This window comes from Biomphalaria glabrata, chromosome 1, assembly GCF_947242115.1.
Source record: "Biomphalaria glabrata chromosome 1, xgBioGlab47.1, whole genome shotgun sequence".
In the NCBI taxonomy this organism is placed as follows: domain Eukaryota; kingdom Metazoa; phylum Mollusca; class Gastropoda; family Planorbidae; genus Biomphalaria; species Biomphalaria glabrata.
Window position 1 is genome coordinate 46,785,974 of NC_074711.1, and position 246,512 is coordinate 47,032,485.

Genomic DNA, 246,512 nt, shown 5'->3' on the forward strand with positions numbered 1-246,512 from the left:
TTCGTTGACTTTCACTACTTCCACTGGGATACCATAACTCCCAGGAGATTTTCTATTTTTTTATGCAGTTCATTGCATCACTAAGGCTCGGAAGCTCATCTAGGCATTCTAGTAGTGGAAGATCTGGTAGAGAAGCCAGGCGACATCGTCTACTGTATTCTGTGTGGCATAGACTTCGAGGTAGTGTTCTGTCCATTGTTCTAGCTGCTTGGTTTGATCTGTAATTTTTTCTCCTGATTTGGATAGAAGGGGGGCAGGCTTAGACACTGTTGGACCCAGGGCCGCTTTAATGACATCAAATAGAGCTTTGCTATTTCCTGAGTGGAGACTGTCTTGGATTCTGTTGCAGGTATCCCTCCAAAAGTTGTTAGCACATTTTCTAGCCATTTGTTTCGCCTCTTTATTAGCACTTTTGAAGGCCTCCAAAGATTTTTATAAGTACCTACTTGTATAGCTCAGTGGCTAGCATGTTGGCTTTCTGCCATAACTCGAGACCTTAAGTTCGAATTTAGACTTTTTTTTTATTGTACTTAAAAAGGAGGCATAGAAGCCATCTTTCAGACACCATTTTCTCTCCCCCCCCCTCCCAAAAAGTGACTAGACCATAGTGTATTGAGTATGCTAAAAGCATGAAAATTGCGCTGAGCAAAAACAGTAAAGATATTTCCAATCAAACAAAGATAATATTGTTGGTCTAGATCTATTAAAAATTATTTACATGAATAGTTAATACAATGTCACTTAATATAAATTTGTATTTAAAAAAGTATTTTTGTTATTTTTGACATGTTTTGTGTTTTGTTCTCACCACATCAAGCTGAAATGATGGGTTAAAAAAAAAAGGTGAATTTTAAATAGTTTTCCCATTTTGTAATGAATTGTTTTTTTTACATTAAAATAGTATTATAATATAATGTTTTCACAGGAATACAAAAATTAATTATCAGTACTATTTAAGTCTGATATCATGGTTAATTTGAATCAAGTCAAAGTGTGATATCATGGTTACTTTGAATTAAGTCAAAGTGTGATATCATGGTTACTTTGAATTAAGTCAAAGTGTGATATGTTTTTGTGGTGAATTGAATTGTTCACAAAGACACTTCAGAATGTCTTAATGTGTCTTGTAAATGCAATGATGTAGAAATGCCACATTGTTTCTGGATTTTGTTTAATGGCATGTCTTAGAGGAATTGTTCCATTTAAAACTAGTAGGTATGTTGTATTCAGCTTTTTATTAGCTTCAAGAAGTATGGATTTTTTTATATAAATAACTTACTAGTAGGTCTGCACTTAATGTACCTTTATGACACACAAGAAATGAAGATAATACAACAAACCTTTTTTAGAGTTTTAGTGAATACAAAACAATAGAAACTACGACTAGAATAATAACAGCATAAAATTCTAGACCAGGTTGAAAATTGAACAAGACTATGGAAATAATTGTTGCCACTGGGATAGCCGAAGTAATGACAAATAGTCTAACTATATTACTGCTGTACTTCATAACAGCAGACATAATTAGTCCACTAGCTGCCTGAAAGAAAACATGTCAAAAACTATTACTGATAGGTCAAGTTTGAAACAAGGCTCATAATTAACATAATGAAAGAAAACATGTCAAAAACTATTACTGATAGGTCAAGTTTGAAACAAGGCTCATAATTAACATAAAACTAATAGAGATACAAAGAGTATGAGATAATGATTGGACACACCTGAGTTAGAAGAACCAGCCATGTATACAGCGTAAAACCTTGGAACAAACTTTCATCTTCAGCTGGAACAAATAATATATATTCATTGGAATAATTCTCTGGTATTCAGAGTTGAGTTGACGCAATCTTTAATATAATTGCTAATTAAAATTCACTGATTTACAGGATCATGCAGAGACATGATGATCTAAAGCTGTTCATTATTAACTTAATGTAAGAAAGTAGTACACTTTTTTTTTCTTTCTTTTCAGGGGGCCATCATCACTAATGTGAATACTATTAGTGCAACATAAAACATATTCTTACCAGTTTGTGTATACCAGAAAGTGAAGTTGAACAGAATTCCAAATATGTATAGATAACAATTTTGAAGTGAAAGTAATGTCTGTAAATAAATGACAAAAAATAAAAAAATAATTAAAAAATTACAATAAGGATAAAATGCAAAGTATCATATAATTATTACTATTTTTTTACCGAAAATGTATAAAATCATTATTTAATATTTATAAACCTTGTCTGAGTCTACAGATAAAAGAGGCAAGCAGTAGTTCATGGCTATGCAGTCCTAGACGTATTCTACATATTTTTCCCATATTCAGTGCAGACAAATGTCTACCAGTGATTGATTTGAATTTTCTTTTTGACATTTACGCCTGTCACATTCTTACACATTCTTCCTTTAAGCTTTTCTTTGGCATATGATTGTCCCACATATCTAATAGCGGACACATTTTCAGCTTTATTTGATTCACACAATTGTATATCTATGACCATTGTCTCCTTTATACTCTCATCAGGAGTTTCTCATTTGAAAGATCTATTCCAACATGTCAACTAATAGTCCCCCTTTTAGACCTTGCGATGTATTGGGCAGATGATGTTAAGGTCATCTGTTTCTTTGTCCAAAAGTTAACAAGCAGGGTGTCACGTATACAGCACAACAACCAACCAACTTTACTTTCCCCAACTAAAGTCAGGTACCCATTAGAGTTGGGTGGACTCCAGGGTGACGTAAAAATCCCAGCATTCAAAATCCCAGTCTTCATCAAGACCCAGGACCCTATGTTCGGAAGCCAACCTCTTAACCACTCAGCCCCCCCCCCCCCCCCCAACTCTTAATGTGAAGCGGAAAATTGTTGAATACACCTTCTTTGACCCTTACATTAGTTGGGGAAAAAAAGCTAAAACACATTAAATATTCTAATTAGTAGTATGTTTTTTCATAAACAGTTCCATTGAATTGAATTATAAATCTATAGCTTTAACCTGTAACAACCAATCATTTAAACAACTTTAAAAAGAAAACATTAGCGAAATGAAAACTTTATAAATCTGCTACATAACTTACCATTGGCTCTTTTTTGAGAATATACTCTGTGTAGACTCCAGCTAGACCTGATAGGAAGCAGTAGACTAGAGTTAATGACAATCCAACTGGTGTCAGGTAGACGTCATTCAAACTCTGGGGTTTATCTTTCATTCCGATATAACTGGATGGAGAATAAATATTACTAACATTTTGTTTAGTCACAGAATGACTTGAACACATTTTTGCTACAATCTAAATTGGATAAGAAAGAAAATCCTTGAACTTTACTGTATAACGAGTCTTTTAGTTTCATAAAATATCTATCGCCATCTAGTTTATTATGATTATTTACTCAATGTTATTAAATAGTAATTTGACTTGTGTGTATGTTTTCAATAATAAGCCTAAATGGAATTGGAAGCTTTAGTGCTGAAACAAATGATGAATAAACATCACATTAACATAGAATAGCAGTAGGTACCAAGCAAACATCTGACATGACCATCCAGGTCCACATTAGTTTAATTCCTACAGGTACCACTTTTGAAACTATCCTTCTTTTTGCTGTTGAGCTGTTCGCTCTTTTGCAGTCTGTACCTAGGAAAAATAGCATGCTGTTCTCTTCAGTTGTTCAGCACTGCCAATACAGACTGTTGGTTTTGTTGGGCTGTAGTGGTAGTAGGGTCTGGATTAAAATGGGACATTTAAAGCGGATATGATTCACAGTTTCATAAGGAGGATATGTGAGTGGGATTTAGTTTGTTATGGTGATCATTTAAAGGTGTGTGCCCTGTTCTTAGCTGGAATATTGTAGATTGTGCGTTGCTGGGGAGCAAATTGATACTATCCAGTTTGTTTGGAGTGGTCATTTCATTGTACTTAGCTCTACCTGTGCTTCCTAATGGCCATTGGTTGAGCCACTCCTATTTATGGTTACTGGCATTTCCCATGATGCCTATGTGCCCAGGATCCATTATAATGTGACTGTTATATTAAATTTTGATATTGTAAGATGGATTATCATGATTAGTGTTGTCAACCCTCTTAGATTAGGTGAGGTGTTGCTAGTGATTGCTTGAAGAGTGGGTTATCAATCTGTCAAGAGAACAATAACTGCTAGTGCTTGGGTTCTGTCATAGAGCTTGTTTTCGGCAGTCTGCAATGCTATAGTGATCACTTAAATTTTGGCCAGGAAGTATGAGCAGTAATTGCTACTTAGTGCACTTATCTCAAGGTGTTTATTTTCAGGAGAACTTGGTGTGGTTTGGTTTTGGTTTTAGGCACATCGGCACAATTTAGGCCATGTCGTGCCTGCAGTCCCTTAAGGACTACTCTCTCTCTAAACAACAAGGTCCAAATTCTATACAGTCATATCATTAAAATCAAGGTCTATTCACAGTTAAAATAGTAAAGGTAGTAAAAATTTAATTATTTGGTAAAAATCTAATGTAAATAGTACATGTTCACAAATTCATAAATCAGATCTTCGTAGACAACCCCACTTCCCGGATAAAGCCCAGTACCTTCCTAGGGTCGACATTATCAAATAGTGTTTTTAAGTTAGTGGCTCTAAAATATTTCTCCCTGACATCCTGGTATCTAGGGCAATCAAGGAGGATATGTTCCACGGTGAGGCGAGAGTCACAGTACTCACAAAGTCTCTCTTCAGCACAAAAGAGTGCGTGATGTAGGTGTGGCCAATCCTAAGTCTGGACATGGTCGTGCTACCACGCCTTGTCAGACCCTTAGATGTGGGCTGCCACCTGATATCCGCCACAATCTGCCTGAGTTTATTGTGAGTCTCAGCCTCCCATCGGTTCTGCCACTCTCGATAGGTGGCAGAGGCAATACTTTGTCTCAGGTCCGAGCAGTGAATTTGGGTTCCTGACACCGCATGATTTAGGGCTCTCTTTGCTTCTCTGTCTGCGGCTTCGTTTCCCTCAATGCCAACATGGGAGGGGACCCAGATGAAAGTGACATCCCTATGGTCGGCTGTTATCTGGTCCAACAGCTTCAGGCTCTTATGTACCAATGGGATGTCAGTCTTCATCCGCCCCAAAGCTTGCAATGCAGATTTGGAGTCGGAGCAGATTATAAATTTCCTCCTTTCTGATGCTTTAACGGCCATAATTGCAAGTGATATTGCATGCAGTTCGGCCATAAAGATGGAGCAGCCATTGGGGAGTCTACGGGAGATTGTTTTGTTCCGAAAGGAGCAGGCACACACGACCTTTCCATCCATTTTGGATCCGTCTATGTAGATGGTGCCACAATCTCCGTAGCTCTCCTGCAATTCCCTAAAGTGGACTTGTAGTATGCTTGGGTCTGTATTTTCTTTTTTGAAATTAAGGAGGGATAAATTTAATTTGGGTTTATTCATTAGCCAAGGAGGATTCTGAGGGGTTTCTATTTTAGAGATTTGGTCAATGGGTGTTAAATTTTGGATGGGTTCTCTCATTCGAAGGCCCAACAGCTGTATGACGTTAGGCCTTGGATTGTATAATTTTACCTCTGTGGGGTTAAATATGGAGTCGAAAGCAGGGTTCGTGGGGTTGGATTTTAGCTTGACTATATACTGCATTGCAAGCTTTTTCATTCTTATATCCATAGGGAGTTCTCCAGCCTCCACATGGAGACTTGATATAGGTGATGTACGAAACGCGCCGAGACAGAGACACAGGGCAGCATTTTGTATTGGTTCCAGTATTTTTAGATACGACTTCCTTGCTACTCCATATATTAAGGATCCGTAGTCTAGCTTTGATCGAATTAGACTCCGATATAGCAGCAGCAAGATATCTCTGTCAGCTCCCCAGTCCATATGGCTGAGTACTCTAAGTATGTTTAATGACTTTTGGCCTTTCTTAAGTTCCTTAATGTGGGGGAGAACATTAAATTTGGAATCTAAGGTGAGGCCTAAAAATTTTTAGTTTTCACGACAGGGATCTTCTTTTTGTGTCCCCTTAAATTACAAAAATGCATACTAACTGTTTTGTTTTAAAACCATTATCGTTTGCCCAATTTTGAATTTTGTTTAAACATAGCTGTAATTTTCTTTCTAAGGTGTTCATATTTTTCCCATAAGTAAAAATGACAAAGTCATCAACATACAAAGAGCACTCTATGCCAGGGTGACTGACAGAATGCTGCCCTGGGGTACACCCATTTCCTGGTCATGAGTGTCAGAAGCGGAGTTGCCCACTCGAACCTGAAATTTTCGGTCTTTCAGGAATTCCCCCACAAAACGGGGGAGGTGTCCCTTAAGCCCCATAAGCTCCAGATCACGTAGAATGCCATGTTTCCAGGTTGTATCATAGGCCTTTTCTATATCGAAGAATACAGCTACACGATGTTCTCTTCTGAGTAATGCATTTCTAATATAAGCTTCCAGCCTTACCAGGTGGTCAGTTGTCCGCCCCTGTCGGAATCCGCACTGGTAGTTTGAGATCACTTTATTCCTCTCCAGGTACCAGACCAGCCTACTGTTAATCATTCTTTCCATGGTTTTGCAGATGCAGCTTGTTAGTGCTATTGGTCGATAGTTAGCTGGGACAGAGCCGTCTCTTCCCGGTTTAGGTATCGGTATAACTGTGGCTTTCCTCCAGCTGTTTGGGAAAGCGCCTGTTTGCCACACACAGTTATAGACCCCTAGCAGGACTGCCAATGAGGGTTCAGGAAGGTGCTTGAGGAACTGGTAATGGATTTCATCTTCTCCAGTCGCTGTGTCATGTGACTTGTCCAGCGATTCCCTCAGTTCATCAAGCGAGAACAGTTTGTTGTAGTCTTCATTGTTCTCTGACCTGAAATCAATGGGGTGTCTTTCCTCCCTGGTTTTAACTTTAACCTCGGAGCATCTTTTTTGGAATTGTTCCCAATCGGCCTTATTCAGTTTCCACCGCTGAGGTCGTCCCAATGAGGGGAGATTGTTAGTAATGATGATTGGGAAGTGATCACTTCCCCGTAGATCATTGCTAACTGACCATTTAAAGTCGTCCAGAAGTCTAGGGATGCATACAGTGAGGTCAATGCATGTGAGAGATCCAGTTCCTGGGTGCAAGTAGGTGGGTGATGCATCATTAAGTATGCATAAATCATGTTGGAGGAAGATATCCTCCAGCATACGACCTCTTGTGTCTGTATTGTTGGATCCCCACATGGTGTTATGGGCATTGAAATCCCCAAGGACTATATAAGGCCTGGGGAGTTGTTTCAATAGGTTCTCCATGTCTGTTGGGTTTAATGGAGCGCCTGGTGGTAGATACAGGCTGCAGCAAGTGATAACCTTGTGAAAGGTTATCCTAGCTGCTACGGCCTGTAGAGTGGTCTGTAGTTCTACCCTCTCATGGGGGATGCTGTCCTTCACAAGGATACAGACTCCACCTGATGCTCTCTCTGCATCCTCAACATTCTTGCTGTAAGCACTGTAGCTTCGGAAACTGATGCTATCTTTCAGAAATATTTCCTGTAAGCAGACAGCTACAGGAGTCTCAGAGTCCATCAGTAGCTGCATTTCCTCATAATTGGCCTTGAGGCCTCTACAACTCCACTGTACAATTCTGGAATCCATGGCTTATTCTAAATGACCTACTAGGAGCTATTTGGCCTTGGGAGGCCCCCGGAGGGGTTTCCCTTTATTCCAGTGACCTTGGTATTTTTATTCTTGAGTTTGGATGGAGAGGAGGACAACCCCCTTTTGGGGAAAGCCTTTCTCTCTGGAGAGGGGAGATCCCTCTGGTTAGAGCGGAGGTTATTTCCTCCTCTCTCACCTCGGGCATCCTTTCCGCTTTGATTTCTCCCCTTAGGGAGTTGGTCAACCTCTAATTCGGTAGAGGTTGGGGTGTCTGGCTGGGTTCTCTGAGGAGAACCTGTGTCAGACATGATGTCTCCGGGTTCTCCCGGAGTGTTGGTTTTGACATGCTGTTCAGTCTCCATGCTCTCATCAGCGAGCACAGAGAACCTGTTCTTTAGCATGACAACAGGGCTTTCTTATTTCTTCGGAGGTGTGTTCTTTGGTGGTGTTTTCTTCTGAGTTGGAGGAGGAGGAGGGGGGGGGTGGGGTCAATGTGTCCATCTGTGTGGCTATGGATCTTCCTATCTTAGCAACAGCCTGGGCGTAGGTCTTTGTCAAGCCAAATTGGCCCTTGGGTAGGGCCAATACAGCCGATTTCGCCTTGCTAAAGGTACATCCATTTCTTGCCTTGTACTCCTGCATGGCAACTTCCTGTTTCCACACAGGGCAGTCCTTGGAGAAGGCTGAGTGGCCAGTGTGACAGTTTAAACATTTGAACTGGGCTGTGCAGCCTGTCCTCATGACCCTCTCCAGCACATCTGGCACACACAGTGTTCCTCTTGCAGACTGCTGCGCCATGTCCATAACCCTGGCACTTGAAGCACCTCATGGGGTTAGGTATGTAGGGCCTCACTGGAACTCGTAGGTATCCTGCCTTCACATACTCTGACGGTGTCCTAGTTCCGAATGTGAGGATAATAGTGGCAGTTTTGACCTCCTCACCATCCCTGCGCCTGGTAATGCGCCGGGCATGGGTGACTGCTTCAATGCCCTCCACTATTTCCTTCTCGGAACATTCCAGTAGGTCCCTAGAGCTGATTACACCTCTGCTGATGTTCAGACTCTTGTGTGGCATGACTTCCACTTGGAGATCACAGAGTCTTCTGCATCTTAAAAGCCCATCAGAGTGTGTCTTGCTATCTACTTCTACAAGAAGTTCCATTGACTTGTGTAGCTTAGACACACTCTTGGGCTCTCCCACTACTGACTTGAGTCCCTTATAGATAAGGAAAGGGCTAAGCTTTGTCAGGCTTTTCCCCTCCTCTGTGCACCTGACCACCAAAAATGATGGCCAGGTAGTACAGCTTTTTGTGGCCTCCTCCTTTTTTGCCTCAATATGGCGTCTCTTGCCCAGACTTAAATCTGGGGAAAGTAGTTTATTGGGGTTTTTTTTGTCCATATATATCCTTGTTAGTTCGGCACCTGTGCTCCCCACCCGCCATCGAGTCCAACAAGGGGACGGGCCATTCAGAACTCCAGAATGAGCCCGCCAGTGCTACACAGGTGCTATACTCAGTCAGCTGCTGCATGGGACATGTGTCCGATACAGCAGCTCCCTGATTGACCCTCCAGCCACCGCCCTCCAGCATAGGTCTTCACCTATGCTGGTAGCTCGGCAAGGCCAGCCGGTTGACCCAGAGCAGGCCATCTGGGCCTCAGGTCTAGGGGAACTTGGAGCCAAAGTATTGTGTTGTGGTGGTTTATCCTCAGATAGCCACCACTCAAACACCAGGATCTCTTTATCCCCCCTTACCCGTCGCAGTTCACGGCAAACGGACTGCTCTAGGACGTAGTGAGATTTTAGAGATAAGGAGACAGAGTGATGATCAATGAAGGCATACTGAGGAAAAGAGGAGGCAGACACAATGATAGAAAAGAAGTAGGGCACTTTTGAGCTCCAAAAGTGCTAAGGGAAGAGGAGCGCAGTTTAACGTCATGTCTCTGGACACTTCAGGAGAACACCAAGACCAACATATATTATGGTGGCTTTGAAGGCTGATCCATTAGTGTATATATGGATAACTATTTTTGGATAGTTATCTTTTGTTTCTATTGTACCTACTTTGAGCTCTAATGGATTTTATTCTTTTGTTAGGCTATTGTTTATTCTGTAACTATTAATAAATATGCTAAACTGTTAGAGAGAGATGCAATTTTAATTAGGGTCTATGTCTTTGGAATAGGTCTTAGTCTACAATTTAATATGTGGAAACTCTAAATCTAGAATTATTTGACAACTGGACCAGTTGGAAAGATAAGGTGGTGGGAGGGGGAAGATATAAAAGGATATCTGGATGAATTCTAGCGTAATCGCTTTTTAAAAACATATATAAAAACAAAGAAAAACAGGGAACGACCTGAATTTGAACTCATGCCTCAAAGCTTACATGCTAGTATAGCTACTCTGCCAGTGAGGTGCATATGAAAAATAAAATAGTTTAGTCATCTGTTTGTTTCAAAGGGGGATAATCCAGCATATACCACCACTTCAGTCAAGAACAATTTCTTTCCCTTGTTTGAGATACCCAAACAAAATAATTAATTTCCAATGATTAATTAATTGGTTCTTTTTTTTTTGTTGTTGATTCTTGTGTTGTAAGGTAAAAGAAATAATTGTGCAAAATTTCAGTTTAATCTGAGATAAGGTGTCAGAAAAATAACAAGTAAAAACGTTTACCAGACAGAGTGAGTTGATATAAGCTTCGTAAAAGTACAATTACCAATCTTAATTAACATTTACCTATTCAGCATACCAGCTAATGTCAGTAGTGTCAAAGACAGCCATTGTACAAATTTCAACTTTCTGTAGAGAAAAATTATTTCATAATACAATGTGACAACCATGATATTAGTTTATCATTTTATAGCTTTACGATGGAATAAATCCAAGAACTAGAAGTAATTAAGGAAAAGAGGTTAATGGTTACTGATTTCTTTAACATGCCTTTACTATCATGTTTTTTCATTATAAAAAACACTATCAAAGTACCTGTTCATAATCAATCTGTATAAAACAGCTGTAGATACTATTTTTAAATTACAAAGAACCTGCAGTCGAAAAAAAAATTTGTGTTGATTAACAGGGAAGTTATCCAATAAATTAGGGAAGTTACCCAATAGAACACTGAGTTTCTCTTAAATAATTTCAAAAAGCTTGAAATAAAATGAATAAACATTTATGTCATTCTAGATTTCAAATCTAATCAAAAGCTTTCTCTAACCAAATCTTGTTTTGTTTTAACAAGACTTTTACTTTCACACTGATTTGTGGTCCATCATTAATTTTCTTAGATTTAACTAATGTCCGACTGACAAAAATTTAGAGTTAACTTTAGTTTATTAGCATTAATCAACCTGTGACTGCAGTTGTGTCTCAAGGATTGGCCTCTTTAGTCACACCAGAAGTGGCAAGGGAAAAGGTTATCTCATGAGAGGTACAATGCATAGGAGATTGGTATTAAATATTACTTAAACAATACCTTTAAGAATAACCAGCTAATGAGCACACAGATAAGGCATACAAATAAAAAGCTAACAACCCTCACTTCCCTCCTTATTTCTTTACTAGTAGAGGCAGAAAAATAAAACGTAAGTAACCTGAAAAGTTGAAGGGTCCATATGATCTTGCATGTAGACAGCTAAATTGTTGTTGATTCCATAGCATAACGCAGGCAAACTAAATGAAATGACAGATCTGAACTTGATTTGCTTGTAGTTAAGTTTGTTCTTTTCAGACCACAAGATCATAAAACTTATTGTAAACTAAAATATGAAAAAAAAAGTATATATTTATGCTATTTCTAGTGGTGTAGTTAAGTCAAAAATGTTTTTAAAAAATTCCTAGATTAATCCATACCAATTCAAGGGCAAAATTATTTTTTTTTCAGAGCTGTGTAAAACAAAAATTGCAAATTTATCATACTATCATGTATACAATGCAAATAAAGAAGAAGAATTCATACAAAATTGAAGATACATTCAAATCACACTGCTTTTACATTTAAAAAATTAGTTTTAATATTAAAAACTAGTTGACCAGCGGCATAGCATACGCCGCTATTTTGCAGGACCGGCCTTAGGCCACTGCAACCTATGCGACCGCAGTGGACCCCACACTTTCAGAGAACCCGCACTTTCACAGGACCTGTGCTAATTCTAGGTGTATAAATTATTAAATTAAACCATTTTATAACTTAAAACAGATTTTCCGTGCCCTCCTGTCAATTTACCAGTAGATCCTGGAAATCTCCAGAAATTTCAAAATATATGAAAAGTCCTTAAAATATACAGAAATATATATACACAAAAATTGTCATTTTGGGGTGTCATTCAATAGGGAAAACGCCAATCCTACACGCGATAAATAAAAACGCCATTATGCATTAGCCGTAATTGTGTAATCTGGTGAAAGAAGCTTCTTACACCTCAAACTAATGAAGAATTACATGAGATCAACAATTCTGGTAGATAGATTGAAACATTTGGTAATTCTTGCTATTGAACATGATCTATATAGGAAATAGAATTTTTATCATATACTGTATGACTTCGCTACATGCAAGGCTCGTAAACTAATTCTGTAAGTAGTAAAGAATGAATAAAATGCATACACGATTTTTTTTTTCTAATACAAACTCTTAAATTTCACTTATTATCCGCTTCCCAACCCAAACTTGGCCCCACCAAATCCGTTTCGCATAAAGCCCCACAATGGTTAAGTCCGGCGCTGCTATTTAGTGTTTGTAAAATGTTTTAAACGTTTTGGATGTTCCTTCAGATAGTTTACTTCCTAGTCCAAACCTCCCGCAGGATGAAGGGCGATGAGAGCGGGCAGGGTTTGATATATCCAAACGACAGTCCAGCGCCCAAGCCGCATGACCAGGCAGCCATCCGTAGTGACGGGTGAATTCTACTTGTTCTCCCCCCCCCCTCTTGTTTTTTCATGGGATAACTCTATCCGCAGAAATAAAAGAGTGATCTTTCCTTTACTTCTTCTTCTTCTCGTCCAAACTCTTGAGCCATGAAGAGATTTATATATATAGATGTTTATTGCCATTCACATTATAAAGACCTTTGAAACAAAACCTCATAGTCTTTGATGTACATGTTTCTAAAATATTTTATATGTGAGTGTTTATGCATTTACTCTCTAGATAGAAATACACAAATATAGGCATCAACTAAAAAAACAGGAATAAAGGGTTAAAACTCATAGCCAGATATATATGCACAAGTGATTAATAAAATATTAAGAACCTGTAACATTTACAGCCAATAAGTTACAACACAAAATGCTTGTTTGCAACTATTTGGCTGGTAGCTTTGATTTAAATAAGAATCAATTTAAAGTCATTGAAAGAATGTCCTTGGCCTTAGAAACAAAATATCTTCTGTTGACCTATTAAAAACTTCACCCAATGCTTTGTTTATTATATCGTACAATGTTACAAATTTATATTCAACTAATTCAATGACCAAATTATCAATCTTATCTATAAAAATAAATTTGTCAAGGTTGTTTGCTCTTGCATCTTTGAACCAATCTCTATGATATGACTTGGCATGTATAATACTTTAGTCTAAATGAAAGTCCTAGCCCTAACTCAGTCCTGTAAAAACCTCAAACCCTATACTTGGTGCCCTAAAAAACATCCTTAAAAAATCTGAACTTATGGACACATTCCCATTCACATGTCCCATTTTTTGGTTGGCTACCCACCTAGCTCTAATGGGTACCTGACACTATTTGAGGAAAAGTAAAGGCAGTTAGTTGTGCTGATCACATGAAATTCTTGTTAACCGTAGGCCCAGAAACAGATGACCTTTACATCATCTGCCCTATAGACCACAAGGTCTGAAAGGGGAACTTTACCTTAACTTACTACCCACCTAGAAGGAAAACTCATAATTCAAACCTCTGCTACCTGAGGAAAAATCAGAAGCTGGTGACCCTAAGGCATTTTGCAGAACGCAGTGCTACACCATGATAGAATCTGCAAAGCCACTGATCCCAAATTGTATAGGCACTGGCTGTTCCTTTGGATACATAGCTCCATGGAGGGGGGGGGAGGCTGCTGTGTGGGTGACATCATTACGACCATAGCTAAGGCTCTGGCATTCATCTAACTTCTCTGAGATATGATCTATAGTAGCTTTTATGACAGAAGAAAGCCATAGTACTAGTAACATTAACAATTTAATTCATGAAATAAACCTAAGCTGGGACTGGTCATACAAAATAATGAAAATTCATTTCAAAAAATCAAAATTTCTTTCTAACTTGACCAGAAAGTAAAATGATTATATTAAACAAGTTTGGGTCCACCTTTGAGTTGTGTATATTTTCTTTTAGAATTATTCCAAACAACACTGAATATTTCAGCTAGCCCCAAAAAATTATATCCAAAATAGAAAAATAATTGAATTTGGTACTATAATCCTATGACTAAGTATTTCAACTAATCAAAACACTTACTTTGATTATTTCTAAAAGTAAGACCAAAGAAGAAGATTTATACATTATAATTCCATTTACACGACTCAAATTGATAAATACACCATAAGAACTGTAAGCTAGTACTCTGAAAAAGAACATAGTAAAATAAGGTAATATTAATATAATAAATATTAATAAAAGAAGTTTGGTGAGACTTTCTTTTCATACTTGATAAATTGGATGATTAGTTTTAGTACCCGTACTATAAAGCACTAAACATAATAGTAAAGTTTACCAACTGGTAGAAGGGCTGCTTTGATTTCAGCGAGAATGTAAAAACATTATTGCCAGTATTTTCAACTGATAAATGGACCCTATTATTAAAATTACTGTGATATGTTTGGAGTACCAGATGACAACAATGTGTTGGTTGATGTTACAATGAGATTGTTTTGATCAGCAAATGTGTTTCTGATGTTCTAATTTTGTACAGCTCACTCTTTTAAACTATTACTGAACATGCAAACAATATCATGATGCCAGAGATATAAATGCAAAGTATAAACTTAAAACTGAGATCCTTCAACAATAAATACAAAGCTTTTATTCTGGAACTAGAAATCTCTTTAATACTATACACATGGTACAATACAATTTAATTCAACACATTTACTGTCGTCGTTCAAGCCCACCAACTATGGATGCTTCCCTTTAAATACTTTTTACCATCTCCGTCCTCCCTGCTTTTGGAAACAACCAATTTCCTTTTGAGTGTGTTGAATTTCTCCACCACTCCTTTTATAATTTGGAATTTCAGTCATGAACATGACCTTGTGATGCAAACATTCAACCAATGAAAGAAATAATAATTTTCTGTTCCGTCACAATACATAAACTTTTAACATATCTATTTTAGATTTAGGTTAATGTTTAAGGTTGTCAATAAGTAGGCCTACTATATAAATGTATTTAGATATGTTGGCTGAGTGGTATAGTGCTTGGCTTCTGAACTGGGGGTACCATGTTCAAATCCTGGTGAAGACTGGGATTTTTAATTTCTGTATCGTTAGGGCACCTTTGAGTCCACCCAGCTCTTATAGGTACCTGAATAGTTGGGAAAAGGGGGGGTTGGTCATTGTGCTGGCCACATGACACCCTTGTTAACCATGGGCCACAGAAACTAATAACCTTTATATCTTTTACCCTATAGACTGCATATTCTGAAAGGGGAACTACCTACTAACCAGATATAAAAAAAAATCTTAATCATTTCAATTTTTCATTAAACTAATTATTTTGTAATTTTTGACGCACATAAACAGTAAATCTTAAAATAACTTTAAAAATTACCAATGTTTAAATGAAGTTGAAACTAAACATACTCAATTAATAGAATTCCATAGAAAGAAAGTGGATTTTGAAATGCTGATTTCATGAATTTTGCCATGTCTTTCAACCTGAATGAGAAAACATTAAAAATCAAGTTGTACTAGTTAATAACAATAACAATAATTTGTTTACTTTGCCCACTTAAAAATGTTGGTGTCATTGGCTTTATTTCACTTAGTAAATTTAATGTGATAATGATTTTAAAATGGCACTTTGTTACAGTTACAGTAGATGAAGAGAAGGGCTTTTTCTTTTAATAATTTAAGAACATTTTTTAATTATTTCCAATTTAAGATCTAGATTTTAGTAGATCTTTATATATATATATACACACACTTTTTTTTCTAGAGATTGTGAAATAAAATTTAGTCTCTTAATTGTCTAGAAATCTAGAGCTAGAGATCAAATCTATCATTCCTAGGAAATTTCCCAACTCTTGAATGAGAATATTTGCAGTGACTACAAAATGAAAGGTTCTTGCTTGCTTGCTTGATGTAACTGTAACTTTTTCACATGATCTACCTTCTATCAGTAAACAGACAGCATTGGCTTTTGCTAACACTCAGATAGTAACATATTAGTTTTGGGGTGCAGGCCTACCACAATCAACTGCTGTCAGTTTTCATGTTGTAGAACTCTACCTAATAAATAATGACAGAATGATGTAGTCCTAAATCTGCTCAAACTTCAAGCTTTGAGGATCTTTTGAGAAATACAAAGTAGTTCATTAGGACTGCAACATATTTTCCTTGAAGTAATTCAGATCTAGAGCTAATTTAGTGGTAAATGAAGAAAGTCAGGCAGCATCAATTTGTAAATGTGTATAGCATCTAGATTCCAAACGACGGCACTGGCAAATTGTTCACTAACAACTGCTAGATCTTGAGTCATTATAAGAGCAGAAATAGTTCATAGTAGTTCATCATTCATGCACACATTTTCCTCATATCATACTAAGAAAAAATTCCTTTCATTCTTTGCCTCAATCAGCTAAAACTTTTGAATGTTCGCATAAATATGTCAGCATACACAAGAAAAAAATCACAGATCTTGAGAGCTCTGAGCATGGAAACCTGTTCCTGGAGAAAAATGTCAAAAACTTAAAATCTGTGTCGCTATTTATGAGTGAATTTGCTTTTTAAAAACATGGGTGTAGCAAGGATTTATTTCTGGGAGAGTTTGGGGGAGGGGGGCACATTTTTCCCTTTTTGTTTCTTTGCATATACACACCTTGTATTTTTATATATGTATATAGGCTATACACTATACATTGACGCAATGAATGTTATTACAGCCAGTTTGTGCCTAAGTACCCTCGAATATGTTTTTTCTGCAGGTAGTGAAATAACAATACCGGGTGCATACCCTTCTTCTGCCAGCTGGGGGAGTGCTGGGAGCCAAGCATTATTTTTGTATTCAGAACTTAAAAATTGCATTTTCTGAGGTATCTACTGCTATCTTCTTTAAAAAAAAATATTTAATTATCAAATTTGCTAATCAATGCACTTTATTAATGGACTGGTACAAAAACAGATCAGTGTGTGCTTTTTTTCTTTTTTTTTTGGAACGAGGGGGAGACAAGAACCTCAAATGACTAGTTTGCTTCAATTTGGTAAAGTCTGTGACTTGAATTCTCATATATTAGTTTTATTAATTAATTCCAGCAACTGTTAGGAAGATAGATTAAAGTGTATGAGAGGAAGGGGTGGGTGAAGGGATTGAATATCAAAATCCCCCATAGTTACACTTATGTGGTAACTCTAGTTTTGTTTTAGTTTTTTTTTGGGGGGTGTTGAAGCTTGAACATCAACTCCCTCCTGGAATTTGGGGACAGTATTTTGCTTTGGGTTTTCTCAGACTGTTGCTTGAATTTCTCGAAGATTTAACATACCAGTATTAATGTATATAGCCTAGAGACTTTATTGGGAAGAGGTTGAGCCTCACCCCACCCACTCTACCCCCCATGCAATGATCATGAAATTGGGTAACTGTAGTTTTGCTTAAGTTCATATCTGGTGGAAGGAGTGAAACTTTAAAAAAAAAACCTGGCTACAATCATGGAATTTTGCAATTTGTTTTTGGCTTAAGTTTTTTTTTTTTTTAAATTGGAGGTGGGGTTTAACCTTACCCTCCCCCCTTTTTGAGTTGCAAAAGGAATTCAGTCACCGAAGTTCTGCTTTACTTTTTATTTACACCCTCCCCTTTTTTTTTCTAAACTGAGGGAATTGGTTGGGGGGGGGGGGGTTAATCCTCAAAACCCTTAAAAAAAAACAAAGAACCCCTCTAGGTTTTTTCTTTTTATTATTGGAATCGGGTTTTAACTTCAAAACCTCTCTTGACTACACTAATGGAAATTGGTGGCTGTAGTTTTCTATATTTTTATTTCTTGTAAGGGGTTTGAACCTCAAAACCCTACTTGGATATGCATATTGAAAATGGTCACCATAGTAATGCTTTAGTGTTTTATTAGAGGACTCAAAACCCCCCTGAGCTATGCCTGAGGAAAAGGGGGGTTTAACCTCAACACCCTTTAAAAAAAACAACTAAAACACCCTTATAGTTTTTATTTTTTTTATTGGAGGGAGGTTTTAACTTTAAAATCTAATTATACTAGACTTATGGTGTTGTTATCGGTCATTGACTTGAAGCACTAAACTGCTGGTAGACAATTAAACTAATGTAAGCATTTTAAAACTTAACTTATAAAACTTGAAATAACATGATTAACTTCCTTGTGAACAAGATTAAATATCACTTTTAGTATAATATAGACAAAGTCAGCTTGAAATGAGATAAAACTAGTAGACTTTAGAAATAATATAAAAAGGTATTTTAAACAACATCAAACTCATAATAAAAACATGTCCTTTTTACTCTGGCATTCAGGAGTTGTACTCAAGACAGCTTACAAGTGCTGATTGTCTTGCATCATTCATACTGCATACCCACAAACCAATCTCTAAGTCTTCTCACCATCACCATAGACACACACACACAAGGATTTGGTGACTAGTTTTTCTTTATATCTATTGTTTTTTTTGTAAGTGACTCGAACTGAAAACCCCCATTGGATACGGGATAACCACTACGCAGATGGAATTTGGTCAATGTAGTACTGCTTTAGTTGTTTTTTTAATTAGGGAGGGGTTTTTAAGCTCAAAACACCCTATTGCTATGCTTATGCAAAGGGGTTTTAATTTCAAAGCCCTAAAAACTAAGATTTTTTTTTTATTGGAGTGGGGGTTGGACTTGGCTGCAATTTGCTGACTAGTTTTTATTAAAAATTAACTGAATTTTATTTCAAGGGGAGGGGGGATTGAATCCCTAAAACCCCCCATGGCTATGTCCATGGATTGAATTTAATTGCTGGATAATATGGAATAGCAGTTTAAAACAAAAAGAGTTAAAACCAAAACCTGATATTTTTAAACTTTTGGGCGATTACCTACCTATGACCCTCCTTTTTACTGATGTTTTGAACCTCTGACAAATGGTTCACCCAACAATTTGTTCAGCAGACAAATGTTTCACAATGGTGTCATAAGAGTCTTTGTTTGATGTCATTTGGAACAACGTCATTGATAAAATAATGTAAGTGGTCTCTGTTAGAACATTTTCTTGACCAATGCAAGACCTAATGGCGAAGAAGTAAAAGCAAAACACAGGAGTAAGAGTGAGCAATCTTATACAATCTTATAATGAGCTTAGAATAAAGTTAGCCAGTTAAAATTCTTCTCATGAGCAAGAATATGATTTTAAATAATCATGCATATGACTTTTCAGTCATTTGACATTCATACAACTCCCTTTTTAAACATTTCTTTAATAAGTAAATTTCCATTTGTTCAATATCACTTGAACATCTTCATTATTGTGATTGTAATAAATTTTTTTCTTCAAAAAAACAAAACAAAAACAAGCAACAAGAAAAACAACAAAAAAAAAACTTTTTTTAAAAAAAAAAAAAAGCTTATATTAAGTGTAAATGTATCAATTAGTTTGGATTAGTCATGTGATGAAATTTGTAATAAATCTAAATCTGTGTGATTAGAAATATTTTTACCAATCATTTTTGTTTAACGCAATTTCATGCTTTTAGCTTTCTCAATGCATTATGATCCTATAACTCGTCTGAACCAAGTAGGAAAGGAAAGGGGGGGGGGGGAGAAGGAGGTATATGTGTGAATGTTACCATGATTGCTTTTTAAATTCTTAAAAAAAAACAAAAAAAAAAAAACATTTTTCTCAAGGGGACAAAGTCAACTTATACGACCACATCTGTCAAGTACGATTTCTTTCCCTAGTTCAATACCAAACAAAATAACTAATTACCAATAGTTAATTAACTAATTAGTTGTTTTTATTTTAAATTGAATCTTCTTTTGTCAGGTACAAGAAATAATTATGCAGAATTTCAAGATCAAAGATTGGATGTGGGAGACATAACGCATACAAACTTTTTACCAGACAGAATGAGTTGAGGAGACAATTCTGGATGGAAGAAAGCCCTAACAAATATGTCACTATCCAAACACAGTTCCTCAAAGGACCATTTGTATGGAGAACACCTGCATGACTGATGTGTGTGACAAGTCAAAAGCTTGCTGTCAGAGTCACTCAAATTTATCACAGCATTAATTATTATTATTATTATTTATTTATTTATTTTATTTTAATGATTTTCCCATCATATCCCCAATTTCTTCACCCGCCCCACCGTTTCCTCTCCAGGCTTGACTGAATCCACCACCTTGGCGGCCTTTTCACTTATCTTCTCTTGACCAGGGTAAAGATAAACACAGTCTCTTTTATCTTACCCGCCGGATGTCTGACAGCTGCAGTGGACACCACCTTGGGTGGAATGCGAGTCAATCTTTCTCCCCTCCCCCGACTCCCGCGTCTCTCTTTGATCTAGGAGATCACTCGGACCAACACATCTATTGACCTTTCCAAGGTGCGACTCCCACCTCGAGTCAAATTCACCCACATGTAAGATAATTCTTAGCCTAGGAGATTTCCTGTTTCCGCCCACGTTTTCCAGGCCTGTATATGAGGTAAATTAAATCAAGCCAGACCCTCTCATTTTTTTCTGCATATTCTTAGAATATAAGAGAAGCCTGATTTAGCGTTTCTAGTCTCGTAAACTAATACCCAATTCTTTTCTTTACAATTTTAAATTTACAATCAATAACAACAAAAAAAATATTTGTTGTTATACCAAGAGCCAAGACTGAAGACATTTAATAATCATTTATTTCAAATATTTGCTCTAGTCACTCTAGTAGTCTCTAGGTTCTCTAGATTAGTCTAGATTCTAGTCTAAAACGTACGTTATTTTACTCTTTAAAAACAAAAAAAAACTCAAAATCTAAGTGAAAATCCTCTTTTCTTTACAATTTACAATCAATGACAACAAAAAAAAATATTTGTTGTTATACCAAGAGCCAAGACATTTATTTGCTCTAGTCACTCTAGGTTCTCTAGATTTAGTCTAAAACGTACGTTATTTTACTCTTTAAAAACAAAAAAACAAAAAAAAACTTAAAATCTAAGTGAAAACCCAAGCTTAAAAATCATAGTCAAAACAATAACAAAAATAAATGGTCCAGCCATGCTGTCATTCAGACTTGCCCTAGAATTACTAAATCTAGATTCAAATCCAGAATCTAGATCAAGATTTAGCCTGTTGTTGACATGGTAAAGTTATATTTAAGATAGCACAGATACTAGATCTAATACATGGGAAAAACACAGATTTGCTTTGTTTTGCACATTGTCCCTCTTTCTACAATTTCAGAATTTGTGTTTTTTAATCTAATGGAGATGACGAGATCTAACCTAGTTCTAGGTCTAAACCTAGGTCTTCATCTAGGTGTATCTCAGGCAAGACTGCCCAAGTAGAGATAGTCTACCTTTACCAATACTTTCTCTTAGAGCTATCATATCCACGTTGTCTCAGGTGACTATGTAAATATTTAGAATCTAGATCTTGAGTGTGGACAATAACCGTCACAATTCCATTAGACTTAGATCTAGATCTACTACTCTTACTAGGCCTAGGACTTTGTTTTACTCAGGTTCACGTGGATTACTCTGGTTCACGTGGATTTCGACTCTAGAACTAAGAAAAAAATAGAATACTCTACAGTAACTTACGTTTATCGAACAAGTTAACTTCCGAGTAGTTAAGCTCATTCGCCGACATTTTTTATGTTTGAATTTGTGTATCTCCGTAAAAATTAGACCTACAGTAACTTACGCTTATCGAACAAGTTAAGCTCATTCGCCGACATTTTTTATGTTTGAATTTGTGTATCTCCGTAAAAATTAGACCTAGAAAAAAACTGATTGTATCTGTGAACTCCTCATCCATTTTTCTTAAAAAGTAGACGTGTTTTATTCTATTACTACTCATAGTTAAACTTATATTTGGTGTTAAAATGGGTCAGGTTGATGATTTCAAAAGCTTAAATTATCGAACACTTTTTTAGCTTTATCTTATCTTATCGAACATATTAAGAACTTATCGAACACACGAGAAGTATGGTGTTTTAAAAGTGTTATAATCTTAAAATTTTGTGAAAAGTATGGTGTTTCAAAAGTGTTATAATCTATCTTTTTTTTTATTTATATCATTTTCTTTTTACGCCATGTCAAGAAAGACAGATTTTTAGTCATTTTCAAATGGTTCACATCGAAGGAATCTATCACTGATCAGCTCTGCTTAGAAACTGACGGTGCTAAGCCCAGTAACGCATTACCGTAGTACTTATTTAGGTCTAAGCTATTTTGAGACATAAGGCCATTAATAAATTAAATCCAGATATTATTTATTTGAGGGAGAGCCTAATAAGCTTTGGTAGCCAATAGATAATCCCGCCCTCCCCAAGTCATTGCAGGACACAACAGTTTAATTGGTTGACCTAAAAACGAAACATACGGTACGCGGCCCTAACTAGCCGCCGATCTAGCACGCTCAGTGTATGTGACAGTTCAAAAGTCAGTGCTAGATATTTTTCGATCTGGGCGGGGAGGGGGGGGGGTGTTGAAAAGCTATGGTAGCTTGCAAGCTGTGTTACCTATAGATGTAGATAAATCCGCCCTCCCTAAACCACCTGGTTAACCAAAAAAAAAACAACGTATTTTAGAGCACGCTTAGTATTTGTCACACACACACACAAACAACATATCTATATATACTACGTATCTATCATGCCTAGTGTTTGTGACCTAATTAGCGGCTTGACCGTAGGTACTCGACTGATGGCTCCTCCCCCTTTCCCCTCAACATTGTTCTTACTACAACTTGAACAATGTTTTGGGGCTGTGTTGATGGCCTGGTTTACACCTGTGTGTTACACTATCACTGACCTTTTTTTTTTTTTGTTGTGTGTTAGTCTGGTGGCTGCGTTTGGATTGAGTCTTGAAATTTACGTTGTTACTTTGCACTGAAAAAGTGTGAATGTGGAGAGTGGAAGCGCGGGTAAGGGGGTGTAGGCAGAATAGGAGAGTGGTTAAATGCGTTATTGTTATTATTTTGTGTATTTGTGATGTTTCAAAGGAGTGTCTTTGTAGTGCATTATGAGCTTTATCATACTTTATGGCAAATATTTTATAGACTCGGCGCCACACGTCTAGATCGAGAAGCACAACTGACTCTATGTATTTGAGGCTGACGTCACATTCTAATGGTCGATCAATTATTGATGATCTCTGGATACAGTGTCTTGACTGTTTCTCTCCCCCACCCCCCGACCTTTTTTTACCTGCCCAAGACATTTTTATTTCAAAATACCATATCTGCATTCTATACCTCCCCCTTTGCCCTTTCGTTTTATTAATATCTCTTCACATCAAGCACATGCGCTAGGTATTGGTATTTACAACACATAATTCAGAAGTTAATAGAATGGGGCAAATTCAGAAGTTAATAGAATGGGGCATCTGAAAAAGAAACAACAACTGAATACATTACACAACTGAATACATTCCACTGTTTCTCTCTGTGGCAAGTCATAGATGCCATTAGCATCAAGCTATAATATATGTGTCATAAAATCAAGCTTTTAAAATGGGTACAATTAGTGCATATCGATGTAAATCTATTTACTTAAAAAAATATAGCACATTTACGGTAAACCACAAATAGCTGATACAAATTGTAACATATGATTAATTTATATCTTTACTTTGCATTACATTATTTAAAAAAATAACAATTAAAAAATATATAATTTAAATATTTTGTCTTCTTTGGGTTATATCCCTTTGATGTTTATTTTTAACATTAAAATGGCGTTCGATATCTTACGAAGCTGAGATTGCTTATATAAAAACTGCTATTATCGAACACCCCCTTTTTAAACCTCAATTTTCATGTTTAGGTAACAAAGGACACTTTCAAATAAATAGTTGTAAATATTTCTCAGCCTAATTAGAAGCGTATTATATAGTTTTTTTGAGCTGAAGCGTCATTAGCATTAAAAAATACCCTTAACCCGAGACTCACTCCACTCTTCCCAAGAGTTCAAAAAATGTGAAATTTTTATACCAATATTACCAATGCACTTTGAATATAAGTAAAAAAATGATCCTCGGGTGAAAATGAAACTAATTATAACTTAACTATCAAGAAATGGACGATGCACAATAAGAATGGACTAGTTTCTTTATAATCATCGAAATAAAGGAGAATTTTAAAAAATACAATGGGGTGTTCGATAAGTACCTTAAAACGAAGGTGTTCGATAGATGTAAGTTACTCTAGAAAAAAACTGATTGTATCTGTGAACTCCTCATCCATTTTTCTTAAAAAGTAGACATGTTTTATTCTATTACTACTCATAGTTAAACTTATATTTGATGTTAAAATGGGTCAGGTTGATGATTTCAAAAGCTTAAATTATCGAACACTTTTTTAGCTTTATCTTATCTTATCGAACATATTAAGAACTTATCGAACACACGAGAAGTATGGTGTTTTAAAAGTGTTATAATCTTAAAATTTTGTGAAAAGTATGGTGTTTCAAAAGTGTTATAATCTATATTTTTTTTATTTATATCACTTTCTTTTTACGCCATGTCAAGAAAGACATTTTTAGTCATTTTCAAATGGTCCACATCGAAGGAATCTATCACTGATCAGCTCTGCTTAGAAACTGACGGTGCTAAGCCCAGTAACGCATTACCGTAGTACTTATTTAGGTCTAAGCTATTTTGAGACATAAGGCCATTAATAAATTAAATCCAGATATTATTTATTTGAGGGAGAGCCTAATAAGCTTTGGTAGCCAATAGCAATAGATAATCCCGCCCTCCCCAAGTCATTGCAGGACACAACAGTTTAATTGGTTGACCTAAAAACGAAACATACGGTACGCGGCCCTACGTAACTAGCCGCCGATCTAGCACGCTCAGTGTATGTAACAGCCCAAAAGTCAGTGCTAGATATTTTTCGATCTGGGCGGGGAGGGGGGTGTGCTGAAAAGCTATGGTAGCTTGCAAGCTGTGTTACCTATAGATGTAGATAAATCCGCCTTCCCTAAACCACCTGGTTAACCAAAAAAAAACAAAAAAAAAAAACGTATTTTAGAGCACGCTTAGTATTTGTCACACACACACACAAACAACATATCTATATATACTACGTATCTATCATGCCTAGTGTTTGTGACCTAATTAGCGGCTTGACCGTAGTTACTCGAATGATGGCTCCTCCCCCTTTCCCCTCAACATTGTTATTACTACAACTTGAACAATGTTTTGGGGCTGTGTTGGTGGCCTGGTTTACACCTGTGTGTTGGGCTATCACTGACCTTTTTTTTTTGTTGTGTGTTAGTCTGGTGGCTGCGTTTGGTTTGAGTCTTGAAATTTACGTTGTTACTTTGCACTGAAAAAGTGTGAATGTTGGAGAATGGAATTGTGTAAGAAAAAAGCGCGGGTAAGGGGGTGTAGGCAGATTAAGAGAGTGGTTAAATGTGTTATTGTTATTATTTTGTGTATTTGTGATGTTTCAAAGGAGTGTCTTTGTAGCGCATTATGAGCTTTATCATACTTTATGGCAATAATTAATATATATATATATATAATTTAAAGACCCTGCACCGCCACACGTCTAGATCGAGAAGCACAACTGACTATGTATTTGAGGCTGACGTCACATTTTAATGGTCAATCAATTATTGATGATCTCTTGATACAGTGTCTTGACTGCTTCTCTCTTCCCCCCCCCCCCCTTTTTTTTTTAACCTACCAAAGACATTTTTATTTCAAAATACCATATCTATATTCTATACCTCCCCCTTAGCCCTTTCGTTTTATTAATATCTCTTCACATCAAGCACATGCGCTAGGTATTTGTTTATAACACATAATTCAGAGGTTAATAGAATGGGGCATCTGAAAAAAAAAAACGTAACTGGATATATTCTGCATTTATTGTTGTAGCACCATCACAATAATGATAATAGCATCAAACTATATGTGTCATAAAATCAAGCTTTTAAAATGGGTACAATAAGTGCATATCGATGTAAATCTATTTACTTAGAAAAATATAGCACATTTACGGTAAACCATAAATAGCTGATAGAAATTGTAACACATGAGTAATTTATATATGTACTTTGCATTACATTATTAAAAAAAATAACAATTAAAAAAAATATAATTTAAATATTTTGTCTTCTTTGGGTTATATCCCTTTGATGTTTATTTTTAACATTAAAATGGTGTTCTATCTTACGAAGCTGAGATTGCTTATATAACAGCTACTATCGAACACCCCCTATTTAAACCTCAATTTTCATGTTTGGGTAGCAAAGGACACTTTAAACAAATAGTTGCTAATTATTTCTCAGCCTAATTAGAAGCATATTATATAGGTTTTGTTTAGCTGAAGCATCATTGGCATTAAAAAATACCATTAACCTGAGACTCACATCACTTTTCCCAAGAGGTCAAAAAAAGTGAAATTTTTATACCAATATTACCAATGCACTTTGAATATAAGTAAAAAAAATTATCCTCCGGTGAAAATGAAACTAAATATAACTTAACTATAAAGAAATGGCTATGCACAGTATGAATGGACTAGTTTCTTCATAATCATCGAAATAAAGGAGAATTTAAAAAAATACTATGGGGTGTTCTATAAGTACCTTAAAACGGAGGTGTTCGATAGATGTAAGTTACTCTAGACTATTATCACTATACTTATAATTTATTACTACAAAACTATAGTCTATACTTATTCATTATTCACTATTAGTAGGTACTTTGATTTTCCGGAATAGGTCGATTTTTTTTGGTTACCGGAAACTAGTGTTTCCCTGCGGCAGTATATAAGGCTGAGACAATGTGTGGTCTAGTATAATGTGGTTTTGTTCTCAAAATCATCCTTAATCGGATTAATTGTGCCCATTCCTTTCACATGGATAGTATATCAGTTAATTATTTAGATCGACATAAGCGTGGTTCTATTGTTTTCATGGACATTTCTCGTACGGCAGATAGCGGTAAGTTGACTTCGAAATTTTTATATTTTTTATCGCGTGTCGTCATTGAAACTAATTACTGCGTGTAGATTAACATTAGACCTAACTATTTTCATTAGTTTTATCTCAATAAGTTGTTGCCTTGATGGCCAGTCGTAAGCTCTAAGGACGGGGTATCGTTTTCGAGAACGAAGCGATCGCGACCATTTTACCGGAAATGATGGAAACAATGATAACAATGGCCGTATCGTATTTTTCTTACATTCCTTTTATTTCTAAATCCATCAACAGCGATCAATTCTTTGATCATCTATTAATTTAAAACTTTAGAAATATTATTTTGATGATAATACTTAACTTTTATGATGTTATTTTCTTTATTTATCTCGCAAGAAGCCTGATATTCAATCGCGATCAAGGCCGTTAATTAAGAAATAATTTTAAAGCTAGATCTAGTCGCGAGATCATAACTCCGTTATAATTAAGCCTATTTAAAAATCTTTGCTATTTAATTTAAATAGTAGATCTATACATATATTTATAAATTTAGCAGTGGAATTAGATTTTAAATAGATCTAGGTCCAAAAAGACTGGATTCCTAAAAATCATTAAATATAATTAAGATTAGATAGGATTAGCAAGGACCCATCTTCTAAAGACATAATTTTTTTATTTTTTTTTTAAATTTTAGAATACTAGGTCTATTTAAAAGAATATTATTACACATACTATGCTAGATCAGTAGCTAAGAAAATATTTTAAAATAACTTTTCTAAAATAAATCAAAATCTAATAAATTGTGTTAAATTATGAATATGAATATATGATAATTAATTGAAAATCAAATTAAAGACAATTATTCAATTATAAATATTTTTTTTATTTTCACAGAAAACTTCATCATGTACATAACTGGCAGTGGTGTGCCACTAGGTGGTGAGTGTGGTGACATGAAAGTCAGATGGATGGCTGCCTGGTTGTGCGGTCTGCGCACTGGATTGTCATTTGGATTTATCGATGGTCCCGGGTTCAAACCCTACCCGCTCCCTCCTCGTCAAACCGGAGGTTTGGACTAGGAAGTAACTATCTTCAACTCTGAAGGAACATCCGGAACATGTAAAACAAACAAAACATACACTGATGATGCAGAGGCAGGGAGCAGTAGTGGTGTAGTTAAGTTGTATTGGATGATACACTAACTTTGACACCTGGCAGCATCGCAGAGCTCAAGAAGGAGATGTGGCTGCGGTTTGACATGATTGTCATACACACTAATGTGGCAGCAACAGACAGGGATGTAATTTAATACTTTAACAGATTCTGCCACTATCATTGAGGGCAAGCAAAAAAGTTCATATTGGAAAATTATTTTCGACCTGGTGACTTATTACATCTACTTACTGTCGCCACAGTGCTATAACCAAAAAAAGTTTTGTGCTAACTTCAATCTCAGGTTTCAAAATAATGAAAAGAACAACACAATTAAATTTGTGCAGAAAATTTTATTCATATATCTCTGAAAATTAAAAAATTACAGCCTTTTTAACAGAAAAAAAGCACTTTTCTGTCTTTTTTTTTTGACACGTGGTGCCTCGTCATGAAGTGTAAAATATTTTCTTGGACTTCTATGTATAATTTAAAGGTAAAATAAGTAGTAACAGGTAATCAAGCATCTCTGTTTAAAATTGTATTCAATTATCTCTTACGGTTCAAAAGTTACGGTCTTTGAAATGTGAAAAAGTACTTCTTCGTCGATCGTTTCTTTTTTACACGTAACCTCACTTTAAAAATTAATAAGAAAATTTCGTCAAAGTCTATCCGTTGTTTGAAAGTAAAATAAATATCAGGACATAATCATGCATTTCTTGTGAAATTTTCATGCAAATAACTCTAATAGTTTATAAGTTACAGCATTTTTATTGCAAAATTTCCCTTTTTCGGTCACGAAATATTTTTAAAAATATAGGCAAAATTTTCGCCACTAAAATTGCTATAACTTCTGTTCTAATTATCTTATAAACATAAATTAGGTATCAATAAATTCAGTTTAAAGAGCTCTATCTAACTATTTCAGTTTCATTACAATATATTGAGTTTGAAATTTTTATCAAAGTACCTACTATTAGTATAGTATTAGTCTAGATAAAAATAAATCTATAATCTCGAGTCATGATTTATCATTTAGTGATTTACGTCTATCGAACACAAGATAAGCTCATTCGCCGACATTTTTTATGTTTGAATTTGTGTATCTCCGTAAGAATTAGACCTAGAAAAAAACTGATTGTATCTATGAACTCATCCATTTTTCTTAAAAAGTAGACATGTTTTTATTCTATTACTACTCATAGTTAAAAATATATTTCTGATGTTAAAGAGGGTCAGGTCGATGCTTTCAAAAGCTTAAAGTTTCGAACATCGATTTACCGCTACCTTCAAGAATCAAACGAAACTATTAAACACACGAGAAGTATGGTGTTTTAAAAGTGTTATAATCTTAGGTGTATAAATTATTAAATTAAACCATTTTATAACTTAACAGATTTCCCACAGTCTCCTGTCGATTTACCAGGAGCACCTGGAAATCTCCTGAAATTGCAAAATATACGAAAAAGTCCTGGAAATATCTGGAAATTATTAAAATGTTTTAAAAACTCGTACAAATATCTGGAAATATATAAGACAAAAATTGTCATTTTGGGGTGCCATTCATTATGGAAAACGCCAATCCTACGTGCAATAAATAAAAACGGCATTGTGCATTACCCGTAATTGTGTAATCTGGGGGAAAATGTAAATTTTTATGACATACTGTATACTGACTTATCTACATGCAAGGCTTATAAAGTAGGTATGTGTGTAGTAAAGAATGAATGAAATTCAAAGACAAATTTATTTTCTAATACAAATTCCTTAGAAATTATTATTCACGACCAAATCCTTACCCAAACTTGGCCCTGCAAAATCCATTTCACATAGGGCCCCACAATGGTTGAGTGGCCCTGCTATTTAGTGACGGGTGAATACAGAAAAGATTACTTGTTCACTTTGCTCCCTTTTTTTTTTGCCGCTAAAACTACGTGGGGTAGAAATAAAAAAAAGAGTGATCTTTCCATGACTTCTTGGTCACAACGGTTAAGTCTGGCCCTGCTATTTGATGACGGGTGAATACTACTTGTTCCCCCACCCCCCTCCGATTTCCCGCGCCCTCCTGATGATTTGTCATTTTGGGGTGTCATTAAAAATGGAAAATGCCAATCCTTCGCGTGATAAATTAAAACGGCATTATGCATTAGCCGTAATTGCGTAATCTGGTGAAAGAAGCTTCTCATGCCTCAAACTAATGAAAAATTATTTGAGGTCAACAATTCTCAAATATAGATTGAAACATTTAGTAATTCTTGCTATTGAGCGTGATCTATGTAGGAAACAGAATTATTAATTATTATGATATACTTTATGACTTTGCTACACATAAGGCTCGTAAAGTAATTCTGTACGTTGTAAAGAATGAATAAAATGCATAGACAAATTAATTTTTTTCTAATACAAACTCTTAAATTTCACTTATTATCCGCTTCCCTACCCAAACTTGGACCCCTCGAAATCCGTTTCGCATGATAGGGCCTCACAATGCTTAAGTCCAGCCCTGCTAAATAGTGACTATTGAATATACATAGCCCCCCCCTCTTGTTTTTTCGTGGGATAACTCTATCCGCAGAAATAAAAGAGTGTTCTCTTCTCATCCAATCTCTTGAGCCTTGAAGAGAATTATATATATAGATAGATAGATACAATAATGATTAAAGATATACTTAGCACTAAAATCTCCAGAGCAGGACACACTTCTCCTGAGTACCCCAAGATACACAACCAATAACTAACATACAAAATATTTACAGTTCGCAACACAGGTCCAGTGGTCAAGCTTGTAACTCAGGAGCAAGTGGCAACTAAATGCACTTTATATATATATATGCCCTTTTATAACCTTCTTTAAAAGGGAATCACTCCTATCTTTACAATAACTCAAAAATAGTTATCTCCCCAGTATGTCACACTGGGTTCGAATCTCAGTGAAGACTTGGTTTTTAAATATAGGCCCCCTGAGTCCACCCAACTCTAATGTGTGCCTAACTTTAGTTGGGGGAAAATAAAGGCGGTTAGTCATTGTACTGGCCACATAACCTTAACATCATCTGCCCTATAGATCGCAAGGTCTGAAAGAGGAACTTTACTTACTTTCTATTATTATTATTACTAGTAAGAACAAAAAAGTACAGGTCTATTGCAAAATAAACAATATTTAGCCTGATAACAAATCATAACTGTTAGTATGCTAGTATAGCATACTTTTATATTTGATAAGTTGGTAAATGGCACACTGATTGTTACAATTTATAGAACCTAGCAAATGATTTCATGATTTTTTATGTGACTGTTGTAACGGATCTTTGTTGGTTTTTTTTTTATCAGGTTATGGCAGACAATGTTGATGAGATGGAACAAAATTTATTTGGTTCTCCTGGTGTGTAATTAGTAATTAAGATTTTTTTTTTTTTTTTTTCTGTTTTTAGTGTGTGTGTGTGTGTGTATTTATATATATATATATATATATATATATATATATATATATATATATATATATATATATATATATATATATATATATATATAGCCAGCAGATATGAGCTACTGCCTGTTGGCCTTAGTTTAGGTAAAACTGATCTAGTTGATTAGATAAAGACATATTTCACACATGTTTATATTCCCGTTTGTTACGAAAATAAAAGTAGAGTGTGAAAATAGATTGACCCATATAGCTGACATATTCATAACTAATAGAATACTGTGAAAGCAGGTTTACCCAATTTGTTAAAATTGAAAAATTTAGTTTTTTTTATGTTTAGGGCCCTTCGGTTGTGGGAGGGATATTGAACATACACTACAGTCTCTGCCATGATCAAAGGAACATTTATGCCAAGTTTTATCAAGATAGGTCATAAATGTTCTTATTATCATACATACATATACCTTACATTCAATATATATATATATCTAATATATAAAGCAGAAAGTAAGGCGTATGTATGTATGTATGTCCCCGCATAGAAATCAAAACCGTTTCACCAATCTTGATAAAACTTGGCAGAAATGTGCCTTGGGTACTAACTTAGACCGTAGTGTATGTGTTGTAGCCCTAAAACAAACTTAAGACCCTCAAAATTAAGTCTATTCATTTCAAATTTTTATCAAATATATGTAGGCCTACAAGCAAATGTTTTTATTTGAAAAAATGGATTTAAGTTGATTAGCTATTTTGATAGCACCATTCATACTATTTTTACATTTAGGCATTCGCTTTACTTATAACATTATTATTTCGTTTAATTGTTCACAAACCAAAGTAACTTTTTTTTTATACAGGAATTGAAGCAAGTGATCTTGTGAGTTTACTGTGCAGGTTTGAAGAAGGTGAGAGCTGAAATAATAGACCAAAATATTATAATTATTAATACCAGTTAGAAATGGACATTTTCTGAATTTTAAAAAATTTTGTCTGATCCATTTTATGAGACAAAAAAATCTAAATTTTTTCCCCAGCATTTCTGTATTAAAAAAAGAACATTAAAAAAATTTTAAGGAAAAAGATGATTTTACTATTTTTCAGTTTTCAGAAGAAAACAAATTAAGACCATCTGATATTGGTCTACGTAGTTTTAATTTAATATTATTAAGTACATAGTCAATTATGAGAATCTTAGTAGTTTTTCCAATATTTTTACTTTTTGTCTCAGCACACTATTCATTTAGTTCCTACAATTTGTCATATCTTTCCTTTCCATCCAGTACTTCTCATTTTACTTGAATCACACAATTGATCCACTTCCCTAACATATCTCTTTCATCATCTTGTACATGAGATTTAAACCTCTCCACTTTTATTCTGAGTTTGTTGATGTATATAATGCTAGTCCAACTCTAAGCTATATCCTCGTTGATTGCCCCAGATACCAGGATGTCAGGGCGAAATATTTTAGAGTCACTAATTTAAATACACTATTTGATAATGTCGACCCTGGGAAGGTACTGGGCTTTATCCGGGAAGTGGGGCTATCTACGAAGATCTGATTTCTGAATTTGTGAACATGCACTATTTACATTAGATTTTTACCAAATATTTAAATTTTTACTACCTTTACTATTTTAACTGTGAATAGACCTTGATTTTAATGATATGACTGTATAGAATCTGGCCCTGTTGTTTAGAGAGAGAGTAGTCCTTAAGGGACTGCAGGCACGACATGGCCTAAATTGTGCAGATGTGCCTCAAATCAAACAATCAATCAACCAACTCTAAGCTTGGAATGTTTTCTCTGTTTGCATATTTCCAAAAACTAACCCATCCTCAAAGTTGGAGTTTTGGTGATTTAGACTCACCTGAACATTTTTATTATTAGCTCTTATGTGCTATCAATGTTTTGTTGTTGTTTTCCTCCTAATAATTTAATTTTTGGTTCAAATCATTTGTTTTCACTAATGTTGAAAGCAAAAAAAAAAAACATTTTTAATAAGCAGATCTTTAAAGGGTTGTATTTGTTCTTGTTTTTATTTTCCATACCTAGATCTATAAATGAATTAAAGTAATAATATTTTTTTGTTCATTTGTTTCAGCTACAAAACCTGTCCCAGAATTAATCACACCTGTGTTAACTATTGGGTAAATATTTTTGTAAAGATATGTATACTAACATTAAAAGTTAACTTTAAATCTCAGTATTCCAATGATTAACTAATTTTATTTTAATTTTACCCAGTAGGTCAGAGACTAATACAAGGAAAAATGGTGAGCATTTACTTTTAAATGTATCATTCAAAGTAATAATTTGAAAATCTTATGCATATATATTGATTATTTGTATGGGCTTCATCTGAGGTTCATATTTTCAAATTTATCTTTTTTTTTTCAGACCTTAACTCTACTTTGAATTCAACATTGTGTGTAAACCAGAAAGAAAACTCTAATACATTGCAAACATCTGAATGTGAAACAACCTATCTCATAAATTCTAATACAAATAAATCATCAACAATTGTCAACAATAAAAGTATTTCCAAGTTTCCCATGTTGTGTGTGCAGAAGGATTTGCTGTTAGGTAATCAGCCTTCTGAAGGTCCACAATATTTGTTGGCCTATAATAGTAATCGGCTTGTTGCTCAATCTGTTCATCAAACACACATTGGAATGAAAAGTAAAATTGATTCTAGGATAAATAGTGGCTTAGAGGAGAAAACATTTGCAAATAGTAATTGTTTTCCTTCAGAGAAATGTCACCAGTTCCTTGACAAAGGTTCTGTAGATCATAATTACTGTTTTGCAGAACTTCTTAGTCGAGAAAATAAAGCTGTGGTGCCAAAGCCTGTCAGCCTACAAAGTCCAACAGAGTCTTTTTCTCTTGTATCCAACACATCTATTGAAAACACTGAAACAACTGTTGAAGAGGGTCAAGTATTCATAGATAACAATGGTAATGATCTTCAATTGGAATCAACTCAACCTTCAGGTCATTTAGAAACTGCAGATGTTTATAAACAAAAGCAGCATGTAAAGAGGAAAAGAATTAATGGAAACAGCAAAAGACTGAAACTTGATCCTAGCCATAGTTGTGATCAGGAAGATGATAGTATGTATTTTGACAAAATTCCTTCCTTCTTGACTGCTTTGTCAATACCAACCAAGTCAATAAAAACAAGTGTATTTGAAAGTGCTTCTACTTCCATTGGACTAGCTGATCATATTGATTTTGTTGAAAAAGAGGAGCCTCTTGATGAGCATCATTTCACTAAGGTGCCTGCTCATCGAACTTGTTTTACAAACACAGTCAAGGAAGTAAATATACAGGAGAGTGGGAATTGTTCTAATGAAAATAATTCTTGTCCAAATGAAGAGAATATCTTAAGATATTTAAATCACTCTCCTTCACCATTAGAGTCAGTTGAGAGGTGTTTGCTGTCACCAGCTAGATTATCTAGGTCACATACAAGAGGTTCTTTCCGTTCAAACTCCTTATCTTCTGATTGTTCTTCCTGTTCAACCTGCAGCAGCAGGTCTTATTGCTCAACTTGCGACAACTCAAGGTCAAGATCCAGATCATTTAGCTCTTGCAGCAGTGACAGTAGATCAAGGTATTTATTTCTATCTTTAAAGTCATGCTTTCATTCAAATTTCCTTTCAAAAATGTTATTTAGTTTGTGCTATATTGAAAAATGAGGATTATATTAGTGATTATTTTTAACAGGTCTAGATCTCCATCATCAAGGAACTCTAGAAAGCGTCAACTATCAAGATGTAGATACTCTCCCTTCCATGACAAACATGGCAGAAGTAGAAGCTCTGTTAGAAAAGAAAGGTTAAGGTATGTATCCCAATAGGCTTGGTTAAAATAATTTCAAATAGGAATTGCATGGAAGGAAAATGAAGTAATGCTATACTCCTAAGTTTGTGTATTTTAAACATAAATTGAAAGTGAGTTTTAGGTCCAAAGCTGTTTGTACAATAGAAAAGTCAAAGATTAGGAAAAAAAATATTTCTTACCCATCTCATTTGTTTCACTTAATTTCTAAAACTAAGTCTTTCTTTAAATAATTGCCACAAATTCATGCTAGAGAATAAAAATTATAGAATCTGAAGAATTAAATAAAAATTGGCGCAATATTTGACTAATCTGTTTTTAAAAGTCGTATTTTCTTCACAAAAAGGTCCTCTCGCCATTTTATATATCTATTACTAATGATTGCATTTGAAATGACCTGGGGGAAGGGGCTCAATAAAAGAAGTTTATATAACATAAAACTTACATTAGTAACAGTTTTTATAGCAAACATCAAAGATTAGTCGACAAGGATATCCAGTATTTTATTATTAAAATTTATTGTAAGATTACAAGTGATGATTTTAAAGACAAGCTAGGGGTGCTACTTTTCCGGAATAACCCTGTAATCCGGGTTTTGAGGGGTCCGATTTTTCCCCCCTCCGGGTTTGTTTCTACAATTTTGTTTTTAGTTGATTTAGATTTTTTCGAAATTTCTTATCATTTTCCCCGTTAATTTTAGTTTGTTAGTTCCGATCACGCGAGCCGCCATTTTTAAACAAAATCAACTAGTCTCATCCTCGTGATTCGCGAGACTTTCACTTTGCATGCGCACTAAGCTTTATTTACCGGTACAGTATTTTTTTCCCAAGTGTAAACATTCTATAGATCTAGAATTTCTAGATTTACGGAACGCACCTTGAATCGGCTCGATTTAGAGTCTAGATCTATTTCTATGGTCAATCTAGATCTGATCAAGACTGTAAAGTCTTGTATTTAGTATAGATATAGTCTAGAATCTAGATTAAGGCGAGGTCTAGTCTAGATCTACTCGCGTACCTAGTAGTCCTAGATCTAGATCGAGAAAAAAAATTCAGGAGTGTGAAATTAGATTTTTTTTTCTTTCAGTGTTTTATATTTTAATATTTGTATAGGTTCCATATAGAGCCTTATCCTATGTCTAGAGCTATATTGGTCTAGAGTATTATAGAGGTAGGATCTAGATTTAGGATGGACTAGATAACCATATTTACATCTTTTTTAAATCAGAACTAGAATCAATGATTGAAGAATTAAATTAATAAGTTTGCATTCGCCTGAAGGTCAAGAGGCAACAAAAAATAGACAGATTGGTCAATAGATCTATACAAATTATAATTATGTACAAGCAGTCCAGCACATTCTAGCCATCTAGGTCTACATTTAAATATTAGAAACTAAATCTAACATTTTGGAGGCGATCTGGACTAAATCTGAAATCAATTTCATCTTGTTGCAATAGATTTACTGGTCCATGCATGTACATTGATGGAATCAGTTTTATCAATGTTGATTAAAGTATATATAAACTACTACTGCCTGTGATGAAAAAGAGAAAGCTTATTCATTAATATAAAAAACACTTTAAGAAAAAAAAAGTGGTACCTGCAAAGATGGGGCTCCAAGTATACATGCAAGTATGATGTATCAAAAGTCATTGGAGCTTCCTGTATGATTCATCGACAAATATTAGCTGCTTTAAAGTTTGTACAGACTCTTGCAACAATATTGCAGTATTTGCACTGATTACCATCCTTGCTCTGTCATGCTTTTTATACAGAATATAAGTATGCAATTCGTAAATAAATTTATAAGTACACACATATGTTAGATGAAATAAAAAAAAAAATTTTTCATGAATAAACATAAAGCTTTGGCATTACCTATCCAATATTTTTTTTAAGATTACGATTTTGTTACATCAAAAGAAGTAATTGAATATGGATTGGGGTTGCTGCATAGTGGGGAGTTGTAAAAGGGGGTCATTTAGCCAAAAAGTTAGAAAACTGCTGTTTTAGATCAATGTGACAAAATATATATATCTTAAAAATTTATATATATTATATTATATATATAAATTTATAATCATTTTTCATTATTGGTTATCATTTATTGTATGTATTCCTTGACATCGACATCTTACATTTTTAAGTATTTGTATTTTTCAAAATATTTTGCATAATTCTCATCTCTACCTGGTCCCATCTGGGGCACAGGCCACCAGTCAGCTTTTTCCATACATCTCGGTTCTGTTCAAGTTTCTCCAACTGTCCCAATGTCTTTTCCGTCTGCTAGTCCTCTGCTTCCAATTGCGACGTTATGTATTTCTAGGCTGTCCCCTCTTGCTTTTTCCTTGGGGATTTGCATAATTCATCTGTCCCTTTAAATTTAGTCCTAGAGCTGATGTGACAGCTCGCATAACCACTTGCATAATTATAGAAACATATTATCCAAATATCTGTTGCTAACAAGTGCTAAGCATTGTGCTTACCAAAAAATTACTTAAGAAATAAATTCATTGGTCAGCAAATAAAAAATATTTGCTCAATGAGCTTCAGTCAAAACATGCTTTTTTTTCCTTCTTCATTTTTGTTTTTATTTATATTGCATTTAGTCATTAGAAAAATGGGTTGCCTTAAAAAAAAATTTCTGTTTGGAGTAAAAAGTGTAAAAAAAAAATATTTTTCATAAATTTCTTTTAAGTCTTGAGTGTTTGTCATAGAAAAGAATTTCTGTACAAGTTATAAGTTAACAGCTTTCTTTATTTTTTAGAAGACTGCAGCTACCAGATAAAACTAAAAAGAAATATAAAAAGAAATCAAAAGGATTATTGACTCCCCAAAAAACTTCCCACTTAAATTTTGTATTGTGTTGACTGTAGAATGTTTATAGTATAGTTGCAATGGCATGATTCTAAATCTTGATAATCTATCTAGGTCCCATTCACCCAATCAAGCTACAATAGAGAGGAGAAAAGAAAAAGAAAGGGAAAGAGAGAAAGCCATGGTAAGTTTAACAATAAAGCTGAACTGAAATAGAAAAATACAATTTATAATATAAACATTCAAGCAGCCCATTTTTTCAGCCTAAAAATAAATCTGTACATTATTCCCAATATTTCTCCTGACTAAAAAAAAATGAAAATTTTTCATTAAAAAAAAATTGATTATATTATTTTTCATTTATGGAAAGATAAGAACTAAGGCTATATTTACTATATTTACACATGCACACATAATCTAATCTTGGTCTATTTAAAAAACTCAGTTCACAAACCCCAGTGTTGAAAATTTCCTGATATTTGTCTGTTCTCATTACTGAAGTACTCAAATACTTCAATGAAATATATTAAAAAGGAGCAAGGAAAACATTAAAAAAAAAATACTTTTTTAAAAAAGAGAATACTTACACATCTTATAGAGTGATGCTTTTGTTCCTAAAAACTATTTTCTTTAATATATAGAACATTACTTCCCAAGAAAAAATCTCAGAATGTTCAAACAAGTCAAAAATGTATTCTCTGATAATAGCATTTTTTTTTTGTTAATCTTGCAAAAAACAAAAAGCAGCTTAGCTCTCTTGGCAGGGAACTGATTAATTATATAACTATTTTTGACAACATAACATTCTGGATCTGTTTAAAAGGAAGCTATACAGTTGACATTTAATGTCAAAATTATCACACAAAAAAAGCATGCATGGTACCGATTCCACAACAATTTGTCCCTGACCTTTCGTTCACCGACAAATCATTCATGACTTGACACGGCTATTCGTTCACCTGAGATATGATCCCTCACCGACAACTGGCTAACAGGCAACTTGTTCACGGACAGTTCATGACAAATCATTCACTAGAAACAAATTAAACACACAACGAGAATATATATAGTATTAACAATATGTTATTATCCATTAAACAATTTGTCAGTGAATGATTTGTCGTGAATCAACTGTCTGTGAACAAGTTGTCTGTGAGCCAGTTATTGGTGAGCGATATGTCAGGTGAACGAAATGCTGTGTCCCCTACAAAACATTTTGTGTTCAGCTCGATATTAAAGTGGAGATAAAATAGATGTACTTGCTTTATTGTAAATACTTTAAATGTGCTTATATAATCCATGTCACAGGCTTCATTGACAAAAATTGAAGGCATCTTCTTAAAGACTAAATTGTCATAAAATCTTTCCTATTCCACTTCAAAAAAATATATTATAAATGTTCTTTAAATCTACACTAAAGTCCTTAATATGGCTTCTACAATAGTGTTAATCTATGCAGCATTAAAAAAAATACTTTTTTTCAGGAGGAACGCCGTGTTGTGTATGTTGGCAAAATACCCAATGATTATACTAAACGGCAGTTGCATCAGAGATTTCAGTGTTTTGGTGAAATAAAAGAAGTCAAGTTAAATTTTCGGGAGCATGGGTACTTAAAGTTTCATACTTTTTTTTGATAGAGTAATGTACTGGTTAAACTTTGATGTCATTTATATAGCAAATGTTATTTTTTTAATACCATCAACGCTAGTCTGTATTTTATAAATAAATGTCAAAAATTTCCTTTAAGATATCAGGTTATTTTTAATTATGAAAATTATTTGTCCACAGAGATAACTATGGCTTTGTGACATTTGCATATGCATGTGATGCTATAGCTGCAAAAGAAAGTAAGTATAAAGTAATAAGTCTTAAGATTTGTTATAAGGGATCAGGCAGACATAGTTAACACTCACATCTTTGTACTTTTTGTTTCCTGTCAGAATATATATGTATTTATATATTATGTATGTGTGTGTGTGTATATATATATATATATATATATAGATATAGTTTGTCCATTGTGGTTCAATGGTGACTACTTTCGTCATCCAGGGGACTGAGGGCTTTGAGTTGGGGTTTTGTGCCTCCTCATGTGGCTGATGAGACCTACTTGATCCAAGAATGTTCAGCTGCTGATTATTCAAGCTGGAGCTAGTTTCATTGCCCATACTATTTTTGCTGACACATTTTTTGTTTGGTTGTATCCAAGTGTTAAGTTCTCTAATGATAAGGTGGTGGTATGTTCCACATTCTGCACCACAGCAAGATATGTTGACAGGTATGGTAAATTTTTATGGTAATGGCATAGTCTTATTAGGTGCCAATGTCTTGAGCGGGGATGAATCCAGGAAGTTCACTTTGTGAATCTGAATATTGTATTTGATATGAGCAGCTTGTGTTCAGAACAGGTCTGGTGAGTAGTAATAGTCCATTGCTGTTGCACTGACCTATCCCGTATTAGCTTAAGACTCTTTTCCAGATATGATGGTCAGAGCCGATTTTGTTATATCACGTATGGTGGAGTTTAATTCTTTATTGAACTTTGCTATGACTTCATCCGGTCATAGCGTTACAGCTACCAATGAAAATGTGTTTCTTTCTTGTAATGGCAGCTTTAGGGTCATGAGCCTGTCACTGATTTCTTTAGGAGGCCAGACTAATTTAGTTATTAATAATGTTTTATGGCAAAGCCGACTGCAGCTTCATGTCATACTTCAGTGCTTCTGCCGCTCCAGAAGAAAATATATCCAAATCCTCTTTCAGAGAGTTAGTCTTCATCTACAAACTAGTCTCATTCAGTGCTGCCATGTCTGTTTTATCAGTGGAGCTCCCTGGCTACTAGTGCAGTCTGTCTTTATGGTCTTTCAGATGCATCATTGTCAAGTGAAGTGCGCATATCCCATGCACCAATGGTAATAGGGACTATCTTGTCTTTTTCTTTGAGTTTCGACAGCTAGCGTAGGGTTCCCACTAACTGCGTTAGGCTGGCTAGGGTAGTTTGGAGCAGGCAATTTTTGGGCTCCTTTTCTAGTCCTGCTCTACTGCTGCTGTGTGTCAGTACTTAATTACAATATGGCCTGTGCTGTAGCTATGGCTTCCGATGTGCTCACACCTACCGCTTGAATAAAAACAAAGTTTTGTTACTTTGTCATATCTTTTTTTCTGTTTCAGGAGGCAATAGCACTGCAGATCCTCTTAAGTTTGACTTATGTTTTGGAGGCAGGAGACGTTTCTGTGCTGATCAGTATGCTGATTTAGGTAATGTATTTATCATTTGTAAATACCACTACAGACTTTCCTTGCTATGTTATCATTAGCATTTAATTTGAAGACTAGCATGTCATTGGACAGATTTAGATTTGTCTCTGAAAAATATTTGTTTGCTGCGTTGCAGAGTAATATTAAATGTTAGGTAGCCAAATGAGAAATAAAATATTGATAGAATTTTCTTGCTGAGCTGAGCCCTATCTCCACAAATGTAGTTGCACACTGTTATGAACATAAAGATAAGAGAGTCAAAAACCATGTCTGTATAGTATGGCTTTAATACACTGAATGACTACACAACACACATTTCGTGGACACATTCTCACGGACAAGTTAGAAGCACAAGTAAACATAAGAACGATAACCGATACAGAATACAATTTTCATAACATTCACCCCCAGTTCAAATAGAGATTCAAGTACACAAACAATGTAGAATAGCATAAAATTATGTAACATGTTGATATAACATGGTAAATCAAATAGCTTATTAAAATATATCATGATAGATCAAATATCACATTAAAGTCAGCAAAGCCGAATGAAAGTAGTAGAATAAACAAAATAATAGTTCTAGTAAGCTGATGAGCTTTTACACTTTGTAGTTGGGCCTAGTTCTCCTTACTCTAAGATTGTATGTATGTGTGGTTTCATATGCTTGAGTTTCGGACGGTCTGGCTATGTCTTCAGTGGTGCTGGTGGTTTCTTCAGGCATGATAGAATCAGTCGGTTGATTCCTGGGAGGTGAGCTTTGCACGGGGCAGCCAATATCAAGCTCTGTTCTGCTCTTATTCTCATTTTCTATAACTTTTTGTTCCTCCCTAGGGGCTAACATTCGTAATGAGAGTTTCCTCTATACCGTTAGGTGTTTGGATAACAGCGTACTGAGGGTTGCATGTTACCAAATCAACTTCCTCTGTGATGGGATCATATTTAGATGATCTAACATTCTTCTTCAGCAGGACAGGACCAGGACTGGTCAACCATGTTGGCAAGGATGTCCCGGAACCACTTCTTCGGTTGAACCCAAGAAGTTGTTCATGTGGTGTCCTGTTAGTTGCAGTGCATAGTAATGACCGGATGGATTGCAGAGCATCATTTAGTACTAGTTCCCATTTGGCTATGTCCAATTCCTTAGAATGTAGAGCCAAGGTGATGGCTTTCCATAAAGTCCTGTTAAGTTTCTCTATTTGTCCGTTCCCTCTCGGGCTGTAAGGGGTCGTTCTACTGGTTGCAATTCCTCTCTTGTGGAGGAAATGCTGCCCCTCTGTAGACATAAACGAAGTTCCCCTGTCAGTGTGGACGTATGCTGGAAATCCAAATAGGGCGAATAGTTCATTGAGACATTTAACGACCGTAGAGGAAGACATATCGGGACATGCAAATGGAAATCTAGAGAATTCATCTATAATGGTAGGTAGATAGCTATTTCTTGAAACAATAGGGAGAGGTCCCTTGAAATCCATACTAATTCTCTATAAAGGTTGAGTTGCTTTAATCAGTTTTCCGGTCGGCTGTCGAAAAAACGGGGCTTTAGTTCTGCACAAGTTTGACATTGTTCTATCACAGTTCTGATGTCATCACAGGAAAATGGAAGATTTTTACTCCTTACGTAGTGCAATAGTCGAGTAACGCCCGGGTGGCAAAGACTAGTACGCAGCAATTTAAGGTCATTGCGAGTGATAGCAAATAGATAGTTTCTGGTAAATGTATCAGCTACAGTGTTCTGCATGCCATGGCGATAGATGACTTCATAGTGGAAACACGAGAGTTCTAGTTTCCACCTCTGGATTTTTTCATTTTTAATTTTTCCTTTGTTTGACCTGTTATACATGAAAGAGACAGATCGCTGATCCGTAACAAGTGTGAACGCTTTACCAACTAAGAAATGTTTCCATTTCCTCAACGACTCAACAATTGCATATGCTTCTTTCTCAACTGAAGAATGTTTTCTTTCTCTTTTTGTTAATGAGCAGGAGAAGAAAGCAACGGGCCAATCATCTTGGTTGAGGGTAGCTGCAATGGCTATATCAGAAGCATCCGTCTCAACGGTTAAAGGGCTATTCGGATCAATAGTATATATGGCGGCTTTTTCAAGCTCATGTTTCAAACTTTCAAATGTTCTTTTGACTTCTTCGGAGACAGGAAATTGTTGATTTCTTGTGAACAGGCTAATTTTTGTTGAAAAGTTAGGTATCTACTGTGAGTAGTAAGCCAGAAGACCCACTACTCGTTTCTGTTCACGCATGTTCACTGGTACGGGTAATTCCCTTAGAGCTCGAAATCTCTCAGGATCCGGCTTAAGTTGTCCTCTGGAAATCTCGTATCCTAACAGTCTCACTTTAGCAGTGCTAATTTCACTTTTTGTTTCATTAAAAGTGATTCCATACTTTTGAGCACTATCAAGAAATCGCTGTAGGTTTCGGCCGTGTGATTCAGAGTCCATACCGCAGATGGTCACATTGTCCACATAAGCAAAAGTGTCAGTGAGTCGTTCGTCTTCGATGATTTTGTCAATCGTGCGCTGAAAACAGGCGACTCCATTCGTAACGCCAAACGGAATTGATACAGTTTCCCACATGTTTCGAAGGCTGTGAACGGCCTTTCCTCTTCTTTTATAGGAATCTGATGGTATGCACTTTTCAGGTCTAAAGTGCTATATACAGAGTACTGGGAAATCTTTTCTGCTAGTTCATCAATTCTGGGCATATGGTAGGCGTCTAGTTGAGTGAACCGGTTTATGGTTTGGCTGTAGTCTATAACCATTCTTTTCTTATGTCTGTCATTTGTTGTGACTAGGACTTGTGCACGCCAGGGAGATTTAGATGGTTCAATAATCTCATCCTTTATTAGTTGTTGAATTTCCTTCTCTATAAACTTTCTATCTGGAATTGAGTATCTGCGAGACCTTGTAACCACTGGGGTACAGTTTGGTGATAGATTACTAAATAGGCTAGGAGCTTCTGCCTTCGCTGGCTGGAGAGTATTCAGGTACAATGATGGTTTCTGACCATCGAAAGGAATAAACAGGTTTTGGTGCAAATTTATAAAGTCAAGTCCAAGAATTACGTCAGAGCATAAATTGTCTAGTAGAGAAAGTCTAACTCCCTCGTATCGTTCATTTTTGAGACGTATGTTAGCGTAGATATGTCCTTGAGTGATTCGAGATAGATGGGTGGAAGCCATAAAGATTCTGTTGCCTGAGGAACATGTCTGCCATTTGTGCTTCTTAGCCATGCGCGTCGAAATACAGCTCCCAGTGTCTACTAGGGCCTTCAATTGCACATTGTTGATGCAAATAGGTATTGTAGATTTGTTTAGGTTCATAGGCTGTACAGTAGCGATAGCTGAAACTGTTGAAGCCCTAGATTTGCAAACTTTCTGAAAATGGCAGTTTTTGGAGCATTGGTTGCATGTGGCTACCCTTGCAGGGTATTGAGAGCGGGGATGTTTAATCCTACCGCAAAAGTAGCACTTGCTAGCTAATGCATTTTGAGGAATCATTACATTTGGCAAGGTGGAGGCCGAAGAATTGGTGGGAGTAGTTGCCGTGCTATTCGTTTCCGGCTGTGATGATTCATACTGTAAAGAGTGCTGATAAGCATGTTCTAGTAAGCAAGCCTCCTCGAAGGCGTCCTTTAAACTCAAAACAGTCTTTTCAAGTAGACGTTTTCTAATGCTGTTGAACACTAGTCCATTGATAAACGAATCTCTAATAGCCTCTTCTCTGTGTTGTTCAGCAGTCACCGCCCTGAAGTTGCAATCTTTGGATAGAATTCTTAATTTCTGCATGTAGGCGTCTATAGTTTGACCTTGCTCTTGTTTGCAAGTAGCTAACCTGTGCCTAGCAAACACCTCATTCTTTGGTTGAATGTAGATGCCATTTAGAGTCTGGATTGCTTCATTGCATAATGTTTTGCGCAATTCATGGGAATTTGGCAAAATATTTAATATATTGGTAAAATATTGAAGTCTATATCGTTTGACTGATTCATTGTAACATTTCTTTCATCTTTGCTAACCCTTCTTTTACATTCAACATCTGAAATTACATCATCATCTTCACAAATCTCAATAGACACTTTTTACTTTCCAATTCTACAAAATTTACATAAATTGCATGTGAGATTTCAATGCCTGAAGAAAGTTGTCATTTGTTAAACAGTGACTTTTGGTTGGCATTCTGATATTACAATGCTAGCTACTATTTCAGTAGATTCGATTAAAACATTGTTGAAAATCAAAGCGGTCTTTATATACATGCAACTAAAATACAGCTGAAAGTAAATTTTCACATCTGCTTTTGATATAAAGTATAACATAATGTTTGGGACATTATTTTGAATTAAAATATGTTTAGCCAAAATATTTTTTAAAATGTATATCAATTGTGAATAATATGTTCCAATATTTAGCCACTATTTTTTTTTTCAATGTCAGTTTTTCCCAAAAGTGCATTTTTTCACTTGGGTGTCCCCCCACCCTGGGCATACAGACACCCAAACGGGTGTCACCCGGTGCGGACCGCACCCCCCTAGTGACGCCACTGGATGCTTTAATTATCTTATTTTATAAAAGACAGCCGTCTCTTTAAAAAAGATGATTAGAGTGCTTTGAGAATCTTACTTTTAAAAGAAACAAGATGATTACAGTGCTTTGAGAATCTTGCTCTTAAAAGAAACCTTATAATTTAAGAATAATTTGTTTGTAAATAAAAATGACAAAATTAATTCCAGTGACAGCTATCTTTGTTCTCTGATATAATAATATTTATTTGTATTTGATCTTGAGTTTTTTTTTTCTGATCACATTTAGCATTCAATTGTGTTTATACAAGATGTTTTCTTCTGATCATGTAGTATTCCATTTTATTTAAACTTGATCATTTATTCTAATTGGTAGATGGCAACCAAGAAATAGAAGAAGAGTATGCTCCAATGCCCAAGAAAAAAAATGGTGAGCTTGATTATGGTGACTTACTTCGTCTGCATTCTAGCAGACAACTAAAGAAATATTCTTAATGCAAGCCTTGGTATTAGAGTTCATGTTTGATCAATTCTTGTTTCTTCTAAGAAGTGTTTCTGTTAATGTCAAATTGCTCAGCTTACTAAGAGTTTTTTTTTTCTTTTCTAAGACCAGTATTTTTTATACATTGTAGAATTTCAATTAATTTATGTATCATACTTTTGTATTAGTTTTTTTAATTGTTTTTAAATTGCTTAATAAAGAATTCAATTGACAAAAGAGCTTCAATTTTCATTTAAATAATAGTATCACTTTCATCGGCACAAGTACCATATATAGATTCTCCAACACTCAAACAATGGTCTTTAAAGAATCTGAATTTGAAAACTAATTACAACATTTCTGACACACTGTTCATCACAAGCAGAAGCTTAAATGTAGAGAATGTGAATGTAGTTGAAGTTTTGGGGGAAAGAAAAAAAAATAAAAATTTTCTTTTATAAAAGACTTATATAAACTTTTATTTAAAACAATGAGAAAACTGCCAAGCAATCTTTACTAAAACTTTTATTTATTTTTTTTTAAATCACAAAACACAAAGTAAACATGACTAAAACCTTCATTGATAAGTAACATTAAATGTGAACATAAGGTAATGTTTTTTACATTGAGATGTGTTTGTATTAGAAGTCAGTGATTCCCAGGGTGTTCAGTATAGACCCCCAGGGGTCTACGATGACTTCAAATGGGTCTATGAGAGTTAAAAAATGAATTGGGGGGTCTACGATGGTGAATCTAATTTCAGGGGTTGAGACTTTTAATTTTATTTCCCATTAATGGAGTGAACATTTACACATATGAATTGTGCCATAGTTAATCATTGGATTTAATCCTCTTATTCAAATGAAATTTTACAATGCTGACATCTTAATCAAATCTCCTTAGTTTGTCCAATGGCCCAATTCAAAAAGATATGTAGACAGTAGTCAACAATGTTAGTTACCAGTACTTTAAATTTGGCTTCATTCCTCCCTTCATTGCCTATGTGCTCTTTATGCAACTAAGTTTTAAGTAATGACGCCATGAAACCATCTAAGCTGGAGGATCATTAGAGAGGACGACACCCTGATCAAATAACTAAAGATTAAAAATGCTTTTGAACACTCAAGTTTAGACAAGACCCACAGTGGACAAAATGTTCTCTTCAGCATCACAAAGACAAGAGGCTCGAGCTTCTTACAATATATCTACTTAAGCAAAATCCGTTTAAAAAAAAACAGCACACTATTGGCGAACAATTGATTTGATTGGTTGAAGGAAATGATTTCATTGGTTAAGCCAAGTGTCAATTAGAGGTCAAAAGGTCGTCTTGGAGAAAAGTCAGTCTGGAATGTAAATCTTGTAGAGATAAGACGTGTCTTAGTTTTGAGTTAAAATGTGTAGAGATCAGTCTTGTATTTGTATTAAATCCAGTAGTAAATTTGAATATTTTATTTTTATACATTTTACTATTGTAAATAATGTACATTGCAGTGATTCCTAGTTTTGAATTAAAGTTCTGTATTTGATTTAAAAGGATCTTCACTAACGTACTCAATCTCTAAGATAGTATTTAGATATACATCTATAGACTCCTCGGCATCACGGTTACAAGATATCAGCGCCCCTGACAATTCGGCAAAGATCAACAGGGAATGCAACTAGTAAGAAAGAAACTTACAAACAGTGACAGTCAAGCTCTTTACTGTAAAACCTTTATCCGTGATATTTACATATAACTGCATCTGATATCATAAAAAGAGCTCCTGTAAGTAACAATACAGTTCGAAGTGATGGTGAAATAAGTTAGGACATTGAACGCTCAGACAACTTTCTCTAAAAATCTGGACGAGTTCATTCTGCCTGGTAATGAAGCATTATTGGCATATGTTCATTTTGTTATGAAAGAAGAGACCCATGAAAACAGGCGAGATCAATGCCTCCTTCACACTCGATGGTTGTGGAAAGTTGTGTTCTCATTGCTTAGCAATGTTTCAGAAGTCTTAGAGTCCAATTTGAAAACCAAGTAGCCATCAAGAGGAAATCAAGTTTTGATTGAACAGACTTGCAGCTACATTTAATGACATGAACTTGCAGCTACATTTAATGACATGAACTTGCTTCTACATTTAATGACATGAACTTGCTTCTACATTTAATGACATGAACTTGCAGCTACATTGAATGACATGAACTTGCAGCTACATTTAATGATATGAACATGCTTCTACATTTAATGACATGAACTTGCAGCTACATTTAATGACATGAACTTGCAGCTACATTTAATGACATGAACATGCAGCTACATTTAATGACATGAACATGCTGCTACATTTAATGACATGAACATGCAGCTACATTTAATGACATGAACTTGCAGCTACATTTAATGAAATGAACTTGCAGCTACATTTAATGATATGAACATGCTTCTACATTTAATGACATGAACTTGCAGCTACATTTAATGACATGAACTTGCAGCTACATTTAATGACATGAACTTGCAGCTACATTTAATGACATGAACTTGCAGCTACATTTAATGACATGAACTTGCAGCTACATTTAATGACATGAACTTGCTTCTACATTTAATGACATGAACATGCTTCTACATTTAATGACATGAACTTGCTGCTACATTTAATGACATGAACTTGCAGCTACATTTAATGACATGAACATGCTGCTACATTTAATGACATGAACATGCAGCTACATTTAATGACATGAACTTGCAGCTATATTTAATGACATGAACTTGCAGCTACATTTAATGACATGAACTTGCAGCTACATTTAATGACATGAACTTGCTTCTACATTTAATGACATGAACATGCTTCTACATTTAATGACATGAACTTGCTGCTACATTTAATGACATGAACTTGCAGCTACATTTAATGACATGAACTTGCAGCTACATTTAATGACATGAACTTGCAGCTACATCTAATGACATGAACTTGCAGCTACATTTAATGACATGAACATGCAGCTACATTTAATGACATGAACTTGCTGCTACATTTAATGACATGAACATGCAGCTACATTTAATGCCATGAACTTGCTGCTACATTTAATGACATGAACTTGCAGCTACATTTAATGACAGGAACTTGCAGCTACATCTAATGACATGAACTTGCAGCTACATTTAATGACATGAACTTGCTGCTACATTTAATGACATGAACATGCTGCTACATTTAATGCCATGAACTTGCAGCTACATGGGGATAACTTAAATTTGATAAATTATATCACCATTTCTTGTGAGAATTTAATTAATAAAGCAGAAATTGATTGGGGCGAATTTTCCCAATTTCCAAATTTAGATACCGGTATACGCATTTAATTTAAAAAAGGATGAATTTTCAAAAAAGCATTATAGGCCAAGCAATAGGTCTACCGAGATGTGGAAAACGTGGCATGGGGTATACAAGACAAAAAAGTTTGGGAACCACTGAGCAAAGTGAACCTACAACACAAGATGAACATGTAGATAAGTGATGACCAAAATAAGCCTGCAGGCCACATCCAACCCTTGCACCGCCCCATTGAAATCTCAGCCCACTGAAACCATAAAATATCCCCCACTGAAGTCCATAATGACATGAACTGCAAATCGACTTAGAATTTTATTGGACTCCATAACTTAGATTTGACAGTATCCCAAAATCAGGTTTTTAAGTATGCATTAATTAATAGCAGTTCAGCTTGAACATCAGCAATATTTAGGCATAGTCTTTGTTAATTATTCAGCATTTAAAACTATAAAAACCTGCCAGTTTGCGGCCTCGGAGCCACATACATTTGTGTGTGATACATCAAAATAAACAAAATCGAATCCAGTCCAATGGACTGAGAGGCTTGATGTGACTCCAGTTGTTATATGAGCATCACTGAGATATTGTAATGTCTACTTGAGTGGCATAAACATGTTTTCAATCTACGAATTTCTAGTTCCAGTAGAATATCACATAAACACTGCATTAAAATAAATCAACATAGGTCATTAAACTGAAGTGTTACGAGCAAGCCATTGATAAAATCCTGCTTGGTGGTAGGCCTATAAATGCTCTCTTGTCCAAGCGATGAACCCGGTTACGCAAAATAAATGGTATACTGGTTTTAATATACATGATTTTTTTAACATGTAAGGATCGAGAATCATCGAATGATGGAATTATTGGATAGACAAGTCAATATCTTTCACTGTGGTGCAAAGAGATGAGCTAAATCAAAGAAGAAGACAAAATACACAGTTAAACAAACAAACTGAATTCACGACATTTATTAGGTGACTGTGATAGTTAAAAAAAAATAAAAATAAATACTGTATATAATATTTCAGTCCAGAAAGAATTTGACTTTACTCCATGCACAATGTTCTAGTGCTCATTAAGCCAATGAAGAGGAAGCTGGTATTGTTGAATGAAAAGTGTTTGGGAAGAATAACCATGACGTCATAGCACAATGAACGAAATCTACTAGCGTAGATCAGAAGTTAATTGGATGGTTATGTCCTTCAAATAAAAAAAAAATGGAGACAACTGGGGTGTTTTCAACTCAAGAGCCCCCCCCACCTTTTTTTTTCAATCCTAAAAAAATAACTTGAGAGAAGAGAGAATAAAAAAAGATGCTGTGTAATAAAAGTTCACTAGCTTGTATAATGTTCAACTAAATCCATTCAATCTACACAGAACATGGTTCATAGTGTTATTTACTTCATCTTTTATTTGTGTGTGTGTGTGTACAATCATCAATGTAGAACGTGTATAGGCCTACTTTTCGACAGGGTCGGTCCTACAAGATGGTTAGTAGCCTGGGACGTGCCGGGCCCCCGCTTCATAACATATTCGAATTTATAGATTACCGGTAGGCCCATTAATGAACAACCAATGACAGAGTTATAGCGCAGCATGTACGCCAAGGGCCCCGCACCCTAACAGGACCGGCCCTGTACGATGTCATCTAGTAGGTCTTTGATTTTCGAATATATACATCATTAATACATTGAATAACACAGCTGAGGAGATCTTTCATAAATGTCACGTCAATAGCACAACAGACATGAGTGTAGACTTGTTTCTGCTGGGGTTTACTTTGAAGAAATTGTTCTCTCACGTGTTGGATGCACGTCTCAAGTGTCTGCGGACCTGTGGATGAAAACTTGAATCAATATCTACACGTCGTTCTACGCTCTTTATAGATAGTCAGAAACATTGTCATTCAGTGGAAAGTTCAAGTGAAAATCATTATTAGGCTTTAATCACTGATCAAGTTAGTTTTTTTTTCTTTTAAAAAAAAGGTAGACCCTTTGTTTGTTTTACATATTTAGGATGTTCCTTCAGAATTGAAGTTTATTATATCCTAACCCAGCGAGGCCCAAACTACGGCCCGCGGGCCAGATCCGGCCCGCGACGTGATCCTATCCGGCCCGCCAAAGCATTGTAACAAAATGTAAAAAAAAATGTAAAAAATTAGAATGTTGAAAAAATATTCTCTTTAAGTTTGGATTCTCACTCATTCTTTGACGAAATGTTTTCTATTGCTTCTGACGAGTCCACTGACATAACGGATACTGCGCAACTCTTGGTATTTATTCACGGTACAAACAGCAATTCTGATATAACAGAAGAGTTAGCAGCTATGAGGAGCATGCATACAACTGGAGAAGACCTGTTCAAAGAAGAGTCAGCCATCATAGAGGACCTTGTTCTTCCTTGGAATAAATTAGTTAGAGGGACTACTGATGGCGCTAGAAATATGGTTGGATGTCACAGCGGATTGAAAAAAAAAAGTTGTTTAGTCAAATGGAACTGAACACCTGCGGCTTCACTGCATCATTCACCAACAAAATCTCTGTGGAAAGGTTTTGAATCTGGACCATGTGATGATGAGATTATGCTCAACACTGTAAATTTCATCAAATCACAAGTGTTGAATCACAGAACTTTCAAAGATTTTCTGACAGAAATAGAGTCCGAATATGAAGACGTTCTATTTCACATTGAAGTGCGCTGATTAAGCCGAGGAAAGGTGTTAAAACGTTTTTTTTATTTGAGACACGAAATTGAAATATTTATGACCGATAAATCAAAACAAGTGCCATAACAGAACGACCCCTCATGGTTGTGGGATTTGGCTATTTTAAGCGATATCACATCTAAATGAACTCAACACCAAACTACAAGGGAAAGACAAATTGATTTTGCATGTGTATGCAGACATATGTGCTTTCCAAACAAAATTGCAACTCTTCATTCAACAGGCGGAAAAGGTGCATCTTGTCCACTTTCCAACCTGTACCACTCTACAAAATGATAAGCAGCTAAATATGTCTTTCCTAAAGAAAGAATTATCCAACTTCTGAGGCTCTTGTTGAATAATTTCAGTGAAAGATTTGTGGATTTTCAGAATTTAAAAAATGAAATCCTTCTTTTTGAAAATCCGATTGCTGCCGATGTGTCAAGTGCTCCGACAGATCTGCAACTGGAACTGATTGACTTACAAAGCCAGACATCCCTGCTTGACAAATTTCAAGTGATGCAGACTGTTGACTTCTACTCCATGTTACCTTCAGAAGCGTTTCCAAATCTTCGAAAACAAGCGTTAAGGATGATCACAAGTTTTTCAAGCACTCATCTGTGTGAACAAACTTTTTCAATGATGAAACGGGCGAAAACCATGTTACGTAATCGCCTCACGGATAAACATCTAGATTCAGTGCTCCGAGTTGGTGTTTCATCTATACAGCCAGATATTCAGAAGATGGTTGTAGATAAACTTCATGCATCACATTAATTTATGTAAGCGGGTCCACTAATAAAACTATTAAAAATAGGCTTATTGTATATTTAATTTTGTTTTCTTTTTGGTGATATGGCCCGCGACAGGAATGCCGAAAATAAAAATGGCCCGCAGACCAAATAAGGTTGGGCATCACTGTCCTAACCAAACCTCCCGACGGACAGGGTTCGAAAGCCCAGAGCGCATACCACACGACCCTCTTGGGGTTCGAAGTGAAAATCCTTATTAGTCTTTAATCACTGATTACGTTAGGTGATTACCTTTGTTTGCCAAGGGTCGCCTAAAAGCAGGGGTTCTCAACCTGTGAATCGCGACCCCTTGGGGGTCAATTGACGATTTGCCAGGGGTCGCCCATGACCATCGCAAAGATTCTTTTGTCTATTCCATTGCAATTTACTTTTTATAAAATTATTTTTCAAGTATAGATATGAAGAATTTCAAACATGTTTAATTGTCATATAAATATTTTAAACAGTTTTAATTAATGTAACTTACTGCATAACAAAACGTTACGCATTTTCAGAATCAAAGATATTTTTTCAATGGTAATGTCGTGACCATAGACTTATATATACTATATCTAGACTGGACATAGAGATTTTTTAACACTACAAAAAATGTCGTGAAATTTTTTTAGAAAGTTGGATCAAGGCGTTGTTTTGTAAAGTAGTTAAAAGAACTAAAGTTGTTTTTTTTTCAACCTAACCTATGTAAGATATAATTTATTTTTTTAGATCTAGAGCTAGTAATTGAACATCAAAAATAAGAGTACTCTCGTCTCTTAATTATTTTTTTGCAATTTTTAGATACATAATCTAGAAAGATCTAGGTAATCAATCTATTTAAATGTACATAAGATGATTTAAATCAACATGAATTATTTCCATCTAGGATTTTTGAAACAAACAGGAAATGGCTTTGTTTCATATATTTGCGTGAATATCCGAGAAATGATTTTGCATTATTTCTAAACTTTGAAAACTAAAGATCATTACTTTTCTAAGACAGAAAAGATTGATTGGGGCGACTCCCCTTAGAGCCTGAAAAAAGAGTTTATGTACATAAAAGACTATATATGTATAGGTCTGTGAATCGATCAATCGAGGATAAGAATTTATTTCCGGTTTCCAGTCTAGATATAATATAGATATATAAGTCTATGGTCGTGACGTAATTATAAAGAATTTCGTTTATAATTAATTATACGCCATCGTTTTATAGTCCAATTTATTGAAGGTAATATTTAAGTATGGAACAACCATAGACATAAATAAATATAGACTGGAAAAAGGAAGTAACTTCATGTAACTTGAAAACATGTATATCTATTGTATTCGGATTTCCGAATTAAGAAAAATTGCATGATCTTCACGCTGAGAGATTTTAAAAAATCACTAGTGAAAATATTGTAATACTTATATAGGTTACGGCTGAAATAGATCTGAATACTTAACTTTTATACTGCTCATAAATGCTGTATAATAAAGTACACAAAATTGCAATTCACAAATTTTCGTTTCATAAAACTCTTTAATCGGCCAGTCTATATTTATTTATGTCTATGGGAACAACCTATGAAAGATGGATCTCGAACAAAAGAACGTTAAGAAAAGAACAATTTCTTTTGAATGACGAAAGTTACACTACAGTTTAACATCAGGAGTTCCAAGCAGGAATTGAACACTTGAACAAACCCAATGCGTCATTTGTAACAAAGCCGAATATATGAAGCCGAAATAATTGTCTATAATATTGTATAATTACAATATAAATGCAAATAAAGTGGACTAATGCAAGTCTTTTCAATTAGATGTGCGGTATTTGTAATTTCATTAAAACGAGAAATATATATAAATCAAAATATAATAACATAGTGTTTCGTGATTTAACATAAAACTTTGGCAATGAATATTAGGCCTAAATATTTACATTATAATTACGATCTTATAACATTATCACTTACTTATGGTTATAAACGAAAATAATTGTACGGTTAGGGGTCGCCACATAGTGGATAATTATAAAAGGGGTCGCCGACCTAAAAAGGTTGAGAACCGCTGCCTAAGAGCATGGTAGTTACAATTTTGCTATAATTGTCATTCTATGATAGATATTTCAGACAGCTGAATCAAATTGATTTTAAACAATTTAATATTTTTAAAATGCTGTCCATCAAACAGTTTAATCATCGATATTATTTCTAAAGTGAAGATTTACACACATCTTGACGTAGGCTAATTGTAAAGCACATCTGTTTATAATCAGTAACAAGTCATCGTTATTGAAAATATAATGACGATTTTTTTCACAGTAGGGTTTTACTTCAATAGTTAAAGTAGGAATTGAGAAACCCCAATGTGTCATTTTTAATTAAGTTCTATTACTCGAATCTATGAAGCCCAGAAAACTAAAACGTGATTTTAGCAGTAGGCTAAGCATTAGAGCATCGCCGACATGAACTGCCAATATATCAGTTGTAAATCGGAGTCAAAAATGGAACAGATCATAAGAAAACATAGTAGCCGTTGAAGATTTTTATTCGAAAGCTTCCAGAATTAACACAATTATAAACCCAATGCAGAGGAGTTACTGTAACTGTAGCAAACGAGTCAGTGACCAAGTACATTGTTCGAATCTGTTTTTAAATTTATTGCTATTTCTTTTTCTTTATCTGTCACTGTTCAAAGGAGAATAGCTGACATGTCTGCTGATATTATTTATCAAGTAATCCTGGAAATGACAGGCTATGTCCTTCGCTCCCAATGTTTAACATTCAGCTTTATGAATCCACAGACTTAGCAGCTTGCTCAAGGACTTGTAGCTAGAGAAATGGTTGGAAGACGAGTTTCTCCTTAGCAAACATTTTAAATCGACTACTACAGTAAATGGTCTATTTGACAAAGTTGGTTCCCTTCTGCGGACCTGTTGATGGAAACGTTAATCAATATCTACACGTCGTTCTACGGTCTTTATAGGCTGTCAGAAACATTGTCATTCAGTGGAAAGTTTAAGTGAAAATCATTATTAGGCTTGAATCACTGATCAAGTTAGGTGATTATCATTTTGTTTTAGTTCTATGTCTAAGAAAGGGAGATGTTGGACTGCTAAGATAAAGTGAAACACAAAATCAAAAGTATAAAATCTCTTGGAAAAATATTTGTGGTGTCTGCACAGAAGGTTCTCTTACAAAGATTTCCCCGAGAATTCTGATATGGTCAAACAGAAAAAAAAAGCTCGATCGTGGCTTACACAAACTGACGAAGCAGTTATGTATCAATGTTGTTTACTGTTGCCGTGACATGTAGGCCTATTAATTACTTGCCATGCTTTTCACGTAAGTATGCAACATAAATTTTAAAAAGTAAGTAGATCTAAATACAAGTCAGAAAAATAAAACTTCATTTGGTTGTAATTTAATTATAAGCCTATTCAGAAATATATGACACAAAATAGAATAGATATTGTTTCGTGATTAAAAATAAAGTTTCGGCATCGTTTAATATCCAAATTATACATAGGCCTACACCATACATATGAGATATTTACAATATGATTACGGTTTGTTACATTATCAAAAGCACGTTTACTAAGGTTTATGAACGGTTGGGAATCACCTAATAATGGAGAATTTTTTTAAAGTCGTAGAACTATAAGATTGAGAACAGCTGTTCTACGAGACATTTCACTTTGTCTTATTCTTATTTTATCTTAATTTAACAATAAAAATCTGAAAGAAGTATCGGTTTGACTCACCTTTAAAATTAGAAAAGCATTGAGACAGCGATGATGTTTTAATCTTGCTGGCGAACAAATCTTTTTTGTTGAAAAACAAAATAAAATCTGTTTTGTCCAAGAAGTGACTGTGGACAATCTCAATGAAAGCTTGAAGGCTGTCATATAAACTGTTCTGTCAATAGACAAGTGTTAGGTTAGATATCATATAAACTGTTCTGTCCATAGACAAGTGTTTGATTAGATATCATATAAACTGTTCTGTCCATAGACAAGTGTTTGATTAGATATCATATAAACTGTTCTGTCAATAGACAAGTGTTAGATTAGATATCATATAAACTGTTCTGTCAATAGACAAGTGTTAGATTAGATATTTTATAAACAGTTCTGTTAAATACATTGTCAGATTATATACACCTATCCCACAAACCGTTAAAATCATAAGCTGTTCTGATAAAAGATTAGACTTCAAACAGAAGTTACTTACAATGCTTGATAGCTGTTGAGAACTAGGAGAGCAATACCAGGGCATTTTTTTATAGACATACATCAATACTGAGAATAATATTTTGGCCTGCAAATCATAAGACAAACATCCAACAGCTGCATATAGAGTCTATAGTCTTGACGAGACAAAATATTTTCTAGATGAAGGCCTAATGAAAATATAAGCCCATAACAAACACAATGCAGAGTTGAATGCACCATATTTCGATGCTATGCTGTACGTACTTTATAGAAACAAATAAGAAAGATTGAACATTTCAAGTAGTTTAGACATTGTACAAGACTTGTAATGCTACTGATATATGCATCTACATTGAATAGTGCACGAAATACCGTGGCTTCTTTTTGTCGCATTGATCTACGTACTTGAAACACTGAAGTTTGACTACCAGAAGAAAAGATCACTTCTCATGTGATCAAATAATACAATCTTCACTTTGCATGAAATGTTTTGACCAAGACAAGCCATTGATTCTGAATAGATTGATTGAATGGTAAGTGCCTATAAATGCTGTTTACAGTTAATAAGGCGTGCAGAAAGTCAAGCCAACAATAATCCGCTAAGCGTCTCTTCAACAACCTATCAAGCGTCTTGTTAGGGCTGCACAAACATTACAATTTGCATTAACAGTTGATTCTAATTGCAAACTATTGAATAACACGAACAATTTGGTGTAAAAAAAAAAAAAAGCAAAAAAATGTATATGCCTAGATCATGGGCGTAGCCAGGATTTTTTTTTTGGGGAGGGGGATTTTTTTTCAAGAACTTTGTCACTATATTATTATTATATCTGAGATAAAGCCAAAATCCAGATATTGTACATTTTGCTCCAATACAAGAAAAAAAAAATTAAATATGGCTTCCGGTTCTAGAACACAACGACTCCTTGAATTGATGGAATTAGCAAAAGAGAAGCAAATTCCTAAGCCAGACATGTGGGCAGAACGCCAAGAAGAGAAAGAATATCAAGAGCAAGAATCTGAAAAACGCATGCAATTAGAAGAAAAAAAAATTACAAGACGCCGAAAAACAAAGGCAAGAAGCTGAAAAACAAAGGCAAGACGCCGAGAAACAAAGGCAACATGAAAAAGAAAAAATGGAATTCGAAAAACAAAATAAACAAAATAAAGAAAATAAAGAAAGCATTCCAACTCAAGGTCACTCAAATATGTTTGACAAATACAGATTAATGAACAAAATATCGGCTTTCAACGAAAACATTGACAATATGGACTCGTATCTCATAAGATTTGAAGAAATAGCTACAACATCCGGTCTACCTGAAGCACATTGGTCGAGCTCACTCCTCACCCTCTTGACTGGCAAAGCTGTCAACATTTGCTCACAACTGTCCATCAATGAACGCAGCACTTACTCTGATATCAAGGAAGCTCTACTGCGCCAATACGGAGCAACTTCAGCCAACTATAGAAAGAAATTCTATAATGAAAGGCCACAGCAAAATGATGATCCTCAAATTTTTGTAGCTAATATGTCAATGTGGTTTGATAGATGGGTATCCATGGCCAAAATAGAAGAAAGTTACCAAGCTCTTCGTCAACATATTATTATCGACAACATCACCTATGCTCACTCAGAAGATATTCAATCCTACATTATAGAGAGAAATCCTACTGATATCCAGACATTAACCAAGATCATCAGACAATATAAAGCAGCCTATCCAAACAAGTCAGTCAAACCATCTGTTGAAGAAAATTTTGTCTGCTTTGCTCAAGACAAAAATGCAAGATATAAGTCAGATGACAAAATCAAATGCAACCAATGTCATAAACTAGGGCATTTTACGTCTCAATGCCGCAGCAGAACCACAGAATGTTCATATTGCCATAAAAAGGGTCACCAAACTCATGAATGTTGGAAAAAACAGGCAGTTTCCAAAAATCAAAATTTTGATAGACCCACATCACCAACTCAAAGATACAGCAATAGAGAGCAATACAATCTCAACAAAGCACCTGGAAATAATAAGCCAGATAACAAACCTCGCTACAGAAGTCACTCACAGGACTCCAGACAACAATATATGCCAAACAGAAGCTCATATAACAGAAGCTATTACAATGAGCATTCAACTATGACAGTCATTGCAAAGTCCAATGGTCTCAAATTTTATCCAGGCTTTGTGGGAGACAAGAAGGTAGAAGTTCTTCGTGACACCGGAAGCACGTCCACATTAGTACATGAACGCTTCGTACACGCAAACCGTTTCACAGGCAACCACGTCCAAGCCACTGCCTTCAACGGAACTGTCAGCAAGTTACCTGAAGCCATCATTTATGTTACTACACCATTCTTCAGTGGTCAAACAAAAGCATTAGTAACACCCAATCTACCAGTGGACCTAATCATTGGAAACATAGATGGAGTTAAAGAATGCACTCCTCAAGAACTTACTGAATGGACAAATGCCATAGAGCAAGGTCAAAAATGTTTGGCAGTAATGACAAGATCCATGTCCAGACAACAAGAACATTTGGCACCTGAACAAGTTAGCCAAAATAATCACATGGCTACCTCAGTTACTCAAGTTATGCAGAATGCAGCAGAACCAGTTACTAGTCCAGTAGCCAGCAACAATCAAGAACATTCAACATGGACACCCCCAGTTACATCAAGCCCATCCCTACCGGTCATAAGTCCACCTCCAATTCCCGAATGTCCATTGTTGAACTTTGAAGAACAAGACTACATGCCCAGAGTCTCTAACAATGATACAAGAACTCTAACTGGTCAAACTGAAGTCCATCAAGACAAGTCATATTTCACACATGATGACTTCAAAGAAGAACAGAAACGAGATCCAACATTGCAAATACTTTATCAGAAGGCTCAAGCAAACAAACAGCTGAATCTACCAAATAAACCATATTTTCAAGATGGCCTCCTGGTGAAGAATGACATGCATAAAGACAATACCATTCAGCAAATCATAGTGCCACAGAAATACAGGAAAGAAATACTGGCAACAGGACATAACATTCCACACGCCAGCCATATGGGTGTAGTCAAAACTAAAGCCAGAATCCTCAAAGAATTTTATTGGCCAAGTATCATTAAAGACGTCAAGAAATACGTGAAGTCATGTCATATTTGCCAAGTCAAAGGACCTAAGAACAACAAATCACAGGCACCAATTCAAGATATGGAATTGACAGACAAGCCATTCCAAAAGTCTCAGTTGATTTGATTGGTCCTATGCCAGTAGCTTCAGCAAGAAACCATCGATATGTCCTGACATTGATTGACACATGTACAAGATGGACAGAAGCAGTAACTCTAGTCAACATTACAGCGCTGGGCATCACCAGAGCTTTGTCAGAGATATTTTCCAGAATTGGTTTCCCAGAAGTTATCCTCTCTGACAGAGGCACACAGTTCACAGCTGACATTACCAAAGACTTCATGAACATGTACCACATCAAGATGAAGTTCACAACGCCCTACCATCCCCAAAGCAACGGGCTTTGCGAACGATTCAACGGTACTTTGAAGAGGTGCATTTCAAAAATAGCACACGACAATCCGCAGAATTGGGACTTATTGCTACCAGCAGCTCTGTTTGCATACAGAGAAAGTCCTCAAGAAACCACAGGATTCTCACCTTTCGAGATGGTTTATGGCGCCAACCCACGAGGACCGATGGCAATCCTCAAAAAAGCTATTATTCGCCAAAACTCAATCTCATCAGAAACCAAGACAGCGTTTCAACATGTGCAAGATACCAGAAACATAGTCATATCTGCATGTGAAAAAGCTAATGAAGCCACAGCCATAGCAAACTCCAATACCAGAATGAGAGTCAATAGAAACAGAACACTGAAACAATTTGAACCAGGAGATCAGGTATGTCTGTTACTACCAGACAAAAGCAACAGACTATTCATCAAATGGCAAGGTCCATTCTCCATACTCAGAAAGATAACAGATGTTGACTATGAGATAGACATACACAACAAAAAGAAAATCTATCACGTCAACATGTTACAAAAATATAACACAATAACAGAAGGTACCACAAGCCCAGAACAAAATGAAAGAGCCATATCATGTCTTGCAGTCATACCAGAAGAAGATGAAAATGACACGTCTGAATTTGACGACATCAATATGCCACAAACAACTACCAAACAAACTGAATTTTGGCAAGACATCAAACTCAATTCAATGACACCGCAAAAGTAGAAAGAACTGACTACCATTCTCAAAGAAAATTCAGACATATTTACAGATGTTCCAGGCAAAACGTCAATTACGGAACACAATATAATACTTACTGATTCCAAGCCTACAAAAGCAAGACCTTATCCATTACCAGTACACTACAGAGACTTTCTTAAACAAGAAATTAACCAACTATTAGAGCAAGGAATCATTGAACATTCCAACTCTCCATATGCCGCACCAATAGTTCTTGTCAAACGGAAGCAAACGACAATTCCAAGAATGTGTGTCGACTTCAGACAGTTGAATAAAATAACCCAACTCGACTCATATCCTATGCCAAATCCTGAAGATCTTATGACCAAATTTTCAGAGGCAAAGTTCTTCACCAAAATAGACCTGTCCAGAGGTTATTACCAAATACCAGTCAGACAAGAATGCAAACAGTTTACGGCATTCACCACAGCTTATGGATTATTCCATTTCAATTTCATGCCATTTGGTCTAGTCAACGCCAGCAGCACCTTTAATAGAGCCATTTTCAGCATACTAGGCAATCGCTCTGACACAGTGTCATAGATGACATTTGCGTATTCCATAAGACATGGAACGAACATATCAAAGGACTACAAGAAGTTTTCAGCATACTGAAACAACATGGTTTTACCATAAAGCCTAGTAAGGTAGAACTAGCCATGTCAGAAATATCCTTCCTGGGTTATAGAGTCAGCTACAATTTGCTGAGACCACAAGAGAACATTATTCGACGCATACTAGACATCAAAGTCCACACCAGTAAAAAGCAAGTGAGAAGTATTTTGGGTCTGTGTAATTTCTACAGACATTTCATACCAGGTTACACAGCACTCATAGCTCCATTGATTGAACTCACTAAGAAAGGACAGCCAACGAAGATTCCATGGTCTACAAAGTTACATACCACTATTGAGAACATTAAAGCTGAATTCTCAAGAGACACTATTCTCAAACTTCCGAATCCAGAGAAGCAATTTTACCTCGCCACAGATGCTTCATCTTCAGCTATAGGTGCATGCCTAATGCAGAAATACCAAGACACTTCACAGAAATGCCAAGAGACTTTGCACCCAGTATTTTTCATCAGCAGGAAGTTGTCACCAGCTGAAACCAGATACTCAACCATCGAACGTGAATGTCTAGCCATTGTATGGGCCATAGCCAAGTTCTCCAGATATCTACTAGGTGCTCATTTCACACTCCTAACTGATCATGCACCACTAGCATTTCTAAACTCAAAGAAGTTAGCGAACAGTCGTTTAACTCGTTGGAGTCTACAGCTCACAGACTACCAATTTGAGGTCAAGACAATTCCTGGACGTGAGAATGTTTTCGCTGACACACTTTCCAGATGTATTTAATTCTTTACATAATTGTGTATATATTCTTCTTCCACAGGTGTAGTATATCAGTTTTGTATTGTCATATTTTAATTTTATCATGAAGCACCATGAAGAGAAGTAACTCATTCAATTCAAGATTTAATTTATTCAAGCATTATGCTTTGTACAACTTTTGATATTGTCTCATTTTCATAACCACTTGAATAGTGAAACAGGTGTTCTATGTCATCAATAATTTTGTTCTCATATACCTGACACTGCATTTACATTTTTTTTTTATGTTATCTCCAAGTTGACTTTATTTTTCAGAGCATTGTCATATGTTACCTCAACCATTTTTCTATAATTTCATGTATGGTATCTTGTGTATATTTAAATATTTTTTAATACATATGAGCATTTTTATTACCATACAAATGCTAAATGGAGGGGGGGGGTAATATGTCACAGATGCCATTATAGATTTATTTGTATATTTCACATTTAAAAGCTTGTGTGTAAATAGAAATATAAACCCTTGACTGAGCCTCAGGAATTACCCCACAAATCTAGATCCTTGACAGCGCCTCAGGTTTTACCCGAGACGTAATTACGATGTTGCAAATCTATTGGTTGATTTGAAAATAAATAAAGACATTTTTTTAAAAAGAGTTAGCGCCAGAGAATTGACGAGAGAGAAAGAACGCCAGTCGATGAAAGAATTTCCTAGTAGACAGTCGCGTTTTCTAAGAGCTCTGATTTAAAGCCTTTGTAATATTACTTGTGCTTGTTGATCTGTAACTTGTACATAAGCTGTACTTACGTTTTATATTTAAATAAAGTTCCAGAGTTGTGTTTTAACAAAGAATCTTTAATTGTGAATCCTAGATCGTCATTTATTCAACTATTTTAATTCAAGTGAAATCCCCGGCACCACAACATACGTTGTGACAACCGGTATATGTACACATATATTTATATATATACATATAGTTGATGTTTGTTTTGCTATGCACATACTGTACTGTTAACATGCACCCTTAGGCCCGAGGATCAGTCTCGCGTGCATACCCTATTATTTTCGGCCTGCATTGGCTATTTTACCTATTCTACCCCCCCCCCTTTTTCTCGTTACGGTCAACTGGTCACGAGCGACCGTGGACTCGTTTACCTGTCGGTCAGTAAGGTCAAAGAGGTTACAAGCCTGTAATATGGTCCTCCCCTGTTTCCCTTCTTATTTATGCCCCTGCAATGTACATTTATATATGTATATGTGTAATGCTCCCATGGAGCAGTTATCATCAGATTTAGTAGAATGTTACTAGCATGTATCTTAGATAGTCTCTGGGAGACGCTCCTATCAAGGATGCGCCCCTTGCCAACCAGCCTGTATGGTTTAATAATTCAGGCTCCTTTCACATCTCATCTCATAGCCTCCTACACCAGGGCTGGCGTGTTTTGTTGCCCGAAGGGAGATCACACCAGCTCTTCCCGTTGAGGGTGAGTTACTAATCACTCTCGACCAGAACTGAAGGCATTCCAGGCCGAGGTCCTAGGACCAGCCTGTAAAGGAGTAAGCCCACCGCGTGGCATCCTCATCACACTAGACCCGCAGGACATCAACTGACTGACTACTAGCCAAGTGGAGCCCCAACTCACTCCACCCTGAAGGTGAACCTTGGAGGACAAAGAGATAAGTGAGAGACAGCCGAATAAACAAACCACATATGAGCACTTGAGTACCATCCCAGTGATGATATTGTTCCATAAATTATCCTGAATCTATATGTACATCCCCCCCCACACACACACACACACTTATCGATTGTATATCTTTTAATCATTTCCTATTAAATATTTTCTTTTCACAAAATCAATAAGTTTTGGTTCTTGCTTATGCCTGTCCACGTGCCTATACAATATCAACATAATATTTATCGCGTTGTGGCCCTAAGACTTTTCCATCATCCCCATCGGGAAGTGCAAACTGACAGATCGGCGGACATATTCCACCACACCTCCATATCATTGCAACTCTTGGTACGCGTAATTCATTTTGACGTAGAACATGTCCCGCAAACCTCATGCGACGCTCTGTCACAGCCTCACTAAGTGTTCGACTCCCAGTTCGGCATAGGATTTCCTTGTTTGAGACCCGATCTGTATAACTGACTCCCAAAATCCATCTCAGCCATTTTTGTTGAGCCACATTTAGTCTTTTCTCAATTTTGACAGATGACTTCCATGGCTCACATGCATATGTTGCAGTTGGAATGACGATTGTGTTGAGAAGGTGTATTTTTGTCTCGAGTCCAATGGCTTGGCTTGTCCAAATAGGCTGCAGCTTTTGGAAAATGCCCCCTGAAGTCCGTCATTCGGTTTTGTTCACGCCATGGAATACCAAAGGCAGTCTGGTTCATTGCTCTCCTTATTATGTAGTCGATGGCTAGGAGGAAAAGGAAGGGAGATAAGATGCACCCCTGTCTCGATGCTAAAAAAACTCTGTTGTTCCTTCTTCTGTTTTAATGCAGTAACTAGACTGACTGTAAAGGTGTCGTAGGATCTGGACGAATTTTTCTGGGATGCCGTATTTTCTATTTTCCATAGCGATTCTCGGTGGACACTATCAAACGCTTTCTTAAAGTCTACGAAACTGATCGTTAGCCGTCGTTGGTACTAGAGACTTTGTTCTATGATATTTCGTAGAAAGAAGATCTGCTGTGCACATGACCTGCCTCTTTGGAAGCTTGTTCACCGCTCAGTCACGTTTAGCTTCTTTTCATTGTTCCACATCGCAAAGGACGTGGTCTCAGGCTCATTGGTTGGTTTGTTCAGATAGGCCGTAGGGCTCCTGCTTGACCTTATCCGACATGCAGCTTCGTGTTATGCATCTCAAAGGCTTGAGATAATGCTGTCTAAATAATTGAAATTTTCTTTGTGTATTAGATCTATGTGACCAATGTTGCAGCCAATACGCATACATTTGACTACGTTTCTATCGAAGCTATCCGTCATTTTTTTGTATTTAATTGTATTATGTAATTAATTGTATTATGTAATTAATTGTATTATGTAATTAATTGTATTATGTATTTAATTGTAGTATGTAATTAAATTATTCTGTATTTAATTGTATTATGTAATTAATTGTATTATGTAATTAATTGTATTATGTAATTAATTGTATTATGTATTTAATTGTATTATCCTAATTAATTGTATTATGTATTTAATTGTATTATCTAATTAATTGTATTATGTATTTAATTGTATTATCTAATTAATTGAATTATCAAGTAATGCTATATCTATTCCAAAATCAAGGTGATTTGGTTCATGGGATATTGAATGCAGACGGATTCTTTTTTTTGTTTTGAATGATCTGTTGATGGCTGACAGAAAGAGAAATGATCTGAAGATGCACTCGTCTCACACTTGTTTCCACGCTGAAGAGCTCCGTTACTCTATCGTCTGTTATGATTCCACAGCTGTAGGAATTTTGCAGAATCTGCTCTAATTGTTGCTGGATTCCATGTTCTCTTACAATTTCCCACAGAGTGTTTCTGGACGGACGCTATTTAAAAAACCTAATCATCAGCCTTTGGTTGGCCAGGCTTTGCTCGACGCTGTTTTGAAGGGCCAAAATCTGTTCAGTGCATGATTTGCCTCTTTGGAAGCAGTTGAGAAACACTTGTACCAGTATAATATAAACCGTTTCGGTAATGAATTCTTTAATAACTTCTAGTACAGAAGACATGTTTGATTCAACGTTTCTGATTTAAAAAATAATAATGTTTAATCTACGTAATAACTATTGATCAAATGTCCTAAGCAATGAATTTTAAAAAAGAATTAACATTATCTAGTGTAATAATCGCTTCATTAGCTTATAATAGTGTGGGTCATCAAAAATAAAAATAAACTAACAATATTTTTTTTTTGTTAATATTTATAAATGGAATTTTATTCCCGGGGGGAGGTGACACCCTGAGCCAGGGGCGGACTGGGGGCTCATAATCGGCCCGGGCATTACCATACGATTCGGCCCTCAGTTTGGTTTGATTGCATATGATAGAAAATGCTATGCCAACGTGGTTTCTATAACTTGCTGTATACAAATAGACTTAGATTCGGAAATCTCAATTTGCAAAAAAAAAAAAAAAAAAATCTGCAGCGCAGTCGTAATCTTAAAAAGTTATTTTGAAACATTATTTTGGTATAACTTAAAGAATAAAGCATAACACTAGATGGCTGCCTGTTAATGTGTCATGCGCTCTGGAGTGTCGTCTCAATGGTCTCAGGTTCGAACTCTGCCTGCCACCCACTCCCCGCTCCCTTTTCAGGCTGTTTCGTGAGATATTTAGAGGCTACTTTGATGTAACAATTGAATCGTGTCAAAATAAAACAACCAGAACATTTGAAACAGAAGTCACGTGACACGTTCTGCATGAAATCTTGGGTTTTTGTTTTTAGCCTTTTCTTGACATGCAGAAATGGGGAGACAACTTATTTCACAAATCACTTACGTATATTAAAGCGTTAGCACTAGTTGATGATTTCAGAAAAGTTATACTCTCAATTCATTAATAGCTATTGGGACAGTTATTACAAGACAACATTCTTTGCTATCCTGTCCACAAAACCATCTCCACAATAGACATCGTTCTTAAATTCCAAGCGTCATATTTCAATTGATCAATTCGTTACCTCAATTTTTCATGCTTCTCTGATAAGTCAACGTCCAATGACATGATATATATAGAGACATTGAATTATTAAAAGACATTCAAAGTTGAAGGCGCACATGTATATCCATGAATCAGAGCGTTTAAGTCTGCCATGCATCTCTGTGGCAATGAGTTATTGTTTCTATATCGTCTTACGTGACACGATCTCAAGGAGTCAATGAAGCTGTGAATGTTCCTTCGGGAAAGTTCTCATGAGATTCAGAAAAGTTCCTGAAGTGTTTGTGCCAAACTGGTGAGGGAATCAGTTATTTGACTGCATCTCTTGGCAGAGGATTCCAGCAATCTTTTTGCTTTTTTTTTTTTTTATCTCTCAATTGTTTTCTTTACCTTTTCCCTTCGATTTCTATTTGGTTCCTTGTTTGAGTGTTGAAATAATAATTTTAGTTTGTCAATGACTTCGTAGCTGGGAACTCCTGTGATCTTGCGACCAACCGACCAATCCAATTATATAATATACATTAGAGAGCATAATAAATTTTCGAGTCAATTTTAGTAACAGTGGGTCTACAGACTGCTGTAAACATAACTACTTCATAACATGAGGGAATACTTTAGTTTTAGATTCACACGAGTATGTTAACACTAGTTCGACTTCTATAGAACTATAAAAAAAAATACAGGTCTTAAGAGTTGTTTGTTAATCTCTTAGTGTGTAAAGAGGATTATTACAGAAGCACGGTACACTGCTATCTATAAGCGAATCCATTATTTCGGATTGTGCGGCTTTAATACACTGTTAAGTATGTAAAGATCTTTATGAAAGATAAGGCGAGATCAATCAAGTTTACGGGACTTACTGACATTTAATGTGGCACATTCAGCAGCCCCACCGGACCATTTAGGCACCGGCCCACCGGGCATTTGCCCAGTTGACAATCTAGCCAGTTCACCCCTGCCCTGAACTTTCCGCATTGGGTGACACCGGCTCTATTGCGCCAGTGTGCTTGAACTTACAGACAAAGGGGGGGGGGAGTTTAATGTTTTGGAAAAGACAAATATTTATCAAAAACAAAAAGTCTAATATGATAAGCGTATGTTCGTGACAGAGACAAGTGTATCATGGGATGTCCATGTGACAGAGACAAGTGTATCATGGGATGTCCATGTGACAAAGACAAGTGTATCATGGGATGTCCATGTGACAAAGACAAGTGTATCATGGGATGTCCATGTGACAAAGACAAGTGTATCCTGGGATGTCCATGAGACAAAGACAAGTGTATCATGGGGTGACCATGTGACAAAGACTAGTGTATCATGGGATACATATAACATATAACATAGGTGCTTAAAAAAACACAACAGTGACTGAAACATAGCCACGAAAAATACACCTTTTGCATGCTTAGATATGGGCAAGAGACATTTGTCTGAGTGTATTATTAATGTGTGTCAGATGTGCGTGAAGCTAGCGAGTGAAGTGAGTAGATACACAGAGACTACAAATTGTTCCAGGCTTCATTTCTTACCACTGTTGGATCCTCCTCGCTGTACTCGTCGAACGCCGCCAAATTGACAAAAAATGTCACCACAGTGACTTCATCAAAAAAATGAATCCATTTTTTCCTTAGACTTCTTTGCCCGGCTACATCAATCATTCTGCCAATGATAGTTTAGTTGCATTCAATGATAATTTAGTTGCATTAAATGATAGTTTAGTTGCATTAAATGATAGTTTAGTTGCATTCAATGATAGTTTAGGTGCATTCAATGATAGTTTAGGTGCATTCAATGATAGTTTAGTTGCATTCAATGATAGTTTAGTTGCATTCAATGATAGTTTAGTTGCATTCAATGATAGTTTAGTTGCATTCAATGATAGTTTAGTTGCATTCAATGATAGTTTAGTTGCATTCAATGATAATTTAGGTGCATTAAATGATAATTTAGTTGCATTCAATGATAATTTAGGTGCATTAAATGATAGTTTAGTTGCATTCAATGATAGTTAAGTTGCATTCAATGATAGTTAAGTTGCATTAAATGATAATTTAGTTGCATTCAATGATAATTTAGTTGCATTAAATGATAGTTTAGTTGCATTAAATGATAGTTTAGTTGCATTCAATGATAGTTTAGTTGCATTAAATGATAGTTTAGTTGCATTAAATGATAGTTTAGTTGCATTCAATGATAGTTTAGTTGCATTCAATGATAGTTTAGTTGCATTCAATGATAGTTTAGTTACATTCAATGACAGTTTAGTTGCATTCAATGACAGTTTAGTTGCATTCAATGATAGTTTAGTTGCATTCAATGATAGTTTAGTTGCATTCAATGATAGTTTAGTTGCATTCAATGATAGTTTAGTTGCATTCAATGATAGTTTAGTTGCATTCAATGACAGTTTAGTTGCATTCAATGATAATTTAGGTGCATTCAATGATAATTTAGTTGCATTAAATGATAGTTTAGTTGCATTAAATGATAGTTTAGTTGCATTAAATGATAGTTTAGTTGCATTAAATGATAGTTTAGTTGCATTAAATGATAGTTTAGTTGCATTAAATGATAGTTTAGGTGCATTAAATGATAGTTTAGTTGCATTAAATGATAGTTTAGGTGCATTCAATGATAATTTAGTTGCATTAAATGATAATTTAGTTGCATTAAATGATAATTTAGTTGCATTAAATGATAGTTTAGTTGCATTAAATGATAGTTTAGTTGCATTAAATGATAGTTTAGTTGCATTAAATGACAGTTTAGTTGCATTAAATGATAGTTTAGTTGCATTAAATGATAGTTTAGTTGCATTAAATGATAGTTTAGTTGCATTAAATGATAGTTTAGGTGCATTCAATGATAGTTTAGTTGCATTCAATGACAGTTTAGTTGCATTCAATGATAATTTAGGTGCATTCAATGATAATTTAGTTGCATTAAATGATAGTTTAGTTGCATTAAATGATAGTTTAGTTGCATTAAATGATAGTTTAGTTGCATTAAATGATAAATTAGGTGCATTCAATGATAGTTTAGTTGCATTAAATGATAGTTTAGTTGCATTAAATGATAGTTTAGTTGCATTAAATGATAGTTTAGTTGCATTAAATGATAAATTAGGTGCATTCAATGATAGTTTAGTTGCATTAAATGATAGTTTAGGTGCATTCAATGATAATTTAGTTGCATTAAATGATAGTTTAGTTGCATTAAATGATAATTTAGTTGCTTTTAATGATAGTTTAGGTGCATTCAATGATAGTTTAGTTGCATTAAATGATAGTTTAGTTGCATTAAATGATAGTTTAGTTGCATTAAATGATAGTTTAGTTGCATTAAATGATAGTTTAGTTGCATTAAATGATAATTTAGTTGCATTCAATGACAGTTTAGTTGCATTAAATGATAGTTTAGTTGCATTAAATGATAGTTTAGTTGCATTCAATGATAGTTTAGTTGCATTACGAATCGTCCAGATAATAATTTAAAAAAAAACTTAATATTTTCATTCAAGAGAAGAAGCTGATGTTGTCAACATAATAAATATTAGCACAAATTTGAGAAATAAATGTAAACTACTTTAAAGAAACGAATGGACGACGAAAACTAACATAGGCTGTTTTTCAGACAACTTTACTTTAGTGAAATTTGAATTCTGAGTTTTCCTAGCCATGTAACCTATTATACTGTACTACACAGTACTATACTGTATGTAATAAAACACTGGTAATAAACATTAATTACTGCTTATTTTTATAAAATATATTTCAACCATTGGCGTAGCCGGGGGGGGGGAAGTTTAGTGACTGATCTTTTGCTTCAATTTTGTTTGTTTTTTTAGGTAAAATTTTAATACTAAACCATCACTTGCCCTATCACAGCCAAGGGGATTTTAAGTTTAAACCCCCCCCCCCCACCCCCACCAGGGGGTTTTGAGTTGAAAACCCCCAACCAGGGGGTTTAGAGGGGTTTTGAGTTTGAAGCCCCTACCAAGGGGTATTGAGTTTGAAACCACATACCAGGGGGTTTTGCATCTAAATCCCTCTCTTCTATAAAACAAAAAACATGCAAACGACTATCCCAAAATTCCAAAAGCACATCTAAGGAAGATTTTGATTTTAAACCCATCTCCAAAATTTACGATAAACCCCTCTTCAATAAACAAAAGCAAATTACACACTCCAAATTGTATGAGCGTAGCCAAAGGGGTTTTGAGTTTAAACACCTGTTTAGCTGGGTTTGAAGCTAAAAATACCTCTTCAATATAAAAAAAAGAAAATTTCGCAATCAAAATGCTATGAGCGAAGCCAATCGTATTGGGTGTTTTGAGTTTAAATTTCCCTTCAGAGGGGTTTGATGCTAAAAAATATCTCTTCAATATAAAAAAAAAGCAAATTACACACTAAAATTCTTTGAGCGTAGCCAAGCCAATGGGGGGTTTTGAGTTTCAACCCCTCTCCTCCAGATGTCTTTTTAAAAAGTTTAAAACCCCTCAAGATAGTTTTGAGTTTAAAATCCCCCTACAGAGCGTTTTAAGGTTGAAAGCCTCTCTCTTCAATATTATTTCTAAAGCAAACTACAGTCACCAAATTCTATGACCGTAGCTAAATGTGGTTTTGAATTAAAAAAAACAAACAACTCCAGATATATTTTAGTTTAAAACCCCCCAACAGATGATTTTGACGATAAAACTTCTCTTTTCGATATAAGATCTAAAGCAAAATAATCACCTAGTTACACATGTCTACCAGTGGCTAGGCTCCATTAATAAAGTGCAATGAATTTGAAAAGCACTAAATGTTGCTCAACAAAGATGGCTAAGACAGATGTTACGAGTCAGTTATAGAGATCGGGTCTAACTCAATGAAATCCTATGCCGAAATGGGAGTCGACCCCTTAGTAAGGTTGTGACAGAGCGTCGCATGAGGTGTGCGGGACATGTTCTCCGACAAAATGAATTACACATAATAAGAGTTGTGATGACATCCTAGTACAACTTGGTGCCACACTTTCATGGAGGTCCTCAGAGCAGATGGGAAGAGGCTTCGGACATTGCCAGTGACAGATTTTTGTGGAAACAGCTTGCCAGCAAATGCGCCGAACGGCGCGGAAGGGTCTAAGTCAGTAAGAATAGGGCATTAGGTTTTTGAAATAAAACTTTTAATAGCAAAATAATGCACTGTAGGTACCTTAGAATATGCATTTAGTTGGCTTTCAATACCAAAAATAGTTTTGGCGGCGGGGCTCCGCCCCGCGCTGGGGGAGCTCTCGGCGCTCCCCCAGACCCATTGCTATCAAGAGCGAGTAGTCTACCTTTTTTTTTAAACTCCAGGAAGAACCTATTCTTGGGCACAATAAACGTCTTCCAAAAGAATGAAGGGGTCAGAATGTAATAGAGATTAATTAAGTAAACACACACAAACACACACATCCATCCATACAAACATATTTTTTTTCGGTGAGCGGGCGGGGGGGAGGGGGAGAGAAAATAACCCCCCCCCCCCCCGTAGAATAAAAATCCTGACTACGCCCATGATTTCAATTACATAAGTAAATAAACTACAATCATTATTTTTAGAGGAAACAAAATGTATTCCATAAATTGTTCATCGCCCTACTACCAGATAAGTTTGAAATAGAAATATGTTTAGAACATTATACTGGGAATAAAACCGTTTTCAGAAATATTTTAGAACAATATCTATGATCTAGTCACCTTTTTGCTTTTACAATTTATAATAAATAGTTGTAAAAAAAAACGACTTACATTTAATTAATATATATATATATATATATATATATATATATATATATATATATATATATATATATATATATATATATATATATATATATATATATATATATATATATATATATATATATGATGGCCTATAGAACAAAATAAAATAGCCCGCATGAATATCAGAACTTTGCAAAATATCAAATTTTAAGATCTTTTCTAGTCTTTGAGATTTAAATGTGAAAACTAATAAAACTAACAAAACTAATAAAGTTTTTTTTTTATCCATTTCGAGGGCCTCTAAATCTATGTATAAAACAAACTCCATTTTTCACCTTCCTTGAAATCTCTGAAATATGTGAATTCTTTGGGAAGCAATTTCTTTTTAAAGATTCACTTTCGGATGATCAAAAGTATTGGTTACACCTATCAGATTTTCACTAAACTTTTATTAATAAGAGCTTTATGTGTTCCGTTAGTTTATTAAGGTGAAAAAATGTATCATAAAATATTGTATGTATGACATAACTGACCTATATAGAAAGTTATCAATGATAAACTGATGTTCCTGAACGCCGAGACTTGGCCAGCGGATGAGTAGAATGTCTTGAACACTTGCCAGGTAGTTTGGATGACAAATTCTGCCAATGTGGTTTAGGAAACTAAAAACAAAAGGTAAGACAGTATCACGCATTGAAGATAATAGCGTCACATTTCAAAGTAGGCCATTCATAAATGTCTATCTAACACGTCACATTTCAAAGTAGGCCATTAATAAATGTCTATCTAACAATGAGTACACTTAGATGTACGTACTATTCTGAACTGAAGGTTAATTTATCCGTTTCAAATGTATGTCTCTTCTCAAAGCCAATCTGCATGGCAGTGTCCGCCCACAAGGTGTGCATGTCATCAATGTTGGGCACTTCTGGTTGATAAACATCTAGGGAAGATAGTCTTTTGGTAAGCTCCGCTCTAGTGGTGACTTCAGACAAAAATGAAGTACATTATTAGCAACGAATTCTAATCAAATACCGAGCAAAAATACCAGTAGGTCTATATGCAAAATTTTACAAGCAAAGTGAATCTAGTTAATTTTGTAAACATATTTTTGTTTGAAAAATGTATACCAGTCAAACTAGAGTTTTTTTTTTTAGTATGGTCAATGAGTGAGTGATTCTGTTCCCAAACGATATACATCCACTGTTCAATCTCTAGGAAAACCGTGTCATCATGTAGTGTTCGAGACTGCCGCCCACCCAGCCAGCTAGAAAGTTCCACTCAGAAAGTGTGACTAGAATAAAGGTCTTGTAATGACCTATAGATTGACATATGACCCGCCAAAAATTGTGAATATTATTCTGCAAAATATTTTTTTAACTTTAAACTTAATCCAAAACTAATATTGAAAAACTGATTTAAAAAACACACACACTTAGATACCTGGACACATAACCTCTGCCTTTTCATTTTCTTCTTTAAATTTCTTTGTAAGTTTTGTAAGAGAAATTCTCGGATGTTTTTTGCGAAAATCTTCGGCAAGTTTCTGTGATTAAGAAATAAAAAATAATATAAATCCATTAAAAAGTGTGAAACATATTCATTCGGAACTGAAGATAATTACATCCTAGTTCTAATCTTTCACAGGAGGGCGAGATATCGAGGCGGGCAGGGTTCGTACCAGGGAACATCGAACGACATAATAGACAACCAGGCAGCCAGTGGGGCTGGTCATTGTGAAAAAGATTATTCAGGCCAAAAATTTGAATGTAGACAACTGTTTGAACATTTCAATGTAGATTACTGGTTGAAGATTTCAATTTACCTACTGGTTGAACCTTTCAATATAGACTACTGGTTGAAGATTTCAATCTACCTACTGGTTGAACCTTTCAATATAGACTACTGGTTGAAGATTTCAATTTACCTACTGGTTGAACCTTTAAATATAGACTACTGGTTGAAGATTTCAATTTACCTACTGGTTGAAGATTTCAATTTACCTACTGGTTGAAGATTTCAATTTACCTACTGGTTGAAGGTTTCAATTTACCTACTGTTTGAACATTTCAATGTAGACTACTGGTTGAAGATTTCAATTTACCTACTGGTAGAACATTTCAATATAGACTACTGGTTGAAGATTTCAATGTAGACTACTGGTTGAAGATTTCAATTTACCTACTGGTTGAAGATTTCAATCTACCTACTGGTTGAAGATTTCAATTTACCTACTGGTTGAAGATTTCAATTTACCTACTTGTTGAAGATTTCAATTTACCTACTGTTTGAACATTTCAATATAGACTACTAGTTGAAGATTTCAATTTACCTACTGGTTGAAGATTTCAATTTACCTACTGTTTGAACATTTCAATATAGACTACTGGTTGAAGATTTCAATTTACCTACTGGTTGAAGATTTCAATTTACCTACTGGTTAAAGATTTCAATGTAGACTACTGGTTGAAGATTTCAATTCACCTACTGTTTGAACATTTCAATATAGACTACTGGTTGAAGATTTCAATTTACCTACTAGTTGAACATTTCAATATAGACTACTGGTTGAAGATTTCAATTTACCTACTGGTTGAACATTTCAATATAGACTACTGGTTGAAGATTTCAATTTACCTACTGGTTGAACATTTCAATATAGACTACTGGTTGAAGATTTCAATTTACCTACTGGTTGAACATTTCAATATAGACTACTGGTTGAAGATTTCAATTTACCTACTGGTTGAAGATTTCAATTTACCTACTGGTTGAAGATTTCAATTTACCTACTGGTTGAAGATTTCAATATAGACTACTGGTTGAAGATTTCAATTTACCTACTGTTTGAACATTTCAATATAGACTACTGGTTGAAAATTTCAATTTACCTACTGGTTGAACATTTCAATATAGACTACTGGTTGAAGATTTCAATTTACCTACTGGTTGAACATTTCAATATAGACTACTGGTTGAAGATTTCAATTTACCTACTGGTTGAACATTTCAATATAGACTACTGGTTGAAGATTTCAATTTACCTACTGGTTGAAGATTTCAATTTACCTACTGGTTGAAGATTTCAATTTACCTACTGGTTGAAGATTTCAATGTAGACTACTGGTTGAAGATTTCAATATAGACTACTGGTTAAAGATTTCAATTTACCTAGTGTTTGAACATTTCAATATAGACTACTGGTTGAAGATTTCAATTTACCTACTGGTTGAACATTTCAATATAGACTACTGGTTGAAGATTTCAATTTACCTACTGGTTGAACCTTTCAATATAGACTACTGGTTGAAGATTTCAATTTACCTACTGGTTGAGCATTTCAATATAGACTACTGGTTGAAGATTTCAATTTACCTACTGGTTGAACATTTCAATATAGACTACTGGTTGAAGATTTCAATCTACCTACTGGTTGAACATTTCAATATAGACTACTGGTTGAAGATTTCAATTTACCTACTGGTTGAACATTTCAATATAGACTACTGGTTGAAGATTTCAATTTACCTACTGGTTGAACATTTCAATATAGACTACTGGTTGAAGATTTCAATCTACCTACTTGTTGAACCTTTCAATATAGACTACTGGTTGAAGATTTCAATTTATCTACTGGTTGAACATTTCAATTTATCTACTGGTTGAACATTTCAACATAGACTACTGGTTGAAGATTTCAATTTACCTACTGGTTGAACATTTCAATATAGACTACTGGTTAAAGGTTTCAATTTATCTACTGGTTGAACATTTCAATATAGACTACTGGTTGACGATTTCAATTTACCTACTGTTGGAACATTTCAATATAGACTACTGGTTGAAGATTTCAATATAGACTACTGGTTGAAGATTTCAATTTACCTACTGGTTGAAGATTTCAATTTACCTACTGGTTGAACATTTCAATATAGACTACTGGTTGAAGATTTCAATGTAGACTACTGGTTAAAGATTTCAATATAGACTACTGGTTGAAGATTTCAATATAGACTACTGGTTGAAGATTTCAATATAGACTACTGGTTGAAGATTTCAGTTTACCTACTGGTTGAAGATTTCAATATAGACTACTGGTTGAAGATTTCAATATAGACTACTGGTTAAAGATTTCAATGTAGACTACTGGTTGAAGATTTCAGTTTACCTACTGGTTGAAGATTTCAATGTACTGCTTGAACGGGAGATGAGAGATAATTGAGGTGACTGAGTACATTTTGAAGTCTACGGACAATTCGACCAGTTCACTTTGTTTGCTTCTTTGTATAAGGCGTGAGTATTGTCCATCTATGACATCACCAGAATCCCTTAGTCTAATATACAAGGTAGGCCGTTTTCTTTGATTGCGAATATTAAGGATGAGTGCAGTATTTGATGTCAACATGCTAACCCAATAACAACCTGCATATGTTGCCAAATCTACTGCTGATATTTTGCCTGCGCAAGCCAATCAACACTTTGAAAATAGCGCAGGCAGTATTTTATGCAACTAACCTACAAAATGTCTAACAGGAACAGGATTAATCTGACATAAGATGTTTCCAAATCAAGTGATGTGATTTTGAGAAGAGCTAATTAAAGAATTCAATTATGTGGAAGTTTATCAATAAAATGCTAGGACAGACAAAGTTGAGTATTTAAAGGTTGTGGACAGACAAAGTTGAGTATTAAAAGGAGGTGGACAGACAAAGTTGAGTATTAAAAGGTTGTGGACAGACAAAGTTTAGTATTAAAAGGTTGTGGACAGACAAAGTTTAGTATTAAAAGGAGGTGGACAGACAAAGTTTAGTATTAAAAGGTTGAGGACAGACAAAATTGAGTATTAAAAGGAGGTGGACAGACAAAGTTGAGTATTAAAAGGAGGTGGACAGACAAAGTTAAGTATTAAAAGGAGGTGGACAGACAAAGTTAAGTATTAAAAGGAGGTGGACAGACAAAGTTGAGTATTAAAAGGGTGGAGGTACAAGATGGTGCAAATGTATACTTTGGATACTGGGTAGCCAAGTTCTATTTAATTTTTCACCCTCAAATCAATGAACTTCTAAGTAGCAACTGAACAAGTAGTGCTTCCCCTGAAGTACAGTTGTAAAGATAAGGTAGTATTGTAGTAGACTAGCCTAGTCTTCTTAAAATCTCATGGCCGACCATGTACATGCACCCTTATAAATTCCGAGTAGCCAAATTTTAGCCGATTCTTTACACCTAAAAATCAATTAACCCCTTCTAAGTAGCAATTAACAAGTAGTGCTTCCACTGATGAGCCATTATTGTAATAAACTCGTATAGGCTACTATGGAGTTGATGTCCAACCATGTACGCTTTATTTTAGGATTGCAATTCTTGTCACTATAAAGTATGTGAAATATTCTAAAAGCACGTTAGTCGTGACGTTTTGTTTTCATTTGTAGATAGTTATAGTTATTATATTTAGTTGGAACCTACAATATGATAAATGTTGTTTGATTTTTTTTCTTGGAGGAGAAATCCTTGCCAGCTGTCTTTCGATGTGATAAATCTGAAAGTTTCTTTCAACAAGAGTCTTGCTAAGTTGCGGTCATTGGTAGCGCTCTATAAAATAGCAGATTAAACACGACCACCAACATACGATGGTAGAGGATATTAGAGAGTCCGAGTCAAAACATAGATTTGTATCAATGGCAGCTGCAAGCAGCAGCATCATGAATTAACTGCATTTGATGGGTATTTTGTTGATGAAACTGTAGACATCTCAGGCACTGAGATGAACTGAATGATGTTTCAGATGTACGTGATGTGGCTGATGTCATAAAGAAGGCGATCTATTTCTTACGTACAGTCCCAAGCGAGATCGTTGGTAGTGAATTAATCTCTTTTGTGTGAGACACAATGGACTGAGAAATAGGCCTACGTCTTTGACTTTGATCTTTGACTGTTTGGCAGATCTTAAAATACTGGCTGAAGCCAGACGAACTGCCCATGTACACAGTGCCTGCTTCTCATGTTTCTGATTTGTCGTAAATTATTCACCTGTTCTTTAATTTCCACGATGTTGCAATCTGTCCAACTTAACATAGTGGTCGCTTTACATCAGCAGAGTCTCATTGGCATGATAAAAAAAAACAACTTTGCCATGCTGAGGACACTTCAGGGATGGAGACTGCTGAGTAAGATGAGACTGCTGACAGTGGCAGACAAACATGGTATTAAGTTCGTGCTGCGGAGAATTAGCAGTCGACAGAGTCGGTCAGACACACCAAGCAAAACAACAAATTTGGATTTTTGGAGTTTTTACAGAATACGGCTTAACATTACGTATTTTGATGGTTTTCTTTTTTCATTTGCATCTTGCTTTTCCAGCAATAATAATGCACTGTTCAACTTGTTTTGTCTTCATCCAAAAATGATGCAAGAGCTGCAACGTTAAGAAGATTCAGCACTGTACAAGATAAGCTTTCATCGCCAGTTTTTTCCATCGCGACGAGAAGCTATTTATTAGTTAAGTTACTGACAGTTTTACGCAGCCACAGGCTGTCAACGTTTGCAGTTTTGTTTGATCGACCGAAGAGATAAACCTAACAACGTGGACAGTTTTGTTTGATCGACCGAAGAGATAAACCTAACAACGTGTACAGTTTGTTCACATGTACAGGTATTTACAGTGTAAGCTACTTGATATCGCATAGGGACCAGCTCTTTTCTCTAATATTCTCCGTAACAAGAAAGTTGAAGCTACGACTTTGAGTCATAGGCGGCAACTTGTACCCCCTACAAAATATCCTGCGGGCGCCACTTGCTGTGACAGACAAAGCTTAGCAATAAAAAGCTGCGACAGATCTGCAAATCTTTGGGGGAGGGGTAAACTTAAAATACAAGAAGCAAGTCTAAAATAATATGTTAAGCACATTTCTACATTTTTATTGTCCTTTTATTTTGTATTATTGTAATATTACTCTTGGCTGTTCATAAATGTTTTTTTATCCTAACATTATGTAATCTGTAAAACTTGTTCAAAGCCATTGTAACAGTTGTAACAAAATGTAGACATAGTCACCTGAACAGATGGCCCATGAAACTTGAGTCCCAGACGCTCCATATGATCCATCAAATGGACCAAAGAAAATGCAACATTTTGATGGATCTGGTCGTGGAAAGTCCGCCGTTCACTCTGAGGAAATCTATCGCCATAGTGAAGTCTGAACTGTTTGATGAAGGTACTTTTACCTGTTGCAGGGGCCCCTATGAAAGAGAAGGATTCTGTGACTAAGAAGTGTATTTCACTTATGAAAGTGAATGTTTCTGTGACGTAGAAGTGTATATCACCTATGATGTGAATGTTTCTGTGACTTAGACGTGTATATCACCTATGATGTGAATGTTTCTGTGTATATCACCTATGAAAGTGAATGTTTCTGTGACTTAGAAGTGTATATCACCTATGATGTGAATGTTTCTGTGACTTAGAAGTGTATATCACCTATGAAAGTGAATGTTTCTGTGACTTAGAAGTGTATATCACCTATGATGTGAATGTTTCTGTGTATATCACCTATGAAAGTGAATGTTTCTGTGAAGTAGAAGTGTATATCACCTATGAAAGTGAATGTTTCTGTGAAGTAGAAGATTATATCACCAATGAAAGTGAATGTTTCTGTGACTTAGAAGTGTATATCACCTATGATGTGAATGTTTCTGTGACTTAGAAGTGTATATCACCTATGAAAGTGAATGTTTCTGTGAAGTAGACGTGTATATCACCTATGAAAGTGAATGTTTCTGTGACGTAGAAGTGTATATCACCTATGATGGGAATGTTTCTGTGACTTAGAAGTGTATATCACCTATGAAAGTGAATGTTTCTGTGACGTAGAAGTGTATATCACCTATGAAAGTGAATGTTTCTGTGAGAAGTGTATATCACCTATGAAAGTGAATGTTTCTGTGACTTAGAAGTGTATATCACCTATGAAAGTGAATGTTTCTGTGACGTAGAAGAGTATATCACCTATGAAAGTGAATGTTTCTGTGACGTAGAAGTGTATATCACTAAATAAACTAAACAACACAAATAACTAAATTTTAACTGACCTAATATTAGAATTTGGATTTCTCGTTCTCTTTTCTCTCGGTCTTCGTCCAGTAGTTGGTCAATACTTTTACTGCGAGCTATTGCTGACCGTCCACTTTTATTCATATTGGAAGTTTGAATGTTAATGTAATTACTGAAAGATAGTTTGTTTGAAAACATAAACAGAATCGGCCCCCGAAGTTATCCACTCAGGCAGGTAAAAAGGCAGGATTCAATACTTTCAGCATAAATATCAGACGCTATGAACTACAAACTATCGACTCCACTACAACTCTTTCTCCGCCTTTATTTGTGCCGAAAGTGAAACCAATATTATTGAATTCTAGGCCAACATATGACATGATACCACATAGTACGGAGATATATTAATTAATTAATAGTATTATTATTATTACATTGTTAACACTTAAGGTATCAAAGAAGAAGCCTTTCCCTTTGTAATGATACTGTATGTTCCCTCTATATTATAAGATTGCACTCCACTTATATAGTATTGATATTTTAAAATGTTGATTGAAAATAGATTTTACTTATATAGGCCTAGGCACTAAATGCATTCTTTCTCTTTTAAAACTAAAATAGACATTGTCTTTAAAAAATATTAGTAACTTGTATGAAAACATGTAATTTAGTAATACAAATATTTTATAACATTATTTTAGAAACGAGAAGAAAAAAAAACTTTAGCATCAATGTTTTAAAAATATACAAAATATACACAAATATACAAAGTAATCCCCTCCCTAATGAGTATAGTCTTCCCTGTGTTTAGAAACTAGAGTGAATACATTGACATACAGGGACGGATTGGGTGTCAAAATCGGCCCAGACATTTCCATATGATGTGGCCCATAACTTAAAACTGAACGCATGTATGTAAAGATGGGTTTCAAGTGCATATTGTATTTCTACATATAAATAGACTATAAGGCCAAAAAAACTCACAATTTGTAAAAAAAAAAAATATACACTGCAGTCGCAATAGTAATTAGTTGATTCCATTTTTTTGATCTAACTAAAAGAGTAAAGCCTAACACTTGATGGCTGCCTATTCGTGTGTCATGCGCTCTAGAGTGTCGTTTCGATGGTCCCCACCTCCCGTTCCGTGGGTAGCAGCTAACAACCCAAGCAGGTCAAACAAAGCAAACATTGGTAAGAAACATGAACCATTCTGGCAACAGATACAGATATCCACTGCAGTCGCAATAGTAACAAACTACTCGCTGACTTATCGTTAATGCTTGTGTCCATAACAATTTCTTTTTGAATGTTTTTATCACCAACATGAATCCTGCAAATGTTCTTGTGGCATGATGGTCTTCAGCCTTTTCTTGACAAGCAGAAATCTTAGTTCACAAGTTACTTACAAATATTACAGTGTTCGAAGTAACTCAAAAGCCTAGTTGATTAGTTCAAATTGCCCTCCCATTAATAAATTGTACCTTCAATTCATTAATACCAACTGGGAAATTTATTCCAAGACAACAATCTTTGCTATCATCTCCATAAAACCATTTCCCCATAGCCATCGTCCTTATATTCCTATAGTGTCCTATTTCTATTCCATTGGTTACGTCAATTGTTACTCGGGTAATTCAACATCACATATTGTTACAAGACACTACTGTTTGGTGATCGCATTTAGAGACATTAATTTGTTCAAAGACACCCGAAGTTTAAGGCGCACATATATAGACCCCTATCCAGGAATTTAAGTTAACATCTTTGTGGCTATGAGTTAGTGTTTCTATGTCGTCTAACGTGGCATGATCTACAGGAGTCAATGAAGCTGTGAATTTCCTTCGGGAAAGTTCTCATGAGATTCAGAAACGTTCCTGAAGTGTTTGTGCCAAACTGGTGAGGGAATCAGTTATTTGACTGCATCTTTTGGCAGAGGATTCCAGCAATTTTTTTGCTTTCATCTCTTTTTTTCTCTTTACCTTTAACTGTTTAAATAATAATTGTGATTTGTCAATGACTTCGTAGCTGAGAACTCCTGGGATCTTGCGGTGAACTGACCAGCCCAATTATATAATGCACATTAGACAGGACAATCCATCTTTGAGAGAATTTTGGTAACAGTGGATCTACAGACTGCTGTAAACATAACAACATCATAACATCAAGAAACACTTCCTAATGTTTAAGTCCACTTACATTTAGAGTGGCCCATTTGGCATCCCCGCTGACACATTAAGGCACTGACCCACCTGGCTTTAGCCAGGTTGCTAGTATAGCCAGTTCGCCTCTGTACACAGACACACATATATAAAATTGGTGTATTTTAATGGAAAATCTTTTCTATTTTCTATAGGCTAGTGCCAGAATTAGCATTTCTACTTCCGCCTATAGTTGTATGGGTTATTGGCGGGCAGTAGATCTAGATCAGGGATGGGGCAACCTTTTTCTATCGAGGGCCGCATTAAAAGATTTTTAGGAATGGGGGCTGCATACAAATAGGCCTATAATATGTATTTACAACTTAGAAAATATACATGTATACTGTACATTTGCATCTTTTTTTACACTACCAATTGAAGAATTACAACAAGATTTAGCGATTTCTGAAACTAATTTTACGAATTTTTTTTTTTAATTTTGTTATTGCCCTTTTACATCACAACAATTTATCACAACAATTCGGTTGTGCTGTTGTACATAATGTAAAATATTTAATTTTACACTCGTGCATAATGTTCTGGAAGTGTGGTAGAACTAGCTAACTAGTTGTTATCCTTGTGACTGCTGTCAAATTACAGTCTGCCAGCATCGAGTTAGTCTTACACTTATTTTTTTTTTCAAACACAAAGGCTTGTTCACGATTTATGTGGGACCAACAAATAATGTAAACATTTAGCATCAAGTTTTTTTTTTAAGTGTGGAAATACAGCTTCTGGCACCATAAAACGCCCATGGAAGGTTTTAATTTGCTTGAAGGTATTTCGTCTGGAGCTGAATAAGCTTCTGCACTAAATGGTGAAGTGAGGATAGTGAAAACTGGTTTCAAGATCTTGATGTCTTAAAATTTGCATTGCAAATTCAACAAGTCTTGTACTTTTCAACCATTTTACTAGAAACTTTTCAGCAAAGGAAAATGATTAAACCGTTTTCATTTGCTTGCCTGGAGAAATGGAAAAAGTTCTGTTTGGAAAGATATACATACATTTCATTAGTAATCAACCCATTGATATGATTACAATGAAAAACATGAAGTCCGTCTTCCACTACTCATTAGAAATATTAGTAACAAAGTTACAGTCGATGTTCCTCAAAGAACATAATAATTTCTTTCTTGAGATCCCATAATCTTCTCAATACCTTGCCCATGCTGACCCAGGGGACACTACTATGGTACCGAACATCTGAATGTTTTGTTTTCACACCTTCAAGTAGTCTACTTTGTCATTCAATGCAGTTTTGTGCAAACTTTCTTATGTAGAGTTAATAGTTGGGATATTGTTCTTTAATTTATTAAAAAAAAAACGCTTTACTCATTCAAAGCACGGGCTCCATTAGTTGTTACACTTGCCATCTTGTTCCAAGCCAACCCAACACTTTCAACCCAGTTCTTCATAGCATTGAATAAATACTGACTTGAGTTAATGTCTTTGACTAAATGGTTTGAAATTTGCAAACAAGCATAATCTTCATTTATTTTAAACTTTTTAGAATGAATGCAGAGACAATGTTTTTTAGGCTCTTCGTCAAAAGAGATAAGAAGATGTTTTTTTCCCTTTATTATATGTATGTTTAATCTGTGGGCACACCTGAATTCTGTAGGTGTTCGCGGGCCGCATAAAACACTCTGGCGGGCCGCATGTGGCCCGCACGCCGTAATTTGCCCACCCCTGATCTAGATCTATAGATCCCATGTTGTTTCTAAAACAGTTGAAGTGTACAGTCAGTACAGTATTTCTGTCTGTGTGACAGTTGACGATCTTGGTGATCTGGGTGCAATTATTTTTAAATATTTCTGTACCTGGGACGGCCTGTAAGTTATAGAAATATTTTATTTTTTCATTCAACTGTATAAATGTTTTATATTTAGATGTAGATCTAGTAGGAATATTCAATATATGATGTTATTTTAGTTTTTGCATTTATAGTTTTTGTATATTTATATGTTGCAGGCTATTGTTACTGCTTTAACTGCTGCTGCAACTGCTGCCTTAGCTCTTAGTGAATAGTAAAGCGTGTTTTAGTATTTTGGTATTACAGTGTTTTAGTATTTTGGTATTACAGTGTTTTAGTATTTTGGTATTACAGTGTTTTAGTATTTTGGTATTACGGTTTCATTTGGGCGTAGATCTAGACGAGTTATTGTTGGTAGGTTTAGAGTAGCAAGTCGATGTAATTTAGATAGTTGGTTTGTTAGTGTCGATTATGGTAGTAGCATAGATCTAGAGAGTTTTTGATTAGTTGATTGGGTTTAGTCAAGTAGTGTAGCCTACATCTATTTTAATTAATTTATTTTTGGTTTCATGTAAATAAAGTATCTTTGCACAATTGGTTGGGCAGTGAAGGCCGAACTCAGGTGTCACCCTCAGACGACAAGGGCATGTCCGGAAGCAATGGTACAGGTTCTACGCTCCATTTATGGAGAGAGAGGCGGAGCATCAACTGCCTCATTGGGCAGCTGGTCAAGAATAAGCCAGCACCAGGGTGCGCACTTGCTCACACTGTTTCCTTCAGGTATTTGGAGCGCTCACTGACAGACAGAGAGCTCTATCTGTAACTTCCTTCATCGAGACACTCCTTAGGGACCAATTTCTGGAAAACCTCTGTGACAGGGCCCTAAGGAGAGACCTGTTGGAAAGGCTGCTTGAACGGCCAGAATCTACATTTCTGTTGATAAGAGACAAGGTGGGCACAGGACGAAGATGTCGCACCGCAAGTCAACTTCACATGCAGTGAGATCAAGATTGAAGGCCAGCTAGATGCGCTTTCTAAACAAGTGGAGGAGCTTGCAGCCCAGATTATGCGTCTACACATATTTTTATTTAAAAATTATGTTTTTCCTTTTAGAAAGGAAACAAAAAATTAGCCGTTGCACCAGAACTAAGATATAAAATGTCATGATATTGGTTCTTCTATGACTTTTCTAGTATTTCGCGATCCAAACAGTCCGGAGGCTCCACAGACCAACCAGATAAAGCAATAGCGCAATTCCCCTAATTTTACAACACTAGGGTGACATAAGTACATAGGCCTTCCTATACATACGCACAATAATCAAAGAAGATTTAGAACATAATTAAGACAGCTCTAGATTCAAAGAAAAGTTAACTAAATTTACATTTGAAATAATGTTGAATTGAAATATTAAAAGCTTATTTATCTCGACACACGAGCAGGACACAAAAGAAGCAACAAGCAAGAGTAAATAAGACAAAAGTCTGAACTGCTTATAATATCTGTCTGTACAGACAAAACTGTATAGAATTTAGCCCTTGGTATGTAGAGAGAGAGAGAGCAGTCCTTAAGGGAATGCAGGCACGACATGGCCTAAAACCAAACCAAAACATGAAACAAGCAAGAGTTAGTAAGAGAATATCTAAAAGTAAATAAGAGTAAGAGAATATCTAAAAGTAAATAAGAGAAAGTCTATCTCCTTACAATATCTGTACTTACCTCTCTATTTCTTTTGTCTAGTCAAATAAATGACTTGCGGCACACGTTTTATAGAGTAAGTAGGGGCAGCGTGAGAGAGCGGTCACCTAACCAAGTGTTGACAGGAGCCATGTTCACATCAAGTGGGGCCTCGCGAAACAGATACATTTCATTGGATGATCCCTACCGGGGAAAATGAAATGTCATCAACAAGTGAGAGTTTCCTTACCATAAAGTGAAGACTTCACACAAGTTAATAGTCATATAACTAAGTCATTAGATTCAAATGTTGTAGCAATATAATCAACATGTAAGTCAAACTAACAAAAACAACAAAACTATAGTACAAACGAGGTTATGTTTTCACACAAACTCAGAGGCAGTCCACGAAGGGTCTACCCATGCGTCATCTGGTCAGTGGCGTAGCTAAGGGGGGGGGGGATGGGAGGAGAATTTGAAGATCCCCCCGGGCCTCCACTTTAGGGGGGCCCCATTTGGGTGTCCGAAATTAGTTTGTAAATACATAAATTAATATATTTGATTGACAAATAGTGTCAACGGGAGTCTACTTTTTCAACATTTATGGATTCAATTGATCCCAAAGACTCTAGGTCCAGGTCTATCAGTACGTTGACTCCCACAGAGATCAAAGTTGGGTTTTTTTAAAGTTAGTTTTACATTTTAAAACGCAAATCTTTAATAGATTTGTTACCGATTTATTTTCCTTTTAAAAGAGATCAAACATGTGCTTGCAGCAAGAACTAAGAATATTTCTCTCTTTGTTGCCACGAATAAAACTGTATGATATACTGCGAATTCCAGGTATCTTGTTACGCTAATTAACCTTCAAGTAAAATCGGGTATAACAGATCCAATAGTTATTTTTAATAATGCTAGAATAGTCCATTATTCTGGTTTGGCTTCTATAATTTCAGAATTAAACTTCACACTCGAGTTATTACCCCTCTATTCATCTTTCCTCAATCCAATGGACACATGATTTTCTAAATTTAAAAAAAAAAGTTTTTATAGAGTGATAAAAGAGTGAATTGCAAAGGTGGGAAAATGAATTAAAAAACCTAAATGTCTTTTCGTCAGAGGAAATTTCACAATCATGGCATATGTTTTATTTGTGAAATTAAAAAAATGATATTCTTCTTATGGGAACTTCCCCCATGCCGAGTTGACCAGAGTGGGGCTACAAAACAGCGTGCCGCAGAGGTTAAACCTATGATAACGCAGCCACAATGAGTGGCCGCAGGGGCGGACTGGGTGTCAAAATCGGCCCGGGCATGTCTCTGCAATCCAGCCCCCCCGAATTACAACCCATATCCTCAAAATCATTCTGCAAAGTTTCATAATGTGACGAAAACTGAGCTTACGTAACATAATGCATTTCTCATAGTAGGTAGCCTGCATGGTTAGCAGCTATACGAACAACTTATGTTATGATTTTTTAAAAACTATTTAGTATTACTAAATGACACTTGAAATTGGATCTTTTAAAGTGGCTTGCGTCATGATTCTTATCTGCCTATTCTTTACACATCTTTAACATGCAGTGACTTTAATATGCAGTGACTTTAATATGCGGTGACTTCGTTTATAAGCTCTTAGGCTTGCGTACAAGACAGAATAATTAGGCCTACAAGATAAACCCATGTCAACTCTTCATCCTCAATTCTTTAGTCCACAAAGCTTACAAGACCATCTGCTGCTTTCTTAATAGCTTGTATCTACATCTTGGAGTTGGCTACCCACACACACACACTGTTACCTGCTCTCAGAGCATCACGTTCATTTGTTTCAAGGGAATCTAATATCCTTGTGGGAAAACAAATACTTTAGCAGTCTCTTGGTATTTCGGTTTAAGTCTAAATCTTCATTATTTTAACATTAGTGTTTCTTCGTTGGATAGCGTGGCTTGATCTCCAGGAATAAATGACGTTATGTTTTGTTCATTCATAGACGCTTAACATTTAACAACTGTTGTTGATTAGCCATATTTATAATTTCACTTTTTTTCAAAGGATTCCAGTAATATTTGCTTTCTAAACTTTTTTATGCTTGTGCTTCTTTTTGTATATTGACTCTAAATAATTTTTGGCCACTTTGTTACACTGCTCAAGATAATAATGTGTAGGCCTAATTGTGAAGGACATCTCTAGATCATGTGATAATTCAACCATAACAATAACAATTCGTATGTGACTGAAGATTCCATCTATAAGACTGGGAGCGATCTGATTGGTCCCTTTATAGGCTCATCCGAATATAGTCACACCAACGTGAACTTTATAGGAAATATCGGCCTCATGTTGCTTGCAAATCCCTTAGTGTGTAGGCCCCTATAAGGGATGAAGTCTATAAGAAGCACTGTGTACGCGCGCGGTTGTGGGCTTTTACATTATTTCGGAAAATGTGTTAGATTAGTAGCCCTAATATGTATACACTGTAGAGTCGGTAAATCACGACGCTTTGAGTGCTTCCTTTATAGAATAATACTATAAAATCGTTTGACTATTTAATACAAGTTTTTAGTGACATCCGTCCGTTTCGTTCACTGGCCCTACCGGACCAATTTGGTACCGGCCCACCGGGCATTTGCCCGAATGCCCATATAGCCAGTCCGCCCCTGAGTGGCCGTCTGTCTAGCGTGCGGATACGTCTGTTAGGCATAAATCCAAAAGCTACATTTCTATCCTGTGATAATCACTCTCTCAATCTGGCAACTTTTCATTCTGCTGAGATAGATCCAACAATTGTCACTTTTTTTGGAACTGTACATAAATTGTTCAACTGTTTTTTCCAAATTAACTCCAGAGATGGGCCAAACTGAAAGAAGATGAAGCTGGAATAAAAAAAAAAGAGTAATACAAGAGAAGAAGCTACGTCGGCAGTTTCCTTGCATCTCGACAAAATAATCATACTGTTGGAGAACCTTTTTGAATCAACAACTGAAAGAATGGACACTAGAAGGAGTGCACAGAATATGTTCTGTTGTCACAGAAAGATATTAACATTAACATACTGTAGACATAAATTACTAATAATGATTATTATAACGGAGACTGTGATTATCAAAGTAGACATAGAAGACTCTCTTTTTATTTCCGTCAAATCCTTTTGCTTTTGCACAAAACATAAACAACAAACAATGACGCAATATCGTATAATATTAGCACATCCTTCCTTTTAAAGTTATTATCACATCCTTCCTTTTAAAGTTTTTAAGACTGATATCTACTAGGAACTTTAATAATTCGACCACTTCTGGTTGTCTTGACCGGCACAACAAGTTCTCTAGACGTTGGTCTGTCTGTTTCGTTTGTTCCAACAGTTTGTTGTCCATTGTCTTCATCGGTATCATAGTACCCAGAGATAACTTTATCGAAACTCTTATTCAAAAAGCGTTGATTTCTTCTGTATGTTTTTCCATCGTTTGTCTTTATGATGTAAGATCTGGGTGATGAATGTTTTTTTTATGACAACTGCTTTCTGCCATGTTTGACGGACGAACTCTCCTCCGACAGAATAATCTTTAGGTAGTCTTGCTTTTGCATCGTATTTCACTTTGCTTTTTCATCTGTCGTTCATTGAGTAATGTCTCTGCATTTTCAGCCACCCATGGTTTCAATAATTTCGGATCAGTTGGAATGATGTCCCTGAGTCTTCTACTCATCAGCAGTTGTGATGGTGAATACGTCAGTCCGCTTATCGGAGTATTTATATAGGCCTACTCAAGCATAGCGAGATATGGATCTTTCCCACGTTTGTATGCTTTGAATCCTTTTGCCTTCGCACAAAACATAAACAACCAACAATGACGTAATATCATATAATATTAGCACAGATTTAGGGTTAGTGGAAAATTAAGAATTTTTTGCCTATCTGGAATTATGGTCAAAGCTCCTGCGCCCAATTAATATAGTTCAGAAGAAACTACAAAAGTCTGGACTGCACTTACGGGAAGCTGCTGAAGAATGAGTATCTTTTCATGCTTTCTGCAAAATGATGAGAAACTGACAAAACCCAATGTATGGAAAATGTAACATAATAGTATTATATGTACATTTGCACACTAGCGCGTCAGTTCAACACCGCTTGTGTTCACGTAATAAATGGAGTTCCTAATATGTCTATGGTCTTCCCTCTTAAACACTAGTTTGTTATTTGTGTAATACAAATATTCTACATGGTGTCAGAGTAAAACTTAAAAGCTGTCCAGACAAAGGTTTTTATTAATCTAATAATGGCTTCTTTTTATTTTGAGCAACCAATCTTGAATTGGAATGCTATAGATCTGTATCAAGAGTTTTTAAGATTTCAACAGCAGGTGAGCTTTTGTTTCAAAGGACCGTTAGCTGGTGCCGATAGTAAACAAAAAGCCGGATGGCTGGGAATGTGGATAGGTCAACAAGGCCGTGAAGTTTACAAAACTCTAAATATTACTGATAGTGAAGAGGGAGATCCGCAATAGCTATTAAAGAAAATAGAAGACTACATAAGGCCAAGACAAAATAAAAGAGTGTCTAGATTTAGAGCACATCAGAGAAAGCAGGTAGAAGGAGAAAGTTTTGATAACTTTGTTAAAGACCTAAAGCTTCTCATTATGGACTGTGAGTATGACAACCCAGACAATATGCTTATTGATTTGATTATTAGTGGAGTCATACACGTACAGTTAAGACTACTTGATCAGGGACAGAAGTTGACCCTTAGCAAGGCTTTAGAAATTGGACAACACTATGAGATGTCGCAAAGCCAAGTGAAAATGTTTAGGGGCCAAGAAGTTCTAGCTATCAAGAGACAGTCACACAATGTACTCAAGGAGAAGTCTATAGACAACTCAGATAAATTAAGTAGTAAATGTGGCAAGAACCATGAAAAGGGAAAACGTCCAGCAATAGGAAAGACATGCAATTTTTGCAAGAAGAAAAACCACTGGTTTCAAATGTGCAGAAAAAGACGCAACGTTAATCTGGTAGAAGATGACAGCCACAGGGATGAAAATATTGAGCAACGCAGCATTAATAGATTAATGCAATTCATAAATACATATATAGGACATGTTTATGTTCTCTACTTACGCCAGTGAGAAATACACAATGCACTAATTAAATATAAATGAACTAAGCAAAATACACATGATAATATCCAATGGAAATAGCACAAAAGTAATTAAGATGGAACTTGTGATTAAGTTCGGCTTACCACCAGGTATTCCTCTAGGAGTAAGAATAAATGAAGTAGTCCAGACTCGATTGCTCAGCGATAGAGAAATAAGAGGGTCTGATTTGATTTGGATCTACTTTATATAGGCCTGGAAATTGTGGGCGGAAACAGGAAATGTCCTAGGCTTAGAATTATCTTACACGTGGGTGAATTAGACTTGAGATGGGAGTCGCACATTGGTACGTCGAAAGGCGCTTTGACTCGAGAAATCTCCTAGATCAAAGAGAGACGTAGGAGAAAAGAAGGGGGGGGGAGGAGTGACTTGCATTCCACACAAGGTGGTGTCCACTGCGGCTGTCAGACATCCTGCCGATAAGATCAAAGAGTCTGTGTGTATCTTTGCCCCGGTCAAGGGAAGATAAATCGAAAGACGTGGCCTAGCTATCTCCAATGTGGTCAACTAAGTCTAGCCTGGAGGGGAAAAGGTGGTGCGGGTGAAGAATTTGGGGGTAGGATGGGGAAATAATTAAAATAAAATAAATAAATAATGAATAATAATAATTAATGCTGTGATAAATTTGAGTGACTCTGACAGCGAGTTTTTGACTTGTCACAGACGCCGACCCAGAAATGTGTTACCTTCGAGCGAGGAAATACTCACACCTAAGACACCAGATCTCAAGGTGGTGAAGAAACACTTTGACTCCGAAAAACAGTCTCAGAAACATTATTATGATAAGAGGAAAGGAGTTAAGAGTCATAATCCACTACAAGACCGAACGGCAGTCAGAATGCAACTTAATTCTAAGTGGAAACCAGGAACAGTAGTTTCGAAGCATTCTAAGCCTAGATCATATGATGTCAAGAGTGGAAATAAGGTATACAGAAGAAACAGAAAACATATCAGAAAGTCTTCTGAGAAAGCAAACAGATTTGACAATAATTATGACTTTCCAGATGACATCTCAGAACAACCAGAACCACAAAATCTAGAGAGTCAAAGATTACAAACTACGCTAGATTTTGAGCCGCCACTACACACTGCTTCTTCTAACACATCTAGACCACATGAACCTTGTGTAACACGCTCAGGCAGAATAGTTAACAAACCCAAGAGACTTGATTTGTGATGAACTGAATTGACTTTTTAGTTGACTAGTTTGTTAGTTATTCTTTTAAACAGATTTTCTGAATTAAAGAAGAGAGATGTAACATAATAGTATTATATGTACATTTGCACACTAGCGTGTCAGTGCAACACCGCTGGTGTTTACGTAATAAATGGAGTTCCTAATATGTCTTTCCTCTTAAACACGAGTTTGTTATTTATGTAACACAAATATTCTACAAGTATCTTTTCATGCTTTCTGCAAAATGATGAGAAACTGACAAAACCCAATGTATCGAAAAAGCAAAAGAAGGTAGTGAATACTATGGATTCCCTGTAATCAAAACAACCAGAAGAAAGAAAAGACTTGATGGGAAGTTGAGTTCAAATGTAGGACTATCAGTTGAACTGCAATTTAAACGTGTTGCAACAGAAGTGCTGGACAGATTTCATATGGAGATGAAGGGCAGATTCCAAAGGCTGGAAAGAAAATGGATACCTTTGGGTTTCTTCTTGAACCAAGACACCTGTTGGATGATGACACGCTTATGACAAACTGTGTTACTTCAATGATATCATTGATGCACGAGCACTTTTCATCAACAAACTAGTAATACTATCACCAATAGACATATTGTGGAAACAGGCTTCATATGGTAATTACGTGTGCTCAAACCTTGCAACCTCCTCCAAATACCGCTAACTCAGGCCACTTCCATTGCATCATTCTCAAAGCTCAAGTTCATCAAAAACTATCTGAGGAGCACATTGACGCAAGAAAGGCTTATCATGGCTTTAATGTCAGTGAAGTCTTAAATACTAGAAAGTATCGATGTAGATGATGTTATAGATTTCATTGCTGCACAGAAAGCACGACGTGAAGCGATATGAATTGAGATTTGTCACTTGTGCATTATTTAGCTAATAAACAACGGTATTATTCATTAAAAGAGTCTTAATGATTATTTTTTGTTAAGTTTGCTGATATACTGAACCAATTTGATATTGGGCTTATATATTATCTCATGTCATATGTTGAATGTCAAAATGCAAGGGGCCCCCAGAGAGGTCAATCCTCCCCTCCCCGGCCCCCCCAAAATCCCTAGCTACGCCCCTGCATCTGGTAGCAATGCAGATTCAAATATAGTTGTAGATATTTTCTGCCCGAATATCAGAAGCTTTCTCTCAACAACCCAAAACTGTCCTCCCTCCATAAAAGATAGACGTGTAGGGGCGATGTGATTTTTTTTTTTTTTTCTGTTTTTGGCCGACGGACATTGTTACAAAGCTTATAACTGTCAGTCTAGTAAAAAGTTGGTACATGTTATTTCTCCAACACGCAGTCTCGGATCAAGCTGAAATTTTACACATTTATTTCTTTTACCTGACAACACAATAATCAATAAAAAAATTAATTGATTATTGGTAATTTTGTTTGGTATCTCGAACAAGGGAAAAAATGGGTTTGACTGAAGTGGTGGTATAAGCTTAATTAGTCCCCTTTGTAGGTCGCCGCTCTAAATTAAAAGAAACAATATATAGCTATACAATATTCTCTAGTCATAAGTACCTCATTAGCAGAGTGATTAGTTCAAATTCAGGTCGTCCCCCCCCCTTTTTTTTTATTCTGTAAATGTTTTTAAAAATCAATTACGGTTAAATCCCCCCAGACATCCCTTTCTCCCCTGCCCCCGCCCCATTTTCCCATCTGGTCCAAGTGATAGGATCATAATGTATTGAGGAAGGTAAAAGCATGAAATAGCGCTAAACAAAAACAATTGGTAAAAATATTATAAATCGTACAGATTTATTGTAGTTGGTCTAGATACAAATTTAATAGGGTTTGTTGGACTAGTCCGTTTCGTTTCTTTGATTAAAAGGTATTGGCCGGAAGTCGCTTTTTTCCCTATATATCTTTGTATTTTTCAGTTCTCTCTTTAAATTAAACTGACATTATTATGCTATAATTTTAAGTGTACCTGATAGAGAAAAAAATTCTGCACAAAAATACGGGTAGTTGGGATATAACCCGATAGAGGCTATAAAAAGAAAAGACCTGAAACTAGCGCGTGAAACTACACATTTACAGTACTTTATTTGATGAGTATTTTACCCAAGATCTGTGTTGTTTTTTAGGACTAGCTTATTTTATGTACCGGCATTTTCCGATACACAATTTCATACACAAAATAATTGTTGAAAACAAATGTAGTGATTTTAAACTTTAAATGATTACTTAAAAAGGTACGTGTTACTCTAATCAATTTTGAATATTATTTTGTTATGAATGTCACTGTTTTTTTGTGTCTGTTCTAGTTTCTTAAATTTTTCTTGAGTAAAGGGGTCGTTTTTCTCCTAATGGGTATACCTAATTTCTCCAAGCAGCTTTTGTAAAATATTGGTCCTAAATAATTCTATGTTTATAAACGAAAAATCGCATGGCTGCATTATGATGAATGTACATGTTAGTTCAATATATTTTATATTACTAGGTAACTATAAATAACCGCATAAATAGACGTAAGTTGTTTTTTTTTCTGTTAGATAAAGTCATATGGCAAATTTTTGTTTTCTAAAAAGGAATAATAATAGAAATTATACAGTAAAAATAATCACTAAGTTTTTCTTTTAAAAGTTTTGAATGTCTAACTGATAAGATTACAAAGAGAGTTTGTGTTTTTGCAGATGTACACAAGCTACACTATGAGTCAGTCCATCTCTTCTAATTGTTTAGAAATGAGTGTAAAAATGTAGGCTTCGATATTTTTAGCCTGAATTTAAGAAGTTACAAACTACAAACAACTAATATATTGCCTCTTCCATAAAACTTTGTAGGCCTACTTAAAAAATAAATTTATCCAATGCTCGAAATCCTGCTTGTATACTTAGGCCCTATTTAAATCGATCCGGTATCAATGTATTAAGTAGCAATAACCCCGCAAAAAAAATTAAATGAAAGAAGATCATATATTTTTGTGACGGTACGCATCGGTACGGGGTACCGGCACCTTTTTTCAATGTCTCGAAAAATGATTACTTTTCTTGTAATTCAACGTTAATTGTTAATTTATTATTAGTTGAAAGTTAGGCAATCTATCACTGAGTAGGCCCTACCGAAACCTCTTTTTTATTTTTACACAAAAAAAAGCACTTTATATACTTTCAGCCGACATGCCGTATTATTAAAAACACCTCTATATGAACTTCTCAATCATCTAGATTCTAGAGTCTTAGACAGTCATTATTTTAGACTAGATTTAAGTAGAGTCTAGACCTAGATTTAGTAGGCCTATTATTATAAGTTTAAAAAAAAATCAGTCATTATAGACATCATTCGCAATTTTATTATTAGGTCTAGGCATTGAAAAGTAAATCTATTAATAAACTATAATAGATCTAAGTCTAAGTACTAACTTATTAAATAAGTCATTATAAGTAGAAGTATTATAATGAATATTGTATAGATCTAGATTGACTAGATTATAGATAGATCTATAGATAGATCTCTAGTTTAGTAGATTAAGTATAGAGTATAGTAAACGTATTACAGTATTATTAGATCTATGTCTTATGTCTATATCGAATAATCTAATAATCAAAAAAACTTTAGTCTTTATTAATATCTAGACTTTTTTCTAATAAAAACTGACTATAAGCATAGCATAGGCTAGACTCGGCAATCTAGTCTCAAGATAGAATCTATACTATTACTATCTAGATCTATTCGATTTTATATATAGATCTAGACTAGAATTAGATTATAGATCTAAATATACTAATGGAGAGATGATATAAGGTGTTAGCTAATAGTGTTGACAAGAAACAAACCTGGGTTTTTCTAAACTCTAATACTTGGTATGTAATAGTAAAACAGCACCTACCTAAATAAATCGTAACTAGCAATCAAAAACCTATATTTATTGTAGTATATATAGGTCTGTGGTTGTATTTTATATAGCCTTCGTAACTTCTTCTATAGAGAAATGACTTTTGTAATTTCTTTTACTGAAAATTGGGCTATTCGCGTCTGACACATATATAATTTTTATGTTCAGCAACAAACCCTATTACATGACTCCCGATTTTATTAATTGTTATAGTAACAAGGTGAAATATGCCTACCGATGTGATGAATTGAAATCTAATACATGACCTACGGATATCTTTTGAAATTTCAATTATAAAATAGACAAATCTGTGATTAAGAAAAAAATTGGAAAAAAAAGGGACTAGGAAAATAGTAGGATTTGGATTCAAAACATTTGTTCCACTTCTGCTTATAAACTTTTTATGAATTCTAAATTTTTCAGTCTTGTGATTAAGTTTATTATAGATCTAGAGTATTCTAGACTAACAACAATAAATCTGTGCTGTAGAATATTCGTGTTACACAAATAACAAACTAGTGTTTAAGAGGGAAGACATATTAGGAACTCCATTTATTACGTAAACACAAGCGGTGTTGCACTGACACGCTAGTGTGCAAATGTACATATAATACTATTATGTTACATCTCTCTTCTTTAATTCAGAAAATCTATTTATCAGAATAATTAACAAACTAGTTAACTAGAAAGTCAATTCACAAATCAAGTCTCTTGGGTTTGTTAACTATTCTTCCTGATCGTGTTACACAAGGTTCATGTGGTCTAGAGGTGTTAGAAGAAGCAGTGTGTAGTGGCGACTCAAAATCTAGTGTAGTTTGTAATCTTTGACTCTCTAGATCTAGTGGTTCTGGTTGTTCTGAGATGTCATCTGGAAAGTCATAATTATTGTCAAATCTGTTTGCTTTCTCAGAAGACTTTCTGATATGTTTTCTGTTTCTTCTGTTCCTGGTTTCCACTTAGAATTAAGTTGCATTCTGACTGCCGCTCCGTCTTGTAGTGGATTATGACTCTTAACTCCTTTCCTCTTATCATAATAATGTTTCTGAGACTGTTTTTCGGAGTCAAAGTGTTTCTTCACCACCTTGAGATCAGATGTCTTGGTAGGTATTAGCGGTTCTGACACATTTTGATTCTGATGTTCAGCACACCTGCTACAATCCCTAACTGTCACTTCAATGTCTGCATTCATGCCTGGCCAATACATAACTTCTCTGGCTCTCTGCTTACACTTGACTACTCCTAAGTGAGATTTGTGAATCAGATTTAGCATGTATTTACGAAACTTGGTGGCATGACTATTCTCAGACCTTTGTATATAATACCATCCGAAGTTGATAACTGGTCTCTTGAATCCCAATATGGCCTGACTTCAATTGGAGTCTCGCTTCTTGTGTCTGGCCAACCAGTCATAATTACTTCCAGAAGCATTGAAAGTTCTTTGTTTGTACAGTCTTTAATTTCACTGTATTTCGAATCACTTACAGAGATCATATGCACTGAATCATCTGTAAATTCATATGTCTGTGTATCAGTATTTGGTAGATGTGCACTAGAAAGTGTATCGGAGATAAACATTTCCTTGCCTTTTCTGTAACAGACTTTTAGATCATACCACTGTAGTCTTATTAGCATCTTCTGTATTCTCATTGGTGCTGATAATAGAGGTTTCTTGAAGATTTGCTCCAGAGGTTTGTGATCATTATAAACTGTTACTTCTTTACCAAATATGTAGCAGTGAAATTTGCTTGTACTATACACAATTGAGAGAAATTCCTTCTTAATTTGTGCATATCTTGTTTCTGCATCTGTGAGAGCTCTTGATGCGTATGCAATTATACGACCTTCCTGGAGTAATACTGCTCCCAGTCCATCTTTACTTGCATCACATTCTATCTCTACGTTCTTGTTGACATCATAATATGCCAAAACTGGAGGGTTTGTACAAAGATGTTTCAATTCTACAAAACTCTTGTTTTGTTCATGATTCCATTGAAATTTTACATCATCTTTTCGAAGCTTTCTTATTGGAGCATCTGCTTGACTTAGATTAGGAATAAATTTTGCTAGGTACTGAATTAAACCTAGAAATCTTCTGATTCCATCTTTGTCATGAGGAGCTGGCATGTCAATAATTGCCTTTATCTTTGCTGGATCTGGTTCTATACCTTTCTCTGACAAGATATGGCCCATACAAGGTACACTGTTTTGGCTTATCTTGCACTTGTCATAGTTCAGCTTAAGATTGAACTCCGTTGCTCTTTGCATGACTTGTTTCAATATATGATCATGATGCTCAACATCTCTACCAGCTACTATAATATCGTCTATGATGACATATGCTCCTTCAATTTCTTGAAGCATTTCATCCATAATTCTTTGGTAAATTTCTGGCGCTGATTTGATATCAAAAGGTAATCGTAACCATCTATATCTTCCCAAAGGTGTGTTGAAAGTTGTGAGAAATGAAGATTCTCTTTCAAGCTTTATTTGCATAAACCCTGACTTGGCATCGAGAACTGAGAATATCTTCAAATCTGGAATATTAGTGATCACATCTTCAATAGGGTGATTTACCCGTCTGATTGCTTTATGGAGATCTATTAGATCAATACATATTCTCACTTTGTCATTCCTGAACGAAACAACCATGGAGCTAACCCATTCAGTAGGTTCATGTACTGGAGTAATAAATCCATCAGCGTGCATTTCTTTAAGTTTTTCTTCCACTTTCTTGCGTAGCGATGCTGCTAAGCGACGTGGTGGATGGATAACTCCTTTAGCATTTTCCTGTAACTGAATCTTGTATTCTCCTGGCAGTGTTCCAGTTGTTTTCAGCATTTTAGGAAACTCTCTTTGTAACTCGTCTTCTGCCTTGGAGTCTATGCTGTCTATCCGTTGTAGTAGTCCTAAACATTCTGCTGTGTCACCACTCAAAATGTTGTCTTGGCTAATGTCTACTACCTCAAACCTTGCTTTCACCTCTTGGATATTATTTTTCAAAGGTAGCACCACTGCTCCTAAAGTCTTAATAACATGATGAGAGTATGACGTGAGCTACTTTGCTGAATAAGCAAGTTTTACTTTGAGCTTTTCAAACTCTGACTTGACAAGAATGTTACATCTTGCACCAGTGTCGATTCGAAAAATTAATGTCTTGCCATGCACGACTAGTTTTACAGTCCACTTGTTATCAACGACATTGATTTTCTCATATTTACCCTTTTTATACTGGCTACTTGCAGTACTAATAGGTATAATATTTTCATCACTGTGGCTGTCATCTTCTACCAGATTAACGTTGCGTCTTTTTCTGCACATTTGAAACCAGTGGTTTTTCTTCTTGCAGAAATTGCATGTAGTTCCTATTGCTGGACATTTTCCCTTTTCATGGTTCTTGCCACATTTACTACTTAATTTATCTGAGTTGTCTATAGACTTCTCCTTGAGTACATTGTGTGACGGTCTCTTGATAGCTAGAACTTCTTGGCCCCTAAACATTTTCACTTGGCTTTGCGACATCTCATAGTGTTGTCCAATTTCTAAAGCCTTGCTAAGGGTCAACTTCTGTCCCTGATCAAGTAGTCTTAACTGTACGTGTATGACTCCACTAATAATCAAATCAATAAGCATATTGTCTGGTTTGTCATACTCACAGTCCATAATGAGAAGCTTTAAATCTTTAACAAAGTTATCAAAACTTTCTTTTTCTACCTGCTTTCTCTGATGTGCTCTAAATCTAGACACTCTTTTATTTTGTCTTGGCCTTATGTAGTCTTCTATTTTCTTTAATAGCTATTGCGGATCTCCCTCTTCACTATCAGTAATATTTAGAGTTTTGTAAACTTCACGGCCTTGTTGACCTATCCACATTCCCAGCCATCCGGCTTTTTGTTTACTATCGGCACCAGCTAACGGTCCTTTGAAATAAAAGCTCGCCTGCTGTTGAAATCTTAAAAACTCTTGATATAGATCTTTAGCATTCTAATTCAAGATTGGTTGCTCAAAATAAAAAGAAGCCATTATTAGATTAATAAAAACCTTTGTCTGGACAGCTTTTAAGTTTTACTCTGACACCATGTAGAATATTCGTATTACACAAATAACAAACTAGTGTTTAAGAGGGAAGACATATTAGGAACTCCATTTATTACGTGAACACAAGCGGTGTTGCACTGACGCGCTAGTGTGCAAATGTACATATAATATTTTTACCAATTGATTTTGTTTAGCTTTTCATGCTTTCATGCTATTAGCTTTCTCAATCCGATAAGATCCTATCACTTGTTGGACCCGGTGGGGGAGAAAGAAGAGGATATCAGTGTGAATGTTACCGTGATCGCTTTTTAATGCATTTTTTAAAAGTTGGAACGACCTGAATTCAAACTCGAGGTCTTAAGCCTATCTAAGCCCCCTGAAGCCAACATACTAACTAGTGTGTCAGGGAAGTGTTTATGAAAATAGAAGGGTAGTTTCAAGCGGCCATCTATTTCTACAAAGTTTAAAGGGGACCAATTCAGCTTGTACCACCACATCAGTCATGTGCAGTGGCGCAGCTAGGGATTTGGGGGCCCGGGAGGGATTTTTAGTTGGCCCTTATATTCACTGTAACAATTTATTCTAAAGTTTACAATAGAGAACTACCTGTAGATCAGTTTCTAGTTGATCTAAAATTGTACTACACTAGGCCTAAGGCAAGTAATAACAGGTCAAATTTTCTTATTTTTTCGTCCACGGCAAGTGGGAGAAATAGTGATATGTCAGTCAATCGATGAGCTTATAATATTGATTTCATTCCTTAATATTAGTCTTGACCATAAACATAAAATTATTGACTATCTGGCCATGATGGGTGCAAAAACTAAACCACAATCGGGGCGGGTTTCCAATTCTTTCTGTATTAATTTCACCTGTCTTCTGCACTGACGCATGTAAAAATAATATGTTCATGAGTCTGTGGCATTTTACGTCTCGAGAGACGATCTTTTCCCTTTGCAACTTCTTGTGTGATTAAAGAGGCCAATCCTTGATACACAGCTGCGATCGCAGGTTGGGCACATGTGATCACCAGGCGCCGTTGCATTATCACCCTTCTTTCTGCTTCTGTAGTGTATGGCATCTGCAATTCAAGACCCTTCCTTTATGCTCTCTCTCCATGTAGATCCATCCAGTACTACTTTTTCCCAGCTGCTAGTGTCGATTTTGAAGAGCTTCATGTCGTGTTTGCATACATCCGTATAACGTAAGAGTGGGCGACCAGCGTCTCTCCTGCCTTCTGTTAGATCGGTCATGAGTAACCGATTAGATAAACAGATGTCAACATTAAACACATTTAAGAAAACCCTAGTCACTGCTGGATTTACTAATAGGCAACATGAGCGATAGATTTTATGCCCCTATGCCTCAAAAATATTTAAAATAATTTTGAAGGAAGAACAAAGTTATTATATGTTACAATGGGTCCCGTGTCTCAAATAGGTTCGGTCCTGACTATAGTGAATGTTTGTTTGTCTACTGCCTGCAACTAAAATAGACTTTGGTCTGGCTAGACAAATATTGGCCATTCAATTTCCTCTCTATTTACCTATCATACAATTATTTTTTTTTTAAATAATAGTAATATTTGTAACGCTATCTATGATGGAAAGAATATCAGTAACAAAAACTCTTTGTATCCTAATTTCAATTGCTGTAAAAGGTTGTTGACATTTTGAATAAGACGAAAGCTTCCTGATGAACTGTCTGCTAGAGAAGAAAGTCAACAATATATTTCTCTTCTCTTTCGTCAGTTGTCATCAAGAATGTAATCAGGAACAACTTGGTCACAAAGCTTTTGTCCACACCTACTCAGCAAGAAATCAAATCGCTGCTTTAGTCCAATCTTGTCCTCTTCGTGAAAGCGTATTGTTAGTGTGTTGTGGAGAGAAGTCTATAGGATATTAGTTGGCCAGGAGATGAATTAGTTTACATTTTAAACGTAGACCTTTTATGAATAAATAAATGAAAATGTTTATGAAATCTTTAATAATTAAATGTAAATTAAAAAGACAAACCTAAGATGTAGGTCTGAATAACGTCAGAGGTTATCTACCTACGAGTCACGTTAATAGATAAAATCACACAGAGTTGGCCGTAAGGTCACTAGTGCATTAGAAAAACGCAAATACTAAACTAGTGCGTGACATTTCTTAATGAATTAAAAAAAACTAAATTAAAACAATGTGTTTTAGTTTTGTTAAAATAATGTGTGATAGTTAAAATAATGTGTGATAGTTAAAATAATGTGTGATAGTTCAAATAATTTGCAATAGTTCAAACAATGTGCGATAGTCAAGCTCTAGCCTATTAATCAGTTTCTTGTTGTGTTTTTGTCTAGTCATATATATGTGTGTGTGTGTGTGTAAGCACGAGGCCAATCGTTAGAGTAGGCCTCAACACTGACCTGCCACGTCGCAAACTGTAGGCAGTGGAGACCGATAGCTCGTTACCACGTCCTATAAGCTATGGCGATTGGTAAGTGGGTAAAAATATTTCTAATTGCACAGATTTTGTGCTAATATTAGAAGATATTACGTCATTGTTTGTTGTTTATGTTTTATGCGAAAGCAAAGAATCGGACGGAAATAAAAGTTAGTTATATATGTCTACCTTGATAAAGACAGTCTCGTTATTATCATTATTAAATAGTAACGTCTACAGTAATTCTGTAGTCACAGATTAATAATAAATTACTGTAGACGTTACTATTTAATAATGATAATAACGAGACTGAACAAATATATAATGAGAGAACATTTCACTATACCAACATTTGATCAAATCAATAGTTCACTGGGAGCAGCAAAAGTGTTTAGTATACTTGATCAAAAGGATGCATATTGGCAAGTTGAGTTGGATGAACCAAGCTCTTATTTATGTACATTCAATACTCCGTTTGGAAGATACAGATTCTTGAGAATGCCTTTTGGTATATCCTCAGCTAGTGAAGTATTACAGAAACGTGCTTATCAAGTATTCGGAGACATACCAGGTGTACATATTATGTCAGATGACATGCTGATTGCAGCAAAAGATGAAAAAGAACATGATCAAATTTTTGAAAAGGTTCTGGAGAGAGCTAGAAAGAACAATGTAAAGTTCAACAAGAACAAGATACAATATAAACTTTCTGGTGTTAATTATCTCGGAAGACAAATTGGAGCAGATGGTATTCGTCCAGATCCAGCTAAAATCAAAGCAATAATGGAGATGCCAGCACCAACAGATCGAACAGGAATTCAAAGACTGCTAGGGATGTTGAGCTTTCTGTCAAGTTTCATTCCAAACATGTCAACAATTACCAGTCCATTGCGTGAATTGCTAAAGAAGGGTGTATTGTGGCAGTGGAATGCAGAGCAAGAAAATGCTTTCCAACTAATAAAGAAAACACTTAGTGAAGCTCCAGTTCTGCAATTGTTTAACCCTGAAAAGCCAGTTACTATTCAGTGTGACGCTTCTTCTAAAGGGTTGGGAGCATGTTTAATGCAAGAAGACACACCAGTTGCGTATACGTCAAGATCATTGACAGAAACAGAGTGCAGATATGCACAAATAGAAAAGGAAATGTTAGCTATAGTGTTTGCAGCTGAACATTTTCACCATTATATTTTTGGAAGAACTGTGACTATACAATCAGATCACAAACCTTTGCAAACTATTGTGACTAAGCCTTTACACAAGATTTCACCAAGACTTCAGTTGATGATGGTAAGACTGTTGAGATATCAATTAACAGTAACTTACACTCCAGGTTCAAAAATGCAAATAGCTGATACGTTATCGCGTGCGTACATCAATGGTCAAGAACAATCAAATTCAAATGATGACATGGTTATGAGAATTCATAGCGCAACAGCACAGTTTCCGGGAAGTGATCAGAAGATTATTGAAATTAGAAGGAAAACTGAATCTGATGCTAAATTAAAACTTGTAATGAATTATGTCAGAGAAGGTTGGCCAAAGATAAAAACTCAAGTTCATGAAACAGTGAAAGTGTATTGGTCATTTAAAGACAGTATTCATGAAGAGAATGGAATATTGTTTTATGAGAACTGAATTATAATTCCTTCAAGTACGAGAAATGAAATTCTCGACAAGTTGCACATAGGTCATTTTGGTCTTGAGAAAACCAGATCGAAGGCAAAACAGAGTGTGTTTTGGCCAGGATTGTCTAAAGATATTTTTTCGACAATAATGAAATGCGCAACATGTGCAACGTTCAAAAGAAATAATGTGAAGGAAAAATTGCTACCTCATGCTGTACCAGACAGACCATGGAAAAAGGTTGCGACAGATTTATTTGAATGGCGAAACAATGACTATTTGCTAGTTGTGGACTATTTCTCCAAATATCCTGAAATAAAACGACTAGAGAACAAAACAGAAGAATGTGTTATCAGGGCAATGAAAGGTATTTTTGCTAGACATGGCATACCAGAAGAAATAGTGAGCGACAATATGCCATTCAATAGCTATCAATATAGAGAGTTTGCTTCTGAATGGGGTTTCAAGATAACAACATCAAGTCCCAGGTACTCTCAATCAAATGGACAAAGTGAGGTGTATGTTGGTATCGTAAAGCAGATATTCAACAAAGCATACAAAAGTGGGAAAGATCCATATCTCGCTATGCTCGAGTATAGAAATACTCCGATAAGCGGACTGCTTTATTCGCCATCACAACTGCTGATGAGTAGAAGACTCAGGGACAACATTCCAACTGATCCCAAACTATTGAAACCATCGGTAGCTGAAAATGCAGAGACATTACTCAACGAACGACAGAGGAAAAGCAAAGTGAGGTACGATGCAAAAGCAAGGTTACCTAAAGACTACTCTGTCGGGGAGAAGGTGAGAGTTCGTCTAGGACAAACATGGCAGAAAGCAGTCGTCATTAAGAAACATCCATCGCCCAGATCTTACATCATAAAGACAAATGATGGGAAAACATACAGACGAAATCAACGGTTTTTAAACAAGAGCTACGAAGAAGACATCTCTGGGTACTATGACACCGACGAAGACAATGACCAGCAAACTGTTAGAACAAAAGAAACAGACAATTATGAACCAACATCTAGAGAACTTGCTGTGCCGGTCAAGACAACCAGAAGTGGTCGAGTTGTCAAAATTCCTTGTAAATATAAGTATTAAGAACTTTAAAAGGAAGGATGTGATAATAGCTTCAAAAGGAAGGATGTGCTAATATTAGAAGATATTACGTCATTGTTTGTTGTCTATGTTTTATGCGAAAGCAAAGAATCGGACGGAAATAAAAGTTAGTTATATATGACTACCTTGATCAAGACAGTCTCGTTATTATCATTATTAATTAGTAACGTCTACAGTAATTTATTATTAATCTGTGACAATAGAACATGTGCTAATATTAGAGATATTACGTCATTGTTTGTTGTTTATTACAGAACATGGTGTCAGATTTGTTTTCAGATCTTGTGTCAGATCTGGTGTTAGATTAGGTGTCAAATCTAGTGTCACATTGCTTTAAAGTGCTGGTAACAGGTAGATTTAGATCTAGTGGTTTCTAAATTGCTAAAAGTACATTTTATTTGTGGTTTCGTTAGTTCATGTTGTTAGATCTAGATCTAGACATAGAATCTAGAATCTGTACGAATAATGGAATTATTCGATCCTCCTAAACCGTTGTCACTGGACGGTAATCTATCTGAAAGATGGAAAAAATGGAGACAAAGTTTTGAACTGTTTATGGTCGCCACTGAAAAAAATACGAAGCCCGAGCCAGTGAAGAAAGCTTTATTGTTACACCTGATCGGTGAACCCGCTCGAGACATCTACAATACTTTTCAAGTATGTGAAGATGAGACTGTAGACAAAGTAATTGAAAGGTTTCAGAATCATTTTTTGCCTAAGTCCATCACTGTGTATGACAGATTTAAATTCTTTTCAAGAAAGCAGAAAGACGGAGAAACGTTTGAACAGTATTATACTGAGTTAAAGAATTTGGCAAAAGAATGCAAGTTTGACAACCTTCGAGATGAACTCATCAGAGATCGATTGGTATGTGGCATACAGTCGGATCGAGTGAGAGAGAGACTTCTGAGAGATGTAGACTTAACTTGAGAGAAGGCAGCAAGCATAATTCGTGCTGACGAGCATACCCAGAACCAAATGATAGATATGAAAGGACTACATGTGGATGCTGCTAATAAATTAAAGAAGACCGAAGATAGAAAGCCAGTCAGAATCTCACAGGGAAAAATGGCAAAGAATCATGTAACAAGTTTCATTAGAGATTGCAGATCTTGTGGTGGATCTCATGGAAAATACAATTGCCCAGCATTTGGACAGACATGCCGAAAATGTAAAAAGAGAAATCATTTCGCTGTAAAATGTCGTTCGAAACACTTCAAAGCTGTGAAGGAAAAATTGCTACCTCATGCTGTACCAGAAAGACCATGGAAAAAGGTTGCGACAGATTTGTTTGAATGGCGAAACAATGACTATTTGCTTGTTGTGGACTATTTCTCCAAATATCCTGAAATAAAACGACTGGAGAACAAAACAGCAGAATGTGTTATCAGGGCAATGAAAGGTATTTTTGCTAGACATGGCATACCAGAAGAAATAGTGAGCCACAATATGCCATTCAATAGCTACCAATATAGAGAGTTTGCTTCTGAATGGGGTTTCAAGATAACAACATCAAGTCGCAGATACCCTCAATCAAATGGACAAAGCGAGGTGTATGTTGATATCGTAAAGCAGATATTCAACAAAGCATACAAAAGTGGGAAAGATCCATATCTCGCTATGCTCGAGTATAGAAATACTCCGATAAGCGGACTGCTTTATTCGCCATCACAACTGCTGACGAGTAGAAGACTCAGGGACATCATTCCAACTGATCCCAAACTATTGAAACCATCGGTAGCTGAAAATGCAGAGACATTACTCAACGAACGACAGAGGAAAAGCAAAGTGAGGTACGATGCAAAAGCAAGGTTACCTAAAGACTACTCTGTCGGGGAGAAGGTGAGAGTTCGTCTAGGACAAACATGGCAGAAAGCAGTCGTCATTAAGAAACATCCATCACCCAGATCTTACATCATAAAGACAAATGATGGGAAAACATACAGACGAAATCAACGGTTTTTAAACAAGAGCTACGAAGAAGACATCTCTGGGTACTATGACACCGACGAAGTCAATGAACAGCAAACTGTTAGAACAAAAGAAACAGACAATTATAAACCAACATCTAGAGAACTTGCTGTGCCGGTCAAGACAACCAGAAGTGGTCGAGTTGTCAAAATTCCTTGTAAATATAAGTATTAAGAACTTTAAAAGGAAGGATGTGATTATAGCTTCAAAAGGAAGGATGTGCTAATATTAGAAGATATTACGTCATTGTTTGTTGTTTATGTTTTATGCGAAAGCAAAGAATCGGACGGAAATAAAAGTTAGTTATATATGTCTACCTTGATAAAGACAGTCTCGTTATTATCATTATTAAATAGTAACGTCTACAGTAATTTATTATTAATCTGTGACTACAGAACAGATTTATTATGTCTTAGTCAGTCGTAAGTGTAAGTACATGGCAGATCCAAAATAATTGATACAATTACACTTAATAAAAAAAAAATGTTTTTCTTGTTATCAGCCCGCCAAGCCACGAGCCCTCCAAGCCACGAGCCCCTCAAGTGAGCCTCTCCTGTGCTATTGCTCAAACAGGTGATATCAGCGATGAAGTATCGACACGATTAAAAAACAATATATCTCAGTAGTAGAGAACTTGCAATAGATCCTACAATGTGCCCCGTGAGAGTCGGACACTCTAAGATTTCATCGGGGGGTGTAATTTAAACTTGCCAACTTATGTTCAGAATGCGCCTTAGACATCGATGGTGTTGAGTTTGTGCCAAGTTTCAGCTCAGAGTGCATGCAGCTTTACAAACATACGTTGAAGCCACTTTGTTTATTGTAACTCTGACTTGCCGTTTCACTAGAGATCTAGTATCAGACTTATAAAGTAGACAGTACGTGTACATTTGAACGTGAATACACTACGTGTACATTTGAACGTGAATACTATTTTACGTCAAGTTCAGATCATAATGAAGGAAATTTAAGCATGAGAAGAAGGGTTTACTCACAGAGCTGCTATTTCCAGATATAGAGGCTTCTTGTCATAAGGTAGGGATTAAAGTTCTAAAAATATCCCAGGACTAATTGATCTACTTGAAGCACTAAATCCTATTGCTGATTTACTGAAATAGAGTGTAGGCTACTTCTAAACTGGGAACTCCAATGTTATCATTTAATGAGCTGCAACAGTCCAACATTCTGTACAACTTGCCGACTAACTCTAGTAATGCATCTATTAGGGTAACCTGCAGTTGATCAAAGCGTCTGGTACGCATCACTGATAAGACCAGCCTGTGCTGAAGATGTCAATAGTGACTCCACACAAGATTTGCACGATGTTTTATTTATAGCCAGAATTTGCTCCGACATCATCAATTTTTTTTTCTCTCAGAACAATCGTAAACTATTTCCCAATATTTTGAGCAGAATGTTGGCAGTCTATCTGTATAGGTCAAACCATTTAGATCAGTCGTCTCAGATCAGACATACACTGAAACATTTACACTATATCTATCTATCAGAGAGAGAGAGAGAGTGCTAATGTAAATCTTAAGTTAAATTAGCTGGCGCTCTTGTATGCCCGTCCCTCTTTTTGTTACTCGTTCTTTTTGTTAACAAAAAGAAACACTTGCACTTTGGTTTTGTCAAATTAATTTTTTTAATATTCATTATGATTGATCCGCTGCCCCCCCCCTCTTTTCCTTTACGTCTGTATTCAAATTATTGAACGCCAATGTACTCAGAACACGACATCGTGTAGACTCGAACTTAATGTCAAAGGTCAAAGGTCGTTTTTAGCTTTCCTCCTTTCTCAATAAACATTTGAATCTCATGCTTTCTCAGTTATATTTTTTATGTCATTGTGTGTGTGTGTGTGTGTGTGTGAGAGAGAGAGAGAGAGAGAGAGAGAGAGAGAGAGAGAGAGAGTTATTGTATGTGCACAGAGAGAGATTCAATAAGGTTCATTGGATTTGATTCTTAATGCTAACAAAATATGAACTTTTCAGAATTTGATAAGATTCAGAACTGTGTTGTCTGTTGATTGATAAGATTCAGGACTGGTGTGTATGTTGACTGATAAGATTCAGGACTGGTGTGTCTGTTGATTGATAAGATTCAGAACTGGTGTGTCTGTTGATTGATAAGATTCAGGACTGGTGTGTATGTTGCTTGATAAGATTCAGAACTGGTGTGTATGTTGACTGATAAGATTCAGAACTGGTGTGTCTGTTGATTGATAAGATTCAGGACTGGTGTGTCTGTTGATTGATAAGATTCAGAACTGTGTTGTCTGTTGATTGATAAGATTCAGGACTGGTGTGTCTGTTGATTGATAAGATTCAGAACTGTGTTGTCTGTTGATTGATAAGATTCAGGACTGGTGTGTCTGTTGATTGATAAGATTCAGGACTGGTGTGTCTGTTGACTGATAAGATTCAGGACTGGTGTGTCTGTTGATTGATAAGATTCAGGACTGGTGTGTATGTTGATTGATAAGATTCAGGACTGGTGTGTATGTTGACTGATAAGATTCAGGACTGGTGTGTATGTTGATTGATAAGATTCAGGACTGTTGTGTCTGTTGATTGATAAGATTCAGGACTGGTGTGTCTGTTGATTGATAAGATTCAGGACTGGTGTGTCTGTTGATTGATAAGATTCAGGACTGGTGTGTATGTTGACTGATAAGATTCAGGACTGGAGTGTCTGTTGATTGATAAGATTCAGGACTGGTGTGTATGTTGACTGATAAGATTCAGGACTGGTGTGTCTGTTGATTGATAGATTCAGGACTGGTGTGTCTGTGGTTCTAAGACGTTTTCTACCCGGGGACCCCTTTATATATTCAAAACCTACCCTTGGACCCGTAAGTGAAAAACTTACTTGAATGGTTAGCATATAAGTTACAAATGTAAAACAAAACACAACTTTCGGTTGAGAGAGTGTCTATTGTTGAGAGTGTTGAGAGAGTGTCTATTGTTGAGAGAGTGTCTATTGCTGAGAGAGTGTCTATTGTTGAGAGTGTTGAGAGAGTGTCTATTGTTGAGAGAGTGTCTATTGCTGAGAGAGTGTCTATTGTTGAGAGTGTTGAGAGAGTGTCTATTGTTGAGAGAGTGTCTATTGTTGAGAGTGTTGAGAGAGTGTCTATTGTTGAGAGTGTTGAGAGAGTGTCTATTGTTGAGAGAGTGTCTATTGTTGAGAGAGTGTCTATTGTTGAGAGTGTTGAGAGAGTGTCTATTGCTGAGAGAGTGTCTATTGTTGAGAGAGTGTCTATTGTTGAGAGAGTGTCTATTGTTGAGAGAGTGTCTATTGTTTCAAATAAAGTTGCAAAAATGAATGACATGGATGAGGTTGATGAGATGTCTGTAACAACTGCAAATGTCAACGACCAAAATTAATAGTCGCTTTCTTTTTATTTGTGATGAGGCTCAATCTGGACAATGAATCCATGTTGTAGTAATAAGAAGACGGGAAAACAGTCGACAATTTCTTGACCTAATCCGTAACGCAGGATATAAAATTGGGATATGTAACCAGAATTTGTGGTATCCTTGTTAAAACTTTGTTTAAAGTTCCTCGTTTGTAGATGTCAATAAGCTGCTACTCTATTATTATGGACTATGTTTTGCATCTGAGTTTGTCCGCGCGCAAATGTGTTCAATATCCAGTTGGGATATCCAAGTGAAAAATAGTTTCAAATCTTTGGCTTAAGTCGTCGTAGAATAGACATATTAAACAGTAGTGAGGGGCGAGATAATTATTATAAACATTATCTGATCAGATAAAGTGGTTTTCAGCGAAAAAGCCATTTTAATTGTATACAATGTTCATCTTTCTGCTGACCCTGTGATCCTCGGACTGATAAGATTTATAACTCTTGTGTCTATTGACTGATAGATTCAGAACTAATGTTTTTTTTTTAAAGAATGCTAAGTAATAGTTTTCAAGGATAGTTTGTTTTCGTGGCTAATGCAGACAACCCATTCCATCCTCTAATGGCACCAGGGAAGAAGGAGCACTTGTACGAATGTGCCTCTATCTTTGGGTCTTTCTGAGTATTTCATTAGGTTTTGTTTTTCTATTTGTAAACTATGGTTGTCTTTTATGTATTATATCTACTTTACTTTTTTTTTTCTTATGTCCTGAAGTGTCTCTAAGTGTATAAGTAAGAACAACGCAGTAAATACAGACCCCCAAAATCCAAAAGTATAGGTAAGAACTATGAAATCATCTATTAATACTTGAAGGAAATAAAACATGCAATATGAATTGAAAAGTATGAACTGTCACATCCTTGTAGAGACAGTTCAAGACCATCGTACATGTAAGACAGTATACACGGATTATACATATCACGATTATACATATCACGCCACATAAAAAGAGAGAAAACAAAAACCTTGATACAAAATTAGTTCAAGGTTATAGCAACAAATGCACTAAACTAGAAGTTTGGGGTCTGTATTTATTGCCTATTATTAGGGATGTTGTTGTGTTAATTTCACAAAATGTTGATTCAGTATTTTTGTTGGTAAATTAAATTCTCCTACTATTAGTGTGTGTTTGTGTTTTTATTGCTAACAAAACTCCTCCATGATTATCTGCCCTATTATTTCTGAAAATTTCACAATTACTATTGAAAATGACTGAGTTATTCTTCTTCTTCTTCTTCATCGTTCTCATTGTTATGTTGGAGTGAGTTATAAATTTTAGGATTTAGCCAAGTTTATTATATTAATTAATGGAAATAATGCTAAATTAAGTTTTATTTATAATTTTAGTTATTATGTTCTTATTCAATTTTTTAAAAAGAAATTAGTTTTGATTTTAATCCAAAATTATGAAATTTAACTTATCACAAGTCATTAAATAAAAACAGCAGCCCTATTGATTCAAGGGTGTGTAATGTTTTATTGCTAAGACTAGATTCCATATTCATCAATGTCTTCACTCTTAGTTGGCAGCTTACTATGTTTAGAACTCAACAAAAACTAGTCACACAGTAACAACGTTTCTACAAAGAATATTGATTAAGTTATTTAAAAAACAAATTCTGCCTTCCAATCACAAAATTAATGTTTATAACCAAGACAAATGCTTGTGTTTAAATACATCAACAAGTTATTTGCAAACATGTTTGTTTTGATGTACATTTAATTTAATGTTCAACTTTGAAATGCAACTACTACACAGACTGAAGTCTAGAATTTATCAAAACACATTTGAAATATACAGACAAAAAGCAAACAACAAAATAAAATATCACAGTAACTTTGATCCAGTGCTATTATATAATCCTAATTCAAGAGATAGACTTGAATCAAAATAAAATCCTATTAGTCCATGAGGTAGGCCTACAATTGTCCTAGAAAACTAGTTAAATTGAGACTCATATATGTTATTTGTACATTGTATGTCATTGTAAATTTAGCAGTTAAGCTTTTTTCAAAATTGTGTTTAGACTTTTAAGAACAAGCTCTAGGACATTTTTGTGATCCACCATCTGAAACAAAACAAAAAAAAAGAAATAATAATAATTGTTTTGTATCTTATTTTATAGACAAAACTGGCACCTGAGACTTTTCGTTCAAACATTTTCTTTTGAAAGAAACCATCTCTTTCTCTTCCATCAATAAACTTACTTCTGACAATGAGAAATAATTATAATATTTTTAAACCAAGATCACTCTTTGACCTTTGTGGTGATACATACAAGTAGAATACTGTAAGACAGTGTTTCCCAAACTGGGTTCTGCAAAACCTTTGAATAAGTGTTCCAAGAACTATTGTAACAATTAACTCGTGAGAGCAGATGAAGTATTTATATGTATACAGAAAAGAAAAATTGATTTTATTACTTCTTCATGGTTAGAAAAAAAAAATGTCTACAAATTTTGAACAGACCTAGATTATGTCTTTAATTTGACACAAAAAATACAAAGATTAACCTTTAAATTGTTTCTGGTTGATTTTGTCTTAAGACTACCTTAATATTTCAAACATAAGCTTATATTAAGTTGCTTATGTTTCTTACAATCCTTTTGTGAGAAGCATGACTTTTCTAGTTGAAACAATGTGACCTGGAAACAGTGGGCTTGATGCCCCCACCAGACAGATGGACACCAGATATTAGAATTAAGCTAATCGATATCTTAGGGCCTAACTGATATTAAGAATTTAAGCGCTTCAAGAACACAATACTATCAAAGTTATTAAGCCTTCATTTTTCTGATGTTTATTGTATTATAGTTTTCTTCTTGAAAATATTTTTGTAAAAATAAATTTAAAATATGGTTTAATTATTGTGATTTTTTAAAATAAATGGTAAATAATCTGACGTATAAAACAATCAAAGGGTTTTAAAGAATTGTAAGAAAATGGGAAGTATTTCATTTGAGAACAAGTTTGGGAAACACTGCTGTAAGATATTAATATACCTAGGACAATGATTCAATAGCAGTTTGAGCAAAGAATCGAGCTGCTCTCTCCTTGGAATTCTCAAGTTCTTGCCATCTTCTGTTGCTCAGAGATTTCTGTAGAGATATTTTGTTTTTATTAGTCATCTGCAAAATAAAACTCTGTGTGTCAAATGTTCTATAAAAAAAACTAATAAAATAAATAGACTTTAAAGATATTAGGAAAGTATTGCTGGTTGCCTTCCCTTTTTACAAATCTTATATCAACTCACTCTGTCTATCTGTCTGGTACACATTTGGAGCATATTATTTCTCCCAATTCCCAATCTCAGATCAAGTTGAAACTTTGCACAATTTTTTTTTGTTTCTAACAAAACCTTAAATTAAATAAATTAACCAATTAGTTAATTAAATAGTTGCAATGAATTAATTTTAATTGATATTGAAAAAGGGAAGAAAAAAAATTGGTATTGAGATATGTAACTGTAAATATGGAGTTGTTCCCACTAGATAATCTTTGGGTTTTTTTATTAAGTTTTTATTTATTTATTTATATTTTTAATTAAAATATTAGATGAAAATTTATTTCTCAATTTTCAATTTAAATAGCTATATAAATTAAGACAAAATAAATGTCACATGTTAAACTAAATGATCATGTCACACCAGACATATCTGTAATAGCACATGATCATGTCACACCAAACATATCTGTAATAGCACATGATCATGTCACACCATCCCTTCATATTACATCAGCCATCCATATGACTATATATTTACACCACCAAAGCCTTTAATGTTGTATTAAGCATAACACCAACCTCCCTAGCATGTCAACTTTCCATCATGACATAATAAATCATAAAGTATCCATGATTAATATCAAGATAAAGCCTCAGGCAACTAACTATCAAAGCAGTACAATGTTTATAAAACATCTAATAATATAAGTAATAGGCTGAGGGTTCTGTTCTTAATGTTAACATGAATTCAAGGTACCTTCCTGATGTAACTCTGTTCAATGTACCTATCTAATGTAACAAGAATTTGTTCAATGATGAAGCATGAATTAGTTAAAAGTGGTATGACCTTCTTGATGAAACATGAACAAATTCATGATACCTTTCTGATAAAACATGAATTAGTTTAAGGTACGTTCCTAAGGAGAGATGAATTTGTTTAAGTTGTCAACCTTCCTGATGAACCATGAATTAATTCAAAGTACCTTCCTTATACAAAATGAATTAGTTTAAGGTCCTCTTAACTTCCAGATGCAACATGAATTAGTTCAAGGTCCTCTTAACTTCCTGATGCAACATGAATTAATTCAAGGTCCTCTTAACTTCCTGATGCAACATGAATTAGTTCAAGGTCCTCTTAACTTCCTGATGCAACATGAATTAATTCAAGGTCCTCTTAACTTCCTGATGCAAAAAGAATTAGTTTAAGGTCCTCTTAACTTCCTGATGCAACATGAATTAATTCAAGGTCCTTTTAACTTCCTGATGCAAAAAGAATTAGTTTAAGGTCCTCTTAACTTCCTGATGCAACATGAATTAATTCAAGGTCCTTTTAACTTCCTGATGCAACAAGAATTAGTTCAGGATCCTCTTAACTTCCTGATACAACCTGTTTTAGTTTAAGGTCCTCTTAACTTTCTGATGAAACATGTTTTAGTTCAAGGTCCTTTTAACTTCCTGATGCAACATAAATTAGTTCAAGAGCCTCTTAACTTCCTGATGCAACAAGAATTAGTTCAAGGTCCTCTTAACTTCCTGATGCAACATAAATTAGTTCACGGCCCTCTTAACTTCCTGATGAAACATGTTTTAGTTCAAGGTCCTCTTTACTTTCTGATAAAACATGTTTTAGTTCAAAGTCCTCTTAACTTCCTGATGAAACATGAATTAGTTCAAGGTCCTTTTAACTTCCTGATGCAACATGTTTTAGTTCAAGAGCCTCTTAACTTCCTGATGAAACATGAATTAGTTCAAGGTCCTCTTAACTTCCTGATGCAACATGAATTAGTTCAAGGTCCTCTTAACTTCCTGATGCAACATGAATTAGTTCAAGGTCCTCTTAACTTCCTGATGCAACAAGAATTAGTTCGGGATCCTCTTAACTTCCTGATGCAACATGTTTTAGTTCAAGGTCCTCTTAACTTTCTGATGAAACATGTTTTAGTTCAAGGTCCTTTTAACTTCCTGATGCAACATGAATTAGTTCAAGGTCCTCTTAACTTCCTGATGCAACATGAATTAGTTCAAGGTCCTCTTAACTTCCTGATGCAACATGAATTAGTTCAAGGTCCTCTTAACTTCCTGATGCAACATGAATTAGTTCAAGGTCCTCTTAACTTCCTGATGCAACATGAATTAATTCAAGGTCCTCTTAACTTCCTGATGCAAAAAGAATTAGTTTAAGGTCCTCTTAACTTCCTGATGTAACATGAATTAGTTCAAGGTCCTCTTAACTTCATGATGCAACAAGAATTAGTTCAAAATCCTCTTAACTTCCTGATACAACATGTTTTAGTTCAAGGTCCTCTTAACTTTCTGATGAAACATGTTTTAGTTCAAGGTCCTTTTAACTTCCTGATGCAACATAAATTAGTTCAAGAGCCTCTTAACTTCCTGATGCAACAAGAATTAGTTCAAGGTACTCTTAACTTCCTGATGAATCATGAATTAGTTCAAGGTCCTCTTAACTTCCTGATGCAACAAGAATTAGTTCGAGGTCCTCTTAACTTCCTGATGAAACATGAATTAGTTCAAGGTCCTCTTAACTTCCTTCATGCAACAAGAATTAGTTCAAGATCCTCTTAACTTCCTGATGCAACATAAATTAGTTCAAGAGCCTCTTAACTTCCTGATGAAACATGTTTTAGTTCAAAGTCCTCTTAACTTCCTGATGCAACATGAATTAGTTCATGGTCCTCTTAACTTCCTGATGAAACATAAATTAGTTCAAGAGCCTCTTAACTTCCTGATGCAACATGAATTAGTTCAAGGTCCTCTTAACTTCCTGATGCAACATGAATTAGTTCAAGGTCCTCTTAACTTCCTGATGCAACATGAATAAATTCAAGGTCCTCTTAACTTCCTGATGCAACATGAATTAGTTAAAGGTCCTCTTAACTTCCTGATGCAACATGAATTAGTTCAAGGTCCTCTTAACTTCCTGATGCAACATGAATAAATTCAAGGTCCTCTTAACTTCCTGATGCAACATGAATTAGTTCACGGTCCTCTTAACTTCCTGATGAAACATGTTTTAGTTCAAGGTCCTCTTAACTTTCTGATGAAACATGAATTAGTTCAAGGTTCTCTTAACTTTCTGATGCAACATGAATTAGTTCAAGGTCCTTTTAACTTCCTGATGCAACATGAATTAGTTTGTCCTCTTAACTTTCTGATGAAACATGAATTAGTTTAGGTTCTCTTAACTTCCTGATGAAACATGAATTAGTTCTAGGTCCTCTTAACTTTCTGATGAAACATGAATTAGTTCAAGGTCCTCTTAACTTCCTGATGAAACATGAATTAGTTCAAGGTCCTCTTAACTTCCTGATGAAACATGTTTTAGTTCAAGGTCCTCTTAACTTTCTGATGAAACATGTTTTAGTTCAAGGTCCTCTTAACTTCCTGATGAAACATGAATTAGTTCAAGGTTCTTTTAGCTTCCTGATGAAACATGAATTAGTTCAAGGTCCTTTTAACTTCCTGATGCAACAAGAATTAGTTCGAGGTCCTCTTAACTTCCTGATGAAACATGAATTAGTTCAAGGTCCTCTTAACTTTATGATCAAACATGTTTTAGTTCATGGTCCTCTTAACTTCCTGATGAAACATGTTTTAGTTCAAGGTCCTCTTAACTTCCTGATGAAACATGAATTAGTTCAAGGTCATCTTAACTTTATGATGAAACATGAATTAGTTCAAGGTCCACTTAACTTTCTGATGCAACTTGAATTACCACCTGACCCTGGTAACACATCTACAACTTTGTCTATGAAGCATCACAAGAGCACTTCAGCTGTATAATATACATCTATAACATAAATGTATAACACATATATAATATACATCTATAACATACATCTATAACATACATCACTTGCCATCACATCACAGGCTTGCAATCAAATCTTTAAGGAACCAATAAGATTTCACCAAGCCCCAAAGATCAAATGCAGGAAAGACAAAGCTCATCAAGGCATGTAGCAAACAAAGAAATAAAAAAAATGGACAAAAAGTGAATCCTACATAAAGCAATCAAAAAGAGACACTAAGTCAAACAGCAAACAACTTGTATAAAGAACAGCCATAAAGAGCACATGTCATGAAATACCTGACTAGAAATGTCACAGTACCAGTACTGCTACTACAAACTCCTGCTCTATTCAGCTCATGAATCACAATAATGTCTGTTTTTAATCATTTAAAATTGAAAATTCAAGGCATTTCTTTAAATTGACATGTACACATACAATTAAACCTTCACCATAAATTCACAGTCAAAAACCTTACAAATGTGAATTATTATTTTTTTTTTTGTAACAAAACAATTTTTTGTTGACATTCCTTTCAACCAATCAAATAAATCTACAAGTAAAAAAAGGAAAGATAACTCTAAATGCTAAACACTTAACTACAGGTATAAAAATATTTAATCACTTAAATTTTTTTTAATCAATTAAGGTTGAAAAAAAGAAAATTAATTCAAAAACTAGAAGAAAGAAAGTAACATATTGAACAATTTAAGTTGAAAGAAGTTAATCCTATATGAACACTAAATATTAAGATAATCAATTGAACAATTTAAGTTGAAAGAGAGAAATTACATTTAGAAAAAAATTGCATTTAAACACCAACATACACATATTAAGCATTTGAACAATTGAAATTGAAAATATGTTCTTTATTTATTTCAACACTAAAATAAGATAGTAACCAAATGAATAATTGTCGTTGAAAGAAACGAAATATATTGATAAGAATTAAAAGAAATTCTTTGGTTTAAACAGATTTAATGTCAACTGCTGATAAGAAAAAAAAGTAGAGTTACTTGTTACATTTAAAATACTAACTCTTGAAGGTTTGAGATTCATTGCAATTATACAAAGTGTTCCAAACCTTTGCTGACAATGATGTTAGATTGGTTTTGTCAGAGACACTCTCAGCTGATCTGTGGTAGCGTTGCTTTTCCAGTTTTCTCTGTTCACGTTTCTCATCAAGTTTTCTCTCAAGCTCTGTCAGTGTTGCACTTTTGAGTGGTACAGATATTAACTTCACATTCTTGGAGTTATCAGCTCTACAAATAAAAAGAATGTTATAAGCTTTTGAATATTATTTTGAAAAACAGAAAAAACTAATTTTGAGGTCCTACTTCTGCATTTTTATGCAAAAACATTTCTTCTTTAAAATACACATGTAGAAAAAAAAGTAAAAAAATGAATGCTAGTTGATTTGTAACAATTTCAATACTCATAATGTGTTTGTCATTCAGCTGCTGATTCTACAAACATCAAAGCTGAAGGAAACATTCAGGGTGTAGAGATATATCAATGACATTGATGTTATCAACAAGACTATACTATTTATGATGTGACTTATTTCTCTTACTTTAAGGCAGCCATTTTTGTTTGTTCTGATCTGTGTTTAGCAATCTTATCTAATGTTTCACATAAAGACTCAGCTTTGGCCTGGAAATAATAAACAAAAAAGAAAGAAGCGGCATTTTTTTAAAAGATTTTATAACAAACCAAAACATTTTTTGTTTTGAATATTTTATCACAAAACTTAAACATTTTTTTTAAGTACAATTAAAGTTGAAAAAAAAAGAGTAAACAAGCTAATCTACATCGGTAAAAGCATGTGTCAAAGAGTATTCATTGAAGCACATTAATAAGATAAGTCACTTTAATTACCTGTTTATCATACAATATATTATCTCGTTTTATTTCTTCATCTTCTTTTCTTTGTGCTTTCATTAATGACAACCTTTCCCGGAGCTGAGAAACCATGAAATAACATTATTGTCATCAGAAGTAATACTTTTGTAAAATTTTAAAATGATTTCTAGGTAATGCCCAGAAATAGAAACTTCAAGGCTACTTTACCTCAGCAATGCTCATTTCTCCTAGAAGTCCAGCCCCAGAAGTAGCTGTCAAATCTAATGGCTTGAATCGGTTGACAGGAGTAGATTCTATTGCTCGTATTTGTTGAATTAACTCAATTTTACATCTCATCTCAAGCTCAGCCTAAAATATTAGCATAATAATCTTTGACTCAGTAGAACACAACTAAACCAAAGTAGAACACAACTAAACCAAAGTGACATGACAAAATTTCTTAGTATATCATGATTATTAATTTAACATATATTTATATTGAGTCCTATACTTGTAATAATTAAACCTGCTGACATATACATGTTGTGCTAAGTCCTAGGCAAGTGTTGAACTCCTACACTAACCTCTTCTAAAGCTTGTTTCATCAACTCTCTACTTTCCTCTTGAACTTCTTGCACTGTATGGGGAGAATGTAGAGAAAAGAATAAACTATATTCCTACAGAACTGACTGCAAAAAATAAAACTTATGTTTTAGAGTAGATAGCTTTCAGATATCTTGTGAAATTAATATAAAAATATTCTTTTGTATTTTCAAAAGTAATTAAGCAATTCTTTAAACAACAAAATACTCAAAATACAGTTATTAAATTCTTTTATCTACAAAGGTATAGATTTTAATACATTTTTTTCACTGTTGTAAAAATTCGATGCAATAGTTCAGTCTTTTAATTACCTATTTTATGTTTCAATTCCTGTAATTTCTGTTTAGCGTTTTGAGCATTTTTGTGTCCAGCCATTGTACTTTCAACAAGTTCCCTGTGACACACAAAAAATACACTTTATTAGATTTTTATTTCAATATTTATAAAACTTAGATCACTTTAGATTTTCACACATATTTAACAATGAAATTAATTGCTAACTAAGCTTGAAATAATTCTTTTTTTTTTTTCAAACAGTAACATACAAAAAAATTTTTATAAATAAATAATTTTACTATGGATAAACTAAATGCTTTTAACAATTTAATGCAACATGAATAATCACCTCATTTCTTTTTCTTGTCTAAATTTATTTTCTAAATATTCTTTCATCATAGCTGCGGTCTGTTTAGTGAATGAAAAAGAGAAATAACTCGTTTCATCTGAGATAATGTTACAACAATATAGACTTCATTATAATCTTACATGATTATTTTAAGACTGATGTATCCTATCTAGTTTAAGCTATAGAAAGAAACTATTAAAAATAACCTCTTTCTTCATATTTTGTACAAGCTGTTGGTTGGCAGCTAAAACATTGGTTCTGGCTAAGAAAGCTTCTTCATGACTTATTTTCCCCATCAATCTTCTTTCTTCTATAGCCAATAATTGGGCCTCAAGGTCTTTCTGTTTCATCTCTGACTGCCATTTATGAAAATTACTTGCATCAAAAGCTCCAGCCTCAAGTTTTTGCAGCCTGTTTACAAATGTTGATGAATAACATTCTAAAACGTTTTTAAAGTAAATAGTTAATGACTGCCTTCTTAACCATTGGCAGATATACATATATTTTTTTAAGCAATAATAATAATAATAATCACAAGAATGGCAAGTACAGATAAACAAAAAGGTGATTCAGTGTGACATCAGCACATATTGGCTGATATCATGCCAGTCCAGCAGCCTCAAAAATGACAAACGTCTTCTTCTGAAGAATAAAGCAACTGCTACATTTTATTTCAAATTTTAAAGCTATTATGAGACTAATGCAAAACAATATTAAAGTGTAATGTTTTGGCATAATTCTAATAAAATGCCTCAATAGAAATTGTAAATAAAAGTTTTAGACATTGAAAAGAAAACCAATCTTTAAAGAATGATAATACCAAGAAAAAAATACCTCTCCATTACTTCCTTTTCTTTTTTCTGGTACAGTAAGCCTTCTCTTAGTATAGTCGCTGCTGTCATTTTGACTGGGGCTGGTGATTTTTTCTTTAAACAAAAACAAAAATTGTACAGAACAGAAGAAATCTTTTCTTTTTAGTTTTCTTAAAGTTTTTGTTTTTGATTTTTACTATTTACTGTACAAAATAATACCAGGTCCACAAAAAGTTTTAATCTTATTTTAATTAAATGAACAGTTTATTGACAGATGTGAGTCCCAATGGTGTTGGACACACATATATGCATAGAAGCAGTCATTGCCCCAACACCACCAATCACTCAGCATCTTGACAAGCTCCCACTTCAAGAAAACTGATATTTCCACCAACTGACCTAACAAATCTATGGCACTGATCGCTATCCACTCTATCTCATGTCACCTCCAAGGACGGACTAGGTATCAAAATTGGCCCGGGCATTACCATAAAAAAGCGGCCCACAAATAGCATGTTATATGTAGTAGCCAGGATTTTTTCGGTGACGAGGGATGTGTGTATGTAATTAATTTTATTACATTCTAACCTTTCATTCTTTCTGACATTTTTTTTGTACCATAGAATGAACTTTTCCTTTAGTTAGTGGAAAGACAGTGCACACCACCACAGCTAGGGAGTCTGGTGGAGTGCTGCAAGCTATCCCAGTGGGAAATCCCAATGGTATTTTAAGCTTAAAAAATGCATATTCTGAGGTATCTACAGTGCATTAGCCTGCTACTCTTCTGCAAAAAAAATAATTCAAAAACCAAATCTGCTTTTCACTGCTTTTAATTAATGGAGGCCAGTGACTGGTAGAAAATGATAACTATAGTTTTGCTTTAGTTTTGTATTGGAGGGGGAGGGTAACCACAAAACCACTTTTGGCTACGCTCATGAAATGTGGTGACTGTAGTTTGCTTAATTTTTTTTATTTATTGAAGAGGGGGATTTTAGCCTTAAAATCTCCAGGGGGGAAGATTTTAAGCTCAACCCCTCCTCCTTGGCTGCACTGGGGCAGTAAGTTATTAAGTTTCCATTTCAGACAGAGAGGTCTATTTATATCTATATTGAGATGTGAATAAGTAGTGTGGTTTGCAATTTCACCGTTGTGTGTGTTAAAGTTAATTTCTATAGAGTATTGTTACAGAGGTAATTGTCGCCCCTATTTGTAAATATTTTTTTTTACTGCGTTACATCAATGTTTGCTAGCTTAACCTTTCTCATCCCTTGTTTTCGGTAACATTGTCAACGGAATCATCAAAAGACGAAGGAGGGAAAGAGCACACACACACAAAATGGGAGTGCCATCAAATGTCCTTGCCAACCAGCAAAATTATTAGGCCAAACACAACTGCAAAGACATCAAAGCAGTGTTGAAGTCCATGCCACTCGTACACAGCAAAAAGTACTGTCTAACATTTTGCAAATGATAATACGTAGAGTGGATAGTGTACATTTTTTGATATAATTCTTGAATTTCAAACAAAATTAATTGTAAAAAATTAATTAATTAATTAATTTAATTTAATAAAAATTTAATGTGTCTTGCTGCTGTCACTTTTTTTTTAAGTTGTCCGCATTGAAAAAAAATGTCTTGTGGTCGCGAGTAGACCGGCCCATTTGGTGCCGGCCCACTGGGCATTAGCCTGTTTGTCCATATAGCCAGTCCATCCCTGGTCACCTCCTACTAAGTTCAGGTCAACACTTCACCAGCATGCAGGAGCTGTACCATAGGTAAAATCCACAAGCTTAACTGGATAAGTGCTCTTCACTCTCTCTACCAACAGATATTAATCCACAAGACCAACTGGATAAGTGCCCTTGACTCTAATAACAGATATTACTTCACAAGCCCAACTGGATTAGTGCCCTTCACTTTACCAACAGATCTGAGATATTAATACACAAGCCTAACTGAATAAATGCCCTTCACTTTACCAGCAGATATTACTTCACAAGCCCAACTGGATAGGTGCCCTTCACTCTACCAACAGATATTACTTCACAAGCCCAACTGGATAAGTGCCCTTCACTCCTTACGTCACATCTGCTAAAGTCATCCAGTTATTCTATGAAAGATTTCTGAAATATTGAAACTCTTTAGCTCAAATTGTATACTTACAAAATCAGGTAAAGGCTTGGCTTTTATCACAGTTGGTTCAACTTTAGAATTCTCCTCAAAAACAATGTTTTGGATTATTTGTTTTGTTTTTTCTGATTTTTCAGGATTAGCACAAGCAAACTGTATTCTAGAGGCTTCCATCAGACGTTCCTAATCTCAGATTAGTAGAGATGAAACATTTAAAACTACTCAATAGTTTATTATCAAGTATCAATTTTAAAAGGTCTCCTAGAAGCTCAATAACTTACTTCTGCTTGTCTTCTGTTTTCTTCTTTTTGTTTTTCAAGAATTCTTTGTTCTGTTGGTTGATTATAAACAGTAGCTGGGATGGGTTTAACTCTTTGAAGCTGTGGAATCTAAAAGAGAAATTTAATACACATTTACTCTTTCAGTTTTGATATTCATTAATCCAACATTAAACATGCCAATTGAGAACAAGTCAATTAAAATATATGATGCCATATGATCAAATTAGTTTGATGCTATATGACTAATTTGATCAAAACTAAATACACGTGATGTTAAACTGAGCAGAAATGTAGAAACCAATACATGTGAAGCTAAACTGAGCAGAAATGTAGAAACCAATTCATGTGAAGCTAAACTGAGCAGAAATGTAGAAACCAATTCATGTGAAGCTAAACTGAGCAGAAATGTAGAAACCAATTCATGTGAAGCTAAACTGAGCAGAAATGTAGAAACCAATACATGTGATACAATATGACCAAAGTGAGAAGAACTCATTATACTTTCTCTAGATAAACTGATTACTTGGTGAAATAGTTTTAAGAAAACAACTCAAAAAATCTCAACTTATTAAAATAACTATCAAAACTCTGCGACTAATTTAATTTAATTTTTTAAAAATGTATTACATTCTGTAAAAATGGCAAAACATAATTACTTCAAACCTTCACACACTGACAGCTTGACACTGCCACATATAAAGTAAGTAATGGCATGTTTTTAAAAAATGTGTCAATATTTATAATAAATCTTACTTTCTCTGGCAAAGGAATACTTCGAGCTCTTGGCTGGGTCAGGTTAAATGGCTTAGCATCTATAGCAAAGAAATAAATATTGCTGTAACATAAATTTATTTTGTAGTCAAAGAACAATCTTGAAACAACTTAGAAAGGTTGCTAGGACTTTAATGTTGATTTTTCAATACCCTCACATACACACCAACACCAGTCTGTCTTCTAATCCTCCCACACATACCAACACAAGTCTGTCTTCTAATCCTCTAACACACACAAACACAAGTGTGTCTTTTAATCCTCCCACACACACCAACACCAGTCTGTCTTCTAATCCTCCAACACACATCAAGACAAGTCTGTCTTGTAATCCTCCCACACACACCAACACAAGTCTGTCTTCTAATCCTCCAACACACACACCAACACAAGTCTGTCTTCTAATCCTCCAACACACATCAAGACAAGTCTGTCTTGTAATCCTCCCACACACACCAACACAAGTCTGTCTTGTAATCCTCCAACACACACACCAACACAAGTCTGTCTTCTAATCCTCCCACACAAACCAACACAAGTCTATCTTCTAATCCTCCCAAACAGACCAACACAAGTCTGTCTTCTAATCCTCCAACACACACCAACACAAGTCTGTCTTCTAATCCTCCCACACACACCAACACAAGTCTGTCTTCTAATCCTCCAACACACAGACCAACACAAGTCTGTCTTCTAATCTTCCAACACACACCAACACAAGTCTGTCTTCTAATCCTCCAACACACATCAACACAAGTCTGTCTTCTAATCCTCCAACACACACCAACACAAGTCTGTCTTCTAATCCTCCAACACACATCAACACAAGTCTGTCTTCTAATCCTCCAACACACATCAACACAAGTCTGTCTTCTAATCCTCCAAGACACACCAACACAAGTCTGTCTTCTAATCCTCCAACACACACCAACACAAGTCTGTCTTCTAATCCTCCAACACACACCAACACAAGTCTGTCTCCTCCCTGGATGGAGTTGTAATTTACTAAAACACTAATTTGTTAAATCTTTAAAAAAAAATAATTGTTTTGTTTTTGTGATGGCATGGCACAAAAAAGCAACTATTTACAATTTTGGACAAAGCAAAAAATAAATGTTGACTAGAAGTCTTCTTGAACCTGTTGCTTTAACTGCTATCTTCTTGGGCTTGAATTGGTTGTTTATTCTTTTTTTCATGAGCAGAACCAAGTCCTTCAACTCTGGTAACCATCTAAACAAAAAAGAATCAAATCGAAACAAAATAGAAGCTCCTTTGTTCCACTATTTACATCAAATAAACAAATTTAAATCAATCAACAATTAAACTGACAAAATATAAAGAACAAAGTCAGCACAAGGATACACTAACTTAACTATAAAAACAACAACTTGTAAGTGAGGTATTCATAAGAATGACTTAGGACAAATTGTTTACATTTATTGATTATTATATTTTAAATTTCTTAACCAACACCCAAGGTAGATTTTGTAGTTCATTTGTCTCAACTAATCAAATATTACCTTAACAATGGAGATAGCAGATTGGTTTCAACATAGGACCATTCATATAGAGTTGACCAACCATCTTTCATCCATGTTAGTAAATTTTTTTCATCAAATAGGAAACTAAGAAACTTTAAGACAAAAAATACACACAGAGATTATGGCATAGTCATAAAATGAGATAATCTTAACACTAAAGTGTATATTGATACAACTAATATAACTCTTACTTTTTAATACTTAAAAAAAGCACTTTATATTGCTAAAATTTGAAGGATATTTTTTTTTATTTACAAGCAATGTAAAGCCTTAATATTAAACCTATAAATGACAAAAAAGATCCCTAAAGACTTAAGTCAAGTCATTTGTTTTTATAATAAACCAAATGAAGTAATATTTCAAAATATTTTTTTACATTTATAAACATTATTGTTAATAATTAGAGAAACAAAAGTGATCAATTTTGTTTTCTGTTAAACTTACTTTATAGGTTGCATTGAGTTCCATGGCATCAACAAACTTTCGAAAGTGAGCCACTCCGAGTTCATCAAGTCGATACAAAGCTAAATAAGCCAAAACTGAAAATAGATAAGTTACATTATCAGCAGGTCAGAAATTCAACCAAAGAAAAGTCCTTTTTTTCAACCTTACAGAAAAAAAGAAATAAAAAACTGACCAATAAATGAGTTTTGATGAGATAGTAGGATATTTTTCCCATCACGTACATAGAAGCCATCAACAACTAGTTTCATCACTGGTCTATGCTGAACACATCCAGAAAACACTTCAGTTATAAAAGTTTCATCATCAACATCCTGAATCTGGAAAAACAAAAAGATTGACAAAATAAATTTGTTGACTTTTTATCCTTTATTTAACATTTTAAAAAATATGATGTTGATTTTTTATTTGTTTACAAAAAGAGAAGGTGTTAGATGTCTTGATTTTAAGAAAATATTTGTTAATATTGAGAATAAATTAGAGTAGTTTTGACTTAACTATGTAAACAGATTTTTTAGTCTATATTTCAATAAACTATAATTGTTTTCAAGATTAACAAAGTAAATAAACAATTATTCATATTGCTCTTTTGATAGTAATTCAAAAGAATCAAGCCTAAGATAAATGAAATGTGCACCCTGGATGAGCGTATATATTCCTTCAAATGATCTTCCAAGTCTGTGGACTTTTCTTGGAAAGTATCTAACAGCTGAGCACAATGGACAAAGAGCTGCTGATGTTTGGCATCCATAGTGATCAATACATAAGGTGACAACAAAACTGAAACTTAGGAAATAGTAACAAAACAAAATTTAAATTAGTGAAGTGAATACTAAATAATAAAATATAGACACTAGCAGACCTAAAAAAGGTTAAAATATACAAAAGTGACCCAAGTCTAATATTTAACAAAAGGAGTATGGGTTGAGCATGCATTTTTTAAAAATACTTCTTAGTATCCCACCATTTAAAAAAAAATTTAAACACAAAGAAGTTCTAGAAGGGTCTATATATTTGATAAATGAGCTTTTCAACTAATTGAATCCACAACTAAAAAAGTGAGGTCTACTCCTGAATATTATTTCATATATTAGTAAAAAAAATAATAATAATAATTTCCCAAAGAGACTTAGAGCCTATGAATTAAAGTTTATTTCTTACAGTAGACAATATCATGTGCCTAGCATAATAACTGCCTTTTTTAAAATTCCACAATAAAAATGATTAAGTTCTTATATTTTAAGCTGGGTGAAGTAATGGACTACCTAAAATCCTGAATTAAAAAGCCCCAGCTTTTAGAGGGATATGAACTGGTCTGGACATAGGCATAGACAAACTAGACAGCTGCTTAGGGCTTCCAATTGGTGGGGGCCTCGCACAGGAGTCAAAGACATTTTTTTAGGAGAAAAAAATTGTGAAACATGGATCAGAACTCTATGTCTCTATGGGAAGTCTATCTGTTAGTCTCTAATCTGATTCAGGGTTTATTTAGGGATGTTTAGATTTACTTGAGAAGACCATTGTTTCTTCTTTTTGGTGAAATGTTGCAACATTTCTAGTCTAGTGATCATGAATTCATCCATGAAGCACATTAAGGCTGTCAGTTCTATATGAATTTAACTTATTTGTTGATTTTAATATGGATACAGGATGATTTATGATTCATTGCATATTTTTACTCCAATTACCTAAGGCTGGCCCTGATATGAAATCAAGCTGCCAGATTCAGATACCAGATTTTCAACCACTTTACCAGCATGCTCATTATCGTAAATAATGGAGAATTAAAATAACACATACATATGCCTTAAATTTATATTTAAAAAATATTAATCAAAGAGTTATACTATGCTGATACTCCAAATATTAACTTAATTTATCTTCTTATCTTATCTTATATAATACAGACGTTACTTCAAAAAAGAAGATGATTACGTCCTACGCGTCATGCATCTAGTCATGCATATTAACCAATGACTTAAATTCTGCCAAGTCACTGGTTTTCCTGGCTAGCTCAGGCAACCCATTCCATGCTCTAATAGCACTAGGGAAGAAGGAGTATTTGTACAAATTTGTCCTAGCATATGGGACGAGGAATGTGCCTTTATCTTTGTGTCTTTCAGAGTATTTTATTAAATTTTGTTTTTGTATTTGAGGATTATGGTTCAGTGTTTTATGTATGATTGCTACTTTACTTTTGAGCCTTCTGTCCTGAAGGCTTTCTAAATTTAGTGATTTTACTAAAGGTGTTACTCTAGTCATATGTGAATATTCGTTTGTTATGAATCGCACTGCTCTATTTTGTGTCTGTTCTAGTTTCTTAATGTTTTCTTGAGTTGAGGGGTCCCAAACAGAAGATGCATATTCTATTATTGGCCTAACCAAGGTTAAATAACATTTTAGTTTTATGTTCTTATTTGATTTATAGAAATTTCTTTTAATAAATCTTAATGCTTTGTTTGATTTTTTTGTAGTTTCATCAATATGTGGATTCCATGACAGTTTTTCATTTATTATAACACCTAGGTATTTTGCGTTTTTAGTCTGTGTTACTGGTTTGCCATGAATAAGATAAGTGGAATTAATTTGTTTTAGTTTTTTTGTTACTCTTAACAACTGACATTTTTCTGGGTGGAAAGACATGCTCCAATTTGATTCCCATTTCTGTAATTCATCTAATTCTCTTTGTAAAATATCTGTGTCTTGTGTTGTTTTTATTGTTCTATATATTATGCAATCGTCTGCAAATTTCCTATAATGAACATGATTTAAAAGCTATTTTGGATGACTTGGATATAGGCCTATAAAGTATATATATATATATATAGATCACTAATCTGTGACAATAAGCTATTTCTAGTAAACTTTGAGTGAATATAGTTTGTAATTGAACTATTTTGAATGACTATATTTTGAAGATTATTCTAAGTGACAAGACTACATGAGTGACAAGCTTATTAAATAAAAAAGACATTCAAAACACATAGATATACATCTATATCTAGAACTCAATATCTAGAACAGTACTGGGCAAACTTTTTGAGAAGCAGGCCAAAAAAGTTATAGGAAAACTACATATGTTCTAATGATATCACAATTTAACTAATCTGATGTATGAAGCTACAAGAGTTTTGATAATAGTTTTTCATAATTTGGTTCAGTTTGGGTTAACTAAATGATGAAACGTGACCAAGTCTTAAACTTAAGTCTGATCTATAAAACAGATATCTTATAAATTACAGACTTACTTTAAAAGAGAAGATAATTATGTCATATATATGTATTTCATGTTAATTAGTGACTTGGGGGACTGTGCCCGCCGACCTCCTCGTGGTGTCCCCTGGTAACTGGAGTAAGTCCACCCTTTGCTCTCAGGGTGGTCTGAAAAAGGCTAACGTTGCGGGAGCCCCAACTTTTCTAGCAGGCTCTCATGCTCTCCTGGTGCAGAGTTCTGCTGGTGATGTCTGGGTAATGCTAAGCTCTGATCGACATAACCCCTGCACGCTCGTCTGGTGTAGGGATTTGTGTCTGTCTGGGCTTTAGCTAATACTGAACTGACCAGCCGCCGCCCTGGAGACTAGTGGAGGGTCAAGCCATCAAAATTTGCGGGCCCTAAACTGGAGGCTTTAAAAAAAAGGTCTCCTGCCTCACTCCACTTTCGTGGATTAAACCCTGCCCATACGAGCGAGTGGTTGAATTAACTGATCTTTCGATCGATTCATAGTTCAATGTTCATGTCTGGACTGTTTTTCACTGCTCGCTCTAAGGGGCAACCCAAATCTCCTCCCCCTGGAGGAACCCATACCAATGTCGAGTAAAATTACAAAGAAAAGCGGGTCTGAGCAGACCCTAACAGGCTCCGCTGGCCAGGTAAAGGGCATTAGGCCTGGCATTGAAAAATGTGTTACTAATCGCCTCGCAACGTTGGTACATAGGGAGAACGGGCCACGTTGTGAAAAAAGAGCTACCGTTCTTCCCAACACACAAACCCTGATAACATCCTTTTTCCCCCAAACAAACACTACAATTAAAAAACCAAAAGTCTCAGAAAAAATTAACCCAACACCAACACTTCAAACTGGGAAAGTAAGTATCCCCCACACTAATTTAGGTGGAAAGATAAAGCAACATGATCCCCAAATTTCCAAATCTGATGCTAAATGCTGATGATATTGTCCTTTGGAAATCCGGAAGGAGCGCAACCTCTATACAAAAAGTGTTACAAGAAGATCTCCATACGCTCTACTCATACACACAAAAATGGAGGCTAGAAATAAACACCTCCAAGAAGGTCTATTCTCTGTTCACGCTCGGGACTGGCATTCTCGGGCAAACTTTCCAGCTCTCCCTCAACGGAGTGGCTCTCAGCATGGAAAAGCTACCCAAGTACCTTGGTGTAACTTTAGATCGCAAACTAAAAATGTGTGAGCACATCCAGGATGTTGTAAGAAAGGCCTCAGGGAAACTTTGCATTGTGCGGAAGCTGGCATCCACGAAGTGGGGAGCCCGAGCAGACATGCTCCGATCCCTGTATTTAGGAGCAGTCCGATCACAGATAGACTACAGCCTACCTGTGCAAATCTATGGCTCTAGGACTGCTCTTGAACAACTTGATATAATACAGTCCCAAGCACTAAGATTTGTCTGTGGAACCTTTAGAACAAGTCCAGTAAATGCGGCTGAAATAATGGCTAATATAGGTCCACTAACCCTTAGGAGGGAAAGGTCAATACTGACCTGCTATGAGCGGTATAAAAGGCTAGATGAATACCTCCCAGCTAGAAAACTAGTGGATGGTTGGAGATGCAGAAGACGTATCCAGATGCAGTCTTTTATGCATCATGCCACTAGACTATCTGATGAAGCTGGCCTCTCCACCAACCGACAAAACATTCAACGCTTTCATCCCCTTCCCCCTTGGTGTCGCCCAACGACCCCAGACATACGTTTGAAATTAGTAGACCCTAATGCCACTAAGCAAAGCCGTTTATCTAACGACCTTCAAATCCTAGCTCTGGAGACCATTAATACCTTCAAGCCCAGTGCTATTTTTGCATACATTGATGGGTCGGCATCAATAGATTCTGGAAGAGCAGGCTATGGAGCCTACATCGACTTTCTTGACTCTTACACAGTCAAAATCTTTGGACTATGTGGTTGTGTTTGCAGTTTTGATGCGGAGACCATGGCAGTCTGTGAAGCCTTAAAAGTCATTGACTCTCAACTCGGCGAGGGACATTTGAGGGCAACACATATTGTTGTGGTCACTGACTCAAAATCTGTACTACAGGCTTTGCAAAGCCCCGGACCATGCCCCCCCCCCAATATCAACACTGTCATCATGGCTTCACATAACATTAAACAACGCTATGGCACCCCTGTAATAATGCAGTGGGTACCGAGTCACATAGGCGTGACTGGCAACACAATTGCAGAGTCTTTGGCCCACCAGGGAGGGCAAATTCCACCCACTGATCAGGCTGTAAGCTTTCATCAAGCCCTGGCTATAATACAAAAAACAAAAATGGAAAAGTGGTTTGAGTGCTGGGACAAGTCCCAAAAAGCCCGTGGAGTCTGGGAGCGCATGAGGCCGCACTTCCTCGTGGTGGAGGCTGTCCAGGCCTGAGCAAGCTATTATAGCACAGTGCAGGACAGGCCACAGTCCTGTTGGCTCATATTTCTCGTGGCTATGGCCAAATTTTGATTCACGGTGCCCTCGCTGCGGGGAAGAAGAGGAAACCGTGACTCATATTCTGTTTGACTGCCCCAGACTTGCTGATCTCCGTCTCAACAGGTCTGGGAAACCCAAAATTCTCGACCTGTATGGCGACATTTATGCACTACGCAAGACAGCAGGGTTTCTGTCCAGGGCTTTTGCAAGAGAGGATTTGAGCCTCTCAAGCCCTCACTCTAATGGAGTTTGATGATGATGATGAATTAGTGACTTAAACCCTGTTAATTTAAGTCATTGGTTTTCTTTGCTGTTTCAGAGAACTCATTCCATTCTCTAATGGCACTAGGGATAAAGGAACACTTGTACAAATCTGTCCTAGCCTAGCATATATATTGAATAAGATATGTGAATCTATCTTGTGTCTTTCTGATTATTGTGTATCAGGTTTTGTTATTGCATTTGTAAAATAGGGTTCAGCGTTTATTGCTTTACTTTTTATTATTTTGTCCTGAATTAATTTTAAGTGTCTCTAAATTTAGTGGTTATGGTGTTACTCTAATCAAATGTCATTATTCCTTTGTTAAAATTTCACATTACAGCAATAGTTCTAGTTTCTTTATGTTCAGTTGAGTTGGTCAGGGTACTAAACGGAACATGTATTTATATTCTCATATTGGCCTAAGTAAGGTTAAGCAGCATTTTAATTTTCATGTTATGTCATAACAGTTTATTCTCTCCCTAATGGGCCGGTCCTAGCTATTGTGGGGCCCTATGCGAAACGGATTGTGCGGGGCCTAGTCTAGGTAGGGATAAGCATAATATCAAAATAAAGAATTTTTAAATTAGAAAATACTTTTTGTCATAGCAATAAATTTTTATTACATGAAAGCTCACAATGCCATTTTTATTTATTAGCATCCCAAACTGACAATTTTGTCTATTTTTCAGGAGATTTTAATAATTTCAGAAGATTCTCAGGATTTTTTCGTATATTTTGCCTTTTCAGACGATTTCCTGGAGGTCCTGGAAAATCAGGAGGTCGTGGAAACCCTGTTATTATAGAAAAAGTTATAATGGTTTAATTTAATAATTTACACTTAGAATTAGCGCGGGGCCTATGAAAGCGCGGGGCCCAATGCGACCGCATAGGTTGCAGTGGCCTAAGGCCGGCCCTGTCTCCCTAACAGGAAATCCTGAATGAATCCATTGCCATTGACTAAGACACATATAAACTGCCTCGTCATGAAGTGTAAAAAAGATATTTGGACTTCTATCTATGATTTAACTCTTTCATTCCGTAATTATTTCTCTTTGTTTCGACGGAACTCTTCATTTTGCTAATTACTATTTCACACCCTTGTTATGTTTAAGCTTCAAAAGCTTTGTCATTTGTTATCAGAAAATGTGGTCTACCGAAAATGTTTTATTTAGTATAGCATTAAAGGGGAATGCATGCTCTTTTTACATAACACAAAATAAAGTTTATAAAATTGAACATTAATTTAATTTAATAAGTTCAAATCAATGATGGTATTGTCAATTAAGAGAGAAAGAGTTAAAAGTAAAATAAATACCTCTGTTAAAATTGTATTCAGTTATCTCATAAGGTTTAAAAGTTATAAGTCTTTAAAATTGTAAAAAAGTAGGCCTACTTCTTTGTCGATCATTTCTTTTTTACATGTAACCCAACATCACAAACAAAAAAAGAAAATTTTGTTACAATTTATCATTTGTTTGAAATTACAACAAATATCAGGACATAATCATACATTTCTGGCGAACATATCATACAAATATCAATAATAGTTAAAATGTTATAGCATTTTTATTGTGAAATTTTCATTTTTGGTCACACATTATTTTTAAATGTAGGCTAAATTTTTGACACTAAAATTGCTATAAATTCTTTTCTAATTAACTTCAAAACAAATAAGGTATAAAAAAAACCTCAGTTCATAAAGCTCTATCTATCTAAATTTTTTATCAAAGAGTCTAATATTAATATAATTATTATAATGTCTGATTTATTAGTAATGAATCAGTAAGTATAATTCCAAAAATTTTAATATAGTCTATATTATTCTTTTGACACATTTTTAGATGTAACACTAATGACAAAGTAGATTGATAGACTAATACATAAAATCTACTTAACTTTTCTAGTGACTATAGATCTAGTACTAGATCTAAACTAATCGTCTAATCTAGGTCTAGACTCTAGACTAGATCTATCATCTACTAATCTAGTAGATCATTGATCATAATTCATATGAATAATATGATCATGTATAAATTAATCATGATATACTTAATACTATGATACAGACATAGAAAATAGCCAGCATAGAGTGTCTAAGTGTCTCAATATCTTAATTCAGACTAAATTTAAAATTGAATATAAAATTGCAATTGAAATTGGTCTAATTATAAATTATATAGTAAATAATATAGTGAATTATAGTAAATTATACTAATTTAACTAGATCTAATTATAATAAAGAATAAAGTCTAGATCAGTAACACTCAGACTCTCAGTTAGTAAGTTACAGTTACTGTAAGAGTTACAATTGGAGATCTAATTTTTTAATTTAGTAATTACAGTTTTTACATGTGACTAATTGAAGTATTTTAATTACAATCGACAATACAAACTAATTTACAGCATACGTTTTGACGTAAAATTATAATAGATGCATGTGCTTCGGTTACCTTATTACCTTATAAATTTATAAAATACTAATTCATATCGCTAAGGACGCCATTTTCTGTTAGTAGACTCTATATCTATTAGTTACCTTTCTATTCGCCGTCTCACGAGATGTTGCGAACATACTTGAGCTATATATACGGAGAGAGAGAGAAATTAGACAGAAATATATATAGGTCTGTGATCTAGAACTATTGATCTCTAAACCAGCGGTTCTCATCATGTGAAACGACATTATTCACTTTTTTCCTTAACAGTTACTTTTTTTTTAAATTAATTGTTATTCAAGAATTGTTGCTGTACAAAGATTTCAAAACTTTGAGTTTGAAGCGTTCAACAATTCTCTAATATTTCACACTGAAGTGTGGAGAAGCAATATACAAGTTCTAAAACGTTTTGTTTTTTATCTTCGTGATGAACTAACAAAAAATTTCTAATTAGAAAGCCAAACCCCAATTGAAAATTCTTAATATCAATTAAAGTGACTAAAGGGAATTAATAGCTTATTTGGTTGACATCTTTGCTATCTTGAATGAGTTAAATTTATCACTGTAAGGATCAAATACAACATATCTCGATTTGTCTGAAAAGATCCAAATCTTCCAAATAGAATTTCAACTTTGGCAAAGAAAATTAGGCCGAAAAAAAATTTGAGGAAAATGGCATTAAGCCTGATAAACGGTATATACAAAGATAATTTCTGTCAAAGAACATTTGCGCATGTTTTCAGGTGAAATGTCATCCTATATTTCATCATTTGCTTCCCCTGCATACTCTTCTGGCAAGATAAAGTATAAGCCTTCATCATGGCATTTAAAATCCATCAAAATATATTCAATGATTTTATCACATTATCATCAAAGTTGAAAACCAAGAGACAGACAGAGCTCATATTCAGTCTTCGCTTGCTTGGAGGGAACTTCAAATTCGTCTGCGTATTAAGAACAGTATTTACAGAAATTCTCAAGATTTATCTAAACAAAAAGGAAAAAAGCGAAAGACTACAGAAAGAGAATCTTGGACATCATTTTTTTTTTTTCAGATCAGAATCTAGCAGTCATGAGCATCACGATCAATTTGAAGAAGAATAAGGAGGACAAAATTGATGGCTTTTTTCTTGAAGTTAATGAAGTTTCAAAGTTGGAGCACAAGTTCGTGAGTCTTTTATTGACTTCATCGACACTAAGAACAAGCTGCTGGAATCGATGCAAACGATTTTAGAAAAACTACGTTCGTTTTGGCTTAGAAATAATAGACTGTAGCTGAGGCTGAAGTCGAGTCACTGAACCGTTTACTACTCTTTTTCAACGTCGGCACAAATTGGGCTGTCTTTGCACTAGCGGATCCAGAACTTTGGAGTGGGGGGGGGGCGATTTTTTTCCAAACCCTTACCATAACGCCCACTAAACCCTAACCATATGCATAAACGTGCGTACCGTGTTTCTAAGTGTGAGCTTGCGCTCCCAGAGCTATTTTTATATGTATTTTTGTTGTATAGGTTAGAGCTATTTTTATATATTTTATTTTTATAGGTTAGTGTCAGATTTTATAATTGTACTTCCGCATATTTTTATATGGGTTAGGGCGGGTAGTATAAATAGTTAAACCCATGCTACATCCTGTACAGTTGACCAGCGGTCAGTAAAGTATATCACTGTCTGTGTGACAGTTGATGATCTTAGTGATCTGGCGTATGCTTATTTAATTATTTTAGTATTTTTATTCCTGTACCTGGGACGGCCTGTAAGTTTAGAAATATTTATATTTTCTTTTACTAGATCTATGTTACACTATGTGTAAATATACTAGATATATCTTAATTTAGTTTTTTGGAATATTTTTCAAAAGAGTTGACAGTTGTTCCCAACATGCTGTATTAAAAATGCCGGCGCCCAGCTTAGCCTGATATGAATATGTTGTTCATGCTCTAGATCTAATAGAATATATGATTTTGTATTTATAGTTTTGCATTTATATATTGCTGGCTATTATTACTGCTGAATATAACTGTTGTGTTATTGCTGCTTTAAGCTGCTATTACTCTGCTGCATTTATTACTGCTATTGTTATTGCTTTTGTAGATCTAGGGAATCTCAATCTAGTGTTATTTTGATTTTGTTTTTGTAGTGTTGCCTTAGTCGGATTAGATCTAGTGGCTTAGTCTGTTCTTAGTGAATAGTAAGGTACTAAGGTGTTCTTGTTTTAGTGTTAGTGTAGATCTAGGTCTAGTGTAGTAGTTGTAGTGATTTAGTAAGATAGTTGGTTTGGTTAGTTTGTAGTAGCGTAGATTTAGAGGGTTTTAGTTAGTGGCTGGGTTCAGTTGTAGTGGTTAGTGTGTATATATATATTATATTTTATTATTGATTTATTTTGTTTGTATTGTTATGACTCTACAATGCACGTTGTCATTAGGTGTGAGACTGCGCACCAGGAGACACAGGACAGAGACAGGAAGTGTGGAAGTCAAAGATGGCTGTAAACAAGTGTTGTTATTATTCGAATGCGTAATTGTTATCCGACTATTATTCTATTATTAAATTGCTGTTTTTATCTCTCACTTTCGTTGAAGTTTTTTGGGCTCGCTGTAGGCAGAGTTACAGCAATTGGTGTCAGAAGTGGGATTCTCAACGAAAGTGGGAACAAGGTCTTTGTACACGACCGTTACAACATTTTCTTTTCGGATAACCCAACGTAAGTTTTGGTAGGCCAACGTAAGAAAGATACGGGATGGCGTCAACGAAAACACTTGGTCAGCTTTCATTAATAGAACTTAGACGAGAACTCAGATGCAGAGAGCTGAAGGTAAGCGGCAACAAAGAGGCGCCCATGGAACGTCTGAAGCAAAGCATCATAGATGATGAACGGGATCCGGACAAATATTTATTCGAAATAGAACCCGATACGGGGGAGATTGGGAAATCGATGAAAGGTGAATTAGGTAATGAACTTAGCTCTATAGAATCCGTTGTGTTTGGATTGAAAAAGGATATGGACGATTACAAACAACAATTAAGAGATGAGGAAACTGATCTCAGGTCGCGGATGGTAGAGGATGTCGATTCGCAAATTCAAGTATTACGAAATGAAATGAAGGCGGAGCTAAAAAGAAAAAACAAGATGCGGGGGCCTCAGTGACTGAAATGACGGGGAAGACTAAACCGCCGGTGTTTGACGGCTCTGTTTCTTGGTCGATGTACCGATTGCAGTTTGAAGCGGCGGCCAAAGTCAACAGTTGGAACACTAAGGCAGAGAAAGCAACTGGTCTGGTGTTGGCACTCAGAGGCAAGGCAGCCGAATTGTTACAGACAATGAAGGACCAGACGGGCTTTGATGCTATGGTCAAAACAATGGAACTGCGATACGGCGACGAACACTCACAGGAAGTGTTTAGAATACAATTAAAAAGCCGACTGCAGAAATTTGGAGAGACACTACAGGAATTAGCGGCAGACATTGAGCGTCTTGCCCGTCTGGCTTACCCATTGGCAACACCAGAATTTTTGGATGTTATTGATACAGATGCCTTCATAGATGGAGTGCGAGATGCAGAACTTTAAAAAGCCATCCGAATCAGCGGAAAACGGAAAGTAAGCGAAGCCCTTATCTATGCTCTGTTCTATGAGGCGGCCAGAGATTCAGCGAGGGCCACGCAGTACAGCCGGACGATAGATGCTCGGAAGGAGGATCCTACAGAGCTGGTACGAAGACTGGTAGGGGAGGCTATAGACGAAAGACGACCCCAGGAGGAGGATCTTGCACGGCTGGTCAGAAGGATGGTGGACGAGACTAGAGACGAACGGCGACCCTATTTCAGACAAAATAGAACACTTCTTTGCTGCTGGCACTGCAACAACCCTGGTCATGTGCAAAGGGATTGTACCAGAGTGTTTCGGGGTCGTGGACGCCAATCACAAGAAAGGCATAGCGGCAACCGGGAAAACTAATGTCTGCCGGTTTCACGGAGCGGAGACAGGCAGCACGGTATACGGAGGCTCCAAAAATAGTTATTTCTGTCACGGTGTTGCGCGGCGTTCCAGTACCACCTCATCGTGGTCGCCGCGTGAACACTCCGCTCTCTGGGAGTGGCCAAGGGTACTGGTTGCTTGCCGCCGATGAATGAACAGCCGGCAAGTGTAAAAGGAACTCAAAGGGGTTATGTCCAGCCCCCCCCCCCCTGTGGGGCCCCGGGGCAACGGTGAGTAAGAGACCTAACGGGATCTCCGAAAAGCGGATAACGCTGGACTCGGCTGATTCGCGGGTCTCCCATTGGGCAAAGACTGGACTGACTGGCGCGGCCTTAGCGGGCTGCGTCGGGCGGACTGGTCGGCGTCCACGAGCTAGGCTCTATCTAGCCCGTCCCCTGTGAGGTAGTAGAGGAACGCGCTTCCCAATAAGCAGTTTCGATACTGGGGATATCGAAAAATCCTTACACAACCTCCTGTAGGTGAGCTCTTGCCATACGGAGGTGGTGACCAGTGGTGCGAACTTCCCCCCACCCAAAGACCTCGGACCCTCTTGCAGGCCCTGTGTACACTACTTTCTAATCGGCAATAACTAAGGCCGCCAACGGTCTTCGACTTCTATACAAACATGAATAATACACATCAAACCAGAAAACCCGGGTACGAGCAGACCCAAACAGGCTCCGTCTCGCGGGTAGCGGGCGGCAGGCCCGACAACGAAAAATCCTCTACTACTCGCCCCGTGGTTCCGATCCGGCGGAACCTGTCGAACCACGAAAAATCAGCGCACTATTGCAGGAGACTCTTGTAGGCAAGAAACGAAGTAGCCACATTAGTGGCTATACGGCTTATAAATGTAAATGCGATGAGTGCCGTGGAGTTATCACATATGTAATGAACGGCATGACAGTTTCTCAAAATCCTGGCGAACCGACGCCATCTCGCTTGATATTTTCAAAGCTGGTAGAAAACTCACGGTAATTAACTGCTATAATCCGCCTAAACATGAACTTGCCATTAACCTCGGCAATAAGAACATCTTAACTAAAACTCTATTAGCTGGGGACTTAAATGCGAAATCTCCTGCATGGGGCTATGACGCAACCGACTCCTCGGGCCAAAAAGTCCATGAAATCCTAAACACTACAAACCTATTCAGCATGCAGAATAAACACAGCCCGCCAACCCTCCTTGTGACAAGTCAAAAACTCTCTGTCAGATTCACTCAAATTTATCACAGCATTAATTATTATTTTTCATCATTTATCTATTTTATTTTAATTATTTCCCCATCCTACCTCCAATTTCTTCACCCGCCCCACCTTTCCTCTCTACCAGGCTAGACTTAGTCCACCACCTTGGAGAAAGTTAAGGCGCGTCCTTTCATTTATCTTCCCTTGACCGGGGCAAAGATACACATAGACTCTTTGATCTTATCACCGGATGTCTGAAGGGCGGTCGCGGTTTACACCACCTTGGTTTGAATGCAAGCTAATCCCCCCCCTCCCTTGGGTGGAATGCAGGTCACTCTCCCCCCCCCCCACGTCTCTCTTTGATCTAAGAGATTACGCGGGTCAATACACCGCGTGGTACTCCAAGGTGTGACTCTTGTCGGACTTCACCCACATGTAAGCTAATTCTTAGCCTAGGACATTTCCGGTGTCCGCCCACACTTTTCAGGCATATATATATAGTAAACCAACTCAAATCACCCTCTCTTTCTCATTCGAGCTGAGCTATCGAGTCTGGACTATATCACTTATTCTTTCTCCTAGAGGAATACCTGGTGGTAAGCCGAACTTAATCACAAGTTCCATCTTAATTACTCTGTGTATATTTCAATTGGATTTTTATCATGTGTATTTTGCTTAGTTCATTTATATTTAATTAGTGCATTGTGTATTTCTCACTGGCGTAAGTAGAAAACATAAACATGTGCTATGTATGTATTTTAGTATTGCATTAATCTATTAATGCTACGTTGCTCAATTGATCGTTGATGCAACCATGTATATATTTGTACATCTTAGTCTATTTCCTTTATCTCGGTTGACCGCCTTGATAATTTTACTAGCGCACTGATACTGCGTTTAGAGAAGATATAGGAATTATCTCCCCTTTACTCATTTTACTCTAATGAGAGTTGCGCCGCTTGAAGGGACATTCAAGCCCGCTCCATTGTTCTCGACCCACGGTCATATGCAAACAAAGCGTCTCGGTCACTGACCACCGCCCAACTCACCACCCCCCCCTTTTCTTTCTCTATCCACCTGCGTTGTTTATTTGAGATTATTATTTCCCCTTCTATGTATATTTTTATATTATTACGTTCCCTTTTATGTACATTTCTATATTGCTACTATCTGCCATCTATTCTCCAAATCCCATTTGTCATCTCCCCTTGTGCTCTAAAGCAATTTTACCAATCTGACGAATGCACCTCAGTCGAGGGCATCGATGAGATGCATGAGAGACATGTCCTAACTTGTCTTTATTTATCCGCAGCCTCCCTCAGGTGTCTGCCTATTGTGTGTTGAGTGCTATTCAGCACTGCACTTTCCTACTGAGATTTACCTGCCTATTTAGTTGCCATCGAGAATCACCTATTGCCTATTTAGGTGCTTAGTGCTATTCAGCACTGTATTTGCTATCAAGAATCACCTATTGCCTACTTGCCTACTGGCCTATCTATGTGCTTAGTGCTAATCAGCGCTGCACTTGCCCAGTTGCTATCAAGGATCACCTGTTGCCTATTTATTGGATCAACGATCTATTTACCTGCAGTTGTGCTTAGTGCTATTCAGCGCTGCACCTGCCTATTTACCTGCCTATTTAATTGGCAACGAGAATCACCTATGTTTGTGCTTAGTGCTATCCAGCACTGCACTTTCCTATTGAGTATCGTCTACCGCCTACGTGGATCTACTCAACTCCACTACTTGGCGCTATCGGCATTGCCCGCCTATTCGACAGCCCACCTGTCAAGCTATTAGGTGCGACGTCCCTATAGACCAGATCTGTGTGAGACGTCATAGCTACGCCAACCCTCTGCAACTCATTGGACATATCCTGTCAACCACGCTGCCCACGGCAGATCAGCTCTGCCCGCAGAAACCTTGTGCCCACGGTATCCGGCCACCCGCCATACTGTGCCCACTACAGATACTAGAACTTGGGACTGAGACTCCACAAGAACTATATCGCCGGCGTCCCTCTATCCGCTAGAGCGCCACCTCCAGCTGCAGAACCTCAAGCCAGGACACAGCCAGCTGCGACATCAACAGGACAACCAGCTAAGTCAGAGGACAAAGTGACATACTCTCTTATTATGTGCAAGAGTGATGATTAAACATAGAATATACTAGAGATAGATGCAAACCCTCCCCCTTTTTATTATTATATGTATATTTATGTAAATAAATATCCTTTATTTTAACTTTTGTATCTATCTTTCATTGCTTTGTCTCGTTGCGTGCCTGCTCCCGATTCATATGCTGATAAGTGGGGGTGTGATAGCTTTAAAAATAATCATCCCCTAGACATAAAACGTGCCAAACACACGTCACATTTCCCCACCTGTCACATTTTGGCGAGCCCGTCCGTGGATTTAACCCATTAGTACAGCAGGCACGAACAAGCAGCAATAACTAAATTTCCTATCAATAATTTTTCAAAAATTTTTATAAGTATCATCACTTCGCATTATCAAGAGTGTCACTTCTGTCATAATTTTCATTTATGATTATTTATGTATTTTATTTGTAATATTTCATTGCAGGAATTTGTGATTAACTTAGGCAGACACCGCATTCCTTCTGCACTTTTTCCTGTAACTTAGGAGCAATTGCTCTCCGGTGGCCCTTTCCTCTATTCCATTTCATACTTTTTCTAATCCGTCCTCTATTATCATGGACTCAACAGAATTAGATTCTGAAGTTGAGGAGATTATGATACTCCTTGGATATAAAGACCCCAAGGTGGAAGACATCATACGCCGGTTGATTGTCAATGAAAGAAAATTCAAGCAAGAAATGGAAGAATTGGACAAAGCCCATGCACAGGAAGCACCAGAAATCAGACAGAGCTATAGGCCGCAGAGTTTGGAGCTGAACACCACACCGGCAAGACAAGACCAGGAAGCAGAGGAGAGTAAAACCACGACTCACATCCAAAGCGGGTACACTGCCCAAACGGACACAGAAGTTGCTGCTAAGGATGAAACTTTCATACCTGATATCCCTCCTCTCGATCAATCCACATTGTCTACCCAGCCCAACTCTCCTGCTCAGTCTAATAGTCCTCCACATCTCAATGCCTCAATCCAGCCCATGCCCTCAAGCAAACCCCAACCTAGAAAGGCACCAATCCAACAACCAGCCTTGCACAAAAACTGCAACTACCCAGCACCTAAGCCTCGTCATAACCAGAACAATCAAGCCCACCGTGACTGCAACAACAGCACGCGTGGCAACAAAACTAACCGTGCCTACCGTGACTGCAACGACAGCATGCGTAGCCACAAACCCAACCTCCAAAAGCAGCAGGCCTCACAGCGCATTTCAGTAAAGACCGCGGTCCCCAAACCCTCTGTGTCTAATCAGCAACCACGTACTGATAGAACAGCGGGCGACCCATACGTCATATCAACACTGACTGTGGCCCCTGAACACACTGCCCTCGGCCCTACGAAAACGGAAGTCCTACCGGCACTTCCTCACCCTGTCTCTTCTTCCCCCGGGATAGAGACCATTCTGGTTAACGGGCGGTACGTCCGGTCCTTATTTGACACAGGCTGTGCGGTAAGTTCAGTTATCTGCAAAGCACTGGTTGACCCGGCTGATCTCAGATAGAACTGTGACGATTCAGTCCATTGACCGTGAGATTCCTCCAAAGGTTCTTCCTATTGCTAGGGTCCACGTAGAATGCAAGTACGTACGTGGCACCATTGACGCAGCCGTCATGGACACGCCAGTATATGACTTCATTCTAGGCTCCAAATATGTCCCTCTTGGAGTAGTCCATAAACCATACTTCTCTCTGCCCGTCGGTAGAGCGACGAAGCAGAGAAGTGAGCGCAACCAGCAGGTTGGAAGCCCTGGTCGCCTCGCTAACACGCCTAGTCCCAACTCATCAGCGAAGCTCAAACCGCTTTGCCCTGGCGTTGACTCTGCTAGGAAGTCACGAGTTAAGTCGTTTACCCGCGCTCGTGAGGGTCTACTTGACCCAGGCTACTCAGCCAAAATCATGCAACATTCCTCTGACATTGACAGTGTCAGAATGCCCCGAGGTAAGATGAACCCTTGCTCTCGTGGACTCACTCCTCTTCATGGCTCCTCAGCCACCATTCCGAATCAACCTCCCCCTGGCATTGATAGTGTCAGGAAGTCACGAGGTAAGCCGAACCCTCGCGCTCGTGAAGGCTCTTCTCACCCTGGCTCCTCAGCCACCATTCAATATCAACCTTTCCCTGGCATTAACCGTGTCAGGAAGCCACGATGTAAGCCAAGTTATCGCAATCGTGGGGACGTTCTCCGGCAGAACTCCACATTCTTTGTCAGGCCACTCTTCCCTGACATTGATCGTGTCAGACGATACCGAGGTAAGCTGACTACTTACTCTCGTGAAGAAGCGCCTCACAGCGGCCCCGGAGGTAAGCCCCAACGTGCACACGTGTCTTGGGCACCCCGCCTAAGCCCCAATCACCCTCCCCAATCCGCCCCAGGAAGGAATGATTACTCACCCAATCGCCCAATCTACTCTCCCAAGCCACCCCACATGTTTCACCCAGGTGACTACGTACTCGGGGACAGGAAGTAGACAACGGACAGACTTGGACAGACTCTCCTCCTGGCATGTCTACCCCTTTATTTTCTCCGATTTTTTTTCTAATGCTGTGATAACAACTGATCTTAAAGTTAGAGTGACATCAGTCTGCTCGCACTTTATGGATCTTTCTGCGATAGATCCATCTTGGCGGCGGCGTATGTGACAAGTCAAAAACTCGCTGTCAGATTCACTCAAATTTATCACAGCATTAATTATTATTTTTCATCATTTATCTATTTTATTTTAATTATTTCCCCATCCTACCTCCAATTTCTTCACCCGCCCCACCTTTCCTCTCTACCAGGCTAGACTTAGTCCACCACCTTGGAGAAAGTTAAGGCGCGTCCTTTCATTTATCTTCCCTTGACCGGGGCAAAGATACACATAGACTCTTTGATCTTATTGCCGGATGTCTGAAGGGCGGTCGCGGTTTACACCACCTTGGTTTGAATGCAAGCTAATCCCCCCCTCCCTTGGGTGGAATGCAGGTCACTCTCCCCCCCCCCACGTCTCTCTTTGATCTAAGAGATTACGCGGGTCAATACACCGCGTGGTACTCCAAGGTGTGACTCTTGTCGGACTTCACCCACGTGTAAGCTAATTCTTAGCCTAGGACATTTCCGGTGTCCGCCCACACTTTTCAGGCATATATATATATAGTAAACCAACTCAAATCACCCTCTCTTTCTCATTCGAGCTGAGCTATCGAGTCTGGACTATATCACGTATTCTTTCTCCTAGAGGAATACCTGGTGGTAAGCCGAACTTAATCACAAGTTCCATCTTAATTACTCTGTGTATATTTCAATTGGATTTTTATCATGTGTATTTTGCTTAGTTCATTTATATTTAATTAGTGCATTGTGTATTTCTCACTGGCGTAAGTAGAAAACATAAACATGTGCTATGTATGTATTTTAGTATTGCATTAATCTATTAATGCTACGTTGCTCAATTGATCGTTGATGCAACCATGTATATATTTGTACATCTTAGTCTATTTCCTTTATCTCGGTTGACCGCCTTGATAATTTTACTAGCGCACTGATACTGCGTTTAGAGAAGATATAGGAATTATCTCCCCTTTACTCATTTTACTCTAATGAGAGTTGCGCCGCTTGAAGGGACATTCAAGCCCGCTCCATTGTTCTCGACCCACGGTCATATGCAAACAAAGCGTCTCGGTCACTGACCACCGCCCAACTCACCCCCCCCCCTTTTTCTTTCTCTATCCACCTGCGTTGTTTATTTGAGATTATTATTTCCCCTTCTATGTATATTTTTATATTATTACGTTCCCTTTTATGTACATTTCTATATTGCTACTATCTGCCATCTATTCTCCAAATCCTATTTGTCATCTCCCCTTGTGCTCTAAAGCAATTTTACCAATCTGACGAATGCACCTCAGTCGAGGGCATCGATGAGATGCATGAGAGACATGTCCTAACTTGTCTTTATTTATCCGCAGCCTCCCTCAGGTGTCTGCCTATTGTGTGTTGAGTGCTATTCAGCACTGCACTTTCCTACTGAGATTTACCTGCCTATTTAGTTGCCATCGAGAATCACCTATTGCCTATTTAGGTGCTTAGTGCTATTCAGCACTGTATTTGCTATCAAGAATCACCTATTGCCTACTTGCCTACTGGCCTATCTATGTGCTTAGTGCTAATCAGCGCTGCACTTGCCCAGTTGCTATCAAGGATCACCTGTTGCCTATTTATTGGATCAACGATCTATTTACCTGCAGTTGTGCTTAGTGCTATTCAGCGCTGCACCTGCCTATTTACCTGCCTATTTAATTGGCAACGAGAATCACCTATGTTTGTGCTTAGTGCTATCCAGCACTGCACTTTCCTATTGAGTATCGTCTACCGCCTACGTGGATCTACTCAACTCCACTACTTGGCGCTATCGGCATTGCCCGCCTATTCGACAGCCCACCTGTCAAGCTATTAGGTGCGACGTCCCTATAGACCAGATCTGTGTGAGACGTCATAGCTACGCCAACCCTCTGCAACTCATTGGACATATCCTGTCAACCACGCTGCCCACGGCAGATCAGCTCTGCCCGCAGAAACCTTGTGCCCACGGTATCCGGCCACCCGCCATACTGTGCCCACTACAGATACTAGAACTTGGGACTGAGACTCCACAAGAACTATATCGCCGGCGTCCCTCTATCCGCTAGAGCGCCACCTCCAGCTGCAGAACCTCAAGCCAGGACACAGCCAGCTGCGACATCAACAGGACAACCAGCTAAGTCAGAGGACAAAGTGACATACTCTCTTATTATGTGCAAGAGTGATGATTAAACATAGAATATACTAGAGATAGATGCAAACCCTCCCTCTTTTTATTATTATATGTATATTTATGTAAATAAATATCCTTTATTTTAACTTTTGTATCTATCTTTCATTGCTTTGTCTCGTTGCGTGCCTGCTCCCGATTCATATGCTGATAAGTGGGGGTGTGATAGCTTTAAAAATAATCATCCCCTAGACATAAAACGTGCCAAACACACGTCACATTTCCCCACCTGTCACACTCCTACACACTGGCATCGGGTCTCTATCGAGACCTGATTTAACACTAATCTCCGCTGACCTAGAGGGGAAAACCACAATTAAAGTGCTTGAGGATGTTGGAAGCGATCATAAACCCATAGAAATTACTATTGCTCTCCCAGAGGCCAGGGGTGTAGCCACTAAACGGCCCAAGAAATGGAGCTACACTAAGGCAGACTGGCCAGTATACGGGGCGGCTGTCGACTCCGCCCTGTCGAGTATCGCGATGGAGGAAGGGACAGTCGACACAAAATACGGCGAAATCACTGCAGCGATTTTGGGTGCGGCTAGGAAGCATAGCCCGCGGACCTATCCCGGCATAAGACATAGACCCGCCTGGTCCCGAGAATTAGACCGAATAGTCAGGGCCAGGAAACGGGCGAGACGCAGAGCACAAAAAAAGGGGACTCCTGAATGCCGCAGGGAGTTTAACGCATTATGCCGGAAGGCCAGCGAGGTGGCCCAACGTGTATGGGCGGACCACTGGAGGAATGCCTGTGCCGGGCTGGATCTTCGGGATACTTCCAAAGCCTGGCGTCTTCTTCGCAATCCTGAGGCCAAAGATTCGGCGCGTACAGCCACCCCATTATTGTCACCCAGTGGAGATCGAGTGGCAAAAGATCAAAAAATGGCCGACTTGCTTAACAAATATTTCGCTTCGATAAGCAAGTCCGAAAAGAAGTCTGCCACGTCTATAGCCCTCAACAAGGAGCGTAAGAGACTCGAGAGGGAGTCGGATGGGTTGGAAGACCTGGACACGTGCCCTTCTGCCGTACTGAGCTGGACAGAGCGATAGCTAAGTGTAAAAACAGAAAGGCTCCGGGGCCAGACAAGGTTACTCCTTAGATGGTAAAACATCTCGGGTGTATTGCGAAAGACAAATTCCTCGAGTTTGCGAATCGGACCTGGGTAGAGTCCAGACCCAGGGCCTGGCGCTGTGCTACCATTGTTCCAATATTAAAAAAGGGCAAAGACGCGACTAACGTGGAGTCTTACAGACCCATATCCCTGACATCCACTATCGGCAAGATAGTAGAACGGATGGTCAGCGAGCGACTCGTGTGGAGCTTTGAGAGTGCCGGTATCCTAGCGCCAGAGCAGGCTGGCTTTAGGGCAGGCTTGAGCCCGATCGACCAGGTCACGGTATTCATGCAGGAGGTGGCCGACGGGTTCCAGAGGTCCGAGAGCACATACGCAGTTTTTATTGACCTAAAACAGGCTTATGACCGGGTGTGGAAGCAAGGCCTCTATCTTAAGCTTAGAGCCATGGGCGTACGCGGGCGGACCTACAACTGGATAAAACAGTTCCTAACGGAGAGGAAAACACGAACACAGTTCCAGTACTCTCTAAGTGGGGAAAACACCCCAATAAGAGGGTTACCCCAGGGATCCGCCCTCTCATGTATCCTTTGCCCAGCTCACTCCGGTGTCGCAAACTGCTATATGCTGACGATATTGTCCTCTGGTCAACCGGGAAGAAAGCTGACCAACTTCAGGCAGCATTACAAGCCGACCTCCAAACCATCTCCTCGTATTGTTCAAAATGGCAGATTCAGATAAACGTTGCCAAAACGACCTGGAGCCTGTTCAGCCTGGGAATCGACATTCTTGGGGCCCCATTCGAGCTCCAACTCGGTGGGCTGCGACTCCAACGTGAAAACACGCCAAAATATCTAGGAGTTACCCTAGATAGGAAGCTCTCAATGCACTTGCACATCCAGGATGTTGAACGAAAGGCCTCGGAGAAGTTGGGGTTACTCAGAAAGCTAGCCAGTACCAAGTGGGGCGCCCGAGCTGACACGCTCCGCACACTGTACACAGGGGCTGTCAGGTCCCAAATTGAGTACAGCCTGCCCGTGCAGGTGTACGCAAGCAAGACGGCCCTCGAATCACTCGATCGTGTACAGGCCCAGGCTCTCCGATTCATTTGCGGCACCTATAGAACGAGCCCAACTTCCGCTGCAGAAATTATGTCCAACGTGGCTCCTCTCAGCCTGAGGAGAGAGCGCGCCGTGCTAACTGCCCTGGAACGCTACAAAAGGGGCGAACCAGGGCTCCCGACCCATACTTTAGTCAGTCATTGGAGAGAAAAACATAGGATAAAACGGACATCATTTATGCACTGCGCTACAAATTTGAGTGCACAAGCTGGCCTCTCCACTGACCGGGTCCCAATTAGACGGATAAGCACGTGCCCGCCCTGGAGGAGACAGCCCATCCCTCCCATAAATTTCACTATACATGGGTTGGAGGGGGCCACAAAAAGACACACACACCCGGACCTACTAAGGAAAATGGCATTGGAAACACTAAAGACCTACCCGGCCGATGTCATATACTGTTACACAGACGGGTCGGTCATGAAGGACCCCGTAAGAGCTGGGTATGGGGCCTATATCTGTTACCCAGACCTGGACCCAGAAAAGCTGTCAGGCACATGCGGCCTCGCCGCATGTAGCTTTGATGCAGAATTAACGGCGATTACGAATACCCTAAATCACGTGCTCCAAAAAACTGCGCGAAAAGATAACCGTTGCGACTACCGTTGTAATGGTTACCGATTCCCAGTCCTGCCTCCAAGCCATGGCTGGCTTAAGGGGAAAGTCCAAATTGGTGGAAGAGGCATTAGGCGCCGCAAATAACATCCGCCTGCTTATTGGAGCTGTCATCGTTATGCAGTGGGTGCCCTCGCACTGCGGCGTGAGGGGCAATGCCGTGGCTGATGCTCTAGCACGAGAAGGAGCGCTGGCCGTGCCCGCTTTCGAATCGCCAAGTACGTTTCAACAGGCTACGACAGTAATACGAGAGTGGGTACATGAAAAGTGGTTGAAATCCTGGGATGACTCCAACACTGCCAGGGGAGTCTGGCAGCACATGCGCCGCCCAAATCGAGAGGACCCGTGGTGGAGGCTAAAAAGGTCGGAACAAACAACAATAACGAAGTGGCGTACGGGACACTGCCCCATAGGTGCGTACTTCGCCCGGTTCCGGCCAAATTTTGATGCCCGTTGCCGACACTGCGGGGAATCAGAAGAGACGATGGCGCACGTCTTGCAAGAGTGTCCGCAGCTCCGCGAGCTGCGGGAGGACGTATCTAGTGGTTCACTAAGTTTGTATGGAAGCTACGAGGCACTACGCCAAACAGCAGAGTTCCTTACCAGGGCACTACGGAAGACCTAGGTCTCCCTGCCTTGTCACCAATTGGAGTTCATCATCTCAGGTCACGGTGTTGGGAAGAAACTGAAGTTTAAAGATACAAGAAAAGATCGGCCGCGGGTGTTGTGCTTTTCTTTTGGACACCGGGCATCTCGGTCGATAATTAGACCCGATTATATTGGAGATCAGGAAATAACAGAAGCAAACTGTTATACACTGAAAACAGCAAGTGGCGAACTAATACCAGTGTTGGGACAGGTCAGACTTAACTTTGAAATTCAAACCCAACCATTCAGTCATGAGTTTCTGATCGCAAACGTGACTGACGAGTGTATCCTCGGCTTGGATTTTATGCAAGCATTCGGGCTGTCTTTAAACATGGCTAATGGCACTGTACAATATGCTAACATGGAGATTCCACTACTTGAGGAGGATATGGGAGACGGTCAAGCGAGAAGAATTTTGTTGGTAGAAGATACGACCATACCAGCACAATCGGAATGTATAATATGGGAAAGGTTTAAGGACATTGCAAAACCATTAGTACAAAACTCGTAGAAACAGCGAGAGGAACAGAAAATAGTCTGGCTGTAGGAAAGACGTTGGTGGTCAGTTTGTGATAGAAAGGTCCCAGTGAGAGTCATGAATCTTTACTCGCAGGAAAATAAATTACGAGCGGGCAGTGTCATAGCGGACTGTTACTCCGTGGAATTGATCACACAATGTCTGGACGCAGAGGGATCGACAAACACGTTAGCGAAGGAGAGTGCACAGATACACACATTTCTTACCAAGATGAAAGAAAATCTTTCGATGGAAGAATATAACAAAGGTGAGAAATTAATTTTGGAATTTATGGACATTATGCCCTGTGACGAGGATGATTGCGGGAGGACAAACCTTGTACAACACCGTGTTGATACGGGAAATGCCAGACCCATTCGACAACCACCGCGTCGTCTACCGTTGGCAAAACAGCAAGAAGCCCTCGATATGCTGGAACGCATGAAACAACAAGGGATCATCGAGCCATCCAACAGCCCGTGGTGTTCACCGGTTGTATTGGTTAAAAAGAAAGATGGGACTTTGCGGTTTTGTGTTGATTACCGGGCATTGAATAATGTCACGCAGAAAGATAGTTATCCTCTTCCCCGCATTGATGGACACATTGGACACACTCGCTGGATCACGAATCTTCTCTACTCTAGACCTCAAGAGCGGATATTGGCAGATAGAGATGCATCCCATTGATAAAGAAAAAACGTCCTTTTCAGCTGGAAGTGGCCTGTGGCAATTTAAGGTGATGCCATTTGGCCTATGCAATGCACCAGCTACTTTTGAGAGATTGATGGATCAAGTTTTAAAAGGTCTTAACTGGAATACTTGCCTAGTGTCACGTACGCTTTGTCTATATTTAGTTCTAGGCTTGTCGGCAAGATTTCAGCTAGCTCGGGGAATCCCAAGCATGCAGCAACCTTCTGTTTTGGATTAAATGTGATTGGTTAGAAATATTAATTATTGTACGTTAACCTGTATTTTATTGGTCAATTGATTAACCAAGCGACAGGAAGAGATTAGTCACGTGGTAACGCCCAAAGGTCTGAAAAGATTATAGATATTACCGCCAGTCTCGTATTGGAACTCAAAGAAAGATGACATGGTCATATTATTGTGTAGATCATTTCATTTAGTAGAAATATATTTTACATGTTTTATTCAATCACAGTATATCATTGTAATTATTGTGAATAGCTTTTCCAAGTTTTGAATTAAAGTATTTGTATTTGACGACGAGAAGTTTCTTCATTGAATATAATAATAATATACTTAGATCGTCTTATCGACTAGCAACTTCTAGATGATCCTATATTAACTGGCAAATTCTAGATGATCATCTTATCAACTAGCAACTTCTAATGATCATCTTATCAAGCTGCCAATTTCCTAGACTCTCGACATATTACATCAATTATAATCGTGACATCTGGCACCTCCGACATTCGATAAAGATCATCAAAAGATCATCAAATTTTTTTTTCAAGATCTAAGTAAAATTTTTCAAAACTTCGTCAATTACATAACTTCGATTTTTTTCAACTTGAGAATAGTTCTACTGTGTTCAAAGGTCAGTTTGGTTATCGATATCTTATCTTATTATAGATATAGATCTACGATCGAGTTTTCAATTTAACTCTCGAGATCTAATATTATCATTTTATATTGGCAGAGTCAATAAGACCAATATCATTTAGCTGGCACGATACATAAGCCCAGTAATATTTAACTGGCATAACAGATAAACCCAGTATTATTAAACTGACACAGTAGATAAGCCCAGTAAAATTTAACTGGCATTATTATAGATAAGCCCAGTAGCAATTACCTGGCACTATAATTTATTAAGTAGACATTTTCTACTATTACATATCAAGTCTATCGTACAAAACGACCACGTTACTACAATTTCTACTAGATCTACAATTTCAAGTGAGAAAAAGTTCATAGCCTAGTATGGCTCAGCAATATTTCATTAACCTGATACGGTTCAATAAATCTACACTTCCCTCGACGACTCCAGTAGTAGATCTAATCCTACTGTTCAAGATTACTAGCCAGTTACTGCATAACTAAAATTGTTATATTCAAAACAGTACTACAGTTGTATATTCAAGTTCATATATTTATAAACATAATAGAACTATACACTGGATTCAAGTTCTAAACCTAAACCTAGAACACAAAGATGATTAGAATTAATTGACAAAGCAAAATCATTTAAATTACCGCTACATGAACAACAAGCCTGGGCACAAGAGCGAATAGATAAAGAAGACGAAGCTGAAGAAAAATGAAGTCAGGAAGCAGAAAAACAAAGAGAATATGAAACAAAGAAACGTCAAGAAGATAAAGAAGAAGCAGAAAGACAAAGAGAACATGAAAGAGCGAAAATGGAATTTGAAAAACAGAAAATGCAATTTGAAGAAAATAAACTCAAAACAGATCCAAAATCAACAGAAGCCAACACTACTCAAGCAAGTTCCAATGTCTTTGATCGATATAAACTCATGTCAAAGATATATTCATTCAATGAGTCTACAGACAACATGGACTCATACCTTATTAGATTCGAGGTATTAGCAACAACGTCTGGCTTACCAGAAGACCAGTGGTCAAGTTCGCTCCTCAGTTTACTGACAGGAAAAGCAGTTGACATGTTCGCAGTTGTCAGTCAACGAGCGAAGTGACTATCATGATATCAAGGAAGCATTATTACGCCAGTACAGAGCAGCCTCAGACAACTACAGAAAGAAATTCTATAGCGCAAGACCAAGGCAAGATGACGATCCTCAAATTTTCGTGTCCAACATGACCATGTTGTTCGACAGATGGATATCTCTTGTCAAAGTGGAAAACAATTATCAAGCTATCAGACAACATATCATAATTGATAACATCATTCATGCTCATTCAGAAGACATCCAATCTTATATTATTGAAAGAAGTCCTTCAGATATTCCAACTTTAACCAAAATCATAAGACAATATAAAGCTGCTTATCCAAACAAGCCAGTCAAACCAGCAGCAGACGAAAACTTTGTCTGTTTTTCACAAGACAAAAGAAATTCACAGAATACAAAGTATTACAAAATAATTTGCAACAGATGCAACAATATGGGACATTTTGCTTCTCAATGCCGCACCAAGATTATAGAATTTATGCTGTAGTAACCAGATCAATGACCAAACCAAAAGAACATTTCGAATCCGAACGAGCAAGCCAAATGAATCAATACCTAAGACACAAGTACAGACCATTCAGAATGGAACAGAACCAGTAATCAGTGCATTACCTGACAATGACAATGTACTGCCACAATTCCAACATGATGAATTCAAATATGAACAGAAGATCGATTCATCATTGCAAAGACTTTACAAAAAGGCGCAAGCAAACAAACAATCAAAATTCACAGATGAACCATATTTTCAAAATAGTCTTCTCATGAAGAACAGTCACAATAAAAATGAAACAATACAACAAGTAATAGTACCTCAGAAATACAGAAAAGAAATATTGGCAACAGGGCATAATCTTCCACACGCAGGTCATATGGGTGTAACCAGAACGAAGAGAAGAATCCTTCAAGAATTTTATTGGCCAAGCATAACCAAAGATGTCAAGAAGTATGTAAGCTCTTGCCATGTTTGCCAAATGAAACGTCTTAAAGGCAATGCAATACAATCAAGTCAAGCCACGAAGTTGATAAGCAAGCCAACATGGACATCCCTACTCACTGAATGCCCATCCCTACCTATCACAAGTCCATCCCCATCTCCCACATGTCCATCCTTAACCATTGGCAACAAAGACTCTATATCTCAAGTCTTATACAAGAATCCAAGAACACTACCCTTTAGTGACGCACTATACAGAGACAATTTATACTACAAACAACATCGACAATTTAACAATGCAAATATCAAAGAATCCATAATACAACCAGCTTCAAACTCATCAGAGACAAAAACAGCATGTCAGCACGTCTCAAATAACAAGAACTTTGTCATATCAGCATGTGAACAAGCTAAAGAAGCCACAGATAAAGCAAACAGAAATACAGAAACTAGAGTCAACAAAACCAGAAAACTCAGACAATTTGAACCAGGAGACAAAGTATGTTTATTGTTACCAGACAAGAACAACAAGCTATTTATCAAATGGCAAGGTCCATTCTCAGTGCTCAGAAAAATCACAGATGTTGATTATGAAATTGACATTCATAACAAGAAGAAAATATAACATATCAACATGCTACAAAAATACAATACTGAAACAGATGATGATACAAGTACAGAACAGAGTTATGTCATGTTTAGCAGTCATACCTGAAGAAGAAGAAAATGATATGGCTGATTGCAATGATTTCATAATGCCAGAATCAAACTGAATTTTGGCAAGATATCAAAATTGATAAATTATCACATCAAAGACAAAAAGAATTGACAAACATTCTCAAAGAACATTCAGAAATATTCACAGATGTTCCGGGAAAAACTTCCATGAACATTCATTCCTAATTACACAGCACTCACATCAACATTGACCAACCTCACAAAGAAAGGTCAACCCATCAAGATTCCATGGTCTACGGAACAACATGACACAATTGAAAATATCAAAGCAACTTTTTCCAGAGACAGTATACTCAAACTCCGGAACCGAGAAAAGCCTTTTCATCTCGCCACTGACGCATCTTCATCAGCCATAGGAGCATGTTTAATGCAGGATAACCAAGGAACTTTACATCCTGTATTTTTAATCAGTAGTAGGAAACTCTCACCAGCCGAAACTAGATACTCCACTATTGAACGTGAATGTCTGGCCATTGTCTGGGCCATTTCCACATTCACCAAATATTTATTGGGTGCATACTTCACAATACTTACAGACCATGCACCACTAGCTTTCCTGAACTCGAAGAAAATGTCGAACGGACGATTAACACGTTGGAGTCTACAACTCATGGACTACCACTTTGATGTCAATACAATACGAGGTCACTTAAAAGTATTCGCTGACACACTATCCAGATGTATATAGTTAATTACTTAGTTTCGTCATTACATTTTCTCTTCACAGATATTTTATTATCAGATTGTTAAATTTGTAATATGTTTATTACAGATCCAAAGTACCTTCTAAGAAAGGACACTCATCTTCATCATGACTTACTGACTTAATCCTGTGTACTCCCAGGGGAGCATAGGGCCGCAACCACACCTCGCCACCGAACTCGGTTCTGAGCAGCTTTCTTTATCTGCACCCATGTCATTCCAGTACCCTCAGCTTCACTGATGACTGGCCTCTTCCAGGTTGGCTTGGGTCTGCCCACTTTCCTCTTTCCTTGTGGGTTCCAGTCAAGTGCCTGCCTTGCAACATCGGTAGCTGGTTTTAGCAGGGTGTGTCCTATCCAGCTCCATTTTCGATTTGTGATGTTTTGGGCTATGGGTTTTTGTCTAGTTCTCTCCCACAAATCGATAGTAGTTATCTTTTCTAGCCACCTAATTCCTAATATCCGGCGTAGGCATCTGTTAACAAAGGTCTGGAGCTTTTCCATATTTGTTTTAGTGACTCTCCAAGTTTCTGAACCGTATAGAAGGACAGACTTAACGTTTGTATTATAGATTCGTATCTTGTTGTGTAGAGATAATGCCTTAGAGCGCCAGATAGTTTGAAGAGTTGAAAAGGCAAACCTAGCTTTATTGATCCGAATTAGTATATCATCATCAGCTCCGCCGTCTTTACCAACTCTACTTCCCAGATATGTGAAGTGGTCCGTATCAAGGATATTCTCTCCCTGTAGCATGATTGGGTTCTCTTGTCTGTTGTTGATCCTCATAACTCCAGTTTTCTTTTTGTTGATTAGAAGTCCAGTCTTTTTCGCTATTTCTGAGAGTCTGGTCAGTTTGGTCTGAGCATTTTGTTGTGTATGGGAGAAGAGGCAGATGTCATCGGCGAAATCCAGGTCCTCTAAATGTTGTGTTAGTGTCCATTGTATGCCGCTTTTATTATCTAAGACTGTCTGTCTCATGACTCAATCGATCACCAGCAAAAATATCAAGGGCGAAAGCATACATCCCTGTCTTACTTCTGTTTTTACTTGAAAAGGGTTGGTCAGCTTACCATTGTGTATTACTTGGCATGATGAGTCATCATATAACTGTTTAATGATATTGGTGAATTTTGTTGGAATTCCGTAGTGATTCATCAGTCTCCAGATTACGTCTCTGTCAATACTGTCGAAAGCTTTCTCAAAATCAACAAAGGTCATGTACAGAGGTGATTGCCACTCGATAGATTGTTATATGATAATACGTAGTGTAGCAATGTGGTCAGTGCATGATTTCTCTTTACGGAATCCAGCCTGTTCTGGTCTTAGTCTTTTGTCTAGGGCATCTTTTAGGCGTTCCAATATTATCCTAGTTAAGACCTTGCTGAGGGTTGACAGTAACATGATTCCTCGCCAGTTGTTGCATTGAGTGAGGTCACCTTTTTTGGGTAATTTAATTAGGTAGCCCAGTTTCCAGATTATAGGGACCTTTTCTTGCTCCCAAATTTTGCATAGACTAAGACTAAGACTGCTTTATTGATCCTTACGGAAATTTGTTGTGATTACAACGACTCGTTTCTCATATAAAGACAACACAAAAGAAAAATACACATAAATACAACAGACAACATAAAGAGTTCATTCAGCGACTACACACAGGTATCTTGGTGCATTTCATGTTCCCTGATCAATGAGTGGCGGTGATAGAGTCTGACCGAGTGAGGTACGAACGAGTTTTTGTACTGCTCCGTTCTTGTTTTGATTGACAGCAGTCGCCCACTTCGCGACGACCTGGCGTAGTTCTGATGGAGCGGGTGGCCGTTGTCTTCCAAGATTTTTTCGATTTTTCTTAGGCACGTTTGTTCAAAAAGTTCCTTTAAATGTGGTAATGTTGTGAGTGTAATTTTTGATGCTTTTTAGCGGCCCCCGTAAGGGGAAAAAGCCGCTATTAGGTTTGTGCAAAATGTCCGTCTGTCCGTCTGTCACACTCAGATCTCGAAAACTAGAAGAGATATGAAAAATATTATTTCATCATTAAATCCGGCTTGAAAAGTTTAGGTGCAACGGCTACTTTTGGTTTTCTAAAAGCAAACCGTTTAATTTATAAAATTAATTATGCAAGCGATTTTTTCATAAAAATACACCAATTCTAAAACAATTACGTAAATGTAAGGGAGGCAATGTTACAATATGCTAACAAAGATGGAAAATTTTTGTGTATTTTCAGTATCACTAAGTCAAATATATTTTAAAAATGTACAGGAAATGTTTACAACAAATATAAATAATAGTTAAAGACGTTTTTTCTGGTCAACTAGCTGCTAAAATTAAAAGAAAACATTTCTGTTTGTTTATAAAGGCTAATAATGCACTTTGTATGTAAATATCACGCACATTTTTTTAAATGGACTTTTTATGCAGCGATTTTCGTGCAGTAGCGTAACGTCGCAACATGATCAGGTGCTAAACCAATTCCTTAAACTTTTTTTAGAAAATCAGATTTTATTTATTTTTTGTTTAGTGCCCCCATCCGAATTAAAGAAGCTTATTTTTGTGCGTTTTGTCTGTTGGTCGGTCTGTCCGTCACGATTAGATTTAAAAAACTAGAACTCTAAAAGCTATTGAAAATCTGATTTACCCTTTAATGTTCCTCCCATAACATCTCAATAGTTTTAAGTATCTAAAATTGATTGTTCCGGATTTTTTTTGTGCAAAACTAATCAACGCCAACAAATGTTTGTTTGCTCTTCTAACTTATATTACATTCAATTTCCATGCTTAAACGTTGCAAAAACACATTATCAATAATATGTTGTTCCGTTTTTTATGTAAATAGCATATTAATGCTAAATCAAAATCTCTATACTGACTTATATTTCATTAAGTGTAAAAATGTTCCGGATATTGTTTTATAAAACATGAATTATGCCTAATGATTGTTTGAAATCGCATAAGGCTTTTTAAAAAAGTAATTTACTAGAATTGATTACTGAAAATTACTTTTTAGACATTTAATTTTCTTGTAAAACATAACATAGAAGTTTTGTAATCGATAAAGAAAGTTCCGGATTTTGTTTCTTACAAATCGTCGCCAGAAATTTCCGAATTTATTTAAAAATCTACTAACGCCAAATAATTGTTTGAACTCCCTCTTCTAATTAATAAACAAATAATGTTCTCATTTACGAAATAATGTTTTTACGGATTTTTATGAAAAATATTTTAACTCACTAATCTCTTACAGTACATTTAACTTTCTACCTAAAACATTAAAAAATCTAATTATCGTTAATATTATGTTTCGATTTTTAAGGAAAACAGAATCCAAACACCAAAGTAAGGTATGAAAATCTCTCCACGTGGCTGTAGTACATCTAATTTTTATACGAGACCATCCAAAAAATTTAATTAACGGTATTACATTTTCTGAAATTCTCTTTTTCGTTTACTATTTATACAAACATCCGGAACAATCTATTATATAAACTTTTCAATTGTGTTCATACCTAAAAATTATTGCGATGTTTTGAAACGTAAAATAAAGGTTAATCAATTTTTAATAACTTTTAGTTGTTTTTTTTTTATATCAAGATGACGGACTGACTGACAGACAAAACGCAAAAACAATGCGGCTTTATCCTTTTTAAATAAATTCTATTAGAACTCAGTGCACCAATGTCTATGAACCCTCGTTAAATATCTCGTGTAAATAAAGACATTTTTTTTTTATGGTACCGGTACTAGCCTATTGTGAGGTAATGGAATTTTTTTTCTTTGACGTCATATGAATGGACTCTTTAAATGTAATGTTAAAAGAACGCACTCGGTGCACCAATGTCTATTAACCCTCGAAAAAATTGCTTGTATTAATGAAAACATATTTTAGTCTAACTAAGCCGTGTGACGTAGTGTTTTTTTTTTCCTTTGACGTCACATGGAATGAATTCTTTAAATGAAATGCTAAAAGAACGCACTCGGTGCACCAATGTCTATGAACACTCGAGAAATGGCTCGTGTTGATGAAGGTGATTTTTAGTCTAGCTAGGCCTTGTGACGTAGTGTTTTTTTTTCCTTTGACGTCATATGGAATGAATTCTTTAAAAGAAATGCTAAAAGAACGCACTCGGTGCACCAATGTCTATGAACACTCGATAAAAGGCTCGTAATGATGAAGGCGATTTTTATTCTAGCTAGGCCGTGTGACGTAGTGTTTTTTTTCCTTTGACGTCATATGGAATGAATTCTTTAAATGAAATGCTTAAAGAACGCACTCGGTGCACCAAAGTCTATGATCACTCGATAAATGGCTCGTAATGATGAAGGCGATTTTCAGTCTAGCTAGGCCGTGTGACGTAGTGTTTTTTTTTTTTTCCCTCTGACGTTATATGGAATAAATTCTTCAAACGAAATGAAAAAAGAACTCGGCATAGTAATGTTTATTAAGCCTCGTTTTGTGACTCGCGTTTAAAAAAGGAATGATATCTTGATTTAGATCTAATCTAGATTTTTTAAACTAGATCTAGATTTTTATTACAGTATATCTAGATCTGGATTTATATTCTAATTAAAATTATTTTAGAGTCTAGATCTAGAATTTCTAGATCTAGTTTAGACTAAAATAGACTAGATTAAGATGTAGAATTTCAATTTCTAAACTTAAAGTGTAAAAAAAAGTGTAGATTTTCATTTCCAAACGTTTTGATCAATATTGTAATGTTTTAATATACTAAATATAATCTACTATTTTTTATTAAATTTATATTTACGGCAAATGAATCTTTGAAACATTATTACTTTTGACCATCGGATGGCTGCCTGGTCGTGCGGTTTGCGCGCTGGACTGTCGTTCAGATTTATGGATGGCCCAGGGTTCAAACTCTGCCCGCTCCCATCCCCCGTCGTCCTGCGGGAGGTTTGGACTAGGAAGTAATTATCTTCAACTCTGAAGGAACATCCGAAACGTGAAAAACATTTTACATCAAAATTAAATCACCTCTTGAATATTATTTGCGAATATGCAGATCCGACAGGGATCCGACTTCGACGGGGGCCGCCTCTGAGTTTGTGTAACACAAACTCTCTTTGTAATCTTGTTTTCTAGACGTTGCAACAGTTTAGATGAGGCGTTGCCTTGCCAACAACTTATTCCGTATGTTAGCAGATTTTGTACAGTCGCGCCGTAAAATGTCTCAAGGATCTTCTTGTTTAATTTAAAACTGTTGAGTTTGTATAGAAAAAAGAGTCGCTGGGCTGTTTTCTTTGTCAGAGTTCCAAGGTGGTCTTCCCATGAAAGCTTGTTGTTGATGATAACGCCTAGATATTTATATGCCTTTACTTGTTCTATAGATGTAGTGTTTATTTGCAGTTCACGTATAGTTTGTTTTTTCTTTCTAAAATCTATTATAAGTTCTTTAGTTTTTGTTACATTCAGTTCTAGAAAGTTGTCGGTGCACCAGTTTGTAAACTCTTCTATCGAGCTTCGATACTGAGTTTCGTCTCCTGAAATAAGACCGACTATGGCAGTATCATCAGCGAATTTAATGAGTTTAACTGAGTCATAGATGCTTCTTATGTCATTAGTGTAAAGAGTGTATAGTACAGGAGAAAGTACACAACCTTGTGGAGCACCCGTACATAGTACTCGAGTTAACGATTTGGTGTTGTTGACTTTAACATACTGGGGCCGTTGGGTTAAAAAGTTTAGAACCCATGCTTGCAAGTAAGGGCTTACATTTAAGTTACTCAGTTTGTTTATCATTAGATGTGGCTGTATGGTATTGAAAGCCGAGGAGAAATCTACGAAGAGGACTCGTGCATATGTTTTGGGTATATCGAGATGCTTATAAAGCTGGTCCAAAAGCAATAGAATGGCATCCTCAGTTCCTCTAGCTGCTTTGTATGCAAATTGGTGAGGGACCCCTCAACTCAAGAAAACATTAAGAAACTAGAACAGACACAAAATAGAGCAGTGCGATTCATAACAAACGAATATTCACATTTGACTAGAGTAACACCTTTAGTAAAATCACTAAATTTAGAAAGCCTTCAGGACAGAAGGCTCAAAAGTAAAGTAGCAATCATACATAAAACACTGAACCATAATCTTCAAATACAAAAACAGAATTTAATAAAATACTCTGAAAGACACAAAGATAAAGGCACATTCCTCGTCCCATATGCTAGGACAAATTTGTACAAATACTCGTTCTTCCCTAGTGCTATTAGAGCATGGAATGGGTTGCCTGAGCTAGCCAGGAAAACCAGTGACTTGGCAGAATTTAAGTCATTGGTTAATATGCATGACTAAATGCATGACGCGTAGGACGTAATCATCTTCTTTTTTGAAGTAACGTCTGTATTATATAAGATAAGATAAGATAAGGGTCTAGGCTGTTATTGACTTTTGCTACAAGTTGTTTAAGGATATATTTTTCAAAACATTTCATAACAATAGGTGTTATTGCTACTGGGCGGAAATCATTTAAGCAATCTATTTTTGGTTTCTTAGGCACTGGTATGATTTCTGAAGTTTTCCAGATGTTTGGAATTACGCACATTTGCAATGACTGGTTAAAGATATGACAGAAGATAGAAGAAATTTGCTCCGCACATAGCTTGATCAGCTTGCCACTAATTTTGTCTGGTCCACAAGCTTTTGTTACGTCTACTCTTTTAAATAACAAGGTCACTTCATCCTCCGTTACAAAATTGACGTAGGGCTCTTGTTTTCCTTTGGACAGAGTGTTGAAAAGTTCTTTGTGTAGATCAACAAAATCTTCTTTGTCAAAACGAGAATAAAAATAATTTAGTTCGTTGGCGAATTTCTCATCATCAGCCACTAAAATTTGTTCTCGTTTTGAGGCGCAGCCCGTTATTTTCTTTAATCCCTCCCAGCATTGTTTTGAGTTGTTCTTGGCAAAGAAATTCTCAATTTTTTCTTTGTATGTTTTTTTCCCTTCAATTATTGCTTTTCTCAGTTTATTCTTAGCATTTATAAACTCTTCGTTGCTAGCCTTATACTTTGTTTTCTTTTCAGTGATAAGGTGTTTGATTTTTTTGGTCATCCAGGGCTTATTGCTTCCATAGCAGTGGATGCAGCATTTCAGCTGATATTTTGGGGTCTGCTTTTAAAGCCTCTACTGGTATACCATCTGGGCCTGGCGCTTTTCCCTTTTTTGCATTCTTGATGGCCTTGATGATCTCCCCTTTAGTAGGAGGACCTGTGTTAAAATCTATTTCTTCTGTTGTTGGGGGAATGTCCGGAATCGATTCAGGAGGATGTCGGTTCAAAATTTCCTGAAAGTGTTCGGCCCATCTATCCTTCTGTCCAACATCACTGGTGATAATTTTTCCTTGTTTGTCTTTCACTGGCTTGCTGGTGTTGGTATTTCTTCCTGCTAAGGTTCTTGTTATGTCGTACAACCTTTTCATGTCTCTTTGTTCTGCTGCCTTTTCTGCATCGACTGTCATTTCATGAAGGAAGCGTTTTTTGGTCATCTCTTGCATTCTTTCTTAAAGACTTGTTTACTGCACCATACTGGGTTCTAAGATTAGCTTTTTGTTCTTCATTCTGGCATTGGTTTATCTTTTCTTTTAGCTCCTTCCGTTCCTGGATTTTGGCCCATGTCTCCGCAGACAGCCATTGCTTGTGTTGTTTCGTTTTCCTGCCTAGGACGTCTGTACATGTGCTTTTCCATATCTCTTGGAGAGTGAGGCAGTGTTGCTCAAGGGTTTCGTCTGTTACTAGTCCAGCTAGTACTTCAAATTTATTGTTAACCTCACAATTAAAGAGAACTTTTTTTTCTTCGCTCTACTGAGTGTTGAATTTGTAGTGTGGTCTGTCTGAAAAATACTTAAAGGATTTAAGTTTGATCTTCACTGTTGCTATTAGCAGATGATGATCAGATGCTACATCTGCTCCTCGTTTCACCCTAACATCAAGGAGACTTCTCCTCCATTTCCGAGATATTGCAAAATGGTCAATTTGGTTTTCCGTTTAACCATCTGGGGAAGTCCATGTTGTCTTGTGTATAGGTTTGTGTGGAAAGATAGTTCCTCCTATGATTAGATCATTGAATGCGCAAAAGTCAGCAAATACGTCCCCATTTTCATTGCTTGTGCCTGCACTATGTTTACCCATGTAGAGCTCCTTTCCAGCATTGTTTGTACCTACTTTTGCGTTCATGTCACCCATAATAAGCTCGATATCATTTTTAGTGTTTTTTCTAGTACTGATTGTAGAGCGTTATAAAATTCTTCTTTCTCTTCTTCTGGTGCTGCATTTGTTGGTGCATAGCACTGGATGATGGTTGTTTTCCTTCCCTTTGCATTAAATCTAGCTGACATTAGTCTTGAGGAAACTGGCTCCCATCCCAACAAAGCCTTTGATGCCTCTCTTGACAGTAGAAGTGCTACTCCCTGTGTGTGATCGTGGTCTAGATCTTCATGTCCAGAATATATAATGCTCTCCCCAGTTGTCAGATTGCTTAGACCACTTCCATTCCATCGTGTTTCACTGTGGCCTAGAACCTTGATTTTGTACTTTCTCATTTCGTTTGCCACTTCGTTTATTCTGCCGCTATCATACAGGGTTCTGATGTTCCAGGTCCCTATCCTGGTTGAGGGCTTGGTCGTCAGAAGGTTTGTCGGTGTGCTAGCTTCCAGAGGGCTTTTACTTGTACACGTCATAGACTCTTCCACAGAGGAACCTTCCTGACCAAGTTTTAGTTGGTTTTTTGAATTTCCGGTTTCTGTAGCAATAGTTTAGTGATGTGAGGTTGCTAGCCTTACGATCACCCCTCCTCCTTTACCCGGGCTTGGGACCGGCAAGATACCCCTATAAGGTGTACCTAGGCGGAGTTCATCTTCATCATATTTCTTTATAATTTTATTTCATTTCGAAAGTTACATCAACTGTACTTGTGGTGATTATGTTTTGTATATAATATTGTAAACGGTACGTCATAGAACCTTGGTTGTAAGACTTAAAGAATTCTATGTTTATTTATTATTTCACTATTTATTTCATTGGTCCATTGGTTGGGACAGAGTGACAGCGCTTGAAGTTTTGTTATTGTTGACAGGGGACCGGAGTTTTGTGATAGCATAGTAGAAGCCATTATAAGGAAGTTCTGATAGTTAATGTATATTTAGGAATTCAGCTTTTGTTGGCGTTATCTACAGTTATAATTTATTCCTATTTCTTTATTGGTAATAGGCGATATTATGCCGCCCACGCCTGATCCGGTTCTTTCTGTGGTCCTACCGTAGACCATAGGCTTATAAACCTACACTCCAAAGCTGTACCATCGCAAATTAAAAGTGGTGTAGCATGTTGTCTGTCTGAGATCAATGGGGAGTGAGTTCCAAACCTTTGGTCCGTGCACTGAAAAGCCCGCAGACCGTAGCTTTTGAGGCAGAAACGTGGCACCACTAAAAGCGTTGAGTCCATTGAGCACAGGGCTCTCTGTGGGACTTATGGAGTGATCAGTTCGCTAAGGTACAAGGGCATTTCATGGTTGTAGATACACTGATGACAAAGTGTGGCGACCTTGTAATCGATTCTCGCTTTCAAGGGAAGCCAATGGAGCGTGCGCAAGAGCGTAGTAGCAGAATCTCGTCTTGTTTTTTTAAGGACTAATCGAGCGGCGTTGTTCTGTATTCGTTGCAGCTTGGCTATTTTGCCATCAGGTATACCTGCTAGCACGGCGTTGCAGTAGTCAAGGCGGGAGAGTATGAATGTCACAGCTAGCGTTTTTGTTGACTCCGTTGTTAAATATGGTCGGATCTGGCCTAATCTGCGCAGCTGCAGATAAAGACCCTTGCAGAGCTGACTTAAGTGTGGGTCGAAAGATAGGGTAGCGATATAATACAAAAATTATATTTTAATTCAACAAACTCTGTTCACAAACAATGATTTCCCCATAGAAGTAGGACCGCCCCCCCCCCCCAATCGGCCAACAGGAGAACGACATAATATAAAGATCGGTTAAAACACCAATAACACGTTTTAATCATATTTAATTGATTCTGTTAGCAAGCTGTGATTTCTACAAAAGTTAATGGGAGGGGGGCGAGATTGATGCCATCGCCCCCTCCCGACCTCTTCAAATCGGGCAACATTCTAGCGAAATAACCTAAAAATAGGTTGAAATATAAATAAGTAGTGTATATTATTAACATAAGTAATAAATTCGTATACAAAATTGTTTCAATTCTATACTTAAATTCGTCCGCCCCCTCCCCCTTCGGGAGGAGTGTCGGCCGAGTGGAGGGGGGGGATCGCCCCTACCGCCCCCCCCCCCCCTGTATCGGCCAGTGTGTCCTTGTCATGCGCATATGGAGTTGGTTCTTAGGTGTGTTTCTTTTATGCAACAAAATAGTTTGTGCGCTGTTTCTAAATAATAATAATTTAAAAAAAAACGAAAACGGCTCTAACGATTTTATGTAAAATTTCAAGGTGTTAGGGTCTGGAAAAACAGTTAATGGAAAAAAAGTTAATGTCCCCTCCCCCAAACTCAAAATTTCTGGATACGCTAGTGTGTCGGACGGAGGACATGATCTATGAAAGGACTGAGGACCTGCAATGTTCCATCCATCCATCCATCCATCAATCCCAGTGGCGCTACAGCCCATGGAGGGCTCTGGCCTCCATCAGCACATCCTTCCATTCAGATCTCTCCTGGGCCTTTCGTCTCCACGCCCTAACCCCAAGCTGTATCAGATCTGCTTCCACAACCTGCAATGTTCACCTTGACGTAATTGAAGGCAGCCCTACCTACCTCTTGTGACCCGATCGAGGAAACATACCTCCACCCCCACCCCTCCTCTTTACAGGCTACAGCGTTGTCTAGTGTAGTCTGCTGTGAGAAAAAACAGTATCGAATCTAAAATTTGATAATATGAGCATTGAATGATTATATATGGAAATTATTGAATGGTTTGCAATGGTTTGAGCATTGAAATTGTAAAATTTGGTTGTACTTTGAAAACCTAGATTTAGATAGTGTTATAACCCCGCCATGCGCACAGCCATTCAAGATAGTGCAGAAGGTGCGCACTGCTAGAAACAAGAGATGACAACCCTGACCTCCACTAACTCTCCCTGTGTCAGCTGGCTGGCATCAGCGACTATCTTCATAAGGTCGAAGCAGCGACCACGACATCGTCTCATGCGTAGACTGGCCAACTGGAAGAAGAGGAAGCGACCGCCGCGGAAAACTGTGCAGATAGCTTCGTGGGCAACAGGCACCCTACGTCTGTGGTTCTCATTACCGATCGACCTCCACCTGAACTGTCAAACCTCCACTGCACTGTTTCTTTTCAGGACGAAAAGCGTTAAGAAGGGGGCAATGTTATAACCCCGCCATGCGCACCGCCATTCAAGATAGTGCAGAAGGTGCGTGCTGCTAGAAACCAGACAGATAAGGATGTTGACATTAGGAAAAAAAGAACGATTTCCGCCCAAGTAGAGAGCCAATATGAAGAGGCTGTGCTAAGAGAAGATGTTGTTTTGTGTAACTGTGATGTCCTGTAAATAAACATCTGTGTCTCCTTGAGTTGCCTCCCTTAAGTTATTACAATATTATACATGCAATCTAGAGTCTAGATCTTTTTTTTCCTCTCTGTTTGTTTTAATTCCATTGACGCAAGTAATCGAGCATTTCTTTAAAAGTTTAATTGTATCATTTAAAGATTGCATTAAACAAAAACATAATTTAATATTACCCTTTTATAAATAATCAATTTCTAAGTATTAACTTTTAACACGCGTTAATTTATAGATCTAGTCAGTTTTGTGCGTAATATAAAGAATAAAGAGATACGCAATAATTTTATTTTAGGAGATCGTGATACTGTAAAAATCTGGCCAATAAATTAAACGTGCAATGTTAAACAACATTAGCATGATAAATAATAGATCTAGATCAGGGAGTTCGCACTTTACTTCTCAGTGGATTAATTAGATTTTCTCACTGCTGCATAAATAAACATGAGTCAAGCGCCTTTAGAGGTAATATCTTTTATTTATAAATATAATGATAGATCAATTTGGCCATATATCTAAATGACACTTTTAGATAGATCTCATCTTAGACGACTTAGACATCTAGAAATACTAGAATATTTCTAGATTGAGAGAGTATTATTATTATTATATAAATATAGTCTACTAGCTCTATAAATTATAATGAAATATAGGATCTACTCAATTATTATTATATAGTTATAGATCTATTATTATACTAATCTCTATAGAAGTATAGTTAGTAGTTTATTTAATTTTTGTGGTCATTAAATAATTATTTTAATATTTATTATAAAACTAGCGCGCTGTATAATAATGTGCTTGTCCATTTTCCAATAATTCTGACCCAATTGCCTTCCATTTAGAATCTAGATCTAGCTGTCTTTTTATAATGTAAGAAAAACGAATTTCAAATTTGCTACTCAGGTTGTTGTTTTTTCCTATTCCTATGTTACCCGGATGACTTTACCTCTTCCTAGAGTTAAGACTATATTTTTTGATTGGCTGTCTATACTAATGAATATATGATCCTGGCAATATTTATTCTGTTTTTGGAGCTGATTTATTTGATTCTGCCAAGTTGTCTAATTCCATACAAAAAAAATTAATAGGGTGTCCAAATTAAATTACGATTTTCTTACCAAAATTTATTCCGGACAGCCAGTTTTGGACATCAATAAAAATGATCTTATATTATATTTGTTCTGTTGTTGTTGTGTTTTTAATAGAGAATAAATGGGCAAATGTTTGGAGTGAGCTTGGTACATTGAATGAAGTTAAATGCTTAGATCTAGACCTGGATGGCTGCATGGTCATGCTGTTTGCGCGCTGGACTGTCGTTCGGATTTATCGACGGTCGAGGGTTCAAACCCTGCCCACTCCCATCCCCCATCGACCTGCGGGAGGTTTGGACTATGAAGTATATATTATATTCTAGCCTTGAAATGGCAGTACTTAATAAAGTAGCTGTCTAATCTTGCACAATAAGTTTGCAGTCTATGACTTGTAAAAAAAATTAAGTTCATTTTTTATTTTTGAAATGTTCTATTTAGATGTTATTTGAAAGATGATAGATCTAGAGAATAAATTTACATTTTATATGGTTCTCAGTTTTTGTTCAAACATCATTATTTGTTTTCCTGCTGATGAAGAGATGGGATTATGTAGATATACAACTTATGAATAATAATTTACAATGGAAGAGTAAATTAGCATTCATGTTATTTTCATTGGTTTCATTCTTGTAAACATTAGTTTTTACTGCTAATAATGACACTGAAGATCTTGTATAAATAAATTAAAATGTGGCCTTGAAGAAAAAAAAAGGTAATTTCTTTTTGCCATTTTATTTCAACTGAAACAGATAAATCTTGACCTTGAGTTTTATCAGATTGTAAACATAATTTTTGGCTTGAAGCCAAATCAAATTTTTAAACGAAAGTTGGCCAGATGAAGAAAAAAAAAAGATCATAAAATGACATATAAAAAATATATTTATTGCATTTTTAGTGGCCTCCAAAAGGGGAAAAGACGCTATTAGTTTTGTGTGAAATGTCTGTCCGCTCATCCCTAGAAAGGATTCTAAAAGCGAAAAATCTAATTTTTAAATCACTTATGCAAGCAGTTTTTTCATAAAATTACACCACCTTTACAGCTATTCACTATTAATTAATAGTAACAAACACTGGAGGCTGTTTAGTAGGGGAGATGACTATTTACCATTTATTTTTAACACATTTATGCAAACGTTTTTTTGTCAAAATTTTTATATATTTTTTTTTACATTTGTATTGCTAAGTTAAATAAGTTCTGTCATTCTAATTACTACATATACATGAAAAAAAAAATGTTTACTTTTTTTAAAGAGAAAAAACTATTTAGCGTTCATATAAGTTGGACAAAATTTTAAACAACAATTAATAAGTAATATTTCATATTAGCGTGTGAACTGCAATATATCCACCATGACAGTACACTTAACTAAAGGAAAAATTTTTTTTTTCATAATTTTTTTTACGAAATGTTTTTTGTTTGAGGAATTAGAGATTGACCATTTACAAAGCAATTAGATATATACATTATAAGACATCAGTTAGGCCAGGTTCACATTTAACTTCACATTCACTTATCCTTTGGTTTGCTGGACCGCTGGGGCACGACACAAGATCTGTCAACCTTCTTTCTCCAATCTTCTCTGTCATTTTTCTTTGATTGAATTTAATTCTGTTGTTCTTTCTGAAAATATTGTTACCTGCCTAGGTGGACCATTTCGGGGGCCGATTTTGAGTTTGTGTGGAAACACAAACTGTCTTTGTAACCTTGTTAATTTTTATTTATGTTCTAGATCTAGTATTTTACATTTTTGATTATTCTAAATCACAACTGATTTATTATAGATGTTTAAGACACTATTTATCCAGAAATATTCTTCTGAAAATTGGTAGCAAGATGGTTTAGTTTGGATATACTTTTCTTAGAGTATATTTATATATATATATAATATATATATCTTTTAAAACCATAAAAAATACAGCTTAAATGAAATATAAAGCATCAATGCTTCACCTTTGTTTGATATGTTTTGAATAAACTTTTTTATTAGCTGCATAACATCAGTAACCACTTCATATATATGATTTAAATTATGATTTTTTTATGATTTTAATCCTAAATAAGAATCTCAAAAGAAAAAATACACTTTTAGTATGATTTAAAAAACTTAAAGGGAAACTCCGATAGTTTTTCAAATTTTAGTTATTGACATATTTAAATTCTGCGTAAAAAGTTGTAATAGTAAATATTATATCATTTTTTATTTAAATGCTCGGAAAACTTTATATTTAATAAATTAGACAGAAAATTCTTCACGCCCCCCAAAAAACGGGGTTCTGCGAGATGTTTTTGGTTTTTAAAAACGTGACGTCACAAGGGTGCTGGCTAAATTTAGATCTAGACCTATATAACCGATAAACTCTCTAGTCTAGTTCTAGACCTATCGGATCGCATTTATTGTTACGCTTCACAGCTAGATCTAGTCTCCACGTTGATTTATAATCGGTCATTGTTTATAAATAATATTCTAGATCTAAACCTCTATTTCTACTTGAAGAAAATTAAATATTGTTCTTCAGCTTGTTGCAGTAGTTTCAATCACAAAGATAAAATCAGCAAGTATGCTGATACAGAAATTAGTGTCTCTTTTCATTTGTTTCCAAGAGATGAAATTTTAAAGGGAAAATGGGAAAAATTTATTCGCCTGAAGAGCAAATATTTTACAAAGGCATTAGTTAATTCCTGTTTATGCTCAAACCATTTTGAGAGAAGTTGTTTCAGCAACTTCATTGCTGTGGAAATGGGATTTGAAAAAAATTGAAGTTAATACCAGGTGCAGTACCAACAATACATTGGATTTCCAGGCCAAAGAATTCAATTAATGATACTACTGAGACATTTTAAACAACTGAAGTTCATAAATATAAATGAATCAGATTTGTGAGCTAGAAATTTACTACGAATACTAGATCTACTATTAAATTTCTTATTTAATAAGTAAATCTATCGTCTACAAAACTCAATTCCAACTTTTTAACTTTTGACCTTGGGGGTGTGTCTCGCCGGCTGAGCCAGCATCAAGCTCTCTCATCATTTTTTCCATGTCAACCAATGTTAGGTCAAAACAGCACAAAAAAATCATAATTTTCTTACTGTCAAACATACAGTCATAATTCATACACCATTAGAAATTTCTTTTAAAGTATTTTAATAATGTACTAACGAAAATTTTTTTTATCAAAGATAATTTTTTTTCCGCCTCCCTATCTATAGGATTTGAGTGCACACTCGTGACGTCACACAGAAATTCAGTGAAAATCTGACTGTTTTGGATGCACAGAAAAATTATGTCACAAAAACATCAATTACTAAGTTATTCTTGCAAATAAAAAAAAAAAAAGAATAATATATTCATTATCTATAAATCAAAACACATATTATATCAAAAATTGTCAAACCCCTCGGAGTTTCCCTTTAATGTAATAACTACATTAAATTTAAAACACAAGCTTCTTTTACTATACAACAAAAACATTTAAATATTTAAAAAATCAAACTAATTTAACTTAACTACATTTACTATATTCATTTTTTTTTCTTGTAATTGGCAATTCTACACATAGTTCCCCTTTTGCTTTGTTTTCTATCAAAGTTTATTTTGTAACACAAGAAACACATTCTTCTTGGATGATACATTTTATTATAGTTACAAATGTATCTAAAAATTTGAGATATAATTTGTTAGTGCTACAAAAATAGTTTAAGATTATAATTTTTGATCTAATTTAATTCGTTTAACTGTTTCTCTCTTTCAGCCAAGAGAGATTTCAGCCCCAAGAGTTGGCAGGTTTAAGATCTATATTCAGGTAAGTACCATTGAAGTAATGAGTTCTACATATATGTATACATTTTTATTTATTGACATCCTAACATCAATATGAATGTAAACTATTGTTTTATTAAAGACAGGTAAATTGTATGTTGTGTTTATTTTGTTAACCCATAACTTAGCACTTGCTGAGTTGGCAAGCTGACAAACAAAGGGAGACACTGAAACAATGTCTTACCAAAAGTAGACAGCTGCCCCTAAACCTTACAGCAACCCTTAGACTACATTTATATTGCTTAAGGGATGACATATCTAGGGCAAACATTCAACGTTAATATCTTGAAGAATTTGATTTGAACTCAAGAATCTTAATATTGTTTTTAAAGGCTTATCTATGAAAATAGTAAAAGCCTATTTAATTTTGTCTTTTTTTCCAGTCACATATTATCTGATAATAAAATACATTTGACCTTGACCTGTGCATAACATTTTCAAGAAAAAGCTTTCTCTAGGCCAATGCTTTAAGTCAAAATATAAAAGTCTGCCTATAGCAGGGGTCGTCAACCTTTGGCTCGCAAGCCACATGCGGCTCTTTGGTGTTAAGCTAAGTTACAGCTCTTTAGTTCCATACGCAAATATTATTTATTTTATTTTTAAAAAAACATTTAAAACTTGTTCTGATTTGATAAACGAGGATTAAGCACAGATTCTATCTCTCAGCCACTTGTACTCGCTTTTCAGTGCACCCCTCTCCAATGTCTTGAAATGTAACATATTTGCAGGTGGACGATATTCAACTTTCTTTTGTCATATCAATTGATATAGATGAATCTTGTGACATAAATGACACAGCACTAGTTGACCTTTTTGTCACATATATGTCTTCCCAGGGATAGCTACTGCTATCCTGACAAAATAGAAGAGAAGATACAGCTAATGTTGTGCAAAAATGCGTTGAAGACAATATAATCAATATAAATAAAATCGTTTCAATAGCAACTGATGGAGCCAGAAGTATGACAGGAAAAAATAAAGGGGCTACTACGATTCGTTGTGCAAAATAAACCACAAAGTTCTTACATTTCACTGCATAATACACCAAGAAGCACTTTGTGTCCAAACATTTATAAAGTGCGATTGCATTCCAAAGGTAAAGTGTTGAAACGTTTTGCTTTATGCTTGAATGAAATAAATACATTCCTAAATGAAAAAGGCATTAATCACCCTGAATTAGAGAACAACAAATGGTTGAAATAAAAAACTTATGGTTGATATAACAGTGAAATTAAATGAGCTGAATCTAAAACTGCAAGGGAAGGAAAACCCATCCTATGTTTTGATAGAAGAACTCATTTTGAAGAAAAATTCTTTTTGCAGAAGATATTCAGAGTGGTCAATTTTTTTTTTTCAATTTGTAAAGCAATATTGCGATAAACCAGTGTCACTTTTGACACGAGTTACTTCAGCACAGTTTCAAAACAAACAAAACGATTTTAGCATTTATAACAAATCCTCTCAACACAAATAATAATGAAATCCACATTTGGAATTGATACTGGATCTCTAAAAAATTCAATTGATCGATTTAAAAAGTAAAGCTTTGTGGAGTGAACAATTTACAGAGTTGAAAATCAGGTTGGAAAAGTTGGAATTCTAGAAATTTATGTAATGCAACAAAAGTGGACAGTTTTAAAAGAAATGCAGCGAGTTGAGGCTCTTATATTCGACACATGGAATAGTCTTCCAGATTGCTACAGTCATGTGAAAAATTTGGAAGGGTGACTATCTTCTGATCGACATATTCATGGAAGCAAGCGTTCTATTGCATGAATATAATTTAAAGTATAATAAGAAGCCAACTAGCAAATGAAAATTTAGAGTCGTGTTTGAAACAAAAAAAACAACAACAACAACACAAAACAAGCTATGAGCCAAATGTATCCAAACTTTCTAAAACCATGCAAAGCCATCATTCCAACTGAATTTGTTTGCTCAATTGTTTGTTATTGAAGTATAAGTTAGTGTTGTATGTAAATGTTATATTTTTTAAATGTGTTTACTTAAGTAATAAGTAATTATCTAATAATACCCTAATTTGTTGTGAAAATCACTAGATCTATTATATAAAAATACATAGATATTTTTTCTTATGAATAAATAGATTCCCTTTTTTTTTTTAAATCAAAAAACTTTATTTATTCGACATCTATATATTGTTGGCTAGAAAAAATGTGTTGCTCTTTGAAAACGTTGAAATTTTGTAAATTGTAATTTTTGGCTCTTCCGACTGAAAAGGTTGCCGACCCCTGGCGTATAGCAATTGATAATCCCAAGGTGAATACAACAAAAGCTAATCATTAATGCCATCTATACGATACTAGGAATTCCTTCTTTTGGAATGCAATGTTTTCTTCGTTCCACTGAATTAGTTGATAAACACTATTAGTCTTTGTTCTCAGTGATAGCTAACTTTCGTCCCCATGCCGAAACTCGAATTGTGTGGTACTGGTATCTATGCGCAGTTGCGCACTGTCCTATTTGCAGTATTGACATGCACTTTTATAGGAAGCGTTATTTTTGTATCTTAATGTATTCCTACCCCCAACGTACCCTTGCCATACAAGTGAATCTCTTTGAGATCAACGTATTAGTCGCTAGTGTTGTAACTTAACCACGCTGTTGTCTTCAAGACAGGATTCACGCTCTACAAGTTTTCATTGTGCTCTCTACAAACTTCTCTTGATTCTACGTTTAAATTTTGTCACGAGAATGTCTTGCATACAAACACTAGACCATACAGATTGTGACAAATTTGCTTAATGCAATAGAATGTATCTCTAGGACCTAAGCTGTCTACGCGTCGACGTTGTTTTCTTCTTGTGTACAATAAACAATGAAAGGGGAAGGGGGGCGCAGTGAAAGTCAACTGTTGACATTCAAACTTGTTGACGAGCGGGAAGGGGGAATAACTCTAGCCCTCGTTGTAACTGGGCCGTCTAAAATAAGGTCATGACCCGGTGTAGCCAATATGTTTGTAATTGTGAAGGTCACGCTGTATATTCACCACCTCCCATCTCACTCCCTTCTATATTGGATTGGAAATCTAAGTGTGGCCTTGAGTCCATCTGGCAGTTTATTGAGCAACAGGTCATTTGCTGGCAGAGAGCCAGGTAAACATGACCCAGTTGTGGCTGTACTATAGAGTAGCAGCAGAGTTCTCTTCTCCCGGCCAACGTGTTTCATGTGGCCTACTACAATGTACTGTTTAAACCTTATCCACCTCAGCATTCTGTTTGTATCTACCTCAACATTCTATTTATATCCACCTCAACATTCTGTTTGTATCCACCTCAACATTCTGTTTGTATCTACCTCAACATTCTGTTTGTATCTACCTCAACATTCTGTTTGTATCCACCTCAACATTCTGTTTGTATCCACCTCAACATTCTGTTTGTATCTACCTCAACATTCTATTTATATCCACCTCAACATTCTGTTTGTATCTACCTCAACATTCTATTTATATCCACCTCAACATTCTGTTTGTATCTACATCGAAATTCTGTTTGTATCTACCTCAACATTCTGTTTGTATCTACATCAACATTCTGTTTATATCTACCTCAACATTCTGTTTGTATCTACCTCAACATTCTGTTTGTATCTACCTCAACATTCTGTTTGTATCTACCTCAACATTCTGTTTGTATGTACCTCAACATTCTGTTTGTATCTACATCAACATTCTGTTTGTATCTACCTCAACATTCTGTTTGTATCTACCTCAACATTCTGTTTATATCTACCTCAACTTTGTTTGTATCTACCACAACACTCTGTTTATTGACATACAATGTAATATCCTCTCTCAGTACCGGTACATGGCTAACTGTAGGACTTAGTGTTGAGAAGTTACGTTTAGTTAGTGTTGGGGAAGCCCCCCCCCCCCCCTCTACTTTCCCTTGGCCAATGAAAGACATTCTTGTTCCTTTGTTTCTCTAGTTGTGTCAGGACAGAAGACCAAAACATAGACCGCTTCATTCAAATGGACATTTTAGAGAACACTATACAACAGTCTGATAAGTTGATAAACACTATACAACATTCAGATAAGTTGATAGATAAACACTATAGAACAGTCTGATAAGTTGATAGATAAACACTAAAGAACAGTCTGATAAGTTGATAAACACTATACAACAGTCAGATAAGTTGATAGATAAACACTATAGAACAGTCTGATAAGTTGATAGATAAACACTATAGAACAGTCTGATAAGTTGATAAACACTATACAACAGTCAGATAAGTTGATAGATAAACACTATAGAACAGTCAGATAAGTTGATAGATAAACACTATATAGCAGTCTAACAAGTTGATAAACACTATATAGCAGTCTAACAAGTTGATAAACACTATAGAAGTCTGATAAGTTGATAGATAAACACTATACAACAGTCAGATAAGTTGATAGATAAACACTATAGAACAGTCTGATAAGTTGATAGATAAACACTATAGAACAGTCAGATAAGTTGATAGATAAACACTATAGAACAGTCAGATAAGTTGATAGATAAACACTATAGAACAGTCTGATAAGTTGATAAACACTATAGAACAGTCTGATAAGTTGATAGATAAACACTATAGAACATTCAGATAAGTAGATAGATAAACACTATACAACAGTCTGATAAGTTGATAAACACTATAGAACAGTCTGATAAGTTGATAAACACTATAGAACAGTCTGATAAGTTGATAAACACTATAGAACAGTCTGATAAGTTGATAGATAAACACTATAGAACAGTCTGATAAGTTGATAAACACTATAGAACAGTCTGATAAGTTGATAAACACTATAGAACAGTCTGATAAGTTGATAGATAAACACTATAGAACAGTCTGATAAGTTGATAGATAAACACTATAGAACAGTCTGATAAGTTGATAGATAAACACTATATAGCAGTCTAACAAGTTGATAAACACTATATAACAGTCAGATAAGTTGATAGATAAACACTATATAACATTCAGATAAGTTGATAGATAAACACTATACAACTGTCAGATAAGTTGATAGATAAACACTATAGAACATTCAGATAAGTTGATAGATAAACACTATAGAACAGTCTGATAAGTTGATAAACACTATAGAACAGTCTGATAAGTTGATAGATAAACACTATAGAACATTCAGATAAGTAGATAGATAAACACTATACAACAGTCTGATAAGTTGATAAACACTATAGAACAGTCTGATAAGTTGATAAACACTATAGAACAGTCTGATAAGTTGATAGATAAACACTATAGAACAGTCTGATAAGTTGATAAACACTATAGAACAGTCTGATAAGTTGATAAACACTATAGAACAGTCTGATAAGTTGATAGATAAACACTATAGAGCAGTCTGATAAGTTGATAGATAAACACTATAAAACAGTCTGATAAGTTGATAGATAAACACTATAGAACATTCAGATAAGTTGATTGATAAACACTATACAACTGTCAGATAAGTTGATAAACACTATATAGCAGTCTAACAAGTTGATAAACACTATATAACAGTCAGATAAGTTGATAGGTAAACACTATATAACAGTCAGATAAGTTGATAAACACTATATAACAGTCTGACAAGTTGATAAACACTATATAAGTCAGATAAGTTGATAGATAAACACTATATAAAAGTCGGATAAGTTGAAAGATTTATCGATGTAGTTAGCACAATATAACAGTGAAGTAGTTAATAGATAATCTAGATTACAGTTAGCAGGCTGGCTATATACTTGTCTCTTGTATAATCTATTACGCCGTGTTCAATGCTATGATTTAAATTGTAGATCTTTGCTTAGAATCGTGTCGAATTAACATAGTCGTTTCACGAAAATTTCAATTAGTTTAAAATGTGTAGACTTTCAATGTACTGACTAAATGAAATGCTGGATTCGTTTCCCTAACAGAGATAAGCTTGTCGCGCTAATACCGGGGGGGGGGGGGGTAAGGGGAAGGTATGTGTATATTGTCAACGTCATCTCTTTGTTTCATCTCATCTTGGCGTAACTATTTGATTCTGTTTGACCAAATCCCATTGATTTGACATTGTTTAGACGTGGGAACAATGCGTAAAGTCCATTGTGTGTGCGTCTACGTTAGGATTTGAATAGTTAAGGGGAAAACTCTTTCTCCTTGTTCATTAATATGCGAGACGATGCTAGACAGAGTAGGCGTTTCTTAGAATTTAACCTGGCTGACTTGGGGGACGCGTTCGAATACCTACTTACTTCCCACCAGGCTCTATTACCTACTTACTTCTCACCAGGCTCTATTACCTACTTACTTCTCACCAGGCTCTATTACCTACTTACTTCTCACCAGGCTCTATTACCTACTTACTTCTCACCAGGCTCTATTACCTACTTACTTCTCACCAGGCTCTATTACCTACTTACTTCTCACCAGGCTCTATTACCTACTTACTTCTTGCCAGGCTTTATTACCTACTTACTTCTCACCAGGCTTTATTATCTACTTACTTCTCACCAGGCTCTATTATCTCACCAGGCTCTATTACCTACTTACTTCTCACCAGGCTCTATTACCTACTTACTTCCCACCAGGCTCTATTACCTACTTACTTCTCACCAGGCTCTATTACCTACTTACTTCTCGCCAGGCTCTATTACCTACTTACTTCTCACCAGGCTCTATTACCTACTTACTTCTCACCAGGCTCTATTACCTACTTACTTCTCACCAGGCTCTATTACCTACTTACTTCTCACCAGGCTCTATTACCTACTTACTTCTTGCCAGGCTTTATTACCTACTTACTTCTCACCAGGCTTTATTACCTACTTACTTCTCACCAGGCTCTATTATCTCACCAGGCTCTATTACCTACTTACTTCTCACCAGGCTCTATTACCTACTTACTTCTCACCAGGCTCTATTATCTACTTACTTCTTGCCAGGCTTTATTACCTACTTACTTCTCACCAGGCTCTATTATCTCACCAGGCTCTATTACCTACTTACTTCTCACCAGGCTCTATTACCTACTTACTTCTCACCAGGCGCTATTACCTACTTACTTCTCACCAGGCTCTATTACCTACTTACTTCTCACCAGGCTCTATTACCTACTTACTTCTCGCCAGGCTCTATTACCTACTTACTTCTCACCAGGCTCTATTACCTACTTACTTCTCACCAGGCTCTATTACCTACTTACTTCTCACCAGGCTCTATTACCTACTTACTTCTCACCAGGCTCTATTACCTACTTACTTCTCACCAGGCTCTATTACCTACTTACTTCTCACCAGGCTCTATTACCTACTTACTTCTCACCAGGCTCTATTACCTACTTACTTCTCACCAGGCTTTATTACCTACTTACTTCTTGCCAGGCTTTATTACCTACTTACTTCTCACCAGGCTCTATTACCTACTTACTTCTCACCAGGCTCTATTACCTACTTACTTCTCACCAGGCTCTATTACCTACTTACTTCTCACCAGCCTCTATTACCTACTTACTTCTCACCAGGCTCTATTACCTACTTACTTCTCACCAGGCTCTATTACCTACTTACTTCTCACCAGGCTCTATTATCTCACCAGGCTCTATTACCTACTTACTTCTCACCAGGCTCTATTACCTACTTACTTCTCACCAGGCTCTATTATCTCACCAGGCTCTATTACCTACTTACTTCTCACCAGGCTCTATTATCTCACCAGGCTCTATTACCTACTTACTTCTCACCAGGCTCTATTATCTCACCAGGCTCTATTACCTACTTACTTCTCACCAGGCTCTATTACCTACTTACTTCTCACCAGGCTCTATTATCTACTTACTTCTCACCAGGCTCTATTATCTCACCAGGCTCTATTACCTACTTACTTCTCACCAGGCTCTATTACCTACTTACTTCTCACCAGGCTCTATTATCTCACCAGGCTCTATTACCTACTTACTTCTCACCAGGCTCTATTATCTCACCAGGCTCTATTACCTACTTACTTCTCACCAGGCTCTATTATCTCACCAGGCTCTATTACCTACTTACTTCTCACCAGGCTCTATTATCTCACCAGGCTCTATTACCTACTTACTTCTCACCAGGCTCTATTACCTACTTACTTCTCACCAGGCTCTATTACCTACTTACTTCTCACCAGGCTTTATTACCTACTTACTTCTTGCCAGGCTTTATTACCTACTTACTTCTCACCAGGCTCTATTATCTCACCAGGCTCTATTACCTACTTACTTCTCACCAGGCTCTATTACCTACTTACTTCTCACCAGGCTCTATTACCTACTTACTTCTCACCAGGCTCTATTACCTACTTACTTCTCACCAGGCTCTATTACCTACTTACTTCTCACCAGGCTCTATTACCTACTTACTTCTCACCAGGATCTATTATCTCACCAGGCTCTATTACCTACTTACTTCTCACCAGGCTCTATTACCTACTTACTTCTCACCAGGCTCTATTATCTACTTACTTCCCACCAGGCTCTATTATCTCACCAGGCTCTATTACCTACTTACTTCTCACCAGGCTCTATTACCTACTTACTTCTCACCAGGCTCTATTACCTACTTACTTCTCACCAGGCTCTATTACCTACTTACTTCTCACCAGGCTCTATTACCTACTTACTTCTCACCAGGCTCTATTACCTACTTACTTCTCACCAGGCTCTATTACCTTCTTACTTCTCACCAGGCTCTATTACCTACTTACTTCTCACCAGGCTCTATTACCTTCTTACTTCTCACCAGGCTCTATTACCTTCTTACTTCTCACCAGGCTCTATTACCTACTTACTTCTCACCAGGCTCTATTACCTACTTACTTCTCACCAGGCTCTATTACCTACTTACTTCTCGCCAGGCTCTATTACCTACTTACTTCTCACCAGGCTCTATTACCTACTTACTTCTCACCAGGCTCTATTACCTACTTACTTCTCGCCAGGCTCTATTACCTACTTACTTCTCACCAGGCTCTATTACCTACTTACTTCTCACCAGGCTCTATTACCTACTTACTTCTCGCCAGGCTCTATTACCTACTTACTTCTCACCAGGCTCTATTACCTACTTACTTCTCACCAGGCTCTATTACCTACTTACTTCTCACCAGGCTCTATTACCTACTTACTTCTCACCAGGCTCTATTACCTTCTTACTTCTCACCAGGCTCTATTACCTACTTACTTCTCACCAGGCTCTATTACCTACTTACTTCTCACCAGGCTCTATTACCTACTTACTTCTCGCCAGGCTCTACTACCTACTTACTTCTTGCCAGGCTTTACTGCCTAATTACTTCTTGCCAGGCTCTATTGCCTACTTACTTCTCACCAGGCTCTATTACCTACTTACTTCTCGCCAGGCTCTACTACCTACTTACTTCTTGCCAGGCTCTTCTGCCTACTTACTTCTCGCCAGGCTCTATTGCCTACTTCTCACCAGGCTCTATTACCTACTTACTTCTCGCCAGGCTCTATTACCTACTTACTTCTCGCCAGGCTCTATTACCTACTTACTTCTCACCAGGCTCTATTACCTACTTACTTCTCACCAGGCTCTATTACCTACTTACTTCTCACCAGGCTCTATTACCTACTTACTTCTCACCAGGCTCTATTACCTACTTACTTCTCACCAGGCTCTATTACCTACTTACTTCTCACCAGGCTCTATTACCTACTTACTTCTCGCCAGGCTCTATTGCCTACTTCTCGCCAGGCTCTATTGCCTACTTCTCACCAGGCTCTATTACCTATTTACTTAAGTCCAGAATGTCACACCAAAACCATGTGACGCTGGTGATTTTCATGTCATGATGATTCTAGATCTGGATCTAGAGACTCAACACTCTAAAGCAGTGTTTCTCAAGCTGTTATCAATGGCTTCCCACCTAAAATGAACAAAGCTAGTTGGATTAGATAATAAAGTGTTTTGTATATTTGAAAAAGTTAGATTCCTCCTCCATCCAGTGTCTTCTTGCAATCAGATTTCAAGTACATATAGCACAGTCACTGGAATGGACCTGATCATCCATTACATTTATTAATACCATCTTCAAGTTTAGTAAAATGTCAATGACTTTGTTTTTTGCACATAAGGAGTGTGTACAACATTCTGGGGAAACATAACCACTATGACATAAGAAAGTTACGAAAATTATGGTAGCAGAAAAGATATGAAAAAAAAAGTTTTAGTCTATGTTGTTACAGATTCCGCTCGCGAAAATGGGGTGGGGGATTTAGAAGAATTAAATTACGCTAACTTGATTTGTTATTTATTTCTGAATAAGTGACACCTGAATAAATATGTCCACTGTGAGACTGGTGAAATCGAACAGAAATGTACAACTGACCCATTACATTTTCCTCTTTACATATAGTATATAGTCTGTGGAAGAATTTCTTTTTCTAGATTTGAATTGTCTAAAGAGGAGGAATTAGACAGGTTTAGAGTTTTGTGCTACTTTTAGCTTTCTTAGATATCACACATTAGCTGGATGAATAGATCTATAGCCTATTGTCAACAAGGTGTCCTTGAGGGCAGGTAATTATCAGCATTTTCCTTTGTGTAAACTCTTTCTGGTTGTGTCTAAATGTGTTTCTGTTGTACCAAGGCTTTCTTTCTTACTTCTTCACCTATCTGTTAGTCTGTTGGGGCACCACACAAGATCTGTTGACCATCTTTCTTTATCTCTCTCTGTATTTTGCCTTGGATAGAATTTCATTCCTTTTTTTCTTCTTCCTATCACTTTATCTGTCTGTTTCTTTTTCCTGGTACAGTACCCCGTGAGCGAGCTACTCTGCCTCATCGTGATGCTCGTGGAAACGGCCAACAGAGGAAGTGGTTAGGCTAAACGGGTAGCAAAACAAAACTCCCGTGTGGGTGACCACGGGTAGGCGAGAGTCGACCCATTGCACAGAAACGGAGTTGAAAGAGAGCCCTTATGGTCCAGTCGATAATCCATGCGCCGTTCCTCAAGGGACCATTACATTAAATGGCGAGTCCCCCACGGTTAGCTTGGTATAACGAAGGAAAATGGCGGAGGCTCCCGTGCCCTCCGCCTTTGGCCATGTTCAGCCAAGCATGCATCCGGGGCCAAAGGCATCAGAAACAGCAATGCTTTACATAGGCATTGACTCGAGTCTCTCCCAGACAGAACTGTGTTCACACAGGTTTTTTTTTTTACTGTTTGAAGCTCAAACAGGTTTTTTTTCAAACTTAGAGCTCGAAGAGCCTTCAGCTCAGCTCTTAAGACGATCAAACGGTACAGTACCCTGAAGCAAACCCTTACAACCTTAAACTCTATGGCCACATCTTTTGTACTACTTACATGTGAAATATGCTAGAAATAGAAATATAAAACATATCCTGTTGATTAGCAAAATTAGGCATTCATATTTATAGCACATACTAAGTTCTGAATTAATATCACAGTGACTTACAATCTTACATTGCTGCTTATGTTTTGTAATCTGGTTCACTAACATTTCAGGGAGACTTGAAGCACAGTCAGTTTATTATTTTAACAGTTCATGATCTAGGATGCAACCGTAAGTACTCAGACAGCTAACATTTTTTATTTCTGACTTATTCTTTCAATCTTTTAGATTCAAATTTCAAAGCAATAAGATTTGGGTTTAAAATTGTTTACATTAATTTTTAGTTGTTTTGTGTGGTCTGTCTGTACCGACATCTGTTAAAACTATAATCTATTGAAAATCCAATTTCATGATATTGCTAGAGCTTTCTACATGTCTCTCTTCTAACACTAGACAACATGACATATGTAACTCAAGAATTAGACAACTTGGGTTCCAGTAGCATCATACTTTATTGAGTGTAACAACAAATTAGCAACCAAATACTGTGCAATTGGCAGCACAAAACCCTGACTGTATAACCGCTGTGTTGTACTGAACCCTATGGTTGTCTTGGTCTCTCTTGTTTTACTTTCTTTACAAAGAAAGCTTACAAAAACTATGGAAACGCTATGGACTTTGCACCAGTCCTTTCTAGTTGATCACATGTTTGTTTTATGGGCAATCTGCACGTAGAGTGTTCACACTAGCATCTTCCTGAAGGGCTGTCTTGCTCACAGTTTGCTGGCCTGTGTCTTTCAAAATTACACACTTAGATACCCGGCTATATGTTTTCTGGTATAATAGCTACTAATAATTTCCAAAATTCCAAAACATTTGTTTTGTTTACAGTAAGATTACATATTTTTAAAACAAAATATAATAGGAAGAATTTAGTGTTATTTATTAACTCTTTGACTGCTTGACTGTTCTGAACATGGCTATAACAAAATTTTTTAATATAATTACCAGTGATGCTTTATTAACATATTTGGTATCAAATTAAAGGTAAATAGATAATTACTTTCTGTTCTTTTTTTTTTTGTAATTGGTTAAAGGTGAATACTTCTCATTAAAAAAAAAGAAAAAAAGTCATTTATGAGAGGCAGCTAAAAATTGAACATGCTGATTGTATCTTTTTAGACTCAATGTGGACAAACTTTTTGGCCCATCCTTCAATGGAAGAGATCAACAGGCGTGGTGCATTTATACATGTGGATATTCCAGGCCAAGAGGATGAAGCACCTGATCTTCCAGCTGAGTAAGTCTTGATAGCCTCTTACATTTTGTTCAGTTATTCTCCTATTTAACTTGGCATTTAGTTATAAACCTTTCAACTGTTAAACTTGCTACTAGACTGACTCTGTAATGTTTTCATCCTCCTCATTGTATGACTAGTTCAAGATCAACTCTATTTTATTGCTTCATCTTTTTCAGTTATACATTTCCCAGTATGCAAAGTCTTGGCGAGGATTTGGTTTGTGTGCTTGACCAACTAGAGTAATTTTTTTTTTTATTGAAATTAAACATGATACTCATTGGTTTGAATGACTATTGCAATAAATGTAAAAAAATGAATGCTCTAAAATGTTACCTAATGACTTCTTTGTGAATTGAACAGTGTCAAGCAAGTCATATGTGTGGGAGAAGGAGCTGGGGCTAACATTATAGCTAGATTTGCTGTAAGTGTCATATTGTAGTGCATAGTTTTGATCACTAAATTGTAGTGTTTTGTGCTGTTTCTAGATTTTGTGGATATGTGCACTAAACACATTGTAGTGTTTCTAGTAGTTTTGCACTAAATTTCATTTCAGTAAACATAGAGTATGGTATTTTTGCAAAGCATATCAACTCTGTTGAATTCATTGTGCCTAATCCTATACTCTTAAGCGAGCAATTCTTGTATGTATGTATATATATTTATATATATATATATAAATTTTATTTCAAAAACGGCTCTAACGATTTTCTTTAAAATTTCAAGGTATGTGCATATTAGTGAGAAAAAAATTCTCAACTCATTGGCCACATCGGGAAAACTCGAGGTCGACCGTTATATCGGTTTGAAAATGCCTCATTATCGAAAAATTAATTTTGGCTAGAATGTTTTATGAATGAAAAATTTCCATGACGTAAATGGGAAAAACGCTGCTTACGTCACTAGGCTTACCGCAGTATACTAAAATATTTCTTTGCAAACAATAACGAGTTCTAAAGGATCAATAGACCTAATTAAACATTTGCGCACCATCTTACTGTAGATTGATTTATTATAGAACTATGAAAGAAAAGTAATGAAATTAAATGTGCCGATATATGATTAGTTATTGTGTTTTAAGTGCTTAATAAGTTGTTTACACTTTAATTGTGTAGAGCGGTGTAGATACCTTTTACTTTGTTGTTTATTTTGCTGGTGACCTCCAGCTGTCTCGTCCTGAGGCCCCATGCAATCAGGTGCTCTCTTCTATGTCAGCTAAGTCAAGTTTGCGCCATAAGCTGGTCTTTTAAGGGTTTCGGTGTTACGTCAACCACTTTTTAGCTCACCAAAAAAGACTGCCTTTGGCATGCGTTCGTCTGAGATTCGTCTCCCATACAGGATACTGCTCTGTCCAGCGTAATTGTCGGACTTAAAGAATTCCCTCTATACAAAGGCCGCGGATACACATTTGAGACCAAAAGAAAATTTGCTGCCGAGGACAGACGCAGACGCTAAAAGAAAATCTTAATCGAGCACCGCGGACAATGGTTATGCTTGCCCTGGATGTGGCAAGATATGTAGGTCATAGCTGCAATCCTCATTAATTTTCTGACTCTAAGACAAGCCTTATTATTATTATTATTTTGCTGGTGAATTATTACCATGTGTTCATGCTTCAGTGTCTACCTCTCCTGTACCAAAACAAAGGAAATGGTCATAACACAGCTTCTTTACGCCTTACTTGCTCACACTAAACATGATATCCATCTAGCGGTCAACGAGTTTGCGTACACTGCAGCCTCTTTTGATTTAACTATAAACTTCGGTAAAAAGCTTGGAGTTAGGGCCAGGAGAGATCTGAATGGATGGATGTGTAAAAGCAGGCCATAGCACCACTAGGATGGATGGATGGTAAAAGCCGGTATGAACTTCCTATAGTCCGACAGTCAGGCTGGGCAGGGCACGTATCCCGTATGGGTAACGAGCATATTGTTTGGCGTAACAGAGGTGCCCCACGGAAACGTTTCTTTAGAAAACTAATGCCATGATTTAAGTCTAATAAGAAAAAATGCGCCATTTTACTTTGTCACTAAGTGCATGTTTTACCCTATAACGTAGAGAAGTTACATTGCAAAGACTTTCTTCCAAGCCAATAATAGTAAGCCTACAATAGTTTTACGCAAAAGATGGATAGTAAAACTATAAGACGGACGTGAGCTGTAGTTTGTCTAGACTGTAGGAGGACTAAAAAGACTTTAAATTTAATCGACATGTACAATTAGGCCTACAATTAGAACTAACAGAACACTAAAACAACTCTTCAGATTAGTAGTCTTTATCCGATCGTTCATTTTCGTAATTACAAGAATATTCCCAAAATGATTTCGGGTATATAAGCTTCCAAAATTATTTAACAGAGCGAGGTTCGGCCACCTGGTACAAAAATATTCTCAAAATGACTTCGGGTATATATCCTTCCTTAACAAATTATTCATCCGAGCGAGGCTCGGTCACCTGATATTAAGACATGAATCAACAAAAAATTAACGATTATTTTATCAATTAGTCGTAATTAATTAATTTTGTTTTATATAGAGATATTAAGCCTTGTGTTGAGAATTAGGTAGTCCCGAAAAATGTGAAATTAACAATAGATAACTATAAAACTATTTTCATAAGCACTTGTCTAGCTCAATTGCTAGCATGTTTGCCTTCAATCAAGGAGTCTTGAGCCATTGTTAAATAATTGAGCAACTTTTTTTATTTTTAATTTGCTTTGGCAAAGATAAACCTTCTCTAAATTAAATAAAAAATAGTAGATTAGTTTTAGTATATTAAAACATTACAATATTGATCAAAATGTTTGGAAATGAAAATCTACACTTTTTTTTACACTTTAAGTTTAGAAATTGAAATTCTACATTTAATCTAGTCTATTTTAGTCTAAACTAGATCTAGAAATTCTAGATCTAGACTCTAAAATAATTTTAATTAGAATATAAATCCAGATCTAGATATACTGTAATAAAAATCTAGATCTAGTTTTAAAAAATCTAGATTAGATCTTATTCAAGATATCATTCCTTTTTTAAACGCGAGTCACATAACGAGGCTTAATAAACATTACTATACCGAGTTCTTTTTTCATTTCATTTGAAGAATTAATTCCATATAACGTCAGAGGGAAAAAAACACTACGTCACACGGTCTAGCTAGACTAAAAATCGCCTTCATCAATAAGAGCCATGTATCGAGTGTTCATAGACATTGGTGCACCGAGTGCGTTCTTTAAGCATTTCATTTAAAGAATTCATTCCATAGGACGTCAAAGGAAAAAAAACACTACGTCACACGGCCTATCTAGAATAAAAATCAACTTCATCAATACGAGCCTTTTATCGAGTGTTCATAGCCATTGGTGCACCGAGTGCGTTCTTTTAGCATTTCATTTAAAGAATTCATTCCATATGACGTCAAAGGAAAAAAAAACACTACGTCACACAGCTTAGTTAGACTAAAATATGTTTTCATCAATACGAGCAATTTTTTGAGGGTTAATAGACATTGGTGCACCGAGTGCGTTCTTTTAACATTAGCCTACATTTAAAGAGTCCATTCATATGACGTCAAAGAAAAAAATTCCATTACCTCACAATAGGCTAGTACCGGTACCATAAAAAAAATGTCTTTATTTACACGAGATATTTAACAAGGGTTCATAGACATTGGTGCACTGAGTTCTAATAGAATTTATTTAAAAAGGATCAAAGCCGCATTGTTTTTGCGTTTTGTCTGTCAGTCGGTCTGTCTGTCATCTTGATATAAAAAAAGAACAACTAAAAGTTATTAAAAATTGATTAACTTTATTTTACGTTTCAAAACATCGCAATAATTTTTAGGTATGAACCCAATTGAAAAGTTTATATAATAGATTGTTCCGGATGTTTGTTTAAATAGTAAAAGAAAAAGAGAATTTCAGATAAATGTAATACCGTTAATTAAATTTTTTGGATGGTCTCGTTTAAAAATTAGATGTACTACAGCCATGTGGAGAGAATTTCATACCTTACTTTGGTGTTTGGATTCTGTTTTCCTTAAAAATCGGAACATAATATTAACGATAATTAGATTTTTACGTGTTTTAGGTAGAAAGTTAAATGTACTGTAAGAGAGTAGTGAGTTAAAATATTTTTCATAAAAATCCGTAAAAACATTATTTCGTAAATGAGATTATTTGTTTATTAATTAGAAGAGGGATTTCAAACAATTATTTGGCGTTAGTAGATTTTTAAATAAATTCGGAAATTTTTGGGGACGATTTGTAAGAAACAAAATCCGGAACTTTCTTTATCGATTACAAAACTTTTATGTTATGTTTTAGCAAGAAAATTAAATGTCTAAAAAGTAATTTTCAGTAATCAATTCTAGTAAATTACTTTTTATTAGAGCCCTGAACAACCTATTGTCGATATTTTTAAAAAATTTTTAAAGATGAAAATACAGAAAAATTTGATATTAATAACCAAATTATAGTGACGCATTGTCAAATAATATAAGTGTAAAATTAGTAAATTATGTGATTTCAAACAATTATTAGGCATAATTCATGTTTTATAAAACAATATCCGGAACATTTTTACACTTAATGAAATATAAGTCAGTATAGAGATTTCGATTTAGCATTAATATGCTATTTACATAAAAAACGGAACAACATATTATTGATAATGTGTTTTTGCAACGTTTAAGCATGGAAATTGAATGTAATATAAATTAGAAGAGCAAACAAACATTTGTTGGGGTTGATTAGTTTTGCACACAAAAATCCGGAACAATCAATTTTTAGATACTTAAAACAATTGAGATGTTACGGGAGGAACATTAAAGTGTAAATCAGATTTTCAATAGCTTTTAGAGTTCTAGTTTTTTTAATCTAATCGTGACGGACAGACCGACCAACAGACAAAACGCACAAAAATAATCTTCTTTTATTTGGATGGGGGCACTAAACAAAAAATAAATAAAATCTGATTTTTTTAAAAAGTTTAAGGAATTGGTTTAGTACCTGATCATGTAGCGACGTTACGCTACTGCACGAAAATCGCTGCATAAAAAGTCCATTAAAAAAAATGTGTGTGATATTTACATACAAAATGCATTATTAGCCTTTATAATCAAACAGAAATGTTTTCTTTTAATTTTAGCAGCTAGTTGACCAGAAAAAACATCTTTAACTATTATTGATATTTGTTGTAAACATTTCCTGTACATTTTTTTAATATATTTTACTTAGTGACACTGAAAATACACAAAAATTGTCCATTCTTGTTAGCATATTGTAACATTGCCTCCCTTACATTTACATTTACGTAATTGTTTTAGAATTGGTGTATTTTTATGAAAAAATCGCTTGCATAATTAATTTTATAAATTAAACGGTTTGCTTTTAGAAAACCAAAAGTAGCCTTTGCACCTAAACTTTTGAAGCCGCATTTAATGATGAAATAATATTTTTCATATCTCTTCTAGTTTTCGAGATCTGAGTGTGACAGACGGACATTTTGCACAAACCTAATAGCGGCTTTTTCCCCTTACAGGGGCCGCTAAAAAAACATGTAAAATAGCTTACATATATTGGACACAACAATGACCCTATTTATCTTTCACATTTGTTAAAATTACTTACTTGTTCCCTTGTTAAATTATTAAACATAACTTTTTTTTTAATTTTAAATTTAGTTTCATATTTAAATAAGAAAAAATTCATTACAAAATGAACTAATGGGAACCTTGTGCCTCATGCAGTTTAACAATTTTAGCAATATCACACTTTAAATTAGTCAAAGCAAGGCGAAAGTCTCCTGTAGTGGCTACATCCAGTCTAATTTTTTATTCACTCATTATGTTTACAGGAAAAGCTAAAAATAATAATTCCAGTTTTGGGAACATTTCACCCTTACCACATCTCTTCTGTGTCTCTACTGTTAAAATTCATTTTACTGAAGATATCATTTTGTAACTCTAGCATTTCTTGCAAATCAAACTTGAACATCGGTTATAGATGTTTCTACGCACCCCTTTTTAAGCCATCCATGTTTCATTTAAGTATTTATGACTTCCTGGAAGTGAGTTGTCATTTCTTCCTTGAGCCTTTTTAGGTGAGTAACATAGACATCAATGTCCTCAGACAGTTGTTCATTTGTCATAAAAGCGAGTTCTGTGAGATAGTAAAATTCATTTCTTGAAATGTTTCATAGTGAGATTTAAAGATGAATGAAGTTGTGGGCTAATTTAGCTACAAGATGTTACCTGTGAATCACACAGTGAATTATAAACATTTCAGGATTTTCTTTTTTTTTCATATAACTTATAACATCTTTGTGGCGTCCAACCATTGATGGTGCTCCATCACTTGCACAAACTACTAAATTTTGTAAAGGTATTTCATTATTTTCAAAAAATGTCGTTGCTAAAGTAAGAATAGACTCCTTTTTTGTATCACAAATATGTTTTTCAGAAAAAATAAGCTCATCATTAACATCATCAGAATATCGTACATTACCTAGTAACTTGAAGAATTATCAATCAATGTTGACTCATCTATTTGTAATGAACATTTTCTATTTTGAAGTTGTTGCTTTACATAACTGGCCATTTTATCAATCTAACTTTCAATCAAAGAGTCACTTATTGGTAATACTTTCAAAACCTTATTGGGATCTTAATGCATCATTGTGGAAATGACTTCTCTTAAAACTGGGATGATCAATTTTTTCTCCAACATTATGAGACTTTTGATTTTTTTTCACTTAGCTCTGCAATTTTGTAAGAGGTCATTAAACCATTTTCTGCTTTGCTGTTGTTGTTTTATATTGTTTGAATTGTTGAAAATTAATTGCTCATGAAGATTCTTAAGCACTTGTCCTTATTGTCAGGATGCTTGCTATTTATATGTTCCAAAAACAACTTGGTTTCATTGCCTCGTTTGTAATTGTTTTCATGCAAAGTAGACACATTGGAGTATGTTTATCTTGTGGCAATTCAATAAAACCCACAGGAAGATAATTTACTGCATACTGGCAAGTTTTTTGCTCTTCCGACATTGTCAGTGTTTTCACTTTAAGTAAACATTACGTTCTTGTATTTGAATGCTAGCTTAAAAATTTTTGAAAAATAGCATTTACATATTAAAATATTTACTTATTTCTTGTTTTACTATGTATTGTCGATAAAATAAACTGTAATTTTAATAGCTTATTACCTTGTTTGTTTATCAAACTATTATAGACACGTAAGAGCTATAAGCAAAAATAGACATTTATAGAAAAAAAGCAATGTCCGAATTCCAAATATAAAATGATTATTACTTTACTGGTGCCAGCTTTGAAGAAAATGTTGAAGATGTTTTTCTATTTTTTTCCTTTTATTTCAAAGCAACTTCACTTTCATTTCTGTGTCCCCTTAGAGCACCTTCCTAGCACCAAGCCCACTGCTTCCCTATTGCCCCTTTTGCTGCTGGTCTAGATTTATTAAAAGTTAATTACACTTAAAGGAAACTCCGATGGTTTTTCAAATTTGAGTTATTGACATATTTAAATTCTGCGTAAAAAGTTGTAATAGTAAACATTTTACCGTTTTGTATTTAAATGCTTAGAAACATTTGATATTTCATAAATTATTCAATTCTTGACATCTAAAAAAAACGGGGTTCTTTAAGATTTTGTTTTTTTTAGCTCAGTCAAACATCACTTCCCTCAACAATACTGAAAGAGAAACTAGATTTAACCAATCGTATCGCTTCATTCTTACAGTAGCTGTTAGGCTTAGTCCAGAGCTATGGTACAGTTATATATATACATGTATACATAGATCTATAAGCATTAGGATAACCAACTCAAGAAAAAGCCCCTCCCTGTCCTAAAAAGTAACTAGATTGTGTCTTATTGATTCTAACAAACGGTCAGTGTAAGGCTAGTTTAGACTACATGTAGTCGGTCATGACAAGACAACCAAGCGATAGTGTTTGTGTGTGTTGAGTGGTCATGTGAGAAAATACACACTACCGTAGTTAGTCATGCAAGTAAATCTACTTTCAACACACATTTTTTCTTTGTTATAAGATCTAGACCTAACTGCATAGATGAAGATATATTTCTTTTATGAGATTGTAAACTTTACTGTATGGTCTCTCTTATACAATAAATCAATAAATTAAATTAATAGGTTAGTGTGATGTCACATAGAAACCCGGTGAAAATCTGATCATTTTGGATGCATAGGAAAATTACGTCAGAAAAACATCAATTACTAAGTTATTATTGCAAATTTAAAAAAAAAGAATAATATATTCATTTTCTGTAAATCAAAACACGTATTATATTAAAAAATGTAAAAAAAAACATCAGAGTTTCCTTTCAATATAAGCTTTATTTTTTTTTTTAATTATTTTTTTTTATATTTGACTTGTTTTGAGTTAGATATTGAAGTATTTTTTCTTTTTGCTAGATTAGCAGCAAATGCACTGTATTATTTTGTCTTCAAAACAGAGTTGTAATAAATAGTTTAACCTTTGATGTCTTGCTGTGTATAATATGTATTTGTATATTTAAAAACAACAACTGTCCTATGAAATGTTTGTTCTAGATGGCCCAGCCAGACCGTGTCCTTGGCTGTGTACTTATACACTGTACTGGCACAACTGCAGGAGTCATGGAATCTCTGAAAGATAAGGTACACTATATAGAGAAGAGTATAAGACTAGCATTTTTGAAATTTTCTCCACAGTTGTTATCACTTTTAACTTAACTAAAAATAATTGTATTAATTCTATTCATTTTAAAACCTTATTAGATCCTATTTAATGTTACTGATTTGTTTAAACATTAACTGTATGTTGAGCAGGTGATGAACTGGAAGCTAGAACAGATTGGAATGAACCCGTCCACTGAGGCGTACCTTTGTTTGCATCGCTTTGGTTCAGTAAGTAATTGGATTTGTTCTTTCTCCTAGGTCTATAATACTGTGGTTCATTTGTGTATTAGATACTTAGGTCAATATTTTGTTATGATCCACCTTTACATTTTGATCTCTGTTGACTTTATTTTTAATTGCAAGTCTATTTGGTGACTTTATGAAGTGTATTAAAAATATTGAAAAATTGGGTGCTGAAACTCACTAATGCCAATTGTGACCTAAACTCTGCATATGTATTTAGGTAGGCAAATCCTTGAGGAAAAATAGAAGACTTAAGAAATTACTTTCTTCTGCCCTAAACCTGGCGTCCAATGAAGCCTTCAATTATGTAAAGCTTTTGATCATTTTCTTTTGTTCCAATTTAATGTTTTGTTTTATTTCATCTATTTTAATCAATGAAAATTGTTACATCAATATCACTAGGTCTGAAATACTAGTTATACTATTGACAAGAAAGTTTTAAAGCAAAATAAAATGATTGAATTCAGCATTATTTTTCTTTGTGTGGGATTATTGATTTGACATTTAATTTTGAGTAATTTAAGTTAACAATAATCTTAAGTAAATTGTTCTTTTGTAAACTTTGAGTTAAGCCTCTACTTCATTGACATTTTGTTTCTATTGAATTCAAATTATTTGTTTTCTTGTAAAGGACTAACACAATTTTTCTTTAATTCGTAGATTAGCAACTTGTCTTGTTTATCCAACAAAATAATCTAACACTTTGGTTGTGTAGATAGATGTTTGAATTTGTTATAACAACATTTTGTGTTGATGCTAATCTGATTTGTTTGACTGAAATTCACTAGAACACATGTTAACGATAAGGTTCAATAAGTATGCACTACTTTAGAATTGATTGGCATGACAGAATAAACATTTAGTATCCTGTCAGTGGCATGGCATTCATTTTGAAGAGACAAGAAAACACAATGTTGCCTAATTCCTTCTCATTTGAATGGATACTCTTAAATGAGCAAAGGCTGACCTTATATTAGACTGGGCCTTGGGTCTCTTGAGTTAATCCCATCATTCATTCACTGATGACCTCTTCCAAGGTTTGTTGAGTTGGTTTCTACATGGTATAACATTTTTTGGATGTGTCTGGTATCAATAGTAAGTACATTTGTTGAATATAGTATCAAATCATTTTATACACGAATGAGAATGTCATGTTGCTATTTAGAGTGCTACACAACAAAACCGACTACTAAACTCTTGTCTAGCATTATGATATCTATGCTGGATCACAAAGAATCAACTACAGTTTGTATTTTCTTATAAACTAATGAGCTTTTTACAGTCAAAAAGTTTTTCAGAATGAAAACGTTTGAATGTGAATCTTGATAGAAGGAATATGTATTTCAAAAATTGTGTTAAGTACTTTCGTTGAGCTGATATTAGCCATTCTACTACATATAAAGGAAGAGTTACCTTCATCATTGTACTATCAACTGACTTGCACAAAGCAATGTCATTATTAGAGCCGCCTCTGAGCAGATCATTTCATTAGAACTGTAATGATTCTTGTATGTACAATAGAATGATGATATTTCTCTAAACATACTCCTTCCAAACCTTTAATTCTTTCATCTTGCCAATTATAGGCTACAGCAGAGGTAATGTAAATCTGTTTCTTTTATTCTTTAATTCATACTTTTTACTATTTTCAAATAATTATTTACTATTATCATTTAGACAATAATGGTGTTTTTTTTAATTCATTATTCTCACAAGTAATTAGACCTAATCAGAAGCACTACCAATTATTATTAATGTATTTATTCAATAGCCTTAACCCACCATTTATTCTTCATGACATTAGCAGGATTGTTTTATCAGAGTTTTCAGTGTTTCTTTTTTTCATGCATGTTACAACTTTCATGTTTAAGTCAAACTGAGAGCACACTGACATTTACAACCCTAACACATAATAACCTTCATTTTAAAATTATAATCAAGAATAATGATTCTTTTTATCATATATCATTGAGTATTCTAATCAGGGCAAGAAATCATGACTCTATGTATCATATCATTGAGTATTCTAATCAGGTGTATATTCTCCATAGTTCTCTGCTTCATATGCAATTTATAGCAAGCTTGTTTTGTTCTTTAATGAAATTGTATAAGTTGAACTTGTTTTATTTGATAGTTTTCTGTACTTCAGGTGTTCCATTAAGTCTGCTCTGGAAACAGTTTTAGTTAGTCTAACCCTTCTTTCAATTGTATTATTTGCTTATCTGCTTATTAAATTAACACTGACACTAAACATTTGTTTCTAATTATGAACTTGTGTGTGTGTGGAGCTATAAAGACTTAATTGCTACATATGAATTTGAATTTCATACTTCCCTGTTATCAATGTCATGCGATATTTATGATGTAAATACTTAAACCAAACTAAACTTACAATGGGAAAAACAGGCTTTTGTTAACAATATTTATCATTGAATGCAATTTAATTGTTATTGGGCTGCACACTGATATCGTTGCATTAAATTCCATTCTTCCATTGATTTAATGAACTGATAAATAGTGATCAAGTAACTGTTTGTTAGATGTCATAAATATTTTGACAAAATAAAAAAAAAATGGTAATCATGAGAAATGATAGTTAACTCTTTGACTCCCGAATTATTTTCCACATTTAGACAGAATTTTTTGGGGGGCTTTTTATAACGTTATTGTTTTTTATTATAAAATGATATATTTAGTATAGAATTATAAAGGAATACATGCCCTTTTTTATATAGAACAAAGCAATTTTTATAAAACAAAAAATTATTTTTATATTAATGTTTGAAATTTAAATTAAGCCTCCAGGATCTAGATCTAGACCTGATCTTGGAAAACATTTATGATCCATATAGAAAACACATCTTAAACACTTAAAATGGAAATTTTGAGCTAATAATTCATGTCACTACTAATGGAAAAATGAAAACTGACCCCCCTTGTACAAGTCAACAGCTCAAAGAAAATAAAGTAAGACACCAGTCTTTCAAAAATTCTTTCACTGTAAAAACACATTGAAAGAAGGAAATTCTGGATGTTCAAGATAATGTTTTAAGCAATTAAAAACATAGGGGAGTAAAAAAACAAAACAATAAATTTTAAAACACTGACGTTTCCAGCGTTGATAAGAGCTTTATGGCTGGGTAAAATCAATGATGGGATCATTGTTCAGAGTCAAAAAGTTAACAAAACAGGCTCATTTAGCTGAATCATTTTAGTCACTATAGACTTATAATCAACATTTGTGTTGAAATGCTAGTAGAACTACATTGGAAAACAAGTCAGTCATCTGCCTTTTTTTTTTTTCTTTACAAATTTTGTTTTGAAATATTTTTGATAATTTTTTTTTAGATCCACGTGCTTGACTATTTTGTTCTTCCAATGCACAAAGACAAGAAAATGTTTTCTTTCCAGTTTGAGCATGCTCTCTAGAAAATGTTTTTCTACTACTGTCCAAAGTTTGATTGAAAAAAGAGTTGCACTACAATTCTGTTGTCATTGTCAATCATAGCAGTGTCTGTGTCTTCCCAAGCTGTGTGTGTGTAGTAGTTACACATGAATATTGTGTGGATGTATGCTGTGGTTGACATCAACTAGTTGATTCTAATGACATTTTATGACTGAAGGTTTTGTGACAGTAGCAAAATATAAAACCATGCTCTTACTGTGTAAGCATTTATTTCAAATTTAAACTTTTGCTGTCTCCAAGTTGCCCATCTGTAAAGGAATTCAAATTGCATAGTTAATTAGACATGTACTATATTGATTTCTGACCCCAGACTCTAGGGATTCCCAAGCTATTTCAAATATTCAAATTACAACCAAGCTATTTCAATTGTTCAAATGACACTAATTCACTAATCTCATGCATGAGATGTCATCACAGTTTAAGCTGATAACTAGAGTAATTAACCCTTCCTGGGAAACAGTTCATGTTTCAAGTGATCCTACGATTTTCTGATATTGTTTTAGAATTTTCCGATATAGTTTTAGAATTTTAAATATAAATATTAATTATTCTTATAAAAGAGTCTTACTATTTCTTTGAAGTTTGTCAAGTAACTAAGTATCTACTCATGGAAGGGTTGATTTCTAAACACAGCAGCAACAATTGCTTCCTGTTAGTCTACAAAACCAGTTTTACACTAGTAGAAACCTTGAGTCTTGGATTAATCTTCACTTTTAGAAGAACAAAAAATATTTGCAAATATTCTTTACAGCCATATTTTATTGGATCATGTTTGTAGGACAAATGTTCAAATCAGCAATTTTTTTTTTAGTCAAACAAAACCTTTTCAATTATTGTTGCATACAATTATTTAACAAGGGCTATAGTGATTTAATTAGTGATGTTTTTTGCCCGGAAAAAAAAATAGATTGTAGACAATATTTTTCACTTCAGAATTGTTTTTGTTTTTTTCTTGCAACTCCAGATATGGTATGATTGTAGTATGCTTAATTAAATCAATTAACATAATGCAAACTGTCATTTGTTTTTATTACAGAAGAGTAAATATTTTTCTTGTCAAGAAGATTTTCAGTACTAATTTGAGTTCTTTTTATTTTTGTGGTAATAAATTTGCATATACATGTATATTTTGTCCCATGTGTAGTCTAAGCGTATCAGATTTTTTGGTTTTAGTTTGAAAAAGCTGAGAATAAAGAGCAGCTTCAAAAGGTTATTGAAAATTTCCAAGAGTCCCTGAGATCCAAAATCAATCCAAGAAATCTGAAAAGATTTGTTCAAGCTTTTATGAGGTAATTCTAGATCATACTATTTTATACAAGTATAGTTCTCTTTTTCCTTTCTGTACTAATTAAGTGTGCAAGACTTTATTAAGTCTCAAACTTTCTCTTTTTGTTTCAGGAGATCAAACATAGCAGATCAAGTTGGAAAACTTAAGTAAGTCATAAGAAAAAAATGTCAAGAGCTATTTTTCTATTGTATGGCTTCCCCATGGACAATGTTGTTTCCATTCATTGCCTTGTTTCCATTTATTTTTGTGTTGTTTTGATCTGAGGCAGGTCCAATTGTAGGGGAACAAATGGGAAAGATGTTTAGCAGAGCCTCCATAACTTAATACTTTTAACATTTGGGCAAACATTATTAAATTTTAGGTGTCTTTTGAAAATGTCTAGTACTGGTATGTATCATTTGATAAAGTCAAGAAGGAATGGGGTTGTGACGGTAAGGATAAACTTTATGGGGGTACTGAAATAATACCACCAGTTCCATTGATGTAGAAAATGTACTCTAAAATTATTTTTTTAGATCTGCTGTAATATGTCTACTGAAAAACTATGTACACTAGGTCTTCTCTAATGATATTGTTCAATATATTCTTCAATAAGTTTGATTAAAATTATAGTTAAATAGGTCTGCTGTAAAATTATTATTCTTGTACTTACTTAGACTTAAGTACTCCAGTGCCGTGTGGCACATAGGTAGGCAAGCTCTCTCTGATGCCCACAGATTTTAGGTCTTCTAAGAAAAAGCGATGCTATGTTATACTTGCTTTGCTCTCTTTGGCTTCCATGTTATGGCCGACTTTGGTAAATGTGTTTCATCTAGTCTTAGGATTTAGAATATGTCCTACGAATCTCATTAGGTTCAGTCACCAATTCACTCAGGGGATGAGTGCTTGTGCAGTAAAGGACTGTAAACTGTAAACTTCTGTTATGATTGGACATGTGCTGACTTCAAGGTCATCATTCAGGGAATTTAAAGATCAGGTCAAGAGGCAGTTGGTTGAGGGTCTCTGTGGTGACACGGTTGCTGTGTGGTCAACCGTGACACACGGTCAAGTGTTGAGTATCGAGAGTTAGGGGACTTGGGGGAAGTGACTAGTGTGTAAACACGAGAGAGAGAAAGAAAGGTCAGCGAGTGAAGCAGGAGATCTGTACATAACGTTGCCGTGTATATGTGTTTTATTAAAATGTTCGAGAATTAAAAAGACACTTTAAACGTAAAAGGACTTGTTTCTTCACAACTGGCGACCCCGACTGAAAACAATGCTGAACAAAGTAGCACAGGACAACCCAACAGACTGGGACAAGCTGATCAGCCCCATACTGTTCGCCTACAGAGAAGTAACACACACAACAACGGGCTTCTCACCATTCGAGATGCTCTATGGCTCACCTGTTAGGGGACCCATGTCACTATACAGAGACTTTCTAGTAAATAGGAACATAGAACATGACGTACACACAGGATACGATCTTGTCATCAAGACAAGACAAAATATAATCAAAGCATGCGAAACTGTCCAAAAGCAAACAAACAGAGAGAAACCAGAACTATTGAGAAAGCTAAATCAGGGGCGAAAGTTGAGAACACTACAAGTTGGTGATAATGTCATGGTTCTGCTGCCTGACAAAAATAACCAGCTATTCATAAAATGGCAGGGCCCATTCCAAGTCACAAAGGTGATTTCGAAGGTCGACTACAGTATAAACATCAGAGGTCGAGACAAAGTATTTCACATCAATATGCTGAAGCTGTACATGCCCAGACCATATAATCTTGCAACAAACGCTAAGCAAGACACGCAAGACAGTCAGAGAGTTATGATGATAGAAACAATAGAGGAACCAGATGAATTACCATGTCCAGTTATTGAAAGCTGTGAAACTGTGAAAGATATAGACACATCACACCTCCAGTATCCAGTTCAGCAAGATATTGATAAACTGCTAGCTCGATGGGCGCCAATATTCACAGATAAACCGGGTAGAACAACTGCCATAAAACACACTATCCAACCAACTGACCCAAAAAATCCAAACCATATCCAGTTTCCTTACACCATGAAGAGATACTGAAAAAGGAAATTGAAACGCTTCTAAAAATGGGAATAATTGATACATCCACATCTCCATACTCAGCTCCAGCAGTCCTAGTGAAACAAAAGGAAACAACCGGAAAGATGCGTCTATGTGTAGACTACCGGAAACTAAACGCCATCACAGTGAAAGATACATACCCAATGCCTAACATAGAGAACATTATACCTAAACTTAGAGGTGCAAAATACTTCACTACTCTTGACTTAGCCAGAGGTTACTGGCAAATTCCACTAGACGAAGATGCTAAGCCACTTACAGCATTCACTACTCCATTTGGTTGTTACCAATGGAATTACGAGTTTCGGGCTTAGTAACGCACCTGCGACCTTCAACAGAATGATGGCAAAACTAATAGGGAAAAGACCTGATGTCATTTTCTATCTTGATGACATTTGCGTCTTCCACAACACATTAGAAGAACACGTTGCTGGTCTGCAACAAGTATTCCAGATACTACAAGACAACGGGCTTACAGTAAAACCTAGTAAGGTTAAAATCGCCAGAACAGAGATTGAATTTCTAGGGCACAGAATACAGCAAAATACGATCAGACCACTACAAGACAATATAAGCAAGATACTCAACTTAACATTACCTACAACAAAGGGACAAGTCCGAAGCATCTTAGGTTTATGTAATTACTATAGACGGTTCCTGGCAAATTTCACAGGTATTACACAACCTCTAATTGAACTGACAAAAAAAGGCATGCCAAACAAGATCACATGGAGCTCCAGACTACAGGAATGCCTGCAAAGCATTAAAAATGTCTTCTCAGACAACATAGTACTCCAGCTTCCAGACATCAGAAACCCTTACTACTTGGCAACAGATGCATCCTCCACAGCAGTGGGAGGCACTTTAATGCAGAAGTGTGATGCAACGCTAAGACCAGTTTACTACATTAGCAGAAAGCTGAACGCAGCAGAACAGAAATATTCCACGATAGAGCGTGAAGCTCTAGCTATTGTGTTCTGCATAACGAAACTATCCCGTTACTTGCTTGGGAAATCATTCATCTTGTTAACAGATCACGCCCCACTAGCTTATATCAATACAAATAAGCTAGCCAACCAGATGATCACTAGATGGGCTTTAAAACTTCAAGACTTCAGCTTTACAGTTCAAGCTATTCCGGGACAAATCAACGTGATTGCTGACGTGTTGACAAGATGTGTCTAGGGACCGCTGGACTTAGGTTCATTCATTAATCAGATGATGAGAAAAATTAACAAATAACTTGTATGATAACTTTAAAATTTGTCTTGTCAAAATTGAATGAACATTACGCTTCTGAATTTTTTTTTTAAATTTCATTCAGAGATGTGAAAGTTGTACTACTATTTAGTTTTTTAAAGTTTGTTGCATTGATTGTAGTCATAAATGTACTTTTAGAAACTAATATGAAAGAAACACAAAGTAAACAATTCCCTTAATTTGGAAGATGTTTTGATGTAACATAAAGTATTAACTAATAGTGCATTTTTCACATGACAATGTTGGCATTCAAAAGATTATTGTTACATAGAAAAAAAATAATAACCTGTATTTTTTTTTTGTATATAAGTTGTATAATATAACAGGAAAGCTTTCTACGATAGTTCAATTGGAAATGTTCCTTGCAATAACATATTATTGAAAATTTATTTTTTGTCATAGGCATTATCAGTTCTCTCATAATTGAAGATGCCATTGTATTACATGTCATTATTTTTTTTCTTGTCGATGTTAAACATTATTAATGTACACCCAAACTATTGGGTTCATGAAATTTTGATACGATCAAAATTTTTCTCTGCCCTGGGAGGACTGTGGTGACACGGTTGCTGTGTGGTCAACCGTGACACACGGTCAAGTGCTGAGTATCGAGAGTTAGGGGACTTGGGGGAAGTGACTAGTGTGTAAACACGAGAGAGAGAAAGAAAGGTCAGCGAGTGAAGCAGGAGATCTGTACATAATGTTGCCGTGTATATGTGTTTTATTAAAATGTTCGAGAATTAAAAAGACACTTTAAACGTAAAAGGACTTGTTTCTTCACAGTCTCCTTGAATTCTTTTCCCCATTTTATGTCCTGTTCTTCTTTATTTAGCAATGCTTTACCATGTTTGACGCTCAATAGGTCTGCTATAAAATGATTTTTCAATAGATTTGCTGTAAAATTATTGTTCAATAAGTCTGCTGTAAAAAGAATTTAGTTCCCAAAATAATTGACACATTTTTGTGCTGCTTTTGCTTTTTTGTTTCTTTTAATTAATTTTTTGACAATGTTTTTTTATGTTGTATTATTTTCTTAAATGTGTATTTGGTATGTACACTTTATCCAAATCTTAGTGCATTAATGAGCAAGACTATTGGCTTTCTGTAGGCTTGTTCAGCTGTTGCATTTCCATAATGTTAGACTTCTAGCTTTGAAAGAACCAAATGATTTTTACTGGTTTAGACTCCTCTTTCATTTTCTTTGATTAATGCTTCCTCAGAATTGTTTTGAAAAAAAAAACAATAAAAAAAAAAACAACAGTAAAATGTTTGAAGGAAAAAAAGAAATGAAAATTTTGAGTATGTTTGGGTAGTTCAACTCTCTCTCCATAATTATTTTCCACGTTCTAATGAAATTATCCATTTTGCCCATTCACATTACATTCTCATGTTATGATTCAACTTAATATTTTTCTTAGGTATCCAAAAATCTTCTATTTTGTATAGAATTAAAGGGGAATGCAGGCCCTTTTTATGTAACACAATACAACGTTTATAATACCAACAGTTTTGCAATTTTTAGTTTATGAAAATTAAAAATAGCCCACAGACTATGGGCAAATGTCATTGCAGCTAGATCTAGACTAGTTCTAGGTAATAGTTTAGTATCCAAATTAAAAAAAAGTATTTATTCATAATCTATTTTTAAAAAACTTTATTGAAGCTAATATTTAACTGCCAACTTTGTTCAAAATATTCATCAAGAGTATCATGGTGCATTTTTAGGAGTGAAACCAAAATAGTTATGCAAAATTTGAACTCAGAAACAAAAATCTAATTTCACTATTATTTGATTTTTTAAAATTATTTTTAGTATCCTAGCTAAATATTCCATAGTATGTACATACATTGAACTTATTTTGAAAGCAATGTGGGCAGTATTTCTTACTTCATACATGCAGTGTCCACACAAGCTTATTAGTTTCTGTGTAATGAAATGAGTTCCTTTCTGTGACAAGTGTTGATGTTGTGTGTTGTCCAGGGCAGCAGTTTCCAAACTGTGTTCCACAAAACATGGGAGGCCTGATTAGGCGTTCCACAAACTATTGAAGTAATTAATCAGTAGGTCTACACATGACTTAATTATAAAAGTAAATATACAAAATAAAATAAAATTTGATTTTTTTAGTTCTCTGTAATGGAAAAACTTTTATAACAATATCACTATGAACTTTGAACTGATCTAGATTGTGACTCTATTTTGAAACAAAGATACAAAGAGCAATCATTAAATGATTTCTGGCCAAATTTGTCTGAAGATTACCACAATATTTCAAAAAAGCTATCATTATTTTACTCGGTATCTGACAACCTATTTCTGCACAACAGTAGGGCAGGCCTTAGGCATAGGCAAATTAGGCAGCTGCAATTGGTGGGGTCTCGCACAGACTAGTAAAAAGTTATTTTTTTTATAGAAAACATAGCTGAGCTCTATGGCTCTATGTCTACTAACCTAGCTCTGATTTAAGTCTCTACTATGTTTCAAGGTTTATTCTCTTGTTAGACTAGGTATGTCAGAAGATATGTGTTGCTTCCTTTTGAGGATACTGTATAGACATTATTTTGAGGCTGGTGCATCAAATGCAAACAAAAATCAGAGGAAGTGGGTGTTTCTTTGAACAGAGTGGCGCTTTATTAAGTTTAGCTACTCGTCAGCTGCAACCACATTCAGCAGTATCAACTTCAAAATGAAGAAGATACACAATCTTCTTCCCAATTGCTAACAAATGGTCAAAGTAGTCAGATAACTTTAGTAGAAGTTGAAAAAGGACCATTTCATGATTCTAGAACAAAGTTTTAAAAAGAGGAGAGCTCTGAAAAATAGCATTTCTGTGTAGGATTTTGTTTTTTAGTAAGTTAGAAAATGGTAAATGCACAAATTGTTGTTGACTGGTTTATTTTGAACCATAAAAATGCTGTTTTTTTGTTTTTGTTGCTGGCTGTTCTCAGATCTAAAAACATTTCAGCACTGGAGAAATGTTTTACAAAGAATAATTTCAATGGTGCAGTTTCTTGCAAAAGGAATTTAGCACTTTGTGGTACTGATTCAATTGTTTCAACCACACAATGGAGATATTTTGGGATTGGTCAAATTGTTAGGAAAGTATGATTCATACCTAGAAGATCATACGATGTATAAAAACAAAAAAATTCATGATCATTACATGAGCCAAAAAATTCTAATTGAGGTAGACATAATTATTTTAATTAATGATGCCACTTTGAAAAAAAGAAAAAAAATTTGAAAAATTTATTCCACCTGCCAACCAAGGTGACTATGATTTTGCAAAAAGGCAACATTGTGAGCACACAATTGTCGACGACAGCTCTGGTTTAGTTCTAACAGCACTGGTTTAGGTCTCATGGAAACATGCTTAAAAAAGCTTGAAGATCTAAAATTAATGTTTGCAAGACTGCAGAGGCCAAGATGATGACATATGGAATATGAAAAGCTGCATTCCTGGTGTATAATAACATCTGCTTGAAGTCTTGAACTCATTGAAATCATTTTATGTGCCAAGCAGATTTCACAGTCTCAATGTAATACTCGGAGACATGACAGATCTTGAAAACTTGGGTAAAAAATCTAACAATAAATCCTATCTCTGATACTTACTGGGAATGCAGGATCATTAACTTGAAAGTATTGCAGTATTGTGCATGAATTGCTGAAAATACCAACGACCTAATTAGTTAAAGCAAGTACTGAAGCAACTGGCTTTTTTTTTTTTTGCTTCTTTTACCCAACTGGTAGGATTAATTGGCTCAAACTAATATCAATGAATTGATGCAAACATAAGATATGCATTTTGACCTTGCATATGAATGTTTAATATGCAACTAAGCTAATGAAAAAATATTTACAAGGATTGGATTTGAATCTGCAAATTTCAGTAAGGTGGTTATTGACTCAAGAATTAAATACGTAACCTGATGAAATCAAATTTCCATCAGCCATAAATTTGAAATGATGGAAAGGGGTAAAAATGTTAACTAAAAAAGCTATTTTGAATCATTGACCACAGAATTTGAACGTTTTGTTAGAGTGTGGACTACACATTTCGAGTAAATGGAATGTCACTTTTTTTTTGTGAGGAATTTTTGGACATTATTTTTAAAAATGTAGACTTTGACCAAAATTGTTCAACAAAATGTTGCGTGGATTTGAATATTGCACTACCGATGCATTTGATTCAGATATTCATCCAAAGGATTTGATATTTTCTAATATTGTTCCAGATACTGTTTCATGTTCTCTTCTTTTTTTTTTAAATTATAAATACTGCTGTTCCAAATGTCACAATTGATAATTCCAATCACTTTTGCATTGTGTGAAAGAAGCTTTTTAAATTAAAAACTGTTTGAGAATAAAACAGACACAAGAAATTATATATCATAAAGTCTCTGGATTATTCACAGTTTAAGCAAAACTTTAGTACCATTTTTAGCGGCCTCCGAAAGGGGAAAAGACGCTATTAGTTTTGTGTGAAATGTCTGTCGGTCCGTCTGTCCCGTTTAGATCTTGTAAACTAGAAAAGATAGTAAAAATCTGATATCATAATATTTTAGTAACATTCAAAGTTCTGATGCAACGGCTACTTTTTTCTTTTCTAAAAGCGAAAGATCTAATTTTTCAAATCACTTATTAAATGCAATCAGTTTTTTCTTAAAAATACACCACATTTACAACTATTCACTATTAAAAGTAACAAACTCGGGAGGCTCTTTAGTAGGGGAGATAGCTATTTGTAACACATTTATGCAAATGGTTTTAGTCTTTTTTTTTTTTAAATATTTTTTTTTACATTTGTATTGCTACGTTATTGAAGATTCTGTCCTATTAACTACTACATTTACCCAAAAATAATGTTTACTTTTTTTTAAGAGAAAAAAATCTATTTAGTATGCATATAAGTTGGGCATAATTTAAAACAACAATTAGTAAGTAGGTTTTCATATTATCACTTGAACTGCAGTGCTACATTGCAACCACAGAACACTTAACTAAAGGAATTTTTTTTTTTGAGGATTTGAATAAGAGATTGACTCTTTACAAAACAATTAGATATACAAAATAAGACATCAGTTAGGCCAGGTTCGCATTTAACTTCACATTCACTTTCACAATTACTTTGGTCTGCTGGACTGCTGGGGCACCACACAAGATCTGTCAACCTTCTTTCTCCATTCTTCTCTGTCATTTGTCTTTGATCAAATTTCATTCTGATGTTCTTTCTAAAAAATATTGATACCTGCCTGGGTGGACCACTTCGGGGACCGATTTTGAGTTTGTGTCTTTGTAACCTTGTTTGTTGAAAGCTTATGACATTTGCATGAATATGTTGAAGAAGCTTACAGATTGCAAATTATACCTTATGGAAATTGAACTATATGAATTTCATTTATTTGCTGATTTAGATCTAGGCCTAGATTCTGTTAGGTTAGTGATACATTGCGTCATTTTAATTTTTCCGGTGTTAATTTTTAAATTTTCTATTTCTTTTGGGGCTACCAACTTTGCTTTGCCTAGAGCCCCCATTTACCTAAGGCGGCCCTGCAATTTCCTGCACATATGTATAAATTTATCATCTATGTCTATCATTCTATTGAGTATGGAGAATTGATATGGGAAATCTGTATAGACTTAATAGCTAACAATGAACATAAATATACTGTTATGGTAAGATAAAAACAAATTAATTCCATTAAGTGAATATTTAAATAGTGTAAAAGAGTGGGACAATAAATGATGCATGTCAGCATTAGTAATATTTCTGCATTTACACTGACTACAAATACTTGACATAAATTTAAATGCCGTCCTAAACTTCATAGAATCCTAAATGCTGCTGGTAAAATCATTGGCACAAAAAAACAAATCCCATTTGGGCAGCTGTTTGAGAGAAACATCCATAAAAAAGCTAAAAAGATTCTAGAAATAAAAAATTACCCTTTGGTTCAGGATTTTGTGATTTTACCATCACAAAAGAGATTCAAGACACCGATAGCAAAGACAAACAGACACAAACACTCTTTTGTTCCCCTGGCAATCAAATCATTAAATGGAAACAATATGATATAAACTTTGTCACATGTAAATTGAGTGAGTCTTGTGTGAATGTACATTTTGTTTTTTTATAGATAATGTTTTGTTTGGTGTAATGCACAAATTGTGTGGGTAGCACTGACTCATGTTGACCTTTTTTTTTTTTGTTACCTTATTATTCCATATTATTTGTACATGAGACTTGTCAATCTATTGCTTTTCCAATAATAGTAATCTAATTTGTTTGCCTACAATCTATTCTAGGTGTCGTGTAATGATGGTCACTGGCAGCAAGGCTTCATTTAATCACACTGTGCACAATCTGTTTGCTCGCATGAGAGAAAGGTTGGATAAGAAAGAATGTGATATCTTGGAAGTTGATGGTGTGGCCAATGTACTTGAGGAGAAGGTATCTAGAGAAATAGAGTTACTCAGCATGTGGAAACAACTACAGTAGTATTAAGTCTTACATTGAATTTTTTTTTACACCAGTCTTGCATGTGGAACTACACCCAAAAATCCTACAACAAAGTGTCTTGCATTGCAAACTTGTGCTGCAAAAATATACACAACATGATCTGAAATAGGTGACTAGAGTGCTATTACATTGCAAGATCTTAAAGGAATAAAATGTCATTACACTGCAAGATTTTAAATAGGGAATAAGTGTCATTGCATGCCAGATCTTAACTCATTAGCTACTAATGCGACCAAATGCGCCCTTCCCCCCTCAGTACTAACGCGCCCAAATGCGCACACCACACACACAGCGTGACTGGTGTAGCTCTCGTTTTCCTGCGCGACGCGGTGTTATTTTGAGCTGGCTGGGTTTTTTAAAAAGTAGAAATATAGATCGTTTCATTAAAAAAACCGGATGTTTTTACATCTTTCGCTTCAGTTTCTATGGGCCTTCAAAGTTCGGTGGGTTTTTTTTTCGATTTACCTTAGCTGCGCAGGCCATTTTCTCAATGATCTTTCAATTTTTAGACCCATTATCGCAAATAATACACTAAATACAGCTAATAATGAACTTGATATTGATCAAGACATTGATCATTAGAATTTAGCGCTACATTTAGACTTAGATCTAGTCCAATTCAGAGAGAGAGAGAGTAAAGTAAACATTAGATCTATCATCTAGCCTAGATCTAGACTATTCTGGATCTAGCGTCAATGAATCTTCAACTTCTTTGACTGATATTTTGAACAGTTTTTATTTACCACATGAAAACTTTTGATGAAATAGATCTAGTTGGGGGTGTTCACAACGTTGGTTTGGACAATGGTTTGATTACTTTTACTTTGTTATGCTAGAAGTAATGAAATCTGAGACACATGCAGAACCACATCAGAATGATGCCATGTTCAGGCAACTAAGGGCCTCACGCGCACCCAGTGAAAGTCAGTAAATACTCAAGACATATACAGATTTTATATATAAGCATAATGTTTATTGTATAGGCCTACTAAATTCCTACTTTTAAACATTACTGGTCTTTGGGTAAATGTTAAATATTACCAAAAATTACAGATCTGTGGGGGGGGGTCCACCAGTCTTCAAAAAATCAGGCACTCGAACAAATTTTCGTCTTTACCTGTTGTTTTTATTGTTTTAATCTTGTAAAACCTATTCAAATTATACATCATTTTAAAGGTCATCCATTTCTCTTTTTTTAGAAGTATTTTTTGTTATTGATGATGTTGTTTTATGTTTTTTAAAATATATTTTGTAAAGTCCGTCTATTTCTGTTTTGGAGTTACCTCCCTTTGCTTAGTATTTATAGAGATGCTGCTTAGGTATGGGCTTAGTAGCTAATGAGTTAAATAGGGGATAAGCTGTGTCATTACACTGCAAGATCTTTACCTTTGCTACAAAACCTTAATAGAGAATTTACTAAAGGAAGATTGGGGCAATCATGGCTCCTTTTAGTGACAATGTTAGGATGTAGGATTGGAACTTAGATCTCTTTTCTTTTTCAAAATATTGAGTTGTTTTTTTTCTCCATTGGCTGGTTTCGGGGAGGGATTAAACATATTAAACCAACAGCTACTAATGCGACCAGGAGGCACGGTGGCTGAGCAGTAAAGCACTTTGCTTCCAAACCAGGGACCGGGATTCGAATCCTGGTGAAGGCTGGGATTTTCTGGCTCTTCGGACGCCTCTGAGTCCACACAGCTCTATTGGGTTCTTTAGGGGGTTTTCCATAGATGGGCAGGCCATTTTTCTCAATAACCTTTCCATTTTTAGATCCCTAACATTTAATTCAGCTGATAATGAAGATGAAATTGATAAAGACACTGATTATGAGAATTTAAGCACTAGATCTAGACTTAGAAACTTTGCATGAAATAGGTCGAATTGGACAGTGGTTAGATTATTTTGGTTAGATTATTTTTAGTTTGTTATTCTAGAAGTAATGATAATTGAGACATATGCAGAACCACTTCAGGCAACTAATGGCCTCAAGGACACCCAGAAGTCAGTAAATACTCAAGACATCTACAGACTTCATATATATTTCATACTAGCCATATGTTGCCTGTGGGTCTTAATTTGCATATCACTTTCGATATAGTCACTGAGAGTGTTTTGTAAACAATTAAACAAATTAATAATGTTATAAGTAAAGCGAATGCGGAATGCGTGAATGTAAAAATAGTTTGAATGGAGCTATCAAAATAGCTAATTGACTTAAATCCATTTTTTCAAATGAAAACATTTGCTTGTAGGCCTACATATATTTGATTAAAATTTGAAATGAATAGACTAATTTTGTATGTTCGTATGTTCATGTGTTAAATTATAAAACTATCTTTGCGAAAAGAAGTTCTATTATTGTAGAGTTGAATTGGAGTTTAGACCTAGGAATAGAGAGTTGTGTAACATTTTGGTATTGTCTAATTGTCCTTTCGATCTTTTCATGTGAAGTTATAATGCTTTCATAGAGCTGTCACCTTTTTTTTTTTTGAGGGTCTTAAGTTTGTTTTAGGGCTACAATACATACACTACAGACCCAGTTAGTACCCAAGGAACATATAGGCCAAGTTTTATCAAGATCGGTCAAACAGTTTTGATTTCTATTTGTAACATACTGTTATAAACCTGGTGGTGGCACAAATGGGGGTAGTGGTGTGTGTGTAGTCAGCCGACGCAAATCACCCCAGGCCAGTGCTAGACAAGCGGTCAACCGTGACGAGTTACGACGGTCAGCCGAGACGAGTGTCAACACGGCGGTACGGGAAGGATCAGCGGCGGTTCGGGAAGGATCGATGTCGTGAACAGAGCTCAGGAGCGTCACGAAAGTTGTAGTCATCTGACCACCCAGAATGGTCGAGCGACGTTCTGTCCGGTTCTAGAAGGCCAGCAGGGACCCTATATAAAGAGCGAAGGTATCAGAGATGAGGAGTCACAACTTCCCGATGTACAGTTCGTTACAACGGCTCAGTACAAGTCCGAAACGAGACGGAGAGGCCAGTGCAAGAGTTGATACGCGGTACGGTGTTATCGGAGAGAATTTTGTACAGTCTTGTGTTACGCGCTGCCAATTGTACAGTATTGGCTGTTATTTCTTCAACTATTAATGTGTTACGTTACTTTGGAGCCCTGAGTTGTCAAGTTCTTTAAGTTGGTGGTGTGTGGTGCAGTTTGCAGAGAGCCTGGATAGTGAGATTCGTTACAATACATATGCCTGACTTTCTACTTTATAGTATAGATTGTATAGGCCTACTAAATTCCTACTTATAAACATTACTGGTCTTTGGGTAAATTTTAGAGGGTACCAAAAATAACAGATCTGATTGGGGGGGGGGGGGGGGGGGTCCACCAGTCTTCACAAAATCAGGCACTCGAACAGATTTTCTGTTGTTTTTATTGTTTTAATCTTGTAAAACCTATTGAATTTATATATTATTTTAAAGGCCATCCATTTCTATTTTTTTAGAAAGTATTTGTTATTATTAGATGTTTAATACTTTTTAAAATATATTTTGTAAAGTCACTCCCTTTGCTTAGTATTTTGAGAGATGCTGCTTGGGTATGGGCCTAGTAGCTATGGAGTTTGAATGATGATGTTCAATATATTTTGAGCATAGTGATTATTTTAAAAACTTTACCTCCTCCTCTGATGCTTTTTCTTTACTTTCTCAATTAAAAAAAAGGTTGAGTCAAATATGTGAGAGCTGAAGTCCTTGAAGGAAATCCAAAAAAAAAAAAGGGGGAGGATTCATTTTTGTTTGTTTCCCTCCTTCCCCAGTGACACCAGCTGAAGAGCAAATAAACAAAACTTCAGAGTTTGGTATTATCACTAAGTAAAACCAATTGTCTTATTTCAGAAAATATTTACTTTCAATACTTTTAGAGCCAAAAACACTATCACTAAATAATATCCCCCCCCCCCTTCCCAAAAAAAAAAAGTTACATATAAAACCAAATATTATTTTAATACTTTTAGAGCCAAAAACACTATCACTAAATAATATCCCCCCCCCCCCCCAAAAAAAAAAAAGTTACATATAAAACCAAATATTATTTTAATACTTTTAGAGCCAAAAACACTATCACTAAAAAATATCCCCGCCACCCCCCACAAAAAAAAAAGTTACATATAAAACCAAATATTATTTTAATACTTTTAAAGCCAAAAACACTATCACTAAATAATATCCCCCCCCCCCCCCAAAAAAAAAAGTTACATATAAAACCAAATATTATTTTAATACTTTTAGAGCCAAAAACACTATCACTAAATAATATCCCCCCCCCCCCCCCCAAAAAAAAAAAAAAAAAAGTTACATATAAAACCAAATATTATTTTAATACTTTTAGAGCCAAAAACACTATCACTAAAAAATATCCCCGCCACCCCCCACAAAAAAAAAAGTTACATATAAAACCAAATATTATTTTAATACTTTTAAAGCCAAAAACACTATCACTAAATAATATCCCCCCCCCCCCCCCCAAAAAAAAAAAGTTACATATAAAACCAAATATTATTTTAATACTTTTAGAGCCAAAAACACTATCACTAAAAAATATCCCCGCCACCCCCCACAAAAAAAAAAGTTACATATAAAACCAAATATTATTTTAATACTTTTAAAGCCAAAAACACTATCACTAAATAATACCCCCCCTCCCTCCCCTCCAAAAAAAAACAAACTTACATATAAAACCAAATATTATTTTAATACTTTTAGAGCCAAAAACAAACTTCAAAAATACTCTATTTCTCATGAATGCCATATACACTGGAGCAGAAAAAAGTAATTTTCTTTTCTGGTTCTGAACTTTTAAAACTAAACTGTGCCAATCTCACATCCTACTGCCCATTAGTCCTCTACATACTGCATTAGTCGTCTATATAACAGTAGTTAATGGCTACCGGTACATTCTTTGAGTTTTTAGGGACAAATTATGATTTTTTATGGCACATTTCTTTTTTTAATGACTCTATAATACAAAAAAAGGTTCCAACCTATTTTACAAGTTTAATGGTAATTTTAAAACCAGCAGGGACAAATCTTTAAAAATGTCTACACTACTGATCTTTCTCTTCTCAATGTCATGGCATGTCATATGGAGAAATTAAGATTTCAAGAATAAGAAGATATTCAAATGTTAAATATACATTTTCTATATTGTATTCATGGGATCTTTTCAGCCTGAAAGGTTTGCAGAGAGTCTTCTTTATTTCTTACAAGGCATGGGCTTAGGTAAGACTTAGTCTTAGATTTAATTGTACAAGTTATTGCTCTTGATAGTAGGGCACATTAAATCCATATGGCACTAAAACTTTGTCTTTGGCTTGTCATCTAGTTGGTGGCGTACCCATGCCAAGAGTTCAGAGATCTGCTTCGATAGACAGCACTGGAACACCCCCAAGTCGTACACGATCCATGTCTATGGAGGAGGCTGACATGCCCCGTGGTATTTATTCAATGAGTCCACCAAAATATGGTTCATCTCCCACTCGTGGTAGCTCTGGTGATGTCCTCTCAACAAGCCCAACCATGGGATGATTCAAACACTTTTGTTTGGAGGTTATTTTAGTTTTTTGCTTTTTTTTTTTTTTTTAAATTCAAACTAGACACAAAGAAAGCTGTGTATGGAGTCTGGGTATTTGTGAGTATCTGACACCCATTTAGGCATTGAAAATTTAGATTTATATGAATATCTGATCTTTCTTTTTTGATGTAATCAAATGTCATATTTTTGGCTTCTGACTTTGAAATGTAAAGTCTTAACGTTGAATGTTACATTGAATAAGATCTAGCCTCCAGGCTTATAATCGAACAGGTCTAAGGGATTCCTTTGTACAAAATAGAACTAAACGTTTCTTGCCATTTTTTAAAAAATATTTATGAATTTTTTTTTCCTTTTCCATCTAACAAATTGAGAAAAATATTGCAAACAGCTTTAGCTTTCAAAATGAAGAAAAATAGTTTAGTCTTGTCATTTATTTTTTCTGCTTGATATTAAAAGGAAACTTGAAAAAAAAAAATTGTAGATGTACTTGTAAGAGATACATTTGTCATTAATCCTGATTCCTACTTGTTATGTGTGTTGTTTACTGTAACCAAGACATTGTTGCTCACAACCAAACATAAGTCTTATGCATTTCAACATTAGTTCTAACAGAAGTTGTAAGGAATTCTCTTTTTTTTTTCAAGCAGTGGCTAAAGGTAAATATTGGTATATATTTGTTGAACTCTAATGATAATAGACCTACTACCCTAGGAATAAAGAATCTTTAAATGTTAAAGTGTAGTTTTCATATGATATTTGGTGTGAATTATTCATATTGTTAAAACTATTTTTAACACTCATTAAGCCAGAATTAAATTATGGGTGGTGTTACCATAGCCATTGCAGTATCAAATAGCCCTCATATGTGTTCCTAGATAAATGTCATTGTTTCCCCAAACTCTAGAGTATTTTCTCTAATATTAAAGAAAGAAACCAGAAGAATTGTGTGAGGACTAGTAAGTCCAGGTAGAACAAACACACAACTTGTTGATGAACACAATCTATACTTGTAGTAGAGTACAACCAAGTTGAAAGGATTTACATGAACATTTATATTAATGTGATCTAAGACTTGTAACTTCAAATGGTCAGAAACAAAGTTGGCTCATGTTTAGAAGTAAATTGTTGCAAGTTGTCATTCATTAGTTAGAGATGTACAAATTCTTAACTTTGCAATTTCAGAAGACAGTATTAAGTTTGAACAAGTTTTTATTTTTTCTGAGCAGTGCATTTGTTGAAACAAAGCATTTGTATTATTCACTTTTTTTTTTTTTTTTGTATACATTTTATTTTCAATTTTATTTGCATTTAGCTGATGACAAAGAATCTTTTTTTATTTCTTATTTTGTTTGATATTATTTTCAAGTTATATAATCAAGAAAGATTTTGCAATAATTACTTTGTATAGCAATCAGTTCCTATTTGTATGTATCATACATCTTAGAGACATATTTATCATATTCCTATTACTATATCCATTTCTATTGAATTGTATGAATAAAAGCATAATATATTGGATAGTAATACCTCTATGCACTTTGGTTTCAAAAGTTGAAGTGTCTCTGTACATGTGTGTGTGTGTAGTCTCAGAGAAATCTTAACAACAGGTCAATACCGGGTAGTAAATTTTATTTCATGAATGTGTAGCCTTAAACCACTAGCCAATGACAACCTCATTGCTTTCTTTCTATACCTTGATAGTTAGGCTTGAACATCATTATAAACAATTGTACTATTGTAGAGTGATATAATAATTTTTTTTCCCCAAAAATAATTTCTTTATAAAATTCATGTTTTTTTTTTTTTATGTATTGCTGTGCAACTTGTGTTGTTTGACAGGTTATCACCATTTCAAGTCGACAGAAAACTTGATTAGTTGATTTAGTTTATTCAAGTTTATTCAAGTACTTTTGTATCCTTGATATTTTCACTTCTCAGCTGTTTCTATGTAAGAAAAGTCCATTGACCTAATTTGTTTGACATTTTTAGGACTGAAATATTTTCCCTGAATGTTTATGAGTATACATTTACACTTATCCCAGCTGGCATTTTCACTTCATTGCTTGTTTGTAAGTTGTAAATTGTTTTTTTTTAAGCCATATTCATTAAAATATTTAATTACCAAAAAAAAAAAGAGACTCCAGCAAGAGATAATTGATAGAGTTAAATTGAATGAAATTGAATAACTTGTTCTCAAAGTGAGCACTCACAAAGTTTCAGTTTTCTTGAAGCATTTGTATTAACTAGAGGAATATTCTTACACATTTAATGTTATCTATAGGGTTAGGGTAAACATTGAACAAGGTCTGTAAAAGAAACTTGCATGGTTTCTGTTCATCTTTGTGTCACAATGTCTCTGCACTTTATAGAGTGGGGATAATGGAATGAGAAAATTGTGTGTAACATAAAGCTTGCACTTGAAGTGGACAGACAAAAAGAACAGAAAGACAGCACAGCCTGTTTACTTAGAGCATTGACAGAGCTACAGTTTGGGAGAGGGCTGAAAGGAATCCTGTTGGTGCCACAGGAAATGCCCTTATTGTGTAACATATTAGTCCAGAATATTCCAGTCATGTTCAAAGATCTTTTGAAATGTGCTCAGCTTGGTAGTTCTTGCTGTTTAGAAACTTTTTTGTTCAGTTCCAGGAAATGTTGATGTCTCATTGAGATGTCAAGAGAGACTCAGTGTGTGTAGACTAAAGAAAATAAAAGAGATGGATGATGTCTCTACATGGAGATTTAGGTCGATTTCTACCTTAAATCAATTCCTAGCCAATGGGTAGCTTTGGTGAATGAATCCTTGAAAATGTAGAAGACATCAATCACTTTTTGTTGTTGTTGGATTGACGTGTGTATAGGAAACGTTGGCCAAAACAAACTTGGATATTTTGCTCTTGAGAAGCTAAAACCTATAACAATCCACAGGAGGCTCAAAGCTCATCTTATTAGTGACCATGTAGAGCTTGAATAGGGTTGGTCATCTTGTACCAGGTTGTAATAACATGATTTTGATTTTTTTTTTTTTTCATATCCACAATGTTCTGGTGAAAGTCTCCAGGAACCTAATTCTTGTGACAACTTATTAGTTAGAAGAGTTAGACCAAATATTTATTCCTTTAAGTCTAAACATGACCTGTGTGTATTGACTTCATTGACCAACAGGAACTTAATAAAGTCATTGGTACAGTGGCGATTGTGTTTGTTCTTGTTTACTAATTTAATTCTGTCAGAGGCATCCATCTCAAGAAGTACAATTTGATTCTGTCAGAGGCATCCATCTCAAGAAGTACAATTTGATTCTGTCAGAGGCATCCATCTCAAGAAGTACAATTTGATTCTGTCAGAGGCATTCATCTCAAGAAGTACAATTTGATTCTGTCAGAGGCATCCATCTCAAGAAGTACAATTTGATTCTGTCAGAGGCATCCATCTCAAGAAGTACAATTTGATTCAGTCAGAGGCATTCATCTCAAGAAGTACAATTTAAAGTAAATGTGACATTTGCATAAAAGTCGCCTGGTCTGAGAAATAGACTAGTAAGAGATTTAGCATAGTAAATTAGCAACCTATGATTCATAGGCATGTTTCATTAATTAAATTATAAGCATTTTTTGTATTATTGTCCTGTTTGCAAACCTTTGTTTTCCTATCAACGAGGAGCTTTTAGTTTGGTCTTCTTGACTTTAATCTTAGCTCAAATATCTCTGCAGGCCTTGACGAATGTAAAAAAATTCTTGATTTTGTTTCACTTAAGCATCATCTGCAAAGATCAAGTTTCTGATCATGATTAAACTTTCTCCTTGCGCGGCAAGACTAAGCGAGGAACGATGATGTAACTCTCTTTTTTTTTTGTTTCGCAACCTCCTGAGACAACTTGCGTTCTCTTGTAGACAAGATGTAGACTCCCAGAAGTCGTTCTCTAAGGCCCAAAGAAAATTGATAGTCGTTACATGTAATGACAAAACCAAAAAGTTATGGCCTAGGCACCTCCTCACTAGTACACTACCATGTAACAATGACTGGCGCAAACAGATGTCACGTTTGTCTGTGGTCAATATTTCGCCAGAATATGGCTTTGTACTTGCATTGGAAATCGCTGTACGTGCTGAGTCCTGCACACAGAATCTATTAGTTTACGATTTGTTCAAAGCTTTTCTCTTGTCAAAGGTTTGTACACATTATTTCTCCCACCTGATCAAGTTGCACAATTATTTCTTCTACCTTACAAAACAATCAATAAAAAAAAACATCACCAATTAGTTAATGAATAAAACAATCTTGCATAGGTACTGAGTGAGTCAAGGTGTTAGTAAATAGAATTTATTATCATTTACCCTTTTTACCATTTGGTATGCCCATGGTAAGGGCTCTAACTTAATGGAAATGTCATTGACATCTGAACACGTTTCTCTTAACATTTAGATACAATTGGGCCTATGTCATTGATACATGTCTATACTTCTTTTGCATTGGCTTGACAACCTTTGGTATAGGTATATTGTTCTTTTCCATTGGCTTGACAACCTTTGGTATAGGTATTGTTACGTATTTCTGAATCTTCTGGCTAGATGTATTAGTTGGCACATAAATAAAAACACAGCAAAGAACTTGACGACTAAACTTTCAGTTTCATATAACTTTAATGACTATTAACTCTAACAATTCGTTACTTGAACATGTAGCGTAGAAGACTGTACAATATCTGTCAGTTTACAGTTAGCTAGACTTCGTTGCAATTCATCTCTTCACTTCGTCGCAATTCATCTCTTCTTAACTTTCCTCGAGCCGTATTCCACAGAACAGACCAACGACACACTTCCCAGTGTCGCTCCAGGTCTCCTAAAGCTGAACCAAGTCGTACTCAAGTCTACCGAATCAGAGCCGCACACGTCTTACATCGACTGTATCGACTGTAACGGCTCAAGTCCACTGTAGTTCGCTGTATAGACTTTAACTTTAACGACAGTAGTCCACTCCAGTTAACTCTACCCTAGTTAACTTGCATCGAGTCGTACACATTTCTCTTCCACAGAGCCGCACACGTCTTACACCGTCTGTATCGACTGTAACGGCTCACTCACGACTCCATACGACTGACTTTCACATTAACTTTCTGGCTTATATAGAGTCCCTAATCGCTTCTCCAAAGTTGCACAAACACTCCTAGTATCCTCTGGAATAACATGTCAGGAAACGTCACATCCTTTGTTTTTACATGTAGATTCCAGAGAACACCTGATGCAGTGTCATCAAGTCGGGGTCACACGTAGTGACCTTTATCTGTCACTGTTCATTAGTAACTGTCCCCCTACTTAGATCTGTTCGTCCCCTGGAACAACACGTGTGGACACGTCACATCCTGTCTTTGTTTGTACATTTAGATTCCAGGGAACACTAGCTGCTGTGTCATCTCGCCGGGGTCATACGTTGACCTCTACCTATCACTGTTCATTTGTAACAGTATATTGTTCTTTTCCATTGACTTGACAACCTTTGGTATAGGTATATAGTGCTTTTCCATTGACTTGACAACCTTTGGAATAGGTATATTGTTCTTTTCCATTGACTTGACAACTTTTGGTATTGGTCATGGGCGTAGCCAGGAGGGCTCGGAATTTAGTGACTGATTTTTTGCTTTGATTTTGTTTATTTGAGGAGAGAAACCATCGCACTTGCCCTAGCGCAGCCAAGGGGATTTTGAATTTAAAACCACCTACCAGGGGGATTTGCAGTTATATCCCATTCTTCTATAAAACAAACAAAAAATTATGTAAACAACAATTCCCAAATTCAAAGAGCATAACTAAGGAAAATTTGGATTTTAAAACCCCTCGGAAATTTACGATAACACCTCCCCCCTCTTCAATATCAGACTATTCATACATCAGTCACCAGATTCTATGAGCGTAGCCAAGAGAGGTTTTGTGTGAAAAACCCCCCTCCAGCGGGGTTTGCAGCTAAAAACTACCTCTTCAATATAAAAAAAGCAAATTAAGCACTCAAAATTCTATGAGCGTAGCCAAAGGGCGCTTTAAGTTTAAACCCCTTCCAGCGGGGTTTGAAGTTAAAAAATACCTCTTCAATATAAAAAAAAGCAAATTACACACTCAAAATTCTATGAGCGTAGCCAAGGTGGTTTTGAGTTTAACCCCCCCCCCCCCTAAATAGGTTACAAATTTCTACCAGTGGCTGGGCTCCATCAATAAAGTGCAGTGAATAGTCATCTGCCGAAATTGAAAAAGACTCAACAATTTTGGCTCAACAAAGATGGCTAAGACGGATTTTGGGAGTCAGTTTTAGAGATCGGTTCTCAATCAAGGAAATGCTGGGAGTCGACCCCTTAGTAAGGTTGTGACAGAGCGTCTCGTGAGGTTTGCGAGACATGTTCTCCAACAATATGAATCAGGCATAATTGCGATTACATGGAGGCCATAACGAGGAAAGCGCAAACAGGGAAATCCTAGTATAACTTGGCACCACACTTTCATGGAGGACCTCAGAGCAGGTGGGAAGAGGCTTCAGACATTGCCAGTGACAGATTTTTGTGGAAGCAGCTTGCCGCCCAATGCGCCGAACGGCTCCTGAGGATCTAAGTACCGGTAAGTAAGAATATCACATTAGGTTTTTGAAATAAAACTTTTTATAGCAGAATAATGCACTGTAGATATCTCAAAATATGTATTTTGTTGGCTTTCAGTACCGGAAATAGTGTTTGGCGGTGGGGGCGCTCCGAACCCCGATGGGCGCTCCCCCGCACCAACTTGCTGGAAAGGGTGGGGAGTCTACAATTTTTTCACTGACTCCTGGAAGAACCTATTGTAGGGAACAATAAACGTCTTCCGAAAGAATGAAGGGTCAGAATGTCATAAGGATTAATTATGTACATACACACATTTATAGGCCTATATATGGCGGGGGGGGGGGTGAGGCAAAAAATCCCCCCCCCCTCCGAAAACAATCCTCTACTACTTACATGGAATAGGTATATATTTCTTTTCCTTTGGCTTGACAACCTTTGGTACAGAATAATAACCAAAGTTTTGTGGCAAATAAAAGGTCTCAATGACAGCGCCAGTAGTTTCCAATCGGAACAACACATTTTCTTTTTGACTGTGTAGTTAGGCCTAATTATTAAAGTAGGCTACATTAAGTTATTATTAAAGTAGGCTACATTAAGTTATTATTAAAGTAGGCTACATTAAGTTATTATTAAAGTAGGCTACATTAAGTTATTATTAAAGTAGGCTACATTAAGTTATTATTAAAGTAGGCTACATTAAGTTATTATTAAAGTAGGCTACATTAAGTTATTATTAAAGTAGGCTACATTAAGTTATTATTAAAGTAGGCTACATTAAGTTATTATTAAAGTAGGCTACATTGTTGTTGATGTAAGCCTTCACACACTGCCTCCCATTTTTTTCTTGATCTGGATAGTTGTGTCTGGTCTAAAACAAGAGAAGCCATCAATAGCAAAAATAAAAAAATCGAAGATATTGTTGATTGGGTGAACTCCCCCCCCCCTTTTTTTTGTTTTAGCCTAAGTCGAGTTCCACCTTTAGAGAGTGAACATACACATACACAATTTATGTGCGTATACACATACACATTTTATGTGTGTGTAACATGGTGGAAGAAGTTGAGTTACTCTTTGAGCGAAATTAAAGAAGTGTAGCTCGTCGATCATAATGAATTATATAGATCGACCACCATCTTGGATTGTCATTCTTTTGTTATGATGGTGTTAGAAGAACTAAAAGAAGAAGAACAGATCTATTAGCACAGAAACTCAATGTAGTTCACATCGGAAGTTAAAACTCTTCGGCCTACATTCAACAAAACAACAAATAACAGTAGATTTAGCATTCACATTGACGCACAAATTGCATAGGCCTGTCTTCACTGCGCAGCGCCATATTAAAACCGAAACAAACAAACAAAAAACAATGTTGATGTTCTCAAAATATGTTTTTACTTTAAACTGACGTTTCTATAACAGCAGAAGACTATTTTTTTTAATGCAGATGTTTGTATCGTAGGCCTAATGATAGTGATAGAGATAATGTTAAGTGATAGAGATAATGTTAAGTGATAGAGATAATGTTAAGTGATAGAGATGTACCCCACGGAAACGCTTTAAAGACCAGCTTAGGCTCCGATTTGCTTTTACTGACATAGAAGAGAGCACCTGGATGCATGCGGCTTCAGAACGAGACAGCGGGAGGTTACTCACAAAGGCCGCGGGAAACACAATTGAGACCAAAAGAAAATCCGCTGCCAAGGGACAAACGCAGACGGCGAAAAGAAAATCTTAATCGACCATCGGTGGACAATGATTATGCTTGACTGGGTGTGGCAATATATATGTAGGTCACAACTGGGGCTGCGTAGCCACTGGAAATACTGCATTCCCCATTGATCTTCAGACTCCAAGACAAGCCTTATTATAGGTCAACATTAAAATACAGATTCTAGTTGGTGATAGTCCAATAGATTCAGACCATACACTTATATATACTATATCTAGACTAGACATGGGGACTTTTTAACACAACAAAAAATGTGATAATGTTTTAGAAAGTTGGATCAAGGCGTTGTTTTGTAAAGTACCGTAGTTAAAAGAAGTACAGGCTATTTTTGTCAATCCTAACCTATATAACATATTGTTATAACTCTGCCATGCGCACCGCAATCCAGGGTAGCGCAGAAAGAAGGTTCGCACTATTAGTGACAAGACTATGTCGGATGTTGACATTAGAGGGAGAGAACGATTTCCGCCCAAAGGGAGAGATGCTGTGCTCAAGACATGTTGTTCTACTTGTATTTGTGATGTCCTGTAAATAAACACCTATGTCTGAGTTTGTCTCCCTTCAGTTATTACATAGGTGTCAGAAGTGGGATTATAGAAGACAACGAGAGGAGGTAGGATTTACAATGGCAGCTTTGAAACAATTAGACCAACTCTCAGTTAAAGAGCTTAGGAAGGAACTTCGTTACCGATATGAGATAATTGGTGGTACCAAGGAGGTGCTTACAGCTCGTCTCCGGCAAGCCTTGATAGATGAAGACGAAGATCCAGAAACTTACTTATTTGAAATTAAACCGGAGATTTATGAGCTCATTGGCAAGATACAGGAAGAAATTGACGCAATGCGTGAACAAATTAACAGGATGGGGAGTAAGATGAAAGTGTATTGCAAGTGGAAGGACAAACAGATCAATTTGATAAAATGGTGTCTCAAGCGAAAGGAGGAATAGACTCGTTAGTGAAGGAGCAGTTGCCTGTAGACTCGTTGGTGAAGAAGTTGCATGGTCAGGACTGTGGCTGCATAAACAGTGGTGACGGAGACGCTGGGGATTGGAGCGCCGTCTGTGGCTGTGTTGTGAGCAAGTCTTGTGGTTGTGACATTCAAGACGAGAAACGTCACAACATTTGCTGCGACGATCTCAACGGGATGTATCTAACTGAAAGGAAAGAGACAAATGAAGAAACTGAGGTCTGTTATGTGCCTGAAGCGTTTGTTCCTGTTGTACCTAGTACCCCAATGAGCTGGACAGATGAAGACAACGTTGGGTCTGCGTCCAAACCTGTTGCTATGGACTTTAAAGACCTCTGTCTATCTGCCGGTGCCTACGAGGGAAATTTGAAGCTCGACAACTGCATCCAGAAGTTTAGCATTAGCTGTACGTGCGATGCATCACACAGGGAATGTGTATGCCAAGAAAACTACAAACAGGGCATGTGTACTTCTGCCATCATCATCGACATTGGCATAGACGAATGTCAATCAACCCAGGCTAAATCTGAGCTGTCAAGAGGAAGACATTCGAAACTTGAACTTGAAGAAACCTATCTCCTGGATGTGAGACTGTTGGGTGAGGGTGATTGCGGCACATTGGACTTTGTTTGCAACGTTGCTGCATGTGAGCCTGCAGTCTCCTTGGGAGGCGTCAGTCGGGAGGGTCTGCTGAGACAGCGTTTCCAATCAACGGCTGTGCTGAGGAAAACACTGTCTCGTTGTGTGTCAAACGGCCACGTCATCGTCTCAACAACAGCCTGGTCAAATGGCGGAAGAGAAAGCGGCACCAGAGGAAAACAGTGCGGATGACTTCGTGGGGAACACGCTCCCTGCCGCCTGTGTCTCCCACCGATCGACCTCTACATGAATTGTCTAACCTCTACTTCACTGTTTCTTTTCGGGACGAAAAGCTCTAAGAAGGGGGCAATGTTATAACTCTGCCAAGCGCACCGCCATCCAGGCTAGTGCAGAAAGAAGGTTCGCACAAGACATGTTGTTCTACCTGTATTTGTGATGTCCTGTCAATAAACATCGATGTCTCGTTGAGTTTGTCTCTCTTCAGTTAGTACAATATAATTTAGAACTTTGAGGTCTAGATCTAGTAAATGAACATCAAAAAATAAGAGTACTCTCGTCTCATAATTATTATTTAGCAATTTTTAGATACATAATATTCTTTATCAAAAGACTGAATGCAACACTAAATAGTGATTTTTTGTGTATTTTTGATAATCAATTACTAGATCTAGATCTAAAAAAATAAAATTATATGTTACATAGGTTAGGGTTGAAAAAAACAACAACTTGACTTCTTTGAACTACTTGACAAAACAACGCCTTGATCCAACTTTCTACACAATGTTCACGATCGATCAGTCGCGGATAAGAATTGATTTCCGGTTTCCAGTCTAGTAGTAGATATAAGTCTATGATTCAGACCTAGAAGATGGTGCACAAAATATTCCTGAAGGTCTAAATTGTTTATTTCACTATTTAGTGAAGACATGCAGAAATACCCGCTGACGTTATGTTCAAAATTAAAATTGTCACAACATCCAAACCAATTAATTTAATTATTAGATTATACTTCAAAAATAAAGGTCAAACCAGAGTTTATTTATTAATGAAAATCTTTACTAAATAGGGCCTAAATGTGGGGATACCCGATGACGAACGCCTATTCAAGGTAAGGATTAGGCCTATCCGAGTCAAAAACCCCATTGACAACGAAAACATGCTTGAGAGTTACTCCCTTAGAGCACGTGAGAGGAAGCGAGCAGTGAGTCTTAAGGTTGCCTTGTCCCCGTACAAGGACAGCCTCTGTGTCGTACATGAACCAGCATTCTCTCTATCTATACTTTGTCCCAATCGTCCTTCGTGCAGAACTCTGCATTCATAAAGGATGTGGCCTATCCAGACTTGGAGACAAATATTTTTGTATTATACTTTTAACAATTAAAACGGTCAAACTACAGTTTTTCAGGTGTGACCAATTAGCTAGTAATTATTTTTTCAAAGATACACATCAACTGTCGAATTTCTAGGAAAATTGTTACAGCCATTTTCAAGATGTTTTTGTTTTTTGACAGATGAAGAATTGCAAGCTGAAAAGAGGAATTGAAACAAAAAACATCAAAAATACCTTTAAAAAAAAGACATTACCTCCCTTGATACAACTTCCAGAGCGATTTGTTTTCCTTCTAATAACAAATGAACGTTAGATTTTAAAAAAATTTAACCCCCCCCCCCCCCTGATTCGGTGAATGTCCACATCTACTACACTGTATACGATACATGCAATCACCTTCCCCTCATCGGACAAACCAATACTTTTTACTTTTTGTATTATAGTAAGAGATTACAAAATTAAAAAAATCTGTCACTAATCTGTCACTAATATAATTTATATATGCTATAAAGTAAATTCTTATATCGAGTCGCCCAACCTCTATTCTTTTATGCAAAATGCAATCATTAGCAGAAATTATAAAAAGGAGCGAGAATTAATCGTTTTCATTTTACCGCCCTTCCCCTTTCCAGACAGAGTTTGTGTAATTTCACATGAATTTATCATAACTATTTTAAGAAAGACTTTGCTTTGGAAAAGTTATAATTCAAACGAAATTTGTCAATATAACAGTCACGGTTGAGATGAGTTCAAAAGCCAGATATTCTTTTCCTAGTCGACTTTTTCCAACCTTACTCTATCTCATATTTTCTACTGAAATAAATTTAGGACTATAACTCATAATTTATGCTTACATTTTATTGAATATTATTAATCGAATGTTTTTTTTCGGCGGCGGTCCTCAAAGCCTTAATCTAAATATGTTACGTAACTTATCTTTTCAAAGAACAAATCGGTTGTATTTGCTATGTATTAAGGGACTATAAATTCATATTAGCTTATAATAGAATGAATAATGAGCTGTAGGTCAGGAGAATGCGTTACCGTACTGCTGTGAAGAATGCCAAAAAACGCTTTTAGCGTCGGGGCTTCGCCGCGAACCCACTAATAAGTAATAAGCTGTAGATGTCAGGAGAATGCATTTCAGCCGTGAAAAATGCAAGATAACGCTTTTGGCGCCGGGGCTTCGCCCCGAACCACACTAATATGTAATAAGCTGTAGATGTCAGGAGAATGCGTTTCAGCCGTGAAAAATGCAAGATAACGCTTTTGGGTGTCGGGGCTTCGATAAAACTTACAGCGCTCTCCCAGACCCCCAAGCTTGCAAGAGAAAGGCCTCATCATGACTGTTTTTTTTCGCCGTAGATTGAGAAACAGTCTTATTTTATTATCATATATCGAATATATATATATATATATATATATATATATATATATATATATATACATATATATATATATATATATATATATATATATATATATATATATATACATATATATATATATATATATATTATTATATATATATATATATATATATATATATATATATATATATATATATATATATATATATATATATATATATATATATATGCTGTACCCACGTTAATGCATAGGGTTAGGGTTTACTGGGCGTTAGGGTTAGGGTTTGGAAAAAAATCGCCCCCCCCCCCCACTCCAAAGTTCTGGATCCGCCAGTGGCTCCTACTTGAGGGGGCTCCCAAATTAATGTCCTATTTTGTTTTTACATAAAAATAATAAATAGTACGCCACTGTCATGTAATCTTCATATTCAGGTGGAGTTAAACATACTAGACTTAACTAGACAGTATTGATCTAGATTCTAGATGATATTATAAAAAGACCGACGTGAGGCGATATGAATTGAAATTTGTCACTTGTGCATTATCTCGCCAATAAAAAAGGGCATTATTTATTAAAAAGAGTGTTAATGATTGTTTTTTGTTCATTTTACTTATATACCAATTGGAATTTAGACTTTGATCTTATTACGTAGGCTACACAATCTAATGTCAAAATGCAGGGGCCCTTAAAGGTCGTCCCCGGGGCCCAAATCTCTGGGTACGTCACTGGATTTGTGGCCGGATTTTTAAGCACCATCCAGGTTCCATGAAGGTATGATTCCATGAAGGTATGATTTGAATAGAGGTATAGTAAAAAGGACGGGCTGGTCCTATGATGAGGAGTTCAGTTTCAATCGTGATGAATGTTAGTGACCAGGTGGTCAGGTCACTTAATGAAATGAAAGTCATCTAAATGAAATGAAAGTCATCTAAATGAAATGAAAGTCATCTAAATGAAATGAAAGTCACCTTAATTGAATGAAAGTCACCTAAATGAAATGAAAGTCACCTAAATGAAATGAAAGTCACCTGAATGAAATGAAAGTCACCTGAATGAAATGAAAGTCACCTGAATGAAATGAAAGTCACCTTAATTAAATGAAAGCCATCTAAATGAAATTAAAGTCACCTGAATGAAATTAAAGTCACCTGAATGAAATGAAAGTCACCTGAATAAAATTAAAGTCAACTGAATGAAATTAAAGTCACCTGAATGAAATTAAAGTCAACTGAATGAAATGAAAGTCACCTAAATGAAATTAAAGTCACCTAAATGCAATGAAATTCATCTAAATGAAATGAAAGTCACCTAAATGAAATGAAAGTCACCTGAATGAAATGAAAGTGACCTGAATGAAATGAAAGTAACCTAAATGAAATGAAAGTCACCTAAATGAAATGAAAGTCACCTGAATGAAATGAAAGTCACCTAAATGAAATGAAAGTCACCTGAATGAAATGAAAGTCGTCTAAAGGAAATGAAAGTCATCTTAATGAAATGAAAGTCACCTGAATGAAATGAAAGTCACCAAAATGAAATGAAAGTCACCTAAATGAAATGAAAGTCACCTAAAGGAAATGAAAGTCACCTAAATGAAATGAAAGTCATCTAAAGGAAATGAAAGTCATCTAAATGAAATGAAAGTCACCTGAATGAAAGGAAAGTCACCTGAATGAAATGAAAGTCACCTGAATGAAATGGAAGTAACCTGAATGAAATGGAAGTAACCTGAATGAAATGAAAGTCACCTAAGGAAATGAAAGTCACCTGAATAGAATGAAAGTCATCTAAATAAAATGAAAATTACCTGAATGAAATGAAAGTCACCTGAATAAAATGAAAGTCACCTGAATGAAATGAAAGTCACTTGAATAGAATGAAAGTCATCTAAATGAAATGAAAGTCACCTGAATAGAATGAAAGTCATCTAAACGAAATGAAAGTCACCTAAATAAAATGAAAGTCACCTGAATGAAATGAAAGCCACCTGAATGAAATGAATGTCACCTGAATGAAATGAAAGCCACCTAAATAAAATGAAAGTCACCTGACTGAAAAGAAAACATCTAAATGAAATGAAAGTCACATAAATGAAATGAAAGTCATCTAAATGAAATGAAAGTCATCTAAATAAAATGAAAGTCATCTAAATGAAATGAAAGTCATCTAAGTAGAATGAAAGTCATCTAAATAGAATGAAAGTCATCTAAATGCAATGAAAGTCATCTAAATGCAATGAAATTCATCTAAATGAAATGAAAGTCACCTAAATGAAATGAAAGTCATCTAAATGAAATGAAAGTCATCTAAATGAAATGAAACTCACCTGAATGAAATGAAAGTCACCTAAATGAAATGAAAGTCACCTAAATGAAATGAAACTCACCTGAATGAAATGAAAGTCATCTAAATGAAATGAAAGTCACCTAAATGAAATGAAAGTCACTTAAATAAAATGAAAGTCACCTGAATGAAATGAAAGTCACCTGAATGAAATTATAGTCATCTAAATGTAATGAAAGTCATCTAAATGAAATGAAAGTCATTTTAAATGAAATGAAAGTCATCTGGACTAAAAAGATTTCACAAGGTGAGGTTTACAAAACATACAAAATACAAACCATAAATAAGGCGATAATGATCGTATTATTCCCATATGACAAACAATGAAAATTTGTCCTACAATTCATTCTACTACTAAATGAAGCTATTACCCCTTCCCCTTTAAAATATCAAGATTTAGCATCTGTAATATATTGTCTCAATCTATTTGAACATCAAAACTGTTACAACAGCCACAATTAGTGTGCACAGGAAGATGTTCTCGAGAAACCAAATGTTTGCAGTTGACGTATGCAAGTCAGTGGGTGGTAAAGACTCACCTCGAATCAAATCTGAAGCCTTTTCTCCAATCATAATCACAGCAGCGTTGGTGTTGGCAGACACAATATAGGGCATGATAGAAGCATCGGCCACTCTTAGGCCCTGGATTCCTCTGACTCTCAACTGGGAGTCCACCACTGCTGTGATGTCCTCCTTCGAGCCCATCTTACATGTGCCAGAGATATGGTGTAGAGTCCTTGGACGGGCGCGGACGGCACATGCCCAGTAATCATCTGAGTCAAAAACAAACTGAGAGCAAATGTTCAGGTGGACGACATCACTGATACTTGCTTGAATGTCCACCATTGGCTTCGACTGCAAGACTTTCTTACAAATGTGGATAGCTCTCAGCATCGTCTCTACGTCCTTACTTTTGGTGTAATAGTTTGGAATAATCACCGGGTCATCCTTTGGGTTAGCGCTACGCAGTTTTAGAATCCCTCTGCTTTCTGGGCGCATCAACATCGGCCAAAATGTGAATCCGTTTGTTACGTTGTCACGAACGGACAGTTGATTAAGAAGAGTTGGGCTGTAATGAAACTTTAAAAACAAGTTAATATAAAAAAAAAACTTTATGAAATTAAAATTATTGCATCAAATATTTTGAATGTAGTTAATATAACAAAACAACGGTCTCTTCAGTATCGCTATTTATAGCATGTCCGTAGACAGAAACAAAACGACTCTTGTCAAGTGATTTCTTTCTTCTAGTTTTGTATTTTTAGTTTTTTGTCACTATGTATGCGCATGGTCTATATGTCAGAAAATCGAAAGGGAATCAGAATTGTATGCAAGTCAAACTCACACAGAAACAGAGGCATAGCGAGAGGGGTCAAGGGGGGATTCATGCCCCAGGCATTACATTTTTTTCTGTTGGTAAAAGCAATATCTACATACATAAGACTTGCGACATTTGTTTTCAATGGACAATAACATAAGTCGAATGACATTAAAGTCCCTACTATTGATTTGTTTTGAGCAGACTTATTAGATGATCTTCAATTGTGGATGCCAAAACATGAGAACATTCATTTTGAAATCACGTGATAGATAGAAGATTTCTTGACGTTTCCACAAAATGTTTCAAATGATTGACTCGATCTAGTAGACCAGTACTGTAGTGACCATCAAACTGAGCTACAAGTTTCATCAACATTTCAACCATCTAGAAATACCAAATTTTTAACAGGAGTAGAAGACTTTGTAGAATCGGAGACTTTATGCAGGCTAAAATTCGTTGAAGTATATTTTGTTAACGTTCTGTTTCGGACTTTGAAATATCTAGAATGATTTCAATTTTACTCATTAATATTCTTTCTGCGGTCCAAGTTGTAAACATTGTCAATAATTTGGACTTTTCAAATCGATACCGGTAATAAGTTTTTCGCTCAACAAAATGTTGAAAGTGAATCTGAAACCCAATGGCGTGCTAGAACACAAGCAGTTAGTGTAGTTGTACAAAAGTAACATTAGAATAAGACACTGATAGTGTGTCCTCTTTTTAGCACGAGAAACAGTCTAGGTTTTTATGAAGCGAAGTTATGTAGTGACTAGTCGCAATATGCTTTAGTTATGCTCGCTTCGTCTCTGCACAGAGAACCTTGAGTGAGTGTCTCTATGCAAACATATCCTATTCAAGGCTTCTAACATATTGAGTACGAAGTCCTCGTTTATGAGAATTTCTTTTTTTCCAAGGAAATCTACCAAACTGTAGTTCGGTATGTACGGATTGCTACGATACATAAGAAAATATGGCAAAGGTCCCGCATGATGGCAGATGATGAAAACCTATCTCTCTATCCCGAGACCGCCTCTGCATCACATCATATTGCTGTGCAACAATGAATAAATCTGAGTCTGATTGCTCTTGCATCTAAATTATCAAAGTATCATAAGCAGTAATAATTTCCAATGTCTAATGTAATGTCTAAACCTGATTTATATGGGAAATAATGAACTTTCCAGTCCCTTCTAAGTCTTTAAGTTACCCCGATACTTCAGAACATTATCTTTTAAAATAAATTTTACATGCGTGATATTTAAAGTATATTCGTTTGTTTAAAATTACTGTAACAGTTTTAAACATTTCTAGATAGTTTGACCCCAAGTCTTCTCTACAAATAGAAGCAACACTTGATACCTACTTAGAAAACATAGGCAAAAAAACAAAAAAAAAGGACTTACAGATCTCAAAGTATTTGTTGCGACTGGAGAGAGTGAAAATAATATTTTGACATCTGGCCAATCCACGAGCTGATCCTGTTGTGTGGTACTGGTATGAAAAGTAACTCCGGAATCTGCAAGCGTTAAAGGACCTTTTTTAAGTATATTCCATTCTGCCATAGCCCAGTCAGAGTTGAGTATACCTGGTAGAAGGCCAATCGATTGATTTATTGATACAGCCAAATCAAAGACAAGGTGATCCTGTAAGTTATGTCCTACTGGTAAATCTGAAACCACTGAAATATTCAATTCCTTCAAATCTTCTCTTGGACCTACACCAGATAGTAAAAGTAGTTTCGGGGTTCCGATGGTACCAGCAGATAAAATCACTTCTTTTTTGGCATACACTGACCTGGTTAGATTCTGTTGAACAAACTGGACACCTCTGGCAATCCGGTCAGTGATGATTACTTTATCCACGCGCGATGCGATGACTAGATGTAAATTATGTCGATGAAGAGCTGGGTAAATGTAGCCTTTAGCTGTGCTAACTCTCTCGCCATCTTGTACATTGTGCTGAGTTCTTGCCACGCCCTCCATACTCTGAGCATTGTAGTCGTGATTATATGGGTAGCCTACATCTCTGAAGGCGTCAATGATAACATCCGTTAACTTATACACAGTCTGAGACCTGGTGACCCCGACTGGACCATTGAGTCCACGGTAGTGAGAGTCTCTTAACTCTGGGTTGGTCACTGTCTCCATTTTTTTGAAATAGGACAAGACGTGTTGATAGTTCCAGCCATCATCCTTAATGCTCTCTGCCCAGCGATCGTAGTCATGCTTGGAACCTCGGACGTAAGCCATGTTGTTAACGCTACTACAGCCACCTAGTACCGTCCCTCTCGGCCACTGAGCTTGACCGTTTAGTAAATGTTGGTAAACTGTTGGTAGTGGCTCTGAAATAAAACAAACAGCGATTTCAACGTTACCTTCAACTTGAAGTCCACAATGTGATTAAATCTACTCTTAGCTTTTTACTTATATATATATATATATATACTTTGTTATGTCATTCAATTACGATTCCGATGCGACCATAGCGCTGAGCATTTCTTTGATACATAGAGCTGTCTATGAGAACACTTTTGACAAGATCTCTATTCAACTCGTACTTTCGTGAAAACTGAAACCTTCTAAGTCGTTGGCTTAAAACTAAAAAAAAACATGGGAGGACACGTATCTCTAACGATTTTCCAAGAAATTAGTCAGTTCATGTATATCTTTGTGAAAACTCTAGTTTGACCGTTATAATTTTTTTAAGGTATAAAATGAGATTAATTTAAATTTGGCTAGAGAGAACTAGAAAATATTTATATTGAACAGTAAACAAAATGAAGTTGTTGTTTTTTTTTGTCTTCAAATGTATATTTATTTCTGTACACTTTACATACTAACATTAAATGCTTTCCACCACTTCAAGCAGCTCTTCAAATAGCTCTACGAGATAGCTCCAACCAATTCAATATAATAAACATAGAAACAAAATGTTACTCTCGGAGGACAATTTCCTCCCCTTTGTTAACACTATTTGTACTTTTGAGTTTAAAGAATGTTTTCAATATCGTAACTTTAAACTTGCACCGCTTCGGCTTCATGTGACAACGCAAACATTTCTAGAATGTTAAATCTGATCAATCCATGAACTTTTGATTGGGTTCAGTTTAAAGGCAAATAAAAACGAATGCACGGAGACAGACACAGTGCATTGAAATAGACAGTGTATGGAGACACACTGTGCATAGAGACACACTGTGCATGGAGACAGACTGTGCATAGAGGCACACTGTGCATAGAGACACACTGTGCATGGAGACAGACTGTGCATGGAGACACACTGTGCATAGAGACACACTGTGCAAGGAGACACACTGTGCATGGAGACAGACTGTGCATGGAGACAGACTGTGCATGGAGACAGACTGTGCATGGAGACACACTGTGCATAGAGACAGACTGTGCATGGAGACACACAGTGCATGGAGACAGACTGTGCATAGAGACACACTGTGCATGGAGACAGACTGTGCATGGAGACACACTGTGCATGGAGACACACTGTGCATGGAGACACACTGTGCATGGAGACAGACTGTGCATGGAGACACACTGTGCATGGAGACACACTGTGCATGGAGACAGACTGTGCATGGAGACACACTGTGCATGGAGACACACTGTGCATGGAGACAGACTGTGCATGGAGACACACTGTGCATGGAGACAGACTGTGCATGGAGACAGACTGTGCATGGAGACACACTGTGCATGGAGACAGACTGTGCATGGAGACACACTGTGCATGGAGACAGACTGTGCATGGAGACAGACTGTGCATGGAGACACACTGTGCATGGAGACAGACTGTGCATGGAGACACACTGTGCATGGAGACAGACTGTGCATGGAGACAGACTGTGCATGGAGACACACTGTGCATGGAGACACACTGTGCATGGAGACAGACTGTGCATGGAGACACACTGTGCATGGAGACAGACTGTGCATGGAGACAGACTGTGCATGGAGACAGACTGTGCATGGAGACACACTGTGCATGGAGACAGACTGTGCATGGAGACAGACTGTGCATGGAGACAGACTGTGCATGGAGACACACTGTGCATGGAGACACACTGTGCATGGAGACACACTGTGCATGGAGACAGACTGTGCATGGAGACAGACTGTGCATAGAGACAGACTGTGCATGGAGACAGACTGTGCATGGAGACACACTGTGCATGGAGACAGACTGTGCATGGAGACAGACTGTGCATGGAGACACACTGTGCATAGAGACAGACTGTGCATGGAGATACACTGTGCATGGAGACACACTGTACATGGAGACAGACTGTGCATGAAGACACACTGTGCATGGAGACAGACTGTGCATGGAGACAGACTGTGCATGGAGACACACTGTGCATGGAGACACACTGTGCATGGAGACACACTGTGCATGGAGACACACTGTGCATAGAGACAGACTGTGCATGGAGACACACTGTGCATGGAGACACACTGTGCATGGAGACACACTGTCGCCCACATGCTTGTAGAAACCTCGTCGAGAACATAAGAAATGAAGAGAAAAAGTCAATGAGACTATTTAGATGTCAATGAGACTATTTAGATGTCAATGAGACTATTTAGATGTCAATGAGACTATTTAGATGTCAATGAGACTATTTAGATGTCAATGAGACTATTTAGATGTCAATGAGACTATTTAGATGTCAATGAGCCTATTTAGATGTCAATGAGACTATTTAGATGTCAATGAGACTATTTAGATGTCAATGAGACTATTTAAATGTCAATGAGACTATTTAGAAGTCAATGAGACTATTTAGATGTCAATGTAACTATTTAGATGTCAATGTAACTATTTAGATATCAATGTGACTATTTAAATGTCAATGAGACTATTTAGAAGTCAATGAGACTATTTAGAAGTCAATGAGACTATTTAGAAGTCAATGAGACTATTTAAATGTCAATGAGACTATTTAGATGTCAATGAGACTATTTAGAAGTCAATGAGACTATTTAGATGTGAATGAGACTATTTAGATGTCAATGTAACTATTTAGATATCAATGTGACTATTTAAATGTCAATGAGACTATTTAGATGTCAATGAGACTATTTAGAAGTCAATGAGACTATTTAAATGTCAATGAGACTATTTAGATGTCAATGAGACTATTTAGAAGTCAATGAGACTATTTAGATGTCAATGAGACTATTTAGATGTCAATGTAACTATTTAGATATCAATGTGACTATTTAAATGTCAATGTGACTATTAGATGTCAAAGTGACTATTTAGATGTCAATGTGACTATTTAGATGTCAATGTGACTATTTAGATGTCAATGAGACATTTGATGTCAATGTGACTATTTAGATGTCAATGAGACTATTAGATGTCAATGAGACTATTAGATGTCTATGTGACTATTTAGATGTCAATGTGACTATTTAGATGTCAATGTGACTATTTAGATGTCAATGTGACTATTTAGATGTCAATGAGACTATTTAGATGTCAAAGAATAATTAATTAATTTTTTTAAAATGAAAACGAAAACAATTACCACTATTATAGAATCGAACCAGTTTTGGGTTTCTCCACGTTTCTTGACAAAATGCTGGCACAGTGACTGTTGCATAACCTCGGTCATCACCGCCTTCCTCCAGTAACAAGACAGTTACGTTGACATCTTCCGACAGACGACTAGCAATGATTGAGCCTGCGGTGCCAGCTCCAACTAAGAAGAGAAACAATTTTAGATCTAAATCAAATGACCAACAGATATTAGAGTTTCCAAGACACAAATCTATGCACAACAACAACTTCACTTCTATACCATGCAGACATAATTTTACAATCTTGAATACAAAATAGGAGCATTTCCTATCATTGGTAGATGTTGGCATTATTTTTATTTCCTATTTAGAATCCTACAAAGTTCCCTTCTCCAAACAGACACTCACACAGACAATTATTTTGTATGTGAGATAATCAATATTGTACTCACCAATAATATAATCATAATAGTCCAGAGGCTGTCTAACAAAATCCTTTCCTTTGACTTGACAAAATATTGCTAGAAATAGTAGTTTGAATAAAGCCATCATTTCTTAACGTTTTCAAGAAGTCTTGCTTGGTGCAACCACTGCTAATCTACTACTACTACTAATAGTTTGAAAGGGACTTAAGAAAAACCGTGCATTGTTTCTAGTAGGTTTGACTAGCGCCAAGCCATTGACGCTGTTAATTAACTAACCATTTAAAAGTTGGTGAAGTAAACATGTATTTCCATGGAAAAGTTCTAGTGAGTTCTTTGTCAAGGTCTTTGTTTCTATTTGACGTTTTTCAAAGTTCTAAACAACGTTTTGTTGACATGAACTGTTTGTATCCACATACTGTCACGTGGTATTTGTAGGTCTACACCGTCAGCTGTTGACTTAGTCTAAATACACCTTTCTTAAATTGGGAAAGCTAATTAGCTGAGTGTGACTCACAGTTTAATTACTTTGGACTTAATGTTTTTAAACCAACTGATGCATTAATTTTTTATTTTTTTTTACAAGCTGGTATGAAACATTAAAATATAACCAAAACTATGACTTAGTTGATTCAAATATTTTGTTTGAGGTGTTAAAAGTAGTTTGTTTAATTCATTGTAGAGTAATCTTGCTTAAAAAGGTAAAATCATTTGCTGAAATCCCAGGAAAGTTGAGATTCGTAACTTTAAATCCCAGAAAATGTGATTCCAGATGTCAGGGGGAGGTATGGCAAGAGTGAATATGTTACTTTGATATTTTGGTATGATAGTTATATCCCCTTGTTTATGTACTCCCAGATTATGAATGTGAATAGTCTTGCACGTGTTATGAACTGAATGATTTAGTCTTTCTTGAATGTGCGAGATAGTGTGTTAGTTAGTGAGGGCTTGTTCCCGGTCCAGGAAGGTTGGACAGTTACTTCCTGGACTAGTGTTTTGTATATTAATAATTATTGAGAGTTTATGTCATTGTGTGCTTAATTGGATATTAAAGTATTATTTGTATTTCCATGGATATCTGGAGTTGAAGTTGAATTTAATATAGTATTGCTTTATTGTTATTCACGAATAGCTGCAGTTGAAGTGTATTTAGTAATACTTGTTCTTAATTGTAATTATTAAGTAACCCCTAACGAGCCAAGTAATAAAAAGAACCCGACACCTGAATATTCAGTTAACACGGACAATGTTATTTTCTTGGGAAAGTCAAATCGATTGGTCATTCTCATTGTTCTGGCCGTTTGACAGCGTAGGTAACCTTGTGCAACACGTCATGGATGTTTCCTGATCGGTTCATTCATTTTTTATGTCTCAATTTACTACAGTTTCAAAATCACAAATTAGCTGGTAAAATAAAAGCTGTACTACACAAAACCTAGTCCTTATAAAACCTAGTCCTTATAAAACCTACTCCTTATAAAGCCTAGTCCTTATAAAACCTAGTCCTAGCATTAAGTCAAGAACTAACACTGAGCTCGTGTGTATACTTTGTGAGACAGAAGTCAATTGGCCAAGAAATGCTCTTTGACAAACGGCACAGACGATTTGGCTAAATGACCACACAATCTAACCAATGTGTAATAGAAAGTCTAAAAGAATGCTGCTGGTGTCATCAAGAAGATTAGGGCCTATCTATTTCTTCCATAACAGTCCAAAGGGAGAGCGTTGCTGTTAAATTTACCTCTTTTGTGTGAGACACAATGGACTTAGAAATACGAATCCATTCGCGCTTTAAGTCACAATTTTTAGAAGATATTTGACTGTTTGGAGTAACTTAAAAATAACGGCTGCAAGTGAAAACAAACACCACATCAGTGCCTGCTCCTCACGTGTTTCTGATTTGTCTTTTCATTGTCGTCAATTATTCATCTGTTTTTGAACCAGTTTCCCTGATGTTGCAGGCTGTCCAACTTAACATAACGACCGCTCAAAGCACATCAGCAGTCACATTGATGACATACTCAAAAACCAACTTGACCATGCTGAGCAACACTTCAGGAAAAGGCATCTTGAGAAAAGCGAGACTGTTGGCAGATAAACGTGGTACCGGGTATTGAGTTGGTGTTGCCGAGAGTTGGCAGTCGACAGACACACTGAGCGAATACCATATGTTTGGATTTTAGGGATTTATTACCCAACACGGCTTTACTATACGTGTCCAATGCTCTATTCAACTCGCTCTTTGTTTTCATCCTAAAGCGATGCAAGAGCTGCAACGTGAAGAAGACTACCAGCACTGTGCACCAGCTTTTCCATAGCGACGAGAAGCAATTCTTAGTCAAGTTATTGACAGTTTCAGCAGCAACAGTCAATGTTTCCAGTTTTTGTTTGATCGACCGTGGGAGGCACGGGCCTCACGGATAAACTTAACAACGTATACAGCTAACAGTTTTTTCACATGTCCAGTTGTTGTTTTTAATTTCATGAGACAAGTATTTAATATTATGTTCCGATTTTTAAGGAAAAAACTTCCTAACACCAAAATATGGTATAAAAATCTCTTCCCTACATCTAATTTTCATACGAAACCATTCCAAAAATTTAATTAACGATATTACATAGATTTATCTAGAGTTCTCTTTTTCTCTCACTATATATACAAACATCCGGAACAATCTATTATAGTTACTTAAAACAAACTATTGCGATGTTTCGGAAGGAAAATTAAATAGCTTTTAGTTGTTTTTATTTTCGATATTAACATGACAAACAGACAGATAAAATGCACAAAAATTGCGGCTTTAATCCTAATATATATATATATATATATATATATATATATATATATATAAGCGTGAATTCTATTTGAACTCAGTGCCGCTCTATACGTTCCGAACCCTCGTTAAATCTCTCATGTTAATAAAAACATTTTTTTTGTAACTAGCCCATTGTGACGTAATGGAATTTTTTTTTCCTTTGACGTCATATGAATGAATTCTTTAAATGAAATGCTAAGAGAACTCACTCGATGCACCAATGTCTAGGATCCCTCGATATCTTGCTCGTATTGATGAAGACATTTTTTAGTCTAACTAAGCCGTGTGACGTAGTGGATTTTTTTCCTTTGACATCATATGGAATGAATTCTTCAAATAAAATGCTAAAACAACTCGGTATAGTAATGTTTATTAAACCTCGTTATGTGACTCGTATTTTAAAAAGGCATGATAGCTAGATTTAATTCTAATCTAGATTTTTTAAAACTAGATCTGGATTTATATTCTTATTAAAATCGTTGAAGAGTCTAGATCTAGAATTTCTAGGTCTACTTTAGACTGATATAGATTAGATCAAGATATATAATTTCAATTTCTAGATCAATATTGTAATGCTATAATACAGGGGTGGGCAAATCATGGTCCGCGGGCCACATGCGGCCCGCAGGACTGTTTTATGCTGCCCGCGGACACCTACAGAAATCAGGTGTGCCCACAGATTATACAAATAGAAAATACAAATATTTAACAAAAAAAAAAAAAAAGCTAATTTTAAATATCTATATAAATTATTGCAATTTCTGAGGCGAAAGAAACATTGTCTTTACATGCCATTCTAAAAAAGCTTAAAGTAAACAAATATTATTTTTATTTGCAATATTACGAATAATTCAGTTAAAGATTCAAACTCAGGCCACTATTTTATTCAATGCATTAGAAGAACAGTGTTGAAAGTCTTGGGCTAGTTTGGAACAAGATGGCTAGTGTAACAACTGATGGAGCCCATGTTTTGACAGAGAAAAGCAGGTTTTTAATAAATTAAAGAAGGTATCTTAACCATTAACTTAAAACGGGAAAGTTTGCTCACAGCTGAATTGAATTTCATTTATATTATTGTCCATATATTTTCAGTGATGCAACTTATCACTGCCAGGGGGCTTAACCACAGACAGTTCGATGAGTACTTTAGATTAGGAAACAAAACATTTCGATGTTCGGTACCACAGTAGTATCCGCTAGCTTAGCATGGGCAAGGTATTGATAAGAAATGGAATCTCAAGGAAGAAACAGGTTTTCACATTTTCTTTTGTTGAAAGGTGAAACTATTTCTAGTGAAATGGTTGAAAAGTGCGGTTAGCGTGCTGACATGATTATCTCGACGGTCCCGGGTTGTTTGTTTTAATGTTTCGGATGTTCATTCAGAGTTGAAGCTAGCTTACTTACTAGTCCAAACCTTCCGCAGGACGACGGGAGATGGGAGCAGGCAGGGTTTGAACCAGGGACCATCGATAAATCCGAACGACAGTCCAGCGCGCAAACTGCAAGACCAGGCAGGGTTATACCCTGCTCGCTGCCATCCTCCGTCGTCCAGCGAGAAGTTAATTATTTTTAAAATCCAAATATCCGAAACATATTATGTAAAACAGAAAAAAAAAATTTACAGAGGCAAATGAGTCTTTGAAACATTATTACTTTTGACAATCAAAATTATATATCGTCTTGAATATTCCTTGCGAATAGGCGGATAACACAAACTCTCTTTGTAATCTTGTTTCAATTACATTTGGATTTTGTGGTTTACATTTTTTTCAATTACATTTGGATTTTGTGGTTTATATTTTTTTCTTCTCTATTTTTTTTTCGTTAAAGTTTGTTTTTACTTCGCATTATTGTTTTCAAATTCTATAGAGAACTTACGTGCATTCTCTTGTACTACCAAGTGCCTAGCTTATACATCAGCTGTCCTACAAAAAAAAAAAGAACTAGGCCTACTGGAAAATTAAAATATAATTCGGTCTCAAAGTGTTACACCCGAACAACGCTGGCTATTTTAGTTAATAATTCATTGTGAAGGTTAGATGTTGATCGATCAATGAACTCCTTTGGACCAATCTTAGTGAAAATGAAAATTCTAGGAGGAGGCTGTAAGACAAGTTATCTAATTTCTAATTTGCCCTCACGGAAAAAAATAATCCGATTTGTTGGAGATGTTGTCTTATCGAAACAAAATCACAGTTTGACAAATCTTTGAGTGAAACTTTGAAAACTTGGTGCTGGCCGTAGAGTAGTTTGAAGCAACACTTCGCGTATTGTTCATCTCAGTTGTTTAGCTCATTGGTTCATCTCACTGGTTCATCTCAGTTGTTTAGCTCATTGGTTCATCTCACTGGTTCATCTCAGTTGTTTAGCTCATTGGTTCATCTCACTGGTTCATCTCAGTTGTTTAGCTCATTGGTTCATCTCACTGGTTCATCTCAGTTGTTTAGCTCATTGGTTCATCTCACTGGTTCATCTCAGTTGTTTAGCTCATTGGTTCATCTCACTGGTTCATCTCTGCGGTTTAGCTCATTGATTCATCTCATTGGTTTTCTATAAATAGTAAGAAATATATATTTGAGCATACGCATAAAAAATAATGTAATTCTTTCATGGCTGCTCCATCCGCTGCTTTTTTAATTCGTAAACAGAGAGGCGGCATGATATACGACCTAGTAAGAGAAGGTGCGTAATTCATATTAAACATGGACGTAATCAGGGGGGAGGGTTTCGGGGTTCAAACCCACACACACTTTGTGACTGAATTTTTGCTTTAATTTTGTTTATTGTAGCGCGGCCAAGGTGGGGTTTGAGTTTGAACCCCCCCCCCCCGAGTTTTGAGTTAAAAAAAAAACCCTCTTCAATATTATTCAAAGCAAACTATAGTCACCAAATTCTAAGAGCGTAGCTAAGAGGGTTTTGAAGTGTGTTAAAAAAAAAACCTCTAAATATTTTTTAGTTTAACCCCCCCCCCCCCCAACAGATGACGATAAAACTCTTATCACTATAAAATCTAAAGCGAACTACAGTCACCAAATTCTATGAGGGGATAGACCCTGGGCTCCATTCATAAAGTGCAGTGAAGAGCAGATTCGGTTTTTGGACTAAAATCTTTTAATAGCAGGATAATGCACTGTAGATACTTCAGCATATGCTCTTTTTTTTTTTTGTTTTTGTTTACATACTGGCAATAGTGCTGGCTGGCTGGCAAGTGCGTGTTGTCTTTCCATTAACTCCAGAAAGAATCTATTTGATTGCGATCCGAAAGAAGGAACAGTCAGAATGTAATAAAGATTAATTACGAACACATACACAAACATGCATACATACATATATATATATATATATATATATATATATAATATATATATATATATATATATATATATATATATATATATATATATATATATATATATATATATATATATATATAATATATATATATATATATATATAATTCTGGCTAGCATGAGCGCTCACATGATTTATTTCAGGGGATGCGCGTTGCTATCTATGGCTCAAAGACGTACGTAGCTTCAATTTTCTTGTTGAGAATATTAAAGATAGGTACTGGTCCCTAACACCTCTGTGCACTTTAATGATAATTAGATTTTAACACGTTTGCTAGAAAATGTAATGTAGCTTACGACAGAAGTGCGATTTTAGAGTTAGAATGTTTTTCATAAAAATCCGGAACAACCGATATTCGTAAATGAGAAGAAGATTATTTGTTTTATTTATTAGAAGAGGGATTTCAAACAGTTATTTGTGTTAGTAGATTTTTCATATAAAATTCGGAACTATTTTGGCGACGATTTGTATCTTATCTTATCTTATATAATACAGACGTTACTTCAAAAAAGAATATGATTACGTCCTACGCGTCATGCATTTAGTCATGCATATTAACCAATGACTTAAATTCTGCCAAGTCACTGGTTTTCCTGGCTACCTCAGGCAACCCATTCCATGCTCTAATAGCACTAGGGAAGAAGGAGTATTTGTACAAATTTGTCCTAGCATATGGGACGAGGAATGTGCCTTTATCTTTGTGTCTTTCAGAGTATTTTATTAAATTTTGTTTTTGTATTTGAAGATTATGGTTCAGTGTTTTATGTATGAATGTTACTTTACTTTTGAGCCTTCTGTCCTGAAGGCTTTCTAAATTTAGTGATTTTACTAAAGGTGTTACTCTAGTCAAATGTGAATATTCGTTTGTTATGAATCGCACTGCTCTATTTTGTGTCTGTTCTAGTTTCTTAATGTTTTCTTGAATTGAGGGGTCCCAAACAGAGGATGCATATTCTATTATTGGCCTAACCAAGGTTAAATAACATTTTAGTTTTATGTTCTTTTTTGATTTATAGAAATTTCTTTTAATAAATCCTAATGCTTTGTTTGATTTTTTTGTAGTTTCATCAATATGTGGATTCCATGACAGTTTTTCATTTATTATAACACCTAGGTATTTTGCGTTTTTAGTCTGTGTTACTGGTTTGCCATGAATAAGATAAGTGGAATTAATTTGTTTTAGTTTTTTTGTTACTCTTAACAACTCACATTTTTCTGGGTGGAAAGACATGCTCCAATTTGATTCCCATTTCTGTAATTCATCTAATTCTCTTTGTAAAATATCTGTGTCTTGTGTTGTTTTTATTGTTCTATATATTATGCAATCGTCTGCAAATAATCTGACTTTTGTTCCTGAACTAATGCAATTTGGTAAATCATTTATGTAAATTAAAAATAGTAGTGGACCCAAGACTGTTCCTTGAGGTACACCTGAGTTTACTGTTATCGGTGTTGATTTAGAGCCATTTATTATTACAGTTTGTTCTCTCCCTATCAGAAAGTCTTTAATCCACTGATGCAGTGGACCATTAATGCCGAAATATTTTAATTTTTTAAGCAAACTATGGTGGTGAACTTTGTCAAAAGCCTTAGAAAAATCTAGTAAGATAGCATCTATTTGTTCACTATTATCTAAACCTTTTGATAAATCATCAATTAGACCTATTAGTTGTGTTTCACATGATCTATATTTCCTAAAGCCATGTTGGTATGGTGTGAGGACATTATGTTTGTCTAAGTGGTTTATGATGTTGCTACATATTATGTGTTCTAGGATTTTACATGTGATGCTGGTAAGTGATACTGGTCTGTAGTTTCCTGGGTCAGATTTTTCTCCTTTTTTAAATAGGGGGGTGACATTAGCTTCTTTCCAGTCCTTTGGTACTCTGCCCTGGTTAAGTGAAGCCTGAAAGAGTATTTTGAACACTGGGGCTAGCTCATTACTTAGTTCTTTGAGTAATCTAGCTGGAATACCATCAGGTCCAGAAGCTTTATTTGGTTTGGTGTTGGCTAATAGTTTTTGAATTCCATTTTCTTGTACTACTATATCTTCTATGTTGTCTACTTGGTTCAAATTCAGTAATATGTCTTTGTCTCCTGGGGCTGAGAATGCTGATGCAAAGTATTTGTTTAGAATGTTTGCTTTAGTTTCATTATCATTATGTATTATGTTATGTTCATCTTTTAATGGCGCTACGCCTGTTGTTTCCATTTTCTTAGACTTAATGTATGACCATAGGTTTTTGTTGTTGTCTTTAGATATTACATTGTTTATGTATTCACTCTGCAGCTGTCTGCTTACTTTTTGGGTTAAGTGTTTAATTTTTATATACTTTTTGTAAACTCTTTCTGCATTAGT

The 246,512-nt window shown here is 35.9% G+C and overlaps 6 protein-coding genes and 1 long non-coding RNA gene across 22 annotated transcripts; 2 read left to right on the forward strand and 5 right to left on the reverse strand.

The window, feature by feature from the left end:
• Positions 1 to 1,339: 1,339 nt before the first annotated feature.
• On the reverse strand, positions 1,340 to 20,954 carry LOC106080146 (probable UDP-sugar transporter protein SLC35A4). Of its 6 annotated transcripts, none has more exons than XM_056040139.1 (11): positions 20,867 to 20,954; positions 18,878 to 19,062; positions 15,422 to 15,496; positions 14,079 to 14,184; positions 11,201 to 11,365; positions 10,593 to 10,651; positions 10,344 to 10,406; positions 3,073 to 3,214; positions 2,028 to 2,106; positions 1,722 to 1,783; positions 1,340 to 1,536 (listed from the first exon to the last, which is right to left on the reverse strand). In XM_056040139.1, the coding sequence occupies exons 3-11, from the start codon at positions 15,484 to 15,486 to the stop codon at positions 1,525 to 1,527; spliced, it is 753 nt and encodes a 250-aa protein (XP_055896114.1). In that variant the 5' UTR covers positions 15,487 to 15,496; positions 18,878 to 19,062; positions 20,867 to 20,954; the 3' UTR covers positions 1,340 to 1,524. The 6 variants fall into 6 exon arrangements, with proteins under 6 accessions (XP_055896114.1, XP_055896074.1, XP_055896090.1 ...); XM_056040099.1 differs by having other exon boundaries at positions 1,340 to 1,540; XM_056040115.1 differs by lacking the exon at positions 20,867 to 20,954 and adding an exon at positions 20,647 to 20,669 and having other exon boundaries at positions 1,340 to 1,540.
• Positions 20,955 to 21,018: 64 nt separating this feature from the next.
• LOC106064298 (uncharacterized) lies at positions 21,019 to 46,667 on the forward strand. Of its 4 annotated transcripts, none has more exons than XM_056040062.1 (12): positions 21,019 to 21,125; positions 31,400 to 31,451; positions 32,351 to 32,398; positions 33,599 to 33,644; positions 33,742 to 33,770; positions 33,895 to 35,110; positions 35,224 to 35,340; positions 38,271 to 38,340; positions 39,641 to 39,762; positions 39,945 to 40,003; positions 41,328 to 41,414; positions 46,326 to 46,667. In XM_056040062.1, exons 1-12 carry the CDS (start codon positions 21,123 to 21,125, stop codon positions 46,442 to 46,444), a joined length of 1,968 nt encoding a protein of 655 aa, XP_055896037.1. In that variant the 5' UTR covers positions 21,019 to 21,122; the 3' UTR covers positions 46,445 to 46,667. The 4 variants fall into 4 exon arrangements, with proteins under 4 accessions (XP_055896037.1, XP_055896046.1, XP_055896053.1 ...); XM_056040071.1 differs by having other exon boundaries at positions 33,745 to 33,770; XM_056040078.1 differs by lacking the exon at positions 21,019 to 21,125 and adding an exon at positions 21,205 to 21,387.
• A 2,770-nt stretch (positions 46,668 to 49,437) lies between these two features.
• Positions 49,438 to 109,807, reverse strand: LOC106064301 (guanine nucleotide-binding protein G(o) subunit alpha-like). Its single transcript, XM_056040172.1, has 10 exons — positions 109,518 to 109,807; positions 87,196 to 87,357; positions 81,564 to 81,697; positions 80,530 to 80,714; positions 74,922 to 75,024; positions 74,295 to 74,463; positions 74,012 to 74,140; positions 69,259 to 69,388; positions 57,009 to 57,162; positions 49,438 to 51,601 (listed from the first exon to the last, which is right to left on the reverse strand). Exons 3-10 carry the CDS (start codon positions 81,667 to 81,669, stop codon positions 51,417 to 51,419), a joined length of 1,161 nt encoding a protein of 386 aa, XP_055896147.1. The 5' UTR covers positions 81,670 to 81,697; positions 87,196 to 87,357; positions 109,518 to 109,807; the 3' UTR covers positions 49,438 to 51,416.
• Positions 109,808 to 113,401: 3,594 nt separating this feature from the next.
• On the reverse strand, positions 113,402 to 156,356 carry LOC106078526 (cilia- and flagella-associated protein 99-like). Of its 6 annotated transcripts, XM_056040199.1 has the most exons (21): positions 156,256 to 156,350; positions 136,517 to 136,559; positions 128,685 to 128,833; positions 128,223 to 128,367; positions 128,030 to 128,124; positions 127,565 to 127,677; positions 127,183 to 127,274; positions 126,027 to 126,085; positions 125,274 to 125,381; positions 125,026 to 125,175; positions 122,885 to 122,976; positions 122,257 to 122,461; positions 122,051 to 122,109; positions 121,737 to 121,819; positions 121,407 to 121,459; positions 121,051 to 121,191; positions 120,859 to 120,942; positions 120,554 to 120,633; positions 120,065 to 120,242; positions 114,948 to 115,043; positions 113,402 to 114,013 (listed from the first exon to the last, which is right to left on the reverse strand). In XM_056040199.1, the coding sequence occupies exons 3-20, from the start codon at positions 128,796 to 128,798 to the stop codon at positions 114,948 to 114,950; spliced, it is 1,947 nt and encodes a 648-aa protein (XP_055896174.1). In that variant the 5' UTR covers positions 128,799 to 128,833; positions 136,517 to 136,559; positions 156,256 to 156,350; the 3' UTR covers positions 113,402 to 114,013. The 6 variants fall into 6 exon arrangements, with proteins under 6 accessions (XP_055896174.1, XP_055896161.1, XP_055896195.1 ...); XM_056040186.1 differs by lacking the exon at positions 136,517 to 136,559 and having other exon boundaries at positions 156,256 to 156,356; XM_056040220.1 differs by lacking the exon at positions 136,517 to 136,559 and having other exon boundaries at positions 156,239 to 156,259.
• Positions 156,357 to 169,294: 12,938 nt separating this feature from the next.
• LOC106064299 (uncharacterized protein ZK1073.1-like) lies at positions 169,295 to 218,970 on the forward strand. 3 transcript variants are annotated; one of them, XM_056040232.1, is made up of 14 exons: positions 169,295 to 169,567; positions 173,950 to 174,000; positions 185,547 to 185,604; positions 186,556 to 186,673; positions 186,850 to 186,912; positions 187,034 to 187,094; positions 195,254 to 195,340; positions 195,512 to 195,589; positions 195,825 to 195,911; positions 200,244 to 200,359; positions 200,469 to 200,504; positions 210,018 to 210,162; positions 215,417 to 215,468; positions 215,572 to 218,970. In XM_056040232.1, exons 1-14 carry the CDS (start codon positions 169,547 to 169,549, stop codon positions 215,772 to 215,774), a joined length of 1,176 nt encoding a protein of 391 aa, XP_055896207.1. In that variant the 5' UTR covers positions 169,295 to 169,546; the 3' UTR covers positions 215,775 to 218,970. The 3 variants fall into 3 exon arrangements, with proteins under 3 accessions (XP_055896207.1, XP_055896215.1, XP_055896225.1); XM_056040240.1 differs by lacking the exon at positions 195,825 to 195,911 and adding an exon at positions 197,191 to 197,202 and having other exon boundaries at positions 169,298 to 169,567; XM_056040250.1 differs by lacking the exon at positions 195,825 to 195,911 and having other exon boundaries at positions 169,300 to 169,567.
• A 4,760-nt stretch (positions 218,971 to 223,730) lies between these two features.
• LOC129928064 (uncharacterized) lies at positions 223,731 to 230,679 on the reverse strand. Its single transcript, XR_008779660.1, has 2 exons — positions 230,627 to 230,679; positions 223,731 to 228,255 (listed from the first exon to the last, which is right to left on the reverse strand). It is a non-coding gene; the product is annotated as an uncharacterized LOC129928064 (long non-coding RNA).
• A 164-nt stretch (positions 230,680 to 230,843) lies between these two features.
• Positions 230,844 to 238,774, reverse strand: LOC106064300 (uncharacterized GMC-type oxidoreductase Mb1310-like). The gene is made up of 4 exons (XM_013222791.2): positions 238,017 to 238,774; positions 237,573 to 237,746; positions 233,428 to 234,365; positions 230,844 to 231,783 (listed from the first exon to the last, which is right to left on the reverse strand). The coding sequence occupies exons 1-4, from the start codon at positions 238,114 to 238,116 to the stop codon at positions 231,127 to 231,129; spliced, it is 1,869 nt and encodes a 622-aa protein (XP_013078245.2). The 5' UTR covers positions 238,117 to 238,774; the 3' UTR covers positions 230,844 to 231,126.
• Positions 238,775 to 246,512: the final 7,738 nt, after the last annotated feature.

Coding starts and splice junctions, on each gene's coding strand:
- LOC106080146 (XM_056040099.1), bottom strand. CDS start 15,486: ATGGCAAAATTCATGAAATCAGCATTTCAAAATCCACTTTCTTTCTAT. Junction 14,185..15,421: donor TATGGAATTCTATTAATTGA/GTATGTTTAGTT, acceptor GTTCTTTTTCAG/AGTACTAGCTTACAGTTCTT. Junction 3,215..10,343: donor TTAGCTGGTATGCTGAATAG/GTAAATGTTAAT, acceptor TTCTCCATCCAG/TTATATCGGAATGAAAGATA.
- LOC106064298 (XM_056040062.1), top strand. Junction 40,004..41,327: donor TGCTATAGCTGCAAAAGAAA/GTAAGTATAAAG, acceptor TTTCTGTTTCAG/GAGGCAATAGCACTGCAGAT. Junction 41,415..46,325: donor TGATCAGTATGCTGATTTAG/GTAATGTATTTA, acceptor TCTAATTGGTAG/ATGGCAACCAAGAAATAGAA.
- LOC106064301 (XM_056040172.1), bottom strand. CDS start 81,669: ATGAATAAAAGTGGACGGTCAGCAATAGCTCGCAGTAAAAGTATTGAC. Junction 75,025..80,529: donor TTCATGGGCCATCTGTTCAG/GTGACTATGTCT, acceptor TCTTAATCACAG/AAACTTGCCGAAGATTTTCG. Junction 74,141..74,294: donor TTAACCTTCAGTTCAGAATA/GTACGTACATCT, acceptor TTTTGTTTTTAG/TTTCCTAAACCACATTGGCA.
- LOC106078526 (XM_056040186.1), bottom strand. CDS start 156,301: ATGGTTAAGGATGGACATGTGGGAGATGGGGATGGACTTGTGATAG. Junction 122,462..122,884: donor GAAAAGGAAGTAATGGAGAG/GTATTTTTTTCT, acceptor ATTTGTAAACAG/GCTGCAAAAACTTGAGGCTG. Junction 120,943..121,050: donor GAGAAATGAGCATTGCTGAG/GTAAAGTAGCCT, acceptor ATGGTTTCTCAG/CTCCGGGAAAGGTTGTCATT.
- LOC106064299 (XM_056040232.1), top strand. CDS start 169,547: ATGAGTCAAGCGCCTTTAGAG. Junction 186,674..186,849: donor GCACCTGATCTTCCAGCTGA/GTAAGTCTTGAT, acceptor CATCTTTTTCAG/TTATACATTTCCCAGTATGC. Junction 195,590..195,824: donor GTTTGCATCGCTTTGGTTCA/GTAAGTAATTGG, acceptor ATATGTATTTAG/GTAGGCAAATCCTTGAGGAA.
- LOC106064300 (XM_013222791.2), bottom strand. CDS start 238,116: ATGATGGCTTTATTCAAACTACTATTTCTAGCAATATTTTGTCAAGTC. Junction 237,747..238,016: donor CTATTATGATTATATTATTG/GTGAGTACAATA, acceptor TTCTCTTCTTAG/TTGGAGCTGGCACCGCAGGC. Junction 234,366..237,572: donor GGTTCGATTCTATAATAGTG/GTAATTGTTTTC, acceptor GTTTTATTTCAG/AGCCACTACCAACAGTTTAC.